General features: G+C 37.6%; 4 protein-coding genes across 24 annotated transcripts; 2 read left to right on the top strand and 2 right to left on the bottom strand.

Annotated features, from left to right (window-relative positions):
• The first annotated feature begins 7024 nt into the window (after positions 1 to 7024).
• LOC106083762 (fasciclin-1) lies at positions 7025 to 115704 on the top strand. Of its 12 annotated transcripts, none has more exons than XM_059362003.1 (17): positions 7034 to 7204; positions 10290 to 10844; positions 43184 to 43216; positions 68951 to 69083; positions 69284 to 69453; positions 69546 to 69682; positions 73518 to 73614; positions 73725 to 73893; positions 74075 to 74235; positions 92438 to 92583; positions 93899 to 93989; positions 94070 to 94290; positions 94355 to 94517; positions 94582 to 94729; positions 94925 to 94960; positions 98311 to 98436; positions 106624 to 115704. In XM_059362003.1, exons 2-17 carry the CDS (start codon positions 10671 to 10673, stop codon positions 106656 to 106658), a joined length of 2040 nt encoding a protein of 679 aa, XP_059217986.1. In that variant the 5' UTR covers positions 7034 to 7204; positions 10290 to 10670; the 3' UTR covers positions 106659 to 115704. The 12 variants fall into 12 exon arrangements, with proteins under 12 accessions (XP_059217979.1, XP_059217982.1, XP_059217986.1 ...); XM_059362005.1 differs by having other exon boundaries at positions 106687 to 115704; XM_059362004.1 differs by having other exon boundaries at positions 106885 to 115704.
• On the bottom strand, positions 24149 to 199299 carry LOC106083760 (uncharacterized). 10 transcript variants are annotated; one of them, XR_009396934.1, is made up of 18 exons: positions 199058 to 199299; positions 188858 to 189091; positions 188525 to 188783; positions 188016 to 188079; positions 187324 to 187879; positions 179451 to 179593; positions 178832 to 179389; positions 176438 to 176589; positions 175839 to 176382; positions 175445 to 175573; positions 174841 to 175383; positions 158723 to 158868; positions 158076 to 158652; positions 157630 to 157800; positions 157088 to 157221; positions 156491 to 157025; positions 88522 to 88732; positions 24149 to 24354 (listed from the first exon to the last, which is right to left on the bottom strand). XR_009396934.1 is itself a non-coding variant. In XM_059361992.1 (17 exons), exons 7-17 carry the CDS (start codon positions 179278 to 179280, stop codon positions 88654 to 88656), a joined length of 3459 nt encoding a protein of 1152 aa, XP_059217975.1. In that variant the 5' UTR covers positions 179281 to 179389; positions 179451 to 179593; positions 187324 to 187879; positions 188016 to 188079; positions 188525 to 188783; positions 188858 to 189091; positions 199058 to 199299; the 3' UTR covers positions 88436 to 88653. The 10 variants fall into 10 exon arrangements, 8 of the variants coding, with proteins under 8 accessions (XP_059217975.1, XP_059217973.1, XP_059217970.1 ...); XR_009396935.1 differs by lacking the exon at positions 24149 to 24354 and adding an exon at positions 83189 to 83375; XM_059361992.1 differs by lacking the exon at positions 24149 to 24354 and having other exon boundaries at positions 88436 to 88732.
• On the bottom strand, positions 179283 to 188966 carry LOC131995194 (eukaryotic initiation factor 4A-III-like). The gene is made up of 4 exons (XM_059363407.1): positions 188903 to 188966; positions 187324 to 187879; positions 179451 to 179593; positions 179283 to 179389 (listed from the first exon to the last, which is right to left on the bottom strand). Exons 1-4 carry the CDS (start codon positions 188964 to 188966, stop codon positions 179283 to 179285), a joined length of 870 nt encoding a protein of 289 aa, XP_059219390.1.
• Positions 199300 to 203667: 4368 nt separating the features above from the next.
• LOC106083775 (zinc finger protein 800) lies at positions 203668 to 217493 on the top strand. Its single transcript, XM_013247026.2, has 4 exons — positions 203668 to 204084; positions 204389 to 204532; positions 206321 to 207048; positions 214826 to 217493. The coding sequence occupies exons 1-4, from the start codon at positions 203917 to 203919 to the stop codon at positions 217041 to 217043; spliced, it is 3258 nt and encodes a 1085-aa protein (XP_013102480.2). The 5' UTR covers positions 203668 to 203916; the 3' UTR covers positions 217044 to 217493.
• Positions 217494 to 276026: the final 58533 nt, after the last annotated feature.

The raw sequence follows: 276026 nt of genomic DNA on the forward strand, positions 1-276026 counted from the left end.
ACAGCGTGAAACCACCTTTTTAAATCCGCCTTAACTTAATTATTAATAAAAACGAAGTATGTTTTTCGATAAATATCTCATTTTGTACTTAGGTTATGTGGCTTTTCGTGAAAGTTATAACAATTAAAATTTTTTTCCGTTTTAGACTTTAACAATTAAAAAAAAAGACAAAATTAAATTTTTTTTAACAAAATAATAGTTTCAAAGTTGTAACTCCAACTATTGGACAGCAGCGACTGCAGTATTTAGAGTCAGTCATAGACGAAGCTGTATTAACTATTGGTATTGGCGAGCCATCCAACATTCCTGAAGAAGCCCTCTCCCTGCAAGATATAGCCGTTGGACGTAAGCCATTACATATATTCTTGATCGTCATTTTAAGTCGATCTAGCCATGTCCATCCGTCTGTGTGTCGAAAGCACGCTAACCTTCGACGGAGTAAAGCTAGCCGCTAGAAATTTGGACAAATACTTCTTATTAGTATAGGTCGGTTGGGATTGTAAATGGGCCAAATCGGTCCACGTTTTGATATAGCTGTCGTATAAACCGATCTTGACTCTTAAGTCACTAGATGGCGCAATTCTTATTCGATTTGGCTAAAATTTGTGTTTTGTTTTGTTCTGATTTCTTATAACAGTGTTAAGTGAGGTTCAACTCGGTCCATAACCTGATATAGCTGCCATATAAACCGATCTTGAATCTTGACTTCTTAAGCCACTAGAGGGCGCAATTCTTATCCGATTTGACTAAAATTTTGTACAACTACTTCTCTCATGACCTTCAATATACGTGTCGAACATGGACGGAATCGGTCTATAGCCTGATACAGCTCCCACATTAACCGATCTCGCTATTTTACTTCTTGAGCCCCTAAAGGGCGACATTTTCATCCGAATTTTCTGAAATTTTACACAACGACTTCTACTATGGTCTCCAACATTCAGTCCGATCTGAATCGGACGATGACTTGATATAATAGCTCCAATATCAAAGCAATTCTTTCCTTTTATCTTATGTTTACCTAAAAAGAGATTCCGGAAAAAAACTCGACAAATGCGATCCATGGTGAAGGGTATATAAGATTCGGCTCGGCCGAACTTAGCACGCGTTTACCTGTTTGTTATTACATTGTTTTATTCTGAATAAGTAGTCTGAATTTTAAGTGAAATACACTGAAAAAAGTGAAATACACACTAAAAGTAACAGCTGATAACTGACAGAAGAAAGAATGCAATTACAGAGTCACAAGCTGTGAAAAAATTTGTCAACGTCGACTATATGAAAAATCCGCAATTATTTCTTGGGCAACCCAATATTTGCTGCAAAAAGCCATCTTTACTTGAAGTTTTTATTTTCGCATAGATTGTCTAAAATGGAAAGAAGAAAAATAGCAATTGATTGAAGTAAATATAACGCAATTAAAATAATTTAAATAGAACTTACCTAATATTGATGCTGCATCAGAAGTGAAATATATATATGTATTAGCTAAACCGGGCCCGCTCCGCTGCGCCTTCTTTAACTGTCTAATATCTTTTTAGGTTGGGGACACTTCGCCCTGATTGCGGATATCGAATTCGTGTCATTTTAGCCTATGACGCTGAACGCGTTCGAATCCTGGCGAGAACATCGGACAAAGCGGTGTTTATCCCCTCTTAATATTGGCGACATTTGCGAGGTATAATGCCATGCATGGTCATTTAAAAAATGTTCCCCAAAGAGGTGTCGCACTGCGGGACGCCGTTCGGAATCTGCTTTAAAAAAAAAGGGTCTCTTATCATTGAGTTTAAACTTGAATAGGACTGCACTCATTGATATGTGAGAAGTTTGCCCCTGTTCCTTAATGGAATGTTCATGGGCAAAATTTGCAAATTTTCAATGGGAGGTCGCCCACCCCCAAATGCCCTCTTTGGAGAGAAGTTTTACATGGCATAGTACCTCACAAATGTTGCCAGCATTAGGAGGAGAAAACCACCACTGAAAATTTTTTCTGATGGTCTCGCCAGGATTCGAACCCAGGCGTTCATCGTCATAGGCGGACATGCTAACCTCTGCGCTACGGTGACCTTCCATTACTTGGACCTAATGTTTTGTGCCTAACACTTTCGTTTGAATCCCATATTGACATGAACTTCGAATATATCTGTTTAAAGGAGTTTTAGGGTTGGGGGCCCGCTGGGTACTTGGACCCAAATTTTAATACCATATTCGTTTTCTGGTCTCCAATACCTTTCATTTGATACTCTTATTGTGCCCATCGGACCACTTTCGGATATGGGTGGTGTTTTTTAGGTAAGGGAGGAGGATCCGCCTCCTACCGATATCTAAAAATTAAATAGCCTATGTTTCCTTCGAGACAAACGTACACAATCTATGAAAATTTTAAGATAATCTGTTCAGCCAAGTATCATTTAGCCCTAATGGATTTAATGGCGTTTTTGAGGGGTGGCGTGAACCCCTATACTTCGATATGATTTTGTATGCCAGATTTGAAATTTTGTCCCGAATGCCTTTCATTTGAGCTCCATATTGAAACGAACGTCCAATATGTCCGTTTGGGGAAGTTTTGGGGTTAGGGCGGCCCGATGGGTACTTAGACTCAAATTTCTATACCATATTCGTATTCTACACCTCAGTACCTTTCATTTGATACCTGTATTGTCCCGACCGGTCCAAAAATAAAAATTGGAATTTTTCGATTTTGAAAAAATGTAGTGTGGGCTCCCCCATAATAAATTCCTGGCTACGTCCCTGCCTTTATGTATAAAGATTCGATGATACATAATTAATAAACCTTATAACAAATACTTGAAAATTCCGAAAAAGTGTAACGTATTTTTTTTTTGGTGTGTTGGATAGCCCAAGATGACATTAAGCGCTTTCCACATCAACCGTATGTCGATAAACATCGAAAATACTGGGCTATAGCTTTTAAACGCCTTACTATTATGGAGTAAATTCGACAAATAGAATGTACTCAACTCTCTTCGACCAAATATTTTAAGAGAACACAACATAAACATGACTCATATGTGTCATGTTAATTAGACAACCAGGCAGTAACGGAACTGAAATAGCACAAATTTAATACCCTTCCTGAAATTGACAGAATACTCAAATAATTATAAGAGAGTTGTTGGAAGAGCTGCTCTCTTAATAGCATAAGCACAAGAGAGAGAGAGAGAGAGAGCTTGTAATGTGGAACAAATTTATTTTTATACACAATTTCAAATATGTTCAGGGATTTTGTTGTGTTTTTTTTTGTAATATTTCCAGAGTGTATAGAAAATTTAAAAAAACTCATTAATATCTGTTATACCTTAAAGAATATTAAAATGGAATTGTTTGTTTCATCAACTCCACAAATCATAAACTCCACAATTACCACCTCCGAACAAAAAAACAGGCACAATAACGAATAGAAGAATGACAACAAAAAATTCTAGGGAATACTGCGATGACGTAATAAAAAACTCGTTACAATTTTAAATTTAACAAGTAAAAAGGCGTTAAGTTCGGCCGCGCCTAACTTTAGATACCCACCAACTTCGGGTATATGTGTAAACCACCTTTTGATGTAATCCGGTGAAAAATGCATATTTTATGCCCCCATAGCAGCTATATGGAAACATGGTCCGATTTCGACCAATATTGACACGGATATTGAGTGGTCTAATAAGTACAAGTCATTGTTCAATTTTGTAGAACAAAATATTGGTCTTTTTGGTAGCCATATCCAAATTTAGACCGATCGGAACCATATACAACACAGATGTCGAAAACCCTAACATAAGTCAATGTGACAAATTTCAGCGAAATCGGATTATAAATGTGCCTTTTATGGGACCAAGACCTTAAATCAAGACATCGGCCTATATAGCAGCCATATCCAAATCTGAACCGATTTGGGCCAAATTGAAGAGGGATGTCGAAGGGCCTAACACAACTCACTGTCCCAAATTTCGGCGAAATCGGATAATAAATGCGTCTTTTATGGGCCCTAAACCTTAAATCGACAGATCGGTCTATATGGCAGCTATATCCAAATCTGAACCGATCTCAGCCAAATTGAAGAAGAATGTCGAAGGACCTAACAAAATTCACTGTTTCAAATTTCAGCAAAATTGGATAATAAATGTGGCTTTGACAGGCCTACGACCCTAAATTGATGGATCGGTCCATATGGCAGCTATATCCAGATCTGGACCAACCTGGGTCCAGAAATCGGATAAGTGCGCCCTCTTATGGGTCCAAAACCTCACATTGAGAGATCGGTCTATATAGCAGCTATATCCAAATCTGGACCGATGTAAGCCAAATTTAAGAAGGATGTTGAAGGGCCTAACACAACTCACTGTCCCAAATTTTGACGGAATCGGGCAGTAAACGCGCCTTTTATGGGCCCAAGACCCTAAATCGGCGGATCGGTCTATATGGCAGCTATATCCAAATCTGGACTAATCTGGGCCAAATTAAAGAACGATGTCAAAGGCCTTAGCACAACTCACTGTGCCAAATTTCAGCAAAATCGGATAATAAATGTTCCTAAGACCCTAAATCGGCGGATCGTTCTATATGGGGGCTATATCAAGATATAGTTTCAGCTCAATATCTCTATTTTTAAAGACTGTAGAGTGATTTCAACAGACAGACGGACGGACATGGCTAGATCGTCGTATATTTTTATGGTGATCAAGAATATATATACTTTATAGGGTCAGAAATGGATATTTCGATGTGAGTGGAAACGGAACGACAAAATGAATATACCCCCATCCTTCGGTGGTGGGTATAAAAAACGCAAATTAAACTAAAGGGAACTTAAAACTTATAGAGGTTTGATAAGGGTATGCATTGAAACCCCGATTAACCCCAATTGTAACCATATAAAAAAGTGCTAAGCAGGGTCGAATCTGGGGAACCCACCACTACGAATTCTGCAAAAAAATTCCCCGAAAATAGGCTTAGTGGGTTGGCATATGTGTACATTATGTATCAAATTTCTGCTGAAATTACGCAAAAATTTAGGGGTCAAGGGTCAATTTGCAAAATTGTAGCAAAATCAGATAACAATTGAGGCTTCCAGGGACTCAAGAAATAATATTGGAAAATTGGTATATACGATATGGGAGCTTATCGGATCATGGACCATACTTACTGCGTCTATTGGAAGTCTTAAAATAATACTCTGTTCAAAATTTGAGTCAAGTCGGAAAAATTGAACCATCAGAAGTCAACTCGAAGGACCCCTTTATATGGGAGCTTTATCAAAATCTGAACCGTTATGACCCATTTGCAATCAATCCCCGACACACATCGCAAAGAAATATCTGTACAGTGATAGAAAAATGACGGTACTTTGCCCTACTACCAGGTATTATTTTGTTCGCGTCATTGGCAAAGATTTTTAATACCATTTGGAATCAATTCTATACCCGACAAAAAGAGGCTATTAAGAATTGAGGGAGTCACAGTTGTATTCTTGTCATAGCGCCAGAAGTGTTGTTGGGCTTTTTACTTAAAATATTGACGACGTTATAAAATAATTGTTAAACAAATAAATAAAATGTTTTAATACAGTTTGAGTGCGTAAAATCCTGCTCAAATACTCGAAAGCGGGGAAAATGGAATTTATACAAATTCTAAGGACATTCTACATCAAAAAACATTATAGCCTCTTGTGTGGAAAACTATGCCGTGTAGGTGTATTCCTATGAAAACCGCTTTTGGGAATCAATGAATATGGAATCAATTGCTGAATACAAAGAATTGAAGATGGTCACGGTGGTCACATAAATAATCGAAATAAAATTAGATTTAAATTATTTTTAATCCGTCTGTTTGCGCTTTCTTTTTTGGTCTTAAAATTTTATTGAGATTCCATTGCAGCACATTGTGCTATTCAAAGAATAGCTATGCTATTCAAAGAATAGCATAGCAAAAATCATCAGCGGACGATGTCAATTGGATTATGATGCTTCACATACCATCCCAACTAGAGTAGGTTTTAAGCACACATTTGCTGGCTTTTAAATGCTTAATTATTGTCAATCGTTTTTTTTTTTGGTTTCTGAAACCAATAACTGTCTGGTGCTCAAACCTATAACAGATTGGTATTAAAACCAATACCAATAATCATTTAATGTTTCATCCATACCATCCGGTATTGTTTTTGTAACATACGGTGCTGCTTAACTATCAATACCGTATGGTACAGAAATGAGCACGTTTGGTATCAACTTGTCTCTGGTTGTACAAAATTTCAAGCGGAAATTTTTATTCGACCGATCGCCATCGGGATTCCGACACGGATGGATAGCTAGATCGAACAAGAACTAGAAAATACATATTTAGTTTATGGAGCCGCAGTACCCCTTCTATGGTGGTGGGTATAAAAAGAACAAACAAGTTGTGGATAGTCTTATTACTTGTCTTAAAACCTAAAATAAATATCTTCCTAATTCGCACTATGTGCGGTAGCTCATACACACATCAATGAGCACGAACACAAAAAAGCAAACAATTGTTTCTTACAATTGAAATACCCATGTACAAAATATATGTATGCTTATTGTCGCCATAGCTCAGGTGCACTTATGCAGATTTGATGTTGGCACTTAGTGTGTCAACATAAATACAAATGACAAATTATTCCCTTGAGCGCCATTGAGAACTATTAACCAAAACAAAGTGGCAGCATTGACCACTAATATCGGGCACTCTCAACTCTCTGTGGCTCCGTGACACTTAGTGACAGTGCGTCTTGCTCTCTTATGTGCACTCAGCTGTGACATTTAGTAGTACGAAGAGAGTTTTGAGTGTTTGCTCACTCGAAGTCATGGGAGAGCCTTTACAATTTGGCTTGAATGGGCGACGACGAATGAGAAATGGAATGAATGGAATAACATTGTGTGTGTGGCAGCAGCAGCAGGCAGCAGAGAGCTCTGCCAACGGTGCTGCTGCTGCTGCTGTTCATCCATCGTTCGATTCTAGCCAAATTGTCAATGCTTTGCTCGACTTGGGCTTCAGTTGCTTGTGAAACGTCGGTTGTGTCGGTATTGTTCTTATTCTGCTTAATAATGTAACAAGAAAATCTCCAAGTGTAGAATTGAGGAATCCTATTTGAGGCTTTATTGGACAACAACAATAATAGAAAAAACTCTCCTGAAGTGTGTGCATGAGAGTTGAGCTTCTGTGTGTGCGCGTATGAAAATTACTTCTGTGTGGTTAACTCTAATAAAATGTCCATTTAAATTAATTGATTGGAAAAAAAGGATAATAAAGCACGAAACAAAAAGAAAAAACAAATAAAAAATTATAGATTTTTCCAAGAATGACGAAAAGTGCTCAAGTGAAAAAGTGTTAATCGAATTAATTTGAAGGCAGCAAAACAAACGAGCTTTTTTCACATATCCTCCTTCAGCTCTGCAGCAGCTGAGAAAACGAATTGCATAATTTCTTCGTTGTCAAAGCTTTGTAATTTTTTCCGTGCCTCTGTGTACGGTTGCTCCTCTTTTCTTGCAAAAAATATTGTATTTAAATATACAATTTTTTTTTAATATTTTAAATCAGGAAGAAAAGATTAAAAATATCTTATTTAGGTATACCTTGATGGCAAAGAGGGCGAAGAGAGCGAAAAATATTTACTGATTGTAAATATGACACTCCATACATTTTTATTGCTGCAATTTGTGTGAAATTACAAACTACAACTTTGAAATTTAAAAGAAGAAATCTAATTAGCCTTTTTTAAAAGCGCTTTTGGACCACCCCTTTTTTTTGGTGTTGGTGAACTTTTGTAATATCTCCATAGGCTCATTATCGATGACCATGTCGAAGTAGGCCTTTTATGTTTACTTTCTGTTGCAACACCCCCCTACAGGGTTGATATTTTGAGCTCTGCTTGCACAATAAATTCCCACTAACACAATTCTGTCTGTTAGTTTTGACAATTGACCTCTTTTAGACCTGCTGCTGTGATTTCTTTGATAGCTTTTAGAGCAGTGTAGTTCAATGGCAAAACATAAGAAATGGACTTCAAACATAATACTCGTAGAGCACCAGGTGCTTATGATGCCAAAGACTTCAATCATAATCATTTTGGGTGCCTTGCCATTTGTCTAATAGAAGCTATACTTGAACTGTATCTTATACATTTTTATTATTGCCCTTTGTCCCAACTATTTTTGTGCTAAACGCAAATGTCATAGGAATCAAATAAATCTGTGAAGTAGTCTTTTCGATTGACATGCTAACGCATTTTTTACCTTTTGAATTGAAAATCTCTTTAATCGACTTTTTAAAGATAGGTTTTGTTTTAAAAAAAATTGCACAAACGTTTTCGCAAAATGCTAAAAATCATTATCGCCTAAATTCGAATCCTTGGTAGAATATGAACACCTTTTTTGGAGACGCTCTGCGGCAAACTCTGTTCATTGGCTTCAGGTTGGTTCATAATGAAATGGCAAACCTTAATGATAACTTTCATCATTGCTGTAACATGCAGGCCGCATGATAACGAACTCGACACGCAAATATCGCTAGGATGCGTTATGGTAAAGCAATCAATCGATAGGGGACCTTAGTTGCAGCTAACTTAATAAAAAAATGTGTGGTGGAGATCACCTTGGGGTAAAGAAAGCATATCTGCCGCCTGTGAGATTGAATGCCTGGGTTTCAATAGTGGAGACTTACTCTTACCGCAGATATTTCTGAGGCCTTTTGGCAGTTAAAACTTTGTCTCGCTCAGTGGCTAGCTGTTTAAACTCAATGCAAACAGGAGGTTGCTTTTTATTATCCGCCAGCGGGGGACATACATAGAGAGTATGTTTTCATTTTGCCACATTTTTCAAAAAAAAAGGAACAAAATTAACCGTTGTCTAATTCTACTCGAAACTAACAACAACTGCAGCTAATGTTTTTTCTCTTAAATGTTGTTTTTCGTTTTGTTGTAGGGAATTTCTTTTTCCCAAAAAAACTTCAGACTAAAATTGAAAACTTTTCTACCTAATTACTCAGCGTGACTCAGTCAGTCTCAAAATTCAGCAAAGTAGGGCCGTAACGACGGCAACGACACCTTGGAAATAAAGGGAGGTGGAAATGGAGGGGAAGGTGAGGGTGCTGTTTCAAATATTGCCCTACGCGACGTGACAGAGGATCCCCTAATCCTTCGCCTTTGAAAAGTATTTCCGTGTCGTATAGTAGCATTGTGCCTTGGTGCCTCTTTGTGTGGCCGAGTGAGAGCGTGCAAGAGGCTGTATGTGTAGTGTCGTTTCTTTTGTTTGTATGTGTGTCTGAGGCAAAAGTGACATAACACTCATGCATGAAACAGAAGAGAAACACGAATCCTTGAAAAAGTAAAGGCTCTGAGAGCAAAACGAGCCAGGACAAAGTTAACGTTAACAAAAAAAAATTAATAAAAAAAGAAAGCCATAACGAAATTTTGCACAAAGGACAGATGAAGAGTCGCCCCTCTCTCCCCCTGGGCACAAAAGAGAGGTGAAACCTTAGAAGGGATTTCTCGTTGGAAAATAACACAAAAAAAGTGATTTTATTTTCGAGTCCAAAGGTGGCCAAAATTGATGTTGTTATATTCGTACGTCCGTTTCACCACCTAACGTATTTAATTCAATCGATTTTCAAAGTGTTTTCTTTCTATTTTGCTTTCCACCAGTTTTCCTTTATTTTTTCGCTTTCGAACTAAAAAACAAATCTGGGGTGTCTTGACATGGCCCTGAATACTACGTCCACCACTACTACGTTGTGGTAGGTGTGTATGTACCATGTGGCCCAGTGCCTTATTCCAAGAGGCCAAAAACACGAAAAATGTCAAATGAAAAGCAAAAGAATTTGCACAAAAAACAAATTGAAAATAGCAGCCCCATTTGACACAGAGGCAATTAAAGTCATAAGTTGATGTCGTTGATGCCGTTGGTGTATAGGTGTTGACCACTGTTGAACAACTGGGGGTAGACGAGTTATCGTCATCCACCACCACCATCTTGTCCCCCTAGCACTAATTCTCATACCATATTCAAAGCTTATATAATAAAAGTACACAAAATGAATGAACTGAAGCCAGCGACCTCTGTTCTTCTCTGCTCGGCTCCACAATTCCATTTTGTTATGCATTTTACAGACTTTCAGATCTCATTTTCAAAAAAACTAAAACTTGTTCCCCAAGCACTAGCTGCATTAATAACTACAGTCCTTCGCCAACAAAGGATCAAAGACCACGGAATTTAATATCCTTTTGTTTTTTTGCATTTTATCATTACTCAACTCAAAAGAATAGCGATATAAAAACTCCCGAAACTGAAAAAGGAAGAGCAAAAAAAAAAACAAAACTCGATACCCCCTACTTTTTGAAAAAAAAACAAATATCTATAAAAGAAACAACGTCGTCACGCGGACCAGACCTAACGAGGGAGGCCAAACACTCACAGAGAAAATAAAAATAACCAAGAACTGCAAAAAAGGACAACGGTCCGCCAAGCAAACCAGCAACCAGCAAAATTTCAATCAACTTACTCTTGTGCGTGTTCGTCTGTCGTTCTTGTCGTCGACACTGTAGCTGTCGGTGCTGGTATCGAGTCTAACGTGTCGCCAGCGTTCTTGGCTGCGGTGGTGCTACAGGAGTTTTCGTCCTTCCTCATCCTCGTCCGCTAACAATGTTCGCTCCTAGCCGTGGTGGCAGTGGCGATAGAGGTGGAGGTGGCGGCATTGGTGGTGCACCATTGAAATTACAAAGCATGTTTGTTTTATGCGGTTTGCTTTTGCTGGTGCCACAATTGGCGTCGTCGTCAATACTGGAGAAGCTAAGCGAGGACACCGATTTGTCACAGGTAAGTCTAAACTCAAAAAAAAAAAAAGTCAATGGAAAATAAAAATAAGAAAAGTCTCAACTGGATCCACATTAAGTTCAAGTCAAACCTACGAATGATATGACGATATATTTTAATTTTTTGTAACAATGTACATTTTTTTCTTTCATGTTTTCAATTTAATGCTAAGAAAAACTGTAAAATAAGCGTAAAATCTATCAAATACAATTTTAAAAAGACATCCATATTTAATTAAAATTTAAAATAAATTTTAATTATGAACATTTTTTATATGTAACATTTTTAGAAATTTACCATATTTGTTTTGTTTTTTCTAAAAAAAATATATGAAAAATAATAAAATAAAAAAATTATATAAATAAGAGAAAACTTAAACAAATAATGAATGTAAAAAAGGAACAAGAGGACCAGCTCAATGTCAAGAATTCATAAAATTGTATGTCAGCTGATCGCTTTCTGCAGCCTTATTTAGTGTATCCTGTCAAAATATTAAAGTGTTTTAAATGGTTTTTGCTTTACTTCTACTGTTAATATATTGTATTTCTATATAATCTCTACCGTTGCAAGGTGTACACTAAATATGTTAGTCATTCCCTTTGCAACAGCCAGAAATGTTGTGTTAACTCTCCATAGAGTGTATATTGCTGGTCCGTTTAAATTTTCCCTAAATCGGTCTAGCTTTAGATTATTACCATATAGATCATTATTTGGGTTTTAGACTCCTATGCGTTTTTGCTTAGATTTTGACCTCATGTCCGAACCGGTCCATAACATTATACAGATCCCTTGATTGACTTCATTAGCCCTTGAAGGACCCAGTTCTTATTCTTTGTTATTATTATACTGTATTTGTTTGTTATTATTATACCTATGGGGCTGGTTGCGATTTACAAATGTCTTTTCTCTTAAATGAAGGAGCCTGATATGGGACCATAGCCTTAACCCATTTTAGACCAATCGCCTTGAAACTTTGCATGTAAGAAGCTTTCGGTTTCTTAATAAATAAAAAGTAAACTTCGCATTCTTATGTATTATTAGTTGGCCCGGTTTGCTTCGCTACACCCTTAAGTGTTTGCAGTCCACTTTTGACATGGTCCAAATTTGAAAATAGTTTATATTCGTATATAACTCTCAAATACCTTCGTTTGGAGCATAACTTTGGTGTTGGTATGAATGGTGCGAACCCCGGGAATTGGCTCAAATTTTTATATAACTTTGTATTGTAAACTCAAATAACTTTGAGGAGGTAGTGTTTATTCACATTTATTTTAAGTTTCTGGAGGTTAGTTAGTAGTGGGAAAGATATTAGCGGGGAAGTCCATTCCACATTCGTGTTGATAATGTCGAATGATAATATCGAAAAACAGCATCACGATGCCCACATTCCGACGGTGCTCAAGCGAAACAATTGAGTTGAACATCCTACTATCGCCGATTAACACCATCGCCCATCCGCTGGAAGACTTTGGAGGCCCCGCATATACATGGGAGCTATATTCTATCTTAAGCCTGAAGCAGGTGTATAAATATTTACAATATCAAATGAAGTGAAATACCTTTTGGACCGCTTAAGAAAGCCCAAGCACTTGAATGCTTCTTTCGAAACTTCGAATATATATTTTGACCAACGGACATCACATTGTGTATCCTCATTGCTAGAACATCAAGAGCATCTGGTTGCTCAACAACAATTCCGCCGATAGATAATGACGATCTTAAAGGTTCAGTGAATCGTTAGTGTGACAAAAAACACTTGCCAGCAAGTCCATGCATATCATTCATAATCCCTCTCCTGTCTTCAATTTCTTGAAGAGTCGGCCTATGGTCGAAATCAAATGAATGACAGAGATTGCTGTCATTCTCAAATGAGTGGATCTGATTGGAAGTCTGACCCAAAAGATAGTCAATGAAAATAAGAAAAGAGAGGGAGAAAGGACAGAGCCTTGTGGTATACCAGCGGTCAACTTGTATTCAATGGATGAGAACTCATCTATAACAACTCGTATAGTTCGATTTCGAAGAAACCTCGATATTAATCGAACAAAGTCATTACCCATGTAATAAGAAGTCATTGTCCATGTCAGAAATGTCATCAGGTCATGGAGCGATTTCTGCGGAACCTATACTGCCGGTCGCTAAGAATATCGTTAGACTCCTCATAACTCACAAGATGGTGTTTAACCATGCTCTCCATAACCTTGAAATGCACAAATCATATCGCAATTGGTCGGCAATTCGCAGGATTGTTCGCCTCGCCCCTCTTGGGGATCGGCTGAACGTTCGCAACCTTCCAATACGCTGGGAGAACATTAATGGACGAGTAAACGTTGAAGAACACCCAGACTGTACAAGTGTTTATATACCATTCTGGCCCGGTGATTTATTTACGTCAAGATCCACAAGAACCCTTTGAACCTCTCGTATTCAAAAGAATATCTGGGGCATCGAAAGCATTAAATGCTTTCCGGCAATGAAGAATTTCCTGCAACTTGAACCCAATTTTAAATACATATTCAACTCCCGAATACCTTTCATTTGAGTCCCACATTGTCCGGATCGCTCGAATTTAGATCTGAGATGGCTCCGTAGGTACTTGGACCAAATTTTTAATATCATTTTCACACTCTTTTCCCGAATTCATTTCCCATATTTTTTGGCTCTGCTGTTAGGTTAAGGGGGAGCGTTCGCCCCGCTTCAGAAATCAACTAATTATATAGCCTGTTGTTGCTTCCAGACCAACCTACACAATCTGGGAAAATTTCAATATTTAATTCTGAAATGAACAAAAATTCCGAATAAATGTTTGCTAGGGAACTACATGCATTAATGGGTTAAGCTGTCTAGATATGATATCTAGCATCCCGTTCGTAACTTCAAGTAAAGTATGCAAAAAATTCCTGGTGCACTGATTGCATTCAACCATACCAAATAGGCTACAATCTGATCTCCCCATTTAAAATAGAGAGATTCGGTATTCCTGGTGCGCTGATTGGATTCACCCTTACGAAATTGGCTACAATCTGATCTCTCCGATCTCCTCATTTAAAATAGAGAGATCGGTATTGTATTGCTTAATTCAATATCTAAACCGCTTACTGTTTTCACCACTCGACAGTTGGATGTTCATTTTAATGTACCAGTACAATACCTACAGCTTACTTCTTCAACAAAACTATAGAAAGTCTTAGACGACTAGGAATCGTTATGCGGCACTCCGTTCGGATTCGGCATAAAAAAGGAGGCCCGTTATCATTAAGTTTTAAACATTAATCGGACTGCACTCATTGATATGAGAGAAGTATCCCCTGTTCCTTAGTGGAATGTTCATGGGAAATTAAGTATTTAGTAAAATACCCACCACCTGGGAGACGTAGACTAATCGGTAGATCGTTTCACATGTCAGCTATATCAGGTTATAGACCGATATGGGCAATACTTACTTCACTTTCCCCCCCCAAAAAAAACTGCTTATTATCACTGCATTATAGTTTCATTTTCATTATGAGATTTCTTACAACAAATAATTAATTAGGACCTTTTGTTTACGCTATAATAACTTGATTTGAGAGGAAAATTGAAAGAGAATCACATAACAAACCAGGGGCTCAATTCATCATGAAATGAAAAAAAAAAATATTTCCATTTTTGTATTAATAAATGCTCAGAAACTCGATGACAATGTAAAAACATTTCATTGTGTTTTTTCATAGAAACAGAATTGAGCTCCAGACTATGGGGAAAATTTCGGTTTGTACGAGATCCACAAGTCAAATCGAAAAATTCGTTTATATGGAAGTTATGTGATAACACTTTCCACAAAATAGGAGCATACTTACAATGAATGTTGGAAATCGTAATCTACATTACTTACAATCGGGTAATAATTGCGGCTTCTAGGAATTTAAGAAGACAAATGGAAGGACTAGTTTATGTGGGAGCTATGTAGTGGCTAAACCAAAATGGCCCATATGCACTCACCAGGCCGTCAATAAGAATTATCTGTGCCAAGGCGGATTTAATAAGGTGGTCTCACGCGAGCAGCTGTTAACAGCCGGCCAGGTTTGACGGTATTAAGATGTCAGATTTTTGTTTTGGATCTCTTTGTTGTTATATTCTTTCTCGCATATTCTCTGCTCATGTATGCACACAAGCACACAAATATCTTGAGCTGTGTTGGCGAAACGTCGATCAGATTGATGGTAAGATGGCGAATTGCACCACATGAGTTGTGGTTGTTGTACAAATGAGACCACCTTTAATTGTTTCCCCATGTATCTGTGCAAAATTTCGATTATGTAGCTCTACGCGTTCGAGCGCACAGACTGAGGGACGGCGGATGGACGTGGCTAGATCGACTTAGAACATCAAGACTTAAGCATATCAATATTTTCGAGGTGTTACAAACGGAATGACACTAGATTAGTATACCCCTATTCTATGTTGGCGGGTATATAAGAAGTCCGCAGCGGTGTCAATTCAGGATTATGCTATCGTTACAACCCAATGTTTTTATTGACACAACCATAACCAAAAAATATTTCTTTGTACATTCCATTTGCTTTCGATTTGATACATATCTTAATATATGTTGAAACTTTTTTGGCGGCATAAATTAAAAGTCTGCTACAAATCAAGTCCATGGCTGCTTTTAATTACACATGAGGATAACAATTGTAACGATATTCGCCTGTTGGTCTCTTTTTAATCCTCTGAAAGTTAAGTTCATAACGGAAGTCGATTTTCTTTCTTTGAAGGATGTTGAAAGATTCGAAAAGGGACACCCTTAGGACCGAAAAAAGCTATTATTAACACCTGACAGAAAATCATTTGCATAATTCACATTTTTAATGACCCTGTGTTTATTGGGTAACCGCTTGGCAGTCCTCTTTCTAATGGACAAAAAGTATTGGTGTTTATATTTTCATGCGCAAAATACGTCAATGCAGTCAACATTTGTTACAGATTTTACGTCGGTATGTTTCCCAACATTCATTGAAACTTTGTATGACCCAAAAAGCAGCAGCGGCATGTGCTTCTAAGTTATGCGGTAAGCATTATTGTGAGCATATCATGCAATATTTCACATTGATTTGCGTTAGCAAAGTTGGATTTTTTCACAGATAATACGCCACTGGTAGATGTTTCATAGCATAGCTTGGGCTATCGTTAGTAATATTGTGTACTTCCGAAGCTGAGCGGTTTTCTGTTTAGAAACCAATTCGCTCCGGTAAAAAAAAAAATTAAGATATAGGCTACGGAGGGTAGACTGAGAAGAATCTCCGACTATCTGGTACCAGTGCCGACTAGAATGAGGGCATTCGCGATTCGTTTTCCTGAGAGGGACGAATGGAGGGCGATGGTGTACTTGAGGAGGATAAGACCTTAAACAGATGGCTACAATATGGAGTCAGGGACTGGATTAGGGGTCTACTATGATGCACTCAATATCAGTATGTCTCTGGGACTGCCGGACGAGCGGTGTCACTGTCTTTCGGGCAGAGGTCTGTGCCATTGCAGTAGTCGCAAGAGAAATTCTGGCAAGGGGCCTACCGCCCTCGAAACTCAGTATTTCTGTGGACAGTATGGCGGGGCTCAAGGCCTTGGGGTCGAGGATGGTGAGGTCGAGATGCGAGGCGGACTGTTTGAAATTCTGGATAGCCTCCGAGCCCACGATGTAGCCCACTCGGCTACATGGAGGGGGCCCCTTGTTATTGGGCTTAGACTTGAATCGGACAGCACGCATTGATATGTGAGAAGTTTGCCCCTGTTCGCCTTAATGGAATGGACACGGGCAAATTTGCATTTTTACTAAAAGCGCGAGTGCACCGAATTGTGTCTGTCAGAATAACAAATGTTGATGTGGCAAAAAAGGTTATTCACTTTGCAATCTATCATCAAACGATTCCAAAACCAAATAAGAGCAAATATTGATAATCTAGTATAATTTCGTTTCTACTAAAGCAGACAAACATTAATTGACACAAATATACGTATGGCGCATGCAATCAGGTAAAACATTTGACGCATTTCTGCTACAGCTGTTTAAATATTGCCAACGCAATGTAAAGTAAATAAAATGAAAATCGTACGAAAACCGGATAATCATTTTGCGCGAATTAATTCCGTGAAATCGGAACTGGCCTGAATATCTTTCACCAGAGCCTCCACTGTTAGCTACATGCAAGTGAGGTGGACTGTTGAGCAAGATAAGATATATGTCTCAGTCCCGCCACTAAATTGCTAAACCCCCGCACGGTCTCCAACCGTGTTGAACCACAACAAACACTTCCTACTTCAAATCAATGAATTGACCAATAAATTTTGTTTACTCGATGGGGATTAGTTAATACATGATATGTATGTTCGTCTGATCAGGGATGAAAAGAACCATTTTCTGGCATCATATCGAAAACATCTTAAAGTCGTAAGTGTAAAAAATAATAGTTTTTGATTTTCCAAAATGATGGAAATGAAAAGAATTGAAACTTCTTTGTATGGTTTGTGTAAACGCTCTTTTTTAATTCGATGGAGCCTAAACATGTGGCATTCCATCAAGATTAGGAAATTTATGGCACTGTCTGTATTTCAATGCATAGTCCATGAACATGATATTAGGTCTGCGTTTGTCACAATCAGTTGCTGTCTGCACCCTTTTCTTTGTTCCTTTTGTACGAGCAAAGGAAAAATATTCCAAGGATTTTAATAATCGTTTATATTGTTCCAATAAAGGATTTTTTCGGGATCGATAATACCAAAAGTGCCAAACCACAAATTCAAATTAAATGTCGATGAATGTCGCCTAGATTTCGTGACAAAGAAACAAGAACAGGCAATTCAAACGAAAGCAGCTAGCTGCCGGTGACAACATCACCAAGTGGGGGAGGTGGGGTGGATGATTCAACAAAGGTCAGATTGGGGAGGACATGATGATTGGCACACAAATACACACAAGTGTTGTCGAGATTTGTTGACAGCCAAATAAGCTTTGACCAAATCTGATATTTCGTTTTTGATATGACAAGCAAAATTCTTGGGTTCAACATTCCTCCCAGTGGCAATCGCTTTTCAAGCCGAACCCAGCATAGATGAATTCCATGAAAAAAGGACACTATTTTCCAACCTTACATGACAATGATGGACGGAAAGACTGACAAACCGACACACACAGTTGCTGGGGTACAAACGTAGACCTAACGGACGAAAAAAATGGTAACAAAAATCTGCTCTGCGTATGAATGAGGAGCCCATGAAGAAGAAGTGACTTTTTGTTGGATTTAGGTCTTAAAAGTATTCGATTACCAAGACCATACCACTATGGAATTATGTCGGCGTTCTCGTTGTGTTGCTCTTCTTATTGTTACGAACAAGAATAGGGATAGATGAATGGAAATGCAGTGATTGCAGAGCAGAAGAATAGACAACCATACCAAGATGTTGACGAGACTAGACCAGAAATTATTTCGAAATTCCACCTGAATTGAATAGAAGGCAAAGGAGGAGAACAGCGACAAAACTATAACAGACCATAATCTCTCATGTTAATAGAGATTTCATTCTTTCATGTCATCGCCATTTCGTTCTTGTTGTTGCCTCCATTCTTTTCTATGGCACTGTTTTTTTTTTGTTTCTGCCGTTCTTTGTTGACGAAATCGAAACCTTTTAACAAAGGACAGACATGGTGTTCTTCTCTACAAAAAAAAAAAAGAAAACAAAAACAAAAACACAGTCAACTGATAAGCTAGAAAATAATGGCCAATACTAAGTGACCCACCGCCAAAGTGGCCACATGGACGAATATTCTTCATTGTCCGGCCCTCTCTCCCTCTAAGCGTGTTAAGTGTTGGTGCTGGTATTTGAGATATCAATCGCCTGAAACTGATATTCATGAAACACCATTCGGAAGGAAAGAATTTCGCCCGAAGTTAAACTATTTATTCTTTTGGAAATCGATACTATGTTTGAAAATATTTTCGTGTTCACTTTTTTCACTACTAAGCATGGTATGCGCACATACGTTTTTGTGGTAACACATCCCTCCATTAATCCACCAGTACTCGTCCAGAATTTTAAAAGTCAGTCATTAAGTTATTAAAAGTTTCGAAAAAAATTCTTGATGCGATTGTTGTTAGCCCGAATTTGAGATATATGAAACTTGATATGGATAAGGATGTTTCTTGGAAAACGTAATCCTAGAGTACAGCTGGGGCAAAAGCATCTAATTACAATGTATGTGTCTGTATGACGCATTATTGCCTTAAAGTAGCACTCAAAAAGTCCTGCTAGTCTTCATGAACGAACACTTCCGAAGATATCATGCAGCGGACAAGGAGTCAAGATAATGCTGTGAGTTGATGTACAATTCAGTGATCAAGCATTTCACTTCTACACTGTATGAAAGGAAAGAAAGCGTTCTATTACGACACTGTCACTATTTGCTTTATGTGTGGCAGGCCTCAGGAGTTTCTCTTGTTCATATTGAGATCACGAAGTATAAATTAAACAAGTAACAGATGGCAAAATAGGGGTGGTGCCGATCAAATAATACCCTACACATACACTTAACCCATTAACGGCGAATGGGTAGATAGATACCCAAGAAAAGAGCTGTCTTAGATTCTAGATTAGAATCTAGCTCCAATTAGGTATCCTAATGAAGTTTGGAGTAGCGCAAAGTAGACAAATGAAACTTAGAAAAAAAATTAAAAGTCGGCAGTTGTTTATATCAAAAAAAAAAAAAAAAAAAAAATATACAAACAATTTTCTCAAAATTCTTAGGAGTGAGATTTCTTGAAACCGTTTTGAGTGGCTTGTTGCATTTGATGGTTTTTATAAAAAAAAAAAAAATAAATTTATGGCAGTAAGCCTACTACTTTTGATGGTAATGCAAATTTTGTTCATGAACATTCTACTGAGGAACTATGGCATAGTACCTCACAAATGATGCCAGCATTAGGAGGGGAAAACCAACACTGAAAATTTTTTCTGGTGGTCTCGCCAGGATTCGAACCCAGGCGTTCAGCGTCATAGGCGGACATGCTAACCTCTGCTCTACGGTGGCCTCCTCTTGATAGTAGGTGCGAGTCGAAGGTCATAAAATATTAAGAAAATCATTTCTTTTCTTGTAGAACATAGTGGCTTAAGAAAAAAAAAAACACTAGGTCAATATGAATGCATATTAAATATCATCTAAATCGGAGAAGAAAATCGAGGATCAGGTGTTCATAGGTTAAAGTGTAAATTGGGCGATATTGTTATATGGACGTTATGTATAAATATTTACCAATTTTCGTAGACAAATAAAATAAAAAAGTATAAATTCGAAAGGGAAAAATAGGGGAGCAATATCTAAATCTGAATAGACTGCGTTCAAATTACGTTGGTGATTATAGAAGAAACAAGTAAGGGCGTCCTAAGTTCGGCCGGACCGAATTTTATATACCCTCCACCATGGATCGCATTTGTCGAGTTCTATGGGCGGTATCTCTTTTAAGGCAAACAAAGAATATGGAATAAGAACTGTTGTGCTATTGGAGCTATATCAAGTTCTAGTCCGATTCGGACCATAAATGAATGCTGAACATTGTAGAAGTCATTGTGTAATATTTCAGTCCATTCGGATAAAAATTGCGCCTTGTAGGGGCTCAAGAAGCAAAATCGGGAGATAGGTTTATATGGGAGCTGATTCAATCCATTGATCGATTAAGACCATATAAGACACGTAAGTATAAAGTTATGAGATTTAGAAGACAATTGTACAAATTGTCTTCTAAATCGGATGAGAATTACGCCCTCTATAGGCTCAAGAAAACAAATTGTCTTCTAAATCGGATGAGAATTGCGCCCTCTATAGGCTCAAGAAGTCAAGATCCCAGATCAGTTTATATGCCAGCTATATCAGGTTATGTACCGATTTGCGCCATACTTAGCACAATAGTTGGAAGCCACAACAAAACACTTCATGCAAAATTTCGGATGAGAATTGCGTGCTCTATTGGCTCAAGAAGTCAAGATCCAAGATCGGTTTATATGACAGCTATACCAGATTATTAACCGATTTGAATCATATAGTTATTGGAAGTGATACCAAAACACTACGTGCAAAATTTCACGTCAAATCGGATGAGAATTGCGCCCTCTAGAGGCTCAAGAAGTCAAGACCCAAGATCGGTTTATATCAAAACATAGACCGATTTGAACAATTTACAATCCCAACCGACCTTCACAAATAAAAAGTATTTGTGCAAAATTTCAAGCGGCTAGCCTTACTCCTTCGAGAGTTAGCGTGCTTTCGGTAGACAGACGGACGGACATGGCTAGATCGACTTAAAATGACATGACGATCAAGAATATATATACTTTGTGGGGTCTCAGACGCATATTTCGAGGTGTTACAAACAGAATGACGCAATTAGTAAACCCCCATCCTAGGGTGGAGGGTAAAAAATTTTGACATTTTGACATGTTCAGAGAGGGAGCCACCATAGCGCAGAGGTTTGCATGTCCGCCTATGACAATGAACACCTGGGTTCTAATCCTGGCGAGAATATCTGAAAAAATGTTCAGCGTTGGTTTTCCCCTCCTAATGCTGCTGCACGTTGTTCGGACTCGGCTATAAAAAGGAAGTCCTCATCATTGAGCTTAAAGTTGAATCGGACTGCACTCCGATTCCGATTGATATGTGAAAAATTTGCCCATGTTCCATAGTGGAATGTTCATGGGCAAATTTGCATTTTGGATTATAAAACTCGGAAGATAAATGAAATTCGGCAGGAGTATTAAGAGTCATGAGGGAATTCTGCGTTTAAATTCCAACTGACAACATTGTTTCAATATTGGTCATAATCGGCCGATCACAGATTTCTTGAAAACGCATGCAGCTTCCCTCCTAGGCCAAAAAGTCAAATGATCGAAAATTAAGAAAGCAAAATCAAATTAGCGATCTTAGCTTTGTACAAAAGTTAAGATGACAGACAGACTACATCGAAGCAGGTATAACTATAAATGGGTCAAATTCATCTTCTATTAGATGTTACAAACAAATTTACAAAGTAGCGATGTAGAAAACATATATGTTTAAACGGTTTTAAGTTTTGGTCATGAAGATTTCCATGTTGTATACCCTCCACCATGGATTTCCTCAAACTTAAGCCCAATCAGGTGGTTGGGTTTTGACGCCTGTATATAATGGGGATTATTTACTTGGAAAGTTGCAATTTTTTTCAATACCTCACTTAAGGGTATCTTGTGTGCTATCAATGGAACAAATATCCAAAATTTCACCTAAAAAAAGAGGAAATAGTTTAAATAGGGTGTAAAGGGATATCCCAATATTCCATGTCTTCTGTGCCTTGAGAAAACAAATCCACAGTTCGGCTTAAAGAGGTGCGATATGCAACACTGAACCGATGATGATCACGCTACGCAACATTTTATCCAAATCAGTCAAAAAATTCGGGCCCAGTGCCTTCGAGAAATCAAATCAAGAAATAGGTTAATATAATCCGTATTTCCCATATCCGAACAAAAATAAATCTTCATCGGTTTTCAGCTCGATGGCTTACATTTAAAAAGCTGCAGCTTAAATGCCATAGACCAAAAACACGATAAAAACTATGTAAACACTATATGCTGGGGATGAATATTTTGATGCGATGGTATGGGAATGGCAAAATTAATAAACACCCAACCTATGATGGTGGGGCCTATGATGGTGGGGCCTTAAAAAATTGACCTCATTTCCCTTTGCAGTTTGGCAATATCAAACATCGGTTCTAAAAGTCTTTGCTTATATTTGTATTGTGTGTGTTACAAAACTATTAGTTTGAAGGTTCCGTTTGTGAACCCATCGTTGAGATCAAGTTTGAGATGTTAGAGATTTGATTTTTTATTCCAAAGATTTACAAAGAATTTCATAACTCAAAAACTTTAAAATTAATCCATAGGTTATTTCAAAACCAAAACAAGGTTCGTATTATGGGCTTCTGTATTTTAAAAATATTCCTACCTGCTATTGGTTTGGGGAAAAGTTGTCCTTCTCTGGCTAAGAAACATTTTTTAACTGAAATGATTATTAAAGTTCTATTTATTTATTCAATAATTAAGTACTACAAGTTATAAAACATTTAAAACGAAAGAAAGTGGGCAATAAGGCCTTCAGCTCTATTTTAGTTTTTTTTTTTTTTTTTGCAAGTACCATGTGCATTCTGTGATGTACGTCAAACGTTGTCTTTGATCCTTGACATTTACTGCAGTAAAGTACGTATGAGTATCTGACATTAAAAGTTATCTAATAACAATGTTAAGCATTGGCTGTGTATGTGTGTGAGAGCTAGAGCAATGAGAGACAATGTTTCCTAATTGGATTTCTATTCCTCACCTCACAATGAATGCTGCTCGTCTTTTCTGATGTAATAAATATATTTTGCTGTTTTATGCTAGTCCTACCCAGTGCAAGCCAGATGTTCTGGATAAGATATCAGTGCAAAGTTGTATTGGTAAGTTGTCGATAGCAATAACCGATAAAAAGAAACGATTAATCGTGATTTGCACTATATAGTTCTAAAATAAAACACACCATTTGAGAAATACCAAGGTATAGCGGAGTAAATGATAAAGATGGAGGGAGGAAAAACGGTTTTGGTTTGAAAAATTTATCAATGTTTTCTGAAATTGAGCACTACACCTACCTTGTCAACATGTAGGTACGTATTTTGAGTTAATTCCAAATTTCGTTGACATATTTTCGCTATTTCACTGTTGACACTGCTTTATCGATTTTTCTCAACAAGTTATCAAAAGGTCAAGGCTGTTGTCGTCTGTGCACAGGGAGAGGGGAGTTGGTTTTATTGTTGGCTGCTGGTTATATACAGACATTTTATTACTCACTTTTTCAGACAGTCAGTGAGTGCCTCTCAACGCTGCTGCTTCTGTTGGCGTTTATTTTCACTCACCTTTGCAATATTTCCCCCGTAACTGAGATAGTGTGGATGCTGTTGTGTTTATGCTGTACAGCATAAAAAGAGATACATTCACAGACACACAAACACTAGGGCGCTTACGAAACATTAGCGCACAGGTAGGTAAAAGCAATACATCTCTCGTTATTGTCAACTGTTACACACATTTTCTCACTTTACATGGTATTTGTTAGCTCGTTATGTGTTGACATCGTCGTTGTTGTTGTTGCTGCTGCTATTGCTATTTTAGAATTTTCTCCATGTTCTCTGGTTATTGTTTTCGTTGGGAGGGGGGGGGGGGGGGGGGGGGGGGGGGTTACTTATGTTGGGTACTGCAACCTGTGAGCATCTCATATTGCCTTGAATCGAGTAGGAAATAACCACAACAACGTATACGAGTATATGTATATGTAAGTTATGGCGAGAGTGTAATTCTTTCCCACATTTTCCATGCGAATTTTTCCCATAGCAGTTATGCCATTCATGTTATACCAAATCATTCAGATGGTTATGCCGTTAGCACATCTTGGTTTACAACGAATTTGAATAACAAACTGGAAGAGTATGAAAGCGGGAAGTTTATAAGATTCTTATTCTCGCATTTCTACAGATGTACTGAAAATGTTTTTTTTAGCAACACACTAGTTGCGTAAAATAGTTTATCTGAATTGTCAATCTACGGCGGGAACACTCCACCGCATGAATAGATCGAATAGAATAAGAGTATATACGTATATGCTTATCAAACTGGAGAAAATTAAAAGTTTTTTGACGCACAGGGTAAAGGCCTTTATTAGGAGATAATATTTTTTAAAAGCTAAATTATACTTAATGGCCCGTTTACAAGGCAAATCTGATGCGTGGTCATTGTAATAGTATTGGTGAAAACAAAGGTGTATGCATCACATGTACACATACATTGTAATAGTTCACTTTAAAGTTCCCACAAGTAAAATATGATCGTACATGCATTGAAACTGAAGGTGCCATGATTGCGCCCCAAATTGAAAACGAAAAAAGGCCCAAAATGAAAAATGACTCCAAAACATGTGCACCCCAAAGTTTGCAAATGCACACCAAATATTAAATTGAGGTCAAATTGCAATTTAGAGTTTGATGTGTATTTTAATGATGCAATTTCACCCCAAACATCAACATGCAAATAGACCCCAAAGTGTGCATAATCACCCGAAATATGTTGTGAAAGAAAAAATTAATGGAAAAAGCCTACTGTACTTTTTTTCAATAATAAACATTCCAACCAGTATGTTTTTTTTAAGGAAACAGCACTGCAGACGATAATTGCTCCCCAAATTGAAAATAAAAAAGCCCCCAAAATTAAAAATTACCCCAAAACACATGCAACCCAAAGTTTACAAATGGACACCAAATATTAAATTGAGGTCAAATTGCAGTTTAGAGTTTAACGTGTATTTTAATGATGCAATTTCACCCCCCACATCAACATGCAAATAGACCCCAAAGTGTGCATAATCACCCCAAATATGTTGTTGTTTACAGTGTATATTTGAGCTGTAAATGTAGAAAAGGGTGTAATTTCATAAATGATTTTAAACAAAATTGGAAGAAGACAAACTCTTCTTCTGCACACCAAATATTAAAATGGGGTCAAATTGCAATTTAGAGTTTGACGTGTATTTCAATGATGCAATTTCACCCCCAACATCAACCTGCAAATAGACCCCGAAATGTCCATAATCATCCCAAATATGTTGTTGTTTACAGCGTATATTTGATGTGTAAATGAAGAAAGGGTGTAATTTCATAAATGATTTTAACCAAAATTGGAAGAAGAGTTTGTGAAAGAAAGAATTAATAGAAAAAGTCTACTGTTCTCTTCTTCAATAATAAGCATTCCATCAATTATGTTTTTTAAGGAAACAGCGCTGCAGACGAAATTTTTTTTCAAAAATCGATCGGGTTTTTTTATTGTAAAAAATATACCCCAAGTAAAAAATAAATAAATTTGAGTCACAAAATGGTGAAATTTGACGCCCAATATTATTTACCTCACCAATTTAATTGGAAAAATTCAGATTGGGAATTTTCCAAATTGGCTCCAATAGTTGCATGAAAAAATGTCCCAAAACTTTTGTTGTAGTTTTTAATATGTATACCTGTTTGGGGCATATTTTCAATTTGGATTTAAGGCGTAATTTCATGGGGCCAAGATTCATACCGCCTTTTTGAAGGGTCAAATTGGAGATTGGCGGACACGTCTTTATTATATAATACATTTTGTACAAAAGGTCGCCTCAATCATTCAGCTATATTGAAGAAGATAAATTTACTTCGAAACATTGCAATTATAAATTTAATAAAACTTTACCTTTTTTCAGCTGAAAGTTGAATCAATAACCATTTAAACCCCGTTTACAAATGAGACGCTCTACGCATTTATCCACTTCAGTATTGTTTGAATAGGACTCTAATTTCTCCTTTCAATATTTGCTAACAACACAAAAGCAAAACATTTGCTAACTTCTGTGCCTCGAAGACGGTCATGCTTTTTTGTTACAGCTCTTACAATTAGAATATGGTTTAATAAATTGTTCTTAACTATTAATCGGGCATGTGTTTGTGATATCAAGAAATAGAAAAGGAAATGAACGTTTTAGTTATATTAAACTAAAAATCCAAATTCCTGTAAGTAGTTCATTTCCGAAAAGGTATCGTCAACGACGATATCCTTTACCCATGTTTAGTAACATTTTCGTTTATTTCAAAAGTAATCGTATTAGGAAAATTAATAGTTGTTTAAGGAAAATTACTAACTGAGTAGTTAGTGTTGTATCTACAGAGGTAATTTTCTAACTCTTTGAACATTTCTAACTATTGGGTTGCCCAAAAAGTAATTGCGGATTTTTTAAAAGAGAGTTAATGCATTTTTAATAATGCTTAGAATGAACTTTAATCAAATTGTGGTTAATTATCATGAACTAGCTTGTGTTATGTACATATGTACAAATTTAGCTCATATTTTTGATAAGCATTTTTCTGAGTGTATGCACTATTGCATATACATGGGCTGTGTACTTTTTCAATTCCAAGGATGCAGCATACGTAATTTGTGTACTTCAATGGTTTCAATGAGAGACTAAGTACTGTGGTATTAGCGTGTGTGTGTGTGCGTATGCTTTCTCACACTGCATGGCCATGAGTTGCAGGCTCTCTGAGTATGTAAAAGAAAGAGAATTAGGTAAGAGCGCGGTAAATGGATGAATAACTCAATGGCTTTACACGGGAGTTTTATATTTAGGTCATTTGTGTAATTCTATATGGGTATGGGATGAGGGAATGCCCTTGCATGGGAATGCGGAAGGAACACTTGTTTAAAGCCAAACAAAAGCCAAGAAAGCTTAGTTTACCGCAAAAGTATTCAAGAGTCAGTTCCAATATTATGTGTACATACATACATTGGATATGCTAAAAAATAAACAAAAAATTGAGCTAAATTGTAAGCCCAAGGATGGACTATACTTCCTAATCGAGAGAATATCAATTGGCTTAGAATGGGATTAGTATAGCATGTTCAATTCGTTTAAAAAATAACTTAATCGGTTGGGACTTGTATATATAAGCGGCAATGTGTATTGTGTCCAATTGTTTTTGAAGATGTTGTCAGCAATATTAGTTGTATGTAAGGCAGCGATGTCCAAAATGAAAATGTGCCTGTGTTTTACTCTCTTTAAATATTTTTATTTCTCTCAGTATCTAAAAAATCATTTTTTTAAGACTAATTAAATAGTGTTTTGCAAAAGTAAACATAAAATTAGAAATTGTAAATACTTTTTTATGTCTTCCAAGCGTTTAATCATAAAAAATTATTATTTTTAAAATAAAAACAGAAAACTATGCGTATGCCTCTGCGCATGTTCATTCGTTGCTGTCTCAACAGCGACTGAAACAAAGAGAATAAGAATACGTGTGACCGGCCATCAACGCAATCGTAAGGGGCTGGACATCGCTGACGTAAGGCCATATCCACGAAAATGTTTTTAAGGTCTTTCCCAAGATGCGAACCCATGTTTTCAGCACCAAATGCGGACATTCTAATCTGCTTGGGTGCTGCCCAACAGAAAATAAAGGCAACTAAGTAAAAGCAAGTTAAGTTAAGTTAGCCCTTAGTCATCCAGACATCCGAGTTGGTCAGATTAAGGCCCACTGTGATTCCTCATCTTCCCTTTTCTCCTTCCGATGAATTCACTTCACAGAGCTAAACGGTCGTTAAAGAACTCTCTGGTGCCAACCGGATGAAAAGGCAAACGCCTCTCAGTACTTTTAGCGCCTGGAAGTAGAATCCTGTATCCTATCTGTACTTTGACATAAAGCAGGCCATTGAGGCGTCGATCTCATGACACCACCGACAGACATCATCATTTCTAATGCCAATACGAGACATATGTTTACTTATTATGCTCTGTTATGATTCCGATAACCACTCTTAAATGTGCCTTCTCCATTGAAAACAAACTATTTATGTTCGATTTCGAGCGTTAGTCCCACAGAAGCTTTGTTTTTTCACATCCGCCAGTTGAATTCCAGTAATTTAAACATGTATTCCTATAACGCTTTTTAACTCCAAAGGAAATTTTCGACAATGGTGGGTATACATCAAGAATAACTCCACGAAGCTTAGCCGATTTAGCCTTCTCCAAAATTTCCCCCTGCATTGTTGGTAGTTTGAACTCTGGAATCATTTTCCCCATTGTGAACAAGGCTAGTTCCGTCTTCCTAGGATTTCCGCGAAACCCGCAGTCCGCAGTCCGCAGACCAAGACGCCGAGGACCCACGAGCATTACTATGAATGTCCGATATAGTGTTTAAAAATTTACCCGTAGCGAGGTCGTCTGTTCATGCACACAATCTTACCTCTTTCGACGCCCATCTGAACAAAATCATATTAACAACAAGAATCCATAGCAGCGGTGAAATTACGCCGCCCTGAAGTGTACCCCTGGTGGCGTTGACCCTTACCGTCGTTTGACCAATACTGGCCATAATCTCTCTATGAGAAAGCACTCTCATTATCCAAACTATCACGCTATTCACCACATCCGCACCCCGTAATTCACTCTCAATAGTAGACACATGCACATTGTTTTAAGGGCACCTAAATATCCTAAAGGAGGACACCGTAGCGCAGAGGTTAGCACGTCCGCCTATGACGCTGAACGCGTGGGTTCGAATCCTGGCAAGGTACCTACCGAGGTACCTCCTAATGTGAGGTACTATGCCATGTAAAACTTCTCTCCAAAAAGGCTTCGCACTGCGGCACGCCGTTCGGACTCGGCTATAAAAAGGAGGCCCCTTATCATTGAGCTTAAACTTGAATCGGACTGCACTCATTGACATGTGAGACGTTTGCCCCTGTTCCTTAGTGGAATGTTCATGGGTAAAAATTTGCAATTTGCAAATATCCAAAAGCTCCGCCAAGGTGAATTCCTTATAATCCAATGTGCTCTCAAAGTGATGCACCACACAGTGCAGAGCAGATTCCACTAATCTTCCCTAAATATACGCGTGTTGGCAACTAGAGAAGTAGGATCGACCAAACTTGCTACAGGATTGAGTTAAATAGTCAAATTTTATAAAAGCCCTTGACGATATATCTTCCTGGAAGGGACTCGTAGGCCTCCAGTAGCATTCGAGTAAATTCCATCGAATCCGGGTGACTTGTAAGGTTCGAAAGAGTGTAAAGCCCATCGAACACTATCTTAAGTAGCAAGTCTCTCTGTCATATCAGCCGCACCACGGTTATCCGTGATTATCAAATCCGCCACTTCCGGAAAATCTGTCCCAAGCAAATGCAACAGAGTCTGACGGGGGAACTTGGTCCGTTTCATATCCGACTTATGCTCGTTTCCTGAAAATGGAGAATATTTGGTCTTAAGCTTCTGTAATCTTGAAGATCTCTCACCGCCAATGGAGGTGTCAACTGGTGATCATCATTCGGAAAGTATACGGAAGAATTCACAAGTTCCTTGACGCCGTATGACAAGGATACCACGGTCTGGTCTCCTGTACAGAACTAGAAATTAAGTCATAATTAAGTTAAGTCCACCAAAGATTGAATTTTTCTTTGGAAGATTTCTTTTTATTAAGAAGTATATAATTGGAGATCAAAGGAGAAGTGCAAGAAATTTGTTATTAAAGTAAAATCTGAAGATTGATTTGTATAGGGGACATTATTGGTATAGGGCATTTATGTTGGAAGTTATAAAATATAGCACTCCAAATTTCAGCCATGGCCTCAGATTGCAAGATGGGTCAATAAATACGCTTGCAGTGGCATTTACGGCAGCATATATATGGGTGCTATATCCAAATCCAAACCGATTTATTCCACTTTCAATAAGCTTCGTCTCTACGCCAAAAAAAATTTATGTATCAGATTTGAGACGATGGGATGAAAATTGCGACCTGTAGATTAACATGGACAGACGGACATAGCTAAATGGAATCAAAAAGTGATTCTGAATCGATCCGTATATTTTTACACTTACTTTAGAGAGCAGCAATAAGTGGAGCTACACTTGCGAAAAATTGTACCATATAAATCAATTTTATATATTTGAAATTTAGACTTTTAAAAAGCAATATGGTATTTGCTTTTCTGATTCTTGTTTTTACAATTACAATCTTTGACCTTGATCAGGGCACAAGAAACATTCAGTAATCAATGTAAATGATTTTAAAAATATCTATTTTCTTTTAAGAGACCTTCCTTCGCTAATAATGCTTGGATCTCAAATTTTAAATCCTATTAAACAAAATATCGACCTTAAAAATGATTGGCTACCTGTATTCCTATTAGCAGCACTAATCGTCCATTAAGGCTATACGAAAATATGGCATTAACTAATCATCTTTTACCCATTCCCTTAGAAGTTTTACGGTCTTTACGGTAATGTTGGAAGACAGCAAACTTAGTGTATAAGTGGGCAAAGATGACAGCTTCTTTCACTCACCGAAACAAGTCTAGAGCTTATCACAAACAACCTTTCATACCGCAAAGAGTATTAAGCCATTAGTGGTAATAACTGCCTGCCCGCAACAGAGCTAAGCTAATCTACTGACGATTTTCTCTCTATTATGCATATTATTTACTCCCTTTATGAGTAGAACCCTCACTCTCCCCAGACTTTCTCTAAACACTTCTCCCCAGGGAACAAGCATACAGCCAGTCAGCCAGCCATCCAAGCGGTAATGCAATGGTAAATGGTGTTATAACCGTGCTAAACTGACAGTTGTTGAGGTTGTTGTATTCGCTCTTGCATAGAACGTATGTGAAGCAGAGCCGATGTAACAGCACACACTCCCACACTCACTTGATGGGCCAACATATTAGGTATTGTACATGCGAGTGCTGGTGGATGGTGGCTGGCAGGCTGGTGGTTACCTCAGCTGAAATTGCTGCTGAACTTTACCACACATCCCATCAACACCCATGCACAGCCCACCCGCCCATTTGCCACCAACAACGTCAGCAATACAAAAGAGTTTGAGACAAATGTTTGAGTACGGATGAGCAGTTTTTGAGGCATGGAATGCCAACATTCTTGTGTACACGTACGTAAGTTGGTCGGAAATGTACCACCATTGCTGGCAGTGTGTCTCGCAGAGGTTTAAATAGGCGATTTACTTGTGTAATTAGACTATGGCATGTGATGGGCCACACATGATACGAGGCAAGCAGTGAGAGGAGAGTCATATATAGTAATAGAGGCAGTGCTGTGATAAAATGAAGTATGCAATAAGATGCACGTTGTTGCTGTGAAATGCCACTGTGTGACATATTCGTTGTAGGGATTGAGACAAATAAATAAATATTCAATATCACTAACTGATGGTGGGCAATGTTTCAATTATTGTCAATCATATTTTACTTAACTCAACCATCCCTCGTACGTATGGAGTACCGGAAAGGAGAGAGTGTATAAGTTTACGGGGCATATCTGCCGAACAATAAAAAACGGCGTTAAGGTCTGTTAAACAATAACAAACAAAAACTGGTTGCCTGCAAAACAAAATTGTAATGACCATTTCTTCGACTGTAATAAGTTCAAAAGGCATTTTTACGGTATAAGCTGGCAAGCAAAAGCCATCGTACTATTTAAATCAGAGAAATTTCAAACTACATTTCAGCAAATTTGTCTCACTGTTGTCATAACCACAGTTTTTCTACCAGAGACAAAAAGACACACACATAAGTGCGACAGTGAATTTTTCAAAAATTATTCAATTTGTTGTAGTTTTTCAATTGTCAACAGCGGCAGCAACATCAACATCAACGCCTTGCTCATCACGATTGACCTTTTGAATTGTCATTCGTTCATTGTCAACCGCCTCCAGCAAACAACAAGAGGGGCAGAAACGTTATTTCACTTATGACCTAACTTCCTGTGTAGTTGACATTACAAATTATGAGCAAGAGTAAACAAGATGATCACCGACGACGCCATCATCATCATAATCATCGTCACGATAATGGTGATAATTGTCGCATCTCACTAGGCACAGTGGTATTCCCCAACAGCTCTATAATCTACATCATCTGGAATTAACATCGAATGAAGATTTGATTCAGGTTCTAAAAGTCATCACCATTCCACCATGCCAGCCTCCTTTCTGAGCTCAAATCAAAGCAGACAATAAAAGAAAAAATTTTATTGGTCAAACTGTGTGGAAATAGTAATCTTCGGTAATCACCTCACCACAGGAGGGCAGGATCAAATCATCTCTACGGGCGGTGACAATGTTACATTGTTTGTCATCTTCTAATATGAAATACACATTCCCAAATCTGTTAGTAATTAGTAGCCCCATGAATATGGATGAGGTTGAAATGTTCAAATGGTCTTTTTATCTATTAGAAAAAATTCGATAGATCTCAAGATAAGATACTTGGCATCTGATAAAGGAACAAAACAACTTCGAAGCTGGCTTGCCTTTGAGGCGGTTCGATCAAATTAGCATAAGGAACAATAAACACATTTGAACCAAATGGAATAATCCTAAGGGGCTGTCAAATTAGTTATAGCATCACACTTGGCATAGCCGAAAAAGGTATAACAGTTTTTTTATACCCTCCACCATAGGATGGGGTTATACTAATTTCGTCATTCTGTTTGTAACATCTCGAAATATGCGTCCGAGACCCCATAACGTATCGTCATATCATTTTACGTCGATCTAGCCATGTCCGTCCGTCCGTCTGTCTGTCTGTCTAAAGCACGCTAACATTCGAAGGAGTAAAGCTAGCCGCTTGAAATTTTGCACAAATACTTTTTATAAGTGTAGGTCGGTTGGGATTGTAAATGGGCCAAATCGGTCCATGTTTTGATATAGCTGCCATATAAACCGATCTTGGGTCTTGACTTCTTGAGCCTCTAGAGGGCGCAATTCTCGTCCGATTTGACTGAAATTTTGGACGTGGTGTTTTGGTATCACTTCCAACAACTGCGCTAAGTATGGTTCAAATCGGTCCATGTTTTGATATAGCTGCCATATAAACCGATCTTGGGTCTTGACTTCTTGAGCCTCTAGAGGACGCATTTCTCGTTCGATTTGAATGAAATTTTGCACGTAGTGTTTTGGTATTACTTCCAAATCGGTTCATAATATGGTATAGCTGACATACAATATAAACCGATCTTGGATCTTGACTTCTTGAGCCAATAGAGCGCGCAATTCTCATCCGATTTGGCTGAAATTTCGCATGAGGTGTTTTGTCATGACTTCTAATAACTGTGCTAAGTATGGCGCAAATCGGTACATAAATTGATATAGCTGGCATATAAACTGATCTGGGATCTTGACTTCTTAAACCTCTTGAGGGCGCAATTCTCATCCGATTTGGTAGAAATTTTGTACAACGGCTTCTCTCATGACATTCAACATACGGTCTGAATCGATCAATAGCTTGATACAGCTCCCATATAAATCGATCTCCCGATTTTGCTTCTTGAGCCCCTACAAGTCGCAATTCTTATCCGAATGTACCGAAATATTACACAATGACTTCTACAATGTTCAGCATTTAATTATGGTCCGAATCAGACTATAACTTGATGTAGCTCTAATAGTATAACGGTTCTTATTCAATATTGACAAATGCGATCCATGGTGGAGGGTATAAGATTTGGCCTAGCCGAACTTAGCACGCTCTTACTTGTTTGTATTTGAAATAAAGCTTGAAATGTTTTTATACATGATATTCAATTTGTGTTTGTTTTTTTTGTCGGTTTGTTTATTTGTTCCGTATAGAATGATTCGAGAAGGGGGCGGACCCTCTCCTTTATCCCAAAAGAACTGCCCATAAATAAAAGTGGACCGATCGGGACAATATGGGACTCAAATGAAAGGTATTCGGGAGTGGATTACGAATATGGTCAGGAATTAGGAAAAGGCTTTATAATTTATTGATAACGGAAGGGAGCGGACCCTCCACCGTTACCCCAAAAACATCACCCAAAATCTAAAGTTGACCGATAGGGACACTATGGGTGTCAAATGAAAAGTATGCGGGAGTAGATAACGAATCTGGCATACAAATTCATGTCGAAGTATTGGGGGTCACCCCAACCCCACAAAAACGCCCAAAATGGGCACATTAGCCAATCACGGATATATGGGACTCGGTTGGTTTGTTCCGTATAGACTGAAAAACGGCAGAACCGCTTTTCTCGAAATTTTCGCTTATTGTGTAGATGGGTCTGGAAAGAAACATAGGCTATATAATTTTTCGGTATCGGAAGGGAGACGGACCCTCCCCCTCATACCAAAAACACAACCCAAAATCAAATGTGGACCGATCTGGACAATATAGGTATAAATGGAAGGTATTGGAGAGTAGAATACGAATATGGTCTTCAAATTGGAGTCTAAGTACCCATCGGTCCGCCCCAACTCCTAAACTTCCCCAAACGGACATATTGAACTTTCATTTCAATATGGGGCTCAAATGAAAGATATTCGGAAGAAAATTTTCAAAACTGGCATACAAAATCAGATCGAAGTAGGGGTTCAGCCAAGTATCATTATGACTATATGATACTTGGCTGAACCGATTTTCTTAAAATTTTCATAGATTGTGTACATATGTCTGGAAGGGAACATGGGCTATATTATTTTTAGATATCGGGTGGAGGCGGGGATAAACACCGCTTTGTCCGATGTTCTCGCCAGGATTCGAACGCGTTCGGCGTCATAGGCTACAATGACATGAATTCGATATCCGCATTCAGGGCGAAGTGTTCCCAACATAAAAAGATATTAGAAAGTTAAAGAATACGCAGCGGAGCGGGCCCGGTTCGGCTAGTGGTCTATATATCCTAGCCGACTTTCAACTAGTGTTACTCTGAATGTTAAAACCCAAGTAGAACATCACATTTTATTGCACATATGAGTAGCCAGCTTTTATTCTCAAAGATTTCCTCCATAAAACTCTAAAAAAAAAACACAAAACTATCCGATTTTATGTAAAAACCGTGGGTTTCAGAGCAAAAATACCAAAAATTGTGGGTACCTTAATATGGGATCTGCACCTAAAGTTGCACCAATATAGACCATATTCGCATTTTATAGGCTTAAGATATTTAATGTGGAGATCTCTCTATACGGTAGGTTAGGTTTAAGTGGTAGTCTGCCATCAGTCTACTTAGGCGTTATCAGTCTACTTAGGCTATATCAAAATATAGACTGGGATGAGTAACATATAAGACTTTTCCAAAATTTCAGCAAAACCGGACATTAAATACGCCTTTTAAGAAATGAAGATTTGAGATCTGTAGTTCAGTCGTTACGGGGGCAAATGAAAAGATATAGACCTATACAGTCCGGTTTGTAAGGGCCCGGCATGGGAGCAAAATACATTCATGGATGGAGGGTTTTTTGTGGAGCATTTATTTAATTTTTGATTTATATCTTTAGGAAATCTTGCACTACCAGTCATTTCTCTGGATATTTACAATGCCGAATTCATATCACTGTATTTTTCCAGCGTTGAATGCAGCACGTGACTTCATTCGTGATGTATGTTCGTTATGTTCTATGACATTGTGGTTATGGATATCTACAGTAGTTAGTCCAAAATTTGAGGGCAAATAAATTCAAGAGCGCTTTGAATGTCAGAAGAAAAAAAAACACGACACGCATATATTTTGAGAACATCATTAAACTGATGGCAATGATCCCATCTGGGGAAAAGTCATCAATTTATGCATTTATTGAAGAATACGAACATCTTCTCCTACATCTGCCTGTCATCATTAACATTTAAAATGATGATTATGTCTTTGACACAATAAATCCATGCGCGTGTAAGTTCGTGGGATGTCCACTTCTTTGTGGGTTTTGCACATACATACATATGTGACGCGTTTTTCGCTGGGACGCTGTTGATCATGAATTTTAATATTTGTGATGAGAGTGACGTTGCGATGCCCAAGCGCTCAGTTGTTGGCGGTGGCTACCACGACGATGATAATGCTGATGCACTCGTTTGTTCAATTAAATTTAATTAAGATTAAAACTTGTGCCAGTGCGGACATTTTGCTAGGAATGAACGAGCCAGCAAGCGCATTTGGCATTTTTAGTGGGGCTTTCCTACGACCTCAATGTCGTGAGAGGCGTCTTTGCTGTCGCTGCCGCAGTACGACCACTTTACAAAGTGTGAGTGGGCCATTTGCAACACTTTGGCCCCATCAGATAAGAACCATAGAAGCGTCTTTTGTTTTTGTCTCGGCTCATCGTAGTTGCGTTAATGGACCATTTCGAATTGAAGAAAATCCACATTCACAATTTTTTCTATTTGAATGGAGAACATTTCTCCCCCTCTCTTGATTTGGGGATGGATGCGAATAGCGTGTTTAGCCCACAATATGCTTTAAGAACAATCGAGTGTTAAGTATCACCACACTGCTCAAACGATCCACTCCCAAACCCAATTCCACAGAGTGTTAGGCGACTTTGATGGCTTTTGATTAGAAAAGAATTGAAAAATGAAAATGGTTTGGAGTAGGCAGTGACCATTTCCAAGATCTTCACTTGAATTTAATTCGAGTAAAATTATGCGGCTCGCCGACTAGAGCGCAAGCTGACATTTTCTTAATTAATGAACTATATGGGGAAAATTGTTTGTTGTTCCTTGAGATAGATGCCCTATCGCTTGCTTGCATTGAAAATAAAGCTGGTGCAAGTCCTCACATGCACGATCTTTATTTGAAATGTATCTGTATCTGTATATGTGTGTGTGTGTTTGCTTCCTTAATTGACAGCAAAATACACACATACAAACAAAATACAGCCAACATCTTTCCAGTGGTCTTAGGGAAGCACAATTAAGATTATATTTAAATTACTAATTAGATGTTAAGTTTCAGAATTTCACCGCTTCTCCGTTTCGGTGTTTTGCCTTTTATGCGTGCGTAGTCGTCTTTTCCCTTATCTTGTGTCCCCATACGCTCGTTCTCCTGTCTCACTGCAATTAAACGAAAGACTGCTCTTATACATCTTCAGTGGATCGGTTAAGCGGGCAATTTTAATAATTTTTATGTAAACCAATTAGAACTTCCTTTGGGAGGCACACGATGGCTTATGTCCATGTGCTTTCACAAGAGTATGGGTGTGTGTGTGTGTGGCTTTGTGCAAAGGGGCATGCGTGTGATCCCTCGGGGGAACTTTTGAAAGATTCAAATGGTGTGTGTGTGTGTGTGTGTATTCAATACATAATCCAGCCCATGCTGCATTTAATTGCAATTAATTACATTATTTGCATAGTCCAGACCATCCAAGGATGTGAATGGGGCCTCAACTATAATCCTTTAGATCAATTTGTATACCAACCGCCATAGGATGGGCAAAATATAATGTTTGTTATATTTAAATCATATTTTCTTTGCAAAAAAATCCCTTTTTAGCTTTTTACAATCAATGCTTTCAAGCGTCTTTTATAAGAGTCCTTCCTTGACGATGCTGTATGCTTCTTCTTCTAATGAGCATTCTATCTATGTACATGTGTTCATTCTCTTTGGGTAAATATTTGCGAAATTGTCTTCAATTTTAAGCCTCCACCCTATCAGTTACAGCATTTAATTAAAAATACACATGCATTATAAATTGTAATTTCGCTTTAAGGACTTCAGCAAGGCAGACACATACATACATTCACAAGGACACAAAGTCATGGAATTGTGACCTTTTCCCTCGAAACTCTGTATATTGAAAAGAGTACTGCAAACCAGATACCTTGGTTGCTAAAAATATACGTCAAGCTGCTCTCATGGTTTCCTTGGAAAAACAAAAAAAAAAACAACAAAATAGAGAACGAGAAAACACACAACTCAGATGTTGAGGCTTTTCAATGTCAGAGTAATGTGACCTTCTTAAAAGACCAATTCATTTCATTTAAATTGAAATACAGCTATGGGAAGTAAGCAACAGCAGGTGCATTGTGAGGCCTCTAGTTGAAGTTGAAATGACTCGTCTTGGGGACCTAGGTCGACACATCATCTTCGTAAACACTTATACAAGAAGTAAGAATGGGCTGAAGTTGGGCAAATCCGATCTCTTAATACCCCATACCACATTAGGTATTCAGGCTAAGTTGTCGCCGTGTGCACTGAAAGGAAACCCTTCGTAACCGGAATGAATTCTTACACTAATGCAATGCATTGTTCGGAACCAACGTGCAGCTTCAGTGCATTAATGATTTTTATACCCACCACCGTAGGATAGGGGGTATATTCATTTAGTCATTCCGTTTGCAACACATCGAAATGTCAATTTCCGAGCCTACAAAGTATATATATTTCGGATCGTCGTAAAATTCTAAGACGATTTAACGATGTCCGTGTGTCTGTCCATCCGTCTGTTGTAATCACTCTAGAGCCTTCAAAAATTGAGATATTCAACTGAAATTTGGCACAGATACGTCTTTTTGATGCACGCTGGTTAAGTTATTGAACGGGCCAAATCGGATCATATTTGGATATAGCTGCTATATAGACCGATTTTCTGATAAAGGGTCTAATGCCCATAAAAACTTAATTTTTTATCCGATTTTGCTGAAATTCGAAACAGTGAGGCTTCCCGACAACTGACCCAAATATGGTTCAGTTCGGATTATATTTAGATATATCTGCCATATAGACCGATTTCCCAATAAAGGGTCTGAAGCCCATAAAAGCTTTACTTATTACCCGATTTCGCTGAAATTGTAAACAGTGGGTTATTTATCTGACCTAAATATGGCTCAGATCGGACTGTATTTAGATATAGCTGTCATATAGACCGATCTCCCGATAAAGGATCTAAAGACCATAAAAGCCTTATTTATTACCCGATTTCGCTAAAATTTGAAAAGTGAGTTATTTTATTTTTACTTTCATTGAGTTATTGAAAACACAGTAATGATGCGATGAAGCATTTTCTTTTCAGTGTGCATAAATTTGAATTTAAGGTACAATGAAGAATATCTGCCACAATGGAAGTCATAGAGGAAAGTGTTGTGCAAACGTTTGAGTAAATCGCTTGATAAATGCGCTTGCAAAGGCTCTAGAAGTGAAAATCGAGCAAAACATTTATAAGCGAGCTAAAACTTAAGCGATTTCTTTGAAATTTACCAGAAATCTGAAGAGTCGTATGAGAAAACTTTGTGCCGAATTTCGTGAAAAACTATTTCGTCAGTTGAAAAACTATTGGTGTATAGTACAAATCGGATGAACATAAATGTATCGGGATTTCAAATAGGGACTTTTTTAAATAAAACGCAAACCATTTGAGATATTTCAAAAACTTAACTATCGACTTGAAGTACAATGAAAACATTTACCATCGACTTCGTTCATAGGGCCACCACGGGCACGTTTACCTCTGTTAATAAGTTGGACCCAATTTTCGATGTCTAGGCCTGAGCTTTTCCAAAGTCGTCGGCTTGTTGGCATAGTCTCAAAGAAAATATTCTAAAGCTATTTCTTGGGATAAGACGTTCATCAAACTTACTCTTCAATAAATCTATTGTAATGTGTGCTGTGTGACTTGCGACATGGAGCTGGCAAGCTATCAAGATTCGCAATATTCGAGATTTCTAATAATAAATATCGATAGCATCGATACTATCGTTAATTTCCAATTATCTGTATGAGAAATGTGGAGTAAAACTCCGGAGAACGATTTATATAAATAGAAACAATGTGAATGCACAGGCCGAATGAATCTAAATTTAATAAAGTCAGTTGAAAGTCATGAGAAAAATCATTGTAATTTTAGACCAATCGGATAAAAATTGCGCCCTCTATAGGCGCAATGTGTCTTATAGGACGCATTCAGTGTCGAATCGCTTGGTTTTTGTTCAATTTTGCAAAAACTCGAACTATGCCGATACCAATAGGAAAACTATCAATCGATATTGAGACAAAAAAAAATATATATCGATAGTGACATTGAAATTTTGCCAGCTCTATTGTGGCACCGTCCTGTTGAAACCACATGTCGCACTGTGGACCAAAATGATTGATTTGTGGCGCTTAGGGTAATTTTTTATTTTTTTTTTTTTTTTTTTAATTAAATTTTAATGATTTGCCGACATTGCACATTGGGATTGAGTCGAAAAAACTAGTAAAAAAAATGTAATTTGAGAACAGATAGTGATAAGTCTTTGCAATTTGAAATGGTTTGAGCTGAGTAGTTGTCGAGATCAAGTTTCAAGACCCTAGGTTGTTCGGGCGCGTCTTTGCAGGCCCCTAAATTTGGTTACCTCGGTGTTTCGAAAAATTGTTCCTGCTGCCCAATCTTTATTCCCTGGTCCGATATTCAAAATTCGCTCAAAAACCTTGTGTCAAGATTGGTCAATAAATGCGCTTACAGTGGCTCTAGTAGTGAAAATCGGGCGAAATACCTAAATGGCAGCTATACCTAAATCTGAACCGATTTCAATGTATTTCACCAGAATATCCCTCCTGCCAAATTACGAGAGAATCGGTTAACAAATGAGCAGTTTATTGCAACATTTCTCAAAACCGGACGAACATATATATGGGAGCTCTATCTACATCTGAACCGATTTCTATGAAATTCACCACCAATGTCGAGAGTCAAGAGAAAATAGTCCCTGCCAAGTTTCGAGAGAATCGGTTAACAAATGACCACTTTTGCAATTCGTACGAACATATACATGGGAGCTATATCTAAATCTGAACCGATTTTTTCCAATTTCACTAGGCTTCGTCTCTAGGCCGAAAAATATACCTGCGAAATTTCAATATAATCGGATGAAAATTGCGACCTGTAGTTTGTGCACAAATTAGCATGGACAGACGGGCAGACAGATAGACAGACAGAAAAATCGAATCAGAAAGTGATTCTGAGTCGATCGATATACTTATCTATGGGTCTATCTCTCTTCCTTCTGGGCGTTACAAACAAATGCACTAAGTTCTAATACCCTGTTCCACAGTAGTGGCTTTGGGTACAATTACTTTTTCTGTTTCTTTTGTGAAGAGGACATATTGTAGAGGCGTTCTAAGTGAAGTTTCAACAAGTTGTCAATTTAAATGGGTGCAATATGATCTTCAAAATAGGCAATTTTTTATTAAAAAATGAGTTCTTATAGTGCAAAGCCCGGATTTCCCACTACGGCTAATGTTTTCTTTAGCCCCAAACCATATCAGATGATGTTGCAGTCTTTTTTGGACCACCAATACGGCATTTGTCAATTCCAACAGTATCATTCTAACAATTTGTGGTGCGATACACAAACGTTTTGTTCACTTTGGGGTGCTTGAGTTCGCAAACAATAGCCGGTTGTAATGTTGTAACCAAATATAAGGCAATCTCAATATTACGCTTGAACTTGGTAACATGCGTGTCAGCTACGTTGTATACTGAAACAGTTTAAATGTAATTTAATAGGCTACGTGGTGGATATATGTTCTTTATTTTGATAGATTTATGAGTTAGTTTATGATCTAAAGATGAACGGCCTTATTCACAAAATAGGTTTATTTGACAGATTTCCTTTATGGAACTGTCACATAAACCTATTTTAGGGCTTCATTAAGTTTTGTGTATAAGCCCGAAAGACTTTACCAAAAGTCGTTTCTAAACCACTAAAATTCTTGGTATTTCTTTCGAAGTATGCAGCAAAAGAACTAATGATGATTTCCAAACAAGAAAATCACCTTTGCTAAAAAAGAAAACAAAAATTCGTATATTGTAAGTTGCACTACATAAAAAAATAATAATTTTAATTTAATTTGTAAAAAAAAGTTGAGATCAATTTCCACAAGTTTTATTTGATTTAAATGTGTACACCCTTTAACAAAAAAATCTATGTTTCTTTTGTTTTTCTAAATAGGATAGCTAAAAAATTTAATCTACAGTTTGCAAGTGAAATTTTTCTTTTGTGACATATTGGCATTTGTGTTAAGGAGTAATAGTAAATGTTTGAAAGGTGCAAAGTGTTGCCGATACCCAATATAGCCTTAAAAAAAACACCCAAATGAAGGCCTTGCCTAGTCCTTGTGTGTGCCTGAGACCAGAGAGTAAACCCAATTTCCATAAAGAATTGTGTCATGTCATTTAATTTTTATGACAAAGAAAGAAAATAACAGCCCCCCCCCCCCCCAAAACGGTTGCTGCTGCCATGGACAGCAAGACCAATATTAACCCTTTTTGGTTGAGATTTTCATATTAAAATTTAATATCAAATGAAGGAAATGGAGGAAATTTTTGAAAATGAAACGTTTAAAATATGGATGTGTGTGTGTGTGCTTGTATGTGTATGCATTTTGTGTGATTAGTTGTAGATTTCAAGTAGTCTAGTCTGTTGTCTGCGTTTCCTTTTTTTAAGTTTTCATATTTGAATTCTTGTTTTTTTTACATTTCCCTTGCATATCTCTCTCATGTTCATTATCCTTTGGAAACATACAAAGGCACGCACACCACAACAGCAAACAAACAAACTGGCATACACACACACACCACACTACAGAGCCATACAATAACACTTTGGCTTAGCTATCATTAGATACGTAACTCATGCTCCACGTTCTTGGCTGGAACCTACACACACATTGACATTGTATTCCACCAACCAAACCACAGCCAACGAACTTACCAACCAACCCACAAACAGTCAGTCAGTCAGTCAACCCAAAGCCCAATCAACCAACCCAACCAAACCAAGCTACCAACCAACAACAGAGCCGCGCATTAGTGATCAACAACACTCCCATTTTTTACTTAAGTCTTTGGTTCCATTAAGAAAAACGGTTTTTATGTTTTGGCCTTGATAACAAAACAAAAAGATTTTGGCTGTTTTTAAAAAAAATCGTGTTTTATGGCCTTTTTTACTTACAGACTGCATCACTAAGGAAACAAATGCCTGTTAGGGTAAGATATCCCACCAACAAAACAAAAACAAAAATCGAAATAAGAAAAAAAAGTGACAAAAGACAAATTATCTATCAAACTCAATCAAACAACCAAACCATCCAAGCAACCTATCACAACCAGTCCACCAGAAAAATTACCAACCAGAAAAAAATTAAAACTCCCTCTATATGTTGCTTGCAGAACCGTCTTACTTGCCCTGTAAATACGACAAGTTGCCTTAGTTTCGTTTTTCGTTTTTTTTTCTGCTTTTTTTTCATGTTCCTTGTTTGGTTCCTATCTCCTTTGGCCGGACATTTGTTATCGGAAAGTGCATTTGTGTCCTTTATTGTTCAACGAAAGGATTCCGAATGCATTAGCGTGTTGTGTTATCAAATGTCGATTACCAAAAATTGGCTCCTTCAAATTTAACACACACACACAAACATACATAGATAGACAATATTGTCCTCCCCTTGTTTAAGGAAAACATAATTTGAAAAAATTTGCCCTTTTTCGTTTTCCCCCCAACCATTAATGGTGTATTGGCCAAATTTCCATTATTTCCCATATCTAAATATCCCTTTGGTTTGAGAAGCGAGCGAGAAAATGTAAAAAAGGTTTGGCTTGTGTTATTGTATATTCGTTAACTTTTGTTTTGTATTGTTGCGTTGTGTTGTATCTTTGAGTCCCCTTAGCAAGGGTTGTTACATATACAAACAAATACATATGTACATATATAATGTTGTTGTTCTTCTTCTTGTTGTTGCTGCTGTTGCTAAGTTAGTCCAGTTGTGGTTAATGCCCCACTCGTAAACATATCATAACCTACACCCATACTCAATTAAATGCACTTGCACATGCACCTTTATACAAATACACTCACACACACACACCCACTGACGTCACACGCAATTGTGAACATACACATACCTCAACCACTTTCATTCCATTAGAATAGATCAAAGGACACAATGAAAAAAGAAAAGAGGGATATTTTCCACCTTCGATTCTTAATGTGTGGGGAAATATCACCCATGATCTAGTGTTGCGGTTTACTTCCGGTCGTGTGGGGCACGAGACAAAGTAACCACCACTTTACCAGGGCAATTGACGATGCCCGCCACGACCACCATCAGCTTGCAATTGCATCAAGAGTCCTTCATATGTCATTTCTCCCCAGTTGCTGGTTAATTAAAGTAATTAAACAAAAAAAAAAATAAAAAAATCATAATTATTTTTCCAAACCCCTAAATGTAAAACTCCCATGTAAAATTCTACAATACTTTGTAGCCCTTTGTTACTTTCCTAAGCTAGCTGCTGCCTATATTGCTCAGTGAAAATGGTTTAGTCCTTGCATAGTTTGTTTGGTTTTTCAAGGGACGTTCGTATTTCGAAACGAGAATATATTTTTGTAATAAATTTTCCCTAATCCTGCAGCCAGACACCGCAGGCAGGATCAGCGCAGGTGTAACATGGTAAAACAAGACTTATTTGTCATTCAAAACACCTCCCCGCCAAAGCAGAAAAAGGATACTTGAACCTTGGTAAGAACGTTGAGAAAATATGCGGCAGCACTAAAGGAGCGCATATGTTTTAAGGTTTGCAATTACTTCCCCTTAGCCCTCTGACTTAATGGAAGCATGTGTTGGAAAAGGAAATTTTGAATTGCCCAAACATTACGCTCGCAAAAGCTTAAATAAATTTTATAACTTATTTGGAAAGTTTGTATGCCTTGGCTTATTGTCTAGGACAAATAGAGTTCACTGACCGCCCCAAATAATTGTATTCTATATATAAAAGTCCTTAACTGTAGACATTTAATTGATGTTTGCTTAGATTTTCAACCTTAGTCAGCTTTAAAAATGTTAAAAAACAAAATGCGCTTGTATGGGAATTGAAGCAACTTGTCAACTATTATTATACCCACCACCGACGGATGGGGGTATATTCATTTTGTCATTCCGTTTGCAACACATCGAAATATCCATTTCTTGATTAGAGTAAAAATCGAAGACGATCTAGCCATGTCCGTCCGTCTGTCTGTTGAAATCACGCTACAATCTTCAAAAATAGAGATATTGAGCTGAAACATTGCACAGACTCGTTTTCTGTCCATAAGCAGGTTAAGTTCGAAGGTGGGCTATATCGGACTATATCTTGATATAGCTCCCATATAGACCGATCTGCCGATTTAGGGTCTTAGGCCCATAAAAACCAAATCTATTATCCGATTTTGCTTAAATTTGGGACAGTGAGTTTCGTTAGGCCAGTTGACATTCTTCTTCAATTTGGCCCAGATTTGGATATATTGTAGCTGCCATATAAACCGATCTCTCGATTTAAGGTTTTGGACCCATAAAAGGGGCATTTATTGTCAGATGTTGCCAACATTTGGGATAGTGCGTTGTGTTAGGCCCTTCGATATCCTTCTTAAATTTGGCCCAGATCGGTTCAGATTTGGATATAGCTGCCATATAGACCGATTTCTCGATTAAAGGTTTTGGGCCCATAAAAGGCGCATTTATTGTCCGATGTCGCCGAAATTTGGGACAGTGAGTCGTGTTAAGGCCTTCCACATACTTCTGCAATATCGCACAGATCGGTTCAGATTTGGATATAGCTGCCATATAGACCGATATCTCGGTTTTAGGTTTTGGGCCCACAAAAGTCGCATTTATTGTCCGATTTCGCCGAAACTTGGGACAGTGAGTTGTGTTAGGCTCTTCGTCATAATTCTGCAACTTGGCCAAAATCGGTCCAAATTTGAATATAGCTGCCATGTAGACCGATATCTCTATTTAAAGTCTTGGTCCCATAAAAGTCGCATTTGTAATCCGATTTTACAGAAATTTAACACAGGGCTTTTCGACATCCGTGTCGTATATGGTTCGGATCGGTTTATTTTTAGATATATGTATCTACTGTACTCATAAGTATATGGTCATACTCGGAACATATTTCGATATAACTTCTATGGCACGTAAGATATCAAATTTTCACCGAATTTCGATGAAAGGTAGTTCACATATATAACCGAGGTGGTGGGTATTCAAAGTTCGGCCCGGCCGAACTTAACGCCTTTTTACTTGTTTTAATTTGCTTGCCACTTTAGGTAATGAAAAAAACTTCTATTACAATAAATCTTACGTGAAAGGACTACACCAACTTCGTGTTAATTTTCTATGGTCTGTCCTTAATCGCCGGCTTCATTCATTAGCTGAGTTCTGAGTAAACGGGAGTGTCGCAAAGAAAAGTAAATGAAAAAAACGACATTCGCTTTGCAAATTAGAAGCACCATAAAAAGTGCAAAGCGTAATGAGTCATAAGCGTCATTTAATGCACTTTCGCTCGAGTCCGCCAGTCCTTTATTGTGTTTTTGTTGTACAACTACGATTTGTGGCAAAAAACAATGCCGAGGACAACTACAATACATGAGGGAGGGGCAGAAAAACAAACGGACAGGAACCTTTTCGAACATTGCCCTCACTTAATTATTGAGGACGGACGTGTTCTATGGGGCAAAACATTGTACGCTGACTCGAGGGGGAGAACGCTACACACACTCAAATGCAATATTACCAACGGCAACTTGGACCTAGGACGATAACTAAAAGTCGTGTTCTATTGTCCTAAGTCATGACACCATTTCCTGAGCGCACATTCAAATGCTCGTCCCCATATGGCGGCAGAATGTGTTTTTAGAAAAACTAAAAATTCCTGAAAAGCACGAAACATTTGTTCGAATCCGAAAAGGTGGTAACATAGCATACGGTAAGGTGGCAACTGACAATGGTGATGATGATGATGATGATGTTGATGTTGAAGTAGAGGTAAAGCAATTATTAGGTTGCAGTTGAGTGGGTGTCTGCATATACAGAAATTTGTGCATTCGCTTGGCCACATTATTCACCCAGTCGCATTGCCATGTCTGTCCTATGAACATGGACATGGGCAGGTGAAAGACTGATTTAATTCAGCACAAAATGACATACGTGGTTATGGAAGGACACATATGGCAACAAGACAACCAGCTCAATATTGTTACGTGCGTGTGGTCAACTCAATATTCTGAATGGGCAAATATTTACTAAGGGTTGAACAATAATTGAGAGCCACTATGTAACGTTTGATGTTTACCCCTACCCCTACCCCCTACCTATTCTGTTTTCGGTTGGTTTTTACTGTATAGCTAGCTAGCTAGCCACGTCAATACCAAATGACGACGACATATTTATGGCCAGCGGAGTTTTTCTTCCATTTATTTTTTCGAAAAATCGAATGTGTTTTTAACCAGCCTAAAACAGCATTCATGTTTTTAAACAAACATTACACATATGACACCCCAGGGTTACAACATCGACTGCATTTGGGAGGGTGGCATAAAGTCATCAACTATGTTTTACCCTTAAGGGAGGAAAATCGTATAGACATTTATGCAGAGGTTTTCCTGATTATACAACGAAAGAATTTTTATTTTGTATATTTTTTTTTACCATCACATAGAGGGTAATCATCATATATGGTAGAGAGTAACTGTATGTAAAATTTGCGCTTAATTGTAAATTAAAACAAGTAAAAGCATGGTAAGTTCGGCCGGGCCGAATCTTATAGGGGTGCTGTATCATAGGGGAGCTGTATCAGGCTGAAGACCGATTCAGACCATATAAAGGGTGATTTTTTTGAGGTTTGGATTTTCATGCATTAGTATTTATGCATGAAAATCCAAACCTCAAAAAAATCACCCTTTATATAACACGTATATTGAAGGTCATGGGAGAAGCTGTTGTACAAAATTTCAGCCAAATCGGTTTATATGGCAGCTATACCAGGTTATGCACCGATTTAAACCATATTTGGCACAGTTGATAGGAATTGCGCCCTCTAGTCGGTCAAGAAGTCAAGATCCCAGATCGGTTTATATGGCAGTTATATCAGGTTATGGACCGATTTTGTAGATTGGTGATAGAAAATCAAAATTATGTTCTAATTCGCTTAAAAGTGCCCTGTAAAGTAAATGTTTGACTGGGACCATTAGTGACATTGATGTGGCATCACAAAACGACGTACACATTTGACTTTTTGTATTCATGCATATAAGATTTTTTTTTTGTGGATTTCATGTGCTGGGTATATGGGGTTCGGCCCAGTCGAAGTAAAAGCGTTGTTAATTACTTGGTAGTTATTAACATTTTTGGCAATCATTTTTGGCTTTGCTTTGCGTTTGCGTGTCTTTGGAACATCTCAACCAAAAAGTAGGACACCTCAACAAGGTTTTAATTTGTATTGCAAAATTACTTGAGTTTTTCAAAAAAAACGTTTCCTGAAATAAAAAACAACTGCTTTTGTTTTTGAGGATGGATAAAACACTCGTACATTTAAACCTTGAATAAACATTTATTCACAGAAAAAATGAAAAACATTTGAACCATGTTAAGAAATTTGTTCATTCAATTAAAAAATTCGCTGAAGTCCGGCCTGTAAACGAATTTGTGTTATTGATTAATAGATGAGGTTAGGTTGAAAATAGGATGCAGATATTAATCCGCCCCATGCCACTATGGACATACACCTAAGCCAGTAATCAGCTTGCTGTGCGCTCTAAAAACTATAAAGTAAACTTTAAAAAGAAAATTTTAAGTTAGGAATTCCGTGCTACTCACAAAATCCTTATTAGTTTTCAATGCCACTCCCCTAAGTTGGTTCATTTCATGTCTGATTTTGTGTCTCCACCTAAGAACCGGTATCTCTTGGACGCGAAAGCAGGGCAATGACAAAGGAAATTCTCCAACCTTTCATCATCTTCCCCGCATGCTATCACTTGCCGCACCGATTTTACATAAGTGAGCTCGTAGTCCTATGTGTCCCCCTATGATACCAATATCTATACTAACCTTCCTGCTTCCTTTCAGTAATAGCCTCGTCTTCTCACTATCTGGATCCCCCATAGGGGATCTGGCTGCCGACCGTTTCGCTGTTCCACAATGTTGCAGGCGCATTCGTCGCCCACTCCCTTATCTCGGACTGCGTCGACCCGAACGGCTTTGGGTTAACCAAGCTTATTGACAGCAGTCCTCTGGGCTTTACCGCCAAATCGTCTGCCCTTTCATTACCCCTTACTCCGTTATGGCCCGGCACCCAAACGATGCGGATTTTGCCATCCCCAGAGAAGGCGTTAATCTCCTACTTACACTGCAAGACTGTTCGTGACCTTATCGTCCTGGTTGTTATTGCCCTTATGGCAATTGTTCTGTCGGAAAAGAAGTTAACACTCGACGTCCTTGCGTTAGCATTCCGTGATCGCCCGGATTTCCGCCTGCAGGACCGTATTATGGTCTCAGTCCCTGGGTTCTCAATGTAAACCTCCTCTTGATCCATTCGTGTAACAAGATCTTCCAGATGACAATACAAGGGTTCCGCCAATCCAAGACTGTGTCGATGGCAGCAATGCTTCGCACTCGACCTCAAGGTTCATCTCAATTATCCGATCGGAAACCTCTTCCCTTACTTCCAGGTTTCCTATCGCCGTTTCGATTATACCAACATGTTCTCTGAACCTGTTGTATGCTCCTTATGTTGCACTTTTTCTCCATAGCAGTCCACCAAACTACTGAGGCGTATGTAAGTATTGGTCCCATCACGCACCTGTAGAGCCAGTGGACTATCCTTGGATTCAGACCCCATTTCGGCCTACGGTCCGTCTACATAGTGCCCAACATCTGTGAACCTGATATAACTCCCATACAATAAGTAGACTTGCCAATTTAATTTCTTGAGCCACTATAGGGCGCAATTCTTATCCGATTTGGCTGAAATTTTGCACAAGAATTTCACTTTGGGCTATAAAGAGATATTGGCCAGAGAACTTGACAAATGCGATCCATGGTGAAGGGTATAAAAGATTCGGACCGGTCGAACTTAGCACGCTTGTTCATTTATATGAACATATTTCCAGTGCGCCTGGAAATTAAGCGCCTCGTTTAATTAACTTTCATTAAGCTATTATAAGCGGCAAAGCAACCGCGGCTTGGATCTATTAAAAGCTAGAAGCGAGCTAAGACGAGCGAACAAGATGCTGCTGTTAGTTATTACAGCGTTTTACATTTAATAGAAAGCTATAAATTTAATTATAAATGATCCAATTAAAGTCTGATGCCGCAAATGAACTTCAATGAAATATTTATTGTTTGTTGCACACTCAAACCCTCACAAAAACATGCACAGACACACACACACACACATTGGACTAGACATGCACTTTAACAATAATTACAAAATGTTACCCTCTTGATTGACATTTCGAGATGAATGAATGGGAAATGAGTTTCCCAGCAGCGAAATATGGTCATATCGCCCAAATTATTTCAACAATTAAAATTTTTGAATTTTTGAAATGCTCCATCTTTCCATCTACAAGAGTGAGGGTGTGCAATGTCAGACCACATCAAACGATGCCTGCCATCAAGTCTCAGACATGTCTGCTGGAGTTGTGTGACACAAATTGGGGGTGACTTTTACACATTTATTACCCATCCATTACTGTTTTAATTCTTCTCCTTAATAAAATTTCAATTTAGGTCCTGAATAATTTGTTTAACGGATTTTTGTTAAGACATTGGCTTGGCAAACAGGTTTCCTATTTAGAAAATAGCTCTGTTCGCGTATCCTTCCAGTAAACATTTGAAGGAGATAAGGAACAGCCTTTACTCGCTTTTGCTACTTATTTGAATCTAACAGCTGGTTTCCAGCTGTTTAATGCTGCAAATTTCTTCTAAAAAAAACCTCCAATAGGAATTTGCAAGCACTAAATTACCAAACTCTCAGAATGTTGCTCGCTCTCCCGCACTCTCCCACTCTCTTCTGCTGCCAGATAAAGTACCCGAACGAATTTCAGTAACAATTTGTGCAAATTTTAAGAAATTTTGGAGTACACGAACACACTCAATGCCACCATAGTAAAACTAATTGCTATCAAGATTTGTTGAGCGATAACACACAGGGTTAATGTACATGCATATATCGTATGCACTGCACACACACACACACACACATTCAACATAATAGGGAATGCGAGTGTTTGTGAAAAGCTAAGGAAATTGTCTCTCTTTAAGTTGAGTAGAGCATTTTCTTCATACATGACTGGCCAATTCACTTGTCTGGTGCTGGCATATGGGAGATAAGGTGATAGTGTGGGTCCCCAAACATATTCAAATGCCAATTTATTCCAAGAAAAATACGGGTTGTCGCGCTTCGCTGCCTCTAGGAATAGTTGGTATCATTATAATGATACCAACTTGAGTATGCTTACTCAATCTGATTAGCTGCTGCTACAGCCACCACATATGCATTAGCTTGAAATTTTGGTTTTTGCTGCCGATTTGTGGTTGAAGTATTCTCATACTCAAAGGGTGTTACGCACTGGCATGTGATGAAAAGGTTCAAGCAAATTTAGTTTAAACAACTTAGGCCGCGTTAAGTTCGGCCGGGCTGAATCTTCACATATCCTCTACAAATGATCGCAGTTCTTTGAATGGCTTTTTCAAATCGATTTTAACTATACTTGGCACAGTTGTTCGAAGTTATAACAAAACGCCATGTGCGAAATTTCAGCCAAATCGTAGTAGAAATGCGCCCTCTACAAGCTCAAGAAACATATCGGGAGATAGATTTATGTGGGAGCTACAAAGGTTTTAGTCCAAATTGGACCGTACCTGGCAAAATTGTTGGATGCATAAGAAAACATCACGTGCAAAATGTCAGTTAAGTCGAATAAGAATTGCGCTCTCTAGAGGCTCAAGAAGTATAATCGTGAGATCGGAACTATATCAAAACATGGACCGATATAAATATACTATATTTCGGCGAGTTACAAACGAATGACGAAACTATTATATCCCCATCCTATGGTGGAGAGCATAAAAAAGTAAAAACATGTTAAGTTCGGCTGAGCCGAATCTTATACACCCTCCCCCATTAATTGTACTTGTTAAGTTCTTTACATAGTTCCTCTTTACCAAAAGGCTATGGGAGGTTAAACAAGGAATCTTATTTGTTTTTATACTCGCCATCAAAGGATGGGAGTATATTAATTTTCCAGTCCACATCCTTCTTCAATTTGGTCCAGATCGGTTCAGATTTGGATATAGCTGCCATATAGACCGATCTCTCGATTTTGAAGGTTTTGGGCCCATAAAAGGCGCAATTATTGCCAGACTTTGCCAAAATTTGTGACAGTGAGTTGTGTTATTCCCCTCGACATCCTTCTGCAATATGGCACAGATCGGTCCAGATCTGGATATATCTGTCATATAGACCGATCTCTCGATTTAAGGCCTTGGGCCCATAAAAGGCGCACCTATTGTCCGATGTCGCCGAAACTTGGGACAGTGAGTTGTGTTAGTCTCCAGATTTGGATTCTAATGATGTCAGAAATAAGAAATCTCAGTTTTTTTTTCATTTTAGGAAAGGAATCCCCCAGTAGGACTTAAGAAGTCAAATCAGATCAAGATCACGGACACTGTTAATTGTTCAGATTCGGGTTATACTTGGTGTAAATGTTTGTTATTGCAGAAATCATTGTGCAAAATGAGTGCCAAGTTATGCAAAGATTTGAACCATTGTTGGTAGAGATGTTGAAGGTCACAATAGAAGTCCTCGTTTAAGGCAAATCAGATAAGAATTGCGCTTTCTAAAGTCTCAAAGAGTAAAATTAAATGAGGCGAAAAACCATGTTGGTTTTAAAACCGCAAAGTTTTTAACACATTTTAATTTTACCCCAGAGGATAGCCAAATTTTTGCACCCTCTGAGGCTGAATGCCAATTTAGATTTTGACTTATATACTCTGAAGTCAGCATTAGATGTGAATACATATATTTTTTTTTAAATACTAACTTCTCGTGCTAAGTCAGAAGGAGTTCCCTCAAACCCGGATGTGTTTAGTACATAAACGTTGCTGACAATCTATGGTGTCACCATTCTGCCCTTCATATTTCAAAGTTTTTTCTTGTCTATGACGATTGCTTATTATTGTATGCAAATTTTATGGGTCATGTTCGATTGATTTGTGCATCGTTTTTATGATTTGATAATACGACCAACATATCCGGAACGCATTTGCGTAAGTTAAGCAAAGTATCCTTAAAGGGACAATCCTTATTTTTTGCCATCCACAAACTTTGACTTGTCAAGTGTATATTCATGTAGTTAGGCTAGCTTTACACGAGCGAATGTGTGCGTGTGTTCATAAATTATGATGTAATTCAGTTCAACCAACTTGTGTGTGTGTGTGGCTTTATGTGGGCCTCTCATCACACCCACACACCCACGCACGTGCTCCAACATGTGAAACTTTTCAAGCTGGAAAAATAAAAAGAATTTGCCTTTGTTAAGGGCGTCATACTTAGTTCATTTTGATTTGATTTCCATGGTAATGTCATTCGTTGTGCTTCTAGTGGGGGAGGGAGGGAGGTAAAATGATGGGCTATAACAAATGTGTGATTGAGAAGCGAGTACTCACTTACTCTCTCTCTCTCTCTCTCTCTCTCTCTCTCTATCGCTCGGCTGGTGTGTGTGTGCTATTTTGTATTTTACCGCTGCCGCTGCCACCGTCACTTACGTTTATGTTTATGTTGTCAATGACGATGACAATGACGTCTAGGGGGTAGTTGTTGTTGCTGCCGCTGCTTTTACTGCATTTGAGAACGGTGCAGCGTCTGTGTTTTGATCGTTACACCATCAATTTGCTACAACTTCAGCTGAAACACTGCAAAAAATCCCCTTTTATTGCCTTCTCATGTCATCTTCGCTGTTACTGGCTGTTGTTGTTGTTGTTTTTTTGTGTTAGTGTGCGTGGTTAATAACATTCATTGGGGAGGGAAAGAACACAGAGAAGAACAACGATTTCCATAGAAAATGACACAAAATTTATGGAGTTTCGTCTGAACGATGCGTTGTCCTTTAATGCGCCTGTTTACGGGCGATAAAGGAACACCAAAACTGAACGCTCCAATGATTTTGAAAAGAGACAAACACAAATCAATGGAAATCGTTGATAATCGGATTTGATAAAATTGAATTGACTTACAAATGTTTAATTAAAAGATTCACACATACATAAACACGCTTTGCACGTTGTACAGTCCCTGTGCCTGGGTTGCTACATGTGTCCGGGACCAGGGTGCTATCTAACCGCCACAACCACCACCTCCCATCCTTCCTATTAATACAATATGTGCGAATTTTTACTCATTGTACATTCATTCAATATCTCTGCGGGGGTTTGAGGTTTCGGTTTGAGCTCATTAAATAAACTGGCCTTTGCTAAAAGTCCAGTGATGTCCTGTGCTGACTGCCATTTAACACATTTGCAATGTTGCTAATTTGCACACTAATTTTCGATGTTTAGGACACTGCAGCGAGACACTTAGACGCACACAGCTGCAAGAGTTTGTTCAGCATTGTTTATTATTACATTAAAAGTTGTCTAGAATGTAAACGATAAAGAGGACATCTTACACTTGCCGTCATTTGTTGCAACGAGTACAAGTGCTATGGTGTTATTAAGTTATTACAACTGAAAAAATACTAAAAACTTTCTAAAAGATAGACTTTTTGGGACTCCATGCCAAGATATTTGTCCAGCTTTAGACAATTGTGATGAACGCTTCTGTTTAAATAATAGAATTGCAAAAAAAACTTTCATAAGTTTAGGCGTATGTGCGATTCCTAGTCCGCCAAGACCTTCATCAATGAGATGTGTGAAATGGATTATGGCGCTTTACATATCGATAACTATTGAGCGGTCTAGAACACACATCTGAGTTAAAAACAGGGCTCTGTAAATTAACCTGCCTCAAGCTCAGGTTAAGGCTTTATTTTCTTCGTTCTGATCAGCGTTGCCGATTTGGGCCTTTTCTACCAAATTTGGTAGAATTTACTTTCAATTTTAAGAATTTGGACGGATGGACGGCCCATTTCGGTTATGGTAGATTTTTATCGAAATTATCATTCTATGTAGTCATTCTGTTTGCAACACATGGAAATATCCATTTACGGCCCTACAAAATACAATATATGCCTATATTCTTGATCGTCGTAAAATTCTTAGACCATTTAACGATGACGGCAAAATTTGAGATAGCACGATATTTTTCCATACGCGGGTTAAGTTCGAGATTCGGCCTAATCGAAGTATATTTGAATACCAAATATATCGCTTTTGGCGATATTTTTCGCCTATTACTTTTTAAGATATTGTAACATATTTTTTGTTTCTTTGGTTCGACCTATGCAGAAGAATAAATTCTTATGCGGGCATAGGTATTATATTACAGTTTATAAACATCATAAGAAAAAAAATTTTTTAATCAAAAATAATTAAACAAATAAATAATTTTTATTTTTTTCAATACCAAAAGGAAATACATAATTACAATAATTTGTTTTAAAATATTTTATGCACCATTTGGATAATTAACATAACATAATAAATTAAATTTTGGAAAAAGATATTCAAGATACTTATAAATCTTAGATCTGAATTGACTGTCGTTAGAAGTTAGTTGAATGTTTGTAGGTAGAGTGTTCCAAAAACGAATTGAATATAAAAAGAAAATATCTAGCCCAGATAGGGGGATTTCTTGAATAAATTATTCTATGTGGGCTTACAGTCGTACGCATTTTTAAAAGATTTTCAAAGATTATTCCATAGATAGATTTAGCATGATCGGAGATGTGTGCACGTTTCGAGAGGCCATAAATGTATCTTGTAATATTATTGAAGCAATCCTCAATTTTACTTCCTTTCCACCGCAGCTTGAAAAAAATTCGCACGCATATAAGAGCCTAGGTACTAGATGAGTTTTAGCAAGTCATAGTCTGATGCGTACTGGAGTATAAATCTGGTTTACGTATAGACCACGCAGCAAGGATTAGGTCCTACCAAAGGTGGAAGCAATGTGATCCTTCCAAGTGAACTTATTGTTGAAAATTACAACTACAATAACTTACGCACATTTGCAACGACGTCAATACGAGACCCTGCAATACAAATATCCCAGTCGACAACTGCTACATTTTTGCCAATTACAAGACCCTTAGACTTCCTAGAATTAATACGCAAACTATTTGCCTTCGCCCACTGCTCAATAGCCAATAAGTAACTGTTCATGTTGGCTTTGCCAGTTTAAAACATTATGTGTCTGTATGTACACTGTCAAAGGCTTTTGAATGATCCAGTAACACCAAGATTGAAACGCGATTATCGTCCATATTTTGTCGTAAGGCCGTTACAGCAGGTTGATTTCCTCTCATTTCTCCAAAAATATTTGGTAGTAAGAATTGACATTCGGAATCGAAGCCGATGTGACACAACTTTAACAGACCTCCAGACACCTTTTTAAAAATTTTAATGTAGCGCAAAAAATAATGTTTTGCCTAGGAAGAATCAAGTTCGATAAATAGAGATTATTCTAGGCGGTTGCAGTTAAAGGAAATCGCAAATATTTAAAAAAAGTTGGCAAAGATTTCGATTTTGAAAGTAAGGAATTCAAGTAACGCGCAAATCACAAGTAACAAGTGCTTTATATTGCTTTGCCAGTTTATTCTCGATATTTGCAGTATTTGATTCCAAAGATTTTACTTTTGTTATTAACACGTCAATTTCTGAATACCGTGATTCCACGACTGCCACACTCTCACTGATTTTACACAGTTGAGTTTTAAGAGAATCAATTTTTATGTTCAGCTCTTTTATAAACGTATCTTCCAACGAGTCTAAGTTATTGTTTACTTCTTCTATTATTCTCTGCTCACAGTTCTTTATTTCTTGGCTTAGCACATCTTTCATTGTTTTAATGAGCGACTCTGTGAGTTGTTCAAACTGTTTGTAAATAATTTGGGTAAAACGAAACGGCGACTCACTTATTGTTAATCGTGGAGTGTTTTGGCAGTTGTCGAATAGAGAGCGTTGGAAAAAGACATTTGAGTATTTGGTAGACGGAGTGTTGAAACTGGTTTTCCTTTTAGAAGCGTTCGACTCTGAGAAAACATGGGACATATCTCGGTGTTGTTTTATCATTGATATTTGTGTAGCATTTGAAAAAGTAATCGCAAAAAATATGGGGTTTCAACGAAAAACAAAAATAGTACCAGCTTTAATTTGGATCAATGAGTTGCTGAGTTATTTAAGATTTTGAGTCCATAGAAGTCCAAGTCTTATCCCCTATTGAGAACATTACCACCAGGAACCGAGAAGGGGCAAATTCTCACACATCAATGAGTGCTTTCCGATTCAAGTTTAAACTTACTAATAAGGGACTTTTTTTTAGCCGATTCCGAACGGCGTCCCGCAGTGCGACACCTCTTTGGGGAAAATATTTTAGAATGACCATGCATGGCATTGTACCTCGCAAATTTAGAGGGGACAAAGACCGCTTTGTCTAATTTTCTCGCCAGGATTGGAACACTTCAACATATCAAACTTTAGCCATTAACGCAGGATTATTGAACGTAACTAACTTTGTTTATTGCAAACCCTTTAGCAGCTTCGCTACGGTAAAAGGATCTTTCGTTTGTTTTAATACCAAAAACTCTTTAATTGTTGTAACCACATTTTCTTGTGGAGGTGACGATCCTCGTCAAGCTCCTGTAGGTAAGCAAGATCGTTTCGGCCCAAAGGACCGATCGCAGCGGAAACAGGGTGGCAATGGTTATTTAAAGGCGCCAATAACTCGCCTTGTCATATTGAGCATCGTAGGCACTCAGTATTTGTGCAAGAGCCGCTGTCCGCTTGATACCGCTGATTGTTCGCGACTGCAATTACAGCTACTCCGGATGGAGCATTCCACTATCCGCACCCTGTGGACGCGTCTATCCTACTAGAGAGAAAGGATGAGAGTATTTGAGCGTATACTCACACTATTGCACATTATTGTATACGTTCACAGGAAAATAATCCCAAGCAGGCCCATGGGCTTTCAAATAATTATATATAGACACATTCTGACGACAACATTTTTCCAATCTTGTTTTGGCAAATAGCTGTCAGTGTATTGAGCGGCTTGATTAATTCGGAAAGTGAACATTTTTAAAGTTTCGCCTAAGATACATCAAGTAAGAACGTGCGAAGTTAGGCCGGGTCGTATTTTATATATCCTTCACCATGGATCGCATTTGTCGAGTTCTTTGTGCGGTATAATATAATAATTGTTATACTATTGGAGATATATCAAGTTATATATAATCCGGTTCGGACCATAAGTAAATTGAATGTTGAAGGCCATAGTAGAAGTCATTGGGTAATACTTCAGTTCATTCGCTCAAGAAGCATATTCGAAAGATAGGTCTATAGATCGATATTGGACACGTATATTGAAGACCGTTGTACAAAATTTCAGCCAAATCGGATAATTTTGCGCTCTAGAGGCTTTAGAAGTCAAAATCCCAGATCGGTTTACTTGACAGCTAAATTAGGTTATGTAACGATTTGAACCATATTTATCGCAGTTGTTGGAAGTCATAACAAAATACTTCATGCTAAGTTTCAGCCAAATCGGATAAGATTTGCGTCCTCTAGTGATTCAAGAAGTCAAGACCCAAGATCGATTTATCAGGCTGTAGATTTATCGATTTAAACCATATTTGGCACAGTTGTTGGAAGTCATAACAAACAAACGGTTTATTTGCCAGCTATATCAAAACATGGACCGATATGGCCCATTTACCATCCCAACCGACCTACACTTATAAAAAGTATTTGTGCAAAATTTGAAGCGGTTAGCTTTACTCCTTCGAAAGTTAGCGTGCTTTCGACAGACGGACGGACGGACAGACATGGCTAGATCAACTTAAAATGTCATGACTATCAAGAATATATATACTTTATGGGGTCGTAGATGCATATTTCGAAGAGTTACAAACCGAATGACGAAATTAGTAGGGGGGTATACTAATTTCGTCATTCGGTTTGTAACTCTTCGAATCCTATGGTGGAGGGTATAGAAAAGGCACCTTTACTTGCGGGTATTATATTATCAAACGGTTAAAATTTTTGAGTCATTCATATCTTCCAGTATACTTTTGATAAATTCAAATTTATACCGTATGGCGGCAACCAGAGCACATTTAGTTTGAAATTTTCTTTCGGTTTTCCTACCATCCTAGGGTCTAAACAGAACGAGAGCGTTAAGGCTTAACGCTTAAACAATAATTGACTTTGACAACTAAAACACTACTTGTGGCATCCGTGTTGCTTTTGTGGGATTATTGTTCAGAGTTGCATTTTTGCAATGTGACGCTCAAAAACAAAGCTCATTCTATTGCAGCCTTAAGTGTCTTTTCTATATATAAAAATAAAAAAATTCCAACAGCTATGTCATAAGAATAAGAATGGCCACTTTTGGGGCTCAACACACCAAAACGGTTTTTTCCTCGAAAAAAAAAATGTATATCTACGAGTTCTAGGAATAAATCTGGATATAATGTCTTTTTATACCCTCCACCACCTCGAAAAAGCGTCTAAGACCCCATAAGGTATATATTGTATATTCTTGATCGGCGCGACATTTTTAGTCGAACTAGCCGTGTCCGTCCATCTGTCTGTCGAATGCACGCTAACTTTTGAAGGAGTAAAGCTAGCCGCTTGAAATTTTGCACATATACATACTTCTTATTAGTGTAGATCGGATGGGCAAAATCGGTCCATGTTTTGATATTGCTGCCATATAAACCGATCTTGGGTCTTGACTTCTTGAGCCTCTAGAGGGCGCAATTCTCATCCGTTTGAAATTTTGCATGTGGTGTTTTGATATCACTTCCAACAACTGTGCTAAGTATGGTCCAAATCGGTTCATAACCTAGTATAGGTGCCATATAAACCGATCTCCCGATTTTGCTTCTTAATCCCTGAATCGGACTATAACTTGATATAGCTCCTCCTCCTCCGTCCTTATTCATTATTCTTTGTTTGCCTAAAAAGAGATACTGCGCAAAGAACTCGACAGATGCGAACCTTGGTGGAGGGAGTTCGGAACGGTCGAACTAAACACTCTCTTACTTGTTTCTGTTATCGCTTTTGCGAGCACTTTTGTAAGCATTTCCCCTAAGAATCTGCAACCGCCTCAGTGTCTGTGGTGTTTATTTGCATAAATAAAGCAGGCATAAAGCATACATTTATTCTTAATCAGACACTCTGTGGATTACAGATTATAACAGAAAATTTTCAACTGTTGATAGTTCCACTCTATATAAGGGGCTCAGACTGGATACGAGAGTTTGCCCTAGCAAAATTGTTCATGGAAGAAATGAAATGCGAAAACCTTATAGTGCTAGGTGATATAAACGTTAGAATAGGCGAATCACAACAAGGCATTGTTGATCTATATAGAGATTCGTTCCACGCATGTACTGGGCCGAGAAAGTCTAAAGATAAAGAATTAAATACGAATGGACGAAGGTATATCGACTACTGCAATGAACATAACCTGGTAATTCTAAATGGCCAAACATTAGGAGATGAGGACGGTAATTTTACATATTTGAGCAACACCGGAACCTCAGTAAATGATATATGCTCAGTATCCATAAACATGCTTCAATATGTGGAAAGCTTCAAGGTGGTAGACAAAATCTGGTCAGATCATTTGCCAATAACTCTTAACCTAAAGCTAAACAACACAGTAGTCCCACAAAATAGGCTCAATTTACTACCGAAGCTGCATTGGAAAGATAGTCATAAATTGCAATACCAGGAAAACCTCACCGCTAATCTGAGCTTACAATTAATGTCCAACAATATAACATGTCTCAAGCACATGACAAATACAATTGTTGCATCGGCAGTTCAGCAAAACAAAGCGCAGCAGTACGTACCACAGAAAAAGTGGTTTAATGATAGATGCTACTGGGCAAGAAGGAAAACATTTGAAATCTTATCGAAATTTCGGAAATCATCGTCGGAAACAGATAGACAGGCATATTTGAGCGCAAAAAAAAGATATAAGGACATTTGCGAAGTATCTAAAAGAATGTACTACGCCAATATCTCTGAGAAACTAAATAATACATCGAATGCAAAAGAATGGTGGAGTTTAGTAAGAGAGTTAAATGGCCAGGACTTTCGTATCAGTCATACTTTATCCGCAGAGATACTTAGAACCCATTTTATGGAACTGCTCAGGCAGGAACAATCGTCCTTGAGAGTTCATTACGCACCTGCACTGATCGTAAACGACATTCTAGATAAAGACATAACATTAGAGGAAATTAAGTATACCCTTGCCAAAACAAAACCGAACAAGGCGCCAGGTGAAGACCGAATTCCCTATGAATTCTATTCAAATGCTACTGATGAATTCCTGACCCAGCTTGCAGCAATTTTCAACAAGATCTACACCGAGGGCAAAATTGAGGAAGAATTTCAGAAAACAGTTATATTCCCTATTCATAAAAAAGGCAGACTCGATGATGCATCGAATTATAGAGGTATATCCTTTATGAATTCCGTGGCTAAAATATTCATGGGTGTACTAAATGATAGACTGGGACAATGGGTTGAAGAAAACAATATATTGGTTGAATTCCAGGCAGGTTTTCGAAAAAACTATTCTACGGTGGACAATATATATAATTTAGCTTCGATGGTCAATATCAAGCTGGCGGAAAAGAAGAAGGTTTACGCGTTTTTTGTAGATTTTCGAGCGGCATTTGACAAAATTTCACGAAACTTACTTTTCTACAAATTAAATCAGATTGGCATCTCTTTCAAATTTATAAAGATGATAGAAGCTGTCTATCAAAACACTCAGTCAGCAGTGTGGACTGGAGAAGAGCTGTCTGGTTATTTTGATACAGAATCTGGTGTAAAACAAGGGTGCTTACTATCGCCATTATTATTTTCTCTTTATATAAACGACTTAAGCGATGCACTGGAAGGAGGTGTAGATATAGAAGGCATAAACATAAAAACCCTGCTGTATGCTGACGACATAGTAATTTTAGCGGAGGATTCAACTACCCTGCAACAAATGATAGCAAACTTGGAAGAATTTTGTAAAAAATGGAGCTTAATAGTCAACACTGAGAAGTCTAAAATCATGGTATTCCGAAACGGGGGAAGACTATCACAGCAGGATAAATGGTTCTTCCATGCAGAACCATTAGAAGTGGTATCAGAATATAAGTACTTAGGGGTGGTACTAACGCCCAAAATGAAGTTCTTGAAGCATATTCAGTCCCGGACAACACAAGCTAAAAGTGCTATAAAAGCAACATGGAAAAACTTCTTAAAGAAAGACGAAATATCCCTGCAAGATAAATGGAACTTGTACATGGCGGTTTGCAGATCGGTACAGTCGTATGCAGCGCAGGTCTGGGGCTATGAATATTTTGAAGAAGTTGACCAATTGCAGCGTTTTTTCTTAAAAACTGTTCTTAATTTGCCAGACTCTACACCAAATTATGCTCTCTATATGGAAACAGACTTACAAGAAAGTCATTTATACACACTGGGACTGCATTTGAAGTATATATCTAGTACGTTGTACAGATATAAAAGGGATAGACTGCCGCATAAACTTACACTTATAATGGTCCAGAAACAAATATTTTGGGTGAAAGCTTTAAACGACATTCTAAATGAGCTGGATATGCAACCATTGGTTGGAAATATAACGCAAGGTGAATGGAACAGTATGACTAATTCCATCATAGATTCACTATCGCAAGCTAACAAGCAAAGATTGCTGCAGAAAGCTTTACAAAGCAGGTCACGGTTTTATAAAAACCTGGATTTCACAAGAGGGTGTTTGTACCTAAATGGCGAATATAAAGTTAAGGACATTACGTGGATATTTAAAGCACGGGTCGATTTGATATACCTCAATGCTAATCAAAGAGGCTTAAATTTGGTTGACAACGATTTGTGCACGCTATGCAATTTGAGGGAGAGAGAGACAATATACCATTTTCTTGCCGTATGTCCCATACTAAGAAGCCAACGCATGCTTTTCTTTCACAGGCCGACGCTGACAGAACCTGAATTAATTAGCATCTTAGATGGAAGAGAGGTAGCAGACTGGGATAATCTTATAAAATATACCAAAAATGCCTTACAATACCGAAAGCTAATATTAACCGAGTACGCCTAATACTATTAAGCATAGACTAAAATGTCCCTTAAACACAGCTTTGAAAATGTTTCTTTAAATCCGGCTGACGACTTGAAGTCATAGCCGTAAATCTTTATTTTGATGGATTAACTCTGAAATACGCTAATATATTGCTTTTATTTTATTTTAAGTTTATTTAGACATTATTGTATTGAAAAAGAAAATAATGAAAATAAAGATTACTACTACTACTACTACTACTTATTTGCAGCTAATTAAATTCAAATGCGACTTAAATACCAAACCACAGGCACTGCTTCCAAGTAGTCTTAACAATTACCCCTTAAATATTTGTGCCTGTATGCATGTGGTTGCTGCCAGAAAACCGTAGTTAAGCGATAAATGTTTAGCTAACAGATATAATCGGATTTGCCACAAAAATCAAATTGAATTACAAATGTTTAATTGGGAATTGTTTCTGTTTCCGAAAACAGAAAACAGAGAAAACACAAAAGCCCAACAAGAGGGGTGAGTTTTTTACGGCACAGCTCAATTAAGGCAACATGTTGTATTTTTGTATTGTATCTTTTTTTGTGCAAAACCTGCATTTATTGGTTAAATTGACATGTTTAAGGGGCTAATGAGGTAGATTTTGGCAAAGCGATAAGTCAATCAAATTTTTGGTCAAGGGAACTTAAAGGCTCGTAAATTTAACAGCGAAAGAAAACGGTAGGTTTGAATTAAATGTATTGCATTTTGTACAGTAATCGGGACCGTACTTATTTTTTGTTTTTTTTTTTAAACGTGTATGACATTTTTTCCTTTTTGTGTTTTTGGCTGGCGCTATTAAATTCAATCGCTTGCGCTTATATTCTAATAAATTATTATTAACCAATGACATGTACTATATTCAATGCATTGTCATACATGAGTGAGGGAGGGTTTGTTTCTCAAGCCCATTACGACAATATGGCAAAATTTCGCATACATCTCAAGTTGGCGGCGATTTTGGAATTTTATTTACCATCAACAACAACAAGCCTTTTATGAATTTTTTGCCTTGGCTATTGGAAATTAAAATGCATATCATTTTGTGGATTCGCCATCCGAAATTCTATTCTGCTTCAAAAAATTCTAAACTTATAGACATAACTTGAAATTTAAAGGCTATGACATGAAACATCATCTGCTGAATGTTTTGATAATTCATTTCAAAATTCCACATAATAAAGGGTGATTTTTTTGAGGTTAGGATTTTCATGCATTAGTATTTGACAGATCACGTGGGATTTCAGACATGGTGTCAAAGAGAAAGATGCTCAGTATGCTTTGACATTTCATCATGAATAGACTTACTAACGAGCAACGCTTGCAAATCATTGAATTTTATTACCAAAATCAGTGTTCGGTTCGAAATGTGTTCAAATTTTGACAAATTTTGTTCAGCGATGAGGCTCATTTCTGGTTGAATGGCTACGTAAATAAGCAAAATTGCCGCATTTGGAGTGAAGAGCAACCAGAAGCCGTTCAAGAACTGCCCATGCATCCCGAAAAATGCACTGTTTGGTGTGGTTTGTACGCTGGTGGAATTATTGGACCGTATTTCTTCAAAGATGCTGTTGGACGCAACGTTACGGTGAATGAACACATTTCGAACCGAACACTGATTTTGGTAATAAAATTCAATGATTTGCAAGCGTTGCTCGTTAGTAAGTCTATTCATGATGAAATGTCAAAGCATACTGAGCATCTTTCTCTTTGACACCATGTCTGAAATCCCACGTGATCTGTCAAATACTAATGCATGAAAATCCTAACCTCAAAAAAATCACCCTTTATATACTCCAGGCAAAGGACGTAGCCAGGGTGGGGGTCCCCCAAAATGATTTTGTCTGAAGAGAAAATTTAAATTTAATTTATTCTAAACAAAAGTTTCATAAACATTTCTATAATAAAACAAGTAAAAAGGCGTTAAGTTCGGCCGGGCCGAACTTTGGATAACCACCACCTTTCGTCAAAATCCGATGCAAAATTCATACCTTATGCCCCATAGCAGCTAAATCAATACATGTTCCGATTCGGTCCAAATACTGATAAGTAAAAGTCATTGTTCAATTGTATATAACAAAATATTGGTCATTTTTGTAGCTATATCTAAAAATAAACCGATCTGAACTATATACGATACAGATATCGAAAAGCATAACATAAGTCAGTGTGTCAAATTTCAGTGAAATCGAATTATAAATGCGCCTTTTACGGGGCCAAGACTTTAAATCGAGAGATCAGTCTATATGGCAGATATATGCAAATCTTGATCGATCTAGACAAAATTGCAGAAATATGTGGAGGGGCTTAACTTAACTCTCTGTCCCAAATTTCGGCATAATCGGACAATAAATGCGCCTTTTATGGGTCCAAAACATTAAATCGAGAGATCGGTCAATATGACAGCTATATCCAAATCTGGACCGATCTGAGTGAATTTAAAGAAGGATGTCGAAGGGCCTAACACAACTCACTGTCCCATATTGCGGCGACATCGGACAATAAATGCGCTTTTTATGGCACCAAAACCTAAAACCGAGAGATCGGTCTATATGGCAGCTATATCCAAATCTGGACTGATCTGAACCAAATTGACGAAGGAAATCGAAGGGCCTAACACAACTCACTGTTCCAAATTTCAACAAAATCGGATAATAAATATGGCTTCTATGGGCCTTAGACCCTAAATCGGCAGATCGGTCTAATGGCAGCTATATCTAAATCTTGATCGATCTAGGCAAAATTGATGAAGTATGTCGAAGGGCCTAACACAACTCACTGTCCCAAATTTCAGCAAAATCGGATAATACATGTGGCTTTTATGGGCCTAAGACCCTGAATCGACGGATCGGTCTATATGGGGGCTATATCAAGATATAGTCCGATTTAGCCCATCTTCGAACTTAACCTGCTTATGGACAAAAAAAAAAGAATCTTTGCAAAGTTTCAACTCAAAAAAAAAAAAAATTTAAAAAATTTGTAACATAGGCCACCGTAGCGCAGAGGTTAGCATGACTGCCTATGACGCTAAATGTCTGGGTTCGAATGCTGGCGAGACCATCAGAAAAAAATTTCAGCGGTTGTATTTCCCCTCCTAATGTTGGCAACCTTTGTGACACAACTCACTGTAAAATTTCTCTCCAAAGAGGTGTCGCACTGTGGCACGCCGTTCGGACTCGGCTATAAAAAGGAGGCCCCTTATCATTTATTGGAAGTCATAACAAAGACGTCATGCAAAATTTCAGCCAAATCGGATGAGAGTTGCGCGCTCTATTGGCTCAAAAAGTCAAGATCCAAGATCGGTTTATATGACAGCTTTAACATATTATGAACCGACTTGAATCATACTTAACACATTTGTTGGAAGTGATTCCAAAACACCACGTGCAAAATTACAGTCAAATCGGACGAGAATTGCGCCCTCTAAAGGCTCAAGAAGTCAAGACCCAAGATCGGTTCATATGGCAGCTATATGAAAACATGGACCGATTTGAACCAAACTTAGCGCAGTTCGCCATGTTATCCAGGCATCCACAAGGCTGTCCAAGAAAAAAAAAAACTATTCGGCTGAAAGATTAGTTGGTAGGCACGGAGAAGAAACTGCTCGAGAGCAGAATCGCAGAAGGACTCCAGAATGTGTTAGATGATTTCTTCTTTGGGCATGATTTGAAGAGCAATTATGACCAATTGAAAGCTGCCTTCAGCAATGGTAAAACTGAGATCATGGAAAAGGGGGCTGGAGAGATGACATGAAGTTTCTCTTCCACCTCACTCGTGTCTTCCGTCGCATCACTGATGGGAGAAAGATCCCTTTTGTAAAGTTTAAGCAGATCCCATATATCTGCAATACACGCCGGAACCCTCATACTCTTGCTGTGTTTAATCTGATGCCTAAAACCCGGAACAGGTTGCGTTAAGTCTGTTCATTCATTTCTCACTCAGGGGCTTAATCAATTGTTCCGCACCATGGATGTTGAAGAACTATCTGTAGCACTAATTAACTTGCCAAAAGCTCTCAATGAAAAAAATTAATCTCGTGAGCGGGCGTTCAAAGTTAAGCAATACTTATACAACTTCTGCAGCAACAAGGACAACCTCCCACTTAGATTCATTTATAAGGTGGACGCATCGGCGAATTGCTACAACAAAGCATGATTTTTGGGAACTCGATATGTCAAAATTTGTAAGCAAGGGGTGAATAAAATTCGATTTGCCCTGACATTTCAAATTTTAGGCAAGGCGTATTTAATAAGGTGGCCGCATCGGTGAATTGCTCCAACAAAGCATCGGCGAATTGCTACAACAAATATATGTCAAAATTTGTAAACAGGGCGAAAAAAATTCAATTCGCCCTGACATTTAATATTTTCGGCAAATTTGTTTCGACCAATCAGAGCAAGAAGAAAGATGTTTATTAATTTTTGAGTGTCAAGTAAACTCTTATTTAAAAACGTTAAAAATTCTAATTGGCTCCAGAGGCTTTACCCACAAAACTGGCTGGAACATTGAGGTCCGATCTGTGTGGTGTTCATTGCTGTCGCGAGAAGCGTCCACTGATTGCGGATAACGGAATGCTCCATACAGAGTAGCAGTCGCGGACAATCAGCGGTATCGAACGGAGAGTCTCAGTGAAAGGCCGGGTGGCACCGACTCTTGCATAAATACTGAGTGCCTATGATGCCCGATATGACAAGGCAGGTTATTGGTGCCTTTAAATAACCAAAGGCCAACCTGTTCCCGCGGCGATCGGTCCTTTGGACCGGAACAAGCTTGCACAACTACAGTAGCCTGACAAGGATCGCCACCTCCACATGAAAATGTGGCTACAACAACCCACAAAACCACCAAAATGCCAGGTTTAAATAATTTTCGTTGGGTTATTGTAGCCGACCAAATAGGAAGATTGTAATTAGAGCTCAATCGTCACAAGGAGGGGTTGTGTACCCCTTTTTGGCTTTTGGATATCTCTTGGATTTTCAGATCATTTGAAAAGGACAGTTAAAGTTTGTTGGCTACGAGGATGTCGTTGTCATCATTGTGTGTGGCCGGTCAGAGTGCATATAGTATGCTGCCAAAACACTAGGTACCTCTGCTAGTTGTGATGGAACTTTGACCTTGCGCTGGTCACATGGCAGACTTAAGCTCGATTTGTGAGCACCTATTGTGAGACTGCCCTGAAAATGCGAGAGTAGGTGCAGGATTATGGCTACACAAAATCTATTCTCCTGTATAAATTATCTTGATCCAAAAGTCCTTTTGCACCATTCTTGACTACCTGATAAATTCGCCTTGGGCCCACCTTATGAAAAACACGCCCTGTTTTGAAGTTTATGTAATATTTTAAGGCGAATTCAAAAATTAATTGGCATATCAAGCTCCATGCTGTACGGCCACCTTATTAAATACCCCTTGCGCACACATTTACAATAAATTGAAAATGATGTTACAGTTTCTTAGTTTCCACCTCCCAGCTTAATGAAGTACAGCAAAACGCCACCGTTCAAGTTGTAAAATGGTTTCTTTATTATACTCGTTTATCGTACATATAAATTCGCTACCTTGCTCTGATAAAAAGTTCTCTTCTCCTTTGTCTCGTTACAGTTTTATAGTTTATTGGAGTCAAATCAAATTGCAAATTCCACATTATCACTGAGAGCGTGCACACTGTTTGTACCCACAAACGAGGCATTCCAGCGCCACAAGAACAAGGCCACCTATGTTCTCTATCACATGGGTGAGTTCGTAGAAACCAGGACGACAGTCTGGCGTTGTTTTGTTTTTTTTTTCGCTATGTCTTTATTTGAGTTCTTCATTAGTTTTGTCTTTAATTAAAAATATGCACTTAGCATTCGGCATTGTAGTTGTAATTGAATTGAGATTAAAAGTGATTGTGATTGGATGTCGCCTCTTGTACTTATGCCCTCTCACCTACAGCTACTGTGGCCATGACTCAGGATCAATTGACCAAGACCATACCATCCGACATGGATGGTAATCCTCCTTTGTACATAACAAAGAATCGCAATGGTGATATCTATGTGAACAATGCCCGCATCATACCATCGCTGTCGGTGGAAATGACCAATCATTTGGGTAAGAGGCAGGTACGTTTCTAAAAGCCGCGCAATATGTGCTTGCAATAGATATCAGCTAATCTGATCTTGATTTACTGTTTGATTATTTCGCTTAATTTCAGGTAATGCATATTATAGATGAAGTTTTGGTTCCACTTACACCGCTGCCCAATACCAAAACGGAAATCACCAATCCAGATGCATTTCAATTTTTGCAACAGTCTGATTTACTCGACATCGGAGAGGATAATCGTTTGAGGTATGTTTTCAGTTTAGTTAATTGTTTTTGTTTTTTTTTTTTTTTTTCAATTTAAGTTTGCAGATCAGGTTATTACACCGATATTGACATAACTAAAATGTGCGTTGAAATACGCTACTTTCACAGTTTCCCTTTATAGAGCTGTTAGAAGTAAAAACTAAGGCTTAATTATTAAATTCAAAACAAGCTCTTCAATGTTGAGGAAGCTAAACAAGGCTCTACGAAACAACGCCCAATAAAATAACCTCCAACGCAACGCAAAAATTGTGCCCAAAAGTAATTTGGGGAATATTTCATTTTATTTGGGGTTTATTTCGTCTATATTATTTGGATTTTATTTGATTATGATTTTATCGCCACTCCTATGGGTGACCACCATAAATGACCTATTACGGATGCTGACTGAGGAGGGATTTGAACCCGCCTGCTACACAGACGATGTTATAATACTTCTAAGGCGTAAGGATCCGAACCAGCTAAGCAGAAGGGCCGAAAGGGTCTTGCATATGGCATATGACTTGGCTAGACCCAGACCATACAACAGGTTCAGAGAACATAGGCATAGGCGGAGCGATGAGGCCACTCCCACTAGGGCACTGGAGACTATTCTAGATATTCGACCCATTAAGTATGAGGCAGCCACTACGGCTATGAGACTTAAGGCGATGGGAGAATGGATTGAGGATTGGAGCAGCTCATACCATCGCGGTATAATCGAGGCGACAATGGGAAACATGGAAGGATGGAAAGATGTTTCCGATCGGATACCTGAGATGAATCTTGAGGTCGAGTGCGAAGCACTGCTGCCATCGGCACAGTCTTGGTTTGACGAAACCCTAGTATCAAGATCATGTTACACGGAGGGATCAAAGCTAGAGGACAGAGTGGGCCTGGGGCTTTACATTGAGAACCCAGGGACTGAGATCTGTTTCAGACTGCCTGACCATAATACGGTCCTGCAGGCGAAGATCTGGGCGATCACTGAATGCGTGAAGTGGTGTGGTGCTAACGCGAGGACGTCGAATGTGAACATCTTTACCGACAGTAAAATTGCCTTAAAGGCAATAACAACCAGGACGGTAAAGTCACGAACAGTCTTGCAGTGTAAGAAGGAGATTAACGCCTTCTCTGAGGATGACACAATCTGAATGGGCGACGAATGCGCATGCAACATTGTGGAAAAGCGAAACGGTTGGCAGGACGGCGAAAATCCTATGGGGGGATACAGATCGTGAGAAAGCGAGGCTTTTACAGAAAGAAAACAAGATGGAGGTCAGTACAGCTATTGGTATCATAACGGGACACTTAAGACTACGAGCTCACTTATGTAAAATCGGTGCGGCAAGTGATAGCATGTGTAGGGCATGCGGCGAAGATGATGAGGCGTTGGAGCATTTCCTTTGTCCTTGCCCGGCTTTCGCGTCTAACAGCTACTGGCACTTAGGTGGAGACACAATACCAGACATGAACCAACTTAGGGGAGTGGTATTGAAAACAATTAAGGATTTTGTAAGTAGCAAGGAATTCCCAACTTAAAATTTTCTGTTTAGAGGTTACTTTATAGTATTTTAGAGCGCACAAGAAACCGATTAATGGCTTAGGTGTATGTCCATAGTGGCATGGGGCGGATTATTATCTGCACCCACTTTTCCACCTAACCTAACCATTTGATTATGAAATAAATCCCAAAAAAGAAAACAAAATAAACTCCAAAAAAATAGTTTGGGGATTATTTATTTGTTATTTTTTTTTTTTTTTGTTATTTCATTTGGTCAAACGTTAGTTTTTATCGAGCTATTTAGAAATTATTACTAGAAATATCGTAAAGATTTGTTTTTGAGTCCAATTGAAGGCATTGCATTCATATTTTTGCGTATCACTTTCAATTCGAAGTCAAACTTGAAGCGAAGAACAAGTGATTATGGAATTTAAAATCTTTGCCGGTAGACGCAGAAACGGCAAATTGTTGTAAGTTCCCGGCGAAGGTTGCGCTTCATTCTAGAAAATCACCATATAAAGAAAACATGTATTATGTGCGCCATGTGGAAAAGTACAAAATCTGGGAAACAAACAAATTGCATCTCGTAAGACCTCTGTCAAAATTAACTTTACTTTCAATTGTAAAAAATGCAAATATTTGCCCATGAACAGGGTCAAACTTCTCACATATCAATGAGTGCAGTCCGATTCAAGTTTAAGCTCAATGATAAGGGGCCTCCTTTTTATAGCCGGTCATGAGGGGATCCGTCGTACAAAATTCCAGGCAAATCGGATAATAATTGCGCCCTCTAGAGGCTCAAGAAGTCAAGTCCCCAGATCGGTTTGTATGGCAGCTATATCAGATTATTGACCGATTTGAATCATACTAGGCACAGTTGTTGGATATCATAACAAAACAAGTCGTGCAAAATTTCATTGCAATCGGATAAGAATTGTGCCCTCTAGAGGCTCAAGAAGTCAAGACCCCTGATCGGTTTGTATGGCAGCTATATCAAAACATGGACCATGGCCATATGGCCCATTTACAATCCCAACGAGACATACACTAATAAGAAGTATTTGTGCAGAATTTGAAGCGGCTAGCTTTACTCCTTCGAAAGTTAGCCTGCTTTCGACAGACAGACGGACGGCCGGAAGGACGGACAGACAGACGGATGGACATGGCTAGATCGACATAAAATGTCACGACGATCAAGAATATATATACTTTATGGGGTCTCAGACGAATATTTCGAGTAGTTACAAACGGAATGACGAAATTAGTATACCCCCATTCTATTGTGGAGGGTTTAAAAAGGTAATTATGCAAAAATAGTGGTCATTTTTTTTTAACAAAATAAAGCTGTTCATATTTTAAACTTTTGAGCGTTGAGTTCACATTTTGGAGTAGGTAGTGGAAGAAAAATACGAATACGGGATGTTGCAATCTGCCAACTGACAGCTCTGTCGTAAGGCTTGACACTTTCGAAAAATACGAGGGTTGACTTTTATATTTCGGGATTGGACAACCCTTGTGTTGCAATCTGCCAACTGACAGCTCTGTCGTAAAGCTCGACATATTTGAGGTTATACGTACTCAGAACGTTTGGACATACGAGCGCTATATGTGTTGTTTACAGTAACTTGAAAGATTCATCTCGCCCCAAAAAATGGAATTAATTCGTGAACATTTCGTGCGATAATTTTTTACAACTTTCGACGTGTATTAACTCAACAACAGTGCATCGATGAACTTAATAAAGTTTTTAGCGATGAGGCTTCCCCAAGGACCAGTGTTTATCGATGGTATGGTGAATTCAACCGAGGTTGTAATTCACTCCAGGACGAATTTCGTGAAGGTCGTCCAAAATCGGTTGTAGTTCCAAAAACCATTGATGCTGTGCACCAACTGATATTGCAAGATCGTCATGTGACCTATGGCGGGATTGAAGCAACCTTAGACATTAGTAGGACCAGCATACATTCAATATTGCATGAACATTTGATCGTCAAAAAAAAAAAAATTGTTCGCGTTGGATCCCACACAATTTGTCAAAAGTGGTTCGACGCATGCAAAAATGTATCGATCTTAATGGGGAATATTTTGGAAAACAATAAAGCGATTTCGATTGCTTATATTTGCTTTGTGTTCTCTAATCCCGAAATCTGGGGTGTTAATATTTTCGCGAGCCAAGCATGTCATTTATCATTTATTTTCGAGTAAGCATGTCTTTTATTCCAGGGAATTATTACTGACTTGCAATTCCGCAATGATAACTCTAGATTTTCACACATAAAAGAACCAAAAAATAATTGTTGTTGTTGTTGTTGTTTATTTTACTAATTCTACTTCCAGAGTATATCGCTCTCAAGTGACCTTAAAGGGCAAGGAAAACTTGTTCCAATCTCCCGGTGGTCACACTTTTCTTTTGCCAGTAGATGATGGTTTCAAGGTAAGTCTGAAGCGTTTTAACTAATCGCCATTAAACGATATTGGCTCACAAGTTTTTACCTCCAAATAATGAACTACTATTTATGTCTGCTCCCCGCACTTTCCGAATAGGCTACTGCCCGTAGTAGTTTGGTGGATAAAAAAGTCATCGATGGGCATGTCTTATTGAACAATGTGATATTTACAGCGGCCGCACCCATGGACGTACCCCAAACCACTGCCGCCTTCGAGGACAACATCAAAGTGACTGTGACTTTCTTTAAAGAGAAGAATGGTATAAGTAAGTATCCTCCTCGCCCATCCCCCTCCTAGAAAATTGCGAGAAGAGAAAACAGGATAATTGATGGTTTTAAATGGACAAAACCAAACCCCAGATACATTCCAGAACAAAACTTTGTACTGGGAATATAACTAATCTCTACTATCGTATACTTTTCCCCCTCCCTTCTCTTGATGTTCAGTGTATGCGAAATCGAATACCTTGTTGGGTGACAATAAACATGCCACCGGAGTGGTGCTATCGGAAATTGTGGCAGCCAACATTCCCGTACGTAATGGAGTTGTCCATCTCATTAAACGCCCACTGATGATTGTCGATACGACAGTAACTGAATTTCTGCAGGTAAGTCGGCAGGTTGCAACCACTCTTCACACTGCAACATAAAACCACAACAAAAACAATAGCAACAACATAAAGCTAATACGTGTAACACATTGAAACACATACACCGTCTGAGAGAGTGTAAAAATGAGATAAATACGCTAGTGTAGTAGATGTAACCACAAAATCCACTATATTCTTGCAATATCCGATTGGATTTCTCTCCAGCTCTTTGTAAGCAGATTACTTAGCATTATCGAGGCTATGATTACAGCTTTGCTACTTATTAGGCTAAAGTTACTTGAGTTTAGATTAGGCAACTGATAGCTCAGGACTTTGATTTTCCTTTGAGTTTGAGGCCGACAGCACTGGTCGGTATAACACTCGACGCAATGCCAATATTTACAGCCAAACTCTCAGAAAAGCAAAGTCCTTCTCATAGCAATGGCCACGAAGGATAGGGAATTAGGAACACTACACCATCTCTTACACTGCACAACAAGAACTTGTTTCGAAACCTAGCAGTACATTGTCACGAATACCCAAAGACTGATTTTACCTTGAACTGAATTCGCATCCGTTTTCCCAGTCCAACCTAATCCACACACACACACAAAAAAAAGCCAAAGTACATAGACGCATTTTGGCTTTTGGCACAGCACACTATAACAACAATCCGATTCGGTTCTCAGTAAAATCAAAAGCAAAATTTTATTTTAAAATAATTTTTAAAATATAAATTTTATTTTAAAAAAATTTTGGGTGTGATGTAAGTATACTAACAACAAAAATCAATCAACCAAACCAAAAATAATTTCTTTTGTTTAACGAAAATTCATAAAAACAAAAAATGTTTATCAGAAAAAAATATTCGCAATCGGTTATGTTTTATGTTTGATTTTCTGTTTTGTAAAAATAAAACAATCCGAAATATCATTTATATAAAATTTCATTACAAAACGAATTTTAAGCTGGCGGCTACATTGGCGAATGATTTATTATACTCCATAGAATGAAAAAAATGAAGATTCCCAAAATTTCCCCACACGAGTGTCCAACCGAATAACAGCTTTTTGCATATGGAAAAAGAGTACAATTCTAAATATGATTCACAATTATTTGATCAATCATATGCGGAACATTGGTTTTCATAAAAATCTACTTTACTTCAATCCACCTTTCGCATTCGTTTAGGCCAAAAGGAAGTTTCATTTTGACAAGCACATTTTAAGAGAAAGTCAAAGTTTTGCCATGTACAGAAAAAAGGCAACAAAGACCTTTTGCTGAAGAAAAGAGAACAGGAAAAAAACCAGCCCCATGCCCATAGAACACCACCACGCGTCGAGTATTCGTCATAATAAAAAATGTGACCATAAACATTCCATTAAGGAACACTTGCAAAATTCAGCCATATTTATGAGTGCTGTCCAATTCAAGTCAAAGATCAATGATAAGGGATGCGACTCCTGTTTGGGAAGAAGTTCTTACTTGGTTGCTATGCATGGCATAGTACCTAGGTTTGGTTAGGTTAGGTTGAAAATAAGGTGCAGATATTAATCCGCCCCATGCCACTATGGGCATACACCTAAGCCAGTAATCAGCTTGTTGTGCGCTCTAAAAACTATAAAGTAACCTCTAAAAGGAAACTTTTCAGTTAGGAATTCCGTGCTAATTACAAAATCCTTAATTGTTTTCAATACCGCGAAAGCCGGACAATGACAAAGAAAATGCTCCAACGTCTCATCATTTTCCCCGCATGCCTATACTTGCCGCACCGATTTTACATAAGTGAGCTCGTAGTTCTATGTATCCCGTGATGATACCAATAGCTATACTGACCTCCTTCTTGCTTTCTTTCTGTAAAAGTCTCGCTTTCTCACGATCTGTATCCCCCCATAGGATTTTCGTCGTCCTGCCAACCGTTTCGCTTTTCCACAATGTTGCATGCGCATTCGTCGCCCACGCCCTTAACTCGGACTGCGTCGACCCGAAGGGCTTCGGGTTAACCATGTTCATTGACGGCAGTCCTCTGGCCTTCATCGCCAAATCGTCTGCCCTTTCATTTCCATGCATAGTACCTAACAAATCGCCAGCATTTGGAGGAGATAGCCAACGCTGAAAATGGATTCGAAGCCAGGCGTTCAGCGTCATAGGCAGACTTGCTAACCTCTGCGCTACGGTGGACATGCAGTTTTCTGTGTTCGCTTCTGAATATGTTACACGAAACTGAACTGTTTCTTCGTGGGTTGTATTGATCTATCTTCCACTTCCTAGTGCACAGAAGCATATATGCTTCCTAGATAGTACGAACTTAATATCGGAAACAGTTAAAATAAACCAAAAATGTAAATCTTATCATAATTTGGGTTCAATTGCCTGAGGGGAACGCCCCACCCAAAAAAAAACCGAAAGCCCACTGAAACGGGCATATATCGATTGACATAATATGGGACTAAAATATTTTTTTTTTGGGGTAAAGTAGCATCTTGATACAAAAAATAGAAGACAAGTGTCTAGGGGGCGGTCCCACCCCCGGGTTTGGGGGTAATTTTTCGGATGGGGCGGCCCTCCTAAACACTTGTCCTCAAATTTTTGTATCAAAGTGGCACTAATCCCAAATAACTTTAGTATAAAGCCCATATTGTATGGGATTTTGCTTTACTGACCCAGATTTGCTGTACAGAACCAGCAAACAAAGCGAAAATGCAGGTCTGAAAGAGAAAACGATACACAAAACCATGTCTATGAGCTGGACATCAATTGCAGGTATGTGAAAAAGAAATCCACGCTGCAATAGGACCAACACACATGCGTTGGAAAAATGGCACAGTATGTATGACAAAGTGTTGAGATTGGTGAGTGTGCTGTATGCATTTCATAAAGGTTCTTCGCAATTTCTACGTGGTAAATACATTCTACCAATGTTCGGCCTTTAAAGCCCTCACACCTAAAGATTTCGGTTTTTTTTTTCAGTGTTAAAAATTACCGTTCTCTTGGCTATACTGCTGATATTGGTTGGACCTATGAACTTAAATTTTTAGCACACAATAAATTAGAACGGTTTTTATTTTGAATTGAAAGCTTAAAATTCTTTTTCCTTCAAAATCGGTTCATTTTTCTCTCTGTGCATATACTTCCTTTACACATGACAAAATTTTTATTGGAAAAATTTTCTTTCCCAAAAAAAAAAAAAAGAAACCAAACTGTATATTTAGTTCAGGGTTAAAATGAAGTACATCAACAAAATTTTGAAATTTTTATTTTGTTCACTAAGATTTCTTAAGTTTTGTACGTCTATATTCCTGTATTTAAAATGTGTAAATCTTTTGAAGACAATTGGCTCAAGACTATGTTTTTTAGTTAATGATGAAATAGGCAAGAGTATGGTTATTTATTTATTATTTTACGCATTCAGTAGCGTTAAGGTCTGTTTATGCTCTAGTGAATGTAGAACAAATGTATCGTAAATGTAAAGAGGCAATTATTCTTATTACAAAATGTGGCATTTGACATTTCAAACAAAACAATTTTTTTTTTAACAAAAAAGACTTGAAGGTGAGGTATGGTCCGATGTCGGACAACTTTAGGCATAACTCAATGCCAGGTCGGAGAATACGGCAGTCCATGCAGTGATGCGAGATGTTGAGACGTTCCTCCAACTGAAGCAGTACGCAATGGCAGCCTTCTGGAATATTGGGGGAGCATTTAACAACGAGGAGATTGGCCGGCAGCCACTGCCCTGAGCCGCACAGGCAGACAGAATACGGCCAAGGTTCCCTCTTGGACACTATGAATACGGTGGCCACACCGAGGAGGGTTTCGGGAGACAGGGACTGGATTGGGGTTATACTATGACACGCGGAAACGATAGACGGGAAAGCAGATCTGGGGAGAAAGTTACTGTTTTCGAATTCAGTTGTTGGTGTAGCCAAAAGTGAGCAAGCTCGTTCCGATACACAGGACCGATCGCCGCGGGAACGATACGGTCATTGTTGTTGTATGAAGACGCCAATAGATCGTCTGTCATATCGAGTACCGCAGGCACTCAGTATTTAAGCGAAAGTTGTTGCCGTCGGGCCTTTCACTGAGACATTCCACTCGATACCGCCGATTGAAGCATTCCACTATACGCAACCAATGGACACGCCCGGTAACTCTCAGCAGAGCTTCTCGTGATGAAATTAACACACATGAACACCAACTAAACTGCAGCTCAGAGTTTCAACTGATGTGATGCTCATAATCATTCCGGTCGAAATCAGTATGTATATGGCGGCCCTCAAGGCCATGTGTGTAATCCCTGAAGAGACCACAGTTAGACGACATAGTGCTAACATGGATTAGCGGATACGACAGCGCCGTATTGGCGCTTACCCCCTACTCTCTTCTTGTAATTTCTTGTTAACACATATATCTCACTTTTTCATTTGCTTTTCACAACAGTTCAGACTGGCCACCTTTTCGTGATGGGCTACCCATTCAAGTTTAATTATCAACATTAAATTGTAATAATTCCACAGAGAAATCATCGAATAGGAGAATAGCAGTTTTCTTAACATGCATTTTTGGTTTAGAAATTTCTTCAAATTTTATCAGCCGACACGGAAGCGGAACGTAAAATTTTGTTTTTATTGATTCCTACTTTCCGGTTACGGCCGACAGACGTTCGGTGATCGTTGCAATGTGTTTTCACAAAGCAAAACAAAACAGCTGACACGTTTTCCCACATTTACGGTATGTTTACGCGAGCATAGCCAGGCCTATATAATTTTAAAGATTAACGGCCGTATTCACAAAACTTAATGAAGGTTTATTTGACAGTTCTATAAAGAAAATCTGCCAACAAAACCTGTTTCAAATCTACATGAAGTTTTTTGAACACCGGTGTTTTTTCAAACCATAAATCACATATTTCGGTGTTTTAAAAATGACAAAATATTATAATTTCTCATAACCAAACTCTAAAGACCTAAAGTAATCCCAATTAAGCTTCGTTTTGCTTCATATGTTCCCTACAAATTCACTCAAAAAATCCAAATTAGAAATCAACCATCATTTAACCTTCTGCACTATGCGCTTAATTGACTACAACTTTCGAAATTTATCAAATTTTCAAAAAGCAAACCCAACCGAAGGTTAAGAGAATTGTATCAATTGGCCATAATAAATAGTAGGCAGCCCGAAAGCATAGTGTAGAGGTGATCGAAGAATTCGTTAGCGCTCCCAATAGTTAGTCCACTCATACTCGTATTCCATTGTTTGATCACTTACATTGTCTCGTACGTCTACTGCATCAAAGGCGCCGCCGCTCTTCTAATCCATCCACCATCCATTACTTATTGTGATACCTCGTTTTTAGTTCTCTCTATGATAATTGATGTGATTTATTTTTAATATTTGAATTCTTTTTTCTCTGTAAAACTTTCCATCTTTGTTATTGTTATTGTTTTTTTTTTGTTTTGTTTTTGTTTTTGAAAAACGAATCTTTGCCATCTGGATTTGATTGTAAATCTCCGCGAATAAAACCCCACGAAAACTACAAATTGTGTGTGTTTGTGTTAACAAATATTTTGTAGTCCTTTAAGGTAATTACACGTTATTTTCTAATAATTTTATATATATACAACAACAACTACAGCAAGATATTAGTCATATTCTAAAGAATGCCATAAAACTATCAAAAATATTCTTTGCAAAAAAAACCATTGCTAAAAATATACACGCACAGAAGAACATAAGGCTTGCAGTAGATTGAAAAGTATTTTGACTTGACTTAAATCGCTTGTAGAAAATAAGATGGGGTGGCCCTTCAAGTGGCTGCTCATGGGCTACCCTATAATAAAATTAAAAAAAAAAAACCATTCACATAGAACATTGTATTTCTCCAAAGTCTATAAATATTGTAATAAGATAGCTTATATAAGTAAAAGCGTGCCAAGTTCGGCCGAGCTGAATCTTATGGAACCGCTACCACCTGCTCTTTGAACGTCTTTTTCAAATATATATGAGCTTTATCACGTTATTGATCGATATGGACCGTAGTTGTATGACCGCCATACCCGGCACAATTGTTCGAAGTCATAACAATACACCATGTGCAAAATTTCAACCAAATCGGATAGGAATTGAGCCCTCTAGAAGCGCAAGAAGTCAAGACCTATGATCGGTTTATATGGCAGCTATATCAAACTATGGACCGATTTGGCCCATTTACAATCCAACCGACCCACACTTATAAGGAGTATTTGAGGAAAATTTCAAGTGTCTAACATTACTCCATCGAAACCTAGCTTGCTTTCGACAGACAGACGGACGGACTTTTTTTTCTGTTAGCCAACACGCAGGGGATGTCCCCTATGCAGTGAATGCAGTGCATTGCGTTAGTGAGAGGAAATTAGGAATTGGAGGAGGGGAAAAGGATATAGTGTTTATTGACATTTGTCTTAAATCTTTGGATGTCAAAATGGGTGGGGAAAACATTAGCCGGAAGTCGATTCCACATACGAAAGGTTCGGGCGAAATAAGAGTTCTCTCTGTAATGCATTGTGCGGTCCGCTGGTCAATCAATTACAAACGGGTGTGAGTTCCTGGAATGTCTAGTATCCCTGACATACATCCTTACATCAGGAATAAGAAGACGAATATCAGACGAGCACACACCATGAAAGTACCGATAGAACATTTCGACGAAGATAAGGAAGGCAATAGAGTTGGATACCCCACTGTCCTCAATCAACGCCATCGCTCTCCTCTGTACACGGTCCAGTAGCTCCAGGGATGATTTTGAAGCTCCAGCCCATACATATGAGTTGTACTCCATTTTCGGTCTTATGAAAGTTCTGTAGATGTTAAGAAGATCAGACAAAGTTAAGTAATTCTTACACCGTTTAAGGAAGCCTAAACACTTGAATGCTTCTTTCGACACTTCAAATACATGTCTAGCCCAACGGACATCACTTTGTATTTTCATGCCCAGAACATCGAGAGCTTCTGAGCGCTTGAATTTCCAAATGAATAATCAATTGAATTGACTAAAAATACAAATTAACTTACACACTAGTTGATACTTTATTCGGGTTTCACTTGCGAAATGCAATTTTACAGGTAGAAATCGTGAAGAAAATGCTCATATTCCAAAAGGGTTTTAGTTTTTCCTGGATGGAGGTCTTTACAAAGCAAAATAACATAGTACCTCAAAAGAGTGAAATAAAGCATCCCACCATCATCAGGATGGTTATATGTTCGCTTTTCACGAATATATTTATACCCACCACCATAGGTTGGGTGTATACTATTTTCGTCATTCTGTTTGCTACTCCTCGAAAATCGTCAAAGACCCCATAAAGTATATATATTCTTGATCGTCATGACCTTTTAAGTCGAACTAGCCATGTCCGTCCTTCTGTCTGTCGAAAGCTTGCTAATTTTCGAAGGAGTAAAGCTAGCCGCTTGAAATTTAGTATTATTGTAGGTCGGTTGGCATTGTAAATGGGGTATATCGGTCCACGTTGTGATATAGCTGTCATATAAACCGATCTGGGATCTTGACTTCTTGGGCCGCAAGAGGGCACAATTCTCATCCGATTTGGCTGAAATTTTGCACGACGTGTTTTGTTCGGAGTTCCAACAACTGTGTTAAAAATAGTTCAAATCGGTCCATAACCTGATATAGCTGCCATATAAACCAATCTGGGGTCTTGACTTCTTGAGCCTCTACAGGGAGCAATTCCTATCGATTTGGCTGAAATATTGCATGACGTGTTTTGCAATGACTTCCAACAACTCTATTATGAATGGTTCAAATCGGTCCATAACCTGATATTGCTGTCTTATAAACTGATCTGGGGTCTTGACTTCTTGAGCCACTAGAGGGCGCAATTATTATCCGATTTGGCTGAAATTTTTCATGACGAGTTTTGTTATGACTTTCAACAACTGTTCTAAGAATACTTCAAATCGGTCCATAACCTGATATAGCTGCCATATAAAACCGATCTGGTGTCTGAGCCTCTGAAGGGCGCAAGTATTAACCGATTTGGCTGAAATTTTGTACAACGGCTTCTCTGGTGAGAACATAACATACGTGTCGAATATGGCATGAATCGGTTTATAGCCTAATACAGCTCCCATACAAACCGATCTCCCTATTTTACTCTTATAGCCACTAAAGTGCGCAATTCTTACTAGATTTGGCTGAAATTTTATACAATGACTTCTACTATGGTCTCCAATATTTAGCTCAATTACGGTCCGAAATGAACTATAACTTGATATTGTTCCAATAACATAGCAATGTGAATCTTATATGCCCATGGTGGAGGGCATATAAGATTCGGCCCGGCCGAACTTGGCAAGCTTTTACTTGTTCAATTTGGAAAGTATCCCATCAAATTTTCTTCTTACCTTGACATCACAGGATAACATTAACTAAAACCTTAGTTTCGATTATTTTCCGTATTAATTGTAATCTTAAAATTTGCATCAACCAGAAAACAGAAAAAAACATTTCAAAGACTGCTCTCACATTGATCAAATTTACTTTTTGGCAGCATTTAATTCAGTGTAAAGTTTAATTTTATTTAATAAAGAAAAAATTAAAAATAAATAAAAAAATTTCAACTCTTGCCTGAGAGCAAAACAAACGTTGGAAAATGTGGTTGGAAAAATTAGCAATTTTCCAATCAGTTCACTTTGTGATTTGAGATTTAACAACGTGCCTTACTTCTGTGTGTATATGAATAAACTAGTACTTGGTTTAAACAAATGTATGTTCATTTGCTTATATGTGTTATTGGACCCCTTCCCTTTTACTCTATTTACTCTAATTCGTTGGTGATCGAGTTATTTATACACTTGCATGATCTTTTGGTTCTTTACTGATTTGGCCTACTCTATATAAATGCTTCTACATGTGTAATCGGTTTTATTGAAATGAGCTTAGTGAAGACATGCAGAGTTTAGTCATTGACATTTGGAATTAGTTATTGCATTCGCAAGTATCTCGATGCCTCAATGCCTCAAGATATTCAAACTTTAGTTTAATTTAACGAATTGAATTGAGTATGAATTCATCTTCTAGTCGAGTGTTTGAAGACATCTTCCAGCCGGATTTCGATGTTGTTTGAGAAGCCTTAAGCGATTCGAAACCTTAAAATATGATACTAAAAAGATACAGGCAAACCAATTGGAATTCAGCAATATCTCAAATATTATTCAAACTCTGTTGTTGATTATAGTGCTGTTGATTATAGCAGTGATTGCGGTTGCAACAAATGTGTATTTGGATCGATTTGAGAAAATGTTGAACCTTAATTATATCTATTTCGAATTGCCTATTTGATTGATCTTAAATTCACATTTAAGATCGATTTTATTTGAAAAAAAAAACGCTCATTGGATGGCAAGAATGCTCTATAAGAGTTTTTATAGAATTGATGTCTATAGAATGTATGTCTTTACTGGATGAAGTCTACATATTTGCATGTGAAGGATGTGTTTTTTAAATCGCAAATATTAAATTAAGTAGAAATAAATACACCCAAAAAATTCCCAGCAAATATCTTGGAATAAAACATGTGTCTGTTTTGTCAAAAAGTCGATATCACACAAAATATATTTTTTTTTTAATTTCGAATTATTTTGAAATTATTTTGCCAGAATATGACAAACTAACGATTTATGTTGATATTAGTTTAACTGTAATTTAAAAGTCGAGAATTGTGCCATACAAATATTCTATCACAAATAAGCAACAACATTTGAAGGTTTTAGCCAAATCTCAGATATTTGTTGCAAATTATGTCTTCATGTGCATGCATAGGTCAGACGCAGACGGATCAACGTTCCTAGCACAACCCCTTAGTTTTACACTTATCTGGTGCTAGAGCTGATATTTACTGTCTTCAATTCCATAATGTTTCCGAAAACAAGTATGTAAAGTATTTTTGTACCCACCACCGAAGGATGGGGGTATATTCATTTTGTCATTCCGTTTGCAACACATCGAAATATATATATATATATATATATAGTAGTATATATATATCTGTTGAAATCACGCTACACAGACTCTTTGCACAGACTCTTTTTTTGTCCATAAGCAGGTTAAATTCGAAGATGGGCTATATGGACTATATCTTGATATAGCCCCCATTTAGACCGATCCGCCGATTTAGGTTCTTGGGCCCATAAACCCCACATTTATTATCCAATTTTGCTGAAATTTAGGACAGTGAGTTTTGTTGGGCCCTTCAATATCCTCTTCAATTTGGCCAAGATCGGTGCAGATTTGGATACAGCTGCCATATAGACCGATCCGCCGATTTAGGGTCTTAGGCTCATAAAAGCCACATTTATTATCAGATTTTGCTGAAATTTAGGACAGTGAGTTTTGTTAGGCCCTTCAATATCCTCTTCAATTGGGCTAAGATCGGTGCAGATTTGGATACAGCTGCCACACAGACCGATTTCTCGATTTAAGGTTTCGGGCCCATAAAAGGCGCATTATTGACCGATATCGCCGAATCGCTGAGTTGCGTAAGGCCCCTCGACATTTATTGGCAATTTGGCCTAGATCGATCAAGATTTGCATACAGCTGCCATACAGAGCGATTTCTCGATTTAAGATTTCAGTCCCATAAAAGGCGCATTTATTGTCCAAGATTTGCATACAGCTGCCATGTAGACCGATTTCTCGATTTAAGGTTTCGGGCCCATAAAGGGCGTATTTATTGTCCGATTTCGCCAAAATTTGGGACAGTGAGTTGTATTAACTATATTTGCTTACAACTCTTTCATTTTTTTTTTTATTTCACAATTCTCATTTTATTTCTCTTTTGAGACGAAGAATTTTTTGCAATGGAAACATGAAGCCAGAATATACCACAACACCAATCGTAATGTGACGTATTTCGAGCTCATGGTTAAGGAGGTCATCATCGTACACTTTTAGGTGTGAAAGCTTTAAGAAGCGTACGTTGTTAAGTTGTACTTAGAAGTCTTCCCTCCTAAGGTTTGGTATTCTATTCTGCATTTGGCATAAAATGCAAAAAGTTACTTACTTTCTTTACTTTAATTGGCTATGACAGAATATTTGTTCCACTAGCCGAACGTAGAATAGCGTTCCAAGCGCCTCGATCTTCTGCGCTCATTCTAAAATCTCTAACACCAAGTTTCGAGGTGTCTCCCACAACTTGATCTTTCCATCGGGCTTTTGGTCTTCCCGGTTTGCGTGTACCACCGTGTTTGCCTTCAAAAGACTTCTTTGCTGGAGCTTCTTCATCCATTCTGACAACATGATCTAGCCAACGCAGCCGTTGTATTTTGATGCGTGTAACTATGCTATGCAAAATGCAAAAAAGTTAATCTTGCTTAATATCAGAACTGCAATTAATAAAGAAATTGGTGCCTCCCAGCACGAGGATTAGGGGAATGTTGCTTGAATCCACAATGGATCAGTATGGTTATCCAGACATTCTAAAACAAAATTTAGATCAAAGTACGACAACCATTTAAACCAGGAGAGAACTTTTGTCCCAAGGCATACCGCCTTAGAAAGTGGAGAGTAGATAGTAATCATACCACCGAATGAGAACTGAAACCACCCCGTCCTCCCACGGTTACTGGATATAAACCCCGCAGAACATTTACGGGAGATTTGTTGGAGCGTAAAATTCGCACGCATAAAATATCCTCGAAGGAAATGTTAGAAACTGTTATAATCTTAGAATGGTCTAAACGAGGAAGAAGAAAAATCCAGGCTAGTCAATTCAATGCCAAAACTATTCTTTTACGCATATCGTAAACTACTAAAAACTCCACAAATTATTAAAAACTGTATTTAATATAAAAACAAAAATTTTTGACATTTCTGCTGAATTAACTCTTCAATTAATTTGCCTATGATGATGATGATGCCTATAACAGGTGAAATATAAGTGAAAATCTGGAGATGCATATATATGGGAGCTATATCTAAATCTGAACATGTTTCTATGAAATTTTGAAATTTTGTGCGGATCGGTTAACATATTACTAAATTATTGAGTATTAGTCAAATTCGGACGAGAATATATATGGGAGCTATATCTAAATCTAAACAGACTTCTATGAAATTCATCGGTCATCAGAAGAGTTATAAGAGAAACCTTCGTGACAAATTTTGTGCGGATCGATTAACATATTGCTAAATTATTGAGTATTAGTCACAGTCGGACGAGAATATATATCTAAATCTGAACCGATTTTTATCGAATTCATCAGAGATTTGTGCCAAATTTCGTGAGAATCGATTTACAACGAACACATATTCCGTATGGGAGCTGCATCCAAGTCTTAACCGATTTCTTCCAATTTCAATATGCTTCGTCACTTCGTCGATAAACAATGCTGTGCTGGACGAAAATTACGACTGTACTTTGTACACAAATCAACATGAACAGACAGACGGACATAGCTACAATAGATTGAATCAGAAAGTGATTCGGAGTCGATCAATATAAAGGGTGATTTTTTTGAGGTTAGGATTTTCATGCATTAGTATTTGACAGATCACGTGGGATTTCAGACATGGTGTCAAAGAGAAAGATGCTCAGTATGCTTTGACATTTCATCATGAATAGACTTACTAACGAGCAACGCTTGCAAATCATTGAATTTTATTACCAAAATCAGTGTTCGGTTCGAAATGTTACTTATCAGTGAGTCCCTCTGGGTGTTACAAACAAATGCTATAAGTAATAATAACATGTACCACTAGTAGTGGTGTAGGGTATAAACATCACCATGTTTGATTTAGTAACAAAAGCAATTTGTATACCCTCCACCATAGGATGGGGTTATACTAATTTCGTCATTCCGTTTGTAACTGATGGAAATATCGAACTGAGACCCAACAAAGTGTATATATATTCTTGATCGTTTTGACATTCTAAATCGATTTAGTCATGTCCGTCCGTCTGTTTGTCTGTCGAACACACGCTACCTTTCAACGAATTAAAGCTAGACGCTTGATTTTTTTGCACAAATACTTCTTATTAATGCAGTTCGGTTGGGATTGTAAATGGGTCAAATCGGTCCATGTTTTGATATAGCTGCCATCTAAACCGATCTAGGATCTTGACTACTACAATAGATCCTGTAGAGTGCGCAATTCTTATCCGATTTGGCTTAAAATTTGCACGGAGCGTTTTGTTATGACTTCCAACAACTGGGTTAAGTATGGTTAAAATCGAGTTCATAATCTGATATAGCTGCCATAGAAACCGATCTCGGGTTTAGACTGCTTGAGACTTTACAGTACGCAATTCTGTGGCAAGTATGGTCTAAATCGGTTCATAACCTGATATAGCAGCCATACCAACCGATCTGGGATCTTGACTTCTTGTGCCTCTAGAGTGCGCAACTATTAACCGATTTAGCTGAAATATTGCATACAGTGTTTTGTTTAGTCTTCCAACAACTATGGCAAGTATGGTCGAAATCGGTTTATAATCTTATATATCTCCCATAAAAAAACGATCTCCCGATTCTTATCCGATTTGGTTGAAATTTTGCTCAATGACTTCCACCATGGTCTCAAACATCCAAACCAAGCATGGCCTGAATCAGTCCATAGTCCATAATAGCAAAGGGATACCAGACAAAGAATTTGACAAATGCTATCCATGGTGGAGGATGAAATTCGGCCCAGCGGAACTTAGAACGATTTTACTTGTTAAGTTCAAAATTTTAAGATTTTTTTCGATTTCAATAAACTTTCCAATATGTGTGCAAAATATCTTATGCTTTGTCTTCGCGCGACTTAAGCCCTTCCAACTTGTTAAAGTCAAAGTGCCTTAACTGCTTATTATTATAAAAAAAAAGAAACGTGTACAATATACAATTGTATGCAAAAAAATAATAATAGTAATAGAAATTATATCAGCTTTACGCTTCTACTCATCAGCTTGTTAAGAATATGGCTGAATACTCTCAAGCGTGCCAGTTTGGGAAGCAACACCTTCAATTTAATTTGAATTTTCGAAATAGTTATACAGACCATAAATCAATGCGATAATATCTAACAGGACGTTTGTTTAATTATTATTTGAAGACAGCTTATGTCGATTTAGCCTATCCCTAAACAAATCCTTCACACGCATATTCCACACAGACATTTGCTGGGAATTAAAAGGTTTGCCATTTTTATTAGTGAATGAAATGAAAAGAGCCATACAAACAATACCAACACCAAAATATCTTCCACACAAACATACATATATGTATATGAATGATATAAGTATAGAAGAAAATTACATGAATACATACACAAGTATATTGTCATCCATCCGCCAACCAAATTCATTTCGAACGGAAACAATTTGAGGAAATCAAATTCAAATTCGTACCCGTTTCCGTGTTCGTAACCGTATCATGCAAAACAGATCACCACCAGCCGTATTAATCGCTCGCTCGCATTGTTCTTTTGCACGAAGTATTTCTATTTCTAAACGACTTGTAATCACATGCGTACCATAAACTAGAAAAAAAAAACAAACAAAAGAAAATTAAATATAAAACAAAGAATATATAGTCCATAAGACAACAACAACAACAAAGCGAAAACTATGAAACCCATAATAATTGATTATTTTCGTTATGACAACCCACTCACTCACGAACGAATGAATGAATGAACGAACATGAACACCCGATGGGAAATCATAAATGATAACCGCCAACTGTTTTGCGTAAATTTCCTTTTGCACGAAAATCCAAAACCAAAAAAAAAAAAAAAACAAACAAAATATAAAAAAAAAAAATATTATCAATCCACCCACACCCACTACCACCACCACCAACCATAATCGAACATCTCCAACAACGACCAATAACTCCTCGTTCTCAATGAACTGCAATGATTGTGCCATGTGATGAACGCAATGATCTGAATTGTTGAAATGAATTGAAAATTCTCCTCGTCTTCGCCCTGCCTCAAACCATGTCAATGCCAATGAATATCCTTCATATGCATACGTGCGTTGCAATAGATTGTAAGTATTACTCAGTATATCCCTAAAATCCATACTCAATCAAACAAAAGGCTACAATAATATCCTCTCAAAAAAAAAAAAAAAATTAATAAAAGAAAAACAACAACAGCCAAAACGCAAGCTTCTTGTTAACATGATTTGTCACAAATAGAGAGCGCATTTTTGATCACCACCTGCAATTTCAAATTCGAAAATTCATTACAAAATTGGCAACAAATCGAAACCCTCCCACCCCAAACAGCAAACCATAACCTATTTGAAATTTTAAAACACTTTTTCCAAATTCCCTTTTATTCACATAATCGTACTTTCATTTTTTATTTTATTTTTTTTTTTTGTTTTCCACTTCCTTTGGCCCTTTATCTATTTTCTGATCCTTTTACATTCTGTTCATCAGTTTTCGGTAGTTTTGTGTGAATTTACTATGATGATGTGTATTTTGTGTTTCATTTCCTTCTGTTCGATCTCATTGGGAAATCCTCGTCCTACTTCACTACACTACATGTAATAAATGTGACATGAGCTATTGACTGCAGCAGCAGCACCAGCAGCCGCATTAGGAATGAATCCCTTTGTATTGTACATCCACACCCCCACCCCTACAATCACACTGTACAACACCCAGAGAAACACACATACATACATACATGTGTATATGTATTTGCATTAACTTTTGCCTATTTTACAAAACCAAAGCCAAATTACAACGCTGCTTGTGTTTGGAAAAATAGGGCGATTGAAGCGTTGAATTGTCGATAGACATGATGTTTGCCACAGCTATCAGGAAGCCTTTGTTGGCTTTACATGGTGAATATCATAAATGTATTTTTAAGTTAGGTTAGGTTCGATTTTAGTGGTTGGGTGTCGGTACCCAGCAAACCATGGGGTACGAAATCTGTACGAACTTGGGGTGCTACTTCCGATATTGAAATCGTAACGTAATCGTTACCAAAGTCATATGGAGTGGTTGACATGATTTCGAAACTAAATCGAAATCGGAAAATCCTACAGAATTCTGAACGGATTTGCAATTACTTTCGTATGAAATCGTAATGTAAAGCACAGGTAATAAAATGTGCTCCCACGGACATATTTATATCGCACGTGTAACAATAAGAATTGGGACAAAAAAATGTTGCAAAAAAGCAGACATGTAAATTGTAAAAAGATCCAGCATTACTGTGACAAGGAGATCTTGACAAGACAAGCAGGAGAGAAACATGAAGAGTCAAACAAATTAAACCATAACAAAAAAGCATCCCTCAGACAAATCGGTACGAAGATTGTTCCGAAATAGCTTAGACGTGTCGAACGTCCGACATTTGGTTTGCTGGGTAATCAGATTCACTCTTTAAGCCCTCATTCGACAAATCAGGAAAAATTTAAACTCCTAGGGCCGCAGAAGACTTATTGTTATGACACACAACGTGTCATAACAAATCACTAATCGGATAACAATTGCCGCTTGTATGGACTCAAGAAGTGAAACCGGAAGACCACTTTATATGAAAACTACATCCAAATCTAAACCCATATGGCCCATTTGCAATCGGCAACTATCAACCACTATAAAAAGTCTCTGTGCTAAATTTCAAGCGGATATCTTTTTTCGGAGCATGCGGATATGTCTTCATCCTTCAGTATTACCCAAGAAATATGATAGGTACAGTTGACAAATGACCAGCGATTAGCCATTTAAGCTTAACTAAGCGGTGGAGTCTGCTTGGAGTCAGCAACCGGTAAAGCTCTCTGAGCAAAACAAGGTATTTCGGGTAAAGATACTGTCCACAAGGGAGGCTTGTATCGCACTTCAGCTTCAACACACAACATACAATGTAGGAATTTTTGCCAACAGTCAAGATCTCTCTCTCTCCTTGCATTATAATCGAATATAGTCACAGTAAAGCTCATAAAAGTGGAGGCCACCGTGGCGCAGATGTCCGCCTATGACGCTGAACGCCTGGGATAGAACTCTGCAATTGGATATATAAAAACAACAGATTTTATAGTTTCTGATGAGATGCATCATTTTTAACACACTGGTTTTATGGCTACACTGGTTTCTCATGCATTTATCTCCAATTGTCTTAATTTTTCAACAATCAGTTTTGTAGATGGCTTAAATCGATCTATTGTATGTTATAAGCAATATGTGTGTGGAATATTAGTAAAACCAAATTTTATTTTTCTTCAAAATTGCAGGAGGCTATTATGGTATGCTCATTAAATGATATGTTTCCATTAAAATAATCAAATTACTAGTTTATTTCTTTGCTATATAGATATAATTATACAAATCTATTATAGATAGATATTTAGATACAGTAAATCTTCTATAAAACACTTTGTTTTACAATTGTCATTGGATTGTCATTTCATTGTAGGTATTTTCAAGATTTGGTCCATGTGTCCCAACCACACTGTAAAGTGGAAAGATATTAGGTGGCCAACAAATATAATACTGGAACTACTTTTGTTCAAACTTTTTCGATTTGGTTCAAATAAACTGTACTGAATTTAAATATGCTAAATTTTTCAACTTCTGAGGGAAACTTTTTTTTGGTTGAGAGACTTTTTTCCTTGATATTAAAAAAAATGTTTCTGTAAAGTGGAAGCATAATAGGAATAAAGTCTATAAGGTTTACAGAAGAAACAGAAAACATTACCTACATGCAATATACAATAATATGTATCAACATCATGATATATAGAATTCTCTGCAGGTATTTCAAATTAACTAATAACCTTCATAGAAGCATTTACTTTTCTTTATACATTTCATTACGTTTTAGCACGTTTCGTTTTTAAAAAAAAAAGTTTTGTTTGGCTTTTCAAGGCCAATTGATGTATCAAAACTCAGATTAGCTTATCATTTCAACTCTCTAAGAGAGCATACGCTTAAAAGAATTTCTCATCTCTGAGGTCTGGCTCTCCAAAATCACCAATGGCTTTTAATAGCAATATGTGGAACATTTGTGTATGCAATTTTACTAATATTCCAACCACATACAATCACACATACCACATTCTCTCTATATTGAACACTTCAACCACTTTAATGTAACTTAAATGTATCTGCATATAAACGCTTGTATACTGTCGCATATAAATAATTGTCATTCAATTAGCACAACTGCAACTAATAATTTGAAATTTCCCTATGACGTTTCTCTTTTCTTTTTAATAAACAGGAACATGGGGCTTTAAAGGCGTTCTTCGACACCATTATGTCTAATGGAGGTTATGTTTTGAATGATATCAAGAATTACACAAAAGTTACAATTCTGGCCCCCAGCAATGAGGCTTGGGAAAATCCTGCACTGGCCAATATCAGAAAGTAAGTTTTAAAGTTGTAATTATACAAAATTTAGAAATACCTAGAGGTACCTTAGTACATATTATATTTTCTTGCATATTGTTGAAACTCGAAATCACGATTGGAGCTTTCAAATGGGCCATATCGGCTCAGATTTGGATATAGCTCCCATATAAACGGATCTCTCTATCCGATTCGGTACGTAGTGTTCTGTTACGACTTTAAACAATCACGCTAAGTGCGATAAAAACCGGCGTAAAACCTGATGAAGCTTTATAATCGATCGCCCGATTTGTAGTAAGTCCTCTAGTACGTAGTAAGTCCTTTAGTACGCTCATGCCCTTCAACTAAGTTCGTTTGTGTGAATTTTTAGTACAATCTACGTTGACGGAACTCAAGATTCGCACGGGCGAACTTAGCACATTATTACTTGTTTGCATTTCGATTTATACAATTGAAAAGGAATTCAATTCGGTTAGGTCGAATCTCAGATGAAACTTTTCATAACGGTTGTTTAAAAAGACAAGATCGAAATCAAATCGGATAAGGATTTCACCCTGCTGATGCTCAAACATTTAAATCGGGGACAATTGTACCCGGCTCCATCCAATGCGCTTGCGTGACGGAATGCGGAATGAAATTTTCATTTAATTTCAATAATCATCATAGAAATCAATTATGCAACGCATTGCATAATTTTGGCCCTGACACTTGACTAAACTTGTCTGATACACATGAGCTTTAACATAGCTCCACAAAAATAATCTAAAGGCGTTAAATCGGACGATCTAGGCGGCCATTTAACCGATCCCGAACATGAAATAAAATGATCACCGAATTCGCCTCTCAAAAAGTCCATGGTAACGCGTGCTATGTGGCATATAAAGGGTGATTTTTTTGAGGTTAGGATTTTCATGCATTAGTATTTGACAGATCACGTGGGATTTCAGACATGGTGTCAAAGAGAAAGATGCTCAGTATGCTTTGACATTTCATCATGAATAGACTTACTAACGAGCAACGCTTGCAAATCATTGAATTTTATTACCAAAATCAGTGTTCGGTTCGAAATGAGCTTCGTCCATGGAACGGAAGAAGCGCGCGATAAACTTCCTTAACAGATCAAGCATTTTGATAATAAAATTCAATAATTTGCAAGCGTTGTTCGTTTGTTTCGACGATTCATGGTTAAATGGCTGTTTAAACCAGTGTTGCCAATAATAGCTAAAAAATCACCCTTTAATAAGCAACATCTTGAAGTAGATGGGTTTAGTGTGGATCTTCGTTATTTTCAATTCATTGGCATAGACTTTTCTAATAAATATTTTTTTTTTAGTAACACCGAGAGAATGCGTGAAATTTTGAATATGCACATCATTCGGGATCCTCTGAACATTGAGAACATCAAACAAAAGAATCAAAACATGGTAAGAATTGCGTCGTTCGGTACTCATACGTAGTGGATATTCATTTTGAAGAATACAAAAAAAAAATTATTTCTTAACAGATTGCCCAGGTGCCCACTCTTAGTAATCACACATTCCTGTATTTCAACATTAACGGCGAAGGAGATGACGAAGTCATTACAGTGGAGGGTGGCGGCGTCAATGCCACCATTGTACAAGCCGATGTGGCCAATACCAATGGCTTTGTGCACATTATCGACAAGGTCTTAGGTGTACCCTCGACCACAGTCTTGGGCAAATTGGAAAGTGATCCTATGCTAAGGTAAGTGAGACTGTGAACAAAGCCAATGTGAAAATCGTAACACATATTTTTTTTTGCACTGCAGTGATACCTACAGAATGGGCCAGTTCTCCAGCTTTAATGAGCAGCTGAACAATACCCAAAGGCACTTCACATACTTTGTGCCACGCGACAAGGGCTGGCAGAAGACCGAATTGGATCACCCTTCAGTGCACAAAAAGTTATTTATGAGAGATTTTTCATATCACGTAAGTTGGTCTTCTACATATCTAACTCATGGAGCTGCTCTAAACTTTTAATCTTTCCTCATAGTCCCGTGCCATTCTTGAGCGCCATTTAGTTATAGCCGACCAGGTGTACACCATGAAAGATTTGGTTGCCATGAGTCGTGAGAGTGACTCCATAGTCTTGCCCACTTTTAGAGATTCCCTGAAGATCAGAGTAGAAGAGGAAGCTGGACGTGAGTTTTTATTTTGATTGTTTCCGAATAGTTTGTATGTTTATTATTTTTTTTTTGTTGGTTGTAATAGAATATTGTAGTCGATGGTGAATTCTTAAGTTTATTTTTAATATGTATATTTGTACTAATCTCTATTGAATTTGGTTTTTACTAAACTTTTTTCAAATCTTCTTAAACACCACCAACCATACCAAGATCTTCATGATGAGTTTGCTTCTCATGAATGGAATGGTGAGTCTTAAGAGAAACTAAAATTAACCATGCTTCAGCGTCATGCGAACATAAATCGCAATTACAATGCATTTTCATACACAAAATCGTGCATACACACATATAACATACATAAGTAGTAATCATTAAATATACCACCTATGCATTTTCATTTGCATTTGCAATTTACGCTTTTACGTGGTCAAGATAATCTATACGAATTATTGAATTTTATGAAAGTTATGTCAGATTATAGACCGATTTGGACGATGAAAGGAAGCCATACTACAACCCAGAATGTAAAAATTATACTTTTAAATATAAAGCAGGAACCAACACTAAGAACCCAAATATTGGCACCAGAACGTCTTGGACACATAACCTCATATTTTGCACATAACCTCATACAACTCATATCTCTAATCCGTCAAAAATTACAACCAGTTTCAATCGTCAAAAAATCGTACATAGGCCAAAGACCCAACATCAGCCCAAAAATTAAATGTTCTCAAAAACAAAAATTAGTGATATTGTCTGCATTTTGTTTTGGGCATATTAGTAAATACTAACAATTTCCCCAATACGTATATAGTATTAGTATTTAATATATTTGCCAAATTTTGTCCGAATCAGTCCACAACCTGATACATAAACCGTTCTTCTGATTTGGCTCTGTTTGAGCCCTAGAGAAGAACCCAAATCAAATATGATGCTTGAGATGCTTGGAGTGTGTTGAGATTTACAGTTGTATTATGACTTGCAACATCTATGCGAAGCAGGTCTAAATCGGTCTCCATCTTGATATAGCTCCCATATTAAAGGATTTTTCAATATTATTTATTAGGTTCCTTCAGAAACAGCTCGCATGTGGTTAATGTGTTTCCCACCCATTATGACGTTCAGAATTTTTAAACGAAAATCAAAAGGCCTACTCCCTCTTTTCCTGCTTTCCTTTGAACCCTAACGCAATGAAGTATATATATATATATAACAAAAACCCCCTTTGTGACCATCATTCGTCCGGTAATCTTCTCGATGTGACCAATCCTTCAGAGTACATCCCAAAGCCAAGCTGGTCATCTAGTTTGGATCCAACCGTATTTCTACGCTGTCCGCAGTCGGCGCATGACCAAAGAGAAAGTTCCCTTAGCTTTACAGCAGTGGTCGAAGCAATTTGTCTAGCCACAAAAACCGAAGGCATTAGGTGTAACATTAAATTCAGTGCAACAGATGACGTCGTCCTCAATGGGGCTGTGACGCACAAACAAGTCATCATTTGGATCCAGTTAAGTATTGAACTGTAGCAGGGTTTTGAAGCGCCGTCCACCAGACCACAACCCTATACAGCACTATTGGTTCAAAAACTGCAGTATGTACTCAGTACATGACAAGCGGTTTAAACCAATGTTTATCTTGCAGATGTATAAGGCAAGTGTTGCATATCTTGCGCTTTCAGTAAATGGAACATTCTCTACCCCAAGGATACAGGTGGCACTGTGGGTAACTTGTGTCTCCTGCTGAAAAGAGCTACTTCTGTGTTACACGGATTTACGTCTAGACCACTTTCGGCAGCCCACTTCGCTGTAGCACACAGAGCTTCCAGGAGTATATCTCTAAGAGGGCTGGGAAACTTTCCGCCTTTTTCTTTCAGAGACAATAATATATTGTTAATTTTCATATGCCAAAGCAGAGGAGACAATACACTTCCTGAGCGGTTTTTAGATCTACAGATCCCTAGCCCACCGTTATGCATCTTTTAGTAAGTAAGTTATTAGTAAAATAGCTAACGGTAATGTTGATGAATAGAAAATCCATGATTATCGGGGGTTTCTTTACCTTCAATGTCAAGAAAGCTGCCATTGAATATTCCTTGACAGCGAGAGAACCCTCTATGTAGGCGACCAGGCGACAGTGCCTGGCGACTTAAAGGAGTCGAAACTTATTAACGCCCAACGGATTTTTGATTCAGACACAATTTCCCCAATAACCTGCGACAAATGCATTTTAGTGTCCACCTCTTCTGATGCCACGTTGTCCGTTGGAGAGTTTCTGTGAAAATTGTGTATCATTACACATTGTCCATACATTCTCCAACTTCTGAAAACATTGCACCGTAATAGGTCACGAGGATAGGATTCCGAATTGCACCTAGAATTTCTTCTAGCTCGACTTATGGACGTCTCTCGTCCTCTGCAGTTTCCACTTCCGCAATTTTTTGCCAATCCGCCATTCTTTTGTTTAGCTGAGGGACCACTTCAAGGCTGTAACGCTGATCAGAGATGCTGTGGTCATCCAACACTTCCCAGTCGCATATCCTTCTGCCTGTTCCTGATACTAAAGGTCGGCTTATTCTTAATGTATTCGATAAGCAACTCACCCCTTTCGTTGATATCCCCATATCTGGTGCATTAGCATCACCTGCTACAACGAGGCTCTTTTGCCCTGCAGAAGCGGCTTCAACCAGAATTTCAAGGCTTGATGGCAGCATCTCTGAATTGAGCGCCATATATAGGAAAGCCAGCCAGATTTACCAAAACTTCGACTTCAAACACCAGTACAATTATATATCCTGAATATCGAGGCATTAGAAATTGCTCTGATAAGAAGATAATATATCCTATCTTGTAGGTTATATTAACTAAACTGATGTTAGTTTTTTGTTTGTTCAACTGGAAATGTTCGATCATTCTTAGCACCTTAAGCCAAGTACTGAGCTCATTCGTAGCGAAGTTATCTATGAATTGATTGCAAAATCCGACAGACTCTATTCGTTGCCAGAACGCAAACATAAAAACAAAGGTAACATGCAAATGCCCCTCCATTTTCACATAGTATTGGGAATATCTGTGGACGAGTATTTATGTTGGGATAGATAAACATTGACCCTTCTCGGAATTTGGGGTACCATACTCCAAGAATAAACTATGGATGATTTTACAGCGTAGTTCTATTAAAAATCTACTTGTTACAGTTAATTTCTTTCACCAAGCTATTGTCACAGAGCACGAATTTTGATTATCATGGTGAAATGGCAGAATATACTGAACACTTTTCACTTTTACAGATGACGTTTGGCCACAATTGTCCACCAGTGCTGCCACCGCGAAAAACTTATCTCACAAAAAATCCCCCTATTGGTTCCCTAGAATTCTAGTCCTGTTACTTGATATTATTGCTTATTATTTTATAATTGGTATTCCTTTCATTTAATCTATGACCAGAAAGTTTGTATCATGGTCCCCGCATGTGTCATGTCATTAACGGCTAAGTTCATAAATTTTACTCAAACCATTGTCGCTATCATACAAACTGAAAATATCTCAATTAAACTCTTCATCTTATCCTCTTTTTGTTGTTTGCTAACATTTTAGGATATGTCATCATATGGAATCACAAAAAAATCAATGTATATCGCCCGGATGTTGAGTGTGTCAATGGCATCATTCATGTCATTGATTATCCAATGCTGGAGGAGAAGGATGTCGTCGCGAGCGGAGGTAGTTATCAGATAAAGACTAACTTCTGCATATTGTTTGCAACTCTCTTCATCATTATAGCAATAGGAAAACAATCTTTCTAAACCAAACCAACCAAAAATCAATTCTAAATGCATACTCCTAACTAAATATTTAAATCATTCCAAATCGAAACCAACAAACAACAAAAACAAACACTCCATTAAAACACTCCAACAGTAAAATAAAAAAACACACACACACACTTAAAACAAAAAAAAAACGAACGAACCAATTGTGTATAAAGTGAAACAACAAAAACAACTACAAGAAACCACGGGACACAGGAATAAATCATTTTTCCCACACACACACACACACACACACAAATTGCGAATGATATAGAAACTCAAAACACATACACACCCATCGCCAAATAAAAACATTAAATGTCCCTAACATTGAACTCATCAACTCATACACACAACTCCCCACACACGCTCAGACATTTGTGAAAAAAAAAACAAAATATTTTGGCATTGTATCTTTTGAATTGATGAAAACAAAAAACACTTAACCAAAATTGAGCCACTTTAGCCTTAAAACACGCATTAAAGTTTTCAAATGAAAAATCTAAAAAAAAATTGAAAAACCAAAAGAAAATAAAAACCTTAAACAAGAAATCTATAAGAAATTCGTAGTTAATACATAAATGTTTCAAATTAAAAATAATTTCATAGCAACCACCCGTTTTAGTTTTGCAATAAAAAAAAGAAACCGAAACCGAGCCTTATTACCACCCACTATATGCATCGATTTTAAAGTTAGTTTTTTGTTTTTGTAATTTTGTTTTCAACCTTCGAATTAAAATTAAAAGAAAAACTAACCAAAACATACCGCAAATACTCATCCACCAACAAACTTATTTTTTTTTTTTTTCATCGAAAAAGTCCAGTTTTGTATTTAAAGCCGCCCGTTCTTTTTATTATTATTTAATGCATTTAAAACAAGGAAAACACACACACACACACGTACATTCATAACTATGTACACATGTATGCCTAAAGATTTTGGCTTCTGAGTAGAATTTTCTTAGAGAAAAACTGAAAAACAGAGTAAAGCCCCAATATATAAAAACAAAACCTCATAATGTACATTTACACTAAAACTCAATAGAAATGGGGAAATCCCAAATTCAAATCGAATAAAATTCCCAAGCGAAACAGAAAAAAACTCTTTCGGCAAACTGGAGAAAGGAAAAAACCGTAAAGTAGCTTTTACACTTTCTGCACTTATTTATGAATTTTATTTGTTTCTAGCCCATTCAGCATCAAGTTTGTTGTTCCTTATAGGGAAAACCCACCAAATGTTCTACAAGCCTAAAATGCGGTATTTGTTTACGGTGGTGGGCATAAAACCCCGCAAGGCATACAAACTACATGGTCGTTATATTCATAGAAAATGTCCATTCGCCTTTTTGGTTAAAATTAGAGGTCTGCACATGGGTCGTGAGTAGCCATGTCACGCGTGAGTCGTGAGTGAGAACCAAATACAATCACATGATCGTGCGTGAGCGTTATTGAATTAAAATTCTTTGTGTATGAGCGTGAATCACGACTCACAACGCTAATCACGACCCACGAGAAAATCACCAACCACGAGATATCACGACTTATAAGAAAATCACGACTCGGGGTTGGTATTCTATTCTACTTTCGGAAAAGTTGCTACATTTTTTAATTGTTTCGCGAGCGAAATTTCATGGCAATCATTGTTTTCGTTTCCATACCAAAATAGGTTTTTATACCCACCACCGAAGGATGGGGGTATATTAATTTTGTTATTCCGTTTGCAACACATCGAAATATCCATTTCCGACCCCATAAAGTATATACATATATATATAAATCTAAGACGATCTAGACATGTCCATCCGTCTGTCTGTTGAAATCACGCTACAGTCTTTAAAAATAGAGATATTGAGCTGAAACTTTGCACAGATTCTTTTTTTGTCCATAAGCTGGTTAAGTTCGAAGATGGGCTATATCGGACTATATCTTGATATAGCCCCCATATAGGCCGATCCGCCGATTTAGGGTAAGACCCTAAAAGCCACATTTATTATCCGATTTGGCTGAAATTTGGGACAGTGAGTTGTGTTAGGCCCTTCGACATCTTTCGTCAATTTGGCCCAAATCAGTTCAGATTTGGATATAGCTGCCATATAGACCGTTCCCCCGATTTAGGGTCTTAGGCCCATCAAAGCCACATTTATTATCCGATTTTGCTGACATTTGGGACAGTGAGTTGTGTTAGGCCCTTCGACGTCTTTCTTCAATTTGGCCCTGATCGGTTTAGATTTGGATATAGGTGCCATATAGACCGATCTCTCGGTTTTGGGTTTTGGGGCCATAAAAGCCACATTTATTGTCCGAAATCGCTGAAAATTGGGGCAGCTAGTTGTGTTAGGCTCTTCGACGTCCTTTCTCAATTTAGCCCAGATTGGTCCAGATTTGAATATAGCTGCCATATAGACCGATCTATCGATTAAAGGTTTTGGGCCCATAAAAGACGCATTTATTGTCCGATTGCGCCGAAATTTGGGACAGTGACTTGTGTTAGGCTGTTTGACATTTTTCTGCAACTTGTAGACCGATATCTCGATTTAAAGTCTTGGCTCCATAAAAGGCGCATTTATAATCCGATTTCACTGAAATTTGACACAGTGAATTATGTAAGGCTTTTCGACATCCGTGTCGCATATGGTTCAGATCGTTTTATTTTTAGATATAGCTACTAAAAAGACCAATATTTTGTTATACACAATTGAACAATAACTTGTACATATTTGTATTTGGTCCAAATCGGAACATATTTCGATATAACTGCTATGGGACATAACGTATGCAATTTTCACCGGATTTTGATGAAAGGTGGATTACATATATACCCGAGGTGGTGGGAATCTAAAAAAAGAAATCTTGAGCTCATAAAAGTCATAGTTTTGTCCCGATTTCAAAGAACAACCATGCCGAGTGCCAGGTCGATCTCTCAATTTCGGGTATGAGCCCAGAAATGCGCTTTTATTAGCCTTTTTCGTTGTACCACCATCTAAATATGAACCAAGTCTAACCATATTTGTATGCAGCTGCCCTAAGTCCTGTCTTCCCATTGAAGAAATAGATACATACTCTTTACTTTTTTACAGTACTTGGCCCCTCGACGTCTACGGTTTTATTCAGTACTTTAAACGAATACACAGAAACGACACAAAGTGAAATAATTTTGAGTTATTCCTGGTGATTTTTCGCTAATTAACAAGGTATAGATGTTTGGAAAAATCTACCAAAAATTGAGGTTAGCCTACCAACCTACCAAGTGAATAAAAACCTACCAATTTTGGTAGGATCCTACCAAAAACGGCAACACTGCTTGTGATGTATTATTCCATTTCTATACCCTACACCAACACTGTGGTACAGGATATTATGGATTTGTGCATTTGTTTGCAACGCTAAGAAGGAGAAGAGCTGGACCCATTGATAAGTATACCGATCGACTCAGAATCACTTTCTGATTCGATTTAGCCATGTCCGTCTGTGAGTCCATTTATTCTTGTAATCAAAGTGCAGGTCGTATTTGTTGTCCAATCATCACGGAATTTTGCGCAAATCACCGCATATTGGCCCAAGGACGAACGCTATTGATTTTAATAAAAATCGGTTCAGATTTAGATATAGCTCTCATATATATGTATCGCGCGATTTGCACTTAAATTGCCGTAGTAAGAACAATTTTCAACCGATCTGCACAACATTTGGCACGGATTGTTCTGTTACCGATCTTAACATATGTGCGGTATTATATCCATATTTATCGTCAGATTTGCGCTATAGCGCCGTAGTATCTACAATTATCAAACGATCTGTTTAAAAGTCGGTTCAGATGTAGATATAGCTCTTATATACATATATATATTTATATATTGCCCGAATTTAAGATTGTAGGGTAGGTGTAGGGTATTATACAGTCGGCTCCGCCAGACTTTTGCCTTTCCTTACTGTTTTTTTTTTTTTAAATAGCTCCAAATTTTTTTATGGAGAGTTACCTACGCATTTCCTCCTAACTCATTGAGCTTCAAGCTCCCTTTTCTCACTGAACACGAGACTAATTTTTAGTAGTGGCATGGCAATTGATTTATTTTAAATTAAAGTTAATGGATTTACACAGTTTGGGATCACCAGATTAATTGCTTCTTTATAGAAACTTGAAAAGCAAAGAGGGCTTTTAAAAAAATTAAGGAAACATTAGATGTCGCAAAGAGCACTGTTTGTCTTCTTCGTCAAATGGTTATTGCAATGATTACTTCGGTATTACCTACACATGTGTGTATGCATATTTGCGGAACTCGTTCCTGTGTAAACGAAAATTTTTTCGATTTAAATTTGTCTTCTACCAATTTCTCGTATTTCTCCATTTCATTTGAGAATTATCATTCACCTAGTTTACTAGCCTTTAGTTCTTTTGTACAGTTGCATTCATGCAAGTTTTCCTTTAAGATTTTTTTTAGTTTTAAGCCTTTTTTTATTGTTTTAATGTATTTAATCATCATATAGGTAAAGAAATCATGCATATATCCTCATAATATTTAATTTTCAAAAAAAAAAAAAATGCAACACAATGCAACAAATGATTATGAAAAAGTGTAATAAATGAAAAAAAAAAAAATAAAGAAGTGAAAAATTTTATATGTACTTACTTTTTTCTTGCCGGATTTCTTTAATTGTACGAAGAGGAAAGATCGTACGAAGCAAACTAGAACTGGAAATGAACCTTGATTCAGTGTAAATTGTTTAATATGGGAACTTTATTTGCCTCCAAGCGTAATAGTTCTCGAGAGAAGATCACTTAGTGAAGGAGACAGTTGAAGCCAACTACCAATCCCCAACTCTTCAATGAACTTATACGGCTCTGTTCCGGTTTTCACAAAAGTTTTCGCTTTCGAATTCAACCTAGAATGCAAATTTTAATTGTTCTTAAAATCTTTCGGATGGGAAAAATATGTGAATATGCATTCACATAATCACATTTGCAACTTATTTCTAGCATCAGTTTCTAGCAGATGTTGACAAATCATCAATCAATCCAAACACATAAAAAACCATGTTGGTATGTCATACATACATATATAAATAAATGTACTTATTTGACTTGCGAAGATGATGAAAAAAGGCAAATGTCACTCAAATAAATGCATTGATGAATTGTTGCTTGCAGGATAAATAAACTCCTAAGATACCCCAGACAAATAATTGTATGTGCAAACAAATTCTTGCCGTTTGTGTCCAGGACCAGTAATTGAACAACAATTAAAGAACAAAATTTTCATTGCCTTGAGCGCTTTTCCGTTCCATAACTAATTTTTAATTTTCTGTTTCAACTCCATCTAAAGTACCGTTATGCTCAATTTCTTAGGATGTTAAAATTTCTATAGAAAATCGCTGATTTCTATGAAATGTATAGCAATTGGTTTGTATCAACTTTCTTTTTAATAAAATTGGTAAGAGATTTATCTTTTTTTTTGCCAAAAAGATCCACTTGGTGATAATCTTTCGGGTAAGAGGCGCAGAATGATTATTGAAATGAGCTTAGTTTAGTGGTTACTGAAAGTGGAATAGTGGAAATTACAGTTGCAGTCAATCCACACCGCAATACAGTAGCCCTTTGTTAACACTCTGGCAGCGTTGAGCGGAGTGGATGTACACAAACCAAACATGAGTTCGAAGTAAATACAATACAAATTGGATCTATCCAAGATATATTCATTTACAGGTAGTGGCAGTTGCCCAACAACAAAATATTGAGTGCACTATCTGTCAAAATCAGAGTTGCACTAATCACTGATTTTGGCAGATAGTGCACTCAATATTTTGTTGTTGGGCAACTGCCACTACCTGTAAATGAATATATCTTGGATAGATACACGCTGAGACGCTAACTTTCGAAGAAGTAAAGCTATCCTCTTGAAAGTTTGCTCAAATACTTTTTATTAGTGTAGGTCGGTTGGTATTGTAAATGGGCCAAATCGGTCCATGTTATGATATAGCTGCCATATAAACCGATCTTGGGTCTTGACTTCTTGAGCCATCTAGAGGGCACAATTCTCGTCCGATATGAAATGTTTAATTATAACTTCAACTACTGTGCCAAGTATGTTTCAAATCGGTTCATAATCTGGTTAGCTGTCATATAAACCGAACTTGGATCTTGACGTCTTGAGCCAATAGAGCGCGCAAATCTCATCCGATTTGGCTGAAATTTAGCATGAGGTGTTTTTTTATAACTTCCAATAACTGTGCTAAGTATGGCGTAAATCGGTATAGAACCTGATATAGCTGCCATATAAACTGATCTGGGATCGTGATTTCTTGAGCCTCTAGAGGGCGCAATTCTTCATCCGATTTAGCTGAAATTTTGTACAACGGCTTTTCTCAGGACCTTCAACATACGTGTCTAATATGGTCTGAATCGATCAATAGCTTGATACAGCTCCCACATAAACCTATCTCCCGATTTTGCTGCTTGAGCCCCTACAAGGTGCAATTCTTATCCGAATGAACTGAAATATTACACAATGACTTCAACAATGTTCAGCATTTAATTATGGTCCGAATCGGACTAGAAATGATATAGAACTTGATATTGCTTTAAAAGAGATACCGCGCATAGAACTCGACAAATGCGATCCATGGTGGAGGGTATATAAGATTCGGCCCGGCCGACGTTAGCACGCTCTTACTTGGTTGTTCTAAGTCTTGGCTCTACTCTAGCCTTTTATAAAGATGATACACAATTGAAAAAAACGGTCTTAAAAAGTAAAACTGGAAGAAGGTGGCTTCATTAAAACTTGCGCCTAAAAGATACATACTTAGCTTGTAAAGTGCTTACGAATTGTGTACCTTAGGTAGTGACATTAGTAGGGCGGTCAAAATTTCAGCTCAATTCTCGTTGGTTTATTTTACTCCAGCATGGTTGCCACAGGCAAACTAACAGACCGGTGTGCATAGGCGTACGCAGAAGTTTACAGCTTTAGAAAAGGAAAGTAAAATATCGCAATGACAAATTTAGTATATTTAGTTGCATTGTGTTGTATATTTTGCACATGACATAGAGACAACACTTTATAACATAAACAACCTTTGTAAGCAATAGGTGTGACATTTTTTTTTTTAATCCTTTTTAATTGTGAATTTTTGTAGTTATAATAAACACCAACCTTTGAGAAAAAAATAGTATTTACCAAAAAACAACAAAGTCACACACACACACACACACTTCCCTAGTTCAGTATTTGTGTTCAACATTAAAAACATAACAAAACGAGAAACAAAACAAAAACTGTACAGTAATTCAAAAACTCCTTTCAGAACTATTTCGCCAAAAGAAATGTTTTAACTCAAACAGAAAAAAAGAACCTTGATAAAAGATACTGCCGTTTTATGTAAACTTAAAAACCCCTCCTTAAACATTGCAACTTTGATAGAGAAAACCCAAAAAAAAAAAAGTAATTTTTCTATTTCGCTGCATTTTGGTTTTTTGGTTGTTAAGAAGGAATCATGATAATCATGTATTGAAGCAATCCACTCAACACAAAAGTAAAAACAAATCATAATGTTTTATTTAGCAAACCATAAGTATTTCATTCATTTAGAGAGTATTTAATGGAATGTGGAATGCAAAAACTTCATTTTGTTACTTTGGTTGGCAAAGCCGCCATAAGCCGCCCCAACAAGGATTTGCCCAAATATCTATCATGAAGCAGCCATGAGCCACTTTACATTATAGACTCATTACTCTCTCACTGCCATGCTGTTACTCTGCATCTTATTTCAATGTCAAGGCCCATTATTTGCCATTCATATTGTAATAGAAATCATTTGTCATACTTTAGAATGGAATTTCTGGAAACTCTACCATTGCAATAGTTGTTTGTAAGTAGGTAAATTCTCACACAAACACACACACACTTAAGTTCTTGTGTTACCATAGAAACATCACCCATTCGTTTGGCACTTCCCACTCTCAGCTATTTCTGTTCGTTCCATAACATCACCCGATTCGCCAATGAGACCAGCATTTTACCTGTAGCTGCGTTTTTAGCTTCTGTTCTATGAAAAGGCGAAAACCTACTTTAACGCATTCCCATCATTCATAATTCTTTTCTTTTAGATATATATTCTCAACAATATACTGCAATTGACTAAAGTAAATCATTATATTATTATTTTATAGGTTAGACATTTTAAAGAAAACCAAACCAAACCAAACCAAAAAGTAAATAAAAATATCTCTCTCTGTCTCTACCCCTCCCCAAAAAAACCAATCAAACCAAACCAAAACCAAATCTATCAATTGATATCGAAATACTGCGAACCACACTTGTCACAAAAAAAAAAAAAATAACAACCATGGAACATAAATGTTTTAAAGTAAATTGCTAAATAATTACCTACATACATGCATATACAATATCTATTTAGAGAAAAAATTTATGTGTAAGTATTATTATTAATATTATTATATAGAAATGTGTATAGGGAAATGTGCCAAAGAATGGTTGTGCGTCCCAATTCACAGTGAGAATCGGAACTTTAACTAACTTGTGGGCAGCTTAAATGGTTGACGGAATGTTCGTTTGCAATTCTTTTATTTTTCTCTTTTCGTTGTTCGCGAATTCTGTTTTAATTCTCCTTTCAGGGTCCATTTAGCGACACTTGTTAGAGGAGTGAATGTATAGTGTCTCCGCACTCCGTGCGAGTGCTTTGCCCTATCCCACCCACCGTCCACCAACATCGAATCGTTTTCCGTCTTGTCGATATATGTGAGGAGCTTCCTATGAGTTACGTTTGCAGACTCGGACATGAAGAATAAAAGTGCTCAATCTCAATTTAGTTCCCAGCAAGACTACTTTTTCAGTAATTATTGTGCGGCAATCCGGTGATTGGCAAGGACTCTCATTTGAGTTAGTTCTCCGAGATCTTATGCCGCAACAAACAATTTTTCTTCGTCTTATTTTCTGGGCGATGTCGAGCCAACGAGGGCTGAACCTCCTATAATCATATGTAAATGTGAATTTGAACAATGGTTCAAGCTTCGGGACCGCGTTCTTCGTAGCACATTTTTCCGCTTTCTCATTTGAAGATCTTTCTCAACTATTGCGAAATCAGAACAGAATACGCAGTCCAGATTGGCAGTTTCGGTTAGTGAAAATCACTTGGACAATTTAGTAAGCTGTAACCACAGGAACAGAAAAGGAGCACTTAGAGTTTAAAAAGTGAAACTCCATCGGCCTGTGCTGATATAAAAAATTTCCTATAAGCAAGAGGAATCAATTAAATTTAGAACTATTATACGTAATAGCAAACAATTTTATATTTAGAAGTTTGTTCTGGTATTCACTTTCACTTTTTCTCATCAAAATAAATTGTATTATCACTTAAAACAAAAAAACTTCTTTGGTTTTATAGAAGAAATCTCGTAATGAAAATTATGGAAATTTTGACACCTCATTCACTTGATAATAGAAAGTGTTTTATAAGACATCTTTCTCACATTGTTTTGGCGATTGGCAAACTAACTGACTTACCAACCCAGTTTAAGAAAGTAAACGCCCTGTTGGGCGTTTTGCAATTACCAGAGTCAATGCTTCTTATTGAGAAAATTCCATACCATTGCCTGCAAACTTTCAAAGTTGAAACAGTTTAAAATGCCCAATGAAAAATACGAAAGCAAACCATAGATTTCGTTGCCAAGAATGATGAACCGCTTGCTGATCATGACGTGACATGAAAAAATTAATTACCAGCCATTGTCCACAGCACACTTCCCTATCCTATCAGAGTATTTAATAATTGCCCCTTCCTTTAATTTATATCGTCAATTTGTTACCTTTAAAAAATAAACCCCCATTATTTGTAGTAGTTAAATAATAAATCCTTTGATCACCCTAATAATCAAGTAAGTGAAGTGAAACAGTCAAGATGTGTGTGTATATTTCTAATCTCTGTTATAAAAACAAAAATACTTTAAATAAAACAACAAGTCTTATAGAAAGTAAAGAGGACTATTATTAAACTTAGGATGGTAATTTAAAAGTAAATTAAAAAAAACACACACACCAGTTAACAGTTGCCACAGCAAAATGCATTCACGCCCACCAATATTTTCAAATAACAACAACAATATGTTTTCCCCAATCATATGTTTTCTTGTAGCTCAACACATGTTACCAAATATGGCTGGTTGCATTTCGATAAATGTTTGTCATCACACAGACCACTAAAATGTTGATTAGATGCGTTTTGTTCGAACGTTAAAACTCAACATAACTACATTCATTGAAAATGTTAGAGAATAATGACAAGCATTGACCATCATAAATTGAATTTCGTTGCACTGTTCTGGTGCAAATCATTGATTGTTGTGAAAGAAGTAGAAGAGAAAAATTCAAAATGTTTGTGAATATTGTGGTTCTTCTTCAATTAAAAAACAAAAGAAAAAACCACCAACAAAATTAATGCGCTTAATTTATTTAGTTCAGATGTCCATATTTTCTTTATTATCAGTGGGGACTTTCAGCTGTGATCGATTAACTTGCCAAGACCAAATGTGGCACTGGTGTATGACACGAAATCAGAATACTGGCTAAAATACACTATGCATAACAAATTGTAGTTTATTTGTATTATACGCATGAACACTTTACAGGCATTGGGGGTAGGCCAATTAGTAATATCGTCTTTATAATCTCATCTAATAGGCATATATATATATATAATAGGAAGTTTATTCAGTTAAAAACTTTACAAATTGCCTAACGATAAAATTTGTCATCCACATGGATAGTAATAGGTATGGCAACTTTTGTCAAGTAATGTCGATAATATTGTTTGCGCAGTCTGGTAACACGAGACATGTAAACAAACGCATACTAGAGCTGGCAAACTATCGATGGCGCTATCGATACTATCGATGGTTTTGTTAAAACGCATGGTACAATTAAGAGGCAGGGTCATTAGCACAACAACAAATTTCTGTGCCCAACGAAACTACATTGAGTGGCAAATGCCGTAAATTGAAATGTCAAAGTGGTTTTAGAAATAAACTCTGTTTCACAACTTATCTTCTTCAAATGTGTTTTATATTATTTGTATGTTCATCATTATAACACTGTTTTTTTGCTTATATGAGGAATATCGAATCAATTAAAACACATTTTAAAGATTTTAGAACAAAAAATCACAGCTGTGTTATCAAGCGTTTGTCATTTAGATTTACTGCAAAATCAAAACAAACCCTATATATGTACATCCTGGTTAAAACGTACCCTTTATTCTATAAAAAATTATTGGATTAACCAACAACTCCATGGTTCAGAAGCCAAACGTTAGTTTTTAAAATAGAAAGAAAAAATCTCCAAAATTTAAAGCAAATTACTTTCTAATCTCTTTTTTTTTTAAATAGTCCTGTAAACTGAGCTAAACTGAACAGTGTGGAGCAATTTTTGGGTCATGATCTTAGTTGTGGGAAACACCAACTTTGGCCTATAGCATTTGTTCAGAGGGTCAAGGACCAAAAGGGGTTAACAGTTCTCAGATCAGGCGTTTGTAAGGTGTTTTTAATATAATCTTGATCGAAGACGGGTCAACAAATCTCTCAAATATAGCTCGGGTATAGCTGGTTGGCTGGCTAATCAAAGATCGGCATACTCGAATTTCCTCTTTTTTTACGTGTTGAATTTGAAAATATGCATATCTCATTATATATTTTACCATTTTGTCAATAATATCGAAACTATCAAATGATCAAGATCAAGCGGATACAGGACAAGGAGAGAGTAACAGCGGTACTCACAAAATTTCTTTGTAGAACTCTCAAATAAACCTACATTAAAGCTAATTTAAGTTTGGCGTATATGGCTGTAAGCAGTTAGACAATTTGTATGTCAATATTACTCCTCATTATTTGTTGTTAAACAACAAAAATATGGGCAAAGACTAGACAGATTAAAATGTCTTCACGATTCTTTAACCCATATACAATTTTTGTATTGCGTATATCTCACCTAGAAGCGATAACAAATAACTGAAAAAGCAATAGATATCGATTTGTTGATTGTTGTAAAGTAGAGTTTATATGGCACATCATGATCGTACTCATCGTGTGTACGTGTTGATTACAACTTTTGTCCAAAACAGTACATCGATTTATTCTTTTCTTTGGTTTTATTTAATTTTTCATACTTTACTTCTCAATTCTTAACCTTATTTGTCACACTACGTGTTTTTCAATATCTGTCAATTAATGATTGCACATCTCTTTGTAAACGGTTATCGATAGACGTCATTCATCGAAAAAAATCAAATGATTTTGATTTCGATTTTTCAGCCATGACTGATGGTTATGTGTACATGTGACGAATACACCTTTGTTTTCACCAATACTATTACAATAAACATACATCAGATGTGGCACATAAACTCAGCATAAATTGGTTTACAGGGAAAAATCTTCAGCAATTAGTACCAATAATCTTTAAATGTGAATAAAATCCCTTGGAGATTAGATGAACAGAAACTTTTAGAAAGTTATATGCGTTATTTGAGGAAAGGTATTAGAGGTGGTCATTTTTATTCCTTTTAGTGATCGCTCCTTTGAATTCCGTTCCACAAAAAGAACTAGTTAAAATTCATATTTTGTACTTTGTTTTAAACAAGTATTAAGTGCTCGACGCACGTTCAACTCGAAACATGAATCGAAGCGCTATTTAGATTTGTTGACAATAAGAAAAAATAGCATGTGGATGCCACCACTTTTTTTATTTGTGCCACCACATTCATTTAATATGGTTGCCACAAATCACTTATTTTCCATTCACCAAAATCACAACGAACACAGTTGTTGCCCATTGAAAGAGTTGACGCTTTTATTAAGTTGTTGTATGAAACTGAAAGATATGGCATGTCAATCGGCTGGTGTACAACAGTTCCTTACTTAGATAAGTTCCAATTAACTAGTTCCATCAGAAACTACTCAACTCTAAAAGATGTGACTTTGATTAACTATTTGTCAACCAAAAAATGGATAACTGCCGCTGTGACGTTATCGTAACGTGTTTACTCTATAACATAAAGAGAACTAAAAAAAGAAGAATTACCATTTCTGATTGATACTTTTGAATCACGTGTTTCGTGCTTTCCTGTTATGCCTTCTATTTATTTAACAACTATAACATTCAATGACAATTCAAATTAAAATTCTATATTTCTGTTTATAAAAAAAATACAATCAAAAGAAACAACATAAATTGCATACACTTGTATAATCGGAAAAAATACCTTAAAAGCCTAGTGGTAGTTTGATTGAATAGCTCCTTCCGCTATATTATTTTGGAAGTACTGCTACAGTAACTGTATTCAAGCTTGAGAGTCCACACAAATATATGTATGAAAACATTAAATCAAAAAACACATGTAAATCGATGCTTAGTCACAAGACATAAAAGTAAAAGCATAAATTGAAATTCATGAATCCTGATATACCTACTTAATACCAGTATTGCTAAATAAAAAGCTTTAAAACGAAAACAGCAAACAACAAATAATTAATTTACAAACAAAACAAGGGGATAGAAATAAAAAAAAAAATTATAAATAAATAAAATCCAAACAAAAACAAACAAATTACACTTTAAATAAAACCACCATCTTTTATCTCCGCAGTCAGTAGTTACACGTTAAATAAAATCCCCCCTCAATAACAAAAAAAAAAATTAACAAATGAATTTAAAAGAATCATTGGTGAGAAACTAAAGTAGCTTAACACGATAATCTTAAGCCCAAAGAGGAGGAGTGAAAGTTTGAACAAAATATAAAAACTTAAAATTTTTTTCAAAAACCAAAAACGTAGATAGATTAACGTGTAACTAGTGCCTTACTTAAAGTTTAACTCAAATACCTAAAAGAGCATACAACCTACACAAAAGAAAAAATTAAAGCTAAAATTAAAAAAGGAAAATTTTTAAAAATATTACATTTATATTTATTTTTAAGCCGGCAGAAATTGGTAAGGAAGCATATAAAATTCGGTATGAGTGTGGTAACAGCTGATCTACATTACATCTACAATTAGTGAAGAAAGAAACACCCGTTTAATAAAGTTAATATGTTGTATCTCCAATTAGATAACATTAGTCGAAATTCTCCTACCGAAATATATATTTCATCTAAAGGTAGTAGCGTGGTTTGCATTTTCTAAATCTGCATTATTTCCTTTCCCGCGTAGTGCACGTATATAGGATTTCGGTAGTCTAAGCTTCCAATGTGTCTATCTTTCCTTTTTTTTATTTTTTCTGCAGAGCTACTTGCTTTGAAGAAAAATAAAATAATTAGTGACACCTATAAGCTTGACATTTGCTGCCGAATTGGCAGAGCAAAAAAAAGATTCTCTGTTATTTCAATACTTTTTGTTGTACTTCCAACTATATTTGCTAATAATTGTTGGAAACGAACATCCAACAAAATTCCCTTTTTTAAAATGTTGACGCTGGTTGAAAAACGGATCGGCCACGTTTTTAATGACTCAGTGAAATGAGAATGTTTTCACATATTTTTTTCCATATAGGATTTTCACTGTGAAAACTGAATACCCACCTTAAAATAAATATTACTACTACTGCTAATAAAGGCCTAAACAGAATAAGGGCGTTGAGGAGCGTCACGTTCACGCTCCGCAACTCTGTAAACAAATATTTAAAAAAGCAACTGGCAAATGTTAAACAATTTACTTCAGAGTCTCAACCCAACCAAAGAGTCAAAGTCATTAAAAAATCACTAGCGGCGAAACCAAATAAGAGACGCATAATATTGAGTCAAATTTGAGGACTGAAAGAGAAACAGCGACACTGGTGGTAAAGATGTTATTTAATTAATACAGTTCCAATACTTTTTAATAACTTCGAAGTACCCGAAAATTCATTTAAAATGCATTGTGATTTTATCACAATATTTTTGTAGATTTAACATACAAACATCTGCAATTTTGTAAACATGTTCATGTAAGGTTACCATAACCTTTTAGTAAAATTTTCTGAAAATTGTTGGCTAACGAATTTCCGTGAAAATGTGGCAACATTTTCAGTGTGAAATATGATGAGAAAAGAGAGCATTGAGAGCGACGCTGTCAAAATATAATAGATTCTATTTCAGCGTCATGACGCTAGAATCTGACTCTAGCCGCGGCGGTTTTTTTGCTTTCCCATATAAAATGCATGTAAAACAACTTGGCGCTGACTTTTGTCTCTTTAATTGGGTTTAAACTCTCACGAGTGGCAACACAAAGTGATGCTTGCTTTGAAGCCTCAAAGTTGTCAAATTTTCAACTATTCCGCGTCGCTTCTGTGCCAAGCTTTTAAAATATGTGCGTACAAACATTTGAGCTTAGCAGATTTTTTAAAAAAAGGAGGCAAAAAACTAGTGTTTATCGGCGTTTACAAGGTCCACAATGCGAGAGATTCACTAAATGGTTTAGTGAATGAAAGTGAAATTTAATTGCGAACATTTTTGTAGAATATTATGATCTGCCACAAAAAAGACGCCTTCAGCGAGTCCTTAATTGTTAATATGTTTAACACAATGACATTTTTAACATTTTTAAATCTACTGCATCCTCAAAATGCAGCAATTACAAGGAAACACGATATATACTTTCGAAACATTTGCTGTGTTTTAGCTTAGTCTTATCCAGTGCAATTCAGATGTCCTGAATAGAATACTGGTAGGTTATCGTTATCATGCGATAACAAATAAAAAGCAAAGACTAATTATGATTTGTACTATAAAGTACTACTACTACTGAAAATTTTGCTGATCTTAACGCCGGGATTTGAACCCAGGCGTTCGGCGTCATGGGCGGACATGCCAACCTCTGAGCCACTATAAAGTACTAAAATAAAGCACAGTAATTGTTGCAGGCGTCTGCTTATTTTACCATAACTTAAATAATCGACAGTTTTTCAATTTAGTGAAACGGATTTTTTTTAATATGTTTATGTAAATTTGACATAGAAAATGGCGTAGAAAAAAGCTGCTTTTCTCTCTATTTTTGCCACAATTAAAGGGAAATTCTTGTTATCGGCTGTTATCAGTTCTTCCGAGCGCATAACTGAAAAAACTGTTGTTAAGACTTCCAATTCATAGATATTTAAATTTTTTCCTACAATCTATTCCCAATAGAATGAGAAAAATTAAAATTTTCTTTGTTAAATTTCTCATCATGGAATTTTACCTCATTCCCATACGTCACTTTTGGTGTATTTCGAAGGAAATGAGGTACAAAAAAAAATAATAATAATTGCAATATTTATATATGTATGTCAATAAAAAAACAAAAAAAAAAAATACAATATATACGAGTATAGTACACATACATACGTCGCAACCAAAATACTTTGTTTCGTTCCAACAGTTATAATAAATGGTCTTATAATTATTACATAGTTCTTAATATTAATTGAAATTTAATAATAATTAAAAAATAAAACATCAAACAAAACAACAATAAACCAACAACTAAATATATTTATGGATTGCATCTATTAATTTAAGTATAAATAAAAGGAATATAAATAATAGTGAAAAAGAGGAAATAATAATACATATATGCATATACATATGTTAATACTATATACAAAACATAATAGTAACAGCGGACGAAGCAAAACAAAAGGAAAACAGATAAACAAAAACCTAAAAATGCTTAAAATCTTATTTTTCTGCAAACATTATTGAACAACAAATACAAAAAAAAAGAAATGGGAAATCATTTATTTTTCTATGCCGTATAAATAAACCACAACAACAACTAATTCATCTTAAGCAGAACAACAATAAAATTCTACAATAATTATACACATACATACATATATACAACACTCGTACACAGCTGCATACAACCAAATAAAAAACACCACAAAAAGAATACCTACCTACAGTAATTATAATCTATAACAAATATCAAGTGATAATATTATAAAAAACAACAACAACAAACAAAAATCAAATAATAGTTATACTTTACACACGAACAAACTTGAAAATGTATTTGTAAACTTGTAGGCAGGCCATCCACATGCAATACGACCGACGTACATACATACGTACTCCTCGTCGTTTCAACAAAATCAAATCAAGTCAAATGAAAAATGAATGTCACGCTTTAAAGCCAATAAAGAAAGATTTTTTAAAAACTCTATACTAGTAATTGTTTTTACTTTTGCCACATTTTGGGTTAGGTATTTGGATTTTAATAATCGGGCTTGCTCCAGCAGACAAATTCAGTAGAATCTTTCGAATGCTGTTTTTCGTTGTGTTCTCATTAACGTAAGATTTTACCGACTTCAAATCCGATCAGACATATGCTGGTGAGTTTAAATGTATAGGCATTCTTTTCATACACATTTCAGTACATACATATTTATATAGAAATACACAATATATTTTGCTACATATCATAGGAGTTCATTTGCGCTGTAGCCAGCCACTTAAATGCATTCATTTAAGTGAAATTTGATTTTGATTTCCAACTAATTAAGGGAGAAGGGTTAGTTAGTGGAGTGGGATGATGCCTAAAGCTGCTGAAAATGAGATGCAAAGAGTTGAAACTTCAGGCTTCACCCAAGAGTAAATTTTATTGTGCAGAATTGTAGAAACAAGTGGGCTAATATCTCTATGATACAAAACACGGAAAAAAATTATTCAGAGGTTCCAATGTACCAATTCTTTTTCGTAAGAATCCATGCAAAACGTAGAGTAGGATAGGTTGAAAAGTGGGTGCGGATATAAGTCCGCCACATGCCACTTTGGACATACACCTAAGCCAGTAATTGGATTTTTTTTCGCTCTTAACACTAAAAAAAATGTAAGCCAGGAATTCCGTGTTACTTACAACATCCCTAATTGTTGTCCATACCGCGCTTCTATGATTGTGCATGGCTGGTATTGTGTCCCCACCTAGGTGCCGGTGTCTGTGTCGATATGAATTTTTTGACTGAATATCGATTAATATTTTTCCGATGGATACTATCAGTTTTTTTGCAAAACTGAACAAAAATAAGCAATACGACACTGAATCTGTACTTTAAGACGCATTATGCCTATAGAGGGCGCAATTTTCATCCGATTGTCCAATGATTTCTCTCATGACTTCCAAATAACGTTATTAACCTTGTTTTTATTTGGTCTGTCCATTGGTATTGCTTCTATATAAATCGATCTCCTGATTTGTACTTCTCATTTTCGTTTGAAATATAGGTGATAGGAATTAAACGATAGTATCGACACTATTAAAACTATCTGTTTAATGTAAACCGACATTAAACTTTTTTGATATCTTTAGTAATTTTTCATTCAGTCCATTCAATCAAATATTAAAGTAAATTTTTTCATTTCATTTCATAATTTTCATTTTACTCTAACTTCATTTTGAATTTTTTTTATTTAGTTATGTATATCTATTTATCATTTTGTTTCTTTATTTGCCATCATTCCTTTTTATGATCTCAATCCTTATTTGCTATTGAATGACCCATATTTATATACAGCGGTCAAAAAAAGTATTCATCATTCAATGTTTTTTTTTTTAATAAGTCTACAAAAGACAATTGGAATAAAAACATATTAAACTAATGATGCAGTAGTGCTTGTGTGATATATATGTACACAATTTCATTGTTTTTAAAGAAAAAAATAGTATTTATTGGAACAAAAAGGGCCATTTTACAGCTGAACACAAAAAATTAAACAAAAAAAGTATTCATCATTGCAAAAAAACAAAAAAATAAATAACATAATTTAAAAAAATTAATACTATTTATTTATTATTTATTATTATTTTTTTATTTTATTTTGTTTTCTATCATCATTACATTCCAAACTTCTAATACATAGTATATATTAAATATAACAAAATAGAATATGTATTTATGACAATAACTTAGAAAGTTGTCTGTCAATAACCGATATTTAAAATTCTGTTAAATTAACTATAATTCTATAAAATAGTTGGTTTTTTTTTTTTTTTTTTTTTTTTTTTTTTTTCAAAATTGTTCTTGAATTATATTCTTTCTATATCTTAATGCCATTCGGACATAATTGTATAGCTTCTCCCATCCATCTTCCATATACCCATTTAAAATATTTATAAGTTCTCTTTCTTCTAAATATGTGCTTCCTAAAAACCTCACTCTAATTTCACATAATATTGGACATTTGGCAATGAAATGTTGCATATTCTCGACTTCACGTGTATTGCAGAGAGTACATAGCTTTGTTTCTTCATTTCCATGGTAGTTTCCATTTAAAGGGAGTACATCGGCTCTTGTTCTCATTAAAATAGAAATCTGATCCAAATTCCTACTATTGGCCATATACTCTATTCCAACCTCTGGATTCAGAAAACGGTAAAATCTGGTTTCGCTGGCATTTGCACTCCGTCTTTTTTGTCTATAGTTCTGTATTTTTAGCTTATTTGACATATCGTCCATTTCTCTTATCCATTCCTGCGTATTTATATCTATATTAGATGTTGAAATATTTACTTGATACGCCAAGGTTTCTATGGTCTTTGCCCAAAATATTCTTTTCTCCCATATTTTGGAGGACAGTATATGTGGTAATCTTCGGGTTTCATATTTAAATAACGTAGTTCCAACATAATCCAAGTGAAGCTTTAGAGTGTAGAAGTGATTGTCCTGTACATCTGTTTCTAATGATAAAATGTAGTTTGGCAGTGAATCTGGTTGCCTCAATACCCTTTTTAAGAAGTATCTCTGTAGCTTATCAACTTCATCGAACCATCCAAATCCCCACACTTGTGCCGCATAAGACTGTGTCGTTCTACATACGCTTTGAAAGATTTTCCATTTTGCTATTAGTGATATCTGTGGCTTATTTATAAGTTCCTTCCAGGTAGCATTTATGCACGTTTTCGATTTTATATTTCTGGCCTCGACATGTTTTGTGAAGGTCATTTTTGGTGTTAATGTGACCCCTAAATAAATATATTCATTCACGATTTCGATTTCTTGATTGTGATATATCCATTTTTCATTTGTCGATAGTCTACCTCCATTTCGGAAGACCATTATCTTTGATTTTGCCAAATTTACAACCATATTCCACTGGATGCAATAATTTTCCAAGTTCTTTATCATTTTTTGCAATACTTCTCTATCTTCCGCTAAAATCACTATGTCATCAGCATACAATAACACACGAATATTTAATTCATCAATCAGCACTCCACCTTCTAGCCCGTCGTGCAGATCATTTAGATACAAGGTAAATAACAATGGTGACAATAAACATCCTTGTCGTACTCCAGTGTAAGTATAGAAATGCTCTGATACGTCTTTTCCAGTCCATACCACCGACCTAGTATTTCTGTATATTTTTTCAATCAAATTAACTACTTTTGTTGAAATCCCCATGCTATGAAGTTTAAAAAACATCAGGTTTCGTGAAATCATATCAAAAGCCGCCGAAAAATCAACAAAAAACGCATAGACTTTCTTTTTCTCATCAAGTTTTAGGTGAACAATTGAGGCTAAATTATATATATTGTCTACCGTCGAATATCCTGATCGGAAGCCTGCTTGAAATTCATTTAAAATGTTATTGCTTTCTGTCCACTGCTTTATACGATTATTTAAAATTCCCATAAGAACTTTGGCAGAAGAATTCATAAAGGTTATCCCTCTATAATTGCTTGTTATATTAAGATCTCCTTTTTTGTGGATGGGGAATATTACCGATTCTTCCATTGTACTATCTACACGACTTGTGTTAAACATTTCGTTATACTGATTGGCCAATTCCGCTAGAAATTCCTGGGATGCATTTTTTAAGAACTCATATGGCACTCTGTCTATACCTGGTGCCTTGTTTTCCTTTGTCTTCTTCAGCACTTCGGTAATTTCAAAGACCTCGATATTTTTATCCAGTTCATGGTCGGTTCGATACATTGGCGCATACTGAATATCATTTGCAAATTGTTGCTGGTTTAAGAGCATATCAAAGTATGTTTTAAATTCTTGAGCCGAAATATTTGCCCCTATCTCCGTACTCTGGCCCCTTATCTGCTTTGCGATTTTCCACCACTGTTTTGCATCGACAGTATTTAAGAGTTGCCTTTCTAATTCTCTTGCATACTCCTTCTTCCGCTCTTTGCATGTTTTTTTGTAAATGCTTACCACTTCTAAATAACTTCTTTTGTTACTTTGTGTGCTGGCTTTTCTGTAAATATTAAGGTGTTTAAATGCATCTATACGAGCTTTTTCACATTTCGAGTTGAACCAATTTGACTTGTATTTTTTAGGTTTATTAAATATGTTGGATTTTATCGCCGATTTGTGTATGATGTCCGTTAGATCCTTTAAACTGTTTATTTCACCATTATTTTTTGCTATACAAAGATTCCGATTCAACTTTCGCTCATATCTTTCGTTTTGTTTTCCCCACTGTAATTTTGGTAGCAGATTTAGGGGAATTATATCACTTGTCGTGTGTGGGCATTTAATTTCTAGTTTCAATGGTAAATGGTCTGACCATATTTTCTCCTCCACTTCGAATCTTTCTATCATTCTCAGTCCTTCGTATGTCATTGCCACAATATCGTTGACCGAGTTACCTATATTGCTTACAAATGTATAGTGTCCTTCCACATCACCTATAGTTCTGCCATTTAATACTAGCAATCCGTTATCTTCACAAAATTCCACAAATTTTTTGCCTTTTGAGTTTACTACGAAATCCTTTGACTGCCTTATTTCTTTACCGGCCGTAAATTCTTTTAGCAAACAATTTTCATGATTCTGTTGAAGGTTTCCTATGCGGACATTCATATCTCCTGCCAGGATAATATTACTTTCTGATAAGTTTTTAAAAACCTCCTTCACAACTTCGAATTCGCTTGACCACTTTTCTCCTCTTATATAAACCGGGACGAATACAAAACTTGTTTCTGGAGATTTAATTTTTATAATATTTATGTTATCCTTTCGCTGGTATTCGTGATTTATTCCAATTTCTTGTAGACTTCTATTCACTCCACATAGAATTCCACCACTAGCTCTGCCATATGTATGATTTCGTTCTGCGTTCAGCCAATATAAGTTGAAATCATTGAAATATTTTTTCCATCCCTCTGTTTCACTCTCTACAACGTGAGTCTCAATTAATGCAAATATATCAAAGCTCCTAACATATTCAAAGAAATCCGGATAGAGACACTTGCTCCTAAGACCATGAACATTGTATGATAACATTTTGAAAGTTTTTTTTGCTAGTTTACTTAATACTATATTATTACTTATCGATATGAAATTATTTGAATTGAATTTATTACAATTATCTAGTTTTTTAAATTTAACGAGTTTTTTATAATATCATATTTTAAATTCAGGTTAAAATCTTCTCCATACAGTTCTCCCATAACATTGACCGCATTGCATGGACCGCATACCAGTCTTTTCTCCGAATTCCACTTAAACCATTTATCAGCAACCTTAATCCTGTCATCTCTTACTTTCACCTGGTGTTTCTTGCTGAAATCGATCAATTGTCTTCTCAATTTTATCATAATGATCTTGTCCAATCTTCGCTCTGCTTTTAGATCCCGTTCGATATATATTTGCCTTCCTTTTAAGTAGCTCGTTTTCGACAGAATAAGTTCAACATCGCTTTCAGTTTCAAATTCTACCACCACTGCTGCCGATCCATTTCGTTGGTACAATGTTTTTACCGATTTCACTCCTTTCTCTATTTCCACTTTTAATACTTGCTGACATATCTTTTGTATTTCGCCAAAAAATTAATACTTTGTTATTCGACCACCGCGTCTTATAACTTCTTTTAAACGGTTTGACATCGATTGGACTAATTTAGCGGTTATATTTTGGTCTATATTAGTCCATTCCTCCATTATCACCTGTTGCATTTGACTCTTGCTCGAAAAATTGCGCGTTCTCAATTTGCGTTCGAGATGTTCCCAAAGATGTTCAATTGGGTTCAAGTCGGGACTTTGAGGAGGAGTTTTAATGACTTTGGGGCAGTTATACAGCATCCACATCTTGGTATTTAAAGCAGAATGTTTGGGGTCATTATCTTGATAATATTGAAAGTTATTACCAAGCCCAAGTTTTACAGCACTATCTTTTAAATTCCTCTTTAAAATGTCAATGTAATACTTATGATCCATTCCTCCATTAATAATTTCAAGATTTCCCGCTCCTGAAGCCGCCATACACCCCCAAACCATTAAACCACCTCCACCATGTTTTACAGTAGCAACTGTGTTTCGTTCTTCAAGCTCTGTATTTGGTTTTCTGTACACTATGACCTTTCCATCGCACCCAAAAAGATTAAACTTGCTCTCGTCTGCAAAAATGACTGTTTTCCAAAATGATTCGGGCTGTTTTACATACATTTTTGCGAAGTTTAGCCTTTTCACTCGGTTTATTTTATTTATAAAGGGCTTCTTACGTGCAGTTCTTCCTCTGTAACTATGCCTTTTGAGTGTATTTCGAATTGTTTGTGTAGTAACTTCCTTCCCTAAATATTCCATAGTGTTTTTACGAAGAATGGTCGCATTTGTCTTCGGAGTTTTCTGAACTTGCCGCACTAGCCAACGCACATCTCCAACTGAAAGTGCTTTTGGTCGACCAGATCTTGATTTATTGTCAACAGTTTTCGTTTCTGTCCACTTTCTGATGATGGATTGTATAGTAGATCGTGGTCTATTTAATATTTCACTGATAGTTTTTTGAGTAAAACCATTCCTGTGGTGTTTTATTATCAAAACTTTTACCTCATCAGAAACCTCGTTTTGCTTACGACCCATTTTGACAAAAACTATATTTTCAATGAAATTAAATATTTGCTGTCAAGGGCAAAGCCTCCTTTACTAAATAAAACAGAAAAGGGGGATTCCCAAATAATATTTGAATTTGACTTTGATGATAGCACATCAATGATGAATACTTTTTTTGTTCTGTTTTTGGTGTTATTATATAAAATTGCATTTTTTGCGCTAATTAAATTTATTTTTTGAATTTATTTTAAAACATATTACGAAAAATAAACTATTGCATAAAACTGCATTATTTGTTTACTTTAAATTTTCTTCAATTACCCAAAATAAGTGAATTTATTATCAATTTTGCTAATGATGAATACTTTTTTTGACCGCTGTATGTTGAAGTATATAAGAGACCTCCTCTCGTTAAATTTAATCTATTGACCTGTTTCTGTGCTCCTTCTTTCTCTTGCCATTGCCTTACTCACTGTAATGAGAAGGGATGAACTAACGACAACAACAACGCACAAGCGTCTCGTTGCCTATGTTTATCAGCATAGGTAATGGAGCTATATGGTTGTTGTTGCTGTTGCAATTTTGGCAAGTTGTTTTTTTCTTCGTCACTTCAAACACATGAAGTGCAAGAAAAAGAAGGCAGTCATTTTTTTTGTCAACAAAAAGCACACTGGTCGATTCAATGCCAGCAACGAAAAATATTTGATACCAAAAGAGTTGCAAATAAAGAAGCAAACATTAATAAACTCTGTCATTAGTATAAATGTGTTACATTGAATTTTCAAACAAAACCAAAATAAGTGAATGTGAGATCTAAAAATTAATTCAAATAAACAGTTTCAAATCCATGGTGAGGTAAAACGCTTGTGCTATTATTAAAAAAAGGCAAACGATATAACATAGACGAAAATACAAGTGTTCATAACAACCCTAAAAATCAAGAAAATAAAAGTGGAAAAAAGACTCCCCCTATAAACACTAACGAAAATATCGAATGTTGCGATTATCGATAGTTTGCCAGCTCTAGTCTGTAGGCCGTGAAAACCGGATCATGACATAGGAATGCTCCAACGTCTCATCATCTTCCCCACTGCTATCACTTACCGATTTGAGCTCCTGGTCATATGTGTCCTGTTATGATGACCTCCTGCTAACTTCCTTTTGAGTCGGGATCTGCCCATACTATTTTCCGTGTTAGATGCAAGTTCGTAGCCCACGCCCTTAACTCGGACTACATCGAACCGAAAGGCTTCGGGTTAACCAAGTTTTTTGACGGCAATCCTCTGGCCTTCACTGCCAATGCGTCTGCTTTTTCATTCCCCCTTACTCCGCTATGGCCCGGCACTCAAACGATGCCGATCGTGCCGTCCTTAGAGAACACTTTAATCTCCTTCTTACACCCCAAGACTGTTCGTGACCTTTCCGTCCTTGTGCCGAATTGCCGCATTCGTGAGCGAGTAAGACCGTTCGAAATCGTTATTGATTTCGTTATTGAAACAGAATTTTTTATATTTTATAGCGCAAAAGATTTAATTGATCATGATTAAAAAAAAATTTTACATTAAAATGTGCATAAAAGTGGTATGACACCCATTGAATACGAATGGGTCGATTATGGATAGCAACCCAAGTTCAGTTAAGAGGTTGTCTAAAAACGCAACCAAAATAAAAATGTTTATTATGTATGGCAACTTTTGACAATTAATGTCGGTCATAGGGTTTTGGCAGTCCCGCAGCAAGAATATGGGTAAACATTAGACCACCACAAAAATGCTATAAGTTGTGGAATACCATGAAAAAATATTTTATAATTCAATTTAAAGCATTGTTGAACCTTCTTTTTATTTATTAACGTGTCCAAGATCGTTTTATTTCGCCCTTTGCTGCTCTTCTCAATGGTTTTCTTTAGCTGCTCCAAACCGAATATTTTTTCAACACTTAAGAGCTCGCCTATTGAATTTATATCCAAGTTCGTTTGCAATAAATCTGCTGCCGTCTGTATAATGGGAACACGTAGACACCTTTTTTTCGTCTTCTATTACCCGCCAGTTTAATGTTTTCTTAGCTTTAAAATTCTTTCACAATATCAAATATTCTTCGGAACTATGCGGGATGTTTTTTTTTTTTTGGCACACGCATAATCTGTCTGCATTTGGGTTTGCCTCTATTTTTTTAACATCAAGAATTATTGATTTGTGGGGATTTTAACCATTGTAAAGCCTACAAGCACCAACACATTTGCAGTAAACAAAGAAATGAACAATTTGGCACAAAAAAATAATTTCCTTTTAATTTCACTGATTATTTACTAATGTTTTTATTACAGAGCAACTACAAAAAATTGGTTGCTGAAAATTCCATTTTTAGCAACTGACTTTGGCAATTTCAGTTGAAAGTAGCTATACGTAATGCAAATTTGTCAACTGGCAACGCAATTGAACTAAGGTTGCTATCCGTAATCGAACCAGAAATGAAATGTCTCTCGCTCACGTATGCGGCAATTCGGCCCCTGGTTATTATAGCCCTGATGGCCAGTTTACTGTCCGTAAAGAAGTTAACACTCGACGACACCACACCATCTCATGTGTTCCGTGATGGCCCTGATATCCGCCTGCATGACCGTATTATAGTCAGGAAGTCTAAATCAGATCTCAGTTTCTGGCTTCTCAATGTAGACCCCCACGCCCACTCAGTTGTCTAGCTTTGTGTAGCATGATCCTGGTTTCTGTCAATCACAAAGACTGCGTCGCTAGCAGCAGTGTTGTCTCATGGATTCGATAGGACACCTTTTCCATTTCTTCCAGGCTTTGCATAGTTGCCTATCTTTTCTCCCATCGCCTTAAGTTTCATAGACGCAGTGTCTGCCTCACACTTAATCTCTATGTCAATGGATCGGATAGTCTTCAGAGCCCTAGTGGGCGTAGTCCTCAACGCGCCGCCTATGCCAAGACAACATGTTCTCTGGACCTTTTGTATTATCGTTACGTTGCACTTTTCTCCATCGCAGTCCACCAAACTACTGAGGCGTAAGTAAGTATTGGTCTAATAACGCTCTTGTAGAGCCAGGCCCCATTTCGAGCATACAGCCCGTCTACAAAGTACCCAACATCAGTGAGTCTTCTTGGTATGCCCCTGAATGTGACACTTCCAATCCAGTTGCCTGTCCAAGATCACTCCTAAGTATTTGACCTTGTCAGATATCGAAATCGATCTATTGAGGAAACGTGGCCCATCTGCAAAATGTTTATACCTTTGTGTTTTTTTTTTTATTTAATCATTTCTTTAATGAAGCTTGTTGATTTGGTTCATCAGGGCATTCTCTCATTATTTATGATAACATTTTAATAAAAGTGTGAAATTTGTGAAATGTTTGTAGTGTTTCAAAAAAGTAATTGTGAATAACATGGGTATTTCACTGCGGGTATTGCATTTTGGATAGAAGATGGTTTGGTTTTAATAGCCAATGAGAGATCTTAGCCTGCCGAAATGCAAGAACTCAACATACAAGAAATTGTGGAAATCATGCTCCGTTTTACTCGAACGCAACAATTTGGAAAATATGAACATTTTTATCCAGTACCATTTCCATTAAAAAAGGATTTTCGACCGACTTAGTTGCGTACTCTAAATCCAATTGTCTAAAGCCTTTTTAAATAATGAAACCAATTTGAGATTAAATTAAAATAAGCGAAACTGAAATTTTAGAACTTTTAATATGTTCTAAAATTTTAGTACTGGCTTCTACACCAAACAAAGTAATTTAAGAGCCCATATCTTAGTACTGTAAAGCTAAGACATCTACTCAGACACATTTTTGAAGGATCTAATCGGCCTATAAATAGTTTTTTTTTTCGGCAAGCAATACAAATATTAGCTCTCGCTTTATGATTAAATGTCATCGTTGATGGGTCAGTTCCTGGAAACAGTAACGTCAAATTTTTCCGTGAAAAAAACAAATTGGGAATATCTCATCCTTTTCACAGTTACAAAAAGATTTTGAGAATTTTTCGATTTGAAAAGAAGTGGCTTGGGTTCCTAAACTCAATATCTGCAGAAATAAGCAATTGTCTTATTCAAATTAATTAATTCAAATTAAAAAAAAATGATTTATTAAAAAAACTTCAAATTTTTTGAATAGTTTATAATCATGTGTCACTAAGTTAGCCTTTCGAAATAAAAACTCCGACTTGTAAATTTAAAGGGAAGCTTTTAATAATTCAAATTTTACGACCGAACAGGTTAAATGTTAAAACAATACTCTCTCAAAAATCTTCATCTTCAATGTGTCAATCAAAAGCAATTCAATAAGAATGGAACAAAGCTAAAATCTTACACAAGGAGTAATAATAAAACTTAAAGAGGCAAATCACGACAGCTTCGTCGTCTTCCGGGGGTAGTGTGCACCATCTCTTCATCTTCTCGGCAGTGTAGACTAAACTGAATGGCTCTGACTTACTTGCATCCCCATAACGTCTTCCAATAGATATCTGTCCTTGCCAACAGCTTTCGCCACCACATATGACCCTCTGAATCGTGGCTCCAATTTGCGTGATTCCCGCGTTGATTGTAGTTCGTTTTGTATGACAACTATATTGCCAGCTACATACTGTTGTGGCTTGATGTGTGCTTGATCAAATATGATTTTCCACTGTTCACGCCATTGGCGTATATTTTGTTGGGCCTCGATCTGATTACTCTCAGCTGGAACTTCACATTCCGTTTCAATAATAGCAGTCAAAAGATTATTTTCTATACGTCTTGTAGTTTAAAGTTTAATATCAATTCGTGCGGACTGGTATTGCTGTAAGGTTGGCAATTCACCGTCCATTGAACACGAAGTAAAAAAGTATCCCAATCCCTTTGATCCGTTGTGGATGTCCTCAAATAATTCAAAATTGTGCTATTAGCCCTTTCCACTTGGCCATTCGCCCTTGGAGTTCTCACAACTTGTCTTGATATGACAATGTAGTATTCAGCGCAGAAATTCTCAAATTGTTTAAAAGTCAACGCCGTACCTCTGTCAGAAATCACACGTTCCGGCAAACCAAAATATCGCACAATCGCATTCAAAATCTGAATTACGCGGATTGTTGACGTATTCCGTACTGGCCGAACAATTAAGAACTTGGTGAAAGCGTCGCTGATAGTCAATATGTAGACATAGCCGTACCAACTGCGCAAGAACGGTGCTAAGTGATCAACGTGCAAGTTCTCGTTGATGTACATCTCTGCATTTTTTGAAATAATCGCTGGATTGTCTTCTCTACTCCGAAATGACACATATCATCATAGTAATACTTAACGATACGACATCTTACCGCTTTAGGAACAACAAATAAAAATTTTCCGTCGCATTTCCTATAGAATCTTTGATTCTCCCACTGGTAATCTGTTCGAATTTACGCTCTCCTCGTAAAACTTTTATGATGGTCGACAATTTCTCATCCTGCAATTGCATGGTTAGCAAGCAGTCGTCGGTTGCAATAGAGACTTGAGCAATTGGTGCCTCAATAGGAGCTCGGCTCATGGCGTCAAAGTGAGCCATTCTGCTGCCCGTTCGATGCATGCACTCGAAGTCGGAGGATTATCTGCGTTTTGGCTTTAATGGTTGAAAAGCAGAGCAATAGTATATTCGAAACATAGCAAGTGTCTCCACCACGGCCACTCAAGCTACCCACTTGAAATTTTGCAGATACTTAATATTCAAGTAGGTCATTGGGGATTGCAAATGGGCCATATCGGTTCAGATTTAGATATAGCTCCCATATAAACAGATTTCCCGATTTAATTTCTTGAGCCCCTGGAAGCCGCAATTTTTGTCCGATTTGGCTGAAATTTTGCAAGTAGTGTTCTTTTATGACTTTAAACAACTCTGCGGAGTACGGTCTAAGTCAGTATATAAGCTGATTTAGCTCCCATATACCCCGATCTCCCGATTTGGCTTCTTGAGCCTTTACAAGCCGCAGTTTTTGTACGATTTGGTTGAAATTGTGCATGTGATGTTCTATTATGACTTCGAACGACTGTGCGGTCCAAATCGGTGTATAACCTGATATAGCTCCCATATAAACCAATATCCCGATTTGACTTCTTAACCCCTTTGTAAGGCGTCATTTTTGTCCGATTTGGCTGAAATTGCACATGAAGTGCTCTGTATTAATTATTGACTGGTCGTCCAAGTCACCGTTCTTGCAATCGATAATACTAATAAAAAGACACCTCCAAACGCGCGACGCATATTTATTAACTTCATATGAATTTCGGCAACATTCACAATAGATGGAAACTCTGTCAAAATTGCTCTGACACACCAAGTGTTAAAAATTTCTGTTCCCGAATCTATCCATAGTTTTGCCGCACCTCGTAATGTCGTCTGCACGGCAAAAAGTAAAACTCTATGGTCCCACCCGTACAATTGTCTCAGCTGCTCGATACGTTGAATGAACTTGCCTGAAGTTATCGATTTATCAGATGGATAATCCGTGATCCATTCGTCGTATCCGTGCCGCTGGACAGCCATCACAAATTACCGTGCGATTGTACAGGTTGTACGTACCGCATTGAACCGATGGAGTCTTTCAGTGTACAACACACTGCTACAACAGCAACCGTGCAGGAAGCTACGAATGTCATATGTGGCTCCAAGTCGCTGGTCCCAGACAGAATCTCTACACTGATACTGATGAATCTGGATATGCCTGGAGTCGAGTACCTTACAACTGTCTTCAGCATATCCGAACACTATTATACCGCCTATATTATCGGCGGTCTGATCCCGCAGCTGAAACCTGGAAAGAACACGACCAAGGGGGAGTCGTACAGATCGATCTCCCTTCTGTCATCAGTAGCCAAGACGCTCCTCTTGTTGGACAATTTCTATTCGCCGAGCATCATCATGCATTTCGAAGGCTGCATAGGACTACAGCTGCTTTACATTCCATCAAAAAGAAACCTTGGACTAACCATCTAATGCTTCTGGATATTTGGGTAGACAAATTGCTACAACCACTGATGTGAGGCTAAGGGAGCTTTCTATTTGGTCATTGAATATATCTGCATCCGTTTACAATTGGCAGACTAATTTGCGCTAATGTTTTCTAATTTCACTGTTCGTCAATTGTTTAACTGCCCAGCTAGACCCACTTAATCTTCCCTCCTTAACAAATTCGAAGAAACGGTGTTGGTTTCGTCGTAGCTTCCCGATGAGGATGGTTCCATCAAAACACTTAAAAAACCTATAATTGCTCTTTTTTGGTGTCTGGAAGGATACAAGGTTTGAATTTTTCAAGATTTTCCAAATAATTCTGCAAATTTTGCATGTACCTTCTAATATAGAACAACCGACTTGAGGTAAAATTACAACTTCTATTGTTGGGTTTTCTGTACCTGAACACTAGCTCCTGCCATGAATCTTCATTAAAAGTAAATAAAAATGAGACAAATTTCCAAATTACCAATAAACAATATTTTTATTTTTTACTAACCTCTGCCTTTTTGCTTTTCATAAAAAAAGCTGACCTTTACAAAACACCTGTTCAAAGTTGCAAATTTCTGCTGGCAAAAAAAGTCCCAGTAGAAATTTGCAGGTTCTCTATTTTCCAACTGTCAAAATTTGCTCTCTCTCGCGCTCTCTTCTGCTGGTAAATAAAGTACGCGAAAGACTTCCAGTAAAAATTTGTGCAAATCTGCACAAATTTTTGAGTTCCCGAACACAGCTATTGGTGAGAAGGGGGAACGAAGTTTTGAAAATCAGTCGAGGGAAAGCTGCGAACATCGGCCTGTGCAAATTATCGTTGGGACGGAATGGAATTCAAAACATTTCCTTACATCGCGTGGGTATATGTATTCTGCTGCGAAACGTTTGCAGAAGAAAAATGAATAAAATTTGCGTATGTGTTGTTCTGCTGATTTGTTGTCGCTATTGGGTTACAATTACAGCATTTGTGTTACTAGCCAGCCGTTGAAAATTTGAATTAGCTATTTCGTCCAATATACGCTTCGTCCCATACCGCTGGACGTCACTGAAACTGAATTGTTGACTCGAACCGACCTTTGTGTAGCATCCCGAATGATTCGTTGTTTATCTTCCAACTGATTTCTAAACAGCTGCTCGATTAAGTCTATTTTCTTGCTTTCGTCGACAAGCTTAAACTCGCGCAATTTTCTTTCAGTTGTTCGACTTTACATTTATTTAGCCTATACGCTTCGTCCCATATCGCTGGACGTCACTGAAGCTGAATCGTTGAGTCGAACATCACAAACCGAAGTACAGCGAACATTGAATGCCGTCGCGACTGTTCCTATGACTGCAACGTCGTATGTTGATGTTACTCGCATTGATGAGTCATTGCTAAAACCAAGAAAATCTGGCCACGAAACACTTAATGGCAAATCATTCTCCTGTTCAGTCATGCAATGAAACGTGCTATTCTGCACCGACTTTTGTGTAGCATCCCGAATTCCAACTGATTTCTAAATAGACGCTCGATTAGGTCTATTTTCTTGTCTTTCGCCGACAAGCTTAAACTCGGGCCATGTTCTTTCAGTTGTTCGACTTTACATTCATTTAGGGCCTCCATTATCACTGGTTTGTCGTTTTTCGCTCTAGACACCGTAATCCACCAATACCGTCGTGGACACTTTCAATTAATTTCTCGTCCTGCTTTACCGTCTACACAAATTAATTACGTCTCTCTTTTTTAACACACGAGGGCTCGTTTTGAGTTTGTGCTTATAAGACGAGTTTATCCCACTTCCGAAATTGTGACTAAGATGGTCTTTCGAAATAAAAACTCCGACTTGTAAATTTAAAGGGAAGCTTTTAATAATTCAAATTTCACGACCGAACAGCTTGAATGGCAAAACAAGACTCTCTCAAAAATCGTCATCTTCAATGTGTCAATCAATCAATTCAATCAAAAGGAATTCAATAAGAATGGAACAAAACTAAAATCTTACATATGTGTGTGTGTGTGTGTGAGATGAAATACGAGAAAAGGAGCAATAATAAGGAATAATAAGACTTAGGGAGGCTATTCACGACAAATGTTTTCAAAAATACTTTGGATTTTCCACTCATCACATATTCTCCATTAAGACAATAGGATCAGTAGACATATATTTCAAAGCAACTTTCTTGGTTTCCAGAGACATTATGGGTGCAGTCATTACAATCTGGACATGTGGTGGCAAAGCCCGAAGAATGGCGTCAACGGTTTTATGAAACTTTTCTGACAGCAATATGTTGGCGTCTTCCAGCACACACATTCGAATCGTTTTCATACTCAAAGGGTCCCATTTCATTAAATCAAAAATTCGCTACAGAGGACCACAAAAATGTGTTGATTGGCAATCAGAGGTTTTTTTTTATTATTTTTTTTTCTACCCCATACAAAGCAATTGACATTCATAGATACACCCAATTTTTTAATAACATCCTGGAAAGATTGGGCTACATCTAGCGAATGGCCAAGATACAAAACTTGACTGGCTCCATCGGATGGTTCTATAATTTGAAGCGCAGACATCGCAATTGCCGTTGTTTTTCCAGTTCCACTACTAGTAATTATCATAAGATTTCGTTCTCCGGTCAAAGGTTTCGTACGATATCGTTGAATGCCGAGTGGGATGATAAAACCAGAAAACAATGAAAATAATAAAAAATCAAAAACAATTACACCAAATATCCTTGCTGCTGTAAAATATTTAATCCATTTTTGAGGGTTGAAAATGCTCATCATATATATATCGCCCGATTTGCACTTAAATGGCCTTAGAAGCTACAATTTTCAACATATCTGCACAAGATTTGGCACGGATTCTTTTGCTACTGATCTTAACATATATGCTAGATTTCATCAAAATTGCTTCAGATTTGGATATAGCTCCCATATATAAGTACCGGTTGTGTATTAAACACAATTCGTAACCGATTTCCACAAAAATTGGCACGGATTGTTTTTTTACTGGTCTTAACATGTGTGCGAGATTTCATCAAAATCGGTTCAGATTTGGATGTAGCACCCATACATATGTATTTATCGCCAGATTTGCACTTATATGGCCGGAGTAACAACAATTTTCAAACGATCTGTTTAATAGTCCGTTCAGATTTAGATATAGCTCATATATACATATATATTTATATATTGCCCGAATTTGTAATTGTAGGGTAGGTGTAGGGTATTATATGGTCGGCTCCGCCCGACTTTTGCCTTTCCTTACTGTTTTTATACCCTCCACCATAGGATGGGGGGTATACTAATTTCGTCATTCTGTTTGTAACTGCTCGAAATATTCGTCTGAGACCCCATAAAGTATATATATTCTTGATCGTCGCGACATTTTATGTCGATCTAGCCATGTCCGTCCGTTCGTCCGTCTGTCTGTCGAAAGCACGCAAACTTCCGAAGGAGTAAAGCTAGCCGCTTGAAATTTTGCACAAATACCTCTTATTAGTGTAGGTCGGTTGGTATTATAAATGGGCCATATCCATGTTTTGATAAAGCATATAAACCGATCTTGGGTCTTGACTTCTTCAGCCTCTAGAGTGCGCAATTCTTATCCGATTTGAATGAATTTTTGAACGACGTGTTTTGTTATGATATCCAACAACTGTGCCAAGTATGACTCAAATCGGTTCATAAGCTGATATAGCTGTCATATAGAGGGCGCAATTCCTATCTGATTTGGCTGAAATTTTGCACGACGTATTTTATTCTTACTTTCAACAACTGTGTCAAAAATGGTTCAAATTGGTTCATAACCTGATAAAGCTGCCATATAAACCGATATGGGATCTTGACTTCTTGAGCCTCTAGAGGTCGTAATTATTATCCGATTTGCCTGAAATTTTGTGCGACGGATCCTCCCATGACCATTAACATAAGTGTTTATTATGGTCTGAATCGGTCTATAGCCCGATACAGCTCCCATATAAATCGATCTCTCTATTTTACTTTACATAGGTCTCCAACATATAATTTAAATGTGGTCCAAACCGGACCATATCTTGATATCGCTCTAATAGTAGAGCAAACCTTTTCTTATTTCATTTTTTGCCAAAAAGAGATGCCGGGAAAAGAACTCGACAAATGCGATCTATGGTGGAGGTTATATAAGATTCGGCCCGGCCGAACTTAGCACGCTTTTACTTGTTTTTTATACCCTCCACCATAAGATGGGGGGTATACTAATTTCGTCATTCTGTTTGTAACTACTCGAAATATTCGTCTGAGACCCCATAAAGTATATATATTCTTGATCGTCGTGACATTTTATGTCGATCTAGCCATGTCCGTCCGTCCGTCTGTCTGTCGAAAGCACGCTAACTTCCGAAGGAGTAAAGCTAGCCGCTTGAAATTTTGCACAAATACTTTTTATTAGTGTAGGTCGGTTGGTATTGTAAATGAGCCATATCGGTCCATGTTTTGATATAGCTGCCATATAAACCGATCTTGGGTCTTGATTTCTTGAGCCTCTAGAGTGCGCAATTCTTATCCGATTGGAATGAAATTTTGCACGACGTGTTTTGTTATGATATCCAACAACTGTGCCAAGTGTAGTTCAAATCGGTCCATAACCTGATATAGCTGCCATATAAACCGATCTTGGGTCTTGACTTCTTGAGCCTCTAGAGTGCGGAATTCTTATCCGATCAGAATGAAATTTTGCACGACGTGTTTTGTTATGATATCCAACAACTGTGCCAAGTATGGTCTAAATCGGTCCATAACCTGATATAGCTGCCATATAAACCGATCTTGGGTCTTGACTTCTTGAGCCTCTAGAGTGCGCAATTCTTATCCGATTGAAATGAAATTTTGCACGACGTGTTTTGTTATTTATCCAACAACTGTGCCAAGTATGGTTGAAATCGGTCCATAACCTGATATAGCTGCCATATAAACCGATCTTGGGTTTTGACTTCTTGAGCCTCTAGAGGGCGCAATTCCTATCCGATTTGGCTGAAATTTTGTATGACGTATTTTATTTTTACTTTCAACAACTGTGTCAAATAAGGTTCAAATCGGTTCATAACCTGATAGAGCTGCCATATAAACCGATCTGGGATCTTGTTTTTTTTTTATTTTAGCGTTATTGGGCTGTACTGGCTTCTTCTTTAGCATTTTTTTTTTTTTTTTTTTTTTTTTGTTGGGCATTTCAAAGGCATTGGTCATTTTGTGTATAATGTTTCTGCATTATTCATCTGAATCCATCTTGAGTAAACAAACAGCACTATATAACTTGAACCGGTGAGGTAAACAAACAACACGCTTTGCTCTCTGTCGCACGCACTTTGCCACATTATAGCATAGAAACAGCATGCACGATTATAGCATCGCAATGCTTCTCGTCCGCACTCTGCCGCCAGCCTAAGCTAGAGTTGTAAGATTAGCAGTAAGACATTCTAATTTGGGAATCAAATAAGAGAAGGACGGTCTAACACCGAACCAAAAAAGAATCAACTGCCAAACAATTAACTTTATACATTGAGACGAATAGTTCGGGCTGTTACAAACGTTATGTCGAAATGAGTACCCTCATCACAAAGTAGAGGGATAAATAAAGCATGAAATTCTCGAAATATTAATGCAGTACATACTAAAGTTTAACCAAATTAGTCAAATAATGGCGCAAGAAATCAAATCGGCGAATCGGTTTTTTAAGGGTCTATATCTATTGAGGGATATTGTCTTGAATGTACGTGGAGTGGCTTTTGGAGGGCACAGGTGTAAGCTCTAACTAAATATTAACCCTACATTTGCAATTGCTACTTTGAAAGTTGAAAGAGAACAGCAATTATTATTGCATTTCTTATTACATGGTCTACTAGTGATACCTTGTAATGACTACCAACTACTTCTATGAATATATTATTCGATAATTCAAAATACTACCCCTGAATAACATATTCTTATAATTAAATATATATTAAACATTATTTCAAGCCAGAATTAAAATACATTGACTTTATCTGCACTTATGGCTTTAGTTAGATAATCTGCTACCATATTCTTACAGCCGTATTCACAAAAAGTTACGGAGGCTTTATAAACTACTAATAGGCATTTGCATCAATTACCGTATTCACAAACCTTTAATACCCTATTAAGGATTTCACAAGTAAAAGCGTGCTAAGTTCGGCCGGGCCGAATCTTATAAACCCTCCACCATGGATCAAATTTGTCGAATTCCTTTCCCGGTATCTCTTTTGTGCTGTTTAAGGCTATACCTCCGATGCTGTTTCAGGCTATAGACCGATTCAGACCATATTTGACATGTTGAAGGTCATGGGAGAAACGGTTGTACAAAATTTCAGCCAAATCGGATAATATTTGCGCTCTCTAGAGGCTCAAGAAGTCAAGACCCAAGATCGGTTTATATGGCAGCTATATCAAAACATGGACCGATTTGGCCCATTTACAATACCAAGCGACCTACACTAATAAAAAGTATTTGTGCAAAATTTCAAGAGGCTAGCTTTACTTCTTCGAAAGTTAGCGTCTCAGCGTGTAGTCGACAGACGGACGGACATGGCTAGATCGACTTAAAATGATATAACGGTCAAGAATATATGTACTTTATGGTTTAGTTAAAAAGCGATAACAGAAAAGTTTACGAATTTGGTATTCTGTAGTCACTTTTAACTATAATCGGCATCATTAAAATCAGCTGTTTTCGCCAACGAGTAGAAAATCGTCAACCAAACGACGGACAATTATTTGGTGTTTACTTTAACGCAATAAATAAATGTAAATATATGAGATGGTTTTAGAGTATTTTTCTCTTGTTTTTTCTTTAAACATTAAGGATATGGGTGTGTACAATCAATTAATAAGCGCGGTAACGTACTATTGGTTAATATGAAAAAAAAATCCGCAAAAGTTTTATACGAATAAATTCGAATTTAGATTTGTTTAGATTTGTGATGTTTTAAATTAATAAAAGAATAATCTGAGGCTATGGGGGGAATTTTTTATTATTTCTGTCGATTCTTCTTTGTAGAATCGATGAGAATGTTAACGAGGAATTAGAGAATAACGTAATCGTTAGTGCTATCGATTTTTTGTCCATATATTTAACTAAACGATGTTCTTTATACATTACAGAAAAGCGGTACTATTCATTTACAGGTAGTGGCAGATGCACATCAACAAAATGTTGAGTGCACTATCTGTCAAAATCAGTGATAAGTGCAACTCTGATTTTGTGTATGTTACTAGTGTTATGGTTCTATACAATAACACACACACACACAACCAAAACCCGCTGACAGATAGTGTACTTCGCGAGAAAAAATTGTACTCAACTGTTTACGATACACTACCTGGTAATTATTTTATGGTACTGACCCTCTTGAACCAAATAATAACCTCAATTATTGTAATTTCTGCTACTAGCTAATAAAATAGTTCTGTTGAAAAAACAAAGGGAACTTTACGAGACTTTCATTTAATGAAAGTTCCGATTTTGGTCTCAATTCGCCGCGACACACAAACTCTATCTTCGTAGCGGTCGATTTGCAATCCTTGCGATCGTCTGGCTGTTTGATTGCTACCAGCTGCCTCAGTTCAATCAGTCTTCGGAACCACTATTGCCAATTGCATCTTCAAAATAGTCACATTCTTGTTAATTTGACACTATAATCGTCCTCTGCCAATAGTCAATTTGTTCATTGCTGACATCAACAATGGAAGAAATTCCATTAGAACTTTCATGCTCTATATTACATGTTGTTTGTTTTGTTTAATTGGCTATGACAGAATATTTGTTCCACTAGCCGAACGTAGAATAGCGTTCCAAGCGCCTCGATCTTCTGCGTTCATTCTAAAATCTCTGACACCAAGTTTCGAGGTGTCTTCCACAACTTGATCTTTCCATCGGGCTTTTGGTCTTCCCGGTTTCCGTGTACCACCGTGTTTGCCTTCAAAAGACTTCTTTGCTGGAGCTTCTTCATCCATTCTGTCAACATGACCTAGCCAACGCAGCCGTTGTATTTTGTAACTATGCTATCGTCGTCATACAGCTCGTGGTTCATATGTCGCCTATATTCTCCATTAACGCAAACTGGTCCATACATTTTACGAAGAATCTTTCTTTCAAATACTCCAAGCACTGCCTCATCTGCTTTCACAAGTACCCATGCTTCAGAATCATATTACTGCACGGGTAGTATCAGTGTCTTGTATAGTATAATCTTCGTCTGTCGAGAGGTGGCCTTGTTTCTAAACGGCTTACTTAGTCCAAAGTAGCATCTGTTTGCCAGTATTATTTTTCGCTTAATTTCAAAACTGGTGTCATTCGTTTCGGTTACGGCGGTGCCGAGGTAGATAAAGTTACGGACTGTCTCAAAGTTGTGGTTCCCAACATTCTTCATTTTCTTTATCTGCTCGATTGTGCAAGGCTTTTTGGGAGTTGAAACCATCCATTTCATCTTATCTCCATTTATTGCCAGACCCATTTTCACTGACTCTCTTTCGATTCGTTCAAAGGCTACAGTTGCTACTTCCGGTGACCGACCTATGATATCGATGTCGTCGGCATAGGCGAGTAGCATGTGTTTTCTTGTGATTAGTGTGCCATATCTATTCACATTTACATCTCGTATAATCTTCTCCAACAGGATATTAAAGAGATCACACGATAGGATGTCTCCTTGTCTGAAACGTCGTTTGGTATTAAATGGTTCCGAGAGATTCTTATCTATTCTTACTGAGGTATGCGTATCAGCAAGTGTCATCCTGCAGTGTCTTATTAATTTTGCAGGTATACCAAACTCAGGCATGGCTTGAAATACCTTGGAACGTAAAGGGGTATCGAAAGAGGCTTTGTAGTCAACAAAGATATGGTAGGTGTTGATTTGTCCTTCTCGGGTCTTTCCAGGATTTGGCGCAGTGTGAATATCTGGTCTTGGGTGGATTTACCAGGTCTAAAGCCGCATTGATAGGGCCCAATTATCTCATTGATTATCATTAGGTTCGAATCTTTCACACAGTACGCGCGAGAGTATCTTGTATGCGATGGGAAGGAGACTTATTCCTCTGTAGTTGGCACATTCCATCTTGTCTCCTTTCTTGTGTACGGGTCATAGTATGCTGAGGTTCCAATCATCGGATATGCGTTCTTCTAGCCAGATTGCGCAGATGAGCTGATGCATACGCCTTATCAGAGTGTCGCCACCGGTCTTAAATAAAAAGTTCAGCAGGTAACCCGTCGGCTCCTGCTGCCTTGTTGTTCTTTAGTCGGGTCACTGCCACTTGGACCTCAATCTGGCTAGGTAGTAAACATTCTATACCATTATCAGGGATTGGTTCTGCGGTATCCTCTTTGCCGCCAACGTCGGACACTAGCAGTGTCAGTTACCAGATTTCCTTCTTTGTCTCTGCAGGAGGATGTGCCTGCACCAAAGCCATCGTTTTGATGTTTAATTCTTTGGTAGAATTTCAGGACTTCATTCTGACTCCTGACTTTATCAAGCAGTTGGGTCAGTCAAGTGGAGTATGCCGCTGCCATTTGTTGTGTTTGCAGCTTTTCAATGTCCAGCTTCCGTGCAGTGTCAGATCGTACTTTCCTCGCCATGTTCAAACGGGTGCGAACCTTTGCTGCAGCAAGGTAATGATCCGAATCTGTATTCGCTCCACGGATCGATCGTACATCTAACACGCTGGATGAATGCCTTCCATCTATCACAACGTGATCAATTTGGTTCGTCGTGTTTTGATCGGGTGACAGCTATGTGGCTTTGTGAATATTTTTATGTTGCAATCTGGTGCTACTAACTACCATGTTTTTTGCCGCGGCGAAATCAATCAAGACCCAAGAACTCTGCGACTAAGATGGGATGCGTCCACAGGGATCTGGATCTGAGTCGAGTGGTTCTAGCAGGGCAGTTAAACAGGTGACGTGTATTGTGCGGTCCCTGGTTACAACATACATCTTGCACGTCGGCATCAATCCTAGCTCTGTGGGAATTGAGGCGGCTGCATCTGCCGGAACGTAAATGAGCCAGAACTACTCTGGTTTGCCGGGGGAGGTCGATTTCTTCGGGAACAATGGGTGGCGGTCGTTCTCCAAGGACTACATTCACCCGATATTCAATTACCGCATCTGCTACCGTGTCTGCATGAATGTTGTTTAGACCCGCTTGATATGCCGCTTGATCTAGAGGTTCTCTCTTGTAGCGCTGAACCTCACGCTCTAGATCATGTAGATCTACCTTAAGGCTTCTAGGCGGTGGATGTCTATCCACAAGATGATGATTTGGATGGTTTCTGCGATAACAGCCTAAAAGGTATTGTTTGGATAGCATGTAGTTATGTCTTGGCACTGGTAGGATCTTTGTCTCCTGATGGAGGTGGTACACATGAGAACTGAGGAGACAGCCCGTCGCAGTTTGGAGGGCGGCATTCTGACAGATCTGAATATTATTCCACTGCGTGTCACAAAGTTGACGAGACCACACTTGCGCTGCATAACTTACCACAGTCCGGCCAATTGCTTTGTACGTGGTTAACAAGGTTTCTTTTACTGCACTCCAAGTGCTGCCAGCAAGTGACTTGAGGACCTTGTTTCTACTTTTGACTTTGTCGCAGATTGCTGTGGCATGTGGGCAGAATGTGTAAGAGCTGTCAAATGTGACACCAAGTATTTTGGGACACTTGATGGTCGGAATCATTTCTCCATCGACTATCACAGTCAGCGTATTCACCTTACGCGTATTTGTAGTGAACAATGTGGATGAAGATTTGGTGGCGGATATCTTCAGATTTCTTGCAGCGAAATATTAGGCAAGCTCTGCGACTGGTGAGAGAAGGGAGATCGGTCTGTACGAGTCCCCCAAACTCGGGTCTTTTCCAGGCTTCAGTAGCGGGATCATTCTGCCCATTTTCCAGACATCGGGAACTATAAGAGTGTTCAATGACAGGTTGAGGACAGTGGTAAGGTACTCAACTCCAGGTGAATTCAGATTCTTCAACAACAATGTAGAGATTCCTTCGGGGCCCAACGCCTTAGATGATTTAGCGCCACGGATGACATTCGTAACTTCGCCCACAGCAAATTGTGATGGCTGTTCATCGGTTTCGAGACCACGAATACGGCGAATTGCTTTCCTCCTTGCCCTATCTCTCTCGGGATGCACAATAAATTGACGGTTAAACAACCTGGCGCATCTCTTCGGATCAGTCACGGACTGAGGTCCTGTCATCCCGTCTACCGGGGTTCGAGAGTACTTAACAGTAGACCACAGTTTGCCTACACCTAAGTTAAATTGCACCAAGTGTTCCAGCCACAAATTCCGTTTATGTTCGTTGACTACCTTGTTTATAACCAGATTCAGATCGCTGATTCTGAAGTTAGCGGGGTCCATACCACGAATCCCATCACGCTCGTCTGCGAGTACCACTGCTTGCGCCGTGAAATTGGGCCCCACTTGGGGTATTCGACCGGCTGGTATAAAGCGAGCGGCTGCTGCGTTAATGATGTCTCGGAATTTCCTCTCGGCCACAAGCACATCAGAGGGGGGTGGCAGTTTACTGAAGCGGCGATTGGTATACTCTCTGAAGCCAGTCCAATCGGCCTTCTTATGATTGATAAACATCCGGCGCTCAGAGCTTATGAAGTCGGGTGGTCAGTCGATGGTGATAATTATGGGGAGGTGGTCTGACCCCAAAGAGATGACGGCTTGCCAGGATACGTCACTCAGGAGATCAGGGGATGCAATGGAGATGTCTAGGGAGCTGCTGAACCTCCTCGTAATCCTAGTGGGGGCATCCTCATTCACCGTGCAATACGTGAAGCTTTCAATCTGCTCTGCCAAAGCTATGCCACGCTGGTCGTTACCTAGGTCGTTACCTGCTCGTCTTTGTATTCCGTCGGGGCATGGGCACAAATAAGGCTGATGTTGAAGAATTTGGCTTTTATGCGGATTGTGGCTAGCCATTCATCCACCGGAGTAAAGCTGGAGACAAGGTGTTTCAGTCTCCGACTAACCACAAATCCACAGCCAAATTCATGCCTCATGTTATGGCAGCTAAAGTATAGTTCGTTACCGTTTGGTGTTGTAGTGACGCCATTCCCAGTCCATCGCACTTCCTGTAAGGCGGTAATATCTGCCTTGTACTTCTCTAATACATCCGCCAGCGCGTATACTGCACCTTCTCTATAAAGAGTGCGGACATTCCAGGTGCAGATCCGCAAATCATAGTCCTTTTCTCGTTTGCGTGGGTCGTCAACATTGGGGGGGGGTCCGTTTTTACTATTCCTTTGTTTCCCATAGTAGTTCTCAGTTTTCCGGGGACGGGTTACTGGGTTTTGTGGGATTGCACACGTATCCCTCGGTGTGGCGAGCCGCTTGCTCCAAGATCCGACGCTCGCCGCCAGCTGCCCCTAATCTGATGTTGGCCATTGGTTATTTAAAGGCGCCAAAAACTCGCCTTGTCATCTCGAGTATCATTGGCACTCGGTTTTTAATTAAGAGCCAGTGCCACCTGACTCCTCACTGAGGCTCTCCTCTCGAAAATCGCTGACTGCCCGCGGCCGCATTTGCAGCTACTCCGCATAAAAACGGAGCTTTCCACCATCCGCAACCTGTGGACGCGACTGGTAGCTTTAAGCTAAGCTTCCCGTGATAACAATGGACATCACACAAGTCGGAGCTCAAAGTTCCAGCCTGCGTGGTGCTCATAGTTATCCCCTATCGGCCGGAGCTCTATATTACATACCTGTCTTTTATCTTCAATAAAAACGACATAATTTCGTTGGTAATCGGATCCTGCACTCTGTACGCATTACTTTCGTTGCTTCAACCCACCAAATTGTACTCCATTGACTTGCTTCCAGTTTAGAAAATAAATAAATACATAGATGCTTGAAATTCTGCTTTCTACCGGACCACATTTCCTCAGGACGGTCTTCATGGCACACGATTTTTTAAATAGGCTGAGGTCGTTGTCGCCTCTGCCCAGTATACTTTATTCAAGCCTGCATACAGCAACATACACCTTACTTGCTCTATTATTGTGCGGTTTATTCGCTGTGCCACGCCGTTTTGCTCTGGTGTGTATGGTTGGGTATTTGGACCCAAATTTTAATACCATATTCGTTTTCTGGTCTCCACTACCTTTCATTTGATACCCTTATTGTAACTATCGGTACAATGAGGGGGACGGTCCGCCTCCGACCGATTTCTAAAAATTATATAACCTATGTTTCCTTCCAGAAAAACATACATTATATATGAAAATTTTAAGAAAATCGGTTCAGCCAAGTATCATATAGTCATAATGGGTCTAATGGCGTTTTTGAGAGGTGGCGTGACCCTCCATAGCTCGATCTAATTGATCGGGAGTAGATTCGAAATCTACTTCCGAATACCTTTCATTTGAGGCCCATATTGAAATGAACGTCCAATATGTCTATTTGAGGGAATGTTTGGGGTTGGGGCAGCCCGATGGGTACTTAGACTCAAATTTCTATACCATATTCGTACTATACTCTCCAATACCTTTCATTTGATATCTATATTGTCCTGATCGGTCCACTTTTGATTTTGGGTTGTGTTTTTGGCATAAGGAGGAGGGTAAAATTATATAGCCTATGTTTTCTTCCTGACCAACCTACACAATATACGAAAATTTCGAGAAAATCGGTTCTGCCCTTTTTGGCCGTTTTTGTGGGGGTGAAGTGATGCCATATACATCGACATGAATTTTTATGCCAGATTCGTTAGCTACTCTCGCATACTTTTCATTTGATACCCATATTGTCCTTATCGGTCCACTTGTGATTTTGGGTGCTGTATTCGAGGTAACGGTGCAGGGTCCGCCCCCTTCCGTTATCAATAAATAATAAAGCCAATTCCTATTTCCTGATTTCCTGATCGATTTTATTTCCCTCACAGTAGCTTAGTGAGTTAAGTGTATTTGTGGTCAATTTAAATTGACGCACTTTAATATACTCATGTTCTGGCGTTGCAGATCAATTTTTCGACGTAGTACAAACGAAATGGCGAACCAATAACTATAACTACTTTCTGGAAATCGTGGTTGCACTTACCCATAGCAGCAATGCCCTTAAGTAAGTTTTAATTGAGACTCATAGCTGCAGACGTAGGATATAATTTCCATTTTTCACTCGATGAAAAATCATTTTCGATTTGGTCGTTTTCAAAATTTGAAATACTTATTATCTGTACATCTGCAGGTAAATACAATGCAATGGTGTCCATCTCTTTGGCGTTTAATTCATTCACTACTAAAGTGCGAATATATCTTGTGTTCAGTAAGTTATGGCGAATCGATTTTAAAATTGCACGAGGATAACCGAAAACTATATGTTTATAGGAAAAGTTCAAACCCTCTAAGGAGCCATCACATATATGACTTTGCACTGCTGGCGGTACATCCAAAATGCTGATGACAATTTTCAACTTGGTGAAAAATTTTAGATTTTGGGATGTATTGTACGACACCTTGTAGTCGTACAGGGTGCAATACAGGGTGGCAACAATTTTGAGCATAGTTTACATTATAGGACTTAGAACTTTTGACTTACAGGTCCAAATTGCGTGATTTTTTTTCTTTTATCGAAACAACTCATCGAGATGAACAAAATGTTGTCACAAATATATGGCTTATTGAGCAGAACATACGGTATGGAAGTTTCACCGAATTTTGATGAAAGGTGGTTTATATATATACCCGAGGTGGTGGGTATCCAAAGTTCGGCCCGGCCGAACTTAACGCCTTTTTACTTGTTTTTATTTCTATTGTCTGTATGTATCATACGGCGTGAAACACATTTTTTTTGAGTCCCGTTTCAGTTGGGAATCAACATCACCCACTATACGTACATTTTTACATAAATATTTTTGAATTTCATTGGCTTTAATGATCATTACGCTCATTTAAAATAGGCCTATGTCAACTGAGCTGGGTGATGTTGCTTCCTGCATGTTTCAAGATCATAAGACAACTTGTTGATTGGTGCACAGGAGTGGAATGTTTCCAAAGCTTTTCGATAGCAACATTTCTCTTTTTTTTAAATAACACGCAACATTATAAATTCAAGCAACATTTCTCATCATCCACCACTGTTAGCAGCTCGTCAATATAGCTAAGCCCAGCATATGTGCTTAAGCCCCGCAACACATCTCTGTTTTTATAACAGCGACAACATAAACCACCTGAGATAATATCGCCAAACTCAGCGAAAGTACTTTCAACGAGGGAGAGCTACATCATACAAAGTAAGTCAATGAACTTTAGATTTTTATACTCTCCACCATAGGATGGAGGTATACTAATTTCGTCATTCTATTTGTAACTCCTCCAAATATTCGTCTAAGACTCCATAAAGTATATATATTCTTGATCGTCATGACATTTCAAGTCGGACCAGCCATGCCCGTCCGTCCGTCCGTCCGAAAGCACGCTATTGCATATGGGCTATATGTAAATGGGCTATATCGGTCCACGTTTAGATATAGCTGCCATATAAACCGTTCTGAGGTCTTGACTTCTTGAGCCACTAGAGGACGCAATTATTATCCGATTTGGCTAAAATTGTGCATAAGATGTTTTGTTATGACTTTCAACAAATGTGCTAAGAATAGTTCAAATCGGTCCATAACCTGACATAGCTGCCATATAAACCGATCTGGGGCCTTGACTTCTTAAGCCACTAGAGTGCGCAATTATTATCCAATTTAGCTGAAATTTTGTACAACGGCTTCTCTCATGACCTTTAACATACGTGTCAAAAGCCTAATGCACCTCCCCTATAAACCGATCTCCCTATTTTACTTCTTGAGCCCCTAAAGTGCGCAATTCTTACTAGATTTGGCAGAAATTTTACACAATCACTTCTACTATGGTCCGAATGATCATTTCAATTATGATCCGAAATGACCCATAACTTGATATTATTCCAATAACATAGCATTTTTTTTCTTTACTCCTTTGTTTGCCTTAAAAGAGATACCGTGGCAAGAGCTCGACAAATGCGACCCATGGTGGAGGGTATGTAAGATTCGGCCGGCCGAACTTTGCACGCTTTTAGTTGTTTAACATATGTATCTGTAGCTAGAAGAAAGAGAGTATAAAAGAGTGACCATAAGTCCGTATTTTGCTTCATTTTAATTAAACTTTGAAAAATACTTTGAAAATTTGGTAAAAATGGAGTGTTGACATTTGAATTTTAAAATAAATTGTCAAATGAATCGATTTCAAGATTAATAATCGGCATGAATTTTACGTTTGTGTTTTTGTAATGCGCAACATGGTCACCCTTTTGTTTTCTTTTGGTTGCTTGTGTCTAAAAGATTCATGTTGATAGCCAACAGCAGTGCATAAACCAAAAATCAATATTTTTCGAATTTACTAAGAATTCAAATAATTTTTATGGCTTAAGAAATGCCAAGGTTTTCCAATGTTTTCATTTTGTTTTTATCACTTTGTTTATGAAAAATTTTGATAAATTTTTCTTTATTTAAATTTTGATTTTTTTACTTAAAGTAAATAACGCTCGATATTTAAGACTTTGTTTATTTCCAATTATTATGGCTATCTAGATATATACCCTTAGATTTTCGTAGTTATAATTTATTATTTTTAGTAGATTATCGTTTGATTCTCGTATAAGGATCCTCCCCTTTACCCTAATTTTCAGAAACGCCAGATCTCGGAGATGGGTGGTGCGATTTAAGCGAAATGTTGTGTGCCCTCATATAGTACCCTAGAAATAAAAATTTGGTATCCAAATTTCGTATGGGGTACCTAGGGGGCCCGCCCCACTCTAAAACCTACCAAACATATATTTAGACCAATCACGACAATATGGGACTCAAATAAAACGCATTTAGGATAAGAAAACGTATCTGAAAACCATTTGTCGAACCAAGTGCTAGGGGGACCACCCCAACCCCCAAAACACCCCTACATCGGACATATTTACCGACCATGGCAATATGGGACTCAAATTAAAGGTATTTGGTATATCTGATATCCAAATGTGGGACCACGTTTCTGGCGGTCCACCCCTTCCCCAAAACACCCCCCAAAGAGGACTTATTTACTGACCATGGGAATATGGGGCTTAAATAAAAGGTATTTGAGTGTAGAATTAGAATCTGATATCCAAATATGAGACCAAGTGTTTGGGGGGCCACCTCTCCCCAAAAACCTCCCCCAAAGGGGACACATTTACGACCATAGCCACATGGGGCTCAAATGAAAGGTCTTTTGGAGAAAAGCACAAATCTGATATCAATATTCGGGAAAAAACACCCCTAAATCGGACATATTTACCGATCATGGCAATATGGGACTCAAATGAAAGGTATTTGCGAGTAGAATACGAATCAGATATCCAAATGTAGGACCACGTTTCTGGGGGGTGGACCCCTTCCCCAAAACACCCCCCAAACAGGACTTATTTACTGACCATGGCAATATAGGGTTTAAATAAAAGGTATTTGAGTGTAGAATTAGAATCTGGTATCCAAATATGGGACCAAGTGTTTGGGGGGAGCCTCTCCCCAAAAACATCCCCCTAAGGGGACAAATTTACAACCATAGCAATATGGGGCTCAAATTAAAGGTCATTGGGAGTAAAGCACGAATCTGATATCAATATTCGGGAAAAGTGTCTATGGGGCCTCCCCACCCCCATAACACTACCCAAATAGTAAGTATTTGCTGACTTTTGCAATATGAGGCTCAAATAAGAGGGTTTTTAGAGTGGAACACGAATCCGCATTATATTTCCAAGGCCAACTCACTGAGTGGCCGCCCATCCCCCAAAACACCCCCAAGCCGATCACGTTTGCCGACTATGGAAATATGGGGCTCAAATTAAAGGTATTTGGGAAAAGACCACGTATCTGATATCAACATTACGGACCAACTGTCTAGGGGGCGTTCCACCACCATAACAATCCCCAAATAGGACGTATTTGCTCACCAAGACAATTTGGTTCGTAAAGAGAGTTGGAACTAAATATTTATAGTTTTTAGGGCCAATAACCCAAACCGGACATATTTGCTGACTGTTGCAATAAGGAGTTTAAATGAGATTAGAAAACGAATTTCATATCCAATTTTGAGGGCAATGGCAATATGCGGTTCAAATAAATGATATATAGATATATGAGAATAGAGCACGTTGCTGATATATTTTCCGGGCTTAGTGTTTGGGCGACCACCCTAATCCTCAAAACACCCCTAAATCGGCCATATATACCGACCATGTCAATGTGCAGCTTAAATAAAAGGTATTGGGGGGCAGAGCAAGAATTGATACCCACTTTCGGGGCCAATTTTCTGGGGGTCAACCCCTTTCCCAAAATACCCCACAATCAGCAATTTTTTAGTGACCATCGCAAAATGGAGCTCAAATAAAGGTATTTTGGAGTAGAATACGAATTTGATATCAAAATTTAGGACCATGTATTTTGGGAATCACCCCTTCCCCAAATCACCCCGCAAAGTGTAAAAAATTTTCGACCATGCCAATATGTGGTATTTAAGATTAGAAAACGAATTTGATTAGAAACGAATTTTGGGCCATGTGTTTTGGGGACGCCCCATCGTGTAAACTCCCCTAAACCAATGGCAATATGGGGTTTAAATAAATTTTTTTTGAAAGAAGAGCACGATGCTGATATTTTTTCAGGGCTAAGTGCCTAGGAGACCACCTCACCCCCGAAAACACCCCTAAATCAGATATCATGAGAGTAGCGGGCTGAAGTAAAGTATTTTAAGAATGGAGTACACCTTACATCCAAACTTAAATCCGTAGACCAATAAAAATCATATGGGATTCGGACAAAGGCACTTATGTTGTTAAATTGTTAGTCAAGCGATTCACTATTTTCGTAGCATGGTATTTCACTAAAAGCTCTTTAATTGTCGAAAATAAATATTCCAAGGAAACTTTTGTTCCATATAAAGTAAAAGAAGGCGCAGCGGAGCTGGCCCGGGTCAGCTATTGTGGTATATATATATATAAATATATATACATATATATTTATATGGTGCGCTAAATATATTAGAAAAAAAACAAGTTTTTTAACATATAACTAAGTCATACACAATCAAGAAGAACAAATTACATTCCGTTTCCATTTTACGAAAATAAACTGTAATTTACTCAACAACCTTAATGATAAAGTACCGTGGGACACAATATATCTTTTTAATGCTTAAATGTCATTTGTTCAAGATCCTATATGTTCAATATATGACCAATGCGTACCAGTTAAAACAATAAAAAAATTAAAAATGCTTAACCACCCTGGTTTAACCAGCGGCTAAGATTCCTGATCGATGAACGAAACTTTGCATATAGAAGAACGCTTCAGAACACCACAACCAAGGCGTATTTATAGGGTGGGCGCATTGGCGAATTGCTACAACAAAGCATCTTTTTTGGGAACTTGATATGTCAAAATTTGTATACAGGGCGAAAAAAAATCGATTCGCCGTGACATTTAAAATTTACGGCAAACTTGCTTCAACCAATCAGAGCACAAGCGGTAGTAACTGAAAGCCGTTGCTCCAGTCTACTCGAACAATCCAAAAGCGTTCACCAAGGACCCATTCTTGGCCCTCTGCTGTTCTCCATTTATATACATGATCTTCCGGATGTTCTAGGTAACTGTAAAACACAAATATATGCTGATTATCTGCAGCTATATATTGGTACAAAAATAAGCGATATTCAAAAATGTGTATCTGATATAAACTATGATTTGAATCAAGTTTATAACTGGACAAAAAATAATAAACTTTGCATAAACCCATCAAAATCGAAACTATTCGTAATTCACAGATATAAACTAACTATCCTGGATAATTTAATTGTACATCTTAATAACAATACCACAAGTTGAAACTGCCTGTAACTAATCACATGAGTGAAACTCTTGGCAAATTGTTTGGATTGCTGCGTAATCTGTGGGCAGTACGTCTCTCTACACCATTTCAAATTCGCATGCTGATTCCAAAATCATATCTACATATATGGCTGCGAAGTTTTTTACAACTGTGATTTTGAAGATAATCGCAGACTTACTGTTGCCTTCAATGACATTACCAGATACATCTTCAATAGAAAACGTCGTGAAAGTAGTTCACAGTTTGACCTACAAGTTTTTAAAGTATACTTTACAAATTATCTAAAGTCTAATTCTGCTTCACAAAATTATCCAAACGAAAGAACCTGTGTATCTCTTCGCTCATCTAAAATTTGCACAATCTAATAGAGGACTGAACATTGTACCACCGAGAATAAACTGCCTGAAGTCGGAGAGATAATTTTTCATTGCTACAATACGAAATCGGGAACAACCTTTCTTCGAACATTCAACTTTGAGAAAAGAGCTTTTCTCATTTTTCCAATAATATTAATATTTAAAATTTTTATTTCTATATATTAAATTACCGTACTATTTAAATTTTAAATTTATTTTTTTTTTTTAAATTTTAATATTTTTAATTACAATATAAAATGCTTTAATTTGTATAATTTTTTTTTTTAAACTAATTGTAGTCTGCACATCTATGAAACTCAATAGCGCAAATTGCTTCATAGGACCGATTTCAGCAAATTTTTTAATTGAATGTGCAAATTTCTTAATTGAACCCAGCTTTTAATTTTTTCTCTGTAGTCAGAATTATCAAAACTAATTAAAGAAAAAGCCAAAAACTGTTTGTCAAAGAGAATTCCAAAACAGTGTTTTCTCATTTTGTTGTAATTTACTGTTCCAAATAAATAAGCACGTATTAACCCTAGTTTTAGGAATGGCTTATAATAACATCTTATAGATATAATTTTTTTTAAATGGAATCTCTCTTTCACTAACCCTCTTTAGGAAAATGGGAATGGGACACAGGGTGTTTGCACATGATCGACGTAAGTAGTGTTGGAAAGTGGTTTAACCAACCAAAGGTCTGATGTTATTCCCCGAGTATGTACCTTTATAAGGCGTGTTTTATTTATTGTCAGTCCAATTCCATTAAATTAATTTTTTTTTTTTTTTAATTTCTGGACACGAAGAATATTATGTTTCACGGTGAAGATCTATCCAGAAAACTGGCAAAGCCACCGTGTCACCCTACCCCTTTCTGAAGTATATAACCAAACGTACCAACACCTCTCGCCCCTTTCATGTTACAGTGATTTTATGTGAAGACGGACGGACATATTTTTGAAGCTGTTAAATCAGAAAAGTGGCTATATCAGCCAAAATGCAAAAAAGTGCACAAATCCCTTTTGCTGTATGGTAATTTCGGTGGAAAAAAATTTTTAGCACTAAAGTCTTTATATCGGAGGCCACCGCAGCGCAAAGGTTAGCATGTCCGCCTATGACGCTGAACGCCTGGGTTCGCATCCTGGCGAGACCATCAGAAAAAACATTTTCAACGGTGGTTTTCCCCTCCTTATGCTGGCTGCATTTGTGAGGTACAGTGCCATGTAAAACTTCTCTCGAAAGACACCTCCGTCCAAAGACGGCACTGCGGCACGCCATTCGGACTCGGCTATAAAAAGGAGGCCCCTTATCATTGAGCTTAAACTTGAGTCGGACTGCACTCATTGATATGTGAGAAGTTTGCCCCTGTTCCTTAGTGGAATGTTTATAGGCAAATTTTGCAATTTGCAAAGTTTTTATATCAAAAACAAAATTTTATACAAATTTCTAGATTAAGTACAGAACAAAATAATGTAAAAATTGTATTTATTTAAATTAGTGTATACTACTACACCCAAACTTGATAGGCTAGCTGTTAACTGTTCACTTTACGCCAGCCATTGTTTTTTTTTTTTCTTAAAGAAAGGCGGTCGTTTTATGCAGTGAAATAGCATGCTAGCATCAGAAGATAAGCTGCTTATTGCGAGTAGTCAGCTGGAAAGAGTTCTGATTTACAAGTCTGTCACCGAGATGGATGGCAAAATTTTTGACCGTTTATGTGAAGAAGCAGCAACACTGACCTTAGATAAATCCCCGGAAATTACCAGAGGTATGAAAAGCCGGAAAAAGCAGTGTATAACATCCAAGAGAAAAAGAAGAAAATTTCATGTCAAAATCAAAAGAAGACCTACTGTGATGTCTCAACCTGCGCAAGTGGAGGGAGGAGGAGGGAGACACCACTGGTCCCAGCCTAATGGTGCTATCCGTATATGTGCGGATTATAAAGTTATCTTGAATAAATATTTGTGTGATGTGAAATATCCTCTACCTCGAATTGAAGATTTGTTTTCGAAATTACAGAATGGGAGATTATTTACAAAATTTGATTTTACAAAGGCATACAATTAATTTGAGCTAGATGATACTTCAAAATTATTATGTGCTTGGACCATACGTAAAGGCGTGTTCAAGATGAATCGTGTGCCATTTGGGACTAAATCAGAATCGCATATTTTTCAAAGGGAAAATAGAGAAACTATTGCAAAGCAGTCCTAACGTAACGTAACGTTACGTTTGGGTGATATATTAATGACTGGGAAATATTATGAGGAACACATAGTTTATTTAAGCGAAGCTTTGAGAAGGTTAGAGAAAGCAGGTCTAAAATTGGAGAAAGCGAAATGCAATTTCTTTGTGGAAGAAGTGTTGTGCTTATGTTTTAGAATTAGTACACATGGTCTTTCGAAAACTCAGGAGCGCGTTCAGGATGTATTGAATGCCCCTAGACCCTGTGATATCAGGGAAGTTCGATCATTCATAGGACTAGTTAACTACTATAGTTAGTGCATAGAAGATTACGCTAACATCATGTTACCTTTCTATGAATTATTAAAGGAAGCCAGGAAATCCGAATGGGAAGAAAATTGTGAGACTTCTTTCTTCGTACTCTTTCACGTTTTAATCCAGACATTCCTATTGTTTTCACTTGTGCCGCCTCACAGAAAGGTATTGAAACGGATTTGGAACGTCCTATAGCGCTCGCATCACGCGTATTAAATAAAGCGAACAGAATTGTAGTATGGTCGAAAAACAGCCCTAGCAATCGCATTTGCGTGTGATCAATTTTATCAATATTTGAAGAGAAATACTTGTATGTTGAAAAGAAAGACATACCTAAGATGGCGGCGAGCCGTATGCAGAGAAGGGCCGTATTTTTATCGGAATTTAACTATAAGATCGAGAATTTGAAAGGCAAAGATAAATCAGACGACGCGCTTTCGCGCATCTATGCCAAGGGGAAAAATTCGGGTAGGAATGTGGATGACCCATCATTTTTAATCGCGAAAGACGAAGTCATCCCGCGATATTGAAATATCAAAGGTCAATTGTTTCATATGTTCGGGAGGCACGCTGAATACAGATTTGGAGGCATATAAGAACAAATATAAAGAGTTGCATGTTGACGACGGCATACTTATGTGGGGGCATAGAGTGGTAATTCCACAAAAATTTCGTGTTAAATTTTTGAAAGAAATACATTCAACTCATTTAGCCATAGTAATAACCAAGTCATTTGCCAGATCTTACATTTGGTGGCCGACCGAACTATATTTGCAAATTAGATAAGAAATGAGACCAACTTAGAGAGTTTACGAATCCAACAAGTGTTTGTTAAATGAGGCCGCAGAAATTAATTTCGACGTTGAAACTGGCAAGAAAATGTGAAAGTCCAGAGTAATTTTGTTCGATGTCGATACAGGGTGTTTGCAAATGGTCGAATTAAGTAGTGTTGGAAAGTGGTTTAACATTCGGGTGGGTAATGGATTTATCGAAGACGTACGGGCTTTTGGTAGGGTAGCAATACATGGCTGCTAGGTTATAAGAGGAGAAGGGGTGGGAAGCTCCAACCAAAGGTTTGACGTTATTGCCCGAGTGTAAGCCTTTAAAAGTCATGTTTTATTTATTGCCATTCCGATTCCATTAAATCCATTTTTTTTCTTTTATTTCTGCACACGAAGAAATTATGTTTTCGTTTACAAGCATATTTTACGATGAAGAACTATCCGGAAAACCAGCAAAGCCACCGTGTCACTCTACCCCATTCTGAATTATGCAACCTACACCAAGCAAACGTAACAATACCTCTCTCCCCTTTCATGTTATAGTGATTTTATGTGAAGACGGACGGACATATTTTTGAAGCTGCCAAATCAGAAAAGTATCTACATATATCAGCCAAAACGCACAAGAGTGCACAAATTCCTTTGCTGTATGGAAATTTTGGAGCAAAAAAATGTTTAACTCTAAAACAAGTTTTTATGTCAAAAACAAAATGTTATAAAAATTTCTAGATTAAGTACGGAAAAAAAGAATGTAAAAATTTTATTTAAATTAGTGTGTAAAAATAGATCGAGGTGCTCGAGGAAAGAGATTGGCATTGGATTATGGAGTATCTGAAGCTGTCAACTCAATATGAAAAAAGCTTATTGAAATTTTAGAGGCTGCGGCGAACACATATGAAAAAGCACATAAGAAAACACTACATAAACCGGAATATGGTGATCTTGTGGCATAAATGTATAAATGTTTGTGGAACCGAGACAGCGAAATTGTTCAATGCCTGGTCTAATTTTAAAATTAAGAGCTAAACACGAGTTCGCCATTTTGCACCCTAGAAAAGAATTCGATGCCAGTGATGGATGGCTGGCAAATTTTAAGAAAAGATACGATATTCTCCACCTGAAAATTTGTGGAGAAATTCTTTCAAGCGATACGCCAGATGTTACAATTTTTATTGACCATTTAAGGGCAAACATTGATGAATGGTCATCTCCGAATCCCATCTATATAACGCAGATGTATCTGATCTATTTCATCGTTTTTCTACCGGATAAAGCCTTTGTCGCAGCCACCGAAAAGACAGCACCGGGCCGAAAATTCGCAAAGGAATGAATCACATTTTTGTTGTGTGCGAACGCAGATGGTTCACACAAGTTAAAGCCGTTGGTGATAGGTAAATCCGCACATCCACGTTGCTTTAAGGGATTTGAAAACCCGTTGGAATACAACTATTTCCACAAATCATTTATAAAGTTAAGTTATTTTATTGACTTTATTCTTAATTTGTTACTTAAGACGAGTAAATTTTTACAGGTTCGAACATTTTCTGCCGAAAATAATTTACCACCCAAGGAATTATTGCTGGTTGTTAACTGCACTGCACATAACCAGTTGAAATGCTAAAGTCTGATGATGGAAACATTGTTGCAATGCTTCTACCGCCTAACGTAACACCAGTTTTGCAACCCATGGATCAACATCCAATAAGATTGGTCAAATTAGGATATCGAACCAAATTATTATGCAACATTGTCGCCCAAGAAAACATTCCAATTGAAAATATTTTGAAGGCACATTCGATTCGTGATGCTATTTGCTTCTTAAATCAGCATGGAATGAATTGCCACAAGTTGTTCTTTTAAAAGCGTGGAAAAAGATAAAAAAAAACAAGGGGGATGATGATCAATACGATAGTGAAGATGACACCCCGTTGTCAGAATAGATTAAATCAAATAGTGCTTACGACGATGCACTTCGAGAAGTTCACTTGTTGATGTCGGGGGTGGGTGATAATGCCAACATCAGCATTGATGACATTGGAAATTGGATCGAGGATCAAATTACGGAAGAAAACGATGATTTCGAAGTGTGTGATAATGATAGCGATAGCCTTATTGTATTGCAAGGCATTCATCAAGAAGCAAAAGTGGGCAACACGAAAGCAATTGAAAACATCAACAATTTGATAAAATGGTTTGAAGGCAAAAACGATGCACGTCACGTGGCAGATCTTGTGAATATGCGCTCGAAAATGGTCAAAAGCTATTACACAAAAGAAAAAAACAAACAAGCCTCGACTGCTTCTTTAAACCACTCCGCTCAAATTAGTATGTAAATCTAAGTATTTTTCTTTTGTAATATTAATAAATCATAAGCCTTTGAAATAAATTTAGTGTGTTATTTTTGAAAACCCTATGTTTCGTATTATATTTTTGTCTTTCTTTAAAAACCGCTTAGAATAGTCAAGATTACGAAAAAGTTAATTACCCTTGCCACATTTTGTATAACTTTTTCGAGATTCTGCGGTACATACATACATACTGACTTTTCTAAAACTGGTTCTCGCTTTTGAAATTGAAACAAGCTTGCTAACCTACAGAAGATATTGAAAGTTGTAGCAGAAAAACAATTTTTTTTTTTTAATTTTAACGATTTTTAACCAAATCTGCTTAGAATTGTGCCCTCTAGTGGCTCACGATGTAAAATTAGGAAAACGCTTTGTAGGGGAGCCCCTGCTCCTTAACGGAATGTTCGTGGGCAAAATGTGCAATTTGCAATGGGAGCTATGTATGTCAAATTTCAAAACATTAATATTATGCCAAATTAGAGGGTAAACTTGATACTGTTCGGTACAGTACAAATTGGTGGAAGATAGCGAAGAAGATTAGAGATGATAGCAATGAGCAGATTATATCTATTCCAGCAGAAGAACATAAAATATACTTCGAAAAACTGCCGAACTGTACCTCGAAACACCTCGAAAATCTCCAGATATCCAATATGCATCAATGTATGTAGTTGACGATGATTTAGACAGTCCGATTACCTTACCAAAAACAAATAAAGCCTCGGGCGAAGAGCGCATCCCGTATGAGTTCTACAAGTATGTTCCAGATAAACTTCTACTGGAATTAGTCAAATCTTGTAACAGCGTCTATAGTACGGATGAAGTGGATGCAACATTTATTACCAGTATAATTTACCCGATATTTAAAAAAGGAAATATAACATGGGCCAAAAATTACCGTCGTACACCATATATCCTCAATGAATTGTTTAATGGAGATTTTATTGGGTATTGTAGCGGAAAAGTTGTCTGCGTGGGTTGAGAAACTTCAAACTTTTTGTCGACTTCACAGCGGCATTTGGCAATGTTTCGAGAAGATCGATGATATATAAACTCTCCTAATAAACTTGTAGATTTTTAATAACTAGCGCCAACAGTGCCTTACAAATTCCTCTCACCATTGAACACAACTTAACTCAACTAAATGATCGAATGCAGCTTGAGAAATGTAAAAATTCTTCCCCTCTATTGAACAGACTTGTTAACCCACACAAATGATGCCAGATGTCAAGCGAAATCTATGTAAAACTTTAGCACTAGTATTGTTAAAGCATTCGATGTGGGTCATTTACCTGTTTTGTTTGATGATAATGGGGCATTGCATACAGCTAACAGCGATATTAATGGCCGCAAATGAAACATGGGTTGAAGTCATGACAATTTGTACACCTGGTACCATACCCGAAAGTATATAATTAAATTGTTGGAGAATTTTTTCTGACAACAGCAAGTTGATGTTGAACAACACAAGCATGCGAATGGTTGTGGTACATAAAATGTTGCTGGTGATCATGTTAGAAACATGTTCGGGAACACCACAAATAATATGTGGATTTGTCGATGTGGCAGTGGTGCTCGGCACGCTACATCGGACCCTCGTGGAGGTATCCAAGGCCAGAATTTTTGTTTGTATCTCTAAAGCGTTTTCTGGCGTGAGTGTGAGACACAATACTTGGGTTTCCGGACGTGATATATCCAATGATTGTAGAATGGATATAACTATTGCGGTTGTTTTGCCGCTGCCAACTTGCGAGTTGATTATTATATGGCGCCTTTTAATAAGTGGCTTCAGACAATGTATCTGGACCGGCAGTGGGGTTTTAAAACCTGAATTCGGAATTGTTTAAATGTTACTAACGACTTGTTGCATAAAAAAAACTTTAGCTTACCACAAATGTTAATGCCCTCGAGTAGCTCTTTGTTTAGTCTAAAAGAATTAAATGAAGGCCAGACTTCAACATGCTGACTGGTTTCGAATTCAATGACATCGCTTTTCTTCAGAACAGTGGGTTTGAATACACGCCTTAAAAATTCAATAAATATAGCATTTAGTGGGTACATAAAAAGAGTGATCAAAGTCGGTCGGCCGGTAGAAGAACATAAACATTGTTTCACCGTCGGTGGAGCGATTATTTTAGAGAGTATTTACCGTATTTTTTTGGTGACACCTGAAATTGTCTTTTATTTTATCTATTGTTTTGGATCGTACGCTACGATTTTTTAATTTGTCTGTTTTCTTCGATTTCAGTAATAATAAGGTAATAGATGTCAAATCAGGCTTAGTCGGTTTTTTATAAAAAAAATCAACGTCCAACGTATTTTTAAGGAACTCTAAATCCTGCAGCTAAAAAATAGCGGCTTTTTGTCACTCTTTTAAGTTGTCATTTTAAGTTGTCTCTTCTTCTTCTAAAGTAGACATTGCTCTGCTTACTTTTTTCGCTTTGGCTTAATCGTATCAAAACAGGTTGAGTTCACGGCTGGAAGATTGTGGTTTAATATTTCAATGGAATCGCTCGGTTGGTTACTTTTTAATCCTACATCCCCTTTCGATTGTCCACCATCACTCACGATCACTGTTGGACAAGTTTTTGCGCTTTTCATTCTAAAATAATAATAAAAAAATATAATTTATTAGGGAGAAAACATTTTCATTTCCTAACACTTGTGTTTTCAATCAAAAAATTCCTTGAAATCGAAACTTTACATAAATGTTAAGTTTAACATTGGTCTCAAAGAACACCATAAAAAGAATTCAGATATATAACGGAAACCACGAATGCTCTGCATAAATAAAAGCTATGCCGAAACTATGACATTTTAGACCAAATTTGATGTCAAAGAACTTGGAAAAGTTGGAAGCAGGGCAATAAGAATTACCTTTTTTGGGTGACGATTATATAGCTGCCAGGAAAGAATTCGTTAACATTTATGGCTCCATCTAACACTCGATGAGAACATATTAGAATCTGCGTATCTCGTGGTAACGAATTCAATATATAAGTAAAGCGATTAACACTCTTTTTTCCTTCCGGTGCCAGAAGGAAGGGATCGTCCAGCACAATTATGCGAATTGATGTTGTGGCAAGTATGTTATTTCTTTTCATTACATTAATTTGTTTAGAAGTACCGCAAACAATCTGATGATTTTCGACTAATAATTTGGCTGTCTCTTTTTGTTGGTTCGTAATCTTATTCGTGCAAGCAAATATTTTGCATGGTGGATTCATAAATTTACCCAAACTCCGTATGGTGTTTTGTAAAGCAACGGCCACTTCCTGCGAATGTGTAACATACAGAACTTGAGTGTCCGTACGAGATGTGTCAACCATTTGTAGCAAAGACATCGCAATTGCTGTTGTTTTGCCGGAACCAGCTTGTGAACTCAGTATAACATCATGACCTTCGATAAGAATCTTCATACAACATCGTTGTAAAGCCAAAGGGGTTTTAAAACCTAAAAAGGAAATTATAAAAATTGATAAATAATTACCATAGACGACGATACGGTAAATTACTTTACCCACCCTTAGACAGAAGACCCCTAATGAGATCTTCTTTTAGTCCCATGGCTTCAAAAGTTGATGAAACTTCCACAGGCTCACTAGTATCAAACTCAAGGTCTTCAACTTTATCGAAATGTCTTGGGTTCAATTGTTTTTCCTCTCCGATCCTAAAAAACAGTGTAAAGCAAACGGTGAAAATAAAATAGGTGTATAAATACAATAAATCACTTGTAGGTGCTTAAATCGAAGGGAAATAAAACTCTTTATATCGTTTTTCTCACCATAGTGAGTGGCTTCACTTCACTTCACTTAAATTTGCTCATTAATTAGCCACGTCCATAGACCAATTAAGCATTTTGTCTCTTTAACAAATTAACAAAACTACAATTGGTTCGCTTAAAATAAGCAAGTTAGCGAAAATAAATCGAATAATAAGAATAAATAGAATAGTAAGATGAATTTCCTGCAAGAAAGATGACAAAAGAGTTATTGGTTCTCGAGACACTGCATAAAAACAACTGTTTTAAAAACAGTAAAATGAAGGGTATGATAACCTCCACTCTTGTTTGTTTTCAAGTATCCTATAATTATAGTATGCGAAGTTGCAATGGTAACCAGTATAATTGATCACAGTAATGTTAGAGATTAATACTTCGAGTATAAAAATGTGATAAAAATCAATAATTAAACATCAAGGTTTGTAGTTGAAAAAGGCGGTATGATTATCACAATATGAGTATACATTTTAATCACATGTATAAAAAAGGGTTAATACAAAAATTGAAATAATACAAAGCCAAGTTATTGATTTTTGCGTTGCCGGCAGATTGAATCGAGGGTGGTAGTGAGTCTCCATAATCGGATTGCATTAACGAAACATTGCCATTCTGATATTAGGAGGCGATAACGAGGCTGGACTACTATAATCCTCCGGTTTGTTCTTCCAAATTGTAGTTTATGGAACATCTCTACGCTTCTTCATATCAAAAATACTTTCGAGTAAGGTGGACAACAGTCAAACCGTTTTAATCCATGAACATATCTAACGATTGCATTATGAGTAGTCTCTAGTCGTCTTGTACTCCTGGAATCACATGTACTAAAAAGTTCACTTCCATAGAGGAGAGCAGGAAGTAAGATTTAGTCTGATAGTGTCCTAAGCATTCCGAAAACTTTTCCTGAAGCAGCAATTAAGTGATCATTCCGCATGAGAGATTTGTATTATTGAGCCCAGGTTTTTAGCTTTATCAACAAATCGGATTCCTTGCTCGCCAATTAAACTGCTTGCATCAAAACTGATGTTTTGTGTATTCAGATTTTCTTGGTCCAATTATTAAGCTCTTTAGACCTAAGTTGCGTAAATAAAATTCCTTTTTATTTCATTTGCTCCAACGTTTCGTCAACATTTTTTGACATCTTCAGGGGTAACATCTATTTTATTTAAACATTACATTTATTTCAAATCTTCATGAAAATATAATTAACTCACAATAAATTAGGAAATATTCACATGAATTTTTCCGTCAAAAGCACATTAATTAACAACACGATATTAATTATATTGGAGAGAAATTAAATTTTAATATCACAGATCTTTATAATGCAACACGGTTACTTATACTAATATTGTTTGTGTCCTCTTTCAAGTTCATCGTCCTATCAATTTTTTGTTGTATTCTTAAGATTTCTAAAGTGTATATCTTTCTCTCTTTGTTTTCTTTATCTAGCATTTTGACATTTTCTAAGTTTGCCCTATGTCCACTTTTCAAAATATGTTGCGCCAAAGCTGTTTTCTGTGCTCCTTTTTCAATGTCAGCTCTGTGTTCTCACATTGTTTGCAGCGTTCGTTTGTTGTTCCTACATATAATAAGTCACTGCTTTGCTTACATTCTATTTCGTAAACAACATTGCTTTGTTGTTGTTTGTCGATTGGAGTTTTGATGTTGGAGAATATTTTGTTGTTTCTTTGATTCGCTCTGTATGCATATTTTATGTTGTTTGGTTTGTTCATTAAAACTCTTAAGCTTTTGTTACCTGTTAATCCAGGGATGTATTTGAAGCTACAATATCGTTTGGTTTCTTCATTCGTTGTAGGGTTGCCATAAGTGCTGTTTAGTTTGCGTTATATTTCGTCGAAAAATTTATTAATTAATGTGGGTGGAAAACAATTGGTTTCTAATATTTTGATTATTGTTTTGAAATTGTCTTAAGATGTATAATTCGACTGCTATGAGAACGATAAGGCGAATTAAGCGGTCTTACGGTTTTCGTTTGTTTAATGGAGCTAGTGGTTCTAGAGATTTATGGTCCAGAATTCGATCTACTAGATGCCTTGACAACGAAACCTGTGATAACAACTGTGATTTAGATCTTAATTATTTAAATGATTATTATACTTCGTATTCGTCTAATTATGTAGCTAGTCTTGGTGATGATAATACTGATAGTCGTGAAAATAGTCTTTACGAGCAATTTATAAAATTAAGTCTAATGCCTTAGGTACATATAATATTCCAATCCGTTTCATTAAAATAATTTTGACTTACATTCAGCACCATTTACTTCACCTTTTTAATACCATTATAATGACATGTAAATTTCCTTTGACCTGGAAACCAGCACGGGTTATACCGCTAAGAAAAAAGAATATTTCTGGCTTTAACTTTTCAGATTATCGGCCTATTTCCATTCTTCCTGCAATGTCTAAGATGTTTGAAATTTTAATTAAATACCAATTAATTAATCACCTTAATCGTTTTTCTTTAGTTGATTTCTGTCAATCTGGCTTCAGAAAATTTCATAGCACTACGTCACTTATGATTAAACTTAAAGATGATATAAGACGTGCAATAGATAATCGGAATCCTGCTGTTCTTGATTTAAGCAAGGCGTTTGATTCTGTTGATCATAATCTTCTTTGCAATAAACTTAAACATGAATTTAATGTTTCGAATTCGTTATGTAAGCTTATTTCATCTTTTCTTTCTGCTGTAGACAGTTTGTTTTATGCCGTGGCCATAGCTCAAATATCAACTCAATTCAAGCAGGTGTAACCCAAGGGTCTATTTAGGGGCCCGTCTTATTAATGTTGTATGTAAATGATATGTATCATTGTACAAAATGTTGACTTGGCTATATATGCCGATGAATTTCAATTATTTAGCACTAGGGCAAATAGTTCTATAGAGACTTGTGTATCAAATTCGGATTCTGATATTATAATGATATATCTGATATAACTAAATATTAAATAATTAATCTAATTAAAGAACCTATTTTTCTTCATTCATTGACAATTACCACATTACCTTTACGTTTCATAAACATATATTTTATTACTGTTAAAAGGATGTGCCTTAGGGCCTTAGGGTTTAAGTTTTAATTTAATTTTGTTGTTTTTTTTTTTTATTTCAATTGTTTAGGGTCTTAGAACTTAATTTTTCTTTTCTTTTGGTTTCATATAAATTTTATACTAAAAATTTAAATTTTTTAATAATTATGTTTTCAAGTATTATGTCAAGATATACTAATCCCTATTTTGTTTAAATTTCTATCAACATGCAACCCACTTGAGTTCGGATTGATTAAATAAATAAAATAAATTGTTCGTCACTGATACGGAGTACTCTGGTGATAAAACTTTTAGCGGTGTTGATTATCTTTGCTTTTGGTTGTGTGCTGTGATAATTCATGATTCTACCAGATGCCATAGTCTCCTGGTACCATTAAAATTGTATTGAGGTGTTGTTTTTCCGTATTTTTGTATCCAGATACGCTATATGGTTGTCCTAATTCAAATGTAAATTGTTTTTCTGGCTAAAGAAACGATTTAATTAATAACGTAGGGTTTCATGATTAACACAATCAAATGCTTTGGAGTGATCCAGAAGTATTAAACATGTAACCATTTTATCATCTATTGGGTTGCCCAAAAAGTAATTGCGGATTTTTTAAAAGAAAGTAAATGCATTTTTAATTAAACTTAGAATGAACTTCAATCAAATATACTTTTTATACCCTCCACCATAAGATGGGGGGTATACTAATTTCGTCATTCTGTTTGTAACTACTCGAAATATTCGTCTGAGACCCCATAAAGTATATATATTCTTGATCGTCGCGACATTTTATGTCGATCTAGCCATGTCCGTCCGTCTGTCCGTCCGTCCGTCCGTCTGTCCGTCCGTCTGTCTGTCGAAAGCACGCTAACTTCCGAAGGAGTAAAGCTAGCCGCTTGAAATTTTGCACAAATACTTCTTATTAGTGTAGGTCGGTTGGTATTGTAAATGGGCCATATCGGTCCATGTTTTGATATAGCTGCCATATAAACCGATCTTGGGTCTTGACTTCTTGAGCCTCTAGAGTGCGCAATTCTTATCCGATTGGAATGAAATTTTGCACGACGTGTTTTGTTATGATATCCAACAACTGTGCCAAGTATGGGTCAAATCGGTCCATAACCTGATATAGCTGCCATATAAACCGATCTTGGGTTCTGACTTCTAGAGCCTCTAGAGTGCGCAATTCTTATCCGATTGCAATGAAATTTCGCACGACGTGTTTTGTCATGATATCCAACAACTATGCCAAGAATGGTTCAAATCGGTCTATAACCTGATATAGCTGTCATATAAACCGATCTTGGGTCTTGACTTCTTGAGCCTCTAGAGGGCGCAATTCTTATCCGATTTAAATGAATTTTGGCACGACGTGTTTTGTTATGATATCCAACAACTGTGCCAAGTATGGTTCAAATCGGTTCATAACCTGATATAGCTGTCATATAAACCGATCTGGGATCTTGACTTCTTGAGCCTCTAAAGGTGGCAATTATTATCCGATTTGCCTAAAATTTTGTACGACGGATTCTCTCATTACCATCAACATACGTGTTTATTATGGTCTGAATCGGTCTATAGCCCGATACAGCTCCCATATAAATCGATCTCTCTATTTTACTTCTTGAGCCCCCATAGGGCGCAATTCTTATTCGAATTGGCTGACATTTTACACAGGCCTCCAACATATAATTTAATTGTGGTCCAAACCGGACCATATCTTGATATCGCTCTAATAGCAGAGGAAATCTTTTCTTATATCCTTTTTTCCCAAAGAAGAGATGCCCAGAAAAGAACTCGACAAATGCGATCCATGGTGGAGGGTATATAAGATTCGGCCCGGCCGAACTTAGCACGCTTTTACTTGCTTTACACTTTTTTTCTAAAGCAAGTTAAAAGTAACAGCTGATAACTGACAGAAGAAAGAATGCAATTACAGAGTCACAAGCTGTGAAAAAATTTACTTTACTAAAATTTAAATTACTTTTTGGGCAACCCAATATATTGGATCTAATGTCTTCTGTAACATCAAGCAGGGCAGTAACGCAGCTATGTTTCGGCCTAAACTGCTAGTAACCACAAATTTGATGATGAACTATTTTCTCAAAAGCCTTTGAAAAAAGGAAGAATTGAGATTGGGCGGTTTCATTTCCATTTTTGGATTTAAGAACTGGTACAACTTTTAAGTTTGTCTATGCGGACGGATAATGACTAATCGTTTTTATGGAGTTGAAAATATGAGTAATATGTTGTAGTAAGTGACAAAAGCATTTGATTGTATCATTGTGCAGCTGTTGTATACATAATCAGGTTTGACGCACGAAAACTCAAATTTGGTAAATTCGGGAAACTTCGGCGGATTATCAATGGTAAATTGGGGTGTTACGCCGATTCCTATTTCACAGGCGCGTTCCCATTTACTTTTCGAGTCCGTTGCCCTACGAAATTTATCAGCAAAATCACTAGCTTTTGCTCGTTGTATGGCCTCGTTCACTTCATTTCTTAGGGCCCGAAATTTGCTATGAAGTAATTCAGTTTTGAACTGCTTCCATCGACTATACCCTAAGTCTCTTAGAGTTATTAATTCTTTGATTAATCTACTAAACCAGCAATTTCTTGATTTTTGTTTTTGTGTGGTACAGACCTAAAAGTAACAATATCTGTTCATTCATAAAGTTTAGTTAATCATCAGTGGATTGCATATAAAAGATTTGTTTCCACCAATATTTTGTAACTCGCATTCAAGAGTCCAAAAGTTAAGTTTATTAAACTTGTGATAGTGTGATTGGTGCAATTCCTGAGGAGTTTCGGCATCATAGGTCATAAATATAAGATCGTGCTTGGAAAAACAATGCACCTCCAGTTGATCATATATCAAAACTTTGTTTGGTTTTGCTACTAGAAAAAGGTCAAGTTGACTATTTGTGGTTGCCGTAAAATAAGTTGGAGTTTCACATTCACATTGTGTACACAGAAAAAAACCATGTTCAATTAAGAAATTTTGACATTCAAATTAAAAATTTGCTGAAATCGGAACTATAAAGGAATTTTTATTATTGAATAACCATTTTGCAATTTCGATTGCCCTTTTTTAAGGCAATTTTTTACTGCTTTAATAAAAGTAAATAATTGATATTTTTCACATTAATAAAAAATGTTTTAACTCATTGGATTAAATTTCGTATAAAACGTGAAAATATTGTAAATGTAATTATATTTTTTCCTAGTGGTCCCAGGCTTTAAAAAAAGGAAAATTTTCGATTTTGATCGTCCCTTCGTTGTTGGCGAAACTATCGATACCTTCGACTTGAGCACCAAAAAGTGATTTATTGTATGCTGATTATTTTTAACTCGACCTTATTTATTCAATATTGTTGTTTCTAATTCAAGTTCGAGGTCTTTCTGGTTTTTCTCTTTTCTTTATTATTTATGTGTCGATATTTCGCATTTCAATGAAATGCATTTTCAAGATATGATCTGCAACAAATACAATTTATTTTTAAACTATTGACATCACTGTTTTTTTTTTTATTTAATTTACATATCTAAATGAGAAACAAAACACAAACAAAAACTTTATGGGACCGTCTTCAACAGTCGTTGTCTGCTTTGCTACTGTTTTGTAGTTTTTCTTATTGGACTTTGTTCACTCATTGTACCAACGGTCTATAGTTGCTCGCGCATACCTCTGTGTCTACTTCGTAATTCATGCGTTTTGTTGTTGTCGTGTTGATGATGTGTAGCGTTTCTAGTGTTGGTCTCTTGTTGTAATTTATCTCATTATCTATTATTCTTACTCTCTCTAAGTCTGGCTCATGGTGTTCTGTTGCACAGTGTTCTGCTATTGCCGTTTCTCAGTGTGTGTTTCTACCGATTATATGAAAAATCCGCAATTACTTTTTGGGCAACCCAATATTATGGATTTGTATGTTATTGCTTCTCTCGCTTGTGGCTTACTGTTCATTGATTTTTTAATAATGATTCAACGACTGTTAATGGAAGACTATTATTTTGAAGGATATTGACGATTTTTCTTGCGTTTTTATCGTGGAATCTTTCGTCCCTTATATTGTTAACTCTATTGATAAGATTTGGAGCTGTATTTAAAATAATCCTTTTTGGATGGTTTGAATGACAATTTAATATTCTGCCTGATGATGAAGGCTTCTGATACCAGTCGATTAAAATATTGCCAAGTATGGTAAACTTTTGTTTTCTTCTTTTTCTATTGTGAACTTGACTATAGCACTTGTTTTGTTTATCCCAAAAAGGTCGTCCACATATTTTGTCAAGATTCTAAGTCCAATATCACAGTTTGAAAGGAAATACCGATTTTCTTGTATGCAGAATCGTTGCACTCTCAGGAAAAGGCCCTTTGTCATTGTTGTGAAATTTTGAATAATTGTCCACTTACTTTCTATATTCCTTATTGCACAGTCCACTGGTATACTAGGGAAGAGGGACACTACATCGAGTGAAAACATTGTTTCGTCGGTATTTATTGAAGTATTCTGCATTTTCTCTTTAAATTCGTCTGAGTTTCTGACGTTGAAATATATCTACAAAGTCCGCTAGCAGGTGAGTTTACCGAAGAGCAAATCGGTCGAAGCGGGTAACCCTCTTTGTGAATTTGGGGAAGACCGCAAATTCTGGGTGCTATAGCCGTTTCCGCCTTAAATTTCCTTTTCTCAACAACACTAATCACCTTATTTGTAAACAATTCATTTACCAAATCGTTATTTTTCCTCTGTAGAGCGGAGGTAGGGTCCATGGCCAGTCGTCGATACATCATCATATTATTTACCATTCCGTGCATCCGTTCATCGTATTCTTCCTTTTCGATTGCCACTGTAACATTGCCTTTACCTGCTAATATCATGATATTGTTGTTTTCTTTCAAAAATCTTTGGGTTTGTCTTGCTGTTCTGAGAATGTATCTATCTCTTGGTGTTGACTGGTGCTTGTTAATGTGGCTTTCTATCTTCGAAGTTAATTTATTTCTCCCGATCTCCTGTTCCTTTTTTTGTCTCCAATGCCTTTATCCACTCTTCTCCATATGCAATATATTGTAGTAGTGGCAAATTTGCCTTCGTAGACGGTAGTGCAAACTTTTTCCCATGTGACAAAAGCCACTTAACGTCGTCTGGTATTATTGTTTCCGTCTTTTTAAAAAAACAATTCCCGTTGAATCTTATATCTAGTTCCCTTTTCTGTTGTTGCTTCCAATTATTAAGTTTCTTCTTGTGTCTTGACATAATGATCTCCCTTAAAGTATCGATACATAAATAATAAAGAAAAGAGAAAAACCTCGAGCTTGAATTAAAAATAACAATAGTGATTTATTGTATTTATACTATTATATAACTTTGATAACCTATTTTATAACATTGAAGGCGGTAAATATATATAATAAATATATATAAATCCGCAATTACTTTTTGGGCAACCCAATAGAATTATATGACGGCGTTGTTATATTTATTGCTTTACATATATTATTGAAGATTTGATGCAAATTCTCCGACTGATTGAAGGGAGGGAATGCCATTGATGCATAAATCATAAGCGACGGTTAATTTTCCCGTTTAGATACCAGCATTCTTAAAGATTCTATTTCATTTCTCATATTGTTGACATCTGCAGTTTCTAATTCAATTTTCTGCATGCGGTTGTTGAGGTCACTTGAGAATCAAGATAACTTAAGAGTTTCTTTTCCACCTCCTCAATCCTCAATTTCGATCGTGATTGAAATTTTTGTCATTTTCAATTAACATATTTTACAAAAATGACCCTGATGGGATGAGGGGTGGTGGAGTAGGTGTATATGTGTCAAATACTTTGAAACACAAAGTTGCGTTTCGTTCTTCTGTTTTGGGGAAATGTGAGTACCTTCTCCTTGAAATAACCTCAGGCAATATGACTTTTATCTTCCCCCTGTCGGCGATTTCGTGTCTTTTGAGGAACTGCATTATGAACTACTCAAAAGTCATTGTTGTCGGTGATTTTAACTGCGATTTATTAAATGTATCGACGTCTACCTTATCGCGATCTGTTTATAGTAGGCTTGATTTATATATTGTACTTAATTCCAGACCGCGAGTGAGAGCAGAGACAACGGAGGACATGTTGAGGCTTTTGATGAAACCCCATTTTCCACAAGATACGACGGGACTCACGGAGACACCGGAACCTTGGAATAATGACGTCGATTGAAGGTTTATAATAACAGAATTTATGGTGAAGGAATCCTTGAGGAGCTTCAAACCATTTAAGTCACCCGGACCTGATGGAATATTTCCGGCGTTACTACAGAAAGAGGGAGACGATCTGGCGCCTCGTCTGACCAAAATTTTCACAGCGTGCCTAGGACTTTCATATACTCCGAAAGCCTGGCAGGAAGCAAGGGTGGTGTTTATACCTAAGCCCGGCAAGGCAAATTATGCGACACCAAAGGCCTACTGACCAATAAGCCTCTCGTCCTTTCTACTCAAAACCATGGAACATATTGTGGACACCATGATAAAGAGTATGACATCCAGCGAACTGCTCAAATACAAACAGAATGCCTATGTCAAGGGAAGGTCGGTGGCGACTGTCCTGCACGAGGTTGTTCATAAAATAGAAGAATCCTTCGATGCCAAAACGTACACACTGGCGGTATGCATTGACATCGAGGGGCCTTTTAACAATGTGCGGAGCGACACACTGATCCCATCCTTAGACCAGTACCGGGTGAACCCGGTCCTTAGAGACTGGATAAACCCTATGCTAAGGAACAGGTGGATAAATTGTGTGTCCACCGGCATAAATATAAGGGAGAAAGTGGCACAGGGCACGCCACAGGGGGGCATTTTATCGCCACTCCTATGGGTGACCACCATAAATGACCTATTATGTATGCTGACTGAGGAACCCGTCTGCTACACAGACGATGTTATAATACTTCTAAAAGGTAAGCATCCGAACGAGCTATGCAGAAGGGCTGAAAGGGTATTGCATACGGCATATGACTGGGCTAGACCCAGAGGACTAAATCTTAACCCAGAGAAGACTGAAATATGCCTGTTCGCCAGGAAGACGAAGGTGGGTGAATTTAACGCACCATGTTTCCTCAATAAAACGATTTCGATATCTGACTAGGTCAAATACTTAGGTGTGATCTTGGACAGGAAACTGAATTGGAAGTGTCACATTCAGGAGCGTACTGAGAAGGCTCACAGATGTTGGGCACTATGTAGACGGGCCGTAGGCTCGAAATAGATCCTGAATCCTAAAGATAGTCCACTGGCTCTACAGGAGAGTGATTAGACCAATACTTACTTACGCCTCAGTAGTTTGGTGGATTGCTATGGAGAAAAAGTGCAACATAAGGACCATACAACAGGTTCAGAGAACATGTTGTTTTGACATAGGCGGAGCGATGAGGACCACGCCCACTAGGGCACTGGAGACGATTCTAGATATCCAACCCATTGACATACAGATTAAGTGTGAGGCATCTACTACGGCTATGAGACTTAAGGCGATGGGAGAATGGATTGAGGATGGGAGCAGCTCATACCATCGCGGATACCTGAGATGGCACTGCTGCCATCGGTACAGTCTTGGATTGACGGAACCCTAGTATTGCCATCTGGAAGATCATGTTACACCGATGGATCAAAGCTAGAGGACTGAGTGGGCCTGGGGGTTTACATTGAAATCCCAGGGACTGACATCTGTTTAAGACTGCCTGACCACAATACGGTCTTACAGGCGGAGATCCGGGCGATCACGGAATGCGTAAAGTGGTGTGGTGCTAACGCGAGGTCGTCGAATGTGAACATCAGTAGCATAAGGGCAATAACAACCAGGACGGTAAAGTCACGAACAGTCTTGCAGTGTAAGAAGGAGATTAACGCCTTCCTTGAGGATTGGAAAATCCGCATCGTTTGGGTGCCGGGGCATAACGAAGTAAGGGGAAAGGAAAGGGTCAATAAACTTGGTTAACCCGAAGCCTTTCGGGTCGACGCAGTCCGAGTTAAGGGAGTGGGCGACGAATGCGCATGCAACATTGTGGAACATCGAAACAGTCGATAGGTCGGCGAAAATCCTATGGGGCGATCCAGATCATGAGAAGACGAGGCTATTACTGAAAGGAAGCAAGATGGAGGTCAGTATAGCTATTGGTATCATAACGAGACACATAGGACTACGAGCTCACTTTTGTAAAATCGGTGCGGCAAGTGATAGCATTTGTAGGGCATGCGGGGAAGATGATGAGACGTTGGAGCATTTCCTTTGTCATTGCCCGTCTTTCGCGTCCAACAGATACCGGTACTTAGGTGGAGACACAATATCAGACATGAACCAACTTAGGGGAGTGGCATTGAAAACAATTACGATTTTGTAAGTAGCACGGAATTCCTAACTTAAAACTTTCTTTTTAGAGGTTACTTTACAGTTTTTAGAGCGCACAACAAGCCGATTACTGGCGTAGGTGTATGTCCATAATAGCATGGGGCGGATTAGTATCTGCACCCTCTTTTCGACCTAACCTAATTCTAGACCGAATCATTATAGTGTTGCTCATGGATCATCATCTTTAATAGATTTTATGCTCGTAAGTGATGGCTCAATGACCTGTTACTTACTGTTACCATTTCTCACCACGAACTTATTTGTTCATCTTTTAATATCATTTTGGCGGCTTTTGAGGACATAATAGAATACCGGTACTATGGAAATATTGACTGGGACGTTTTGATGCAGTGCCTATCGGCCTTTGATTATGCATCCTTCTTTAACACTTCTGATGCCGATGACTTGGGTGCTCGTATCACCTTGTTTTTTGATTATCTTTTTGCGTTCGTGCATGTTGTTAGAAAAATGATTCGTAATGATGGCGGTGATTGGATGAAGTGCAGGAAGATTTTGTCTGCTCAGAATATAAGAGATTTATCCTATAGTGCATATCGTATATCCGTTATACCAAAGTAAAGAAATATATATTATTCGGAACGATTTGTTAGTTTAGATTCCAGGAGTCTAGTGTATGATGATGATGATGATTTTGATACGGTTAACAATTTTTTTGGTTCCGGTGATCGAGCTAACCGACTTTTTAATATTGGTTTTGAATCATTTCCCGATATTGGAGATTCAATTTCCTTTCGTTGTGTAAATATGGATGATGTTGCGGTGTTGATGGTATTCCCATCAAACTTTTATTTCCCTATACTTCTGATTTGATTTTGCATTTATTTAATTCTAGTTTGACTTCTTCGGTTTTTCCTAAGTCTTCTAATATTCGTGGTCCTGATGATCTAAGACCTATTTGAATTCCTCCAGTACTTTCTAAAGTTTTCGAACATATTCTTTAAGGCCAGATAATGTTTGGTGCTGGGCGTAAAATTGTTGATTTCCAATATGCGTTTCGATCAGGTCACAGCACAACATCTATGCTGCTTCATATTACTGAGTCAATACGGAATGGCTTAAATAATGCGAACGATTGTGTCCTTTTATCTCATGATTTTTCTGAATTCCTTGTACCTAATTTGTGTGAAACCTTTCTTTTTGCAGACGATATATAGCTTCTTTTTAGCGCAGATCGTGGTTTTAGCTATATTTTGGATATTTGGAGAGAATATTAAAGCTTCTATAGGACGAATTTTGTTATGGTCTAGCCTTAACTCGCTTTCTATCAACCCTTCAAAAACTAAGGCATTAGAGGGGCATTAGGATCCCAGTCGCAGCCTGGATTTGATATTTTTGTGGGGAATATTTGAGTAAATTTTGTTGATAGGATAAAATGTTTGGGGATAGTGGTTGATAAAGACCTCAATTTCGGTTGTCATATTGATTTTTCCATGCTCGTGTTTATGGTATTTTGCGTCGTTTGTATTCGTGGGTGAAAATCAGACTTGCTCACGCTCTGTTAATGCCTCAGCTATTATATGGCTTGGAGATAACGTCAGTAACGTTTGACTACAATCTTCTAAAACTGAAACGGATGATGAATGCAGTAGCTAGGTTTGTATTGGGTTGCCCAAAAAGTAATTGCGGATTTTTTAAAAGAAGGTAAACGCATTTTTAATAAAACATAGAATGAACTTTAATCAAATATACTTTTTTACGCTTTTTTCTAAAGCAAGCTAAAAGTAACAGGTGCTAACTGACAGAAGAAAGAATGCAATTGCAGAGTCACAAGCTGTGAAAAAATTTGTCAACGCCGACTATATGAAAAATCCGCAATTACTTTTTGGGCAACCCAATATATAATGTTCGTGACCACATTTCAGGGTGTGTCAAAACCATTTTGGGAACATTTGACCGTTTTATTGATCTACGAAATAGTTTATTCTTTTACAAAGTTATGAAAAGTGGAACACCGGCAACACTGCGTAGATACTTTTCTCGCTCGAATAGGATTACTCAGATAAACTTACCCTACGGGGTATTTAGGTCTGTTTTCGAAAGATCATTCTGTATTCGTGTGACAAGGTGTTGGAATGTATTGCCCGCCGAGCTAAGCATCTTTTCACACTCGAATATGGTTTTTCGCTTAAAACCTATTAACTTCCATTTTACAGATCAAATTTAGTGTTGTTGCTTGAATCTTTTTGTATTGCTAACATGGGACTCGTTGGAGTTTAAATTCTCGCATAATCTTGTTATGGCTGGGGAACCAATTAAAATGAATTAGGCTAAGAATCCTACATCCTTTTGTAACTGTGAAGTATTTAACTAAGAAATAAATAAAAAAAAATTAATTGATTCTTTTTTCTTAATTGAATCTGAACTTATATTTCAATTACGATCGTGATTGCTAGTTTTCAAATAAAAATTTATCGATTCAATCATTTATCGATTTCAATCATCATCTTAAAAAATTGTATATATAAACTGTGATTGAAAATTTAGTCTGTTTCAATTAAACAATAACGAATTGTCACTCAATTCGTTCGCCAATTCATTCCAAAACAGCCGATTTTATAGAGGGAAACAGTTGTTTTCATTGAATTGGCCAACGAATCGAGTGACTAGAAGAAAAAATGTTAGTGGTCTAAGCAGTAAGCTCTTTCAATCATTTTTTAATGGAATGGAATGCTGTGACGGTTCGTTGTTGAAAGTCTTGCCGCTCAACATTTTGATAAATATAGGAGACTAGCCGAACCGGGCCCGCTCCGCTGCGCCTTCTTTAACTCTCTAATATCTTTTTAGGGTTGGGACACTTCGCCCTGAATGTGTATATCGAATTCGTACCACTGTAGCCTATATCCGCCTACAACGCTGAACGTATTTGAAAGGTATTTGAAATTAGAAAACGAATTTGATAACCAAGTTTTGGGCCAAGTGTTTGGGGGACCCTTCATCCCGTAAACTACCCTTAAACCAATGGCAATATGGAGTTTAAATAAATGGTATTGAAGAGTAGATGCTAATTTTTTTCAGGTCTAAGTGTCTGGGGGACCCTCCCACCTTCCGAAACACCCCCTAATCGGACATAAATATTTACCGACCATGGCAATATGGGACTCCAATAGAAGGTATTTGGGGGTAGAGCATGAAGTTCATACCACGTTTCTGGGGGCTTTCCCACTCTCAAAATCCACATGAGAATATCGTGCTCTAATAAAGTCTTTTATGAATGGAATACATCTAACATCCAAATCCAAATGACCCGAGCGAATTCATAGACCAATAGAGATCATGTGGGGTTCAGATAAAGGCATTTATATTGTTATACTGTTAGTCAAGCGATATACATATATAGTATTTCCGAAGCATGGCATTTCTCTATTTGTCGAAAATAAATATTCAAAGGATAATTTTGTTCCATATAAAGAAAAAAATGGTGCAGCGGAGCGGGCCCGGTTAAGCTAGTTTAATATAAATATAAGCACCAATTTGTTATTTTCATTAAGAACAAAAATTCTTAGTTGCATAAAAATATTTATTGAGATTCCATTGCAGAATATTGTCCGGCTTTAGACCATTGTTTAATGCTTTCTATTCTAAGAAAAGTATAGCAAAAAATATTTAAAAGTCAGCAAAAGTGTGTTGTTGCTAGAAGCATTTGACTGGCTATCCATATCGTGCTTTCAATTTCGACCAAGAAATATCATCAGCGGACAATGTCAAATGGATCATGGTGCTGTACAACCATCCCAACTAGAGTTGATTGTAAGGAACACATCTGGGTTTGAACAGGGCTCTTTAAGACGACTTGATCACAAGCGCAAATAGAAAACAAATCAAATCTTACTTCCATTATTCAAATCCAACTTATCGTTGGGTAAATCAATGCCAATAGCAACAAACCCAAACATTTTTTGCAAAACTCTTTTGTTTTTCGCGCGGCGATCGCCAAACGGTTGATGCTGCCAGTGCTGTTTTGTGTATAGACATCACATGCGTTTGTCTGTTTGCGGTCTTTTTTTCCGGACAATATCCTGCAATGGAATCTCAAAAAGTTTTAAGACCGAAAAAGAGAGCGCAAACAGATAAAAATATTTATTTATACATATTGAAAAGGGACTTTAAACTAGTTTACGTTGCTTAAAGATTGTATTGATGTTGGGACAGAGATATATGTTTTGCATAGAGGTTTGAAGGATTGGTTATTATTAAGCATTTAATGGAGGTAGATAAATGCTTTGTACAGTGATTTAAGAAAATTTTAAGCACGAAATTGTTAAAAATTATTTTTTTTAATTTCTTTTTTTTTCAAAATAACAATTCTATGTTCGTGTCTTGGTTAAGTTATCTTCACGGACATTACAACTTTTTAAACAAATGTGTTGACATTACACTTACCGTCTTTCAATAATACGAATTGGTGAGTTTGGCAAATAATTGGCGGCGATCTCCATGGCCGATGAAGTTAGAAGATGTTCTGAAATCATTACCACCTGAGTATCTAAAGGCACAGCACGGCATATTCGACCCACATCTTCTATCATTTCGGCATTCATTAACCTATTGGCATCGTCTAGCACTACTGTACGTATGGACGATGTGCGTACAATATTGCGATTCATCAAATCCAAAAGCTGCCCAGGTGTCCCACAAACAATTAACTTTTTGGCAAATTGGCCTTTCCCAGCAATACAAAGATGAGGAGTAACATTCATTAGGACACCAAAGGCCTGAACCAAATATTTCAACTCTATGCACTCTTGTTGTGAGTGGCAAACGCACAATACTTGAGTTTCCTCACACCCTGTGTCGATAATTTCCAAAATGGAGATGGCAACCGCAGTTGTTTTTCCAGTCTGAGGTCCGGATTCGATGGTACAACACTTTCCCTCAACAATGGCTCTAACCCCGTAACGTTGCACATCCATGGGAGTTGTGATGCCTGCAAGAAAGCTGATTATTCAAATAGCGAATGTAGAGACAATAAATTATACACAACTTTCCTTTCTTGATAAGGCATCTCAGCAGCTCGTCTTTTAGATTCATACTTTCAAATGAAGTGAAATTTTGTACAGGCTCACCTATTTGGAATTCGCAATAGCCATTTTCTTTGAAATCGTTTATTTTGCCTCTACATAAAACAAAAAGTGCATAGTAGAAGCAAATAATTTCGTAAGTGAAACTGATTTTCTCTTTCGAGACGAGTTTAATGGTCGAAAATTCCAATGCTATGGAAAATGCCAGTCATGGTATTTTGACACTTTCGACCGGCCTCTTGGTTGAGAAGGTCGACTGTTTGACACAGTCTTTCCATGGCATGTATTATTATTTTTATTTGATTGAAATATTTCCGATTCACACAATCAGTCATCTATAGTGACATGCATTTACCTTACCTTTGCTCTATCCTAATGGGGGCGGCGGATTGGTACCTTAAACCGACATTCAGGATCATCGATGAATGTTTCGCCGAAGTAATCACAGTCTGGACATCCTTTGCGATTAAACGATAAATTATGTCTATTTCTTTGCAAATGTTGGCTTCGAATAACAATTCGGCATTTCCCAGGACCAATAGAGCAATGTGGTTTGTTTTAATGAAACTCCCCTGAATCAGTCTCCGAATAACTAGAGGAGTTCCGCAAACAATATGATGATTGGCAAATGTCTGCTTTTCTGTTCCAACACCGGCAACACAACATCGGACATTCATTGAGGTACCCAAAGTCCGGATTGCAATTTGCAACTTAAGCGCCGCACTATAACTATGTGAAAGACATAATATTTGAGTGTCAGAATACACCGTATCAACGATTTGCAGCATAGAAATAGCCAGCGCGATAGTTTTGCCAGAGCCAGCTTCTGAAACAAGAGTAACGTTGCGCCATCCGATTATAGGTTGAATACAATACCGTTGAACAGACAGTGGGCTATGGAAACCTTTACAAAAGAAACTTGTTAAGTTTGGCCACATAAGACACATAGCTCAACTTACCAACTTTCGTTAGGTCTTCGAGTAGTTCCTGTTTAAGATGCATAGCTTTAAATGTAAATAAAGCCTCAACTGACTCGCTGGTTGTATAAACACTTTCAACTTGTTCCTTTACAATGGGAAGCCCATTTGTGTAGCCATGCGGATATGAACATCTGAAACCCAAAGAAGACAATTGATTAAATCGATGACAAAGATGTAACGATATTTTCCATAGTTTCAACAACGTCTTTAACTTTGAACAATGCTGCCTTCTTCATACAGATTTCCCTCTGTTTGTTCTTATAGAAAGCATTTAAAAATTTTTTTTCAAAATTTTCTCAATTTTTTTGTTTTAATTCAAGTTTTCAGGAATATTTCGAAACATATTTTCGAAGATAATATGAATAATTGGTTCTGCCTTATCTCTTGAAAGAAAAAAGCCACACAACACTGAGACCAGCGATAGAACTTCTGGCTCTCACTCTCCTACCTGGAGCCGTGACATCTGTTAATTTTAGAAAATAGAAATTTCATGGGCCTTGATTCCAAGGCAATTGGGTTAGGTTAGGTTGAAGGAGAAGTATCCCCTGTTCCTTAATGGGAAATTTAGTAGTAGCAGGTTGGAAGAGGAGGACGCCGCGACTTAGCATCTGCGTAATCCATCATGTAACCAATTGTCGTCCTTGTTCTCCTTTCTCAGCCTTAACAACCAACCGCCTGCAAAGTCGGGTTTCAATGCTATGAATTTGGCTTGGTTTACACTCTAGTAGCTGAAAGAAAAAAAGAGCCATGTATCATTGTTCTACTTTGGGATAATGCAGGTGACTGGCACAGATGTTAAAACTGTACGCCAAGCCTCCATATCGGGCCACCAGCGGCAGAAGTCACCATCCTGCTATAATCCCAATGACTGCACTTAAATGCATCTTCTGCTGCTTCGAACGTTCGTCCCACATTAACCTCGTTTGAGAGTTACTAATATATAAGGCAATTACATTTCCTTTACATTGTCTTGCTTCATGCTTCTTTGTTGTTGTTCTTGTGGTACAGACCAATCACCAGTAGCAAAGACGCTTGAGGGACTACTCCTCCCGAGCCACGTTGGAGAATTCCCACTGGATCTATTGAAAGCAATCGACACGGTCAGCCAGATTAAACTCTTTAAGGACATCGCCAATACGTCGCTCCAGCCAGGCCTGAAACGCTGGATCGTGAATAATCTGTGTAATCTCCAGTCATTTGTGGAATTTAGGGATAAGAAATCGAAACATCGTAGAGTGAAACAGGGATTCCCCCATGGCGGGGTGATATCTCCGGCACTGTTTAACCTATACCTATCCTCCATTCTACACCCTACAGACGGCATAGACATCGTATCATATGCGGACGGTTGTACGATCATGGTATCAGGCGCCCACGGTAGGTTAAACATCTACCTCATCGAACTTGCCTCTTGAAAGTGGTGGTCGACGGAGTGACAATTCCGACCATCAAGTGTCCCAAAATACCTAGTGTCACATTTGACAGATCTTACAAATTCTCCCCACATGCCATAGCACTTTGCGATAAAGTCAAAAGTAAAAATAAGATCATCAAGTCACTTTCGGCAGCACTTCGGGTGCAGAAAAAGACCACGTACAAAGCAATTGGCCGATTTGTGGTAAGTTGTGCAGTGTGGTCTCGTCACCTCTGTGATACGCAGTCGAATAATATTCACATCTGTTAGGTTACCGCCCTTCCAACTGCGACGGGCTTTCTCCCCAGTTCTCATGTGGACCACCTCCATCAGGAGACAAAGATTCTACCAGTGCGAAGACATAACTACATTCTGTCTAAACAATACCTTTTGGGCTGTTATCGCAGAGAATCTCCAAATCATCATCTTGTGGATAGATATCCACCGTCCACAATCCAGATAGATCTTCATTATTTAGAGCGTGAGGTTCAGCGCTACAAGAGAGAACCTCTAGATCAACGGGCATATCAAGCGGGTCTAGACAACATGCATGCAATTACGATCTGGCAAATGCAGCCGCCCCAATTCCAACAAGCCTCTGTGGAAGGAGGAAGGAAGAAGCACAGGTGCACACGAAACCCGGTGCTTTTTTCCTGCTACTTTTCTAGAGGGAAATACTACAACCATATAAGAACGTTAACAGCACTATGTCTTAACAAGGCAGTTCGCATGAATAGAATAGTTGATTAAATTGACCTAAACATTATTTTTCCTTTTTGACGCTTAGGGGCTTTGACACGGACACGGTCTTTGAGGAAGCTCGACGTTGGTTTCAGAACCATGATTTCTTACGCATATTCTTTCTAGCGTGCGTTGTTGATTTTGATTTCGATAACCGCTTTGTCCCATCCTTATGGGCAATTGTATGTATGTAGGTGTGTACAATAAGTTGCATCTACCTTTTTTCATATAGTTTCAAAGGTGTTTCCAACTGATACTCTGTGGCCACTTCCATGGTTCCGGAAGACATTTCATTGGAAAAAATTACAACCTGCAAATTCACTGGCAGAGAACGAAAAACGTCATTGACTGCATCAAGGCGTGTTTTATTGAATAGCACATTGGCATCGTCCAGCACCAACAGTCGAATTCCTGTTGTTTGCAGTCTCTTCGCTTCAATATGGTGCCAGACAAACTCAGGAGTACCACAAACAATATGTTGATTAGCAAAATTCTCTTTTTGGGCAAGACATTTTTCGACTTCATCGCACACGCAACATTTGACTTCCATGGGGGAACCAAAAGTTCGAATGACATTTTCTAACTCTATGGCCAATCCACGATTGTGCGAGAGGCAAATTATTTGGGTGTTCGGCGAGGATGTATCAACCATATGCAGCACAGACATAGCTATTGTGGTTGTTTTACCGGTGCGACTTTGCAAAAAGCAGTAACATTACGTCCATCAATAATTGGTTTGATACAATATCTCTGGGCAGGCAATGGACTCCGATATCCTAGGAAAAAAGGGACATTTGTTAAGGGGTCACTGGTTAGGGAGTTGAAAATTTAACATACCAATTATTGCAAGGCTTTCAAGAAGTTTTTCTTTAAGTTTCATAGATGCAAATGTGTTGAAGATCTCCACAGATTCGCTGGTTTTAACTGCAGTTTCATTCGTTGACTGGGTGTTCCATGCGGCTGCCAATTGGCTTTCATTGCTTTAAAACAAATAGGCAATATTTTATTATTTTCAAAGATTTAAAAATCGAACAGAACCGGATTTTTAAGATAGATAGTTGTGTATTATTGTTGTCTTTCCATTTGCATTTGATTAAAGAAAAGAAAAGAAGAAATAAAAAGAGGGCAAAGTAGGTAAAACCCAGAACATATCCGATTAGATTAACAAGTTGTTACAATGCGACTTTTGCGACTCAAACTTCGAGGAAAGCTTTGGTCCCTGGTCTACTACAACCAAAATAAAAGATTTAGTTTCCATCGGATGATTCTGGGTTAGTAGTAAATGATAGTATTAGTAGAAGTTGACGAATTAACTGCAACATTTTGGTATTGCTTACAATAAATGTTCTTGCCTTTTTTATACCCACCACCGAAGGATGGGGGTATATATATATATTCATTTCCGACCTCTAAAGAATATATATATTCTTGGTTCTCGTAAAAATCTAAGACAATCTAGCTATGTTCGTCCGTCGGTCTGTCTGCCAAATTGCACATTTTTGCAAACTTCTCACGTATCAATGAGTGCTGTCCGATTCAATTGTAAGCTCAATGATAAGCGACCGCCTTTTTACAGGCCAGTCCGTACGGCGTGCCGCAGTGCGACACCTCTTTAGAGAGAAGTTTTTGCATGGCATATTACCTCACAAATGTTGCCAGAATTAGGAGGGGGGAATTGCAGCAACCACTGTCGTGAGGTGAAGGGAGCTTTCTCATTGGTCATGTGACAGCTACGGACACTGTGTTATTCTTGATAGAATATCCAATGTTCCAGGCAGTATGGATTACACCTTACCTGAGCCGCATCTTGATAAAGAGTACTGTACCACTATACCTCATAGAACCGACTAGAACTACGATACCCCTGGTAACAGATGTTACATAGATCATCTATACGGACGGTTCCAAACTAAACGACCAGATGGGCTTTGGGGTGAACTCTAAACATCTAGAACTGGTCAAATCGAGCGGAGATCCTTGCAATTAAGGAAGTAGGGGAATGGCTAAGATATAATGGCATTACGACGATTGGCATAAATATCTTCTCAGACAGCCAGGCAGCCATTAAATCCGATCTGGATGGTTCAGCGGTAGGAACTAGAAGGCATCTTCCTTCTTCTGTTCCTGTGGTATCACAATGGACGAACATGTATAAGTGAGTCTGATGGCAGACAGCCACTTAAACCTAACCTAACCTAGCTAGGCCCCATATAGAAAGAAACATAAAAAGTGTATGAAACGTAAAAAGCGATATCATACTTTGATGAGCTACAACAGTACGATTTCTCTTTTTTTATTTTATTTAATTTTTTTTTTTTTATTTCGCACATTTTTTTATATTTCTTCCTTTTTGGTTCTCACACTGCTGCAACAACTCACGTAGAAATATTAAAATATTAAAGAAACGAAATAAACAATCAGTACAACGTCAGCGGTTAAGGCGACAGTCGGCACAGAGATGGACTACGATACGATTCTGTTTCAATATAATCCACGTTGTAGGAAGCTTAAGATGTTTGGAAATCATTATTCGAGTAAACGATATGTTTTCAATCAAAAAGGACGAAATATTAGATCAAATAAAACGATTTTTTAAAAATCAAAGTAATCCTTGGCCTCGAGCTTGAAGTTTCAATCGAAATAATCTGATTTCTTAAGTTGCCAATTTTAAAATTCAAATAATTGATTTGAGAAGTTGCATGTCTGAGAGTAGTACTTTTATTGAATTGGGCGAAATCGCTGTATATCTCAATGTAGCCCCCACATGGACTGATCTCCCGATTACAAGTTTTAGGTTCATCAAAGCTGCATTTATTACCCGATTTGGCTGAAGATCCTCGTTATCCTTCCCGAATATGGTTTAAATCGGCCTATATTTTAATACAGCCTGAGACTTTGATCTCTCGGGCCCGACTCTGAAAATAAAATACAAAATGATTTTTTTCTATGAAAGACATTTTTTCCTAATGACAAAATTTCAATGAAATATGTCTAAAGGCAAAAAGGTTGCTCAGGCCCGGGCATCCGCGAAATTATTTTTTCTAAAAGACTGATTTCTTTTCAACCGAAAACATTTTCCTATAGCCCGATATAAAGACAAAATTTTAACCCACTACGCTTGATCCTTGACTCTCTTGTCCAATTTGGATGAAATTTCATATGTTCATAATTTGGAGCGTTTATATTGACGTTGTCATTTTTTTAGTTTCTTTAACAACGATTTTTTTTTTTTTTGAAAAAAAACATCCTTTTTTTAATTCCCTAGGCCACAATGTATTAGCAAAAAAAAAAAAAAAAAATCATGCTCTTAATATTTTATAACCACTACCGACAAAAGGTGGATTTAATTGCATTGAGATAAAATAGCACCTGCTGATTTGTAGCCATAAATTAATTTTTTTAAATAAAAAAACCATCAAATGCACATGGATTCCAGAAATCTCACTCCTAAGAATTTTGAGAAAACTTTTTGTTGGATATTTTTGAATATAAAAAATTGCGGAATTTCGACAAGCCAATTTCCCCCAAAACATGACCCCATATCACGTGATAAATTGTTTTTAACTATTTCTAGTCGTCCACTTTACGCCAATCCCAATTTCATTAGGTTACCTCTTTCTTAGCTAGAGCTGGAATTATTCTAAGACAGCTCCATTCTTAGGTATTTTGCTACCCTTTCGTATTTAATGGGTTAATGATTTATTCTTTAAAGACCGAGTCAACCAGATTTACATTTTAAAATAATTACAATATTTCTTTTTTCCTTGGAATTTCACAATACAGTATTTAAAGCAATTGATACGGTGCTCATAGGGAGGTAGGATCGAAATCTATCCAGTCAATAGTAATCTATCCAAAAAGTAATTGCGGATTTTTTAGCAGAAAGTAAATGCATTTTTAATAAAACTTAGAATGAACTTTAATCAAATATACTTTTTTTACACTTTTTTTCTAAAGCAAGCTAAAAGTAACAGCTGATAACTGACAGAAGAAAAAATGCAATTACAGAGTCACAAGCTGTGGAAAAATTTGTCAACGCCGACTATAAGGAAAATCCGCAATTACTTTTTGGGCAACCCAATAGCAAAAATTTATTAGTTCTGTAGGCTTTGGTCGTGGAGTTGGACACAGTGAAATATTTTTGAAAAAATTCACATTTTGAATTAGTGATTTTCTTCTAAAAAAATGTTTTTTGCAATGAAAAGATGACAGGTACTTAATACCCAGCTTAAGTAAGGAAGTGTGTTAAATCTCTTTGTATTTCGTATTTTTGATTTCTAGTTCTATCACCTTTTCTTATTTTATCTCCAGTTAATCAGGAAAACTTTAGGACTTATAAGGGAATGATGCAAATTATAGCCATATACGGCAATAGTTGGATGCAATCTTTTCCTTCGAAATCGGATTTTCGATCGATTGTAATAAAGTTCGGAGGAGAACAAGGTGAATTATTGAAGGTGGTCTCACGCGAACAGCTGAAAACAGAATTTTAGAATTTATATATATTTTTTTTAGATATTGCTGTATTATTCAATTTTGTCTGGCTGGTACCTTAATATCTATGTAATGAACTATTGTACTTTTCAGGTGCTATAAATAGTTAGTGATAATAGTTTTTTGTCATCACAGTTGAGCGATTTTGGTAGGAATCTTAATATTGGCCATTTCAATTGTCAGAGTTTTAAAGTTAATCGAAATTCTGCAAAAATTAATGAAATACGAAATGTTTTGGAGGGCAATTATTTGGATGTAGTTGGTGTCAGTGAGACTTGGCTTAAACCTTATATGACATGTAATGTTGCCGACATGCCTGGTTATGAATGTCATAGAAGTGATCGCTCTTTATGTATCTAAGAGCATTTGTCATAAAGTGATTTTTACGGGGACCTTATATGGTTCTGTTGAATGTATTTTTTATTAAATTGACATTGAGTGGAGTTAAATATTTAGTGGGTACTGTTTATTTGCCGCATGGTGATATTGGTAATTTTGAAGAGCAAGTATCTGAGTTATGTGTAAGATATGAAAATGTAGTTATTATAATGGGGGATTTTAGCAATAATTTGTACGATATAAGATATAATCTGCGCTATTAAGAAATGTGCGCCAATCTGAATCTTTCTATTGTGCATAATTCAATTCCCACTCACTTTGATGTTTTCCATAAATCAACTTCTCTTATTGATTATTTTTTATTGTCTTCTCCTGAAAGTCTTCGATTTTCTCGTCAGTTTCAATGTCCTGCAATTTCTCACCACTCTTTTATATTTATTTCCTTAAATGTTGAGTGTGTGAATGTAGCTCAAATATATGAATACATTGATGATTTTGGTGCCATATGTAAGTGCTGCTGTTGTCGAAGAATATGTGTCTTCATGTGATTTTTCCGACCTATTCGGGATTTCTGATGTTGATGAACAATTGAGTCTGCTTTATGATAAATTGGCTAAAATTCCTTCGATCTTTCCTGTTCGCAGAAAGAGGTGTTCTTATACTAGAAAAGATGCTTGGTTTGAAGGGCATGAAATCCGATATATTTCTCCAAGGGATATAGCTTGGCGGACTTATCAACGCGATCGTTCTACTGTGAACTGGAAAGTTTATTGCAGATGCCGCAATAAAGCTAAGCGTATTATTAGGAAGGCTAAGTCAATAGCGCATTCAAAACTATTTGATGGCAAGACACCTAAGGAAATGTGGCAGATTCTGGATAAGTAGGGGATTGGGAAAAACAAAGACATTGTTGATGCGAGCGTGGATGATTTGAACAGGACATTTTTGTCATATCAGTTATCGGGAAGCCAGACTTTTCCTACCCTTCCTATCCTAATGGTGATGAGGGTTTTTCATTTCGCGCAGTATCAAGAATTGAATTAATTGATGCGTTTTCGTTAATTAAATCGCGAGCTGTTGGATCTGATGGATTACAGTTAAATTTCTTGAAGATTGTTTTTCCTTTTATAAATGATTTTGTCTTGCACATAGTTAACAACATACTCACAACATCAATACATCCAGCTGTGTGGAAGCGTGCTAAAGTTATACCCATAAGTAAGAATGGTGCGACTGACAGTTACAGGCCCATTCCTATAATGCCCATATTATCGCAAAATGATGGAACATATTACGAAGACTCAAATAAATGAGCATATTTTGAGGGGATCATTATTACATGACCGCCAGTCAGGGTTTAGAAGTGGTCGCGCTCCACGACGTCTGCCCTTATAGGTTTAACTGATAATATTAAAAGGACTATCAGTGGTCATGACAACTGTGTTATGCTGTCCCTTGATATAGAAAAGGCCTTTGACAGACTTGACCATGGAATATTAGTAAGCAAATTGCACTCTTGTTTTGGTTTTTCTAAGTCTGCATGTTTTTTGTTGAAATCTTATCTGTCTGATAGGTTTCAATATGTGAGTTGCAATAAAAGATTTTCGAATTTGTTGGCGGTAAAAAGTGGGGTGCCGCAGGGTTCAGTCCTTGGTCCGTAACTATTTATAATGTATATGAATGATTTGTTTGTTGCTATTGAAAGTTTCTAACTGTTTACCATTTGCTTTTGCTGATGACGTCCAAATTTTATTGAAAAGTTCTTCTGAATTTCCAGAAGTTTTGCAAGGAGTTATTGACTCCAGTATCTCTATATTTATGAAATGGAAATGGAATAAGAAATAGTTCGCCTGTAGTTGTCTGCATAAATAATGTTGTTATTGAGTACGTGGGCAGTCTCAATTGTCTGGGAATGATCTTAGATCATGACCTGAGGTATGACGTACATATCAATTGTGTTATTGCTAAAGTTAAGTACACTTTGCGTAAGCTTTATAATATGGAGCTTAGCCTTTCATTGTCAATGAGGAAGGCATTAGTAAATGCCAATTGTATATTGTGCTGAGATTTATTGTGGTACTGTAGGGTCAGTTATAGGGAAGCTGCGTCTCGTGTTTAACAGAGCAGTAAGATTTGTGTTTCATGTTGGTGTTCGCCAACATGTTACCCCCTTTTGTACTAGATTTTTTGGGTTGCTCCTTTAATGATTTTCTAAGTTTCGTGCTTTGCTATTGCTAGTTTACAAAATATACAAAAATCAGCACCCTGAATGTTTAGTTGAGCTGTTCACTTTTTGCAGATCTGTGAGAAACCCGCAGCTTAGAATACCTACACTTACCCCTTCATTAGAACGATCTTTTCACATCAGAGTGGCTCGGCTTTTTAATTCTTTGCTCTGAACCTAAGACATTTCAACTTTCCCGTATATACATTTCGTACTGAGCTATACTGCTTCTTTAGTCCGGCGTAGTAATTTGATGGATCTTATAAATATAAGAAAAGACTTCCATGCAAATGTTTTCATCTTTTAAACGAGTTTTTGCTGAGCGAGTTAAACGGATAAATTATTATTGTAAAATTTTTGTAAATTTATAAGTTTATTTTTAAAAATTTTTCTATACAATTTTAAATGTTGAAGAAATGTTAACTTCTTATTGTTTTTATTATTAATTATTATTGATAATTTTTTTAATATTGAAAATTAACTGCTTTTGAGTAGTATTTAATTCCTTATAGATTTTTTTAAGAGAAGTTTTAATGTTAACTTTTATTATATGTACTATAAATTATTTTTGGTAATATTAGTTAAATTTATGAGATTAACTATTTTTGAGTAGTATTTAATTCCTGATTTATTTTTAAGAAAACTTTAATGAATTGTTAATTTTGTAGTGTTTTAGTCATATATGGTCTAACGACTTGACTAATAAATGAGCAAATTAAATAAAATGTCATTTCTGTGTTTACATTCTCAGCAAACTTCCCCATTTTTTTGCACCATCTCTTTGTTTGAGTTTCTCTTTCTCTCATTTAACTGGCACACGTACGCAAACGAGGGCAAGTTTCTTTGGTTGTGTTGAGCATAATGCCAATTTTGAAATGACATCTTGATGACGAGATGACGGATTGCCACCATATGATTTGTCGTAGATCGTAGCTCGTCGTAAATATTGGTCAAAATAAATATTTTTTTTAAATATTCCTTAATTTTTTTTAAATTTATTTGCATAAATAAAAGTCATTTAAAACTAATTGACCGACACAAATAATAACCTATTGAAATCATAAAACCAGTTTGAGATCTAATTAAAATTAGCCCAAAAGAACAAATTTCGCCGAAACTATCACTATAAGATATTCGCAAAGACAAGCACATTTTGAAGGCTTTGAAAGATTAGAATCGGCCTGAAAATAGTGTGTTGGCAAGCCGTACAAAATTCAGCTCTGTCTTTAACCACATGTCACCGCCGATGGGCCGATGGGGCAATTCCTGCACCCAGTCGCGGCGATAATATTCAAGAAAAATTTGAGATATCTTTACCAATTTCACAGTTTCACAGTAGAAATTTTGGCAATTTTCGATTTTGAAAAAATGTGGGGTGGTTCCCCCCCCCCCAAAATACAATCCTTGCTACGTCCCTGGCGTCTATGGTATTGAACTCCTATGACTCTTTTTTTCCAAATTTTGCTGACATTTTGAATAGTGAACTGTGGCGAGTAGGTTCAGAATCGTGCATTTTCACTAGATATTAACGAAATGTCGTATATATATATATATACCCGAGGTGGTGAGTATCGGAAGTACGGCCCGGCCGAACTTAATGCATTTTTACTTTTTGGCCTTTTGGCCCTCAGCTGCATACCCTCAGTTACATACCTCTTGGGTAAGATCCAATCTGCCGAGTTTCTCACGTATATACGAGCGACTTCAATGGATACCAAAGACATTCTACTTGAAATCATTACAATCTGAACGGTGGGTGGCAAATGGTTAAATATAATGTCCAAATCTCCGATGATGCCCCCTCTCAACAACAAATGGGCGTCGTCAAGCACAAATGTTCGAATACTAGACGTTCGTATAATTTTCCTTTCGATCATATCCAAAACACGTCCAGGAGTACCACAAACAATAAATCTCTCCTTAGGTAAGGGTCTACAGGCAATAGTGGTACCACCAATGCAAAGAAAGCAATTTACATTCATATCGATACTCAGGGACATAAGTAAACATTTGCATTTAGTGGCTTCTTCGCGTGTATGGGATAGATATAGAACCTGAGTTTCCTCGCACGATGTATCAATCGTCTGTAGAATAGAGATCGCAGCTGTGGTCGTTTTACCGGATTGGGGTCCAGACACAATGACAACATTGCCACCCTCGATAATGAATGGCACCCCATAACATTGGACAGCCTTTGGAATCTCAAATCCTGTAAAAAGAAAATTATTTCCAATCAATATTGCCCCATTTGCAAGTAATTAACAGTGCTACTTTCCATTTGAAGCAATGCATTTTAGTATTTTCTCATTTAGCTTCATAGCTTCAAATGTATTTACAACACTGACAGACTTGTTTGTCACGAAGTTCCTTTCATCATCTTGGCTGGCTTCTTGAGACTCATCAGTCGTACTTAAAGGAGAAAAGGCGTTAATATATGGCAAATTGGCAAATAATACAACAACAATTAACAAAATTGTAATGATCAATTGGTATTGGCAAAGCCAACAGAACGACGACAAATTTGGAGGAAATACTAAATTATGTCACTATAAATACAATATTATTTTAACTGATGCAATTATAATGACTTAAAAAAAGCATCGCCGATGTTTGTATGTTCGAACAGTTGTTAAACATGCTGAATATTGTGATCGTTAATCGGCCGCTTATGGCTTATTATACAATAATTGCATAATAAACAAACGGACACTTGGCCCATAATTTGCAAATCAGCATAACTTATCATCAAGTTTCAAATTGTACCGATTGCTATATGTGTTTATTGTATATAAAAATTGTAGTCTACTCCAAAGTGCCTTTCACTAGAGTAAAAGTTTTTGTCCAAATGTATTACCTGGCATCCAAAAATTTTACGGGATATCTTGAAGAATATTTGGTAGCTATTCCAACATCAATAACTTGATTGGAAATCATTAAAACTTGGGTATCTGCAGGCAAATATTTACATACGCAGTCAACTAGTGGGCTAATTCCCCTCTTAATAAAGCTCATGACGTCGTCCATGATCATCAAATGTATTCCTGTAGTGCGCAATTCATTTCTGTTTATCATTTCCAATATGCTTTCAGGTGTGCCACACATGATTGTTTCTCCTCAAAAAAAAAAAAATGTTTAAATGGTTAAAAAAAAACTTTTTGTTAATCAGTGTTTTAAATTTAACACTCACTGTTTATAGAGATTCCTAATTTCTGAATTACATTTTGCAACTTACGCGACAATTTGTCAGACGATGAGAGATATAATACTTGAGTTTCCATACGAGCTACATCAACCATTTGCAGGGCAGAAATTGCAATTGTGCTTGGAGAACTTGCTATTGGTAGATTTTGGAGTATGACATTACATCCTTCCGCAATATGCTTGATACAAAGACGTTGCCAAATGAGTCGAAACTTATAACCTAAATAAAAACAAAGTAAATAATTTATATTGCTCTTATATCAAAGATACACTGAAACTTGGCTACAAAAGATAGAGAATTTCAACTGAGACATCTCAACTGAGATGGTCTGAACCATAATCGGCACGCATGTGAGTGAGTGTTGTATTAGACCTGTAATACAACACTCAGCACCAAATGTCGACGATGGTCTTTAATTGAACTAGTTGATGTTGATGTTGTTGTTGTTGTTGTATGCCCTTGCTCATGAAGGACTCCATCGGGTACGTACAACCGGCTGCCATGGGATTGTACCAGTGTTCAATTAAAGTGGCAGCTATATCAACTTGTTTATTCGACACAAATTTCGGAAACTGTATAATGTCACGGAATGTATAAAGTATTCGCTGTTCTCGTTTGAAATCAATATCTTTTATTTTTTATTTCCATTTTGTACTGCAAAGCAAACAAGGCCCATTACACCAATAAACCTTATAAAATTAAGCCTGAATTGTAAAACTCAAGTTCGTGTTATATTGTAGATTCATACAAACAATTAGGATGAATTCAAGTTTTTGGCTCCCCAGTCATCACAAAACAAACAGAGGGTATAGAAAAGTATTAAGCTGGAGAAATCAAATACTAAGCCTTGGTTTAATTACACTATTAGGAATTTTATTATGTAAGAGGGATCTAGCCTACTCCAGGTGGAATCGCTTTAAAGCGCCTGAACTTGATGAGGAATACCGCATGGCAAGAAAAAAAGCTAATGCACTCATTACCCTCCTCAGTTGCCCCTAATATACTGGTGGTCCCAAACTGGAAAATTTGTAACATGTCACAGGACATATCATCAGGGGCAGGGAATGTCATAACTTATGACTCTTAAGTATTTTTTAAAAAGTCGCTTAGGTTAGGTTGAAAAGAGGGTGCAGATATTAATCCGCCCATGCCACTATGGACATACACCTAAGCCAGAAATTGGCTTGTTGTGCGCTCCAAAAACTATAAAGTAACCTCTAAAAAGAAAATTTTAAGTTAGGTATTCCGTGCGACTTACATTATCGCTAATTGTCTTCAATACCACTCCCATAAGTTGGTTCATGTATGGTATTGTGTCTCCACCTAAGTGCCGGTATCTGTTAGACGCGAAAGCCGGGCAATGACAAAGGAAATGATCCAACGTTTCATCATCTTCCCCGCATGCCCTACACATGCTATGTGTCCCGTTATCTTCTTGCTTTGTCTTCTCACGATCTGGATCGCCCCATAGGATTTTCGCGTTCCTACCGACCGTTTCGCTGTTCCACAATGTTGCATGCGCATTCGTCGCACACACCCTTGACTCGGACTGCGTCGACCCAGCAGTGCCTCGCACTCGACTTCAAGGTTAATCTCAGGTATCCGATCGGAAACCTCTTCCTTTCCTTCCAGGTTTCCTATCGTCGCCTCGATTATACCGCGATGGTATGAGCTGCTCCCATCCGCAATCCATTCTCCCATCGCCTGAAGTCTCATAGCCGCAGTGGCTGCCTCACACTTAATCTGTATGTCGATGGGTCGGATATCTAGAATAGTCTCCAGTGCCCTAGTGGGGGTGGTCCTCATCGCTCCGCCTATGCCTATGTTCTCTGAACCTGTTGTATGGTCCTTATGTTGCACTTTTTCTCCAAAACAGTCCACCAAACTACGGAGGCGTCAGTAAGAATTGGTCTAATCACGCTCCTGTAGAGCCAGTGGACTATCCTCGGATTCATGCCCCATTCCGAGCCTACGGCCCGTCTACATAGTGCCAAATATCTGTGAGCCTTCTCTGTACGTTTCTGAATGTGACACTTCCAATTCAGTTTCCTGTCCAAGATCACACCTAAGTATTTGACCATGTCAGATATCGAAATCGTCTTATTGAGGAAACGTGGTGTATTAAATTGGCCCACCTTCGTCTTCCTCGTGAACAGGCATATTTCAGTCTTCTCTGGGTTAACATTGATGCCTCTGTGTCTAGCTTAGTCACATGCCATATGCAAGACCCTTTCGGCACTCCTGCATAGCTCGTCCGGATGCTTACCCCTTAGAAGTAATATAACAACGTCTGCGTAGCAGACGTGTTCAAATCCCTCCTCAGTGAGCATACATAATAGGTCACTTATGGTGGTCACCCATAGGAGTGGCGATAAAATGCCACCCCTGTGGCGTGCCCTCTGCCACTTTCTCCCTTATATTTATGCCATGGGACACACAATTTATCCACCTGTTCCTTAGTATATGGGTTATGGTTCCTTAGCATATGGAGCTAATGGATCTACTTTTATTTTTGTTTTATTATTTTCAAAAATTCTTTTTAATAATTTTTTAGGTTTATTTCCCTATATTTTTACTAGCACTAGTCATTTAACTTTAACTTTAACTTTAACATTAGCCTTTATCTTTATGACTATGTTTCATATTATTTGGATGAATTAATAACACTCAACATATATTTATTTGCTCATTTAGTTCCTCAGGGAACTTCAGCAATTCTTATACCATTTATAGTATGTATTGAAACTATTAGAAATATTGTTCGACCAGGAATATAATCGCTGGACACTTATTATTTACATTATTAGGATATACAGGTTCTTCATTATCAACTACTTTATTAGGATTCTTATTAATTACTCAAATTGCATTATTAGTTTTAGAATCAGATGTAGCTATAATTCAATCTTATGTATTTGCTGTTTTAAGAACATTATATTCTGGAGAAGTAAACTAATGTCAACCCCCTCAAATCACCCATTCCATTTAGTAGATTATAGCCCATGACCATTAACTGCTTCAATTGGTGCAATAACTGCAGTTGTAGGATTAGTAAAATGATTCCATCAACAAATAATAGCAATCCCATGGCAGTCGGTTGTACGTGCCGGATTGACCCGATGGAGTTCTCCAACGGCAAGGGCTGCGCCGCCTCGGTGTACAACACACTGCTACAACAACAACAACAACATGTTCCTTAGCATATGGTTTATCCAGTCTCTAAGGACCGGGTCCACCCGGTACTGGTCTAAGGATTGGATAAATGTGTCGGTCTGCACATTGTAAAAAGCCCCCTCAATGGCAATGCATATCGCCAATGTGTACGTTTTGGCACCGAAGTCTTCTTCTATTTTATGCATAACCACGGTGTCTCTGTACATGTCCTCCGTTGTCTCTGTTCTCACTCCCATGTCGTCTACGAAAGTTTCAGTTTGGACATGGGTTTTTAAGAGAGAGGTGGCGTCATTAACGCTATCGCAGAAAAGCATCCAGGAGGCACTTTTTGCCGCTATGGTAATCTTATTGTATTCCTTGAGCCGTGTGTAATACACATCCAAATAAACTTGCGCTTTTTTACGACGTACTCTGTTAAAAAGTCTGCGGAACTCTTTCCCAATATTGCGAATCTTCCCGGCCATCCAGGACTATCTTCGAAGGACCCCACCAGTGCAGTCGTAATCCTGTTGACATTTTCGTCAATGTCTTCTATGCCCAATTAAATTATCTTGCCAAAGAAGCCTTCCGAATTTTGTCCAGTGTGTTTTCAACTTATTCCGAAAGCTTATCGAATTCGGCGCTGGCCGTGCTATTTTAAACCTAATGCAGCGATGGTTAGAGAAAGAGTGTTCCATGGAGACCCTCCAATCCTGAACCCCATCAATTAGATTTTCCGAACATATCGTCACATCTAATACCTCCTCCCTAATCCTATTAACAAAGGTAGCGGTGTTACCAATATTAAGTGTTATTTGGTCGTTAGTATTCAAGAACTCTGGCAGGGCTTGGCCCCGCTTATTAGTGTTGGTGCTACCCAACGAAATGTGGCAAGAGTTCGCATCGCACCCTATTAGTACCTCGTTTCCTGTCTGTCTTGCTTTCCCCACAAGCCGTTGCAGCTCCCACGTCGGAGCTGCAACGGCTTGAAATGTCAGTTCTATCCCGTCCAGCATCCTGCACTTTCGTCCGGTTACACTGCCGGTACATACTCCTCTGTCTACTTCGTCGTGCACCGGATCGCTTTCTCGGTCTGCTTATGAGCTTAGCAAAGCCATCGCTCACTTCTGCCGTCATCTCGATGACCTCATCTCCCGATTCGGCTGCGAAGACTGTTTCATTGACACAGTCGCTGTCTGAATCCGAGTCAGAAACACCACCTTTACTTAGAGGCTGGGGACGAACTATGCATCCCTCTGCTTTATCCGTCTCTTCCTCATTAATTAGTCTGACGACTAGTTGTGCGCTTGAAGCATTACTTTTGAATACAGATAATAGGTAGTACCTATTCCGAGATACGGATATATATATATTTTTTTTTTCTTTGAGGAACGAAATAAAAACACGTCCGCTTCACTCAAAGGCTACAAAAGTCTCTTAATTATTGTTAAAAATTGCTTATCCGTTAAATATATTTGCTAACTAATGCAATCTCTCTTAAAAATACTTGCAAAATATACTCATCCTTTCCAAAGTGTCCCAGGACCTATCCCACGTTGTTAGAATGGTGGCACATCGTCACCTCGAGCGACAAACCTTTATAGGGACCGGTGGAGGGTTATAAACTATATCGGAATTGGAAAATTCAAGGCAATTTGTAACTGCGGCAAACTGGCAAACTAATTACCATGCAGATATAAACGAATTGAATGAAACTTTTGTTAATATTCCTACCTTTTATATAGACTCGACTATTTAGCAAGACACTAGTAAGCTCCCGGAAAGCACAAATGTCGATTGCAATTTTGAGTTTAGATGTGTATCGTACGACCAAGTTTTACATAGTCTTAGATCAGTCAAGTCAAATGCTATCGGTCTTGAAAACATTGACCCAAGATTCATTAGAATACTTCTTCCTTACCTTCTACCTTATTTTACTCATCTCTTTTATTCAATTCGAATCTCTAGTGCATATCCGACCATTTGGAAAAGATCAAAGATAATCCTAATCCCTAAGTGGAATAGGGATTTCCGTTCGATTTCTATATTTTGTTACCTCTCCAAAGTTTTCGATAGCATTTTGCATAAACAAATGTCGGAATATCTCCAACATGAATCCTTGTTGTCCGATAGACAATCCGGGGTTCGTGTCCATCATAGTTGCGTTAGGGCATTATTTAAAGTTTCGGAATCAATTAGAAGTGAATTGCCGTTGGCGATGTTAGTTTTCTCGTCCTACCACATCATTCAAAGGCTTTCGACTCGGTTGATCATCATAACTTATGATCATCATATGAAACTCAGAAGATTTTTCAATTTCAGCGCTACTTCTATCAAATTGGTTGAATCATACCTTAGTAATCGGCAACAGTCAGTGTATGTATGGGATTCACTATCAGAGCCAATTCTATTGTCCAAGGGAGTTCCACAAGGCTCAATAATTGGTCTGCTCCTTTTTCCACTCCACGCAAACGATTTTCCTACACAGCGGATGATGGTCAGTTATTCCTTTGCGGCTCTATTAATAATATTAGTGAATGCGTTGCAAAACTCAACGAGGACCTGTCCTGTGTCTATAAGTGGACAAAAGTAAATGGTTTATTTCTAAACACCCAGAAATCTAAAGATTTAGTTTACGAGACCTGGATATCACTATAAATCAACAGAAATTCGATATTGTGTCTGGTGCTAAGAATTTAGGTGTGATTTTTAACAGTTCATTAACTTGGTCAAATCACATAAATGATGTAGCCGGGCAGACATATGCAAAGCTGCGTGCACTGTCCCATTCCCCCCCAATTCGCATTCTGTTAGCAAACACATTTCTAATTCCAGGTCTGATCTATGGGCGTGAACTTTTTGCAAACTGCGTTTCACTTAGCCAAAGAAAATCAAATGTATTATTCAACAGCATTATTAGGTATGTCTATGGTATAAGAAGATCTCAACATACAATATTTCTTACTTGGCTACTTCCCTTCATGGTTGCAGCTTCGACAATCTACCAAGAACTCGAACTAGACACATTCTCCCCACATGCCACAGCAATTTGCGATAAAGTCAAAAGTAGAAACAATGTCCTCAAGTCACTTGCCGGCAGCACTTGGGTGCAGACAGAGAAACCCTGTTGACCACGTACAAAACAATTGTCTGGTCTGTGGTAAGATATGCAGCGCCACTGTGGTCTCGGCAGCTCTGTGACATGCAGTGGAATAATATCTGTCTGATCTGTCAGAATGCCGCCCTCCGAACTGCGACGGGCTGTCTCCTTAGTTCTCATGTGGACCACCTCCATCAGGAGACAAAGATCCTACCAGCGCAAAGACATAACTACGTGCTGTCTAAAGGCTCCATTACACGGCATGTAGTTGTCTTATGACATGTCAAATTTAGCACATGTTGAGTTGTAAATGTCGTGTGATACAAACGAAACTAACATATGAAAATCACTTTTCAAAATAGCATATGTAATTTGTTTCGATTAGAGCGTGCTCTATTCCTTCTGACAAAAAAAATAAAGAAATTAGCGGTTTTTGTTGTCAGTCGAATGAAATCAAGCCCAAATTAAATTGTTTTCACAAATTTATGATTTAAACAGCTTTCTCATAACTTGAACAAAAATCAGCTTTTGCTCAAATTTTTAGGCTATGTCATACGAAAACAATAACATCAGGTGTGATAGCAAAAGAAACGAGACAAGACGGAATGTGCCAACTGCAGAGAATAAGTCTTCTCCCCATCGCATACAAGATACTCTCGATGACCGTACTGTGGGAAAGATTAAAACTTAATGTCAATGCGATAATCGGGCCCTATCAATGCGACTTTAGACCTGGTGAATCCATCCTCGACCAGATACTGCGCCAAAAGACCCGAGAAAGACAAATCAACACCTACCACCTCTTTGTTGACTACAAAGCCGTCTTCGATACTTCTTTACGTACAAAGTTATCTCAATCCATGTCTGCGTTTGGTATCCCTGCAAAATTATTGTAATAAGACTCTGCAGGATGAGAACCATTTAATACCAAACGAGATTTCAGACAAGGAGACAGCCTATCGTGTGATCTCTTTAATATCCTGTTGGAGAAGAATATACGAGATGCAGATGTGAATAGATATGGCACACCGGAAGTAGTAACTGCAGCCTTTGAAAGAATCGAAAGAGAGTCAGTGGAAATGGGTTTGGCGGTAAATGGAGATAAGACCTAATGGATGGTTCCAACTCCCAAAAAGCCTTGCACAACCGAGCAGATAAAGAAAATGGAGAAAGTTGGGAACCACAACTTTGAGACAGAAACGAATGACACCAGTTTTGAGATTAAGCGAAGAATAATACTGGCAAACAGATGCTACTTTGGACAAAGTAAGCCGTTTAGAAACAAGGCCACCTATACAAGACACTGGTACTACCCGTGCTTTTATATGGTTCTGAAGCATGAGAAGTTGTGAAAGTAATGGAGAATATAGGCGACGTATGAACCACAAGTTGTATGAGCTGGATGACGACGATAGCAAAGTTACACGCATCAAATTACAACGGCTGCGTTGGCTAGGTCATGTTGTCATAATGGGTGAAGAAGCTCCAGCAAAGAAGTCTTTGAAGGTAAACACGGTGGTTCACGCAAACCGGGAAGACCAAAAGCCCGATGGAAAGATCAAGTTGTGGGAGACACCTCGAAACTTGGTGTCAGAGATTTGAGAATAAGCGCAGAAGATCGAGGCGCTTGGAACGCTATTCTATGTTCGGCTAGTGGAACAAATATTCTGTCATAGCCAATTAAAGTAAAGTAAGTAAAGTGCAGCAATAAATGGATAAAGGAAATGTGTGATATGATATTTATGAAAAGATTATGAATTTTGAGGTGATTAAATCTGTCTAGTCTAGATATGCATACCATTTGATTTCGTAATTTTAATACTAAATTCTTGCACCAACTTCTAATGGCCATATGGTATGATGTGTATGTGTTATACAAATTGGATTGGGATGCCATTAACTCCTACAGACTTTGACCTGACCTTGCTCATAGCTTCAAAAAGTTCAAGCTCATTCACAGAGCGAAATGAGAAAGATGAATTTGAGTTGAAAACTTCTGAAATGAAAATACGTCGCCTGAAGAATTATTAGTAGCATAGAAATCATTAACAGTATCAACATCTAAATCAATCAATCCCTACATTCACCACCAACACATCTGGAGCTCCGAAGACATCTTCACAAGCCAGCAAAAAAAGCTTTCTCTTTGCTTTATGCATTACAGACTTATCCATATTACAATGTTTACAGTAATTTGTCCAATATTGGTCAGAGCGATCCAACTGGAAAGCAGAAAAGGATAGATCACAAAGCAACCTAGCAAGCCTAATTTCATTAGAATCAATCCAGTTGTCAGTATTGCCAAGCCTTTTCCTAACCACAAGTACACAAGAGAACAGAATATAAACAAGTTAAACCGTGCTATGTTCGGCCGGGACAAACCTTATATAGCTGTTAGAAGTCATAGAAAAACACCACCTACAAAATTTTAACCAAATCGTGTAATAATGTAATTATTTTCCAGTGGCGTCATTAATGTCTTGGCTGCACCTGAAATTTCGCTACAGGTGCATACTCAGCTCAAGCAGAAAAATGTTTTTTTTTCTGCTTCAGCAGTGGTAATCGCAGACGAACGTGATTGGATTCGTTCGTAGACGGGATGACAGCTCCTCAGTCACGTTTGGCGACTTAACCGTGACTGATCCGAAGAGATGCGCCACACTGTTCAACAGGCATCCCAAGAGTGACAGGGCAAGGAGGAGCCATTCCCCATATCCGTGGTATCTGAGCCGATGCACAGCCATCACAATTTACCGTATGCAAAGTTACAAATGTCATCCGTGGCGCCAAATCATCTAAGACGTTGGGCCCCGTCGGAATCTCTACACTGATGCTGAAGAATCTGAATTTACCTGGAATGAGTTCCTTACTAATGTCCTTAACTTGTCTTTGAACACTCTTATAGTTGCCGATGTCTGGAAAATGGACTGCTACTGAAGCCTGGAAAGGACCTGAGTTTGGGGAGTCGTACAGACCGATCCCCTTTCTCTCACCAGTAGCAAAGACGCTTGATGCATTACTCCTCCCGAGTCTCGTTGTAGAATTTCCACTCGCCGAGCATCAACATGGATTTCGAAGACTGCATAGCACAACAACTGCTTTGCATGCCATCGCCGCACACATTTTCCGAGGCTTCAATCAGCCCAGGCCATATGATAGGACGATCCTCGTGGCTCTGGACCTATCGAAGGCATTCGACACGGTCAGCCATGCTAAACTATTAGAGGTCATCACCATCACGTCCCGTGATATCTCCACCCCCTTCAGATGGCATAGAGATCGTATCATATGCGGACGATTGTACGACCATGGCATCAGACCCCCACCCATTGTTTACATCTGCGATAGGTTGAACGTCTACCTCAGGGAACTTGCCTCACATTACTCTGCAAGAAATCTGATAATATCTGCCACATTGTTCACTACAAATACGCGTGGGGTGAATGCCGAGCTGACTGCGATGGTCTATGGAAAAATGATTCCGACCATCAAGTGTCCCAAAATACTTAGCGTCACATTTGACAGCTTTTACACATTCTCTCCACATCCCACAGCAATTTGCGATAAAGTCAAAAGTAGAAACCTTGTTGACCACGTACAAAGCAATTAGCCGGTCTGTGGTAAGTTATGCAGCGCCAGTGTGGTCTCGTTAGCTTTGCGCCATGCAGTGGAATAATATTCAGGTTTGACAGAATGACGCCCTCCTAACTGCGACGGGCTGTCTCCTTAGTTCTCATGTGGACCACCTCCATCAGGAGACAAAAATCCTACCAGTGTGAAGACATAACTACATGCTGTCTAAACAATTTCTTTCGGGCTGCTTTCGTAGAGACCATCCAAATCATATTCTTGTGGATAGATATCCATATAAATATATATACATATATGTATATAAAATAACACATTTTAAAACATTAAAAACACGTAGTCACCACGTTTGATTACGCCTTCGAGCAAATCCTCCCTGAGGTTTAACTCAATCACAGATTTTATTACGTTGGATGCCATCACACTTCTCAAAGACAGCTCACTGGTATCGCAGTTTCTTGAGTTTATGAGTAAATAGATCGACAATGAAGCTGTTTAATTTGAACGATTTTATTACTGGTCCACTTGTATTTATTGTAGAACTCTCCAAGCGTACTTCCCCAGTTTCATTGAAATGCTGCGATGATTGAGGCTGTGTGTCGAATTAGGGATTCCAAAGTCGAATTTCGACTACACGATTAGTCAAAGTCGACTTTCAATGATTAAAAAGTCGAATAATCGATTTTGAAGACGAAAAGATATCTGCACAGAGATATTTGTCTAAAATTTTGCAAGCGACATTTTCTCAGCATGGTAAAATTATATTCCAATCCGTGGACGAATCGAACAATATAAGGGTACATTTCACAAATAGAGATTTTTGCACCGAATTCGGCGAAGTCTAGATGAAATTTAGAATAGATAGACTCCGATTTTGTGCAGGATTCACTAATAGAAGGTTAGGTCACATGTGAAACATAAAGTGGATAGGCCCCATGAACATCATTAAGGATGTCAAATCTGCCGATTGAAAATGTCATCATATAGGAGAAAAGGTAAACAAAGAATGAATGCAAAAAGAAAACAAGTTGACATCCTTAATGTGAAGTACTGCCAAAAATGTCAAAAAAATTGTATGTCAGCTGATCGCTTGGCTTAACCTTATTCAGTGAATCCTGGATTTTGTGAAGACGGTCTGTTTTCATATTTAATTTCATTTTTGAAAAATGATCTTTGATAATACCGGGTACATAAAATCGGATAGAATAAGTTCATTCTAAGTTTTATTAAAAAAGCATTTACTTTCTTTTAAAAAATCCGCAATTACTTTTTAGGCAACCCAATAGTTTAAAGTCGTTTAGGTAATATAAATCATTTCAAGCATTATTTCAATTACAAGTACAAGGGGAAAGTAAACGGAAATGTGGAAAATTTTGCAATAAGCCATATTAGCTTTAAGATAGCGGGGTGGTTTCTATATAAAAATATTTCGTAATAACTCCCCTTTATGAAAATACAAAGAAATGATTCTATCTTTATGGCAAAAGTCTACAAAGACTTATAGGATATAGAAAATTATTAAGAACATTTTGGAAATTTTCGACAAATAGTCGAAACGTCTACTTTTTGGAAAAGTTGACGTTTTGCAAGAATAAGTCGAAAAATCGACTTTTGCTACTTTGATAAAAGTCTAAAAGTCGACTTTTCGTACCAACTTGGGATCCCTATGTCGAACGGTGGCAAAGTTGTAGGGATAGTAAAAATATGACGTTCAATGTGTTGAATAATTTTTGAGTAGCCCAGCGACTAGCAAGGCGAATTTAAAAAGGTGGTCTCACGCGAACAGCTGTTAACAGCCGGCCAGGTTTGACGGTATTAAGGTGACAGCTTTTTGTTTGCATTCTCTTTGTTGTTATCTTCTTTTTCGCATATGCTCTGCTCACGTACGCACACGTTTACACACACGCACACAAATCTATTTGTGTGTGTTGGTAAAACGTCAATCAGCTTGATGGCAAGATGGCGGATAGCACCATATGATTTGTGGTTGTTGTACAAATGAAACCACCTTTAATTGTTTCGCCATGGTAAAAACCAAGGCGGATTAAATAAGGCAGTCTCACGCGAGCAGCTGTTAACAGCCGGCTAGGTTTGACGGTATTAAGATGTCAGATTTTTGTTTCGATTCTCTTTGTTGTTATCTTCTTTCTTGCATATTCTCTGCTCATGTATGCACACGTATACATACAAGCACACGAATTTCTTTACCTGTGTTGGCAAAACGTCGATCAGCTTGGTGGTAAGATGGCGAATTGATATGATTTGTGGTTGTTGTACAAATGAGACCACGTTTAATTGTTTCGCCATGGGTATAAATGTGACGTAAAGTGTGGTAAATATTTTTTGAGTAGGCCAGGGGCTAACATGATATAATTACCAGGTAATGTGCCGTAAACAGCTGAGTAAAATATTTTCTCGCGTGCACTATCTGTCAACGAGTTTTGGTTTTGTGTGTGTATTATTGTTAGGAACCGTAAAACACACAAACAACGAAAAATGGCGCGAACTAGTAACATACACAAAACAGAGTTGCACTAATCGCAGATTATAATATATAGCAAGATATATTCATTTACAGGTAAAAGCTGTTGCCCAACAAGAAAATATTGAGTGCACTATCTGCCAAAATCAGTGATTAGTGCAACTCAGATTTTGTGTATGTTATTAGTTCGGGCCATTTTTGTTGTTTGTGCTTATTATGGTTCTTAACTACAATACACACACAACCAAAACTCGTTGACAGATAGTTTATTTCGCGAGAAAAAATTTTACTGAGCTGTTAACGGTACGCCACCTGGTAATTATGTCATGATAGATAATGCACTCAATATTTTGTTGTTGGGAAACTGCCACTATCTGTAAATGAATATACTTTTCGGGCTAGTAGATATTTGATAGCACAGCCAATTTTGAAATTTCATTTAAACGACTTATTTGTTTGCATTTTCTTTGTTATTTTCTTCTTTCTCGCATTTGTTTGCGTGCGTTGGCAAAACGCTGATCAGCTTGATGACAAGACGGCGGATTCCACCATACGATTTGTGGTTTGTTTCTCCATGATGAAAATGATCATGACATAATTGCAAGGTAGTGTACCGTAAACAGCTGAGTACAATTGAGTACAATTTGTCGCGAAGTTCACTATCTGTCAACGTGTTTGGTTGTGTGTGTATTACATTTAAAAACCATAACATGATGAAAATGATCATGACATAATTACAAGGTAGTGTACCGTAAACAGCTGAGTACAATTGAGTACAATTTGTCGCGAAGTTCACTATCTGTCAACATGTTTGGTTGTGTGTGTATTACATTTAAAAACCATAACATACACAAACAACGAAAAATGGCGCGAAACATACTAAAAATCAGAGTTGTTCTAATCACTGATTTTAACAGATAGTGCACTCAATATTTTGTTGTTGGGCAACTGTCAATACCTTCAATTACTATATATCTTAAAAATGAACGAAACTTATGCCAGGTAAACAAACTATTGACGCCGTTATAGAAAAATCACTAAACGGCGGCGCCTTTATTTCAATAAACTACAACCACAAAACTGTACTTTTGTCCTTTATTGTTAAATTACAACCTTTTAGAATCCCGTTGCCAATGAAAACAATTTTTTTTTATCTAATGCCAAATGTCGTTTAAATTTAGTGACGTCTGCCCACAATGTAGGCGGCTAAGTTATGCCGCACGGAAGTTGGTTATCAAAACGCAAATGAATATAATTACAATTAAGGCTGGTACTACGTTTTTTCTGTGGTTTGACAAGGTTACCCCATTTGATTTTTTGTTGGGTTTCTTTGGCCAAAATGTTGCCATTTACATAAAAAAAAATAATATGGCAGCAACCAATTTATCAGCTGCTCACGTACATGCTTACACACAAACGTGAGTGTGTGGACCGTACGCAAAATCATATATATAATTTCAACCAAAACCCACCCCCTCGAAATTAATAAATATTTAAAACCCAAAACTGTTTAAAGAGAAACGAATCGTGCTATTATTTGTAAAAATAATTCGATTTTGTAGTATTTTTGTTGGTACAAGTTGAATAAACACAACTTTCCAAAACCTTTGGAAAGTTGTGTGGTTTGTACAACAACCACAAATCGCGACGATCATCTTGCCATCAAGTTGATCGTCGTTTTGCCAACACACGCAAACAAATTTGTGTGCGTGCATGAGCGGAGAATATGCGAGAAAGAAGATAACAACAAAGAGAATGCAAACAAAAATCTGACATCTTAATACCGTCAAACCCGGCCGGCTGTTAACTGCTGTTCGCGCGAGACCACCTTATTAAATCCGCCTTGCTAGTCCCTGGGCTGCTCAAAAATTATTCAACACATTGAACGTCATATTTTTACTATCCCTACAACTTTGCTACCGTTCGCCACACGCTGTAAATTATAATGCAATGCAAATGATATGTAAAAACCTGTAAAATCCAAACAAAGCATTTCAAAGGATTTGCATAGAACTCTGGAATTACAAAATTTCATCTGCTGGGCTAATGACATTACCTTGTAGAAATTTGCCTAGGTCCAAAGCATGGTTGAATTAACAAGGTTGGCTCACTTGCCCAACAACAACGAAATCAACTATACAACCCTGTGGTGATGGTGGCGCTTATTTCCACTAGGATATAAAATTGTTGGACATTTCCTAATTGACATTCTAGTTGTTTTTTGCATTACCATGTGTAGCAGCCACAAGATCAAAAGATTTTTGATTCAAAGCGTGTATATTATATATTAAAATGTGAACAAATTTTAAATCCATACCAATCATTTGACGTTCTAGGGGGAATTGGAAACAACTCTGGAGTTGGACAATTCCATCAGCTGGGCAAGTGAGCCAACCTGGTTAATTCAACCATGGTCTAAAGTGTACGGAATCCCTACTTCAGACATATGTTTGAGAAAACTTTGGCAATGGTAACTCTGGCTAGCAAAAGTTAAGCGATGAGTTAAAGTTCTAAAAGCGATGAATAACAATGTTAATAACCAATTCTCAGTGTTGTTACCATCAAATAAAATTGATAAAAAAACAAAATGCACACTAAAGTCATTATACCAAGAAAACACGATCCATAATAATCAAAAACTGAATCAGAACCCTAAATCAACGTCGACTTGCTAAACAAGTGACCGGTGGTTGTGGTGGTGTGGTGTACGTGCCAATCGTAATGTATGTGATGGACACCAAAATAAATGATGTTAACGCGATTAACCGGGAGCAGCAGTTCGAACGATTAACAAATGATGAAGATGTTAGTTTACTGCGACAGCCCATGAGAACGGCCCTCAATGGCTTTTTGGAAGCCAAAAGGGCGTACGAAAATGGTACCGATGAGGTAAGTTTGAGTAATATTGGTAATATGTTGCGGTCGCAGAGGTGGTTCACTGCATGTACATATTGGTTATAAGAGCGTATTATTGAAAGGCAAATGTTCAAAAACATACTGACGTAAATTTTTCGAGTACCAACTCAACAAATAGGCGAGTTGCAAGGAATTTCCGTGATTTATTCCCAATGAACAGATATTATTGTCGTCTGTATTCTTTTGACCTCCTTTTTTTATTTAATTTTTTTCCTACATTTCATGTATACGCCGGTGTGTACGTATGTGTGATTTATTATTTGCTATGCATTTCCAGGTCCGCCGTCTGCTCTTACATGAATGTTTTCTTCTTTACGAATGTAATGTGTGCCGCAATATCTTTCGCAGCTTGGTCAACTTCATCAGTCACAAGCGCAACTACTGTAAGCGGCCGTTCGAGGGAAATAACCGCTCCTTTTCGGTAAGTTTTAAAAATAGCCTTTGGATTGGAAACTCCCTTTGCACACTAGTATCTGTATGTACCATGACATATGTTTAGGTATGTGAAAATTTATCTTTATGATTATTGAAGACGGGCGAAGGGAATGGATTTATGCACCCAAAGTTACATAACAAGTTAGAGGTTTTAGTCAATATCTCTAAATTTCCTCACAAAATGAGGAGAATGTTGTGAGCGTAGTAGCTATGGGGGAGGTGCAGAGGTTTTTATTCTTTTACCATTCGTAAGTCACCCACCATTTCACGGAATCACAGAGAACGTTTGCGATTTGAAAAATGATTGCAGAAATCCAAAAAAAATGAGTCCCTGAATGCAGTGATACAGCAACCTTGCTCTCTTTGGTATGTTGTGTATGATTTTAGTGTATTTTTGTATACCCCAATATGCAGAGAAAAATAAGTAAGCTCGATTCTCATTTCTAGAGCCTTTGCAAAGACTTTTATTAAGCAATTCAATCAATGTTCACCATATATGTTTACGCCTACCTCTATGAATTGATGAAATCAGATATGGATGGTCCCGTTTTCACTTTTACAGCTGTACAAGTTATGACCGAGCTGCACGAAATTTGGTAAGGATTGATTGATGGATGCAGGTAAGTGCATCCAACTGCATCAACTCCCTGATATCGTACATTAATCCATTTTTTTACCCTACACCACCACTGTGGTACAGTGGTGGTGTAAGTATACCGATCGATCCAGAATCACTTTCTGATTCGATTTAGCCAAGTCCGTCTGTGAGTCCATATATTCTTGTAATCAAAATGCAGGTCGTATTTATTGTTGTCGAACGAACGCTCCTATATATGTATCGTCCGATTTTCACTTAAATGGCCGCAGTAGAATTTAGAATTTTCAACACAACATTTTTTCAACATTTTTAACACATTTGCAAAATTTCATCAAAATCGGTTCAGATTTAGATTTAGCTCCCATATATATGTATCGCCCGGTTTGCATTTAAATAAATGGCCGTAGTAGCTACAATTTTCAACTGATCTGGACAAAATTTGGCACGGATTGTTTTGCTACTGATCTTAGCATATCTACTAGATTTCTTCAAAATCGGTTCAGATTTGGTTATAGCTCCAATATATATGTATCGCCCGATTTACACTTAAAAGGCTGTAATAAACAAAATTTGCGACCGATCTGCACAAAAAATTGGCATGGAAAGCAATCCTACTTACTGATCTTAACCTATGTGCGACATCTCATCAAAATCGGTTCAGATTTTATTATATTTATCGCCAGATTTGCACTTATATGGCCGTTGTAACAACAAATTTCAAACCATCTGTTTAATAGTCGATTCAGATTTAGATATAGCTCTCATATACATATATATTTATATATTGCCCGAATTTATAATTGAAGTCGGCTCCGCCCGACTGAAAAGCTGCAAAATATCTCGCCTTGTCGTATCTAGCATCATAGGCGGCACTCAGTATTTAAGCAAGAGCCGGTTCCACGACTGCAGTTGCAACTACTCCGTGTGGACCATCCGGTGGCCGCGCCCCATAGATCCCAGCTAAGCTTCTCGTGATAAGGAAGACCACTACACAGATTGGAGCTTAAAGTTCCGGCCTGTATGATGCTCATACAATAGTTATCCCGCGTCGGGGGAGATAGTAGTAGTTGACAGTAGTGTACAAAATGACATAAGAGTTGTTTGCAAATTTCTAGTTTTAAACAGTTGAAAAATTTGAAATTATTTCTTATAATTTGATTTATTTATTTTGTATAGGATTACAGCTCGAATATTATTATACAGTCAACAGATAGACCTACTGAGCCATGGTTCAATAAGAGCCGCAGCACTGGTTCATCGCCAATACCATCCAAAGTATCGACACGTGATCTAAGTAAAATAATTGAGCGTTTGAAAAAGGTGGATGTATCCGCTCAACCAGCAACCCAACATCATCCAACCGTACAGAAATCAAATGATCACGAATCGACTGAAGTACAGCCGCATAAGTCCGATGCAACAGCAAATGAGGAACGCCACAAGGATAATAGTAGTGACCCAATTTTACACTTGGAGTCAGTTCCAACATCATCACAAGCGGTCTATCAAACGTTTAAACCCATCAATGCATGTGATAGTATCAGAACTGAAGTCAACGAGGTGCATAATTTGTTGAGTAATCGAAATTCCATGATTGGGCCCGATGGAAAAGCCGTTATGAGCCAGTCATTTTGCCTTGTGGATGATCCGTCCAAGGCTTTAGACTGCGAAGCAGAGGGGACAGCACTATCACCGTTGAACGCCTTAGAAGAAATAAATCCATTAGGCAGGCGAACACATATAAGTTGTGATATCTGCCAGATCTCATTTCAAACACAGAAAACTCTCAGTATTCACATTCAAAAGAAGCACAGCTCATCTACATATGTTTTTCAATGTCCTACCTGCTCTATGACGTTCCTGCAGCCGGCAGCTGTCATTCGTCATTTGGCCAATGAACACAAGTAAGTTAGGAAGCAATTTTAACCTTACCTCTATTAAAACTGTACGTAATTTTGAATGACCGTTTGAAGATGGGCGCAGACCAGCACCAAAAAAAAAACCATATCAAGCGTTGTTGTTGCAAAAACTCGCTTAACCTTGATGAGGTTTCAATCAATTTTTATGTTTCAAAGCTTTACTGCATGCCACAGAGATTCGGCTAAAAACCGGCACGTCTTGAACGGATTTTTCTTGCGGCCAATAACGAATGTTTCACTTTTGCATTTTATTCAGATAATGCAACTTGAAGCCACGCATTGCTACAATGAAATTGTTTTGTGCATTCTAAAGAATACGACATGGGTTTTTATGTTCAAAATATTAATACAAATGTTCCCAACATGAAACGATTCACTTTCTTTTTGCACGTTTTGACTAACGTTCACTCAACAACAGCGACTACGGATGTTGTTTTAAGTCCATTCATTATTTTCGATGTTTTACAAAAAAAGATAGCGCATTTTTACTATTTGTATATGTATATACAGTCAGTCAAATAACTTTACGTACACCTAGTTTATTCAACAAAAAAAAAAAAAAAAAAACAGGCTGAAAATGCTCATGATGGAAAATTTCCATTCTTCAATTTTGCTGAATCACATATTCATCTAGCCAATACTTATAACTAAAGTTCAGATACCAACCGCTCTTATTTGCGCCCTAATATCTGTGAAAATGAAGAAAGCTAAAAAACCAATCAAAAACGTTTACGTACACAACACATTTACGCTACTTTGCGTGGCTTTGAGGAATTACAGACGAACTTCTCTATAGCGTTGCAGTTGGAGACTGGCGAAATACTACGCTATAGAGAAACTGACTAAAATTAGGTTCAATTTGACCTAAGTGCAAAACCAAACAAGCACGCAGTGGGAATCAAAAATTGTAAACAAAACCTGCCGTTTGGTTTACTTTCATGTTTCGAATGGTAATAAATAGATGAGATGTTAGCGAGATTATGTGCACAATTTGAAGGCCCTAGGTAGTGCGGGTCACAGATACATCTTGGCCCGCTCCTAAATCAAATCTTCATTGGTGGACCGATTTTTTAAATTTATGGAAACGAAAATTTTGAATTTTGCAGATATAACTATCCTCAAAAACAAAAAACACTTATGATTTTTTTACATAAAATACCCATTTCGGGCAACGATGCTTTTAAAATCGTCATTCTTTAGTAAATTGTCTGCGGAGGAGGCTCCAAATATTGTTTGGTGCAAACATTTTTTTAGGAAGCCTTTCTCGGCAAAAGTTCAAAATTCAAAAGTCGACATACCCGAGACCGGAAGAGAAATTGTACAGCTCAAGCGGTCTTTTAGGGAGTAGGGATTTTTGTGTACATTTTAGCAAACATTTTGGAAATCGTACCGCAAATTAAGATTTGGCAGCCCAAACACCGAGGTGACCAATGATAGGCGCCCAACCGAATTACCGCCTTGTAGTAATGTAGCACATAATTCTGAAATTTACTGGATACAGAAAACTGAGCATGGCGTTTCTGTTATTAAAATATTTGAGAGTGTTCAAATCGATATTCCTTCTTTTTTTAAAGCCTTTTCCAACTTTAGATATAAAATAACACTTTACGTCAATAGCTACTGCTTTACGTTTTGCCATTGTTTTGTCTGTCGTCCGTCTGACTACACGGCTTATTTTAAACTGGCATTTTTGCTTTTCTTGTTCGTAATTTCGAAGTGCTAGTGCTATTCTACACACCACGGTGGTTTTTGTTTTTGAACACTCAAAGAAAAAACAAAACTTTGCTGGCTGTATATGGGAAATGTAACGTTCTTACAGCAATTCTTATTTTGTGTCTGTCTGCAAGTGCGTTAATGATAGGAAATAGGATGAGTTTCGTTTTGTTCCCCTTTTTTTGTGCGAACTTAAATAAAATACTTTTGCCAACAATTCGTTTGCGCTTTAGAAACAATTCGTTACAGAGAAGTATTCGTTATAGAGAAATTTGTTATATAGGGGCTAAAATAGGTGAAAATGGCGGGAAAAAAGTTTTCTTTTCAAATTTTATTCGTTATAGAGAACAATTCGTTGCAAGGAAGTTTTTTATGGAGAATTTAGACTGTATCAGACACTTGACGGATGCCACCGTAGCGCAGAGGTTAGCATGTCCGCCTATGACGCTTAACGCATGGGTGCGAATCCTGGCGAGACCATCGGAAATAATTTTCTGCGGTGGTTTTCCCCTCCTAAAACTTCTCTCCAAAGAGGTGTCGCACTACGGCACGCCGTACGGACTCGGCTATAAAAAGGAGGCCCCTTATCATTGAGCTTAAAACTTGAATCGGTGAGCAGTTTGCCCCTGTTCCTTAGTGGAATGTTTATGGGCAAAATTTGCAATTTGCAATCAGACACTTGACATTGTCTGTAAATAGCATAGTAGATTATGAGATCACTTCAAGCGTTTTCTTCGCAAATTCAATTTATAGTACCAAGATATAGGTCTAAATATGTCAAGGTACATACTTTTCATTATAAACGCCTCCAGCCCTGCTATCTTTTATCGCACTTTCATTTTTTAAATACTACTAGAAGCTCTCAACTTCTGGTGGAGCATTTTACCCACAATACTTTCGAAAAAGCTTTCGTAATTCGCATTGCAAGGCTCTGGAATAATCGACCTGCTGATATAAAATATTTTTCAGTATGTTCTAGCGCATTTAAAAAAAAGACTAATTTCAAACTTTCAAAACAACTAAATGTTAATAATTAACCTAATTAAAAAATCTATTTTTATGGATTCATTGACAATTGACAATTGATTGATGAATTGACAATTGTCTGTTATAAAATGTCCATTGGCTCAAATGACAAAAGTATCAGAATCCCAAATTCCCAAAAACTGTAATCCCAATCTTTCAATCACTGACTGGAAGATTGGTAGATATTGGATGAGGCTGATGCCGACCGGAGACATGATGCCGACTTCGGCTGTTTAGCAGACCTCAACAAGTCCGATGGAGTTGTATCCTACGGATTCAACAAGTTGAAACTGAAGGTCTATGGAAGCGGGGGGTTGGGGAATCAGGAGACGACTCAGTAGTTGTTGCCGAACACTTGTCAGAGGAACTATCGACCACATCTCTAAAGTCTGGCGGATTGCAGGAGACAGGAGACTTAACAAATCCCCCTGCCACGATCAAAACAGGAGAGGAAGGTGTCGAAACGGGACCCAACAAGCCCAGTGCGGGGAGGACGGAACTCAAAAGTCACTTAGACAGCAGCAGCTAGTGAAGCATCTTAGGAAAAATCATCCACACCGCAAGTATCCAGTGTCCTGAGGAAGAGTGGTTCCACCGCTTTCACAACTGCCACTGGATGCGTCAGGAAGCTCATCATGACAAGATCGAACGAATCTTGTGAGGATGAACTCCTGGAGGACGCAGAAGAGTCTGAATCCTGACTATGGTCCAGTTACTGGAGATAAATATGCACTATTGTAAGGCCTCTTCGGCGGCATAAATGGTCATTCTGATGGCAGGAGGATTTGACGTGGTTCCTATCCAGGAACCATGGGTGTGTGAGGAATGGTTCGTGGACTAAGTATTCCCGGATCTAAACTACTCAAGGGTACGGCGAATGGAATGGACGCAGACCCTCTATTCTTGCAAAGAGTAAGTACAAGAGCTGTACTGTCTCCTTTGCTTTGGAATATCATCATTAACAATATATTATTGTCTCTCGAAGAAAAAGGTGTACAAGTGGTCGCGTATCCAGATGACGATGTCGCAAGACAGAAGTAGTTCTTTTCAGCAGGACAAATGTTCCATTTTCTCATATCGCAAAATGGAAATTTTTCCCATGAACATTCCACTAAGTAACAGGGGCAAACTTCTCACATATCAATGAGTGCAGCCCGATTCAAGTTTAAGCTCAATGATAAGGGGCCTCCTTTTTATAGCCGAGTCCGAACGGCGTGCCGCATTGCGACACCTCTTTGGAGAGTTTTACATGCCATTGTATCTCACAAATGTTGCCAGCATTAGGAGGGGAAATTTTTACTGATGATCCCGCCAGGATTCGAACCCAGGCGTTTAGCGCCATAGGCGGACATGCTAACCTCTGCGCTACGGTGGCCTTCAAAATACCTGGGTGTTTTTCTGGACAAAAAAATTTAACTTTAAATGAATTATTTTGGAAAGGGCAGGAAAGGCAACCGACAAGATACCCATGGCAAAGATTGGAGGTTTAAACGGTGTGTCATACATTGGGTACATACTGCAGTTGTCAGACCTGTAATGCTAAATGGTGTTGTGGTCTGGGGGTCGGTGCTTTAAACGACACCATCTAATGCACTGAATTTAATGCCTCTGGACATTGTGGCTGGACAAATTGCAGCGAGGCTAGGGAGTTTTTTCTCTTTGGTCACGGACACATCGTTATCCTTGATACTATTAGAAAACCAGCAACGAAAAGCAAAACTCTGGCAGAGCCGACTATATAATACCCTACGACACCGAGTCTACGAACTACTTTTAATAGTTGGAACCTATGTTGAAACCTAGACAGACTTTTATTTTGCATACCTATTGAAAAATCTACAATAATAGAACCTTGTAAGTTTTCTAACGATAAGATCTTAATTGTGGCTGCTACAGCCTTAGAGGGCCATATCGGAGGAAAGGTATACATGGGAACTAGATCTGTATCTGGACCGACTTTGGCGAAATTTAGCACACGTACTCGTCTTATTATTTCTTCGGTACCCGTCATATTTGATGAGCTTTCTTCTATCCACCACTTGCACGGAGTTTCCATGCTACTTCGTGCTAATTGTATGCGTAATACATAAACTGAAAATCAGAAGTTAAGAGATAATATTTTTGTATAATTTTTATACCCTCCACCATAAGATGGGGGGTATACTAATTTCGTCATTCTGTTTGTAACTACTCGAAATATTCGTCTGAGACCCCATAAAGTATATATATTCTTGATCGTCGTGAAATTTTATGTCGATCTAGCCATGTCCGTCCGTCCGTCCGTCCGTCCGTCCGTCCGTCTGTCTGTCGAAAGCACGCTAACTTCCGAAGGAGTAAAGCTAGGCGCTTGAAATTTTGCACAAATACTTTTTATTAGTGTAGGTCGGTTGGTATTGTAAATGGGCCATATCGGTCCATGTTTTGATATAGCTGCCATATAAACCGATCTTGGGTCTTGACTTCTTGAGCCTCTAGAGTGCGCAATTCTTATCCGATTGGGATGAAATTTTGCACGACGTGTTTTGTTATGACATCCAACAACTGTGCCAAGTATGGTTCAAATCGGTCCATAACCTGATATAGCTGCCGTATAAACCGATCTTGGGTCTTGACTTCTTGAGCCTCTAGAGTGCGCAATTCTTATCCGATTGGAATGAAATTTTGCAAGACGTGTTTTGTTATGATATCCAACAACTGTGCCAAGTTTGGTTCAAATCGGTCCATAACCTGATATAGCTGTCATATAAACCGATCTTGGGTCTTGACTTCTTGAGCCTCTAGAGGGCGCAATTCTTATCCAATTTGAATGAATTTTGGCACGTAGTATTTTGTTATGATATCCAACAACTGTGCCAAATATGGTTCAAATCGGTTCATAACCTGATATAGCTGCCATATAAACCGATCTGGGATCTTGACTTCTTGAGCCTCTAGAGGTTGCAATTATTATCCGATTTGCCTGAAATTTTGTACGACGGATTCTCTCATGACCATTAACATACGTGTTTATTATGGTCTGAATCGGTTTATAGCCTGATATAGCTCCCATATAAATCGATCTCTCTATTTTACTTCTTGAGCCCACAAAGGGCGCAATTCTTATTCGAATTGGCTGACATTTTACACAGGTCTCCAACATATAATTTAATTGTGGTCCAAACCGGTCCATATCTTGATATCGCTCTAATAGCAGAGCAAATCTTTTCTTATATCCTTTTTTTGCCTAAGAAGAGATGCCGGGAAAAGAACTCGACATATGCGATCCATGGTGGAGGGTATATAAGATTCGGCCCGGCCGAACTTAGCACGCTTTTACTTGTTTTAGTTCACTGTTTTATTTGAAAACTAGCTGGCTCTGATGCACTTCGCTCGCTACAACCTGAAATAGGGGAAAACAAGTAAAAACGGTCGCGCCGAATCTTGGGAATGCACCACCGTGGATTCTACTAAACATTTCTATTCATCAAATTTCTACCAAATCAGGCAAATATTTAAGTTATTAACCGATTTAGACCATACTTGGCAGGTGCAAAATTTCAGCTCAAGCTGGCAATAGTTGCGGCTTCTAGGGGCTCAATATCAAATCGGAAGAGCAATTTATATGGAAAATATATCAGGTTATAGACCGATTCAGACCAAGTTCATAGGGAGTCGTAAAAGAACACTACGTGCGAAATTTTAGCTCAATCGGATGACAGTTGCGGCTTCTATGGTCTAAAGAAGTAAAATCGGGAGATTGGTTTATATGGGAGCTATATCAGGAAATAGACCGCTTCGGCAAATCGGATAACAATTGTGGCATCCAGGAGATCAAGAATTCAATCAAAGATAATGTCCTGCTACGACGTCCAACATCAATGCAAAGTTTGGTCTGAATCGGACTAGAACTTAACCGATTTCACTGAAATTTGGCACGAGGTATTTTGTTGTGACTTCTAACAACCATGTCAAATAGTGAGCTCATCAACTTGTTCTAGATTTTAGATAAACCGATCTTCTTATTTGAAAAAATTATAAGAGACCGGGCGGTGAGCGCCGGCTCTTGCGTAAATACTGAGTGCTTATGACATTCGATATGATAAGACGAGTTGTAGGGCGCACCTACAGTTTCATTGAAATTTGGTATGCAAAATGATGTGGTCTGTCCCCAGGAATTCGAATCTTAAGTACGGTAGAGTCCCCTAGTTGCCAAAAAACCCCCACTTGGGGGAAGTGCTCCAACCTACTCAACATGGGTGTCGAGACGAAAGGAATTAACGAGTAGATTACGGATAAGCAAAAATATCTAAAAACCGAATCCAACAAGCACCTAAGGGGCCTTGCAATATTTGAATCCCCATAAAATGGGTACCAAATAAATGGCACTAAATGAGTTAAACGTAAAAAAAATTGCAAATTTTATAAAAAAAAAAATCGACTTGGTCGCTTTTCCGTTAATTTCCCAAAAATAGACTATATTTCATATAAATCGCATTTCCTTTATTTCTCAAAAGAAAAAAAATATTATTCACCAATATCTTTTGTCGAGAAAAATCTAATTTAATCGGTAATACCTTTCATTTGATACCTATATGCCTTTGTTAGGCGAGTTCCAATTATTGGAATTGTTAAAAGCTTTCGTTTGCCTAGGCTAGAGCCCATGCCCTCATTGAAAGGTTTTTGGCCTCAAAAACAGTTCACGGTCAATTTTCCCGACTGATTGACTTCAGATTCGTGTTCCTCGGCTAAGAATTGGGACGCGTGCCTCTTGTAGCTTGATTAAATAAAAGAAGATAATTCAAAGAAAGAAGTCAGTCGATATAAAGCATTAGGGCAATAACAGAGAATAGTCAGATTAGACAAAAAGGAAGTTGCCTGATAAGAGTTACAATAGAGTAAAGATGAAAAAATAAAAACCAACGGTGTGCCCTATAAAGTGCTTTTTCCGTATGTATGTCGTAAAATATATATACAATATAAAATTGTCTATAGAAATATTTCCATCTTGTCCACTCTGACAATATATCTTTTCTTCTTTTTGCAGAAAACCTTTAAAACGCATTCGTAAAATGCGGGACTCTATCCTAAGGAAACGTATACAGATTGGCAATGTTCAAGCGAAAGGACCAAGTAGAGAGTTGAAGGGCCTACAGCTGGACTCGATCAAGGAAATGGCCAGTGCAAACGACAAAGGAGATGTGGCAACGCGTCAGAACAGTAAACCCGTATCAACTTGTAACTATTGCCAGAAGACTTTCGAAAGAAGGGCAGCGTTTGCTACTCATTTGGCAAACTGCCCATCCAAGAAGCTAGCGATTGCTAAAAACGAAGTACAAAGTAAGACACGTGTAGCTGCTAAAGAGGAAATACACACCAAATTAAGAAACCAAAAAAACACACCTTTAGTGAAAAATGTAAAAGGAAATGAAAGTAATGGGATTGAGACCAAAAATGTCGAGCAAAAAGAAATCAAAGGAGAGAAGGATGGTGGAATGGGGGAGGACTTCCATGATTATAAATCAGCAAAGAACCCGTATTGCCACGTTAAAATCAAGCAAGAACCGCCAGAGGAGGAATTCAACTCCAGTTCCACACAAGCTACCAATGGTTCAGACATAAATGCTTTGTTTGCCAATCTGGAGAATCAAACATTTGGGGAAGGCCTACAGACTGTTTCGCTGGACCTGATGGTTTCGACACAGTCCGAGGTAGGCCAAGATGTTGGCGAAATCGGTAAGAAAGAGGAGGAGAGCAGCATAAAGAGTGATCCTATTAAGGCAGAACATGGAGGCAAAGAGAAAGTGGAACATGTGGGTGGGGATCTCTCGAAAAAGAAAGCGAAAAGTTTTCGTACGGTGCCTGCCTCAAAGCAATTGACTTGTCGCTGCAAGATATGCAATAAGCAGTTCAATGCTTTAAGTAATCTACGAAGGCACATCTCTATGTTCCATTATCGTGCGCGTCGTTTCGGCTGCAATTTATGCGACTATCGAGCCTTCAGGCGCTACGATATTGTCAACCATCTGAGCTTTGTTCACAAAATGCAGGGCGAACGTGAATCAATGGCAGTGCAATTTGTCACGATGCACGATGTGCAGTATTCCAAGGATGATGTTGAACACGATATTGTGGTAGTGAATGATGCATTAGAGAAATCAAGAATTCAAGAGAACGGCAATGTGAAGACCTACGAGAACAAGTGTAGACGTAAAAAACTTGAGACGGAGACGGAGAAGGACAAGGTGGAGGTGGAGGTGGAAAACGAAAAAACATCACCTTCATATGAAGCCGTTGCACCTACAAAATCAGAAGTTGCTCCGAATGATGTTGCCGAAACAAATTTGCCCACTCCACTAAGAAAGAAACTGCGGAAAGCCTTAGCCCAGGAAGGTGACAATTGCCAGAGACGCCCGATCCGTAACCGCATTAAAACGGTAAACAATGACTTTGTTTATGATCTCTCAACTTTGAAAGAGGAGCCCAAAGATCAAACTATACGGCTGTCATTGAAGAGACGTAACACAATGGCAGTGATCGATAACAAACACGGCGTAAGCGCAGAACTGATACCTTCAACTTTGCCCATTAAAAGTAGCCCACACAGGCTTAGAACGGAGCCTCTAATACCTGCAAACAAAGATGTCCTTAAGGGCTATGCCGCTCGTGTATACCGCAACGTGGTACAGGAAGCGCTGGCATCGCCCTCAACACTACCCGACCTACCAACTGAAAGGCCGCAGATGAGGCCAAGACTGTCCTTGCCTAGCCGAAGTGATAACAGTAGCACACCTGTCATTGAGGCCACAGAGTTGGAAGTTGCGCGCCTAGAATCGACTTTCTTCGACGATTCATTTCTTGAGAAATTCGCGAAAAAAGCTAACCCCTCGTTCAAAATGAAACCGTTATTGGCACTGCAGCATAGTCCACTCAATTCTATACTGCAAAAATTCGAAAACAATTCCCAGAAACATCAGAACACCGATGAGGCAATTATGAATGCTACTTCGCTTGAGCATAATGGCACTGGTCTTTCCCCAGAGCGATGTGCGACATCACTCCTCGAGCCCATCCCCAATACTTTGCACACGTTAAGTGAAAACATTCTTAAGGAAATCGATAGTTCTCCGCCAAATGGTGCACGAATCGTTGAATCTTCGACGCCACCATCTACACCGAGAAAAAGAATAACCCTTATGCAGAGACTTGCCGAGAATAAGGCAAAGCGGTGTGATCCCCTGCTGAGGAGTGCACTGGAAAACTAACGATAAGCAAGAGCTTGTTAAAACTAACAGTATAGAGCTATAAGGCACAAGACTTGACTTTTGGTTTAGTATTCATTGGAAAGGTTAGTTATAAGCTAGCCGCCCTTTAAGTGACAAAACCATTCGTTTCTAAATGCGACATCCTTTATCAAATCCCTCAAAATTTCCACATTTGAAAATTCCCCTTGGATATTTAAATGTAGTAATGTTTGTATTCGACGATGACATTTGAAAACATCTTGACAAGTGGCAAAAGAGGGATTATGATTTAAATGCTGTGGTGTACAGCATTTAGGATCGCACCGATTGCGGTGGTTATAAATATTTTTTCGTCAATTTTAACTATCACATTTTCATGTTCATTAGACAAAATCCTATCTGTTGTTATCTATGTTTTGTGGCCTTTTACGAGGCGTTTAAAATTTTGGGCAATTTAAAAATGAGATGATTTTACTTAATAGATTTGAGCCTTTTTTTTTTTTTTTAAAAGGACAGCTAATGCTGGCTCACATTGAATTCTCCAAATAAAAAACAATTCCCGCGCTCATTCCCTGTCATTATTTAGTATAAGATTTTCTTCATTGGGTACTTATATATATATATATATATATTATATATATATATATATATATATATATATATATATATATATATATATATATATATATTATATATATATATATATATATATATATATATATATATATATATATTATATTATATATATATATATATATATATTATATATATATATATATATATATATATATATATATATATATATATATATATTATATATATATATATATATATATATATATATATATATATATATATATATATATATATATATATATATATATATATATATATATATATATATGTATATATATATATATATGTATAGAGTATATGAAAAACTATTATATAGTGAACTTTTAAACTGTACACACACACATACACATACAGATTTCACAAAATTAAAGTACCTTAAAATTAAAACTAAAGTTTCACATAACCACCATAGGAAAATAAAAAGATACAAAAAAAAAACAATTCTTTATGTATGTTAATTTGTTATACCAACTACTATTGTGGATCACTCCATTTTGTCTATACATAAAATATTCACTATATTAGGTTTTAAAAACCCCAAAAACCCGAAATATGTATGTTTATGCTTATACCATTTTTAGTTTGTAGCCTTCATTGTATTATATTGTAATATCAACAGATTTGGCTTTAAAAATTCTAATTATTATTATGACAAGTTAGTTTAAGTTAAGTACCTTCAAAAAGCGAACAACTAAAAAAAAATATCACATGGCAAGAAAAAGCAAATGATATGATTCAATAAACAAAAACGTATATGGATAATATACAGCATATATCTGTGTAAACATATTCTATTAGTTTTTCTATTGAGACAACTACTAGGATATTTCGAAGAAATTAGAACTCTAAGGTCACATTTCTTCAAGCTCTTCGGCCTCTTCTCCAACATCTAACAACAAATTGTAGACTAGGGACTTTCTAACTCTCTTTTGCAGATTTTTCAATTTAACCATAGGCATAAATTAGGAATAATTTAGGATGTGAACAAATAGAATGGATGAATTCCAAACGCAACAAATTGGAGAAAATTATAGAAAGCTAACATGGAATTTATAAATATTAAAGTGTGATTTCTTAAAAGCCATAGGAAAGTTTTTCAAAAAAAAAAAAAAACAAAAAAAAAAACACACGCATAAAATTCTGGAAAATGCATGAAATCTTCATTTGAATCGGTAGTACGCGCCATATAATTTAATGTTTGAAAATTATTTCATGCAAATGTTGACCGTGACTGCGCCTTAAATGGTCCATCCGCTTAGTCCAATTTTGGCATATTCTTTCCAACATTTAAGCCGGCATGTCAATTGAAGCGGGCTTGTCTGTATAGATATGAGCTTTTACATAGCGCCGCAAAAAATAGTTTAAAGGCTTTAAATCGCACGATCTAGGCGGCAAATTGACCGGTCCCGAACGTGAAATAAAATGCTCACCGAACTCGCCACCGAACTCAGTCCATTTCCATGCGTGCTGTGTGGCATGTGGCACCGTTTTATTGAAACCACATGTCATGCAAGTCAAGCTCTTGCATTTTGGGCAAAAAAAGTTGGTGTTTAGAGCCTGTAATCTTTTTTACAGGCTATTGTAGCAAAAAACAAAAAAAAAAAAATAAAAAAGCGACTATTTAAAAGCTCCGATATGAACTTCACTTTATTCGACTGCTTCTTTTCAAAAATGATCTCAAAAGTAACAGAATGCATTTACCAAAAAAAAGTTTTTGTACAAAAAGATTTATTTTAAACATATGTACATACAATAGAATTGACCAGCTTATGTAACTACAAATAGACTGGCAAGTGCTTAGATGTACGAGGGAGTATGTATGTTTATTAGTTGTGTGTATAATTGCACTGCTTGCAGGTACCAAAATATGCACTCGCTTTAAACAACAAAAAACCTGAGTGCAGCGCAAGTGCAAGTGCATTTATGCAATACAGGGCCGGACTTGCGGTTAACATCCTCCCCCCGTTGAAGTACTTGGGGCTTCAACAGAAAAATCAATAGGAAACAAGGCTAGGTTTGTTACTGCCAAACTTCCTAAGGAAATGTCTACGCCTTTTGCTTGCCATTTTGTTCGCTCTTGCAAGAGAGAAAGGTAGGAGCTGCTCCATTTTCGCCAGAAAATTTGTTGCAATTCAGAGACCCTTTGCCAGCTATTGAGACGACCGAAGATGACCCATGTCATATTTGGTTCTGGGATAGAGATTAATGGACCGCCTACTAAAAAATGTCCAGGTGTTAATACATCGAAGTCATCCGGATCTTCTGAAAGAGGACACAATGGGCGAGAATTTAAGACTGCTGATATTTGGCACACTAAAGTCCTCAGTTCATCAAATGTTAATGTGTTGAGTCCAACAACTCTGTAAAAATGAAATTTTGCTGACTTTACAGCTGCTTCCCAGAGCCCTCCGAAGTGAGGCGATCTGGGTGGAATAAATTTCCGTTCAATACCATCATCGATGCACTGTTCATGGACTGCGTTTAAATGTGACTGCCTCAAAAACATTTCTTTCAGTTCATTGAGTTCATTTTTGGCACCGACAAAATTTGCTGCATTATCCGACCATATTGTTCTTGGCTTGCCTCTGATGGAAACAAGTCGTCGAAGAGCACATAAAAATGAAGGCGTTGATAGGTCTTGTGCGACCTCAAGATGTGTTGCCTTCGTCGAAAAACAGGTGAAGATGCAAATGTAGCATTTTACTGGCGGGCGACTCTTGACTTCTGATTTGTAGTAGAATGGTCCACAAAAATCCACACCAGTTGTGTGAAAAGCTCTATTCGGTCTAACTATATCCGAGGGTAAATTGGCCATAACGTGTTGCATTAGCTTTGGCCGTTTGAAATTTAGCACGTAGTGTTTTGGTATCACTTCCAATAACTATGCTAAGTATGGTTTACATCGGTCCATATTTAGATATAGCTGCCATACAAACCGATCTTGGGTCTTGACTTCTTGACCCTCAAGAAGGCACAATTCTTATCTGATTTTATTGAAATTTAGCACGTAGTGTTTTGGTATCACTTCCAATAACTACGATTATGATTAGCTGCCATATAAACCGATCTTGGGTCTTGACTTCTTGAGCCTCTAGAGCGCGCAATTCTCGTCCGATTTTACTGAAATTTTGCATGTAGTGTTTTTATCATTTTCAACAACTGTGCTAAGTATGATTTAAATCGGTTCATAATCTGGTATAGCCGTCATATAAACCGATCTTGGATCTTGACTTCTTGAGCCAATAGAGCGCACAATTCTCATCCGATTTGGCTGAAATTTTGCATGAGGTGTTTTTTGATTCCAATAACTGTGCTAAGTATGGCGTAAGTCGGTATAGGACCTGATATAGCTGCCATATAAACCGATCTGGGATCTTGACTTCTTGAACCTCTAGAAGGCGCAATTCTCATCCGATTTGGCAGAAATTTTGTACAACGGCTTTTCTCATGACCTTCAACATACGTGTCTAATATAGTCTGAATCGATCAATAGCTTGATACAGCTCCCATATAAACTTATCTCCCGATTTAGCTTCTTGAGCCCCTACAAGGCGCAATTCTTATACGAATGAACCGAAATATTACACAATGACTTCTACAATGTTCGGCATTCATTTATGGTCCGAATCGGAATATAACTTGATATAGCTCCAATAGCATAACAGTTCTTATTCAATATTCTATGTTTGTCAAAAAGAGATACCGCGCATAGAACTCGACAAATGCGATCAATGGTGGAGGGCATATAAGATTCGGCCCGGCCGAACCTAGCACGCTCTTACTTGTTTTTATATTCTTTTAATGAAGATTCGTGGCAGCAGCTAGTGTTCAGGCACAGAAAACTCGACAAATGAAGTTGTAATTTTACTCGACAAATGAAGTTGTAATTCTACACTAGAAGGTAAGTGCAAAATTTGCGGAATTATTTGGAAAATCTTGATTTAAAACATTGTATCCTTCCAGACACCAAGAAAAGAGCAATTATCGGCTTCTTAAGTGTTTTGATGGATTCATCCGCATCGGAGAGCTACGATGAAACCAACACCATTCCTTTGGATTTGTTATAAAGAGAAGATGCTGCCATGGGTTTGAGTGGGTCTAGCTGGGCAGGTAACTAAGTGACTCCCAGTGCAAATTAGTCTGCCAATTGTGAACGGATACCGATATTTTCAATGATAACAAAGTGTCCGTAGCCGCCACATGACCAAATAGAAAGCCTCACATCAGAGGTCGTAGCATTTTATCTAGTAACAATATCCAAAAGCATTAGATGGTTAGTCCAAGGTGCGTTTGGCTACTGATAAAAGATGGGAGACCGGTCTGTACGACTCTCCCTTGCTCGTGTCCTTTTCAGGTTTCAGTAGCGGGATCAGACTGCCCATCTTCCAAACATCGGGTACTATAATAGTGTTCCGATAGGCTGAGGACAGTTGTAGGGTAATCGACTCCAGGCAGATCCAGTTCTTCAGCATCAGTGTAGAGATTCTGTCTGGAACCAGTGCTTTGCGCGACTTGGCACCACGGATGACATTCGTAGCTTCGTGCACGGTTGTTGTTGAAGCAGTGTGTTTTACATTGAAAGACTCCTTCGGGCCAATGCGGTACGAAGAACCAGCTGCCATGGGATTGCACCGTAATTTGTGATGGCTGTCCAGCTGCAAGGAGATCACGGCTCCCCTTCTAGCCTTTCCACTCTCGGGCAATGAATAGGCGTTTATCTAAAGAAAAAACCTCAAAAGTATCGCCGGCATTTTTTGTTTAAAAAATTGTTTTCCAAGCTAGCAAATTAAAAAAACAGCCAAAACAAAAATCAGCTGTTTTTCTGCAAATTTTCACTGGAACGATTGTTCACGTACTTTTGCTTGCAAATTTTTTAAAGAGAGTAAAATGCCTCTTACTCTCTTGCAAATTTTTACTGGAAAAGTACGCGAACAGACCTTATATTTTGCCTTCGCTAGAAAGAAAAAAAGAAAAGCAAACCTTCTATAAGGGCATTTTGTAGCTATGAAATGTCTTTGCACAAGTAAACAAAAGAAAATGCGAAAACAAAGCAAGCCGATATCAAACACAGGTTTTTGGTTCCATTGTTCGTGTGCGATAGTCCAGCAGATGGCACATTGGTTTAGCAAACAGAGGGATGAAATCCCGTCGATTAAGTGAAAATAAAATAAAACAAAATTCTAATTCTAAAAACTGATTTTCGGAAATTCTAAAGAGAAAAATTTGAAATTAAGTTGTGTCTCTCAAATAAAATTGAGAGGGCATTATTATACCCACCACCGAAGGATGGGGGTATATTCATTTTGTCATTCCGTTTGCTACACATCGAAATATCCATTTCCGACCCTATAATATTCTTGATCAGCGTAAAAATCTAAGACGATCTAGACATGTCCGTCCGTCTGTCTACGATCTCTCGGTTTTAGGTTTTGGGGCCAGAAAAAGCGCATTTATTGTCCAATGTCGCCGCAATTTGGGACTGTGAGTTGTGTTGGGCCCTTCGACATCCTTCTTCAATTTCACTCAAATCGATCAAGATTAGGATATAGTTGCCATATGGACCGATATCTCGATTTAAATCTTGGTCCCAAAAAAGACGCATTTATAACCCGATTTAACTGAAATTTGACACATTGACTTATGTTAGGCTTTTCGACATCCATGTTGTTTATGGTTCGGATCGGTTTATTTTTAGATATAGCTACTAAAAAGACCAATATTTTGTTATACAATACATAATTGAACATTGACTTGTACTTATTAGTATTTGGACCAAATCGGATCATATTTCGATATAACTGCTATGGGACAAAAGGTATGCAAATTTCACTGGATTTTGATGAAAGGTGGTTTACATATATACCCGAGGTGGTGGGTATCCAAAGTTCGGCCCGGCCGAACCTAACGCCTTTTTACTTGTTTTTGTTTTCCTACACGTTCAAAACCTCCTTCGGCATACGGCGTTCTGTAAGGCCTACTTTTTGATATGAGAGGATATGAGAAGGGAGTGGGAAAGGTCTCTGGCATTTCTTGTGTCTCCAAAATAAGACCTTTTAGAAGCATCTTTTAGTCCTCCCCGCTGGGCAGTAATACACACATACAGACACATTTTCATTTTGGTCATCGTTGATTTAAACATAGAAGTGAAAATTAGAAAAAGAGATGGTTAAGAATAACTCTGCTCGGTAAAAGTAAATAATTGTGTGAATATACTATGCACTCAATGAACGAAATAGTTGGTGGAGAGGAGGGGAGAGGATGCAGTATTTTGCAATATGTGATGAGCTCATATCTTTATTATGGAAAACAAGTAAAAGCGTGCTAAGTTCGGCCGGGCCGAATCTTATATACCCTCCACCATGGATCGAATTTGTCGAGTTCTTTTCCCGGCATCTCTTCTTAGGCAAAAAAAAAAGGATATAAGAAAAGATTTGCTCTGCGATTAGAGCGATATTAAGATATGGTCCGGTTTGGACCACAATTAAATTATATTTATGTTGGAGACCTGTGTAAAATGTCAGCCAATTCGAATAAGAATTGCGCTCTTTGTGGGCTCAAGAAGTAAAATAGAGAGATCGATTTATATGGGAGCTGTATCGGGCTATAGACCGATTCAGACCATAATAAACAAATATGTTAATGGTCATGAGAGAATCCGTCGTACAAAATTTCAGGCAAATCGGATAATAATTGCGACCTCTGGAGGCTCAAGAAGTCAAGATCCCAGATCGGTTTATATGGCAGCTATATCAGGTTATGGACCGATTTGAACCATACTTGGCACAGTTGTTGGATATAATAACGAAACACGTCGTGCAAAATTTCATTCCAATCGGATAAGAATTGCGCACTCTAGAGGCTCAAGAAGTCAAGACCCCAGATCGGTTTATATGACAGCTATATCAGGTTATGAACCGATTTGAACCATATTTGGCACAGTTGTTGGGTTTCATAACGAAATACTACATGCCAAAATTCATTCAAATTGGATAAGAATTGCGCCCTCTAGAGGCTCAAGAAGTCAAAACCCAAGATCGGTTTATATGACAGCTGTATCAGATTATGAACCGAATTGAACCATACTTGGCACAGTTGTTGGATGTCATAACAAAACACGTCGTGCAAAATTTCGTGCCAATCGGATAAGAATTGCGCACTCTAGAGGTTCAAGAAGTCAAGACCCAAGATCGGTTGATATGGCAGCTATATCAGGTTATGGACCGATATGGCCCATTTACAATACCAACCGACCTACACTAATAAGAAGTATTTGTGCAAAATTTCAAGCGGCTAGCTTTACTCCTTCGGAAGTTAGCGTGCTTTCGACAGACAGACGGACGGACGGACGGACGGACGGACGGACGGTTAGACGGACGGACATGGCTAGATCGACATAAAATGTCGCGACGATCAAGAATATATATACTTTATGGGGTCTCAGACGAATATTTCGAGTAGTTACAAACAGAATGACGATATTAGTATACCCCCCATCTTATGGTGGAGGGTATAAAAATAAATATATAATTTCTCTTTGTTTGTATTTCCATATAGACGACGTAATCTACTTTCTTGAAATATTCCCAGTGACTAATGATTCTGTAAAGAAAAAACGGGATATGTGGTAGGTCGCCTTTCCACGAACATACCCAAAAAGTAAAGCATAGCGAATCTGACATAGACATATGGCATCATGTCGCAGCCTCTAAAACCAATGATTATGGCAAGGTAGCACTCAATTGCGAGATTTTAGAAGTATGGTTAAGACAATATGGGTTTCAAATTCAAGATATTTGAGAGCAGTGTACAAATTTTATATCCAACTTTTTGGGATAAATCTCAAGGGCCGTCAATCTTGGTATTAATTAAAAGGGTTTTAGGAGTAGAGCACTGACATTGGTCATATAAAGTCATGAATCTGAGCACCCACTTCTCCGTAATATACTAATAAACGGAACTTTAACCCGATCATAACATTTTGGTTTCATTTAAAGTCGTTTAGAAGTGAGGACATAAAAATTTTAGATCAATTTAATTCGAGTAGTGGTTTACGAGTAGTGGTTTACGATTACCCATAACAAATTATATGAATGTAGACCCAGAAGAAACTATGAAGGGTTGAAAATAATTACTCTTTGATCCAGTGAAATAAGTTTTCTAATATCAGCAAATATTCTTTTCTGATTTTATAATACAGTATCAACTTTTTGAACTTCTAAACAGTAGTTAACGCATTTCCTACATATTTATGCACTTTTGTGAGAATTTTATGAGTACATTTTTGGTTTAAAAGTGTACATATTATTTTACTAGATGTTTTGTTTTAGAAAATTTGATAAAATTTGAGTTCCGAAACTTAAAAAATTAAAATTTATGGTGAAATATACAACTTCCCAAAGTATTTATGACATTTAACATATGAAAACAGCAGAAAATGTTTGCCGTTTTTGCAAACAAGTGTTGCTTTCCCTTTTCCAGCAGACTATATGTTGTAACTCCAAAATTTGTTGTTGTTAATTAATTAAAGTCGCTGAGTGTAACTTTTTTGCAATATTGTACATTAACCTTTGAAGCCAAGATGCAACCATGAACCCTAGAAGTTTAGATTACAAATATTAGGAAGTTTTTGTTTTGTGTATTGTAAAAGAGGGCATAGCGGAGCGTGCCTGGGTGGGCTAATTTATTATACCCACCACCATAGAATGGGGGTATACAAAATCTAGTCATTACGTTTGTAATACCTTGAAATATTGACCTAAGACCCTATAAAGTATATATATTCTTGATTGTCTCGACATTCTTATCGAAATCACGATAGCGGTCGAACGCGTAAAGCTAGCCGCTTGAAATTTTGCACAGATACTTTTAGGGCCCTGGAAGCGGCAAATATGGCTGGCCCAAGGAAGCCGCAATTTTTGTCCGATTTGGCTATAAATTTGCATGTAGTGTTTTGTTATGACTTCCAAAAACTGAGCCAAGTACTCTCCAAAGCGGTCTATAACCGATATAGCTCCCATATAAACCGATCTCCCGATTTGACACCTTGAGTCCTTACAAGCCGCAATTTTTGTCCGATTTGGCTGACATTTCTGTTATGACTTGCTACAACTGTGCCAAGTACGGCCCAAATCGTTCCATAACCTGGTATAGCTCCCGATGATTGTTCTTCCGTTCCTAGAAGCTTTAACTTTTACTGGTTTGAAATATGTTTGGTATGTAGAATAAAATTATGCTCTTCAACTAAATTTATTCTTTAAAAATCTTAAGCAGAACTCATGGGGGTGGGTTCCTAAGAACCCGGCCCGGCCGAAGCTTTCACTTGTTCTGTGTACATTTGTATTTCATTAGGAGAAAGAAAAAACTTGATTTGGGACTTTTTTTTGGAATCGTTATAAATCCGTTAATTGTCATTTAGGCGATCGATATATAGAAAGTATTTACCAAAATTTCGAGCGCCTAGACTTTTTCGAAGAACATATGGCAGAAAAGACCTAAATTGGCAGCAAGAGAATTGATACATATTTTATTGGGTCTAAGATTATAATTGAAATTTCTAAAGAATTTCGGTTTTAATTAATTTTTGATTTAATATAGGAGAAATTTCAAAATCGTTCGTATTTAAAAAAGTTCAGATTTAATTAGTCGCACACAAACCGATCTATCGATTTTAATTCTAGAGCCTCTAGAGGGTGTAATTCTCATCCATTTGTGCTGAAATTTGCACAGTCAATGCATCTATAACCTAAGATAAATCGATCTCTCGATTTTACTTCTTAAGCCCCTAAAGGGCGCAATTCTTATCCGATTAGTTTGAAATTTTGCACAATGGTATCTACTGTGGTATCCAACATCCAAGTCAAGTATGGCCCGGTTCATAAGCGAATATGGCTCCAATAGCATAGCAATTCTTATTCATTCTCCTTTGTTTGCCTATTAAGAGATACCGGGCAAAGAACTTGACAAATGCAATCCATGGTGGAGGGTATATAAGATTCGGCCTGGCCGAAATTAGCATGCTTTTACTTGTTTGTGCTCATTTTGTGGCAGCAAAGCGATAATCGCACTAATTTTTATACCCTCCACCATAGGAGGGGGGGTATACTAATTTCGTCATTCTGTTTGTAACTACTCGAAATATTCGTCTGAGACCCCATAAAGTATATATATTCTTGGTCGTCGCGACATTTTATATTGATCTAGCCATGTCCGTCCGTCTGTCCGTCCGTCCGTCTGTCTGTCGAAAGCACGCTAACTTCCTTCCAAACATGCGCAGCCTGCTTAAGACCATATATGCTCTTTTTCAATTTACATACCAGATTTTTTCCGCCTTCTTCAAATCCTGCAGGTTGCTCCATGTAAATGGATTCATTAAGATCGCCATTTAGAAACGCTGATTTGAAATCGAAGTGAACCGTTATTTTCTTTGCACCTGCTACAGATAAAAGGGTTCGAAAGGTTGTCTGTTTGTCAACAGGAGCGAATACTTCGTCATAGTCAACCCCATACTTTTGAGAAAAACCACGAGCCACCAGTCGTGTCTTAAATCTTTGGGCTCTTCCCTCGGCATCTCTCTTTATTTTATACGTCAATTTACAACTGACGAGATTGGCATTTTCTGGAGGTTCAACCAGATCCAAAGGAAGGGTGTTGGAGTATCAATCGACTTTGAATAACTATTGAAACTTTATTATTTATTTTATTATATTCACATAGATAGCATTAATTTTCAATGTATTATACATGTTGTCAATTCTAAAGAATGTGTAGGTCGGTTAGTATTGTAAATGGGCCATATCGGTCCATGTTTTGATATAGCTGCCATATAAACCGATCTTTGGTCTTGATTCTCTGAGCTCTTTTGCTCGTAGTATTTTGTTATCATATCCAATAACGGTGCCAAGTATGGTTCAAATCGGTTCATTACAAGACATATTTTATTCTTACTTTTAACAACTGTGTCTAATAAGGTTCAAATCGGTTCATAACCTGAAATAGCTGCCATATAAACCGATCTGGGATCTTGACTTCTTGAGCCTCTAGAGGTCGCAATTATTATTCGATTTGCCTGAAATTTTGTACAACGGATCCTCTCATGACCATCAACATACGTGTTTTTATGGTCTGAATCTGTCTATAGCCCGATACAGCTCCCACACAAATCAGATCTATTTTACTTCTTGAGCCCCCAAAGGGTGTAATTCTTATTCGAATTGGCTGACTTTTTACACAGATCTCCAACATATAATTTAATTGTGGTCCAAACCAGACCATATCTTGATATCGCTCTAATAGCAGGGCAAATGTTTTCTTAAATCGTGTTTTTGCCTCAGAAGAGATGCCGGGAAAAGAACTCGACAAATGCGATCCATGGTGGAGGGTATATAAGATTCGGCCCGGCCGAACTTAGCACGCTTTTACTTGTTAATGTATTGAACAGCCAAAAAGTGACAGTTGTCCGATTCTACTACATGCCACTGAATTTTCTTTTAATTATGCTATTGAGTCTCATATTTGTTACTTTTTGTGCATGTACGAGTAAAAACCCAATTTCCTTCCCAGCCTCTGACAGGAAGAGAATTAAGGCCGCGTCGCCAAGACGTCTTAAAAGAAGTGTACATGACCTTGTTAAATCGTTGAAGACATATAGTTGACAGCCCATAAAAATCGTTGATGATATATTCAAATAGTTGTCGAGAAAATAATGAATGACATTTTAAGCGACATTTTGAACGAACATGTCGACAGTGAATATATAATTAACACGATCCCTCACCTATTCGTTAATGACAATATTCCAAAATATCTGCAAGTTTGTCTTTGATACCAAAAAATATTGTTACTGGTGAAATCATTCATTATTAAAAATATATTTATACACAAAAATAATTACATTTTTATAAGATATTATTTAATTTTGGTTTTCCTTTTGTTTCCGGGAATTTTGTTTATGGCTGGTGTTAGTTTTTCGAATTAATAAATGCAGTTTTCTCATCTTTGAACCTCAACACTAGTTAAAATGAACTAACATTGGGTAATATTGAACTACGAGTTCAATAATTTCATAACAGCCACGACGTTGATTTTTTTTTTACAGAGTACAAGTTCACTTTAAACCTCCCACAGGTAAAATATGAACTTACGAGCATTGAAACTGAGAGGTAAAATTATTGAAAAAATTCTATACTCCCAAACTCTTCGAAACATCCAATTGGAGATTGGATTGCCCATTTAGTCCCGCCTGTCTCCCTGCTCCACGCTATAAATTACTCAGCTGTTTTGAAGAAGACAAATTTCGTAGGAAACAATGCAATTATAAATTAATGTAAAACTTTACCTTTTGTCGCAGCCGAGAGTTGAACCATGAGCCATGCAATCTACACCACTATTAGTTGAGTCTTCGACTATATTCCCTGTTTTAATATTTGCTAACAACACAAAGCAAAACATTTTTAAACTCTTTTCTATCAAGGATTTGGCACGGAGCATGTCATTCTGCTTTCCATTACAAAGGTTCCGAGTTCGAGTTTCGTTGTTTGTTTAATTATTTCATACTTTAAAATTAGGTCCCACATTAATCCGCGCGTTTGTGGGAAGCCAAAAGAAATAATAAAATGTATTTTTGATTTGACAATGCCACAGTCACCAAATTCAATTTTAGTTCAACACTAACATGTTAATGTGAACTCAAGAAATACAAATAGTTAATATCTTAGTTACATATATTGAACATAAATTCCAATTTTCTTTGAGTAGTTCGTTCAGTAAGTAAGTTTCAGAAGAGGTATGGTCGACGATAATATGCTTGTTTATTCCAAAGAAATTTGTTTAAGTAAACTTACTAACACCACTTGCGTTTCTAGCTAACTCATCTATAATCATGAAAAGTTATTTTTATTTGTACAAAGTAAATTTTCCAACCCCTTACGAATTTTTAACTAAACGTGAGTAAATATCATGAACTAAAGTGCATTATGTAATCAATCAATGCCCATATGTTTTTAAGTTTTTTTGTTTTATTATTCGTTTTTACTTCGGTAACATAACAAAAGTTCTATTATCGTCAGACGTTGATACTCCAATGACTTGGCTACGTTCCATCACATTCTTCCTTGTTTTGTTATTTGGTACAGTTAGATATCTTTTTCATAATTACCTAAACAAATTTTTTCTGTCAGATGAAGATTTAAGCGACACGGTCTGCTAAGATATCCATACAGAGTAAATTGTTTACATTTTGTTCGAGAGAGAGAGAGAGAGAATGAAAAATACTTGGCTGACATTTTTGTGGATACGGCTGGTGAATTTGTCGATTATAAAATTTTATAACAGACATTTTGTAAGACATGTCAGCAAAATTGTCTTAAAGAAGTCTTTGAAGATACTATCATGATAGACGTTTGGACTGGGTTGGGTTCTATTCCGCACAAAAAGTACAGCGTGTGTGAGTGTTTAACAACAATCGGAAGGCTTAAGGTACGTTCAGATATGTCAAATATTTGACCCAACTTGTTTTATCATTTTCGTACATTCTTGAGTTTCTATTCACATTAGACATATTTATTTGACACATTTTGTTTGTCCAAAATCAAATTAAAAAGCGTTAACCATTAGATCAAAAACGCCGTTTATTTGCCCTAAATTCGATTGCCTGTAAAATTTGTGTTTCCTTGTTTGGTTGAACAATAAAATTGAAATATCAAACAAGGAAACACAAATTGTACATGCAATCGAGTAAAGACAAATAAAATGTGTCAAATAAATGTGTCTAATGTGAATACAAAATCAAGAATGTACGAATTTGACATATTTTAGGCGAAAATGGTTAAAACAAGCTGGGTCAAATATTTGACTAATCGAACGTACCTTTAGTTTTTGGTTTTTATTATATTTTATTCGCACTTAAACCATTGTCAGTTTACAGTTTTTGGGTGGCAATAACATCTGGAATAAACATTCTAAAATCCATAAACTCCGAGGGCCTTAGCTTCAGCTATTTCGTCTGGGCGTTGAATATAAATAAGCCCAATTTTTATCATAGACATAGAAATTTCTTGGGCGAATTTTCTTTGCATGCTAGATTTTAATAACCGCTTGGTGAAGTTAATTTTGGTCCACACAAATGTGTCCACCCAAATGTACAGGACAGGGTTGTAACTGTTCCTTTAGCGACACCTACACTCACCCAATCTCAGTCTCAAGTTATGAGCAAAAATTATTGCAAAATAAGTACAAAAGCACTAAGTGCGGCGGGGCCGAACTTTGGATATCCATCACCTCGGGTATATATGTAAACCCTCTTTTGTCACAATTCGGTGAAAATTGGATAACTAATGCACCCAAATTCAGCACGGGCATTGAGTGATCTAATAAATACAAGTCACTGTTGAATTTTATGAGCTTAAGACCCTTTACCAGCATATCGGTCTATATGACAGCTATGTATAAATACAGTCCGATTTTTACCATATTTGGGTCAGATGGCGGGGGCCTTAAACTACTCACTGATTTAAATTGCAATATCTAAATATAGTCCGATCTTAAACATATTTAGGTCAGATGTCAGCAGGCTTGAAATAACATACTGTTTCAAATTTCAACGGAATCGGATAATAAATAAAGCTTTAATGGACTTCAGACCTTTTATCGGCAGATCGGTTTATATGGGTCCTATAGTGGGTGTCTTAAAACTACTCACTTTGTTTAAATTTCAATGAAATCGGGTAATAAATAAAGCTTTTATCGGCTTCAGACCCTTTATCGGCAGATCGATCTATATGGCAGCTATATTTGAATATAGTCCGATCTGAACCATATTTAGGTCAGATGTTGAGAAGCCTGACACTACTCACTGTTTCAAAATTCAGTGAAATCGTGTAATAAATAAAGCTTTTATGGGCTTCAGACCCTTTATCGGGAGATCTATCTATATGGCAGCTATATCTAAATATAGTCCGATCTGAACCATATTTGGGTCAGATATCGGAAGGCTTAAAATAACCCACTGTTTCAAATTTCAGCGAAATCGGGTAATATTTTATGGGCTTCAGACCCTTTATCGGGAGATCGATCTATATGGCAGCTATATCTTAATATAGTCCGATCTGAACCATATTTGGGTCAGACGTCGGGGGCCTAAATCTACTCACTGTTTAAAATTTCAGCAAAATCGGATAAAAAATAAAGTATTTATGGGCATTAGAACCTTTATCGGAAAATCGGTCTATATGGCAGCTATATCCAAATATGGTCCGATTTGGCCATTTCAAAAACTTAACCAGCGTGCATCAAAAAGACGTATCTGTGCTAAATTTCAGCTAAATATCTCATTTTTTGAAGGCTGTAGAGTGATTACAACAGACGGATAGACGGACAGACATACGGACATCGTTAAATTTTACGACGATCCGCAATATACAATATATACTTTGTAGGATCGGAAATTGATATTTCGATGTGTTGCAAACGGAATGACTAAATGAATATGGCCCCTATCCTACGGTGGTGGGTAAAAAAATATCTGTAATCTTCATGAGCCCATTGGGATGACAGCACATCCAGGTGGGAGCAACGACAGTGTGTGCAAACCTTTTTTTTATGATTACCAACTAATTTTTGGTTTTTGCTTGCGCTTGCTAACTCTAATAAATGTTCCATTAGCTGTGGACACATAGAAATGAGTCCCAAGTCAACACCAGTGCCCGCAGCAGAATCACATTCACTGTCGGCCCACATGTAGCTGCGACATCTTTGTCACCATTTAGTGCAGAGTGCAGAGGGAAAGGCATATCAAACACCAACCCAACCCCACCAGAAACAGGTACTACAACAAGAAGACGCCGTCAGTATGCTCACTGTCAGACAGTTACCATTGTGAATAATTTGGCCCCATCATATGAATCTTATTATTGATTATATCTACCACACTCAAAAAAAGTTAACTCAATCTTAAAGATTTGTCCTTTATTTTAGGATTTTTGTTATAATAAAGAAATGAATACTACGATAAAATCAGGGTTTTTTTGCATTAGAAACCCAAGGATAGGCAAACTTGAACCAACCATATCAATTCCTTTATTCAATGGCATAAACATAAGGGAGAAAGTGGTACAGGGCACGCCACAAGGGGGCATTTTATCGCCACTCCTATGGGTGACCACCATAAATGACCTATTACGGATGCTGACTGAGGAGGGATTTGAACCAGTCTGCTATGCAGACGACGTTATAATACTTCTAAGTGGTAAGGATCCGAACGAGCTATGCAGAAGGGCCGAAAGGGCTAGAACGCGACAAATGCGATCCATGGTGGAGGGTATAAAAGATTCGGCCAGGCCGAACTTAGCACGCTTTTACTTGTTATATATGTTAAGAACGAGTTAATTTTGACATAATTTAACACTAGAAAGAGCAAATCTTTTTTTACACATTTTTTGCATAGCTGGTTAAAATGGCGAATTTGATGTGAAATAAAAAAACTTTCACCATTCATTTTGACCCAAATCGGTCTTCTAGTATTCTTGGTTTTGAAGCCTGAAAAAGTTTGACGTTTCTCGATAGAACACAGTGAATAATAGAAGTAACATTCATTTACATTTTTATACAGTAGAGCATCGATTATTCGGGGCTAGAAGCGGTTATGGGATAATTAAGGTAAAATGTTTACTCATTTTTAAAGTACATACATAATTTTTTGTTTTATTTAGTTTTTTACTTTTTATACCCTACACCACCACTGTGGTACAGGGTATCATTGATTTGTGCATTTGTTTGCAACGCTAAGAAGGAGAACAGCTAGACCCATTGATGAGTATACCTATCGACTCAGAATCACTTTCTGATTCGATTGAGCCATGTCCGTCTGTGACTCCATGTATTCTTGTAATCAAAGTGCAGGTCGTATTTGTTGTCCAATCATCACGAAATTTTGCACATATCACTTTTGTGGCCCGATAACGCTATTGATTTTTATAGATATAGCTCCCATATACATATATATATATATATATATATATATATATCGCCCGATTTGCACTTAAATGGCCGCAGTAGCTACAATTTTCAACCGATCTGCACAAAATTTGGCACGGATTTTTTGTTGCCGATCTTAACATGTGTTGCTAGATTTCATCAAAATCGGTTCAGATTTGGATATAGCTCCAATATATATATGTATCGTCCGATTTACACTTATAAGCCTGTAATAAACGCAATTTGTAACCGATTTCCACAAAAGTTGGGACGGATCGTTTTATTACGGATCTTAACATGTGTGCGAAATTTAATCAAAATCAGTTCAGATTTGGATGTGGCACCCATACATATTTATCGCCAGATTTGCACTTATATGGCCGTAGTAAAAACAATTTTCAAACGATCTGTTTAATAGTCGGTTCAGATTTGGATATAGCTCTCATATATATATATATATATATATATATATATATTTATATATTGCCCGAATTTGTAATTGTAGGGTATTATATGGTCGGCTCCGCCCTACTTTTGCCTTTCCTTACTGGTTTCAGGTTGTTTTTATAGCCACCACCGTAGGATAGAGGGTATATTCATTTAGTCATTCCGTTTGCAACACATCGAAATATCAATTTCCGACCCTACAAAGATTATATATTTCGGATCGTCGTAAAATTCTAAGACGAATTAACGATATCCGTGTGTCTGTCCATCTGTTCGTCCGTCTGTTGTAATCACTCGACAGCCTTCAAAAGTAGAGATATTGAGCTGAAATTTGGCGCTCAATTAAGGCTTCCTGACATCTGACCTAAATATGATACAGATCGGACTAGATTTAGTTATAGCTGCCATATAAAGGGTGATTTTTTTGAGGTTAGGATTTTCATGCATTAGTATTTGACAGATCACGTGGGATTTCAGACATGGTGTCAAAGAGAAAGATGCTCAGTATGCTTTGACATTTCATCATGAATAGACTTACTAACGAGCAACGCTTGCAAATCATTGAATTTTATTACCAAAATCAGTGTTCGGTTCGAAATGTGTTCATTCACCGTAACGTTGCGTCCAACAGCATCTTTGAAAAAATACGGTCCAATGATTCCACCAGCGTACAAACCACACCAAACAGTGCATTTTTCGGGATGCATGGGCAGTTCTTGAACGGCTTCTGGTTGCTCTTCACTCCAAATGCGGCAATTTTGCTTATTTACGTAGCCATTCAACCAGAAATGAGCCTCATCGCTGAACAAAATTTGTCAAAATTTGAACACATTTCGAACCGAACACTGATTTTGGTAATAAAATTCAATGATTTGCAAGCGTTGCTCGTTAGTAAGTCTATTCATGATGAAATGTCAAAGCATACTGAGCATCTTTCTCTTTGACACCATGTCTGAAATCCCACGTGATCTGTCAAATACTAATGCATGAAAATCCTAACCTCAAAAAAATCACCCTTTAGATCGATCTCCCGATAAAGGGTCTAATGTTCATAAATGATTTATTTTCTTAACCGATTTCGCAGAAGTTTGAAACAGTGAGTAATTTTAAGCTTCCCAACATCTGACCTAAATATGGTTCAGATCGGACTATATTTAGATATAGCTGTCATATAGACTGATCTGCCGATCAAGGGTCTGAAGCCCATAAAAGCTTTCGCTGAAATTTGAAACAGTGGGTTGTTTGACGTTTCCCAACATAGGACCCAACTATGACTCAGATTGGTCTATATTTAGATATAGCTGTCATATAGACCGATCTGCCGATCAAGGGTCTGAAACCGATAAAAGCTCTATTTATTACCCGATTTCGCTGAAATTTGAAACAGTGGGTAGTTTTAGGTCTCCCGATATCCGTCCCAAATATGGTTCGTATCTGACTGTATTTAGATATAGCTGCCATACAGACCGATCTCCCGATAAAGGGTCTGAAGCCCATAAAAGCTTTAGTTTTTATCCGATTTCGCTGAAATATGAACCAGTGAGTTGTTTTAGGCCACACGCCACCCGTCATATAGACCGATATGCCGATCAGTGAGGTAAGGGTCTGAAGCCCGTAAAAGCTTTATTTATTAACCGATTTTGGTGAAATTTGATATAAAGGGTGATTTTTTTGAGGTTAGGATATTCATGCATTAGTATTTGACAGATCACGTGGGATTTCAGACATGGTGTCAAAGAGAAAGATGCTCAGTATGCTTTGACATTTCATCATGAATAGACTTACTAACGAGCAACGCTTGCAAATCATTGAATTTTATTACCAAAATCAGTGTTCGGTTCGAAATGTGTTCATTCACCGTTCAGCGATGAGGCTCATTTCTGGTTGAATGGCTACGTAAATAAGCAAAATTGCCGCATTTGGAGTGAAGAGCAACCAGAAGCCGTTCAAGAACTGCCCATGCATCCCGAAAAATGCACTGTTTGGTGTGGTTTGTACGCTGGTGGAATCATTGGACCGTATTTTTTCAAAGATGCTGTTGGACGCAACGTTACGGTGAATGAACACATTTCGAACCGAACACTGATTTTGGTAATAAAATTCAATGATTTGCAAGCGTTGCTCGTTAGTAAGTCTATTCATGATGAAATGTCAAAGCATACTGAGCATCTTTCTCTTTGACACCATGTCTGAAATCCCACGTGATCTGTCAAATACTAATGCATGAAAATCCTAACCTCAAAAAAATCACCCTTTACAAACTTCAACAGTGACTTATATTTATTAGACCACTCAATGTAATCTCGGATGCTTGATGTAATTAATTGAAATACAAATAATTTATTTTCGTTATTAATTCCAGGTAATTGATTCGCAGATACTCGATACTAAATTGTAACTAAATATCATATGAGTTAACTTACCTCCTAAAAATCACAGTAGATTGTCAGAAAGAACCGTTGATTTGGTCAACCCAAAGAAAATTGTTTCACTTCAAATAATTTTGTATAGACTTTTAAATGTTTTCAACTAAGCAAAGAAAATTAATATGTAGTATATGTTTCTGTTGAAAGTTTTTTTTTTATTGAGTACATACATTATAAATTTATACTTACTTTAATTGGCTATGATAGAATATTTGTTCCACTAGCCGAACGTAGACTAACGTTCCAAACGCCTCGATCTTCTGCGCTCATTCTAAAATCTCTGACATAAGTTTCGAGGTGTCTCCCACAACTTGATCTTTACATCGGGCTTTTGGTCTTCCCGGTTTACGTGTACCACCGTGTTTGCTTTCAAAACACTTTGTTGCTAAATCTTCTTCATCCATTCTGACAATATGACCTAGCCAACGCAGCCGTTGTATTTTGATTCGTGTAATTATGCTATCGTCGTCATACAGCTCATATAACTGTATTTTATTTTACGAAGAATCTTTCTCTCAAATACTCCAAACACTGCCTCATCTGCTTTTACAAGTACCCTTGCCACAGAACCATATAACAGTATCAGTGTTTTGTATAGTGTAATCTTCGTCTGTCGAGAGGTGGCGTTGTTTCTAAACTGCTTACTTAGTCCAAAGTAGCATCTGTTTGCCAGTATTATTCTTCGCTTTATCTCAAAAGTGGTCTCATTCGTTTCGGTTAGGGCGGTGCCGAGGTAGATACATTTACTGACTATCTCAAAATTGTGGTTGCCGATTTTCTACATTTTCTTTATCTGGTCGGTTGTACAAGGCGTTTTGGGAGTTGAAACCATCCATTTCGTCTTATCGACATTTACTGCCAGGCCCATTTTCACTGACTCTCTTTCGATTTTTTCAAAGGCTGCAGTTACTACTTCCGGGGACCTACCTATGATGTCGATGTCGTGTTTTTTTGTTAGTTAGTGTGCCATATTTATTCACATCTGCATCTCGTATAATCTTCGCCAGCAGGATATTAAAAAGAGATCACACGATAGGATGTCTCCTTGTCGGAAACGTCGTTTGGTATTACCTATTCTTACCGAGGTATGTGTATCAGCAAGTATCATCCTGCAGAGTCTTATTCATTTTGCAGGGATACCAAACTTAGACATGGATTGAGATAACTTTGTAGGTAAAGGCGTATCGAAGACGGCTTTGTAGTCAACAAAGAGGTGGTAAGTGTTGATTTGTCCTTCTCGGGTCTTTTCCAGGATTTGGCGCAGTGTGAATATCTGGTCCAGGGTGGATTTACCAGGTCTAAAGTCGATTATTGCATTGATTTTAGGTTTAAATCTTTCACACAGTACGCTCAAGAGTATCTTATATTCGATAGGGAGGAGACTTATTCCTCTGTAGTTGGCACATTCCGTCTGGTCTGCTTTCTTGTGTACGGGATATAGTATGCTGAGGTTCCAATCATCGGGTATGCGTTGATGCATACGCCTTATCAGCGTGTCGCCTCAGGTCTTAAATAGTTTAGCGGGTAACCCGTCGGCTCCTGCTGCCTTGTTGTTCTTTAGTCGGGTCACTGCTACTTGGACCTCATTCTGACTAGGTGGCAAACATTATATACCATCATCAGGGATTGGTTCTGCGGTAACCTCTTCGCCGCCAACGTCGGACACTAGCAGTTGGGTAAAATGTTCTTTCCATATCCTCAGCACCTTACCTGTATCAGTTACCAGATTTCCTTGCTTGTCTCTGCAGGAGGATGTGCCTGCACGAAAGCCATCGGTTTGATGTTCAATTCTTTGGTAGAATTTCCGGACTTCATTCTAACTCCTGTACATCTCAATTCGATCACACTCACGTCTTTCCATTTCCTTTTTCTTTCTGCGGAATAGACGTTTCTCCTCTTTCCTTTTCTCCCGATGTAGTGGAGCTGTATCAGGCTAAAGACCGATTCAGACCAAATTTGATACGTATGTTGGATAATAATTACGCCCTCTGGAGGCTCAAAAAGTCAAGATCCCAGATCGGTTTATATGGCAGCTATATCAGGTTATGGGCCGAGTTTAACCATATTCGGCACAATTGAAGGAATAACACAACACCTCATGCAAAATTTCAGCCAAATCGGATAAGAATTGCGCCCTCTAGTGGCTCAAGAAGTCAAGAAGTACCGGGCCATACTTAGCACAGTTGTTGAAAGTCATAACGAAACTCGTCATGCAAAATTTCAGCCAAATCGGATAGATATTGCGCCCTCTAGAGGTTCAAGAAGTCAATACACCAGATCGGTTTATATGACAGCTATATCAGGTTAAAAACCGATTTGAACCATAATTGGCACTGTTGTTGGAAATCGTAACAAAACACCTGTTGCAAAATTTCAGCCAAATCGGATAAGTGGCTAAAGAAGTCAAGATCCAAGATCGGTTTATATGACTGCTATATCTAAATATGGACCGATATGGCCCATTTACAATCCCAACCGATCTACACTTATTAGAAGTCATGACGATCAAGAATATATTGTATATACTTTGTGGGATCTTAGACGGATATTTCGAGGAGTTACAAACAGAATGACGACATTAGTATACCCCCATCCCAGGGTGGTGGGTATAAAAATACCTCGCTCCTCAAGTGTATTTTTGAGTTTATCTGGCAACTGTTTTAACAAATGTGTAATGTAACAATTCAATGTTATGTTTCAAATTAGTTTATATTGTAACTGTACAATAAATTCAACATATTGCAAATATTCAGTTGATGTCAATATTTGTATTTGTTGATGTGAATATCTGTAGATTATTAACGTCACTCACATATATTTTAAAAAGTAACGGACCCACCGGACACTTCCTTGAGGCACCCCACAATCAACGTTTCTTATACTCGATTTATACAAACATATAGTCTTCGTTTTTCTGTGTAGCTTTTCAATAACTGAAGCTCTTTACCGCAAATTCCATATAGCTTCAATTTCTCACACAATATAGAATGATCAAATGTTAATGAGAAGATAATCACCGCTGAACATTTTTTCTGGTTGAAGCCCATTAAACTTTAAAACTCATTTTTTTTACAATTAGAAGTTTTTAAGTAATTGTTAATGCTTAAATAAATTTGAATGGAATAAAACTATCGCAAAAATGTCAATAAAGGCCCATATAAACCGATTCATCGATTTACTTTTTGAGATCAGATTTTAATATACACATTCGCATGAAATCAGAAAAATTGGACAGCAACATTGTCCGCAACTATCAGTTTTCATGTCAAATAATTCATTATATTTCTATTTTTGAATGAGAATTTTTTGAATGGCAAAGAGAATTTAATAATTTTTCTCAAATATGGACCACATAGGTAACATTGTTCATATAAAAGTTATGGAAGCCCATCTCCGTATTTAAATTCCTGAACACAAAAAAATATTTTTTGATTTATATTGAGATAGCACTCCGAATTTTCATATCTATTAAATTAGACCAGTTAATGGGGATAATTTAATAAATATGATAATATGCCTCATAATAAGGACAATATAATAAAATTTAATAAAAACTTGACTTTTGTTTAAGTGTTTTTTTTTAACCTTAAAAATAAGGTTGCAAAAGTTTCTTACTTATATTAGTGGTATTTTTGACTTTTAATCAAAGTCGTGTCGTGTCCATTAATTTATAGATAATATCTTGATCTTAATGTTTATATACTGCAATATAACGCTCCTAAAACTTAGCTTAAAGGTATGCATACTTATGTCTAGGACGAGATTTTAAAAATACAGAATACACTATTTTAAAGTTCAATAAATCTTTGTGTTTAATGATCCGAAACTATCTATGAACAGATATAGCCCCCATATAAACCGATCCCCAGTTTTGGCTTGAATTGGTTGAAATTTGACCCAAAAATCTATCTTATGACTTCCAACATCGGTGCCAAGTTTTATCTGAATCGGTCAAACCGATATCCCAATAAGACTTCAAATAGAAAGGGTACATTTTTAGCGGAATCCATGGTGGTGGTGGGTATCCAAGATTCGGCCCTGCCGAACTTAATACGTTTTAACTTGTCTTTTTCTAATCTATCCACAAAAGATTTAACTTCAATCGATTATGTTTGTTAATTCAAAATAATCTTAAGCTATAGTCCAATTTTAAGCTCAAAATTGTGGCGTAAATTAAGCAAGTTTAAATAGATTTGGACATATTTTCAATTACCAGCTCCTTTCTATGGGATCATATTCTATGAAAACCATCACAGCATCTCCACCCACATACAGGGATGTTTGCAACAATGCTTCGATATGCAGCGATGCAGGCAAGACATTTCGCAGCTCAGCACCCACCGCCAATGGCGAAACAAACAGCAAATTCATGAGGACGATGATGATGTGTTACTGCTATGCTGGCAACGATGATGTTGGAGGTGGTGATGCAATTGTTGCTGCTGGTAAGAGATGAAAAGTGCGGTGACCTATCGTGGCCATGACATAAATCCCATTGTTCAATGTTTGGGTTGAAAATATGATGAGCAAGCAGCTGCAATAGCATGCCAACAGAATATGTGAGCACAATGCATGAGCGTCAATAAAGGAATCCATCTACCCATTGCCGCACCCATTCGCAAGTAGACATTGTAAACTGACCCACAGTGCAAGCAAGTTCTAGCTTTCGACATGCGACAAACAAGAAGGTAATCAGGAAAGACTTTTTCGTCAACAAGAGACCTGCACTATCACCGGCAGCAGTTGAAGGAGTTCGTTTATCGCTGGGGCCCTTTCTTCCAGTCACAAATTTAAATTAAACACCATCCGTTCATGTGGATTTATCATTTTATATTCATTACAATTACAACTTCAACAACAGCGAAAGCAGCAGCAGCAGTAACAACAACATGAGCATTATTGATGTCTACAACAACATTTACATAGCCCCAGTCATCGGTGGGACAAACACTGGGCGTTGTCGGCGCAGTTAGAATGCTGAAATCGACAGTACCACCGAATGAAAAGGAAAGGAAACGACCAATCCACCAAACAGTATTGCCATGGCGCAACAACAAATTGTATGATACCTAGTCAAAATGAGAAAAATAAACAAGTAAGGGGAAACTCCAAAAACAAGAACTAAATGGTAGTTAAATTGACCATGATTTGGCGCTTAAGATGTTTTTTCCTTATTTTAGGTATATTCGAGTGAAATAAAATCTAGGTGAAATTATAAAGAAGTTGGAATATCTGAACTCAATTATTGCGTTTTACTACCAATTTCATACAATTTTGTAGTATGATCATCCTAATTTACCTCATGCAAAAAAAACAATGGTTGTGATTTTATTGACATTAACCGGAGGTTTGATTCTCTGCATAGAATGCCTTTAATGAAAACAAAGAAGAAACAATTTATTGAAGTAACTACAATATAAAACAATTAAGTAAGTTAAATAACTAAATTGGACTTACCTAAAGTAAGCAATAAGCCATTGTTGTTGGTAGTTTTAATATAACCGAAGTTGTATAAAATAAAACAAAATAATATAAAATAAAATAGAATTAGTTAATTAATTAAAACTGATTCAACCATCCGCTTCGAATTTCGATCGCTGATTGATTGTCCTTTCACTCATTATTTTTTGAAAATTGTTTTTTAAGCTAAGTAACTTTAGTTAAAAATTTCAAAATTTAGAGACGCTCCCATTTGTAAGGCTATTCTGTGTCTTTGACTAAGGTACTGTATTGCCTTCCATCAAAGTCAATTCGATTTCAAAGAAATTTTTAAAATAGGTTCATGATCTTTGGCTCGAATCTTTAAAACAATGGCAAACAAGTTTTCAGTTTAGAAGTTCAAAATTTTATATGATTTTCTTCGAAGGCAGGTTGAGCAACGGCAAACAGTTTTTGCTGATATCAGCAAACTTATTTCTCTGAATGTATTAGATATACAATATATATGGGGTCTATACTTTCATCTGATTTGATTTTTATGAAATGTTGAAGACAATGCATGATGCATGATGCATGAAATGGCAACGTCTTTTTTTTCCATCAGTGTAGTATTTTCAAAAATGATGTTATTGTTTTTTTTTTTTTTTGCTAAAAAGCCCGCCTAGCTCCTCGAGCAAACAATTTTGTTGGAAATGCCATTACACTTTTATTTTTAGGAATCGCGGAAGTGCCCATGACCATTTCATTAAGGAGCAGGGGCAAATTTCTCACATAAAAATGAGTGTAGTCTGATTCGAATTTAAGCTCAATGATAAGGGGCCTGCTCTTTGGAGAATAGTTTTTATATGGCATAAAACACTCAAAAAAAGTTTACTCGAACTTAAAGATTTGTCCTTAATTTAGAGATTTTGGTAATAATTTTGAGCCAAAGATATGCAACTTATAAACAAGGATTGCGTTCTATCATAGAATAAGTAGTGTGGATAGAAACCAACTACACGACGTTTTAAAATAATAAATGCGTGAATCATTAAAACAGAGAAATGTATACTAAAATCAAGGTTTTTTGCATTCGAAACCCAAGGATATGCAGTATTGAATTAACGATGTTAGTCCCTTAATTCAGTACAAAAATAGGAATGGATTAAAGACTGCTGCAACTCAATAAAAGGATATTGTATTTTTAAGGAAAAGAAAACAACTAGGTTTCGAAAATAAGGCTGCTGCGATTTCTACTCTCAAACACCTTTCATTTAAGCCCCATATTTCCATAATCGGCGAACATGACCAGTTTGGGGTCGTTTTAGGGGATGGGGCAGCCATTCGTTGACTTGGCCTTGAAAGTATATATCATATTCGTGTTCTTCCTTAAAATACCTCTTATTGGAGCACCATATTGCAATTGCCAGCAAATACTTTCCTTTCCCGAAAATTTACATCAAATTCGTGTTTCATTTGTGCCCCATATTGCTATGGTCGTAAATTTGTCCTCTTTGGGGATGTTTTGGGGAGGGATGGCCTCCCAATTACTTGATCCCACATTTGGAAATCAAATTTGTATTCTACACTCAAATACCTTTCAATTAAGTCCCATATTGCCATGGCCAGTAAATAAGTCATGGATGGTGGGTGTTTTGGGGGTTGAGGTAGTTCCCCAAGTATTTGGTCCGACAATTGGATATCAGATACGTTTTCCAATCACAAATACCATTTATATGAGTCCCATATTGTCGTTATTGGTCTATATATATTTTTATGGGTTTTGGGGGTTGGGCGGCCCCCAGGTACTCTATCCGAAATTTGGATACTAAACTATTGTATTTAGGTTACAATAGGAGAGCACACAAAATTTCGTTCAAATTGCACCACCCATCTTCGAGATCTGGCGTTTCTGAAAATTATGGTAAAGGCGAGGGTCCGCCCCCCTTCAGATATGAAAACATGTATTACCCAATTTTCACCATGGGATCATTATGCACCATCTGTGAAAATTTCAAGAAAATCGATTCAGCCGTTTTTGAGTCTATAAGGAACACACAAACAAACAAACAATGCGCAACAATTTCATTTTTATATAATCGACTAGCTGGACAGGGCCTGCTCCGCTGTGCCTTCTTTCACTCTCTTATTTTATATGAGCCCTTATACAGTCACATCGGGAAATAAGTTCTGTTTGAGGGTGCTGGTACGGCCTTTCAGATATTTCGAGCCAATGCGGATATTATATTGGTGCTCTTCTCCTAAATACCTTTCATTGGAGCCGTATATTGCTATGTGGTCGGTAAATATATCCGGTATGGGAGGTGTTTTTGAGAGTGAGGCGGATCCCCAAATATTAGATTCGTGCTCTGGTCTCAAATACCGTTCATTTGAGTCCCATATTGATATTATTGGTTTATATTCCATTTGGCTGGTGGCTTTGGAGGTGGGGCGGCCTCTAGATATCCCACCCATCTCCGAGACCGAGATTAAAGCCTGGATGATAGATCTACTTCATTCTCTTGGATTTGGTGCTGGATTGGAGTAGCCAAACTCTTTGCCCCAAAAGTGGATATCAGATGCATACTACACTCCCGAAAATCACATTGGAGCTACATATTGCTATAGTCGATATATATGTGTGGTTTAGGGGGAGTTTATGAGGTGAGGCGTCCCTGAAACACTTGGCCATTAAACAGATACAGATTTAAGCCCCTTTTTGCCGTAATTCAGCTAGAGCACGATTTTGTTTGAGCCCCAAGCATTTTGAAGATATTCAGGGCTAGGGGGTTTCGTTCAGATTCACACTAATTTATTTTTTGTATTGGTTATGTACATTCAAAGTCATATTTCAAAGCGACCATTTGGGATACTACATTCTTAATATCCGCAGGTGCTCCTGTGTCCATCCCAATTTGAGGGTAACAAGTGTACCAACGACTTTTTATTTCTGTCCTATTCTATCCTGATCGGCCTTCATATATTATTTCATATTACATCCTTTCATTTGAGTACAATATATTCTCGGTCATCCTACATGACAGTATGGCGTTGCATTTATTGGGAGGAGAGGGTCGGTCCCCCCGACGCTATGAACCAAATGACAATTTATTTGAGTATTTTGTTGTCACGATCTACAGTCCTGCGGAACGGTAGGACATGAATCCTTATACCAACATTAGATTCGAAATATAATGTCATAGACCTTTCTTTTAATTAACATATTATTCCGATCCAACTACACGTCCTGTTGAATGGTATTTAGTGGGTGGGTCGATCCCAGACTCTGTCCTAATTGTGCATGCCAGATTTGTGACGTTGGACATTCATGCCCGCTTTGGGGTTTTTTTTTGGATTGGGGAGGCCTCCTAGACACCTTGGACCAAATTCTTATAACAGATGTGTACTCAGCTTCCAAATATTTTTTGTTTGATAGCCATATTGTCCCAATCGGTAAACATGTCCTGTTGAGGGGAAAAATGGCGCCTCAGACACCAAGGATTAAATTTTTATATCAGCATTGGACTCTACCTTTAAATAGCTTTCATTTGATATCCATATTTTCCCAATCGGAAAATTTGTCCTGCGGGGGTTTTGGGTGGTGGGGAGGGTCCTCAGACACAAAATTTTTTGTCTAAGATTTGTATTCTACTTTTAAATACCTTTTATTTGATACCCATATTGCTCAAAGCGGTTAAAGTGTCCTGTTGAGGGGTGTTTTTGGGGGTGGGGGGCTCGCCGACACTAAGGATAACATTTTAATGCCAAGTTCGTACTCTACTCTCAAATAGCTTTCATTTGATACCCATATTGCCCAATGCTTTTTTTGGGATGGGTACCCCCCGAAACTTTAGAGTGAAATGTGTACTCTACTCTTAAATACCTTTCGTTTGATACCCATATTATCCCAATAGATAAACATTTCCGTTCGGGTGGGTTTTAGGATGGGGCGTCTCCCCAGGTTATTTGACCCTAAAATTTTATACCATTTTCGTGTTTTTGGGATACCATAAGGTGGCATAAAAAATTTCGCTTAAATCTGTGCAACCATCTCCGAGATCTGGCGTTTTTGAAAACTGGGGTATGCTGGAGGGTCCGAACGGCGTACCGCATAGCGACGCCACGTTGTAGAGAAGTTTTAACATGGCAGGATACTCACACATGTTGCCAGCATTCGTAACCACCACCGCTGAAAATGTTTCTAATGTTCACGCCGGGGTTTGAACCTAGGCGTTCCGAGTCAAAGGCGGACATGCCAATCTTTGCGGCGCGGTCAGTATTTATGAGAACATAACCGCTGAAATTTTTTTTTTTGGTTGAAACCCATGCGGCCATACTTCCCTATCAAAGGCATGCAAATATGAATTTTGTTTATTATGCGATTGAAACCATTTGAGTGAAATGAAAAAAAATCTATTGTAAATGGACATTGGAAGGAAATAAAAGAATACCACAGGAATGTTATTTACATAATATTTTAAATAAACGTTAGAAAAAATGGCTAAGACGTTATTAAACAGTACTCGTAAACTTTTTCTTTGATTTTTAAGTTGTGAGAAAAAAATTTTCGTTTTGAAATTGTTAATTCTTTCAGTTTTTCAATTTCATTCGCGTCTAATAAACGTCTTGTTAAAAATCTTCTTTTTGTAATTAGGAATTTTTAGGTCATTTTCGATGCTTAAATAAATTTGAATGGGATAAAACTTTCGTAAAAAGTCAGATTTAAAAATGTTCACTCTTTGATAAGGTATATTTTAACTTTCTATTCCCACCACCGTAGGATAGGGGGTATATTCATTTAGTCATTCCGTTTGCAACACATCGAAATATCAATTTCCGACCCTACAAAGTATATATATTTCGGATCGTCGTAAAATTCAAAGGCGATTTTACGATGTCCGTGTGTCCGTGCGTCTCTTGTAATCGCTACACAGCCTTCAAAAATTGAGATATTGAGCTGACATTTGGCACAGATACATCTTTTTGATGCACGCTGGTTAAGTTCTTGAACGGACCAAATCGGACCATATTTGGATATAGATGCTATATTGACCGATTTTCGGATAAAGGGTCTAATGCCCATAAATGCTTTATTTTTCATCCGATTTCGCTGAAATTTGAAATAGTGAGTCGTTTTAGGTCTCCCGACATCTGACCCAAATATGGTCCATATCGGACTATATTTATATAAAGCTGCCATATATACCGATCTGCCGATAAAGGGCCTGAAGCCCATAAAAGCTTTATTTATAACCCGATTTCGCTGAAACAGACGGTTGTCTTAAGCCTCCTGATACCTGACATAAATATGGATCAAATCGGACTATATTTAGGTATAGCTGCCATATAGACCGATCTCCAGATAGAGGGTCCAAAGCCCATAAAAGCTTTATTTTGAAGCATTGAGAAGTTTGACGACTCCTAACATAGGACCCGAATGTGGTTCAGATCGGACTATATTTAGATATAGCTGCCATATAGATCTGCCGATCTGCCGATAAAGGGTCTGAAGCCCATAAAAGCTTTATTTTTTGACCGATTTCGCTGAAATTTGAAACAGTGGGTAGTCTTACTTCTCCCAACATCCGTATACATCCGTATGGATCGGATAGGACTATATTTAGATATAGCTTTAAGTAGTTTTAGGCCACCCGCTATCCGACCCAAATATGGCAAAGATCGGACTGTGTTTAGAGGTAGCTGTCATATAGACCGATGTGTCGATTATTTATTACCCGATTCAACAGTGACTTATATATATTAGCCCACTTAATATCCGTGTCAAATTTGGGTGTTTAAGTAATCCAATTTTCACCGGATTGTTCCGAAAAGGGGTTTACATATATACGCGAGATGATGGGTATCCAAAGTTCTGCCCGGCCGAACTTGATGCCTTTTTACTGGTTATCCATTATATCAAATATCCATTTCGTATATATATTCTTGATCTAAGACGACCAAGCCATGTCCGTCCGTCTGTCCGTCTGTCTGTTGAAATTTACGCTACAGTCTTTAAAAATAGAGATATTGAGATAAAACTTTGCACTGATTACTTTATTGTCTATAAGCAGATTAAGTTCGAAGATGGGCTGTATCGGACTATATCTTGATATAAGAGGCACACTTATTATCTGATTTTGCTGAAATATGGGACAGTGAGTTGTGTTAGGCCCCTTTACATCTGTCTTCAGTTTGGCCCAGATCGGTCCTGATTTGGATACACAATAGCTGCCATTTAGACCGATCTCACGATTTAAGGTTTTGGACTCATAAAAGGCACATTTATTGTCGAATGTCGCCGAAATTTGGGACGATGAGTTGTGTTTGGCCCTTCGATGTTCTTCTTCAGTTTGGTCTGGATCGGTCCAGATTTGAATAAAGCGCCATATAGACGGATCTCTCAATTAAAGTTTTCGGCCCATAAAAGCCACATTTATTGTCCGATTTTGCTGAAATTTGGGACAGTGGGTTATGTTAGGCCTTTCAACATCCTTCTTCAATTGGGCTCAGATCGGTGCAGATTTGGGTATAGCTGCCATATAGATCGATCCGCCGATTTAAGGTCATAGACCTATAAAAGCCACATGTATTATCCGATTTTGTCAAAATTTGAGATAGTGAGTTGTGTTAGGCCCGTCCACACCTATCTTTAATTTGGCCCAGATCGGTCCAGATTAGGATATAGCTGCCATATAGACCGATCCGCCGATTTAGGGTCATAGGCCATATGTATTATCCGATGTTGCTGAAATTTGGGACAGTGAGTTAGTTGTGTTAGGCCCTTCGACATCTTTCTTTTGATTTAGCTCAGATCGGTCCACATTTGGATATAGCTGCCATATAGACCGATATCTCGATTTGAAGTCTTGAAGCCCTAAAAATATGTGCCGATCATGGTCGACATCAGAAAATAGGGTAATAAGGCTGTGTGTAGGCCCATCTCCCGAATAAACATTTCTGGGTACATAATGGTGAATTTTACATCAAATTTCGACGATTTTTAAATTACAATAAATTAAATTTATTTCCAAGCTCGACCCAATCGAACTTAATGCGTTTTTGCTTGCTGTAGTTTAAGATGGTTTCACACCATTTTCCATGATGTGTAAAATTTGGCAACCCATGGCAAAAATATGTTTGCACGTTCATAGCCAACTGAGAGATACATACATATGTATGAATGAAATTGCTGTTGATGGCGTCTTCATCTCAGCTATTATTATCAATAAAGTGCAAACATTTGTCAAGGTAAAGAGCCTATTCTCATGGGTAACTTAAGTTGGGTTATGCTGGAAACAATTGTGCTGTATTAGATTAAAGTTTATTTATTTATTTTAAAGCAAAACCTTGTGCAACAATATCTTCAATCAGGTAAAAGCCTTCCAACTGCTACTCTAAGTAATCGCCATAAGACTTAGTTTTCAATGTGAGCATATATGCAGCCTACACTGTTTGCGGTGTGCCTTCCGTTCATTCATGTTTTAGGCTAAATTTATTTGGTCGAATCGAAATTCATACAATTATTTCAAGACCATTATCCGACTACAGACCATACGGTAAAGAGGAGATAGATATCTCGAAAATTGGGTTAAATAATAGTTTATGTATGTCGCACCCTGATCCCGTATAGATATCTATCGGCCAAAGTCAGTAACTATGGTTCTCGTCGCGGTTTTTAATTGTGTAAACAGGCCCTTTCGTATATGCGTTCTTTTAAGTTTAGAGCCATGGACTTGAACACATTCTAGCGTTATTTAAAGAACTGCTCTCAAACTTATAAAAGTTAGGCATGCGTTCGCTGTTTTCAAAACTCTTTGACCGCGATATCTGATACGCCATGCATCTGCATCGACACCTTTGTCAAAGTGATGAAGTTGCTCTACATACACCATGACTATTGAGTACGGTGTAGAGCACGCTTTTGTTTTGAAACAGGGCTTACTAAGTTTTCCATCTCAATTTGGCCATATTTGACAATTTAATTTGTGTCCCCGCCGCCAATACTAATCTAGTCATTCCGTTTGTAACACCTACAAATTTTGAACTGCGACCTCGTTAACTAAAACACAGATGGAGCTTAGTTTGAAGGGTAGTTGTACTTTAAGTACCAAATTTCTGCCAAACCAGGCACATATTCAATCTTCTAGGGGCCGTCGAAGGGTTATCGGGAGATGGATGTTGGAAGTCATAGCAAAACAAGCTTCAAATTTCAGCCAAAGCCGACAGGCGCTCAAGATGTCAATTTGGGCGTTTTGTATGGGAGCAATATTAGGTTTAACACCGATTTGGACTACACTTGGCACAATCGTTGGAAATCGTAACAGAGCTATGTGCCATATATCAGCCCAATCAGTTATTAATTGCAGCTGCTACAATAGTAGCTCAAGAAGTCAAATTGAAGGACCACATTTTATGAGAGCTATATTCAAATCTGAACCGACATGTCATCCCCAATGACCTACATTGCTGCGAAGTATCTCAGCAAAATTTAGCTTTACGCGTTCGACCGCTATCGTGATTTCCACATACGGGCGGTTAGGAGGTTGGACGCACAGATTGATGGACATGGTTAAATCGATTTACAATGTCAAGAGGATACCGAATATGAATACTTTTTGGGATCGGAGATCAATATTTCGGGATGTTTCGAACGGAATGATTAGGTCCTAGATAGTGGTGGGTACAAAAACCATTGCACATCACTCTGTTAACTTGTTTTTACATTTCAAACGCTAGCGCTAAACATGTAACGTTACCCCTATGTATTTTACGATTTGATGTCACTACAATACTGTGCATGGTTTTAGGCAGTTATGAGTGAACGGGTATAGATTCTTGGCATTGCCATGCCTATTTATTATCCTAAACTGAGTAGTGACTGCTGTTACATCTACTGCTGCTGCCATGGCAGGCAGGCAGGGAGGCAGGCAGGCAGGGTGGCAAGCAGTTAGAGGACCATGAAAGGACTCTCAGAGACTTGCTGTTGCTGTTCTTGCTTTTGCTATTGAGGAATTTTTATTGACAAAAGGGAGGAGTACTTAACAGAGCCATATACATGTTTGTAGTTATTTATATTGATGATGTTGTTGTTGCTGCCAGTTTCGCTGCTACTGCTGTTGCAGGTGTAGCTAGGAAGTCATTTGTTCTCTGTTTCCAAGTCAAATGCTTTAAGATGCGATGTCAAAGCGCAGAGACCTTCAAGACGTTCATGGACTCCTTTTTAGAGTAAGATCTTCGTAATTCTTCAGCGTAATTGGATTATTAATTGATTTGTGTCCTTAAATCAATCAATTGTCATTGAGTTCGACTGCGACAAAAAAAAAAAACGGAATTTTATTAGATTAAATGAACTAACTAACTAACTGAATATTGTTAATCTATGTATTTTCAAATTTCATCATAACTTGCATTAAACGACTTGAAGATAAAATGAGGGTTTGATGATTAGACGATGCACAGTGGTAGAAAATCGAAAAAGACTTGTAAAAGAATATGCCGTGTGAGAACGGGTAGAGAAATTTGAAATTTGCAATGATTAGAGCTGAGATGCTAGCGAGATCGTGCTTCCCGTATTTGTTGCTTTTACACATAATACATTCACCATATTCCTGCCTCGGAGGCCACCGTGGCAACTGCGTTCAAATCCCGGCCTCATTTGTTAGGTATCCTGCCATGTTAAAACTTCTCCACCAAGTGGTGCCACTATGCGGCTGCCGTTCGGCCTCGGCATAAAAATGAGGCCCCTTATGATTGAGCTTAAACTTTAATCGGACTGCACTCTTTGATATGAGAGAAGTATCCACTGATTCTTAGCGGAATGTGTATAGGAAAAGTTAGTATTTAGTATATTCCTGCCTCTGATATTCATTCCAAAAATTGGGGAAATATATAATTTTTCTGAAAACGAAAATTAAATCGGAAAAACTCTAAGACAAAAACGAATAGAGTTATCTTAGTAATTCGCTTTGAATTTTACAGATGAGAGTGTTTCTAAAATAAAAAAAAAAAACTAAATATAAATTATGCCCGATTTTTTTAATAAAATTCCTCAAAATATCACTTTCGGGCAAAGAGAATTTAAAAATCAGAATTTTTAGTAAATTTGCTGTGGAGGCTGGGTTTTTCTAAATTTTTGACACATCTAATTCAAATTTCACCTAAAACGCATCTACAGTATGCTAAGAAGAGCAAAAAAAGAAATTTGAAAATGAAGCAAAATTTTCAAAATGGACCACAAATGAAGATTTGACAGCCCGAACAATTTCTCGAAATACCGAGTTGACCAACTTTAAGGCCTACCAAAAGTTGCCCGGACAATTTAGGACGTTGACATTTTGCAGACGATCTCAGCTCAGCATTTTAATTTCAAAGAGTTCTCACACGGCATATTATTTACCCGGACAATTTATGGCCGTTTGTTAAAAATTGCAATAGCTTAACTCATAGAAAAGTTAAGCACAAAATTACCACACGTTTTCCACAATGGATCTGCATTTTTAAAGGATTTGTGTTGCTTCCTCCTCATTTACGTTACACATTTACGTTTACACTTATCATTAAAACATATTTGAATGGTCCATTAATTTCGCAGAGGTTAACATGTCCGCCTATGACGCTGAACGTCTGGGTTCGAATCCTGGCGAGACCATCAGAAAAAATTTTCAGCGGTGGTTTTCCCCTCCTAATGCTGGCAACATTTGTGAGGTACTATGCCATGTAAAATTTTTCTTGAAAGAGGTGTCGACATAGGACTACGAGCTCACTTATGTAAAATCGGGGCGGCAAGTGATAGCATGTGTAGGGCATGCGATGAAGATGAGGCGACGTTGGAGCATTTCCATTGTCATTGCCCGGCTTTCGCGTCTAAGAGATACCGGTACTTAGGTGGAGACACTATATCAGACATGAACCAATTTAGGGGGTTTGGCCGGGCCGAATCTTATATACCCTCCACCATGGATCACATTTGTCAAGTTCTTTTCCCGGCTTCTCTTCTTAGGCAAAAAAGGATAAAAGAAAAGATTTGCTCTGCTATTAGAGCGATATCAAGATATGGTCTGGCTCGGACCACAATTAAATTATATATTGGAGACCTGTGTAAAATGTCAGCCAATTTGAATAAGAATTGCGCCGTTTGGGGGCCCAAGAAGTAAAATAGAGAGATCGATTTATATGGGAGCTGTATCGGGCTATAGACCGATTCATACCATAATAAACACGTATTTTGAGGGTCATGAGAGGATCCGTCGTACAAAATTTCAGGCAAATCGGATAATAATTGCGACCTCTAGATGTTCAAGAAGTCAAGATCCCCGATCGGTTTATATGACAGCTATATCAGGTTATGAACCGATTTGAATCTTATTTGACGCAGTTGTTGAAAGTCATAATAAAATACGTCATGCAAAATTTCAGCTAAATCGTATAGGAATTGCGCTCTCTAGAAGCTCAAGAAGTCAAGTGACTTCCTGTGACCGGATCGGTTAATATGGCAGCTATATCAGGTTATGAACCGATTTGAGCCGTACCTGGCGTAGTTGTTTGATATCATAACAAAATACTTTGTGCAAAATTTCATTCAAATCGGATAGAGCCCTCTAAAGGCTCAAGAAGTCAAGATACAAGTTCGGTTTATATGGCAGCTATATCGATTATATATAGATTTGAACCATACTTGGCACAGTTGTTGGAAATCATAACAAAACAAGTCGTGTAAAATTTCATTCCAATCGAGTAAGAATTGCCCCCTCTAGAGGCTCAAGAAAGACCCAAGATCGATTTATATAGCAGCTATATCAGGTTGTGGACCGATTTGAAACATACTTGGCGCAGTTGTTGGATATCATATCAGAACACATCGTGCAAAATTTTAATCCAATCGGATAAGAATTGCGCCTTCTAGGGGCTCAAGAAGTCAAGACCCAAGATCGGTTTATAGGGCTGCTATATCAAAACATGGACCGATATGGCCCATTTACAATCCCAACTGACCTACACTAATAAGAAGTATTTGAGCAAAGTTTCAAGCAGCTAGCTTTACTCCTTCGGAAGTTAGCGTGCTTTCGACAGACAGACGGACGGACGGATGGACGGACGGACGGATGGACGGACATGGCTAGATCGACATAAAATGTCACGACGATCAATATGACGAAATTATTGTAATATACTCCCATCCAATGGTGGAGGATATAAAAATTAAGGATTTTGTAAGTAGCACGGAATTCCCAACTTAAAATTTTCTTTTTAGAGGTTACTTTATAGTTTTTGGTGCGCACAACAAGCCGATTACTGGCTTAGGTGTATGTCCATAGTGGCATGGGGCGGATTAATATCTACACCCTCTTTTCAAACTAACCGATTCTCTCAAAATTTTCTTATGACTCTTAATATTACTGGTGAGTTTCATAAAAATCGGTTCAGATTTAGATATAGCTGCCATATATGTATATCGCCCGATATTCACTCTATGACCACTGCAATCGCATTTATTGACCAATCTTGCCAACATTTTGCACAACGCTTCCTCAACGACTACCACAATATCTAAAGTGTTTGGTCGAAATCTGTTCAGGTTTAGATTTAGCTCCCGTTTATATGTTCGTCAGATTATGGGTAATTTGCAACAATATTGGCATTTGTCAACCGTAGTTATTACAGTTTGCTCGAGATATGCAAAAACATAAAACATCCACCAAGGTTCATTAAAATTGAATCATAAATAGATGTAGCTCCCACCTAGTATTAATAGGGTAGCTGTAGGTTATTATACAGTTGGCGGCGCCCGACTTTTGTTATTTTACATAAATTGTCCATCGGTCTGATGAAATCACTCTACAGTCTTTAAAAATAGCGATATTGAGCTGAAACTTTGCACACATTCTTCTTTTGTCCATAAGCAGGTTAAGTTCAAGGATGGGTTATATCGGACTTTATCTTGATATAGCCCCCATATGGACCGATCCGCCGATTTAGAGTCTTAACAGTAAGTTGTGGGACAGTAAGTTGTGTTAGGCTCTGCAATATGTCACAGATCGGTTCAGATTTGAATATAGCTCTCATATAGACCGATCTCTCGATTTAAGGTTATGGGCCCATAAAAGGAGCATTTATTGTCCGATGGCGCCGAAATTTGGGACAGTGAGTTGTATTAGGTCCATCGACATTCTTCTTCAATTTGAATATAGCTGCCATATAGCTATATTCAAATTCGCTATACGGCAAATAGCTATACGACAAATTCTTAGAATTTTCGCCTAAGAAATCATGGGCTTAAAACAGTTGTACACATTCTAGCATATGTAGACAGAATTTTCAAGTCCATGGGCTTATAGGCATTTATGTTCGTCTCAGTGTACAAGGCAATGTGCAATTTCACTAATTATCAAGATCAAAATAGAGCATCCGCTTTTTAACAATAAAATCGAAAGTTAAATTTTTTTTGGGCCAAAAACAGGATTTAGTCTTTAGAAATCGGAAGCTCGATTTTGATTAAAGACCCATTGCAACTTGGCAATAATTCTTAGAAAAAAATCATAGATTACGATTTTGACAACCGCTTGGTGAGCGTTTTTGATCCTTACTAATCGACCCACCCAAATGTTAAAGTTTCCTTCAAAAAAAAGTTAAGAAGCTATATACAATATATTTTTAACTTTTATGTTGAAATGTGTTAACTATATGTTTTAAAGGAACGATTGTCCCAAAGAAAAGATTTTGTAAGTTTGTCTACTACTAAGGCTTTTGGCACACTTCACACTAGGGGGTCGCACAACACGGTACAACTCAGTACATCTTTTAACGTCGCAATTTTACATCAATATTTCTGATACATGCGGCGAGTCTTTGACCACCTGAACGTATGATGAATATTTTTGATTTCCAATATTTAAATCGTTACTTATACGCCACCTAGACAAACTCAAATAGGCAAAATAAGAAATCTATTGGTTGTTATTGGTTGTCTTATGACACTGTCGAAAGCAGCCGTAGCGCAGAGTTTATCATGATGCTGGACGCCAGGGACATACCCTGCCGAGAATTAAAAAAAAAAAAAAAAAATACAGCAGTGATTATCACCCCTCTAATGTTGGCGACATTTGTGAGTCTCAAAAAACATCTGGAGTAAGTGGTGTTGCGCGCCGCTCGGACTCGGCAAGAAAGCATGTACCATAGCATTGGGCTCAAACGTGAATTCCACAGTAATTATTGATACAATATATGGGAAAAGTATCCCCAATGTTGCTTTATGTGCGTGTTCACATTTGGAAACTTACTAAATTGTATTGTTTGATTAAAACAAAAAGATATAAATAACTAAAAATGCTTAAATTTAACTTAAACAAGTTCATGATTTAATTCAAAATCTCTTAGTAGGTCGGTAGTAGGGCACAAACTTCGGTTTATATGACCGCTACATCAGGTTGTTATTGGTGTAGCAGTGTGTTGTACACTGAGGCTGCAGCATTTGCCGATACTTTCAACGGGCTACCATAGGATTGTAATAAACGGGTAATAAACTGGAGTGAAATCGCGAGATTGGTTTAAATGGCAAAACATGGACCTCAAATTTCAAGAGCCTAGCTTTACTCGTTCAAAAGTTAGAATGGTTTCGACAGACAGACGCATAGACATGGAATTTTACATGGTTATAGCTAGGGCGTTATCCAGACTATGTACAAAAGGGCCCTAGTAAGCCCGGTGGTCCATGGGTGGCCCTCAAAGTTTGTCACCTCTGCCCTATTACATTTTATTCAAACTGCCAAAGGCGCATTTATGTACCTATTTTAAAATTTGTTTTATTTGCTGCGAAGTGCTCTTTGATTAAGTCATCCCCTACAAGCTCTTGTTTGCGCTGCGGAATGTTAATTATTGGTTCGATTTTCAAAATGTCTTTATTCGTTGGAAAGTGCGTCTCAAGCTCTATACAACACATGCTTTTGTATCAAGTATCTTTCATTGTTGTGTAGATATTCGACTTACAAAATTATTATTTTTTATACCATATATTCATTTAGTCATTCATTTTGCAACATATCGAAATATCAATTTCCGACCCTACAAAGTACATACATTTCGGATGGTCGTAAAATTCTAAGAGGATTTAACGATGTCCATGTGTCAGTCCGTCTATCCATCTGTTGTAATCACTCTATAGCCTTTAAAAATTGAGATATTTAGCTGAAATTTGGCACAGATACGTCTTTTTATATAGACCGATTTTCCGATAAAGGGTCTAATGCCCAAAAAATCTTTATTTTTCATCCGATTTTGCTGAAATTTGATCTGCCGATAAAGGGTCTGAAGACCATGAAAACCAAATTTATTACCCGATTTTGCTGAAATTTAAAACAGTGGGTTATTGTAAGCCACCCGACATCTGATCCAAATATGGTTCAGATCGGTCTATATTTAGATATAGCCGCCATATAGACCGATCTCCCGATAAAGGGTCTGAAGCCCATAAAAGCTTAAATTATTACCCGATATCGCTGAAATTTAAAACAATGAGTAGTTGTAGGCCTCCCGACAATTGATCTTCAGTTTGGTCTAGAATTTAATCTTAAATCGTCTTACAAGCGAACAACGCTTGCAAATTATTGAGTTTTATTATCAAAATGAGTGCTCTGTTAAGAAAGTTCATCTCACGCTTCATGGGTACCTAAATGAGCAGAACAGTCGAATTTGGAGTGAAGATCAACCAGAAACATTGTAAGAGCTACCAATGCATTCAGAAAAAGTCACAGTTTGGTGCGGTTTATGGGCTGGTGGCATCATTGGACCGTACTTCTTCAAAGATGATGCGAATCGGAGCGAAACTTTGAATGATGAGCACTACCGTGAGATGATATCCAACTTTTTTTTGTCCAAAATGCAAGCGTGATAATCATAAGCCCAAAAGTAATAAAAATATCGTTCTAGTTTTGTCAGTATTTTCATTCGTCTCAATGTCGAGGGCGGTTAATGAGGTAATTGCATCAGGCGTAATTGTATGAGGCGTTTTCGCAATTAATACGATTCAAATACAACATACCAACGAGCGGCCCTTTACAATTTGGGTCGTAAAGAGAGTGGACCTAAATATTTATAGTTTTTAGGGCCAATACCCCAAATCGGACATATTTGCTGACTTTTGCAATAAGGAGTTTAAACGAGATTAGAAAACGAATTTGATATCCAATTTTGAGGCCAATGGCAATATGGGGTTCAAATAAATGAAATATAGATATATGAGCAAGCTGCTGATATATTTTCCGGGCTGAGTGTTTGGTGGACCACCCAATCCCCAAAACACCCCTAAATCGGGCATATTTACCGACCATGTCAATGTGAAGCTTAAATGAAAGGTATTGGCGGGTAGAGCAAGAATTGATACCGACACCCGTAAAGGGAAAAAATTTTGCGACCATGCCAATATGTGGTATTTGAGATTAGAAAACGAATTTGATAACCTATTTTGGGCCATGTGTTTGGGGAACGGCTCATCGTATAACTCCCCTAAACCAATGGCAATATGGGGTTTAAATAAATGCCTGGGGGACCACCCCACCCCCGAAAACACCCCTAAATCAGATATCATGAGAGTAGCGGACTGAAATAAAGTATTTTAAGAATGGAGTACACCTTACATCCAAACTTAAATTCGTATACCAATAGAGATCATATGGGATTCGGACAAAGGCACTCATATTGTTAAACAATTAGTCAAGTGATATACTATATTCGTAGCATGGTATTTCACTAAAAGCTCTTTAATTGTCGAAAATAAATATTCCAAGGAAACTTTTGTTCCATATAAAGTAAAAAAAAGGCGCAGCGGAGCGGGCTCGTGAAGACATCTTTATGCGTTCATACATGGCAGACTTATTTCCACTAATTTTTGTTCCTATCCCACTGTGAGACGGACGGACACGACTAAATCGACTTCCATCTCAGATCAATATTTCGATGAGTTACAAACGGAATGACGAAGTTAGTATACCCCATGCTATGCTAGAGGTCATAGAAATACATTTATGGCCAAATAAAACAAATTTTAATAGGTTAACCCATGTGCGTCCACCTGTCCGTCTGTTGAAAGCACACTTACTTTCTAAAGTTAAGTTAAGCTAGCCGCTAAAAATCTTTGCATTAATATTTCTTATCAATAAGGGTCAGTTAAGATTGAAAAGGGACACATCGGTCCATGGTTTGATATAGATCCCATGTAAACTTATCACCCGATTTGACTTCTCTGAGGGCCGCAATTATTATCAAATTTGGCGTACATTTTGAAAGTGTTGTTTTATTACGACTTCCAATAATCAAGTTGGAATATGATCCAAATTGCCACCGATCTCCCGACCTGACTTCTTAAACCTCTAGAGTATTTTTTTCCATAACTTGATGTTTCTCCCATACAGATGCAATTGAGCTGAAAAGCAAAAACTTTTCAAATGTGGCCTATGGTGGAGCAAATATGATTCGGCCTGGCCGAACTTAGCGCCTATTTACTCGTTTCTCTTAAAACATTTGTAACACTTTATTTAAATGCATGGTAGGATTCCATGACAGTTAGTTTTTTTTTGAGTTTCGTTCAAATTCAATTAAAAATACTTCAATTCGTTTTTATACCCTCCACCATATGATGGGGGGTATACTAATTTCGTCATTCTGTTTGTAACTACTCGAAATATTCGTCTGAAACCCCATAAAGTATATATATTCTTGATCGTCGTGACATTTTATGTCGATCTAGCCATGTTCGTCCGTCTGTCTGTCGAAAGCACTCTAATTTCCGAAGAAGTAAAGCTAGCCGCTTGAAATTTTGCACAAATTAGTGTAGGTCGGTTGGTATTGTAAATGGGCCACATCGGTCCATAACCTGATATAGCTGCCATATAAACCGATCTTGGGTCTTGACTTCTTGAGCCTCTAGAGTGCGCAATTCTTATCCGATTAAAATGAAATTTTGCACGACGTGTTTTGTTATGATATCCAACAACTGTGCCAAGCCTGGATCAAATCGGTCAATAACCTCATATAGCTGCCATATAAACCGACTTTGGGTCCCGACTACTTGAGCCTCTAGAGTGCACAATTCTTATCCGATTAGAATGAAATTTTGCCCGACGTGTTTTGTTATGATACTCAACAACTTTGCCAAGTATGGTTCAAATCGGTCCATAACCTAATATAGCTGTCATATAAACCGATCTTGGGTCTTGACTTCTTGAGCCTCTAGAGGGCGCAATTCTTATCCGATTTGAATGAGTTTTTGCATGAGGTCTTTTGTTATAACTTTAAACAACTGTGCTAAGAATAGTTCAAATCGGTTCATAACCTGATATAGCTGTCATATAAACCGATCTGGGATCTTGACTTCTTGAGCCTCTAGAGGTCGCAATTATTATCCGATTTGTATGAAATTTTGCATGACGGATCCTCTCATGACCATCAACATACGTGTTTATTATGGTCTGAATCGGTCTATAGCGCGAAGCAGATCCCATATAAATCGGTCGCTCTATTTTACTTCTTGAGCCCCCAAAGGGCGCAATTCTGACATCACCTCCTCGGGTATATATGTAAATCCCCTTTCTTCACAATCCGGTGAAAATTGGATAAGTTATGCACCCAAATTTGGCACGCACATTGAGTGGTCTAATATATATGTCACTATTCAATTTTGTAGAACAAAATATTGGTCTTTTTGGCAGATATATCCAATTGTAAACCCATCTGAACCATATTAAGGTCGGATACCGTGAAGCACAGAAAAACTCACTGTTTATAATTTCCGCAAAATCGGGTAATGAATAAAGCTTTAATGGGCTTTAGTCCCCGTATCGGCAGATCGGTTTATATGGCAGCTATATCTAAATATAGTCCGATAAGAATTATATTTAGGTCAGATGTTGGGAGGTCCTAACCAACTCACTGTTTCAAATTTCAGCGAAATCGGGTAGAAATAAAGCTTTCATTGGCTTCAGATCCCTTATCGGCAGATCGGTCTATATGACAGCTATATCTAAATATAGTCCGATCTGAACCACATTTAGGTCGAGTGTCTGGATTCTAAAAAGAACTCACTGTTTCAAATTTTAGCAAAATCGGTTAAAAAATAAAATTTTTATGGGCTTCAGACCCTATATCGGCAGATCGGTCTATATGGCAGCAATATCTAAATATAGTCCGATCTGTACCATATTTGAATCGGATATTGGGAATGACTTAATGAATATACCCCCTATCCTACGGTGGTGGGTACAAAAAATTTTCAATATGTACTTTTTTGAAATTTGGGTTTTCTTTCGAGAAAATCTTTTTACAATCAAAAGATATTCGCAATCGGTTGAAAAATATTTGCAAAATTTTGTGACAATCGGACAACAAATACGACCTGCACTTTGATTACAAGAATACATGGACTCACAGACGGACAGACGGACATGGCTAAATTGAATCAGAAAGTGATTCTGAGTCGATCGGTATACTTATGAATGGGTCTAGCTCTTCTCCTTCTTGGCGTTGCGAACAAATGCACAAATCTACAATACCCTGTACCACAGTGGTGGTGCAGGGTTTAAAAATAGTAGTCATAGTCATAACAGACACTACATGCGAAATTTCTGCCAAATCGGTCAGAAATTGCGCCTTTTAGGGGCACAAGAAATGAAATCAGGAGATCGATTTATGTGGGAGCTACATTAGGTTGGAAGTAATAAGAGAACACTGTATGCAAAATTGCAGCCAAATCGGACAAAAATTGCGGCTTGCAAGGGCTCAAGAAGTCTAATCAGGAGATCGGTGGTTTATATACGAGCTATATCTAAATCTCAACATATATGGCCCATCAATATTAATTAACTGTGCAAAATTTCAAGCGGCTAGCTTTAAGCGATCGGCCGCTATCTTGATTTCGACAGATGGACGGACGGATATGGCTATGGCTACATCGACTCAGAACGTCGAGACGATCAGGAATTTATATACTTAATGGGGTCTTAGATGAATATTTGGAGGTGTTACAAACGAAATGACTAGATTAGAATACACCCATCTTATGATGGTGGGTATAAAAATATCATCAAAATACTGAGGGAAATTTGACAATTTTTCACTTTTGATACAATGAGTAGAACTACGTCCCTGACTGCCATATAAACCGATCTGACGATTAAAGATCTTAAGCCCATAAAGGCCAATTTCGCTAAAATTTGGAGCAATGAGTTGCTTTAGGCCTCTGCTCATCCCACTCGAATATGGTCTAGATCGGACCATGTTTAGATATATCTGCCATATAGATCAATATCCGAGCCGCATTTACTAGCCGATTTCGCTGCCATATGCTTTGGGCCCGCCGTCATACAACATCGTTTCCCACAATGTTTCGGAAAATAATTGTCTCCTACATAAGTATATTGTTCCAGGTCAAATAGCAATGGTGTTTGGTCCGTCTATAAATAGATGAAGATACAATCATACAATAATTTTCAAAACACATTTAATCTTGGTTTGCTACAGATGTATCTCGAGATAAATGCTTGGCCGTTGAGGTGCCGCTTCTGCACGGACAACTTAAATGTGGCGTGAATATTTTTATCGCAATCCCTATGCATGAGATATCGCAGAATGTTTGAGCCTACGATGGATTCATATCCTCAAAATGACAAAGTTTTCCTGTAGGGAAAGTGTATCGTAACATAATCCAACAAATAGACAAGTTAAAAAGATAAAAGAGAAAACGAAAATATTCTCAGGACTGGAATTTGTTCTAAACATCCTTCTGGTATTTCAAGACAAGGATATGTATGTTAATGTACAAGGTGTGTGAGTATGTGTGCCAAGAACTCAATTGAAAAATATTTGTATGTAGTGTGTGTACATACATACCTACAGTGATATCACACGGCAAAATGTTCCAAAGTTGTGAGAAATGTTCGAGGATGTGTAGAAGAAAAAGTTGATTTCATTTGACAAGAGGCGAACAAGAGAGAGTGAGAAAGAGGGAGAGAGGGAGTAAGTATTGCAAACACACAAATATAGCCCGTCCTAACGTGCTAACGAACGGCTGGTCTGACGCTCAGTCACACAAACACGAGAAGTGATAGGAAATGTCTGCAAGATATTTGCCAATGTGGGCGTACATTGCCTAGTTACAGACTGCCACCATGCAGATACCACACTTCACACAATCCAACGAACAAACAAACGCTCACTCACACATGCGGCGATGAGGAACGCGGTCAAAGTCATAAGAAAACAACGGCAACAAAGACCACGACGAACTCGTTTCCACACAACAAAAATCAAACAAACAACACTAGTCCTCCACTGTAGCAATAATAACAGCAGCAGACATAACACAGCATCTCGCTTTCACAGAGGTGAGAAAAGCTCGGACTCAAGCAGAGCTTTCAAATTGGCTCAAAGGGAACGATTTGTAGAGAAGCTTTGCTCCCATTAATACAAATCAGGACATCTTACAACAGCAACAACAGTTCGTGAAGTCTTCCTCCTCATCGCTTGGTACGCCAAAGTTGGCGCAAGTCTGCTGCATGGAGGTGGCAGAGCGGCCATGGTAGGATAACAGTAACTACCACTGTTATCACTTAACATGACTGTTATTGGACTTGTATACATTTTCCACCCTCACACCTATTTGGCAGCGCTGTTGAGAGCAACCGTCACGACAAGGAGAATATGTTGATTGTTGAAAAACATATTTAAAGTCCTGTGCTCTCTCTCTCTCTCTCTCTCTCTTTCAATGTCTTTCTAAAACGCTTTGTAGTTCCGTGCGTGAGCATCCATTGTAAGAGGCTATCGTTTAGAGGCATGTGTGGGGGAGTATGAGCATGCCATCATATGTTTCGGGTCGTTGCCGCTTAAGTTGAGCTGGGGAGGCAAGCTCAAGAGAATGGCGCGCTGTCAGTTAACATATCTGACAGGCCCACAGTGTGTGAAACGATATCAACATCCAGAGGAGATGATGACGACTACGATGACTGTGGTTCAGCAGAAACACCAGACGCACAAACACCCTTGCTCACTTACTGACTCAGCGAAGGACGCCAAATCGTATGTCTGTTGTTGGCAGTTATGCAAGGATTACAATGTGTAATGCGAGGTAGGTACGATATGTGTGGGTTTGTGCGTGCTCGCGTGTGTGTGTCCCGATGAACTAGTAGCACACCAGCATTATTGCTTTTCTGGCCTGGCTGAATGGATGCCTGGCAAGTGTTAATGTTGTCAAGTTCTTCTTAAATACGTTTCGTTCTTGGCGATAGTGGTTAGTGGCTGTGTGTGTGTGTTTTTATGTTGGCTAAAATGGATGCCTGGCAAGGGTCTAAGGGGGATGTATGTTATTGTAGTCATTTAAGTTGTTTTTTTTTTTATTATCACGTCTTCGTCGTCGTCATCTACTTCGTCCTGTTTCCGTAGTTCAGTGTCATCACGGGTAGTATATAATTTGTAATATGAGATGAGCTCACCCCTTTCTTTCATGTTTATGGTAGCCATTATGCCTTGCAATATGTTAGGTGTATCCAGGAGATCATATGGCTTCAGAATAATGGTTTCCTTAAATACTGTATCAAAAATTTTATTGAGGTAGCGACTGAAACTAGATTTTGTTTTTTTTTTTATTTAAACTTATCCTCTTTAATCTACTCTTATCACATAAATACCTTTTATTTGAGTCCAATCTGTCACGATCGGTATGCATGACCGTTTGGGATTATGTAAGGGGCAATTTGCCTGATATTGGGAAGACAATTTATGCTCTACTCTTTAATACCTTTAATTAGAGTTTAACATTTCTCTGGAGAACATCATGTAAATCGGTCAATAATTGATGTCGGCTCGATGGTCTGTTGAAAGAATTCTTATGTCACACACGCTTCAACAACGCATTGAAATTATTAAAATTAACTAAAAACAAGTAAAAAGGCATTAAGTTCGGCCGGGCCGAACTTTGGACACCCATTTCGTCACAATCCGGTGAAAATTGCATAACTTAAGCACCCAAATTCGGCACGGACATTGAGTGGTCTAAAATATATGTCACTTTACAATTTTGTAGAAAAAAATATTGGTCTATTTGGCAGATATATCCAATTACAAACCGACCTGAGCCATATTAAGATCGGATATCGTGAGGATCAGAAAAACTCACTGTTTCAAATTTCAGTGAAATCGGGTAATCGGCTTTGTCATTTCGTTTGCAACACATCGAAATATCCATTTCCGACCCTATAAAGTATATATATTCTTGATCAGTGAAAAATCTAAGACGATCTAGATATGTCCGCTCGCATATCCGTCTGTCCGTCCGTCTGTTAAAATCACGCTACAGTCTTTAAAAATAGAGATATTGAGCTGAAATTTTGAACAGATTCTTTTTTTTTGTCCATAAGCAGGTTAAGTTCGAAGATGGGCTATATCGGACTATATCTTGATATAGCCCCCATAAAGACCGATCCTCCGATTTAGGGTCTTAGGCCCATAAAAGCGACATTTATCGACATACTTCGACAATTTGGCCCTGATCGGTCCAAATTTGGATATAGTTCCCATGTAGACCGATCCTCCGATTTAGGGTTTAGGCCCATAAAAGCCACATTTATTATTCGATTTTGCTGAAATTTAAGACAGTGAGTTGTGTTAGGCTTTCGACATTCTTCGTCAATTTGGCCCAGATCGGTTCAGATTTGGATATAGCTGCCATATAGACCGATCCTCAGATTGAGGGTCTAAGGCCCATAAAAGCCACATTTATTATCCGATTTTGATGAAATTTGGGACAGTGAGTTGCGTTGGGCCCTTCGACATATTTCTTCTATTTGGCCTTGATCGGTTCAGATTTGGATATAGCTGCCATATAGACCGATCTCTCGGTTGAACAATGACTTGTACTTATAAGCATTTCGTCTTTATCGGATGATATGTCTATACAGCTGCTATGGGGCATAAGGTATGCATTTTTCACTGGATTTTGACGAAAGGTGGTTCACATATATATCCGAGGTGGTGGATATCCAAAGTTCGGCCCGGCAGAACTTAACGCCTTTTTACTTGTTAGCAATCAATTTAGTTTATTTGAAGCACTCGAGCCAGATCCGTGTGTCTACACGTGTGTCCGTTTTCCTGACTGTTTGCCTTTACCTCAGAATCTTGGTACAGTTATGCTTTTTGTCCCATTTGATTTTATTTCCGGTCCTAGTCCTAGTTCTCATCAAAATCGGATCGGATTTAGATATAGCTCCAATATAAAAAAAATTCGACAAGATTAAGATCTATCTCTCTTGTAGCTTTTAATGGATCGTATTGTCGTTTCAGCCCGATTTTAGCCATTCTTTACTTGTCATTCTATGTTATACCCTCCACCATAGAAGGGCAGTACACTAACATCATCGGATATTGGCCTTAGACCCTTAAAAGCATATGTATTATTCTTGGTCGTATTGATATTTTGACTCAAACCGATGATCGTCCGTCTGTTAAAAGCGAGCTAAGTTAAGAAATACTTCCTTTGGTCGATGTAGGTCGGATGAGATGTAAATGGGCCAAGTCGGACCAGCTTTAGATGTAGCTTCCCTATAAACCGATCTCCAGAGTAGAATTTTTAAGCTACTAGAGGGCGCAATTTTAATGTATTGGAATGAAATTTCACACATGGTGTTTTGTTTGTACCTCCAACACCCATAACCAGTGTGGTCCAAATTGGATTTAATCTGATACGGCACGGTGCAGTGGTAATCCATCTTTGCTATCATCATCATCCATGCCAAGTATTGTCCCAACACATATAGAACTCCAATAAAAATCGATAGTCCCATTTGACTTCCTAAGTCACTACAGAGCGATTTGGCTGAAATGTTTGACAGAGTGTTTTGTTAGTCCATAAACGATGGCAAGTATGTTTCCAATCATTATAATGGAGGAGGGTATATAGGATTCGGCTAGACACTATTAAATTTGTTGTGAATAAAAATCCATTTACATGGATTTCATTTTGGACATTAACAAACAGAGTGTTAAGTTTTTTTGAAATATTTTTCTTATTTCGTAAAAATATCTCTACTCATTGCAAAATGACAATCTTTTTCCACTATTCCACCTTTTCACCTATTTCACTGTGCATTGTGTAGAGAACGAGAGAGTTGGGCTTCCAAGAGCCGAAATGAGGTACACACAAACAATCAGTTTGTAATGTTCCACAGTCCAGTGCCAAGAGCCATGCTAGTCAACCATGCTATGAAGGTTATTACACTACAACATGACACATTATTATCGTGTCCGATGTTAGAAAAATTGCAAAGTTACTTTCGTAATTGCATTCTTACTGACTTTAGATACGCCATTGCGCTTAAATTTAATTAGAAAATAATGAAAGTCCCTATTAAGAGCATGTCAAGGAACCTCCCAAAAGTGCACACAGTTTGTATGAAAAAGCTCTCATCTTTACACAAGGACCCAGCACATGTACATGTGTGGGTATATGTATGCGTAAAGGACATTCATGATTTCATGAATGAAAGCTTTAGTATTCATGCACTTCAATAAACAAATGCCACATACGACATACAGTCTTATGCGTCTGTGTAGTTACATACTGCCCCTGCCTATGCATTTAGCGAGCATACTTTTGTAACCAATCTATGTGGCTATTGACAAAACACTTTAGAGACTTTGATTATGATTTTGTGAAATGGCGGATTTTGTTGCAACTAAACGAAGAGAAACCTTCAAAGCTGCACAACAGAACAAATGTCATATGCAATAATTTGGATGGTTGAAGTATTGTGGACGGGTTATTCGAACGATCTAAACCAGCTTCTGTCAAATCAGATGTAGAATCATTTTAATAGGATGTCGAGTTAGCAACTTGATTTTTTGTGGAGGCTAAAGCTGAGCTTTACATTTCTGCGGAATCATAGAAATATATAGGCGTCTGATATCCTAAGAATTCTGCGAAACTTGAAATGAGTGGTTTTCATTCGCTTGTATAGCAGGGTATTCTGTTCAGCTTCGGAAGAGTTGCGCAAAAATGTAGCAAATTATCATAATTTTTTTTAAACAAAATTACATGAACTGCACTGCACTGGGATTAATTGTTTTTAAGTGCTTCTTTTAAGCTATTATAGTAAAATAGGCTCTTATTTATTTCACATGTTTTTAACTCACACTTTTTTTACGTATGGAGTTTGACAGAATACCAAACCTATGTAAAAACTAGTAAGGAAATCCGAAGGTCAGGCGGAGCCGACTTTATAATACCCTACACCTACCCTATAATTATAAATTGGGGCAATATATAAATATATATGTATATGCAAATCTGAACCGATTATTAAACAGATCGTTTGAAAATTGTTGTTAATACGGCCATATAAGTGCAAATCTGGCGATAAATATGTATGGGTGCTACATCCATATTTGAACCGATTTGAACAAAACAATCCGTTCCAAATTTTTTGCAGATCGGTTACAAGTTGTGTTTATTACAGCCTTATAAGTGTAAATCAAGCGATACATATATATAGGAGCTATATCCAAATCTGAACCGATTTTGATGAAATTTAGCATATATGTTAAGATTAGTAGCAAAACAATCCGTGCCAAAGCTTGTGCAGATCGGTTGAAAATTGTAGCTTCTACGGGCATTTAAGTGCAAATCGAGCGATAAATATATATGAGAGCTATATCTAAATCTGAACCGATTTGAATGAAAATTTACAGATATGTTAAAATCAGTAACAAAACAAATCTTGCCGAATTTTGTGCAGATCGGTTGAAAATTGTAGCTACTAGGGTCATTTAAGTGCAAATCGGGCGATACATATATATGGGAGCTATGTCTAAATCTGAACCGATTTTAATGAAGTTTTGTATGTATGTTTAAATCAGTAACGAAATAATCCGTGTTAAATTTTGTGCAGATCGGTTGAAAATTGTAGCTACTATGGCCATTTAAGTGCAAATCGGGCGATACATATATATGGGAGCTATATCTAAATCTAGATCGATTTTTATGAAACTTTGCACACATATGAGGACGTTAAATAAAACGGCCCATGTAAAATTTTGTAAAGATCGGACCAAATTTGTGCCTGCTACAGCCTTAAAGGCCATATCGGATGAAAGATATATATGAGAGCTATATATAAATCTTATCCGATTATGATTAAATTTTGCACACATGTTGGGACGTGACAAAAAGCACTTCGAGCCAAATTTGGTAAAGATCGGAGCTAAAATGTGCCTTCTACAGCCTTAATAGGTCAAATCGGACGAAAGTTATTATATCGGATAAAAGTTATATATGGGAGCTATATCTACATCTGAACCGATTTAGATGAAATTTTGCACACATATTAGGACGTCACAAAAAAGCACTTCGCACCAAAATTGTGGCACCTACTGCTTTGAAAGGGCATATCGGATGAAAGATATAATGGGAGCTATATCTAAATCTGGACCGATTTCAATAAAATTTTGCAATCATTTTGGGTCGTTAAAAAAAAAAACACTTCAAGCCAAATTTGGTAAAGATCGGAGCTAAATTGTGCCTTCTACAGCCTTAATAGGTCAAATCGGACGAAAGTTATATATGGGAGCTATATCTAAATCTGAGCCGATTTTTTTCAATAGCGTTCGTCCTTGGACCAAAAATGAGACTTGTGCAAAATTTTATGAAAATCGGACAACAAATGCGACCTGTACCTTGATTACAAGAATACATGGACTGACAGACATACAGACGGACATAGCTACAATAAATCGAATCAGGAAGTGATTCAAATCCAATCCGTATACTTATCAATGGGTCTAGGTGTTCTCCTTCTTAGCGTTGCAAACAAATGCACAAATCTATAATAGCCTGTACCACAGTGGTGGTGCAGGATATAAAAACTAAATTATATCTCCGATTGAACAGGACCAGCTCTATATTTCCTGGGATCGTTCCCAATCTATTTCTCGCAGCCCATCTCGACAGTTACATTTCCATGATGTCGCTGATCGTCTACAGAAATTTGCCTCGTATCAGTACCATTCATGAGACCATGAGATTCAACAGGATTTCGTTTATCATTAGTTTCCAGAGTATCGGATAAAACACACACCCGCTTTCTGAACACATTATCTCAGAAGTATGAGTTGATAATGCCGCCAAGTACCACACAGTCCGTCTGTGATGGTCCAAGTTTCCGCCATCGCCTGTTCCCTCAATAGGAGAGACGTCTCCTACCACTTCGTGAAGGTCCGTCTCCTCCGGGCTGCTCTTGAGGTATGCATGTTGTGTCCTTGAGGTATACATGAAGTTCCAGCCGTTAGTCTCACCCTCGCCTTCAGGTGTTTTAATATAAATAATATTCCTTTGTTAGAAATGTCAAATGCCGTTTCTGCGAGGAAACCCATTTGTTCGGATTTCCTGATATTTTGCCTTTTAACACAACAGCATCAATCAATCTCTTGTGTTCGCTAAAAAAGAACAACAACAGTGTAAAGGTATTTTAAACAGGGAAATGCCGAATAAGAGCTTCATATCTACTTGATGGTTATGACGCATGCGTGTTGTGTATGGTTACAATACGATGACCCTTTCCACTATGTCGTAAAACGCAGCTTACATGCGCCTGTGCTCAAAACTCTTTTATAAACAGCATGTGCAATAAACAACAACATCATTTTATTTCTTGTAAACTCATAAAACAACCAGCAGTCATTTTCAGCAAACATTGCAGAACTACTGTTGTATTAGCAGAACTGCTTCTGTAATAGCGGCAAAATCCACTAACAGTCAGCGGACAGTTTTTGCTGTTTTCAGCAGACTTTTTTCTATGCGTGTTGTTCAGGGAGCGGAGTCGTGTAATTTTTGGTGGGTCCAAAGACAAACGTTTTTTTCCGACTCTGACGGAGATGACCCCGAAAATATATTGATTGAATTCGAAACGATTAATATATGTTTTATGCACACGTAGAAATTTGTTAGTAGCAACATGGAAAAATGTTTGCTAAACTATTGTAAAAAAAATCTACTGAAAATGAGACAGCTCTAATATTTTGCTAAACAGCAATAATTGTCTGCTGTTTTTATATCGTAAAATCATGAAAGTTGCCTAAAAATGTAATAAATACTTCAAACATTCGCATGTTTCCTTTTATCTTTTGATTGTAAGGGCATATAGCTCAATATATACCGCCTATACCGCCAATTACCATGCAAAAATGCAGCAATGCTTAGATTAATCCATTTGGCAAATTATTTCCCAACATTGGACGCTTGGTCCGCTCAAAATACCAACAGACCAAAATTTAAAGCAGTTTCTCTTTTGAAGCAACTCACTGTTTTCTCTATACAACTCACTGTTCCAAGTTTCAATGAAGTCGGGCAATTAAGAAATAAATTTCAGCAAAATCGTAGAATAAACGCGTCTTTTATGGTCTTTAGACCCTAAAGCTGAAGATCGGTCTCTATGGCAGATACTTTTAAATATAGCCCGACCTGGACCTTTTTCGGGACAGATGTTGGGTATATTGATGTAACTCACTGTTCCAAATTTCAACGAAGTCAGGTAATAAATGCGCCTGTTATAGTCTTAAGATCCTTAATGGCCAGATCAGTCTATATGACAGCTATGGCCCATTCAAAAACTTAACCTGGGCATAGAAGAAATACGAGTCTGTGCAAAAATCTCAACTCAATATCTCAATATTTAAAGACTGTACGAGGGTTGCCTTTTATATTTCGGGATCGGAAAACCCTTGTGTTGCAATCTGCCAACCGACTGCTCTATGGTGAAGCTTGACAATGGTGAGGTTATACGTAATCAGAAACGCTTTGACATACGAGCGCTATTTGTGTTATTTACAGTAACTTAAAAGATACATCTCGCCCAAAAAAATGGAATTAAATCGTGAACATTTTTGTGCGATTATTTTTTGCACGTTTCGACGTGGATTAACTTAACAACAGTGCATCGATGAACTTAATTAAATTGTTTGCGATGAAGCTCCATCAATAACCAGTGTTTATCGATGGTACGGTGATTTCAACCGAGGTCGTAGTTCACTCCAAAACGAATTTCGAAACGGTCGATCAAAATCAGTTGTTGTTGCAAAAACCATAGATGCTGGGCGCCAACTGATATTGCAAGATCGTCATGTGACCTATCGTGAATGGCAAAAGTGCATAGATCTTAATGGGGAATATTTCAAAAATAAATTAAGCAATTTTCAATGATTAATATTTGTTTTTGTGTTCTCTAATCCCCAAATATAAAAGGCCACTCTCGTAGAGTAATTACAAATGACGGACATACGGACATCGTTAAATCGTCTTAGAAATTTTACAACGATCCGAAATATATATACGTTGTAGGGTGGGAAATGGAAATTTCCATGTGTTACAAACGGAATGACTAAATAGGTGGTGTCCCTGTCCTATGTGGGGGGTATAAAAAAGGTCATTCATAAATACATTTATATACACCCTATATCGACAATTGATTTTATAATAAAACCAGTAAGGAAAGGCAAAAGTCGGGCGGAGCCGCCTATATATAATACCCTACCCCACCTGGTCTACGTAGTACTTTTAATATACAGAACTTATCTCGAAATCTAGTCAGACTTTAGTTTGGATACCTGTTGAAATATCAAATCGAACCTTGGAAGATTTTCTTACGATAGGATAAAAATTTGGAATTACCCATCCTTAAAAGGCCATATCGGAGAGAAGATTATATGGGAGTTATATCTAAACCAGTGTCAATTTTGATGAAATTTGCACAAGTACTGGGACGTCAAATGAAATAACTCACGGCCAATAGAGATGTTACCAAAATTGTTGATTTTACTGCCGTAAAAATCCATACCGGAAAAAATTTATGTATATGGGAGCTGTATCTAAATCAGAACCGATTTTAATGAAATTTGAGCACGTATTGGAACGTCAATTAAAACGTCTCATGCAAAATCGGACAAAAATGGTGGCTTCTACAGGCCAAAGCCTGTTTTGGATGAAAGATGTATCTGGGACCTATATCTGGGTTAGGTTTGGGTTAGATTTAAGTAGCAGTCTGCCATTAGACTCACTTAGACGTTTTCATCCATTGTGATACCACAGGAACAGAAGAAGGAAGATGCCTTCTAGTTCCTACCGTTGAACCATCCAGATCGCTTTAAAAAGCCCAATAACTTGCGAATGTTCACATCCGCTAAATCAGACAGGTTCTCAGAGAAATGAGAACCTAAAGTGGAACTCGTTCTGTGTGTCCCGCACTAGCGGGACACACAGAACGAACACACAGAAGGTGTTCTATAGTCTCTTCTTCCTCGATGTCTCTACAGCTTCTGCAAAAGTCGTTGCTGGCAACCTTCAGTCTGGAATTTGCAATGCTCACAGCCCCCCTTTGTGACCGTCTATCATCCTATATGTAAATGTAAACCGAAATTTATGAAATTTTGCACAAAGAAAACACCTTGTACTTCATCTTGTTAAGATCGACTAAAATTGTGGCTTCCACAGCCTTAAAAGACCATTCGGATAAAAGATAAATGTGGGAGCTATATCTAAATCTGGAGCGATTTTTATGAAATTTTGCACCCGCATTGCGTTCGCAACGCATAGCGTTCCTTCTTGGGCCTAAAAAGAGACTTGTGCAATATTTCATGACAATCGGACAATAAATGCGACCTGTAACTTGATCACAATAATACATGAACAGACAGACGGACATAGCTAAATCAAATCAGGAAGTGATTCTAAGCCGATAGGTTTACTTATCAATGGGTCTAGCTCTTATCCTTCTAAACGTTGCAAACAAATGCACAAAGTTATAATACCCTGTACCACAGTGGTGGTGTAGGGTATATACGCCACAAAATATTGACCTACAGGATTTCATGTCGATCAATGTTTGCAAACAAAAGAAATCAATCACTATACGGCTATTTGTCCAGAAGTTTTGGAGATTGATGCTCTCTATCCTCCTTACCTAGACTTTGACTATGCCCCGAATTATATTGCTAAAGTCTCAAATACGCTACCTCAAGTTTTAAGTTTTCTCAAAACCGGTTACTAGCAGCCGTGCAGCCTCCACATATATGTAAATATGGCCCAATGTACACCATATTCGGGTTTTATGGGCTTAAGACCCTTAATTGCCAGATCGGTTTATATGACGGCTATATCCAAATACAGTCAAGAACTTAACCTGTCTATGGAAGAAAGTGATTACAACTGACGGTCAGACACACGACGATCCGAAATATACATACATATGTTGGGCTTGTAGGGTCTGAAATGGCTATTTCGATGGGTTACAAACGAAATGGCTAAATAAATATACCCCCTATCCTATGGTGGTGAGTATAATAAGGGAAGGAGACTGCAAATGCAAATTTTGCCCATGAACATTCCACTAGGGAACTGGGGCAAAATTCACACACAGTTCGATTCAAGTTTTAAGCTCAATGATAAGGGACCTTTTTATAGCAGAGTCCGAACGGCGTGCTGCAGTGCGACCCCTCTTTGGAGAGAAGTTTTTCATGGCATAGTACCTCACAAATGTTGCCAGCATTAGGAGGGGAAAACCAACGTTGAAAATTTTTTCTGATGGTCTCCCCAGGCGTTCAGCGTCATAGGTGGACATGCTAACCTCTGCGCTATAGTAACTTTAGAGTCGAAATAGCTGAATCAAACAGCTTCTGCGTTGAACTAAACTGAACTAAAATGCAACTCTGCACACAAATTCCACAAAGGCAGCGCAGAAAAGTGAAACAATTTTCAACATTGACGCCTGAAAACAAGCGTCATTCTGCGCTGCCACTCGTGAAGTAGTGGTTTTAGTGATGAACACTAAAAATGGTTTAACTTTTGCGAGTTGATTTTTCGACATTTGTTTGCAATGGGGCGCTCCTCATTCTGTGCAGACCTTAAAAGCATGGAAAATTTTATGTTTTAACACTAATGATGATGACAATCAAATAGTTTTGAGCAAACGATTGTTTATAAATCTCTACAGCGATAATTATGAATAAAAATCCGATGTCAAAGTCGTATGTCTTTCATTGTGATCTACCTTTTCGTTTGCATCTCGAACAAATGGGGATTACACAGTGA

Source organism: Stomoxys calcitrans, chromosome 2 (genome assembly GCF_963082655.1).
Source record: "Stomoxys calcitrans chromosome 2, idStoCalc2.1, whole genome shotgun sequence".
In the NCBI taxonomy this organism is placed as follows: domain Eukaryota; kingdom Metazoa; phylum Arthropoda; class Insecta; order Diptera; family Muscidae; genus Stomoxys; species Stomoxys calcitrans.

What these genes read in the sequence shown, in the direction of transcription:
- LOC106083762 (XM_059361996.1), top strand. Translation starts at nt 10,671, where the DNA reads ATGTTCGCTCCTAGCCGTGGTGGCAGTGGCGATAGAGGTGGAGGTGGC. An exon ending in GCACTGGCCAATATCAGAAA is followed by an intron (nt 92,584 to 93,898) that starts GTAAGTTTTAAA and finishes TTTTTTTTTTAG; the next exon opens with TAACACCGAGAGAATGCGTG. An exon ending in AACAAAAGAATCAAAACATG is followed by an intron (nt 93,990 to 94,069) that starts GTAAGAATTGCG and finishes ATTTCTTAACAG; the next exon opens with ATTGCCCAGGTGCCCACTCT.
- LOC106083760 (XM_059361987.1), bottom strand. Translation starts at nt 179,280, where the DNA reads ATGTCTGTGCTGCATATGGTTGATACATCCTCGCCGAACACCCAAATA. An exon ending in ATTAAGCCAAAGCGAAAAAA is followed by an intron (nt 157,222 to 157,629) that starts GTAAGCAGAGCA and finishes TGAATTTTTAAG; the next exon opens with GCGTGTATTCAAACCCACTG. An exon ending in CGAGGGCATTAACATTTGTG is followed by an intron (nt 157,026 to 157,087) that starts GTAAGCTAAAGT and finishes TTCCGAATTCAG; the next exon opens with GTTTTAAAACCCCACTGCCG.
- LOC131995194 (XM_059363407.1), bottom strand. Translation starts at nt 188,966, where the DNA reads ATGGTTGATGTAGCTCGTATGGAAACTCAAGTATTATATCTCTCATCG. An exon ending in ATCGTCTGACAAATTGTCGC is followed by an intron (nt 187,880 to 188,902) that starts GTAAGTTGCAAA and finishes TTCTTTTTACAG; the next exon opens with GATTTGAGATTCCAAAGGCT. An exon ending in GATTGGATCTTACCCAAGAG is followed by an intron (nt 179,594 to 187,323) that starts GTATGTAACTGA and finishes TTTGTTTTAAAG; the next exon opens with CAATGAAAGCCAATTGGCAG.
- LOC106083775 (XM_013247026.2), top strand. Translation starts at nt 203,917, where the DNA reads ATGTATGTGATGGACACCAAAATAAATGATGTTAACGCGATTAACCGG. An exon ending in ACGAAAATGGTACCGATGAG is followed by an intron (nt 204,085 to 204,388) that starts GTAAGTTTGAGT and finishes ATGCATTTCCAG; the next exon opens with GTCCGCCGTCTGCTCTTACA. An exon ending in GAAATAACCGCTCCTTTTCG is followed by an intron (nt 204,533 to 206,320) that starts GTAAGTTTTAAA and finishes TATTTTGTATAG; the next exon opens with GATTACAGCTCGAATATTAT.